This window comes from Budorcas taxicolor, chromosome 25 (assembly GCF_023091745.1).
Source record: "Budorcas taxicolor isolate Tak-1 chromosome 25, Takin1.1, whole genome shotgun sequence".
Classification (NCBI taxonomy): domain Eukaryota; kingdom Metazoa; phylum Chordata; class Mammalia; order Artiodactyla; family Bovidae; genus Budorcas; species Budorcas taxicolor.
The window spans coordinates 49,191,115-49,403,417 of record NC_068934.1 but is presented as its reverse complement, the minus strand read 5'-3'; the positions used below and the strand labels follow the sequence as shown (position 1 = coordinate 49,403,417).

Below are 212,303 nucleotides of genomic sequence, written 5' to 3'. Positions count from 1 at the left end.
TCCAGCCACAAAGGCGATGTGAAGGTGCCCTAGCCAGGCCAGGATCAGTGTCCCATCTTGCTCTCCCATCCTTGGCTTCTTCATCACCAACAGAACTTCTAGGTGGAAGGACACATCTCCCTTCCCCGTCCCAAGGCTTGTGGGGCAACCCTGGACACCCCACTTCCAGAGTTGGAAGGGCAGAAGCTGCCCACTGGTCAGAAATCTCAGGCCTCCCTCCTGATGACACATCCCGGGCCCCTCGGAGGCCTCAGCCTCCTGCCCAGGGCGCAGACTGCTCTCCCGTTTGCCCAGAAGCACTGGCTGCCTCGCTGGCCCAACGCGTCAGGTACGGGCCAGCAGGGCCTGACAGCTGGTCCAGCCCCGGGTGGGGTTAAGAGGAGAGCAGCAGGTGGGCAGTCAGAGGCCTGAGGTCTTCTTTTTGGGGATGGGCAGGTGAGCAAGAGGGGGCGGGAGGGGGCAGCTGAGGTCAGGCACGCAAGAACCGCTTGGATGGGGAGGTACGTGGGCCACACAGGGCCAGCAAGCAGGGTCCCAGCTTTCCCATTCACACCCGGAGTGAGCCAGGGCCCCCCGGGGAGCGCCCCCCCCCACCTTAGGAGAGGGTGACCCGGGTCTGGGAGATGACCGTGAGCACTCAAAGCGTGTTTCCTTGCCCTTCCGACACCTGAGGTGGCCGCTCCCTCCAACAACACCCACTGAAGGGACCACCGACTCCCCTCCCACATAAAGCTCACTGCACCACACACTTGCTGATAGAAAAGAGAATGAACCAAGTGATTTATTGGAATGGTGGTGGAATACAAACATTAAGACAGATGGTTTGGATACAGGTACCATCGAAATAAATACACAGTGAGTGAAGTCGCTCAGTCGTGTCCGACTCTTTGCGACCCCGTGGACTGTAGCCCACCAGGCTTCTCCATCCATGGGATTCTCCAGGCAAGAATACTGGAGTGGGCTGCCATGTGGATAGCTAACTATGTAGCTTCCCCACTCAGCGGACTCTGTGAGGCTCAGTGAATCAGCACGGAAAGGTCGTTGTGTGTGAAGTAGAGTAGCACCGGGCTATATCCTTTGCCCTGGTCAGCAGTTAGGTGCTGTCGCGGCTCCTGTCTCCCCGGGCATCTTCTGGGCTCGCGATGGTGCGGCCCGCATGGTCCTGTGGAGAGAGAAGGATTCAGGGAGCTGTGCCGGAGCCCGGGGGCTGAGCCAGCCAGGGTCCAGCCTGTTGGCATCCCGAGGCCCCTACAAGGAAGGGGAAAGCGCTATCTCCCCGCGCGCCCCAGGCGCGCCGCGATGGCGCGGCACCCGGTCCCCTCTTGACACCTAGACGGGGCAGGACCTCCACCCGACGTCCGAGACCGAAATCGTCCTCCCCCACCACCGCGCGCCGCGGGCGAGCGGGCGGCCGGCACTCACCGCGGCGGGACTTAGGACTGGCCGCCCGCCCCGGCCTCCTCGGGCTCCTGCTCCGCGGCGGCCGCGGCGGCCGCGGCGCGCTCGCGGAGGCTGCGGAAGTCTTGCAGGGCGCGGCGGTTCTGGAAGTCGATGAGCGCCAGCGTGATGGACGCGTTCCAGTAGCTCTCGCCCGCGCAGCGGAAGTCGATCTCCTTGTGGTCGGTGGTGACGATGGTGAAGTACACGTACTTGCCGGTGCGCTCCACGCAGTCCACCTTGAGGATGGAGTGGAAACGCAGCTCCTTGGGGCGCGCGCCGAGGCCGGTGGGGAACAGCCTCAGGCGGTCGGTGGTGAGCACGCCGCGCTTCTTCTTCCACACCTGGAACAGGCTGTCGCTTCGCTTTTCCAGCTCGCCCTCTCTCAGCACCTCTCCGGGGCTCCTCATGTTCGCCAGCTTGACAGTTGGAGGGAGACGACGCTCGAGCGATGGATGGCAGAGTGAGCGATGCACTCCGGCGGCGTGGGAGCCGCCTTTATAGTGGCCGCGCTGGCGCGCTCCGCCCCCCCCCGCCCCGGGCACGCCCCCGGCCCCGCCCCCCTCCGGCCTCCCCCTCCCCGCCCGCCGCGGTCGCCCCGGGGCTGCACGCAGCATCCTCGCCCCGGGCCACCCAGTCCACGTGTCTGCAGCCTGCGCCCCGCTCCCTCGATTCCCCGGCGCTCCAACCCCCACCCCCAGCCCGGTGGGGCGACTCACGGTAGTCACCCCTCCCCGGACGCCGGCCCCACGGAGGAATGCGCGGTGGCCGGCCCTGCCCGCTGTGACTCACTGCCCGGGAGACCCGGGCAAGCACCCGCGGCCCGGACCGGCCCCGGGAGGGTGATGGCGGAGCCCAGACCCCCACCTTCCAGGCGCCCTGACATCCAGCGCAGGGCTTGTGGGGCAGAGGCAGCGGTTGCCCCGTTCCTCCACATCCGGGGGTCCCTCCTGGGGAGACCCTCTAGGGGCTCTGCCCCAGCCGACCTGATCTCCCACCTTGCCGCCCGCCGGCCCTCTCCTCCTTGGTTCGGGCCGGCCGGAGAGCAGGTGTCGGGAGCTTCACTTTTCACTCCGTTAAGAGACAACAGCCACTTGTTAGATTTGGCAACCCACAGAAAGTGCTAGAACAGCTCCCCGTAGTGTCCAGCAAGCGTGAGGGCAGGTGAGGCTGCTCCAGCTCCCTTCCTGGGTCAGCCCTCCTCCCAGGCCCTCCAGGCCTCTCCACTGTGGGGGTGTAGGGAGGACACACGGGGACCTGCCGGGGGGTCCTGGGAGCCTAGGGGGTGGGAAAGGGGTTGGTGCCTGCCCGGGGAGGGGGTCTGCTTGGGCTGGGTTGGGGGCCACCGAGTCACGGCCTGCCAGCCAGACTAGTCTTCTTATTCATCATCGTCTTTCAAAGGGTTAAACAGGAGCAGGAAGTGATTACTAGCTCCTGCCGGGTTCCCAGGTGTGGGGGTCCAGCCGACAGAGGGGATCTGATCTGTGGGGCCCCACCTGCTCCAGGGCCCCCACTTTCAAAACAGCCTACCTGGCTATGACCTGGGCAGGTACTGCAAAGCGAAGGGAGCAAGGTGAGCTGAGTCCTGTTGGGTGTGACAGCCACCCCACCTCCTGGTGCAAAGTGGAAACGCAGGTACTCTGGTTCAAAAAGGATTAATAACCAAGGCAGCGAAGGCGGAGCATGAAGCCACAGGTGGGACCTCCTGGGTGCAGGCCCACCCTGCGCCAGCCGGCCCTCCGCCACCTGCCCTGGCCCTGCCTCCTCCCAGCCCGGGCCCTGCAGGGTCACCATGAGGGCGCCGCTGGCTGGCTCAGGTGGGCGGCTCGGGCCAGGCCTGAGTGGATGGACAGGGGTGTGGAATGGGGGCAGCTGAGAGGTGGAGTCGGGCCCAGGACTCCGGCCTGTGGAAGGGAGCAGAGATCAAGCACAGGGCCCGCTGGTCAGGTTGCGGGCAGCGCGCGGGAGCAGGAATCGGCAGGCGCGCGGGAGCAGGAATCGGCAGGCGCGCGGAGCAGGGGAGAAGGCTGAGGACGACGCAAGCACGGGGTGGGTGGGGGGGCGGGGAGACACAGCTCCCCTCAAGGCAGCAAGGGCAGAGATGTAAGGGCTGACTTCCCCATCGCTGAAAGCATCGCAGCAGAGCTGATAATGGTGAGCCTGCTGACCCTCCTTCCCAAGGTTCTGTGTCCTGGGCTTTTGGGGGACGCAGGGAGGCAGACCGGGGCCGAGCTCTCCACCACTGCCTCTAGGGAGCCACTGTGAGCTGGCTGGGTGCCTGGCACCCTGCCTGGACCCCTCTGAGGCCCTCTGGCCATTACTCTGACCCAGGCGCCAGGCAGTGGAAGCTCAGTTAGGATGAGGCACACCACAGACACTCAGCGTCGCTTGAGCATCTTCTGGGTACCTGCAGGCCTGGCTGGTGCTGGGGCCTGGAGGAGAAGGAAGGAATCCTGCCTGCCTGAGGAGCACTCGGTGTGGAGAGGGCGCTGGGGGTCGTGGGGCCGAGAGGACGGCTTGGCAGTCTCCCTGGGGGGGGCCAGGGTGCCAGAGAGGGCTTCCTGAGGAGCCAGCTGAGCCAGGTCCCGGGGGGCATTCTTCATGCCCCTTTTCTCAGATGTGGAGTGGAAGCCCCGGGGAGGACGAGGTGAGGCCAGGCGGGCGGTGATCAGCAGGCCCACCTGGCGCTCTTCCCTGTCCCCACTGGCCAGGTACCCCCAGGGCCAGCCAGTGACCAGCGGCCTGGGGGCGGTGTCCTGAAGGAGGGTCCGTGGGAGCTGGGAGGGCAGGTCATCGGGTGGGAGTCCACCGGCACCCTCCCCACCCCCACCAGGCAGCTGCACCCACACCAGCCGGAGGTCTGCCTGCCTGACTCAGCCAGGCCAGCGTGGGTCTGGAGCAAGGAGGGGACCCTGCTCCCGCCTCCCACGCAGGCCGGTTGGAGGGTCCTTGGAATGTGAGGACAAAGCGAAGGGCTCACCTTGCGACCCCCCGAGCTGTTTGATAGCAGGGAGGGCCCGCCAGGCTGGCTTCCTGGCCGAGATGGAGGCTTGCAGTGTGGACCCGGGCTTCACCCACAAGGAGCTCCGGCCCCAGCGGGTTCTGGGCTGAGTTGGTGCTGGGGGCAGGGGGGGCCCTGGCCTGAGAGATGGGGCCTGGCACTTTGGGGAGGCCAGTGTCGCTCTGCTTTCTTCCTCCGGGTCACCCCGTGAGCTGGGGGCCACTGGGGAGGCTTTCTTTGTTCTGCAAGGAATGGAGAAGGGGTCTCAGAGGAGTTGAGTGACTCAGCGGAGGTCACACAGCCAGCCAGTGGGCCTCAAACGCATCCGACCGCGCCCCGAGCCTGGGGGCAGGAACTGGCTCTGCTCAGGGGCTGAGCGGGTGCTGGCTGGGGGGTGTTTGCGGGGCCCTGCCTCACAACACTGGCGTCAGGCAGCACTGGTCTGAGCCAAGTTTACTAATATTTATCCAAGGGCCGCTTCCGGGATTCACAGGGAGCCGAGGGGACCCCCTTCCAGCAGGCAGACAGAGACTGGTCCCCAAACATCCGGCTGGGGACTCCTGCCTTCCTTCCTAGCTGGGTGAGGGTGTCAGGCAGGCCGGGGTGGAGCAAGGGCGCCTCTTCAAAACTCCCCATGAGGTCATTTCCCTGCGGTGACGAGGCCAGGCCTCTAGGCTCCAGCACAACCAGCCTGGCAAAGGGCAGCCTGTGAGGAAGCTGTGCGTCATGGCAGCCCCGAGCCTGGGGCTCCCTGCCATGTTCTTCCTGCGGGTGGCAGTGCTCAGGAACGGCCCCGAGGAACGGCCCTGCTCCCCTGCCTGGAAGTCTCCCTCCTCCAGGAAGCCCTCTGGGATTGCTGGGCATGACCTCAAGCTGGCTTTCACCAAGCACACAACTTGGGGTGTCATTGACTGCTCCAGTGCAGGCCTGGGGAGGATGGGGGAGGCCCAAGCTGCCTGGAGTTGCAGCATCTGAGAGATGGCCTGACACCACGTGACCTGAGCCTGACACAGTCCATTGGCCTGTGACTCAGGCCTGTCCTCAATTCCTCTCCTCAAAGTTGTGGCCTGGGAAAAGCGAGAGCTCCAAGGGCAGGAGGCAGGAGGCCTGTCCCCACCTGGTTCCAGGCTCTCACCATCAGCCCGGCCTTGGTCCCTCAGGGCCGTGTCCCTGACCCCCTCAGCTGGAGTCCAACGGGCACGCCCCACCTCACAAGGCACTGGAGATCGAATGAGAAACAGTCACACTACCCAGAGCATTGTCCCCCTCCTCGGGCCCTGGCGAACTCCTGTTCATCCATCAGTACCCTGCTCAGAAGTCACTACCAGTCCTGGAAAGGCAGAGACAAGTGTCTTAGTCTCCGGGACCCTCGGGGTCCAGCCCAGGTGCTTAGGAAATGTTTCTGGACATGAGTGGACCACCTTACTGCCCAAGAAACCCAGCTCTCTGGAGTCAGAGTGACTGATGCTGGTGGAGGCTGTTTCCTTGACTGGTCAGCTAGGACATCCCACAGTGGGGACAGGGCCGGGCAGGTCCAGGCCTGCGGGAGCTGAGAGGAGGGTCCTCTCCCATCGTCATGGAGTGGGGAGAGAGGGGAGCCAGCTGGGAGACAAGGGACCCTTCTGGACGCTCAGACGAACATACGAGCCGAATACGGGAAAGGAGAAAGGGCGAGTGGGCAGGCACGGCCACCACCTCCTGGACGGTGCTCAGCCGCCTGGGCAGTGCCATCCCAGGACAGGCGGGGCATCCTGCTCCCAGCCACCCGACCCCAGAGTCTCGGGCAGCACCTGGGGTGGGGCTGTGTCATCTGGGCTTTGCTTTTGGTGTACATGTCTATGCATATGTACACACACACACGTAAATTCCAGAGGCTGTGCTGGGCCTGCACTGCAGCGCAGGGCTTTCTCCAGCTGCGGAGAATGGGGGCTCCTCTCGCGTTGCGGGGCGTGGGCTTCTCACTGTGGTGGTTTCTCTCGTTGTGCCCGGGCTCCAGGGCGCGTGGGCGCAGTAGCTGTGGCCCCCGGGCTCCAGGGCACAGGCTAGGTAGCTGCGGTGCCCTGGCTTAGCTGCTCCGCGGCATGTGGGATCTTCCTGGGATCGATCTCTTGTCTCCTGCACGGACAGCAGGATTCTTTACCACTGAGCCATCCAGGGAAGAAGCCCTGTCATGTATATTTTAATCAAATTCTTTACTACTTAAAACAATTACCAAAACAAATGACCGATTGTTCATATAATAAGTTAAGAAACTGATGAAATGATTTCAAAGTTCTGAGCACTGCTCTCTCACGACCCCACCCCAGGCCCACTCTCGATGTGGCGACTGACCTTTGATTCTTTTTAAAAAATGTATTGGTGTTTCATCAAAAAATTAAGAATAGCATTATCATGTCATCCAACAGTCCCCCTTCTGGGTCTGTTCCCAAAAGAAGTGAAAGCAGAGAACTGAATTCATGGTCACACACCTGTGTTCCCAGCAGTGTTCCAACAGCCAGACGTGCAAGCAGCTGCCCATCCACGGATGCTGTTGTTCCATCGCTCAGTCGTGTCCAGCTCCTTGCGACCCCATGGACTCAAGCACCCCAGGCCTCCCTGTCCTTCACCATCTGCTGGAGTTTGCTCAAATTCATGTCCACTGACTTGATGCCATCCAACCATCTCGTCCTCTGTTGCCCACTTCTCCTCCTGCCTTCAATCTTTCCCAGCATCAGGGTCTTTACCAACGGGTAGGCTCTTTGCGTCAGGTGGCCAAAGTATTGGAGCTTCAGCTTCATATCAGTCCTTCCAATGAATATTGAGGGTTGATTTCCTTTAAGATGGACTGGTTGGATCTCCCTGCAGTCCAAGGGACTCTAAAGAGTCTTCTCCGACACCATAACTCGAAAACATCAGTTCTTTGGCGCTCAGCCTTCATTATGGTTCAACTATCACCGATTTTGGAGCCCAATAAAATAAGATCTGTCACTGCTTCCACTTTCTCCCCTTCTATTTGCCATGAACTGATGGGACCAGGTTCCAGCCTGTGCTTCATCCAGCCCAGCATTTAACATGATGTACTCTGTAGCTGGAATCAAGACTGCCGGGACAACTATCAATAATCTCAGATATGCAGATGACACCACCCGTGTGGCAGAAAGCGAAGAGAAACTAAAGAGCTCTTGATGAAGGTGAAAGAGGAGAGTGAAGTAGCTGGCTTAAACCTCAACATTCAAAAAATGAAGATCATGACATCCAGTCCCATCACTTCATGTTAAATAGATGGAGAAACAGCGGAAACAGAGATTTTATTTTCTTGGGCTCCAAAATCACTGCAGATGGTGACTGCAGCCGTGAAATTAAAACATGATTGCTCCTTAGAAGAAAACCTATGACCAACCTAGACAGCATATTAAAAAGCAGAGATATTACTTTGCCGACAAAGATCCAGTTAGTCACACTTATGGATTTTCTAATAGTCATGTATGGATATGAGAGTTGGACCATAAAAGAAAAGCTGAGCTGCTCTTGAACTGTGGTGTTGGAGAAAACTCTTCAGAGTTCCTTGGACTGCAAGGAGATCAAACCAGTCACTCTTAAAGGAAATCAGTCCTGAATATATATTGGAAGGACTGATGCTGAAGCTCAGTCCAATCCTTTGACTGAAGCTCCAATCCTTTGACCACCTGCTGTGAAGAACTGACTTATTGGAAAAGACCCTGAAAAGTGCTAAAAAAGATTGAAGGCGGGAGGAGAAGGGGACGACAGAGGATAAGATGGTTGGATGGCATCACCAACTCAAAGGACATGAGCTTGAATAAACTCCAGAAGTTGGTGATGGGCAGGGAAGCCTGGTGTGCTGTAGTTCATGGGGTTGCAAATAGTTGGACACAACTGAGCAACTGAAGTGAACTGATAGAACCAGATGCCATGATCTCAGTTTTTTGAATGTTGAGTTTCAAGCCAGCTTTGTGGAAAAAAAGCTTTTCGCCTTCATCAAGGGGTTTTTAGTTCCCCCTCACGTTCTGCCATTAGAGGGGTATCACCTGCATATCTGAGGCTTTTGATATTTCTCCAGACAACCTTGATTCCAGCTTGTAACTCATCCAGCCTGGCATTTTGCTTGATGCGCCATGCGTATAAGCCGGTCCCTGGGGGCTCAGATGGTAAGGAACCTGCCTGCAACGCAGGAGACCTGGGTTCGGTCCCTGGGTTGGGAAGATCCCCTAGAGAAGGGAACGGCTACCCACTCGGCTATTCTTGCCTGGAGAATTCCACCGACAGAGGAGCCAGACGGGCTACAGTCCATGGGGTTGCAAAGAGTTGGACGTGAGTAAGCAACTAACACTTTACTCTGCATATAAGTTAAATAAGCAGCGTGACAACACACAGCCTTGTCACACTCCTTTCCCAAGTTTGGACCAGTCCGTTGTACCATGTCCAGTTCTAAGTGTTGCTTCTTGACCCACATACAGATTTCTCAGGAGACAGATACAGTGGTCTATATTCCCATCTTGCTAAGAATTTTCCAGTTTGTTTTGACCCACACAGTCAAAGGCTTTGGCGTAGTCAATAAAACAGTAAATGTTTTCCCGGAACTCTCTTGCTTTTCCAATGATCCAGTGGATGTTGGCAATTTGACGTCTGGTTCCTCTCCCTCTTCGAAACCCAACTTGTACATCTGGAAGTTCTCAGTTCAAGTACTGAGGAGGCGGGAGGACCCTCCTGTAGCGTCTTGGCAGGGGACGTGGTCCCACCAACACCTTGATCCGGGACTTCTGGCCTCCACACTTCGTGGTCATTTGTGACAGCCGCCCCAGGACACTGACACAGCCCCCAGGGGCTCTGATAGTGAGCCTGCCCCCAACCCTGCCCACCCACTCTCACCCTCCCCCGGGCCTGCAGCCAGGTGGCTGGCAGATGAGAGCCCGTGTGAGACAGAGTGATGGGGTCGTCAGCTGACCACAGGTGGAGACCACCGGTGACTCTGAGCTGGGTCCTCAAGGTGAGCAGGGGTTCTCCACATCACCTGGCTCTCCCCAGGTGTGAACAAGGAGACGGAGCCCCTCATGGTCTGGCAGTAAACACTTCCTGGCCAGGAGGGAAGCCAGAGGAGAGGAGGGCAGGCTCGGGACGTTCCGAGGGGCCTGGGCTGCCCCAGGAGGTGGCTGATAGGGGACCAGCAGTGGGGAGGGACCTGGCCAGGGGGTCCCCTCAGCCCCTCCTCTGGGTGGAGGCTCTGCTTTCTTTGGGGCATCGGCCTCTCGCTGGGCACTGCAGTCTCGGGCAGGTCTCTACATGAGACCCCTGCCAGCCGCCAGCCCCATCTCGGCCCCCACCCATGAGCTGCTAAGGGGCCGGGCACCCTGGCTCTGGGTCCCCGGGCCCCCTCAGACCAGCCCAGGCACCTCATGCTCTCAGGTGTCCCCTTGTGCCTCCCACTTTGAGGACCAGGGTCCTGGCACCCACTCCCCTGCCTCCTGCCCACCCTACCCTGTTCTGTAGCCATCTGCCCTGCCCCACCCTGGAACCTCCTGAGGCGGGAGGACGCCCGTCTTGCGGGGGCCCAGCGCCACCCCCAGGAGCCTCTGTCCCCAGGAGGATGACCGAGCCCCACGGAGGCCCTGGGCTCTGAGCCTGCAGGCTCTGGGGAGGTGGTGTGGGCAGCCAGCCCTGTACTCAGGGTCTGGGAAGGAGGCAGTTCTGGCCTCGCACCCCAGCTTCCCCTCCCTGAATCCCCAGGGCAGGAAATGATGGGTCCACTCAGACCCCAGATGCAGAACCAAGACCTGGGCAGGCCGCAGCCAGGTAGGCATGCTCGACTGCAAGAAGGGCCCTGGGGAGCCCCCGGGGAAGACCACAGAGGCCGTTTGTGGCCTGTGCGAGGGCCACAGGCCCCACGAGCTAGGCCGGGGTTGTCGGCTTGTCACGGAAAGCCACGTCTGGCCGCCTCTCCGAGCTGTTGGCGTGGCCAGATGGGCTGGTGACTGGGCCAGCAGTGACACCTGGGAGAGGGCGGAGGCTGCACCCAGGCACACCATGGTGCCTTGGCCTTGGAGTGTAGCTGGGCTGTACCTTTCCAGTGGCCTGAGGAGGCGGGACTCATGGGGGTCTCCAGGGCCAGCGCCTGGTGGGAATCCACAGACAGGCTCCAGGGCTGTGAGGAGGAGGCTGAGGTGTCCAGAGCATCAGGGCGAGTTCAGAGGCCTGCCCAGGCCAGGAGGGTCCTAGAACTCCTGCTGTCGGGGACTGCTTGCCAGCGACTCTGGGGGGAGTGGGGGGATGGCTGGGTCTGGGGTCATGGGCTCCTGCTGCCCACATGGCCCTGCCCTGAGCCTGGGGCCAGGGGAAACATCTGCCCCCACAGGAAGGAACCGGCTCACAAGGGCTTGGAGGCAGGGGCCTGAGTCCGGCACGGTGGCTATTAGCCAAGGGTCACCCGTGCTCGGGACCGTGCCCTCCTGCAGGGCCCAGCCCCTGGCACAGCGCCTGCATCCACCAGGGGCCTGGCTGACGGCGCAGCTGGAGGTGGTCCCTGTCCCACCAGGCCTCTGTAGCCCAGCCAGCATTGCCCGGCCCATTGGACTCTTGGAGGCAGTAAAGGGGAGTAGGGAGGAGAGACTGAGTGGACGTTAGGCCAGAGATCCTACCCTAGGCTCCACCCCCGCTCTGTCCAGCCTAGTCGCCCACCTCCAGGGCGAGCCCACCCAACCCCGGCCCCCTGGTTGGGAAGAGTTCAGGGGGCAGGAACCACTGGGTTGAGTCAGCTTGGCCCTGTCACGGCCTGGACTGAAGGGGGAATCCGTGGGCCTGGGGGGACAGCTGGGCCCTGGAAGAAGTGAACTCTGTGGGGCCCCTGCCCCAGAGTGGAGGCCGTGAACCGACACGGCAGGCCGGCCACCAGGGTGAGCCAGGGGCCAGGAGGGCTGGTGCCCATGCCAGGCCCTGGGGCCAAAACCCCTAACCCATAAGAGCAAAACCAGAGTTTTAAGTGGAACCACCCCCATCTGTGGGGCTTGTGAAAACTCAGATACAGTGACGCGTACACCTCCCCACGCAACAAGTGTGCACACATGTCCCAGGCCCCACCCACTCAGGTGACACTTCTGAGACCCCCGTGTCGTTGGGCTCCTGCTGTCAAGTGTTGCCCCATGTGGGGTGCATGGCCACTGCGGCCACCTTCAGCCGGGGGCTCCTACCCCGAGGCCTGTGTGCTGGGCCGTGTGTCTCCCAGAAGCTGGGGTGCCGAGGCTGGCGGAGGAGGGGGTCAGAGTGGCCCCTGGACCTGGAGTCCACCCCTCGGTTTTGAGGACGCAGTGACAGACGAGGCGCAGCCCTGGGAGAGGCAGGGAACCAGGCCCTGGGGCCTGCAACAGAGCAAGGAGGGCAAGGGGAGCCTCACGGCAGAGACCCCAGGAGGGGACCCCTGAGGAGCGTTGTGAAGGCCGGGCGGGCGCCCAGGCCATCCAAGCTCTACCCGGCCCGCGGCAGTGGGCAGAGGTGGAGGCCTGTCCACACAGGCAGCGCTGGGCCAAGGCAGCTGCAGCTCCAGGCAGAGCTGAGTGCCACGAGTGCCACCGCCCTGCTGCCTCCAGGCTGATGGCTCTGGGCAATGCTCCTGGACGCTCTGTGACCTTCCAGCTGCAATGGCAAGGCCTGACCGAACCCGGGGGCCCGTGAGGGGCCGTGGCTGTGGAGTCAGAGCCCTAGTGCTTGGTGGAGAGGGCACATTTGCAGGGCTCCGCGCGGCAGTCTTGCCAAGTGTACCCAGAACAGCCAAGTGGCAGCCTGAGGCCCCAGCGCCGAGCACCCTCGCCCACCCTTCCTACCCCACAGGGGAAACAAAACCCAGTGCCGCATTGAGTAACCACAACATGCCGCCCTCCACCCCGACTGTCCGGAGGTGAACCCACTTCGTCTGCCACACGGTTCCCCAGAGGGGACGCGGAAAGGGGCCATCCCAGTGGTTCTCTCATCTGCAGCGCCTCCGTCCAGCCTCCTGGTGAGCTGGGAGCCTCCACATGGGATGACTGGACACCCGCACATAGGTGCTCCCACACACTGGTGTGCACTCACACAGGGGCGCTCCCACGCTCCGGTGTGCACTCACACAGGTGCTCCCATACACTGTTGTGCACACACAGTTGTTCCCACGTACCAGCGTGCACTCCCGCAGGTATTCTCACGCACTGGTGTGCACTCCTGCACAGGCACTTCCATGCCCTGGTGTGCATTCACACAAATGTTCCCGTGCACCGGTGTGCACTCACACAGGTGCTCCCATACACTGTTGTGCACACAGTTGTTCCCACGTACCAGCGTGCACTCCCGCAGGTATTCTCACGCACTGGTGTGCACTCCTGCACAGGCACTTCCATGCCCTGGTGTGCATTCACACAAATGTTCCCGTGCACTGGTGTGCACTCACACACAGGTGTTCCCATGTACCAGTTGCATTCACACCCGTGTTTCCACGCTCCGGTGTGCACTCACACATAAGTGTGTTCACCACATAGGTTCTGTTCCTCCCAACACACCCTAGATGTTCCCCACGGGCAGGGCGGTGCCTCCGTCCTGGGTGTTCCAGGAGTTCGTCAGGGGAGGGGACTCGACCCCTCCTGTCTCCTGGGGGTGAGTGAGGGGCCGCCCCACCCTGTGGCCATCTCAAACCAAGAACCATGTCCACAGACTCGCACCCAGGTGACACGCACCTCCTCTCCTGAAGCCTACAAGGTGCTGGGCAGAGAACCTAACCGTCTCCTCTGGCTCTCGTCACACCAACCTGCCACACGCTCACCACCGTCCACCAACATACTGAAGAGCCGCTGCTCGCCTGACTCGCCCAGCGTCCTTCTGCGCTCAGGGTGGAGCCGCTGCTTCGGGCATGAACTCGGGTCCATCGCCCGCTGGTGAGGACAGCGGGAGAGGGACCACCGGCAGCGAGATAAGGTGCCCCCAGCGCCATGGCATCTGCTCGCCTCCTGCAGGCCCCCCGGGCACAGTGCCCTGCGCCACCGCCCTGTCCGCTCTTGTCATCAGCGCGGTCATGGAGAGCCCCGGGTCGGCGGTGACAGCAGCCAGCCTGGAGTGGGGGCTCCTGGGGGGACAGGGCGGGGATGTGGGGGCCTCGCACTCTCCAAGGATGGGCTACTGGCTGCATGTGGGTGGGAACAGGGCAGCCTCTCCTTGATGGCCTCTGGGGCGGGCGCGGGAAGGGTCCCCACCGCCCACTGCTGGGGTCTGAGGCTCGGCCGCGCAGACACTTCAGTCAGGACCTTCCAGCTCTACAGTCGTCCCTGAACGCATGTTCAGCCATGCTCCGCGCTTCCCGCCCTCCCCTTTCTGGCCCCGGAGGCAGGCGGGCGTCGTGTGAGCTGGACCCCTGTGAGGACGGGGGGCGGCCAGCCCCCTGCCTGCCCGCCCTGGCGCCCCCTGCCTGCCCGCCCTGGCGCCCCCTGCCTCTCTGGGCGCCGCGGCCTCGCCACCCGCAGCATCCCAGCTGCGGAGCTGCAGCAAGGGGCCCGGGGATCGGGGGCTTCTGGGAAGGGGGCGGCGCAAACCCCGGAAACCGGAGAGGCCTGCGGAGACGCGGCCCCCACGCCGGAAGCGTGTGTTCTGGGAAGAGCTCCTGTCCTGAGAAGGGGGGGCAGGAGGAAACCCCGGAAAAGCAGCGGCCAGAAGCCAACGGCACACGGCTCTCAGGAAGCGTCCCTTCTGGAACCTTCCAACCTAGAGGGTGCAAACCTGCAAATGCTGAGAAATGACTCTGCTGGGTTCAGGGACGGGGACCCCAACCCATCGACAGGGAAGCGCGCCGCAGGAACAAAGACAAACCAGGAGTCCCGAAGTCCTGGATCCGCCCACACCCCGCGCCCAGAGAGTGGCGTCCCGCAGCCCCACCCGCCGCGGCCCCCCAAGGAAGACACACACGCTGGGTCCATGGTTCACAACTTTAATAGAATATTCTAACTATTCTGTACAAATTGAAAACACTGTATTCAGTTACAAATGTATCGTTAAGTAAGGCTGAGCACTCTACAGCCTGGCCACAGCCTGAACTCCCCGGGCCAGAGGTCACACACTCAAAACCCACACGCCACCAAGGACAGCTCGCTCGGAACCCAAGGCTTTTAAGACAAAATGAGTGTGGGGCCAAGAAATGGGAGCAGAAGCAAGCAAGACGTGTTGCACTAGGGAGGAAAGCCGTGCTTGCCAGCCGGAGCCCCTCCCCGCGAGCCTGGCAAACCCTGGTTCTGCCCCCAGCCCCACCCCGTCCCCAAGGCCAAGCATGGCCCGCGTGTCCTGAGGGAGCAGCTTCTTCCGCAGGGTCTGCAGCCTGACCGGCTCCTCCGGCTCAGGGCACCGGGTGTCTGGTCCCCACAGGGTCTCAGAAACTTGAACACCACCCCCAAGCCGTCACCAGCGTGAAAGATAAAATAAATACGAGATGAACCACAAAAGCTGGAGCCTCAGGGTCAGTCCTGAGGAAAATAAAACTAAAGACAGAGCAGTGTGAGAAGGGCGGCTACCCGCGCTGGCGCTGCCAGGACTGGAGACGGCGCGTGGGCGTCCTCATGGCGGAGGCTGAGCCAGTTGGAGATGCCCTGGAACCACACCCCTGGACACGTGCCCTTGGCGCCCAGTGATCCCCCAACGCGATCTGCAGGGCCCTCCCCAAGGCAGGGCTAGGTGAGTCCACTGAGCTGTGCCCGAGGCCGTAGAGGGTGCTGGGATTAAACCTCCTATCTCTGAAACGCATCTGAGCTGCCGCTGTACAGGTTAAGCAAAATAATAAAGTAAAAGGACAAGTTAAAGTGAGAATCATGCACTTGAAAACGAGTTAGGTGTGAGCACTGTCCACGCGGGCGCCTCACTGCTGCTTGCACTCCGAGGGCTGGCTGGGCTCCTTCTGTCAACGAGAGAAAACGAGACTGTAGAGAACCAGGCAACCCGTCAGCTCGCATCTCCATCCAACAACGAAAACAAAGACTCAATACTTCACTTGTTCTGACTAAAGAACTGGTTGCTAACATACACTTTGAAAATAGTAACAAAAAAAATAAGCTGACTTCCCAGAAACAAGGGCACAGTGGGGCTGCCTTTTCTTGTTTAAAGACACTCTACCTGTCACAGGAGGGTCTCAGGGTGAGGGGAGGTCCTTCAGTGGCACAGAGTGATTAACCAGAGCAGGGCCCAGCCCAGCGAGAAGGCCCGGCTCTGGGGTGGCATGGATGGACCGGGCTTCAGGGCCCTGCCTGGGGCACACTGCCCCCGAGCCCAGGCCTCAGAGCTCCACTTACTGACGGGGACAGGCCATGACAGTGGATGAGGGACCACCAAGCGCTCCACAGACAAAGCCCAACCCTCCCAGGAGCCCCACAGCGGGCACGCTAGCCTTCCAGAAGAGGGAGCGGGAGACCACTCCCCAGAGCAGTCTCACTTGACTACAGGCTAACGGAGAACAGCTCACAGCGTTTCAACCTGTTTAGCAACCCCATGAATTTTGTGTGGAGACCACAAGAGCCTCAGAGACAGACAACGATTTTACCAATACTTCTGAGCCAATGATTTACTCAACAGGAACCCATGATTTCTGGCTGGGAAGATGACAAATTACTCTGACTATAATCTGGCATGTCCAAGAGTCTACGAAAAACTGGCATCACACAGTTTAAAAGAAACATCTGGGATAACACAACTAATGCTGAGGATTAACAAGCCATCCTGTGGGAACCCACACTTGCGGGACGAAAAGCCCACATGTGAAGGATGCACAGAGGCAAGACAGTGAGCGCAGGCCCCGGGCTGAGCCCCTCTCGCCAAGTGCATGAGCACAGGGCCAAGCGGGATGCTTGCTCCAGGCCTGGCTCTGGGCCCGCCCAGCACTGGGCTAACAGCGCCTCATCACACGCTCCCCAGGAATACCACCCAGAGCCTGGGCCCAGAGCGAGCACCCTGACGAGAAGTTCTACTTGGAAGAGACCTAACTCAAACGGTCATCTCAAAGGGGGCCTGGAGACAGCCCGGACACGTGGCCACGGGGCTCAGAGGCTGCTTCCAGACTCACTGGGTGTGCAGAGGTGCTCCGGGCTGGGGCAGTGGCGTGCAGCTGTCTGGGGACAAGGGGAGGTGTGTGTCTCCAGTCTGGAGAGCTGAGGCCGAGGGGGTGGGCCCGGGCAGGAGGCTTGGGCCCGGGATGCGGCACCACCTCCCTCTAGGGAAATGCACACAGTGGGCAGACGGGGTGCCATGTCACATGGAGCAGCACGCAACTCAGCGCGCCGTCTCCAGGGCCACAGCTTCTCTGCCACGAGCGTGCATCACCAACTGTTCACCTCGGAGGCTGCAGATGCTGGCGGGAACTGGCTGTCCCAAGGCTAGGACGGGCGGTGGGGGTGGGCGTGGCGGTGGGGAAGGCGGAGGGGAGCTCACCAGGCGGGCGAGCGGGGCCGCCTGTGGCATGCTGCCTCCCAAACACCAAGCACAGCCCCACCCCAGGCCAGCGTCCACAGGGACGCAACTTCCAGGCTGGAGCACTGACACAGCCCTGTAGTCCCGAGAGTGAACTCTCAACAAGACACCGGGTTCTAGCCTGTGAGGCCAAAACAACCTGCAGGAACTCCCGCCCTCACGTCACGGGCTGTCAAAAGCCTGGTCATCAAGGGACGAGAGAGCCAACCCCCTGCCCACTGGGGGCGTTTAGAGAAAGCCCTTCACAGATAGCAACTGCCTGAGAGGGTAGGCCCCCACCGACCCACCCAGCCTCAGCGCTGGTGGCCCAGTCCTGGGAGCAGCCTCCCCCACAGGGGCTCTGGACCTGGAGACAGACGCTCAACGGTGTGAGCGTCTGGTTCTGCCAGAGGACACGCTGGGCTGCTCAAAGACGGCCCACTTCACTGGCTGGGCGCGGGGAGCAGAGGGGCTTCGGGCCCAACGGGCTTGGTGACCTCCCTCGGACAACACGGGCAGTGGGGGCCAAGAGCAAGGAGACACGACCGCTCTAACTCCTCAGACGGCACCCAGGGTGGGTGTGCACGTCACCCACCAAAGACTTCTGTAGCTGCGTCCGCCTGCCTGCCTCGGCTTCCTAAGAAAGCCAGCCCGCCTGAGTGAAGGGAGGTGCCGCAGACAGACGCCCTCTCCAGCTCCGAGGCGCAGTCACAGCTCCGCTCTTCCGGGAGCCCCCACACCAGCGCAGTCTGGGAGCCCTGCTCCCGCCTAGATGCCAACACTGCCACCCCGGCTTCGCACGCGCCTCCTGTGTGCAACTCCCTCCCTTTCCCACAGGAGCCAACAGCAGAGTCTGTGAGGGGGACTTGTGACACGGGCAGAGCCGCGAGGAGGGGGCCCCGCAGGGGCCAGGGCGGACCGCCTCGGTCTGGAGCCGGTTTTCTTACTTGAGCCACACACGCCTCGGCAACCTCCACAGCACTCACCAATGCCAACGAGATGCTGGCGCCAGTAGCTCCCAAGGCAGAACATCCTGGCACATTCATGTCCACCCTTTACTCCCTGCCGGACTGCACGACACCTGAACTTAAGAAGCATGAACGAGCAACAGACACATGTGGGGGGGAGAAAATCACAGTGGGCAGCAGGCTGGTCCTGCTGGGGGCCCGGGCATTCTGGTTCCAGCCCCTTATTCTGTCCTCTTACTGGGGGTGGGGGGGAGCGGGCGTAGGAGGGATGGGAAGGGGGGGCAGCCCCACTGTCAAGAGAGACCACACCAGCGACACCGCCACTACCTGGCTGGCAACAAATTCTGGGCTCGGCCAGCAGGAGCCCGATGTGGTTTCTGTCGGCTGGTTTTCAAAGTGCACACCCGCTCTCAGAAAGCCCCGTGCAATCCCGCACGTGCCGAGCGTCCCGGACACACTACCAGTCACAGCGTGGCATTGTAACACAACACAGACCACACGTTTGGAAGATATGAATGAATGGAATTCCACCTTACCTAGAAACGTATGAATGATTAACAGACAAAAATTACACCTAAATGGGGAAAAAAATTGAAAGGAACCATCAGCATGAGAGAAAATGAAATGCACAAAGTTAAACAGGAGGAAAGAGCCACAGTTTCTCACGGTGCACAGGGCTGCGAAACACCAATCCTGAGATGGGGAATCTCACACCCAGACCTGCTCCTCTAATGCCCGAGCAGCCCCTCTTGCGTGGCCCCCTGCCCGTGGCAGACTGACTTGAGAGCCCTCTGAAGAGGGGCACCGAGAGACAGCAGTGTCCCGTCACGGCCCCAGAGGACCAGACCGGACCCCGCGGCGCGGCTGACAAGGGGCCCGCACACCACGAGCCCCAGTCCCTCTAGCCCGCTCCCAACCGGCGAAACACACGGAGGCCCTCATGAAGGGTTAGCGCTGGCCGTCCCCTCCTCCTGTGGTCAGCAGGTGAGGCTGCTCTTCTACAAGGACCAGACATGAGAGAGGACAGGAGGCCTGGCCGTGGAGAGAAGAGGCGGACGACGACGGGAGAGACGACAGGACAGGACGAGTGAGCAGCCTCGGCGCCGCGGGGCACGGGCGGCAGGCGGGCCCTGGAGTTGGGGGCGGACACCGGAGCCATCTGCCTCTGGCCTGGAATCCCACTGTGAACGTGGGCCTCAGGCCCCCGAGGGCTGCAGAACAGCCAGGCACATACACCTGGGCGCAGGCAGGGCACGGCTCCTCACCTGAGGGCGAAGGGCAAGGCACTCGGGGCCCTGGCGTGCTCGGTTCCACCGTAAAAGGGACAGGCTGGCTTAGAAGAGACGAACGTGTCCGAGCCCACGCCCAGAGCAGTACCTACACGGTACGGTGAGGTGGTAAACGCACTCACACCCTTCCCCAGAAGGAAGCGCCACTGTGAGCATGCACTCAGACACAGCTGGTGCCACGGAGCGCTCAGGCCCGGTTCCACAGGGCCAGCCTCGGGCCCGAGGGGAAGACAGCCAACCACGTCTACGTAAGAGCCCACAGCGCTGAGCACAGCTAGTCTTCTGACGGCTGTGATACGCTTAGTCCTAAGAGGCGGGTGAGCCATAAATTTCATGTGAGCACATGAAAAGTGGCTCTCAATACAGCTTTAGAACAGCATTAAAGCAGCTCTGTATGTAAAATACGTGTGAAGTGGCAAGCTCCTTGATGTCAGCTCACCTGAGGCGGCAGGTTAAATCTCACTTATGTGTAACATCACTGGGGCTGCCACTCATCCTCATCAGCTGTTTCTTTGTTGGTTTCTGCAAAGCTTCCTGGTATATTTCAAGTTATCTAAGCTACTGGGACGTACCTCCTCACTAGTCTGAGCCCAGTTACAACTCTAAAATTATGCCTACTGCTCCTTTATTCTAGTCATCAAGACAAACCAAACCCTATCTCTGTACTTTTTCCAAAAACAAACACGAAACAAAAAGGTTCATTCATGCTGCCGACTACAGCACAAAGCTTAGGGCGTAAAGCTGCTCTCCAGAGCCAGTTTACACAAATAAGGCACAGACCTGAGAAAGAGCTGGAAAGCCCTTCAACACTCAAGTTGTTTTCAGGTTATCTAAGCGGCTCGTCATCCGAGTGTATTTCTGGTACCGTTTTCACTCTTCTAATTAGAGCGCGACAGGCGCGTGTTCACAACAGCCTGGCTCAGAGCTGGGAACGCGCTTTAAAAGCTCAGCAGTGGAGCAGACACAGGTGCGGAAATTCCAGACAACTCACCTTGGGGTTAATCTCGGCATCGTCATCATCTTCTGCTTCCTCGTCTCCTTCTAACTCCTGCATCAGAAGGAGGGACAACGAGCTGAACAGACAGGACTCCTCTGATTCACAAGGAAATCGGCTACAATCATTATCACCCACACTCAACCAAATCCCTCCTTTGGACACTTTTCTCACAGATGACCCTGAAATAAACATGCTGCGGAGCAAGTGGATTTTGTTTGCTAAATGGTTACTTTGTAAGATGCACTTTCATAAGCCAACTGCAGGGTCCAACTCGACACTGCCACCCATCTGCCGCGTCTTAGCAAGTGTCCGCCAGGGCCAAGGACCTCCGGGGCAGGTCCCCACGAGACAAGTGTATCGTGGCCAGTTAGACCCCACAGCCTCCGTCCACTCGGGAGAGAGGGCCGAGGACCACCTTGGGGAACGGCGTCTCACGTGAGCCAACTCTTACCTCCTCTTCTCCTTCCTCGCCTTCTTCAAACTGCAAGGGAAGGAAAGAGATTTTTACAGAGCGCAGTGGCAACCTGACCCAGACCCAGCCCCTGCCCCATGTCCACAGTGGCCCGGCCTCCGAGCAGAAGCCAGCTTCCTGCCGTGTCCTGCCATGTTCGTGGGATGCCAAGTCTCTGAAAACCGCCCCAAAGACTACGGGTGGGGGTGGGGCACAGGAGCCGGTCAGCTTGGGGGCGCGCCGTGTCCGACCGGGCAACAGCCCGATCTAAGCAGACCAGCCGCGCGGTTTCATCACACACAGGACTCTCCGTGTCATTCTGCATCTCAGACAAGGGGAGCCCGTTCACCTGTATCTGGCAATGTAATAGAACCTTGGCGTTTAAACTAGGCCAGGAGACACTCCCAACACTGTGGCTGAATGAACGTCTCGATCCAACCTCTCGTGTGTCCGAAGACACTGCTGGTCAGGCTCCCAGCCGAGGCTCAGATACGAGGCTGCTCCCAGAAGCAAACAAAACTACATGCACCTCATTCCTGTGGGCTGCATCAACAAGGCACCTGCAGAAGGAGCAGGCTTTCTCCCACCATCTTTCTTCCTGGAGCCCCCCTCCCACAGTCCTCAGCAGCAGCTCAAAGGCACTCAGCAGAGCACAGTGTCGGGCCTGGTCTGCAAGCCCCCTCGGCCTGAGCAGCAGCAGGGTGGGGATGTCGCAGGCTCCTTCCTAACCTGTGTCCTGAGCAGCCTCTGACAGTGCTGGGTGGCCCGTCTCACAGGAACCAGCCTTGCACAGGCTCACGTGCTGGTTTCCTGAGGCTCCACGGGCACTGTTTCACCCTGGACCATTCTCTGAGAGCTCTGTGCAGCCACCTCAAATTCTGGCAGAGCCAAGGCTCCGAGCAAGGTGACCCACGCGAGTGTGGAAGCCCAAGTCCAAATGCCTGCATGCACGCCACCCTGATATGATGCCCAGCCCCTGCGTTGCTCCGAGCAGGTCTGACACCGGGGCTCTCATGCCTGTCCCCACACCACTGTGCTTCCTGGGTCAGGAGCCTGAAGAGTAGCTGGAGTGTTACGTCAGCTCCAGCGCACATGCAGGAACCTGCAGAACTGGGGCTCCAGGCCTGTAGGCTGAGTGAGCCCCTGGACCACACCGTGAACCTGTGGTGTGTGGCCAGTGGCATCAGTAATAAAAACAGACACAGATATCACCAGGAGTAGCTGCCCTGCGTGTACTGTGAGTAAATAAATACACACACTGCATGATCAGGTGTTTACAATGGTGGGTATATGATCACCAGAAGGCCTGCGGACCCTCGTCTGGAGGGGGTTTCCAGTGTGCAGCCACGAGATCGTTCTTGGCCAGATTAGGTAAATCCAATCCTCTGGCTCCTCAGCTGCCAACGGCCGTATCTCACATCGTCCAGCGTCATGCAGTGCCAGCTCTGCCGCAGTGGACAGAGGGCAGGACGCTGCTCTCGATGGAGAAGGTGCTACTGGACGGCACTGGATCACAATCTGTACATCCAGCGTTTCCTAAACTGAACTCTGAGCAACAAGCCGGGTGCTTTCATGACCCCCGGATCCACCGTGCGTGTGTGTCCGTGTTCTTGGATTCCTGGGGCTGGGCAGACTGCACCTAAGAAGTCCACTGGTCTCAGGCGATGCAGCCGCATGCCCGGGCTGGCCCACGCTCGCTGCCTCGGGGCCTGCAGCACACAGGAGGGTGCTGAGCAGTGCAGACCCACCCGGCTTCTGCTGCTCGGCCGGGAGCCCCCCAGACCTCACCAGAAAGGTCACCCCAGGGTGCTCAACACAAGTGAGTAAACGTCAACCAAGCCGCTTCCGGTAACACTACAGGACGGAAACCTCTCCACACAGCAAGAAGGCTGGCGGCGCCCCAGGCCGTGGCCACAAGGGAGAGTGGTCTCGGGCGATGGCTCAGGGGCCCCGCTCCCAAGCTCTGCCTGCGAGAGGCCAGCTCCTCCAGACCAACAGGAAAGGGCTGGCCCAGGGAGCCGTCTTCCTGTGGAGTGTGAGGTTCTCTCTCTGTAGTCAACACGCGACATGCCAGCTTGACTCGGCTCTGAGAGTCCCCACGTGGTGCTGAGTGACAGTCCCCATGTCTGGGGGTCACCCCAGCCACACACCTTGCACGCAGCAGTGAGCCTGTGGGTCTTGAGAGGAAACCCTGAACGGCGTCACTGCACAGGCTGACTCAGGCACTGGGTGCTCTGCGCCAAGACGCCTCGGCCATGCCTTCTGCCCCGGGCTCCAGAGAGCGCCGCCCCACCGCCTGGGCCCCCCGGGCCACCTACGTTGTCGTCGTCCTCGATGGCCTCCCCCGTGAAGTAGAGCACGGCACGTGGCACGATCCGCTCACGGAAGAAGTGTCCGATCTCAAAGTCGGAGGCTAGTGTGAACTCGGAGTCTTCATCCTGGAGGGGAAGCTCGGTGCTTACCTGTTTCCATGGGGAAAATGTCACATCCTCTCACCAGACCCCACCCCACTGCCTGGGACCTGGTTTAAAGGCGCCCGGCGCTGGCGCTGCCATATTACAGGAGAGGCAGGTAGGTGCTGGGCGCAGGCTGAAGGACACGGCTGCCCCTGCCGCAGAGCACGCCTCTGTCCCACACCACGGTGCAATGGACACAGGTTCACCCCTGGTTTTTAGGGGAGCAGGAACGGGTTAAAAAGGAAGCAGCGAACTAGTTGGGAAATAGGCCTTAACAGCAGAATAGACTCTTCATAACGATGTAAATCTTACCAGTGATTCTCCATCCCCTGATGCTAGAAAAAAAGAAGACATCCGATTACACAGATAACCAAACCTTTCTAAAGCCCACACGGGACACTCAGCTGACATATAAGCAGCATGGTATACCAGAAATTGCCAAAGCGGGATGCCCCCCACCTGCTCCTCCCACCGCAGACTGAAGCTGCCCAGGGTCTCCCAGCCCCCAGGCCCAGCTGGAGAAGGCCACTTTCAGAAGACAACGCGCAGAGGGTTAAAGTATCAACAGCGGAACGGCACACCGGAGGCCAGACTGCAGGGTCCAAGTGTATCTGTGCTTCGGGCGGTGTTTCACCTCGTGTAACTCCGTGTAGTGAGTCAACAGAAAACAGGAGACTCTAAGTCCCTCCTCATGGCACTGAGGCGCTGCACCTCAGCGAGGCTGGGGCTCGACTTCTGTTTGCTTGCAAAGGAGCAGGGAGGGGACGGCTCCTGGTGGGCGGGGTGCCAGCACTGATGCCGCCGGTGGCAGCACCCCACGCCCCGCACTGAAGCTGAGCCACAGAGCCTCCAGTGCCAAACGCCAGGACAGCCCAGCACAGAGCCGAGCGCGACAGAGGAGCAGGCCTGACCCGTGCTCAGCAGGGCCTGGTGACGTTCACGCGGTGCGTGAGGCTCCTGCTGGGCACGCACTGTCCCCCACTCCCTGGCGCCCCACCGCTGTGAGGCCCGTCCCTGGGGAGCAGGCCCAGCGAGGGGCACTTGCCGTCTGGGCCCCAGTGGAGTATAAGCCCCACCCCCAGGGTGGCCCCCCAGCCTCACGTGCAAGCAAGATGCAGGTTCTGGTACTCTGGCCTTGGGGCAGCAATCACAGGGGCTTGCTCACCGACTGCTGGGCCAGTTTAGTGGGACTAACACTGAAAGGGGCGTGGACTAGCAGTGTTCGTTTCCCACATCTGAAAAGTCGTTTTAATTTTTTCCTTGGCCGCTCCATCATCCTTCCCCACTGTCTTCCTCTGTTCATTTTCATAGAGCGTGTCCCTTGCTTGACTGTTCCACAGTGACACACCCTAAAACTCACCCACTTCAGTTATACAACTTAGCGACTCCTGATACATTTCACAGCTGTCCAACCACAACACAGGGCAAGAGGGGAAGGGACGACAGAGGGTGAGATGGCTGGAGGCCATCACCGACTCGATGGACATGAGTCTGAGCGAGCTCCAGGAGATGGTGAAGGACAGGGAAGCCTGGCGTGCTGCGGTCCGTGGCGTTGAAAAGAGTTGGACACGACTGAGCAACTGAACTAACCAACACAACAGAGTTTCTGAGCCCTGCTAAACTCCCCCCAAATCCTCAAGTCCACTTAATTCCATCTTGCCGCTGCTGCTGCTAAGTCGCTTCAGTCGTGTCCGACTCTGTGCGACCCCATAGACGGCAGCCCACTAGGCTCCTCTGTCCCTGGGATTCTCCAGGCAAGAATATTGGAGTGGGTTACCATTTCCTTCTCCAATTCCATCTTAATTGCTATTAATTATCTGAAAGTCCAACAACCTCAGTGAATTTAGGATTCAAACCCCTTCTTCTTCACGGTGAGTTCACACAGGAAACCTCCAACATTCCCAAGCGAGGCTCTGAAAGGGATCTTTCCAAACAAGGAAATTTGAGAAACATGTTTACAGCTGATCTTATCCCCTAAACTGACACACCCTGGGACCTTTCAGCTCAAGAACAAACCGAGACAACAGCCACAACAGTGAAAAACAAGGGACTGAATGGGGATGGGCAGCCTGAGACACAGCTCGGGGTCAGAGCCCAGTGACGCCACCGGGCGGCCTCCACAAACAGCCCAAAGGGCCACCATCCCCTGGAGCAGGGCTGCTGTTTCCTCACTGGCTTCTGTTCACGGAACAGTGTCCTCCCCTCATGTCCATACTGCAGCACAGCCAGCAGGTCTGGCTATCGAATTCTCGGGAGCAGGACGTCACATGAAGACGGCCGTGCAACTGTGCTCTCAGCCCTCCGAGCCCCGTTTCGGGTCTGGAGTTGGGGGAGGGGAGGACGGGCGCTGCTGCCCAGCCCCGACTCTGCCCAAAGCCCACATCTGTCACAATACCTAACGCCCAACCGCCTCGCGCTCCACACCGAGGTGCACAGAGAAAACCACAGCCCAGTCTGAGGGGTGGGGGGATGACTTGTAAGCTGTGTGCGTGTGAGAGCACCTGCGGGCCCCTCCCCGGAGCTGAGGGCTGCCTGGGGGCTTCCTGCTAGGACAGGCACCCATGGGCCCACCAGGAAAGCCGCAGCTGGCAGGGCAGCCGACAGCACCGTGCCCACCAGAGGGCCAGGGGACACCCTGACGGTCGCCGGCATTCCGTTTGAGTCCGTACGGGAGCCACAACCCAGCCCACTCACCTCTCAGCGGGCTGAAGAAGTTGAAAAAGGAATCATTGGGGACTTGCTTGGTGATTGTTCTGACGGTGCCTCGGCCCTTATGTTTCTGCTTTTTCTTGATGGTTTTGACGGTTACGTTCTTTCCTTTCTTCCAGTCAATGGTACACCTACAGGGATAAGACTGTGGTCACCGTGTGCCCAGCAAGCAGGTCACAGCTCGGTGCTTCACCAGAAACTTGACCCAAGCACCTGCAAGCGGTCACTGGGCGCTCCTCGAGGAGGCGGAGGCCCCGGGCGCACGAGGGCCGCACAGCGGCCCCGCAGACGCTCCGCAGGGTCCCGCCAGGTCCTTCCCATGACTATGCCCGGTCAGCAGCTTGTCACTGCTGCCCCTTTACAGACCCCACAGCGCACAGGACGCCACCACTCAGGCACAAGGTCTCAAGACAACTCAGTGAGCGGGACTAGATGGGGAAAGCACGCCGGCCATTGCCAAGACTGACGGCCAGTGAAGGACATTTGGCTTCCGGGTGCTGGTGGGCCTCGGTGGGGCTGAGATGGCCAGTGAAGGACATTCGGCTTCAGGGGTGCTGGCGGGCCTCGGGGGGCTGACCTGAGTCACCCTGGCCGACAGAGAGTGTGCGGAGAGGAAGGCTCACTCGGTGGCCTGGGCCTGGGCCACAATCTTTCTAAAGCATTCTGGCCATCCGAGTCCAGCAGAATTTTAATCAAGCTCTGTATACTCACTCACACAGAGAAATTCATCAGGGTAAGTCCTTGGTTCAGTTACTGCTTCAATCAAGAATAAAATGATTTCCCAAAGTGTCTCAAACCAACCAAGAGGACGTGTTCTAAGCTGTTCTCCCTGGTGGTCCAAAGACTACGGCACCAAGGCGCTGGGTCCCGAGACCACGCGTGCTCACGCAGCCCTGCACTGACCCAGCCTGCTCACTCACCAGGGCCCTGTCAAGAGGAGCTGACTAGTTCCATGGTCTCTGCGTCACTCTGGGAGACTGAGTATCCCAACGACCGCATTAAATTGGGGAAACTGGGCTACCACCCTACATGCTGGCCCAGGGAACCACAGGACACACTTCCCAGCACCAGCCGTCACATCCCCAAATGGAGAGATTCTTTCACTGATTTCCATCTCTGCTGGGCTTTTAAACAGATAAAAGGCTTCTTTATTCTTAACTTCTACCTTACTTGTGACGTTTTAAAACCATCTCCTGTGTTTCAGAAAAAGAAGCTCAATGGCATCTTCTTACCCGTCACAGTCAACAATTTCAGGGCCTTCAAAGGAAAATGGATCAGCCTTGTCTGGCTCTGACTTCATCTTGTACGTTTTTGTCAGGACTGAATTGGTAAAGTAGTCGTTGGGTTCAAAGTGGAACTCTAATACAAAAGACTGGAAAAAAAAAACAAAAAACCTCAGATTTAAAATCTACAGATAACTGGGGACAGATTTTACAAACCACACGGTACCTGCTGGAACCCAGCTCCCCAAGGCAGAATACTGAAGAGCTCAGATGGTGTGGCCACGTAACGAGAACGTCTTTACTGTAAAACCACCAGCCCAAAGTTAGAGCCCAGGCCAGGCTGGGGAGACCCCCGCCACCCTGAGTGCACACGTGGGCACGCTGCCCGGGACCCTGCCCCTGCGGTCACAGCAGGAGGGGGTCTGGAGGGGGAGGCCAGCTGCAGCCCAGCCCCCGCTCCGCCACTCTCAGGCAGAGCAGTTCCTGCCCGGCCCCACAGTGAAAGCGCAAGACTCCATATGGGCAGAGGAGCCTTCTGGGACCCACCATGGACGCACTCACCCTTCACTCACAAAGCGCTCAACAGACAAGAGGGGGTACAAAGCAGTGGGAACAAACCAAATGGCAGCACAGGAGACACGCGCACCCGCAGAGCAGACAGACAGACAATGAGATCCCCTCCCTGGGTAAAAAGCCCCAGGAACGCAGCACTGGCCAGCACACTGGGAAACAAGGGCACTCGTGTGCTGCAAAGGGCAATTCTGCAACATCAAAAGTTAACAGAATGAAACACTCTGGGACTCCATAATCCGGTTCTGAGGAACATGTTTTATTTCAGAAGGACCCCTGGCCGGGAGCAGCAGCGTGTGCAGAGCTTCCCCTCAGCCCGGCTTTCCCAGGGCTCAGTGAGCCACCGACGGCCCAAAGGACCCACTCTGGGCCTGGACGGCCGCTGTCCGTCAGCACGTCAGATTCTGGGAAGTCACTCGACTTCCCTGTGCTTTTGCTTCCTCGCCTGTGACGTGGCATCACAAGCCCCTCTCTCCATGAGGTCACCCGAGGATTACTCTGCGGGAGCAGTCGGAAGGCAGCCAGGGTCACAGGCATTACCAGTTAAATGTTAGCTCTCCCCATTTTTATTCCAAGGGTACAACAATCAGCTGGGAAAGTAATTTAGGCAAACTAAGGGGAGGAGGAAGAGAAGGGCCACGAAGGCCTGGGAGGCAGACACAGGCGGGCAGAGACCAGGCGGCAGGGAAGGGAGGCTGACAAGCATAAGTCGCGGCTCTGGGAGACCAAACCGCAGTCAGGACAGTATCAGGGAAACAAACGGAGAACCGTCCTCTTCAGGCTTCAGAAGCGGGGAGCAGGGCTCTGACCTGCTCTTGACCTGCCCGGATTCCAGGCCTGCCTGCGAGCAGTGAGTCAGGTGGCACTCTAGATAAGAAAAGGAGTGGGTCCTGGAATCTCTTGAGCTCCAGGTGGCCTGGCCAGCCCCTCGGGGTCTAAGAAGTCTTATGACGCACAAGGTGAAACAAACAGATGGTAACAACCACGCGCGCTCAGGCATGTCTGACTCTCTGTGACCCCATGGACTGGAGCCCGCCAGGCTCCTCTTGGCCATGAGACTCTCCAGGCAAGAATACCGGAGTGGGTTGCAATGCCCTCCTCCAGGGGATCTTCCTGACCCAGGGATCAAACCTGCATCTCCTGCGAGCACAAGCAAGTCAGGTGGCACTCTAGATAAGGAAGGGAATGGGTCCTGGAATCTCTTAAGCCCCTGGAGGCCTGGCAAGCCCCTCGGGGTCTAATAGATCTTAGAGACGAAACAAACAGCATTTTGAAAGGTAAAGTGAAACCAGAGCTACATTTCTGAGCACAAACTGATCACGGTATCGGTTCGTGGCCTGAGATTGTAAACAGGAAACCCCAAAACTTCAATTTGAAGGATCGCCCATGGGGCAGACGCACCGCCCGGGACCCTTTCCAAATCGGGACCCTTTCCCAATCGGGACCCCAGCCTGCTGGAGTCTGGGTGTAGGCTGCCGGCCCAATCTGGTAATACACGCACGGTTACTTCTGTCATTTCTATTCTTTTCTTTTAATGACTGTTTATTAAATTAAGTCAAAGAACCTTCTATAAAATATTGAAATTGTGTGTAACAAGAGGTTTGTTTTGTTGTTGAATCCTTTGCATCTAAAACTAAAGTCAAACTTTTGGTACAAGACAGGAAGGCAGCTATGGGCAGTGAGATCCCTCCCCAGGCCTCTCCTGACCTGTCCCCTGGAAACCCATCTCCACGCTGGGCTCCGGCAGCATACACTCTTCCTTCAGAACTGCTGAGGGTCGTGACCACAGGCGTGGACAGGCCACCCTGGGGACTGGGCTGGACTAACCAACAGCTCCGTCCCACTGTCCTCCATCAGCCCCACTGCTGAACGGACACAGTCACTCACTCCCCTCTTTCCCTCATCTCTTTCCCCTGTCATCTCGCCAAGCCAAGGGTGTGACTTCCTTTCTTTACATTCTCCTCCTTTTCCTTCTTTCCTGGGCCTCTGTCTGGTTGAGAACACGGTGAGGGTGTGGGTGGGAGGGAGACTCACAAGGGAGGGTATGTGTGTAATTACGAGCTTCCCAGGCGGCACGGCGGTAGACAGTCCACCTGCCAGCGCAGGAGCGCGAGAGGCCCAAGTTTGATCCCTGAAGTCAGGAAGGTCCCCTGAAGAAGCACACGGCAATCCACGCCAGTGTCCACTGGGAAGCTAAGACAGATGGGCTGAGGAAGGCAGGAACCACCAAATCACATATATACGCACGTACACCCCAGGGGACAAGGACGCACACCCATCGCAGTGCACTACAGCTGACTGCCACAGGACGCCTCTAGGGGTGCGGGGCCGAGCCTCACCTGGGTGAAGAGTGCCACCTGGGAAGAGAGCCACAGGGGAAGGCCCTGCAATGAGTGGGGTGTGGCAGGAAAGAGGGGATTCCCTCGCTACCAGAAGGGCCCCCAAACCGTGTGCAGGCATCACTCCAGCTGACACCCCCACCCCACCTGCAGAGGGGTGTCTGAACATCCTTCCAGGGTGCACCCGGCAGGGAAGGGACAGACACACGTGTGCGGCCCCAGGCCACCTACTGGACAGGAAAGGGGACAAGCCCTGCGGTCCACAGGTGCCATGTCTCCAAGACCTGAAACGCAGAGCCGCGGGCAGGCGGGCAGCAGGTGGCGCTGCAGCTGCTGTGGCGCTGGCATGGGCCCCGCCGGGCACAGAGGGACCGCAGGTTGGAGCAGCGCTCTCAGAGGACCCAGCGCAGGCAGCCTCGTGCTGAGACTGCTGCAGAGAGTGGGGCCGGCAGGCTTACTCGCTGGCGCGCAGCCCACAGAAACAAGTATTCTGGGAAGCACAGCTCAAGGAGCAGAAGAACGCCTCTCCATCGTACCCACCTGAGTCACTCTCAAAACCGAGGGCGCCGGCCTCCCCCAGCCCTGAGCATCTCTGCTGAAGTGCTGCCTGTACTTGAGGACATACCCGCCCCTCTGTAACCGGCTCCATATACATCCCATCCTCAAAACCCTGGGGAGCACCAGAGAGAAGGGTGACCCCAGCCCACAGGACGGAGGAGATGAGCCGGCTCAGGAAGCAGAGTACGGCCCAGTGAGCACCCTGGCCGGGAGGCCCCCCCTGGCTCTGAGTGCCGCACCCGCCACCGAGCAGCGGGAGGCCTGAGTCGCCTCTGGGCGAGTCACCAGTCGGCCCGCACGCTGCTGAGCGACGCGGGAGACTGGGAGTGGGGCGTGTCACTCGAGGCACCCAGCAGGCAGGCGCGTTTCTCGATGGCTCCTAGCTCATCCCCCTTGGGACCCTGACCCTCTGACACCAAGCAGTACTCACCATAGGCTGTCCAGGGTCGGAAAATTTCACTTTTATATCCTGCAGGTGTTTCAAGATTGGCTCATCGTACTCCTAATCACAAAGAGAAAAAAGAAGGTCCTGGTGAGTGGCAGAAGACAACACACCTGTCCCACTGAGCCACTGCTTCACCTCCCTCTCAACTCTGGATCATCAGCCCTGCCCTGTCCCTCCCAGGAAGCCACCAAACGTCCACTCACCACCAGCCTCACGGTGGCCGCAGGGCGGGGCCGTGGGAGCCCACCATGGGGCGGGAGCCCCGCCGGCTCGCACACCACCCCCAGCTGTCAGTGCAGACGGAATCAGAAACGCCATCAGTGCAGACTGATGGTCCTCACAGCCCCAGAGAGACAGGATCAGAAGAAACGCCTGGACAAGCTACTGACCTGGGTAGCCATTCCCCCTCGGTGCACAAGGCAGTAAGGATCCAGTCACTCACAGTCAAGACCACTTATGAAACGCATCCGAGACCCTACTGACAGGCACTACAGAAGCGCGTCTGACGACGGCTCTAGACTTCACAAGTCATCATTACGCAAACGCACAAATCCACCACGCCGGTTATTTGAGGAAAACTCAGGGGGGAGAAAAAATCACAAGACCTGAGACCCAGAGACCACATACTAAGGAAAGGTGCTTTAGCTGTAAATCAGTCACTTCTTCACCCCAGAAGTCTAAAGGATTTCCTGAGGCTCATTAAGCCTGAAAACTACCAGCTTCCCAATTTTAAGTTCTTTCTACACCACAGGCAGACCTTGTTTAACACACTTCACAGATATATAGGGTTTTGTTTTGCAAATTGAAGGCTTCTGTTAACCCTGGGTTCTCAGATAATGGTTAGCATTTTTTAGCAATAAAGTATTTTTAAATTAACATATGTACATTTTTGTCAGTGGACATGATTTTGAGCAAGTTCCAGGACATGGTGATGGACAGGGAAGCCTGGTGTGCTGCAGTCCACGGGGTCACAAAGAGTCAGACACAACTGAGTGACTGAACAACAAAAATGTACATTTTTTAGACATAACGCTATTGCACACTTAACAGATTATAATATAGTGTAAACCTAATTTTCATTACTCACTGGGAAACCAAAAAATTCACATGACTCACTTTAATGCTACGTTCACGTTACTGCAGGGTGCTGGAACCAAATGCACAATGTCTCCGAGGCCTGCCTGTATAGAACAACAAAACCAGCAATAACAAAGGCACCTTGCAAGTCTCTGGACAAAAGGTAAGCTCAAAACAGTTCTTAAAGGCCACATCCATATGAGATGTCAACTCCAAATTCCAGAAGCAGAAAGCAAGGCTCCACAGTGATGCATGGGGATCCCCCTCCTCCTCAGTCAGACCAGCAGCGCCCACGGGACTGCCCCTCATGGTGAAACCACCAGGATGGTCTCCACTTCCTCAACCAGCCATGCATCAACACTGGAGAGTGAGGACGTTCGATGGCCTAAATGAGCAGTTCCAAAACTAAGGGCCAGCAGTGGAAGCTACTCGAGGGCTGATTTAAAGCTGCTCCCCAAAAGTTTCAAAGTCATGAAGACACATCAGAATCTCCTAAGCCTCTACAAGCACCTCAGACCCTCACTGACTGGGGGTGGGAGGCACTGATGCCGCTGCTTCGCTTTACAAGTTGCCCGGGAGACTCTAACATACAGTCAGTGAGAATCTGCTTCTAGCAGGTACTACTCAAGTTTCTCAATAAATTTCTGGCTCACGGCACTCTTTTAAAAGCATGATCCAGTATTCTTTCTTCCTTTTCTCTTTTTGGACCACACCACTCAGATTACAGGATCTCCGTTACCAACCAGGGATCAAACCTGGGCCCAGCAGTGAAAGCACAAAGTCCTAACCACTGGGCGGCCAGGAATCCCCAGTGGTCGACTATTCTTAAACCACATCTTTCCCTATGGAAGCAAAGCTCGGACGGGAACACATAGGCTTGTGCTTCCTGCCTGGAGACGTCCTTTCAGCACCTGCTTCAGAGCTGGTTTGGTGCTGGTGAGGTTTCTTAACTTCCGCTTGTCTGCACAGCTTTTCATATGTGCACCTCCACTGACCGTATCACTCTGCTTGACCCTCAAATTGTAAGTAATTATTTTTTACTGTTAGGTTAACCATGTTCCCATTATGGCAACTGTAATTAGTTTTAATTTTTTGTCTGGCTATTGATTGTGAAAACTGATAAACATCTTTCGCTATTGTGATTTTGTAACTATTACTCATTTAATATCATTGTATCATGATTGGTCAACAAAAAAACAATAGAATCCTGTATCACCAAGACTACCATTTAAGAGAAAAGCCTGAAATCACCTGTAAAAACCTGTAAACCAGATGTGTATCAGAATAACCTTGGAATTTTTGAAAAATACAAATGCCCAGGTATTGCTTTTATCCTCCAAAGCCGCAGCTGCGCTTCTGCTGAGCAGCCAGGCTCAGAGACAACCGGCCTGTCTGGCCCTTTATCGCATCTGCCTCACTTTTTCTCTTTCGTGTTCAGTGCTTGCATTTCATTTCGTTTGTTTTCTCCATCTTTTTGTTTTTGATGTTCTTAAGTCTTTATCAAGCATAGGAGAAAAGCTTTTGTATACATATATAATAGCATGTATAATATATATATTTTAGAAAACTTACAAATTTTTGCCTGTCAGAATTTATGACATTTTGCTTCCACTTGTTTGACTTAGTCGGAACAGGATGCTAGATTTCTAATTAAAAAAAGAGATATGCAACAAGCAACAAAGGGTTACTGTATACCACAGGGAACTGCAGTCATTACGCATAATAATCTGTAACGGAAGCTATGTGTACGTGTCACTGAACCACCAGGCTATCCACCTGCAACGCTGTAGGCCAACTGTACTTCTACACACACACATATTAAGGAAAAAAAAGGAACATAAGGGCTACTCTAATACACATATCTGAAACATCCCCCAGCCTGGACGGAGAGCAGGAGCACATTCCTGCCCCGCCTTCTCAGGACCCGGCACGCAGACACACGTCAGACGAGGCAGGCGGAGGCAGCGACGCCGCGCGTTTCTGAACCGCAACGACCGCCGCCCTGGAACCGCAGCAGGGAGAGCCGTCTGCACGCCCGCCACGGCCACGCTCTCCGATATGAAAGCACTGTGCCGACCCACCCGAACCAAAAGCAGAGCCCAACCTCTCTGTGGACTTCTGAGCAGTACTGATTTCTGAATTCCAGAAACTCACCCCAGGGAACGTCACGTTTGTTACCTTTTAAGTGGTTCACCATTTCACTACAGAAAGCTCCATAAAGCAAGACAAAGACAGCTGGGCCATTGCCATTGAGGGAAAAAAAAAGACTTTTTCAAGGAAAATTATTAGAAGAATAATAGCAACTTGTTAAACATTTGTACAATCAGCAAGACTGCATGACAGGCCATTTCAAATTTCAAAAATCAATCAAAAGACAAGACTAAGTCAGCGTGCGCCTGTGTGTCCCTGTGCACAGACATGGGTGTGTACACGTGTGCACACACTGGAGCCCTCAGTACCAGCGCTTCCACCCGGGCCCTCGTCCCCACGCTTCTCTCGTGTCCACATCATGTGAGTGAAGCGAGGAAGGCTCGGGAATCTGTTCACTCTCCTCCTGGGGCGAGGCTGCAACCAACAGCAAAGCCACCTCGGGCTCGGCAGAGGTTCCGTGAGGCAGGCCCTCCCAGGGTACGAGAGCGCGAGGGCGCCGGGGCCCTGGCTGATTCCTCCGCCAAAAGCTACGGCCACACAAGAGGCCTTGCCACCGCCGTCAACACCTGCTGCGAGCTCACAAACAGCTCGCCTGCCTAAGTGGGAGCGTGCCGTGAGCCTACCTGCACCAGCTCGCTCAGCATGTCCACGTTTCTGAAGATGGTGAACCAGAACTCCGGAATGCCTTTCGGGCTTGGCTCCTCTGCTGCCGCTGCCTCTTTTTCTGCTATGACTGCTTTAGTTTTCATATCTCCCTACAAATGCGAAGATGCCAAACAGAATACTTATGATGAAGCAACAAGTTTACAGACTTTGCAGTGGCTTATTTAACACAGAACATAGTTTCAGAATCCCATTAAAACCTCTATCAAACTCCTTGTCTTTGAATCTGCATCTCCAGGACCACTGCGCCATCACAGTCTCAAATGTCTCGGAGGAACAGAGCCTTTCAGGCATACATATCTGGATGTAATTCCTCAGTATAATTTTAGACCACGGGGAGCAGAGCTGAGGACTGGTTTAGGGCCCCGACAGGGAGAGGCTGCCCAGCGCTGGCTTGCCCCCTACCCGGAACAATCACCAGCAGAGGACAGTCCAGGACCTCTGCAACAGAAATGCCGCCACGCTGCACACCCAAGGCTGCAGGGGTGTTGGGACAGAGGCAGCGTGCAAACAGCAGGGTGGTGAGAGGAAGGTGACGTGCCCGGCAGGAAGGGAGTCTTTGCTACGTTACAGCCCCTACGCGTGATTCTCAGGGGAAATGATGACAGGGCTCTTCAAGCTGACAGAGGCAGAGTCTCCTCCCATAGGGAAGGCCTGACGCACAACTACCCACAGGCACAGCTTCAGCCTCACCAGATGTGACGGGTTTGTAAGCGATCAAAAAGACACATGGCGACCAAAAATAGCATATACTTCAAAAAACCCTCTCTGAACGTTTACACTATGGGATAGAAGGACGACTTCCAATGTGCTATCAGGCGACAGAGCTCACCGGGCCGCGCTGGGGCGCCCACAGCACCAGACTGGTGCCCGTCACCAGCCCCAGGAGAAGGCTGCCAGCAGGGGGCAGTCAGAGCACATGGCCTGAGGAGCATCTTCCAGCGTCCAGTGGTGAGAGGCACCAGGGCCGCTTCGCCAGCTCCGAGTTCCTGTGTGCTCTGCCCACCGCAGCCCTGCTTCCAGGACCTGCCCTCCTGGGCACAGATGTGCTCTCCCCTTGGGGGTCTCTGCCTCCTTCGCCTCCCCAGACGGTCCACACTACATGCAGCCTGCCCCAGACGGCCGAGAAGGGGGACTGTGTCTGGTAACTGACAGAGCCAGTCAGACGCCAGACTTGCAAGCCACCCGTTTCATCGTCCTGAAGAAATCTAAACTCCAGTACTTTGGCCACCTGATGCGAAGAGTTGACTCACTGGAAAAGACTTTGATGCTGGGAGGGATTGGGGGCAGGAGGAGAAGGGGACGACCGAGGATGAGATGGCTGGATGGCATCACTCACTCAATGGACGCAAGTCTGAGTGAACTCCGGGAGTTGGTGATGGACAGGGAGGGCCTGGCGTGCTGCGTTTCATGGGGTCGCAAAGAGTCGGACACGACTGAGCGACTGCACTGAACTAAACTGAACTGAAGGGTGAAGCCACGCCTACTGTTAGGAGCTCTCCTCTGCGTAGAAGAAAACCATCTTATTTCTTTTTTTACCCATCCCCCACTGCACTGCACAGCTTAGGATCTCAGTTCCCCAGACCAGGACTAGAACTGGGCCGTGGAGGAGAAAGCACCAAGTCCTAACTGCTACATCACCACCGAAGGCCGTCTCACTTGCAGCAGCAGTGAAACAGACCACTAGTGTGCTCATGAAGAAACTTACGGCCAATTTGTCCTCCTCTTCATTTTCACTGTGCCATTCAGATTCTGCGTCTGTTGGCTCAACATCACCAGTGATGAATTCCCTTCTCTAAGAGTAAAAAACAAGATCTTACAGTTATTCAGGAAGTCGAGAGTCAAGACAATGCACCTGTAAATACTGTGAATGAAAAGACTGGAAACTGGATGCTTTCACAGCTTGTTTTAAGATGCTGAGTTGTGAGGCTTCAGGAGAGACATTCAGTGATCCCCGGGTATTTCTGGATGTCTTTCCTGGAGAAAGGTCTGAAACTCACTAACGGCACCTGACCTTGTCGAAGAGAGGCTGGTATAAGGCCGCATACTTCCTCTCCAGGCCATGCACTTCTTCATAGAACTTGGCTTCTACATGCGCACATTTCACCTGCAGCTGCTTCAATGCGTTGATTCTTCTTTTTACTGCTTTAGGTAAGCTAGAGAGGGGAAAGAAACCTGAATGACTGCGAAGTGAGTGCTTTTTTTTATTTTTTACTAAAACAATACTAACATAGAATTAACATCCCCATCATGAAACAGAGCTTCTAAAAATCATTAAGAACAAACCAAATACCCCCCTCCACCAAGAGCAAGGTGGTGGGGGAGGAGGAAGCTGAAAAGATAATTCACAAAACACACTGGACTGACCAAAAAGTTTCATTGCTTTTTCAGTTCAGTTCAGTTCAGTGGCTCAGTCATGTCCGACTCTGCGACCCCGTGAATCACAGCACGCCAGGCCTCCCTGTTCATCACCAACTCCAGGAGTTCACCCAAACTCATGTCCATCGAGTCGGTGATGCCATCCAGCCATCTCATCCTCTGTCACCCCCTTCTCCTCCTGCCCCCAATATCTCCCAGCATCAGAGTCTTTCCCAATGAGTCAACTCTTCGCATCAGGTGGCCAAAGTACTGGAGCTTCAGCTTTAGCATCATTCCTTCCAATGAACACCCAGGACTGATCTCCTTTAGAATGGACTGGTTGGCTCTCCTTGCAGTCCAAGGGACTCTCAAGAGTCTTCTCCAACACCACAGTTCAAAAGCATCAATTCTTCGGCGCTCAGCTTTCTTCACAGTCCAACTCTCACATCCATACATGACCACAGGAAAAATCATAGCCTTGACTAGACGGACCTTAGTCGGCAAAGTAATGTCTCTGCTTTTGAATATGCTATCTAGGTTGGTCATAACTTGTCTTCCAAGGAGCGTCTTTTAATTTCATGGCTGCAATCACCATCTGCAGTGATTTTGGAGCCCCCCAAAATTAAGTCTGTCACTGTTTCCACTGTTTCTCCATCTATTTCCCATGAAGTGATGGGACCAGATGCCATGATCTTCGTTTTCTGAATGTTGAGTTTAAGCCAACTTTTCCACTCTCCTCTTTCACTTTCATCAGGCTCTGTAGTTCTTCACTTTCTGCCATAAGGGTGGTGTCATCTGCATATCTGAGGTTACTGATATTTCTCCTGGCAATCTTGATTCCAGCTTGTGCTTTTTCCAGCCCAGCGTTTCTCATGATGTACTCTGCATATAAATTAAATAAGCAGGGTGAGAATATACAGCCTTGACGTACTCCTTTTCCTATTTGGAACCAGTCTGTTGTTCCATGTCCAGTTCTAACTGTTGCTTTTTAAGTAAATGTAAAAGCCATTTTCCATTTTCATCAAAAATTTTATTCAACAACGCATTCAGTGTTTTGTCCTGCTGCCTCCCGCCATCTTTCAGGCAACCTGTAATCCCGCTCACTTGGTCACTGGCTCTGCTGCCCTCTGCTGCCCTCTGCTGCTGCGCTGACTCTCCTCTGGCTGGCGAGCAGGTGCTGCTCTCCAGCTGGCCGCTCAGGCCGGGGGCGTCTCCTGTTGCTGAGCACAGGCTTCAGCAGCTGCAGCGTCAGGACTCAGTAGTCGAGGCTCCTGGGCTCTGGAGCACAGGCTCGAGAGTTGGGTCGTGTGGGCTTGGCTGCTCTGAGGCGTGTGGGATCTTCCCGGATCAGGGATCAAACCCGTATCTCCTGCTTTGGCAGGCAGATTCTTTATGACTGTGCCACCAGGGAAGCTGCTTTTTATCTTTTTGAGCCAAAAGAACTGTTCCAAGTGCCTTTTACAGTCTTCCAGGGAAGTGAAATCTTTTTCCATTAAAAGAATTTTGTAAAGACCAAGATATGTAGAAATAAGAAGGTGCAAGGTCTCATGAATATGGCGGATGAACCAGAACTTCCCAGCTGAGCCTTTGCCTGGTCATCGAATAAACATATGGTCTTGCATTATCCTGATGACGGAGGGCATGCTTGCTGCTGCCTAATCCCAGATGCAGTCGGCGGAGTGCTGCTCTCAGTTGGTCTCACCGGGAGCAGTACTTGGTGGAATTAATTGCTTGGCTTTGCAGAAGGAGCTCATAACACAGGATTCCTTTCCAATCCCCCATATATACTCTATCACCTTCTCTGGGTGAAGAATGGTCTGTGGTGTGGCTGGTGAAGGTTCATTTCACTTGCCCCATGATCTCTTCCATTCCACATTCTTGTACAGTATCCACTTTTCATCAGCCGTCACAATTTATTTTAAAAACAAAACGTTCTCATCACATTTAAGTAGAGTAAGGTAAGGAAGTGTCACTCAGCCGTGTCCGACTCTTCATGACCCCATGGATTGCAGCCCACCAGGCTCCAATGTCCATGAGATTTTCCAGGCAAGGATACTGAAGTGGGTTGCCATTTCCTTCTCCAGGGGATCTTCCCAACCTAGGGATCGAACCCAGGTCTGCTGTACTGCAGGCAGATTCTTTACTGACTGAGCTACAAGGGAAGCCCATTTAGTGAGAATCACATGAAAATACATGGTCGAGGTTTTTTTCACTTAACTTACGTGGAACCTAAATATCAAAGTGATTAACATAACCAAACGTGTGCAAATGACTGTCAGTGCTTGATCGGGATACTCTGATACAGGCTGTCTCCTATAGAGTGCAACACTGGCTGCTATCAGTTAACGTCTCAATTTGATCACCATCGATTTCAACTGGTCTACCCGACCTCGGAGCATCATCCAGCAAGAAACCTCAGCATGAAATCACTTTTGATACTTGGATCAGTCACAGCATCCTCTCCATATACTGCACACATCTTTTTTTGTTTCTGACAATGAACGTTCAAACTACCGCACAAATGCACTCATCTCACATGCTAGCAAAGTAATGCTCAAAGTTCTCTAAGCCAGGCTTCAACAGTACATGAACCAAGAACTTCCAGGTGTTCAAGCTGGATTTAGAAAAGGCAGAAGAACCAGAGATCAAACTACCAATATCTGCTAGATCAGTGAAAAACCAAGAGAGTTCCAGAAAAACATTCTGCTTTATTGACTACGCCAGAGCGTTTGACTGTGTGGATCACAACAAACTGGAAAATTGTTGAAGAGATGGGAATACCAGTCCACTTGACCTGCCTCCTGAGAAATCTGTGTGCGGGTCAAGAAGCAACAGTTAGAACCAGACATGGAACAATGGACTGGTTCCAAACTGGGAAGGAGCACATCAAGACCATGTACGTCGCCTGCTTAGTCACCTTCTGTGCAGAGTGCTAGTTCCGGCTCAGGCGTGTCCGACTCTTTGCGAGCCCATGAATCGCAGCACACCAGGCCTCCCTGTCCATCACCATCTCCCAGAGTTCATTCAGACTCACGCCCATCGAGTCCGTGATGCCATCCAGCCATCTCATTCCCGGTCGTCCCCTTCTCCTCCTGCCCTCAATCCCTCCCAGCATCAGGGTCTTTCCCAATGAGTCAACTCTTCGCATCAGGTGGCCAAAGTACTGGAGCTTCAGCTTTAGCATCATTCCTTCCAATGAACACCCAGGACTGATCTCCTTTAGAATGGACTGGTTGGATCTCCTTGCAGTCCAAGGGACTCTCAAGAGTCTTCTCCAACACCACAGTTCAAAAGCATCAATTCTTTGGCGCTCAGCTTTCTTCACAGTCCAACTCTCACATCCATACATGACCACAGGAAAAACCATAGCCTTGACTAGACGGACCTTAGTCAGCAAAGTAATGTCTCTGCTTTTGAATATGCTATCTAGGTTGGTCATAACTTTTCTTCCAAGGAGCAAGCGTCTTTTAATTTCATGGCTGCAGTCACCATCTGCAGTGATTCTGGAGGCCCAAAAAATAAAGTCTGACACTGTTTCTACTGTTTCCCCATCTATTTCCCATGAAGTGATGGGACCAGATGCCATGATCTTCGTTTTCTGAATGTTGAGCTTTAGGCCAACTTTTTCACTCTCCTCTTTCACTTTCATCAAAAGGCTTTTTAACTCCTCTTCACTTTCTGCCATAAGGGTGGTGTCATCTGCATATCTGAGGTTACTGATATTTCTCCTGGCAATCTTGATTCCAGCTTGTGCTTCCTCCAGCCCAGCATTTCTCATGATGTACTCTGCACAGAAGTTAAATAAGCAGGGTGACAATATACAGCCTTGACGTACTCCTTTTCCTATTTGGAACCAGTCTGTTGTTCCACGTCCAGTTCTAACTGTTGCTTGCTGACCTGCATACAGATTTCTCAAGAGGCAGGAGCCAGCTCACTAAGCGCGGCCGAGAGGAGCTACCCACGTCCGAGGTCAGGGGCAGCGGCCTAGAGTGACAGGCTGCGACGGTGCAGGAACGGCCGAGAGGAGCTACCCTGTCTCCGAGGTCAGGGGCAGCGACCGAGAGGAGCTACCCTGCGTCCGAGGTCAGCAGCGGCTGGGAAGAGCTACCCCACGTCTGAGGTCAGCGGTGGCAGCCGAGAGGAGCTATCCTGCGTCCGAGGCCAGTGGCGGCCGGGAGGAGACACCCCGTGTCCAAGGTCAGGGGCGGCCAGGAGAAGTCACCTTGTGCCCGAGGCCAGGGGCGGTATTTGCAGAGTACATCATGTGAAATTCCGGGCTGGATGAATCTCAAGCTGGAATCAAGATTGCCAGGAGAAATATCAATAACCTCAGATATGCAGATGATACCACCCTTATGGCAGAAATCAAAGAGGAACTAAAGAGCCTCTTGATGAAGGTGAAAGAGAAGAATGAAAAAGCTGCCTTAAAACTCAATATTCAAAAACTAAGATCATGGCAACTGGTCCCATCACTTCATAGCAAACAGATGGGGAAACAAGGCAAACAGTGACAGACTTTTTTCCTTGGGCTCCAAAATCACTGTGGATGGTGATGCAGCCATGAAATTAAGAGACACTCGCTCTTTGGAAGGAAACCTGACAAGCCCAGAAAGAATATTAAAGAGCAGAGACATGACTTTGCCCACAAAGGTCCATCTAGGCAAAGCTATGGTTTCTCCAGCAGTCAGGTATGGGTGTGAGAGCTGGACCATAAAGAAGGCTGAGCACCAAAGAATTGATGCTTTGGAACTGTGGTGCTGGAGAAGACTCTTGCGAGTCCCTTGGACTGCAAGGAGATCAAACTAGTCAATCCTAAAGGAAATCAACCCTGAATATTCATTGAAAAGGACAGATGCTGAAGCTCCAATACTTAGGTGACCTGATGTAAGAACCAACTCACTAGAAAAGACTTTGATGCTGGAAAAGACTGAAGGCAGGAAGAGAAGAGGGTGACAGAGGATGAGAGGGCTGGATGGCATCACCGCCTCGATGGACATGAGTCTGAGCAAGCTCTGGGAGATGGTGAAGGACACAGAAACCTGGAGTGCTGCAGCCCATGGGGTTGAAAAGAGACACAGCGGAGCGACTGCAGAACCATCTTACAGGAAGGAATCAGACTTTCTTTTGCCAACCTAACACAGATAATCAAACACGGAAGAAAGGTCCAATCTCACAAAATAGCCAAAAGAATTTAAATTTAAAAGAATCGCTATCTTGGACTCCCCTGATGGTCCAGTGGTTAAGACCCTGCCTCTCAATACTGGGGACACAGGTTCGATCCCTGGTCTGGGAAGATCCCACATGCCACTGGCAACCTAGCCCACGTGCCACAGCTACTGAGCCTGCGCTCCTGAGCAAGAGAAGCCCCGCTCCCCGTAACTCGAGAAAGCTTGCACACGGCTGAAGACAAACTAACAACAAAATGGAAAGTAAAGCAAAACAAAACTGCTATCTTTTATCAAATTGGTAATTAAAAAAAAATATTCCCAGGTTTGATGAAGCTGAGGGCAGACGCCCTCTTACTGACCCACCTTTCTTAAAGGCAAATGAGAACCTTGAAAATATCCTTTGCCCCAACTTCTCAGAATTTAGTCTAAGAAAACAACCAAATATTTATGGACTGGACAACCGCGGATATAAAAGGTAAAGACTGGGGACAGGGCCAAGATGAACAGGATTAAAACAGGGCCGGTGGACAACGTGTCCCGAAGAGTCAGTGCTCCCGCCAGCACAGCAAAGGAGAAACCAGAGGCAACAGGCATGCGTGCCGCCCCAGAGCCAGAGAACGGTGGGCCCCTCAGCCCTTTGGCACTCTTTACCTTCTAAGACGTATTTTCATTTGGATGCCTTCCTTTTATAAATCATAAGAGGGGAAAAAAAATTTTTAATCCATCAAAATTATGTATTTAACCCAAAGCCCTTAGTCACAACCTGGAAAAAACCAGCAGATTCCTGGGCCCTTCAAAGATGCACACAGCCCCCTGCATGGACCAGGGTCCCACACGTCCTCCTCCGGGGGCAGCACCGGCAGCTCTCAACAGAGCACTGTTCAGAAAGTGCGGCCGCCCAGGCCTGGGACAGTGGGCGCCAAAATCCACGCAAGTGCCTTGTGCATGGAAGGGCAGTGCGCACAAGTGGCCTAAGCGCATCCTTCCACATCCTGTCAATACAGTGTGAATGCTTGTAAACGGTTCTGCTTCCTGCAACTTCCTGTCCCTCTATGCGTTTGATCCGCCGTTGGCTGAATCTGCAGATACGGACGGCTGAGCGTCCTGGGACAGCCTCGACCACAGAGGGCCCTGTCTTGGGACAACCATACCCACACCAAGGGCAATGTGGACAGAGGTGCCACCCCCCAGGTTCCCACAGAAACTGAGCAAGACGACTGGAGAAGGCAGGGCAGGGATTTATCACACTAAACGCATCAACACCTGCACTTCTCTTCTACGTTAATTATACAACCTAGAAGTTAACCTCGTACCTTTCAAATCTACTTAATGGAGTAAAAACAACAGGGGACTCTAAGCCAACTGGACTCGACACCCTTCCCAGCTCGCCTCCACACAGTGGCAGCAACTGCGCAGCCGTCTCCCCACGACAGGCACGCCACACACAGCACGCAACACGGGGCTAGCTCTACCCCACGCTCCCACCTCCTCCCAGCCAGTACCCTCTACGCGCGCAGTGTCTGCAGCGGGAAAGGGGAAACCAACGTTCTCGCTTGCTTCCCCAGCTCACCCCAGGTCACCCCCTACCACCACACACACACCGATCCAGTCTGCAGCCCATCACAGAGCCCCTCCCTCAAGCTCATCTCCTGGAACACTCTCTCTCTGGGCAGAGGAGACCCCCAGCCAGACCTCCCTGTGACATCACCCCGTTCTGCGCAGGGGCGCCCGTGGAGAGGGTGGACACACTGAGGCCCAGCCCTGCCCTGCCCTGCCCTGCCCTGCGAAGGGCATCCAAAGGCCCCAAGAGTGGGTGTCTTCACATGCCCGGGACAGGGCTTGCCCAAGTGAGCAGGCCTGGTGCCATAGGCTGGCGGGGCCGAGCAGGAGGATGGGCTCCCGGGGCCCCTCTCCGGCCCTTCCTGCACAAGTGAAGTCCTCTCAAGGCCTCAGGATGGCTCAGGGAGCCCGACCTGCCACACCACCCTCACCACAGGCCTGTGCCTCTGCCAGGCTCCAACCCGCGCTCATCTCTGGAGCCTCAGGGCCTGCTCTCACAGCAGGCAAGGTCTGCTGAATGAAATGCTTATCGCTAATCTAAAGAACCCAAAGAGTTTTCTTTCTTTGTTTCTTAAAGTTGCACCAAGTCTCGTTCAGGGCATACTTACGTCTCGATGTAGCTTGAAGGAGTGTGGGAGACATTGTCGAGTCGTTCCTGCAAAGCTGCCAAAACTTGAGGATTCTGCATCACCTGATCTGTGAGCTTTTCTGTTAAGAGTTAAAGAAAAAAAGACAAAGCCAAAAAAACATAACATACACCCACCACACAACAGCCAACGTAAAAACACTTTTTCCAAAAATACTTCTATTTTGGAGAAGGAAATGGCTACCCACTCCAGTATTCCTGCCTGGGAAATCCCGTGGACGGAGCAGCCTGGCAGGTTACAGTCGGGGCTACAAAAGTCAGACACAACGGAGCAACCAGGCAGCAACATACTACGGTGCACAGAGCCGTGGAAAAGTGAGCAGCACCAAAGACGCCTATTTTCAAAGGCATAATCTACGTCAGTCACCCAAGTGGACGGTTAAGAATCTACACAGGGCGCCTGAGGGTCCTGCTCCTCACCTGAGCGGTGGAAGCCCCCACCTCCCAGCCAGGACACGGTCACCAGTCACACATGTGCTGTGCTGACCCCCGATGAACAGAGGACCCTGAGGGCCATCAGCCCTCCCGCAAACCGGCACACCCCTGGCTCACGACCCATGCTCTGCACTGAGCCGACCAGCCCTCAGCGACACTGTACAGAAACCCAAAGTCCGCGTCCTCACCTGACTCCAAAGGAAGCCCAGACCTAGAGCACTGCCCACCCTTTTGTAAGACGGGGACGAGAGCAAGCTGAATATGACAGCAGGCACTCTCTTTTAGCAGGCAACTACAAGTTCAGTGGCTCACAAGAAGCACTGTGCACGCATGTAGAATGCATGTAACTGCGTATCTGTAGCGCTGCATACGTGCGCAGCATGTAAGCACTGAGCACAGACTCACAGCTCTGGCTCCAGCCACCGGAAGGCCTACAAACAACGACAGCACATATATTCTGGTTTCTAAATCTCTCTCCCCACTAAAAGACATAGGGCTCCTTGCATAAATGTAAACTTCAGGTCTGGGGCAAGGAAAGCTCGAGAGACAATGGAACATCCCCTGTGCCACAAAGGTAGAGAGAACCCCAAACAGAAGGAGACAAAGCAAAGGGGACACAGAAGCCAGCTTTAAGGGACCTCCAAGGCCACACGGGACAATTTGCACACCAAAAAGAACAATGATGGCAAATGATAAAACACCGAACAAAAAGCAAACCTGTGAGTCTATAGTAATGTTAGAAAGGGACAGAGGGACGTGCTTCTTTAACGGATGTTATCTGTCAGTGAGATTGACAGAAACAGGAAAGCACCCTCTACTGACCACCAAGGTCATCCCCGACCCAGCTAGGACCGTCAGTGGCGTCTGAATCCCCACGCAAGCGTCTCAGGGAACACACGAGGCCCACAGAATGAGATGTCTGACACCCTGCTGACTACAAGGTCCCTGTCAGTGGAGAGACTGGCGGACACTGACTTCCCCTCTCAGCCTGAGGTGCCTGCTGGTCACCTGACTTCTGCCGGGTCTGAATGAAGCGCTGGCCTTCATTTTAATCATTCTAACTCTGCTAAAGCCTCTGAAGTACAGTAACCTGGAACTTGAATTCCTTGTTCTATTTTACTAAAAGGCTCAAGAGGAGCCTCTACTCTGCATGCAAGTTCCCCAGAGGCTCACCCTCCCACACGCAGTACTAACCTGTGTTACTCGCATTTTTAGCAGCTTCCAAGGAATCTGAAGGAACCCCATCTGAAAAACTAAGATCACAGATTTAAAAGTATTAGTCTCCACAAAGTTTCAAGACAGACAACACGGGCCATTTTTCTTATCTGACAAGAGCCGTCAGCTGGAGCACCAAATGACACTTGGCCCCAGCTCACCAACCAAAACGTACACTCCCACAAGCAGAGTCCGCGCTGCCTTACCTGTTATCTGCCATCTGAATGTCTTTATCTCCTACAAATTAAAAAAGAACGAACATTACTAAATATTCACAAACAAAAACATTTCAAATGCGTTCTTCTAATGCTGATTTTCTGAGATGAGGACGAGGACCTCCTAAGGAGGGGCAGGAGGGAATGCTCTGGGGCGCTGGGAATGTTCCAGACCTTGAATGGGGCACTGGTTACCTGGATACATACACTTGTCAGACTCATCAAATTACACAAACTACGTGCATTTCAGTGCAAGCACATTTCGCTCATAAAACAGTTCTCTTGTTGGCACTAAAATGACCAGATTTCGGAATGATGACAATTAAACAATTTTAACTTGTGTTTATAGCAAGTTTTAGAAACAGGAACACTTATTTATGGTTAGGCTAATTATTTAAGAGCAATTCAAAACATTTACTGGTGTTCATATTGTTTTTAAAACCGTAACTCACATGATGAGTTTAAATTTTATTCTGTATGGCCTTTTTTTTTTCTGGCAAGGCACTCGGATGGTCCTTTAATACTCAGAACCATTCTGTAAAACAGGTTATTACCGCTATAGGCATAAAAAGGCTGAGGAACTTCCTCAGAGTCACAAAACGGAAGCATCTGGGACTGAACCTATGGCCCCTACGCTGAAGATGAAGTGCTTGCGTGAAAACACCGCGCAACACACTCAGCACGACCCTACTCTTACAAGAGACAAGAAAAAAAGACCACCTCCAGATCAGGGGACTCTCTACCCATAAAAGGCAGGTCCTAAGACACTCACTCCTTAGAGACCTTGATATTAACCCTATCCAAATGCACAGGTAAAAAGAGTCAGGCTTGGTGATCAACCTTTCTCAATCCTACATTTAGCGACCCCCCCACCCACCCCAGGGCTCCGAGGGGCATTTTCAGGCTGACAACTGGTGGATGTCTCCTTCCTGGGCATCTGAACAAAGCAGAAACCCCTTAATCAGTGCCCTGGGGTCAAAGAGAACAATAACCCTTCCTAGTTCGGAAAAATAGCTCCAACTGGAATTTATGAGCTACAACTAATTTAGCTCATAACTAATTTAACTAACAAGACATGCTAACTATTGTTTCAAAATAAAATAAATAAAACATGTTAACTATTGGTAGTTCAGGTGGTAAAGAATCTGCCTGCAACTCAGGACCCAATCCCTGGGTCGGGAATATCACCTGGAAAAAGAAATGGCAACCCACTCCAGTATTCTTGCCTGGAAAGTCCTTAGGGAGAGATGAGCCTGGTGGGCCCACGGGGTCGCAAGAGTCAGACACGACTGAGCAACTACACTGCTACCAACTATTCTAAGAATTGAAAACAGCACATACGTGTTACATTATCGTTTTCAAAAAGCTAAATGACTTAAGCAAATGAAAACCAGCAGTGGAAAAACACTCTCCAAGGGTCCCCATCACCTCCTGCTGAGTCCACAGTCACCCACACAGAAACCCGAATCCCCGTGCTCCCCAGCTGAGCTCCCCTGCAGTCGGCCGCATGCATACAACGGCACCCGGGCTATTCCCAGGTTTCTGTTCTGCCGTTTCACACTATAAACGCAGAACACGAGACAGGCAGGCCTTTAAAACGACATCTGATGCCAACATGTTAAAGGCTAACGCACTTAGCTTTTACCAGTTGTTAAATACCAAAGCCTTTTCCCCCAGGATGTACCTCTGAAAGTGTCTACGTGAAGACATCTCAACTCCCCCATCCCAGGTTACTCCTCACACAGCGATAGATTGTGACTGCAGGATTCCTAGGCCAAAGACTAGGAAAGGATTCTGGAGCCTACTGCCAAGGTGGTTAATCACTGAAACCAACGATCACTCGGCTTCGTACGTAAACCCCACACCGCCTGAGAAATACACACACCAACACTTGTGCAGACCACACGCAGCACCTGCTCCCAGCTGCAGCAGCCTCACCGCCGGCTTAACAGCCACAGCCCCACTTTCACCACCCCATCAGGCCACACCCCTGATGCCAACTCCTTTGTGCTGGCAAGTGATGTGCGTAAAGGCGCCTCCCCACAAGGACTCTAGTAAGGAGGCGCACCTGGGGCACAGAGGAGGGCGCTGAGGAAGGGAAAGGTGAGGTGCCTGGCCCGAGGTCACATGGCTAGCATGGTGTGTTTCCGTCAATCTAGAAGTGTTAGGGGAAGCATACTGATTCAAACTGCCCACCTGGCCAGCACCATAGTAACTATTTGCGTGAGCTATTTTACAACAAGAGGTCCTGCTAAGGAACATAGAACTAATAAGCCACCACCAACCGAAAGAATTCGCGAAAGGTCAAAAGGAGACACATGTCCGACCACCTCCCAGAATCCTTCTCTCTGACATCCATCTTGGCTGAACAAGGCGTGCACCACCAGGAAGGACTCTGAGTCAGAATGATTGGCTAAGGACAACCTGGACACTGATCCGGACTCTTCTTCGCTGAGACTGACATCCTGACCACTCGGGGCACTCAGGGGCCAGCTTGCCTGCCGATGGACCAGGCCCAGCGGCCGCGACTAGGACCCTTTTGTCCCTGGTCTCCTCCTGATGCAGACAACTGGCCAGAATGCCCGAACTGGGTAAGGAACAAGAGACTTTACTGACCTCTCTCCCCTTCCCTCTCTCTTTCCTCTCCTTAACCCTTCCTATCCTTTCCTGTTTTTCTAGTCCCCGGTCCTGAAAGCAGGAATCTGGTTAGAGGGCCTCAGCCTGAGCTGAGGATTAGAGACTCATCACCTCTTCTTGGCAGAGAACTCGAACTCTGGTTCTGGTCTGGTCTGATTTCTGGTAGGGCTGAGTTCCAGTCCTCCCTTCTCTGGAGGCCCAGGGAAAAGTCCCATAAGGCCTGGGCATCTGCAGGGGGCAGGAGACGTCTGTAAGGCCACCCCTTTCGACCCCCTCTCCCGCCTTCTCCCCCTTTTTCTTTCAACCTGGCTTCCTTTCCTCCCTTGAAGTCTCTGAAGACCTGAGATATTTTCCTTTACTCTGTTAGTACTTGGATCTGCAGTTCCGTGTCTCTAGAGACCAAGGGAAAATGGGGAAAAGCCTTTAAAATTTTTATTTCAACTTTTTTTAATAAACTAGTAAATTTTATATTGTAATACCTAATTCATGACTAAACTTAGAAAATGAACCTAGATCTTGTGTCTGTCTAAATTATGCCTTGGTATGTCTTTGTCTCCGGATAATATTTTTGAGGTTAATTTGTAAATGAGCTCTATTTAATTGGCTTAAAGAAAAGTAAGTGCTTACAAATCAAATAACTCTTAATTAAACAATAAATTCTAGGTTCATGTGAACTGGGAAGTATTCAGTATTAAAAACCTAATATTAATGTTTGTTTGTTGACCTATCTAATATAAACATGTCTTAGAGTAATTAACATTAAGTAAAATATTTTCATTGTACCTAAGTTTAATATAAGTTAAATATTACCATATCTATTACAAGTTTATTAATAAGGAAATTACCTCGAGTGAAGAAACTTCTAAAAAACAAATGCCCCATGCTATGCAGTGTGGAGGTTTGGGGCTCGGTAGTTTTGAAAGACAACTTCTGCTAGGCTGTCTACATGGGTCTGTTGATACTGGAACGCTCTGACACAAGCATTAAAAGTTAAAGCTGTGAATCAGAAGATTTCTAATTCCCTTTCCAAGTTCAGCTACTCCGCCCCACAGGTACAAGCCCTCGGTAGATCCCATCCTCTTTGTCGTCCCATCTCATCCTCTGTCGCCCCCTTTTCCTCTTGCCTTCAATCTTCCCAGCATCAGGGTCTTTTCCCATGAGTCAGCTCCTTGCATCAGGTGGCCAAAGGACTGGAGCTTCAGCTTCAGTCCTTCCAACGAATATTCAGGGTTGATTTCCTTTAGGATTGGCTGGTTGGATCTCCTTGCTGTCCAAGGGACTCTCAAGTCTTCTCCAGCACCACAGTTCAAAAGCATCAATTCTTCGGCGCTCAGCCTTCTTTATGGTCCAACTCTCACACCTATACATGACTGCAGACATACATGAACACAGACCTTTGTCAGCGAAGTGATCTCTGCTTTTTAATACACTGTCTAGGTTTGTCAAGCTACTCTTCTACGGGGCAAGCGTCTTTTACTTTTGTGGCTGCAGTCACTGTCCGCATTAATTTTGGAGCTCAAGAAAATGAAATCTGACGCATCTGTCTGCCATGAAGTGCTGGGACTGCGTGCCACAATCTTAGGTTTTTGAATGTTGAGTTTTAAGCCAGCCTTTTCACGCTCCCCTGTCACCTTCATCAAGAGGCTCTTTAGTTCCTCTTCAATTTCTGCCGTAAGAGCTGCGTCATCTGCATATATAAGGCTGTTGATATTTCTCCTGGCAATCGACTCCAGCTTGTGCTTCATCCAGCCTGGCATTTCGCATGGTGTACTCTGCATCTAAGTTAAACAAGCAAGGTGACAGGATACAGCCTTGGCACACTCCTTACCCAGTCTGTGGTTCTTTGTCTGGTTCTAACCACTGCTTCTTGACCTGCACACAGATTTCTCAGGAGGCAGGTAATGAAGTCTGGTATTCCCATCTCATTAAGAATATCCCACAGTTTGCTGTGATCCACACAAAGGCTTCAGCATAGCCAACGAAGCAGAGGTAGATTCTTTTGGAATCCCCTTGCTTTTTCTATGATCCAGCATATGTTGCCAACTTGATCTCGGGTTCCTCTGCCTTTCCAGCTTGTACACCTGGAAGTTCTCAGTTATGTACTGCTGAAGCCTAGCTAGAAGGATTTTGAGCATAATCTTGCTGGCACGTGAAACGAGTGCAAGTGAACAGTAATTTGAACATGCTTTTCAATTTATGTATTTTTATTGGAGGCTACTTACAATATTGTGGTGGTCTTTGCCAATTTTGAACATTCTTTGGCGTAACACATACCTTAATTTAAAAATACTTAATTGCTAAAAATATGGTAAGCATCACCTGAGTCTTCAGCAAGTTGTAACATCAAAGGTCTCTGATCACAGATCACCATAAGGGAATTACAAAATGTCACAGACACATAAGTGAGCAAATGCTGTTAGGAAAATGGCATCAGTTGTCTTGCAGACATGGGGTTGTCACAAATCTTCAATTGAACGACACAGTACCTGAGAAGCACAACCCAACGGGCACACCGGTGTGACTCAGCTGGTTGGGCGTAAGCAGCCGAAGGGAAGGCTGCAGTCTCACCACCTCACACCCAGCACGGGATGTGCCCCGTGCATGCTTCAGTTAAGAACCACTAGTTAGTTAGCGAACAACGCAAGATCAAGACTCACTTAGGAGGTTTCTTGTAAGTAGTTATGAGGTGTCACTATGACACCGCCCAAGTCAAGTCACAGGAACTTCACCAGAGGAGGGAAGATGGGGAGCAGGCTGGGACCGTCACAGTGAGCGAGAGTGATGTACACAGAAGCTGAGAAGACTCCGGCGGGTGCCATGGCCTGCTGAAAGGTGTGGCACGGAGGGCAGCTCCACACAGCCTCAGCAGTGTCGGGTGCAGAGACGGCAGCCTCTGCTAAGAGGGCAGCAACAGGCACCGCTCTGAGACATGCGCTATCCTCAGGCCAGGGATCTAACTGTGGGAGGCAGTAACCCAGGGGTCAGTTTTGGATAAATATCCCGAGGGCATTCCCTTCCTTCTCACCCACAATAAGGAAAAGGGGTAGCTGATAATCTGGGTATCAAGGGTCAGTGGATTTATTAAACTTTTCTTCAAAGGCTAACTGTGGTGTTGGAGAAGACTCTTGAGAGTCCCTTGAACTGCAAGGAGATCCAACCAGCTAATCCTAAAGGACATCAACCCGGAATATTCATTGGAAGGTCTGATGCTGAAGCTCCAATACTTTGGCCACATGATGCAAAGAGCCAACAGAAAAGACCCTGACGCTGGGGAAGAGTGAAGGCAGGAGAAGGGGAGGACAGAGGATGAGATGGCTGGATGGCATCACCGACTCGACGGACACGAGTTTGAGCAAGCTCCGGGAGATGATGAAGGACGGAAGTGTGGAGCGCTGCAGCCCATGGGGTTGCAGAGAGTCAGACGTGAGCAACTGAACAACGACAGCACGACTATCCAGGTCGTCCCAGACAAGGCCAGGTCTGCTGCTCTCCAGAAAGGCACACAGGCCTACCCTGGCGGTCCAGCGGGCGAGACCCCGCACTTCCACTGCAGGGGGTGTGGGTTTGACCCCTGGTCAGAGGACTAAGATCCTGCAAACTGCATGGCGAAGCCCCCTTGCCGCCCCCCGCCCAAAAAGGCATACAGGGGCACAGTCATCAAAGAGAAGTTTGGAATCCAACGGCAACAATAACCCGCCAGCCAAAGGAAACCCCGTAACTGACAATGCCTTTTTGTGGAACTTTTGGGGAGGCGAGAGAAGCAGCAAACCATCTATACACTGCAGTAAGGCGGCGCCTCCAGAGCACTCTACGTCATTTAAGCGGCCTTCAGCCTGTGAGAAGGGCAGCCCTGGTGGTCCCGAGGCTAAGAATCTGCCCGCCAACGCAGGAGACACGAGTTCCAGCCTTGGACTGGGAAGACGCCACAGGGCAGCTAAGCCTGTGCGCCACGGCTACTGAACCCACACTCCGGTGCCCTCGAGCTGCAACCACTGAGCGTGCACCCCTCGAGTCCCTGAGCCTGGAGCCCGAGCTCCACAAGAGACGCCGCCGTTAACGATGCCCACGCACCACCACGAGAGGGGAGCCCCCAGCCACTGGCACCAGAGGAAGCCTCTGAGCAGCAATGAAGACCCAGCACCGCCAAAAACCAATTTTTAAAAAACACCTTCAAAAAAATCTGTGAAAGAGGGAACCTCAGTAAAGCCCCCAATGCATGACTGTCCAGGTATACTGTCCTTCCCAAGTAAAGGCAGGAAGTTAGATTGATCAACAGGAATAAAAATAAAAGCTACGTAAGTCGCCCACAGTGGAAAAGTTGCTTCCAGTAGAGATGAACACCAACAGCACGCGGGGGTCAGGGGCGGCGGGGCAGCAAGGGGTCACAATGCTGCTCGCTGCCCAAGGCTCTGGACACACCCCCGCCCGGGCCGTCGGCTTTCTGGCAGTTCAACGGGCATGACAAGACGAGTGCGCGGCCCAGTCTGGGACAGAAGCGGGTCCTGCTGAAACACTCACACCTCTGCGAGCAGGAGCTGCTGAGCCCTGACAGAGCCGCCCTGGGCCCACCAACACGGGAAGGCCCTGTCTCCCCCACCTCCTCACCGGCAGGATGGAGCAGCCCAGGTGTCCTCGGAGGCGCTGCACGGGCGGGTTTGGCTGTGGGCTCTCTGAGGCCAGACCCACCCTGGGTCTCCACCTGCTGGAGCTGCCCTTCTCTCAGGGTCATCTTCAGGGGTCCAGGCCAACTGACTGGCCAGACTGACAAGACCAAGGCAGACACTGTCTCCAACTCCATACAGGTTGTTCCAACAGGGTGAGGCTCTGGTTAGGTCACTTACAAACATGAATTAGAAGCCACCTCTGTGGGCTCAGCATCGGTACAGAGAAGCCTGACTTGCCCCCAAGAACAATCTGGAGCCTGCCGTAATAGCTACGGACAGACACGGCAGGCCTCTGGGTCCACGCCTGCCTTGCACTCCAGCCCAAGGACTGGGGGCCGGCTCCAGGCTCCGTGCACATTTTCAGCCGTTACCTCAGCTTGGTCACATCAAAGGCCCGGTAGCTGGTTTCATTTAAGCTTCAGGGATCGTTCAGGGTTTTCTCAGCTGGTTGCCTTAGTCCAGCGTTAGGCCTGACTTATCTGAGACAAGCACATGGACTGACTGACAGGCCGGAAGGGCCAAGCTGGCGAATCGGGGATACAGTACTGAACTCCTCCCCAGGTCTATGAGAATGCTGTTACCTTGGGAAAGCCCATGCAGCCCTAAGCTTGACATTTGCCCATGGGGTATAGGAAACTTGCCAAGATTTAGTAGGATCCTCAGGTCTAATTTTGAAAGGGAAAGTTTTAATGGGCTTGTCTGGTGGTTTCAGTGACAGGAAAGAAAGGAAGTTTGGGTAAGCGGGGTGGGGGCGGGGGGTGGGGGGGATAAGGAGGCAGCAAAGAGAGATACTGGAGAAGGAAATGGCAACCCACTCCAGTATTCTTGTCTGGAAAATCCCACAGAGAGGAGCCTGGAGGGCTACAGTCCACGGGGTCGCAGGGCCAGGAGCGACTGAGCAGAGAGATACAGAGGAGATGAAGCAGCAAGGGTAGGAAGGGCCTCAGCTCACGCCTAGGAAGAGGCCTCCGACGTTTTACAGCCCCCCCTCTTGTTGTTTACTAGGTTCCATTTGGAAACAGTATCTGCTAAGGAGGCAATTTTACGATCCTGAACACATTTAGAAGGCTCCAGAGAACAATTACAGTAACTACTCCATGTGGCCGGCTTCATCTGGTAGCTGCGGTTTTCTAACTTGGTTTGGAGAAAAGTTTGGGGAGATCAAAGGTTCCTTGGAATTCAGTTATCCTTAGTAAGACTGATCCATTTAGTTAAAAATCTGCACATTTGTAAGTGAAAAGACCCTTAAACACATCAGAGTTCCTGAAGGGGCCACCTTTAGAACCTTCAGATGACTGGGATCCCACTGTTGGATTCAGAATGAAACAGCGCTCACCAGAAAACCTGTCCCTACCCAGACCCCAAATACAGTCAGAGAGCTCATCCAAAAGGAGGGGCTTGGGATCCGAGAGGAGACCTCCCAGACGAAGTCATGGCGGCCTGCGGAAGGAAGGGCACCAAGGGCTCGCTGGGGTCCCCTGCTCACTGGAAGGGGTCGTTCCTTGGTGGGTGTCTCCTCTGGAGCCCACACCAGGTAATGGCAACCTACAAGAAATGAGGCAGATCGAGGCCAGCTCAGGTTACCAGAAGTCGAGTTTATTTGGGCAAGCAGAGGAGCTGCATGTGGAACACGCAAGCGGAAGTGAGTGACAGCGAATCCGAAGGCCGAGGGCAGGCCGCTTCTGTGGGCACAGGGTGCAAAAGGGAAAATCCAGTGAGAAGCCGTGCAGCCAGTTCACTGACTTGAAGATGGACAGAGAGTGGTGGCAGACGCCAGCTGGTTAGAGCATAATGCTCAATCTTCTGTGAATCCGGCAATTTCGGGAAATCAGCCTCACAGTCTTTAACGTTCACCTTCCTGAGCGCGCAGGCATGGGTTTCCCACTCGTATCCTTTGATTCCATTTTAGATGAAAACCCTTGCAGATTCCAAATTCAGACCGTGGTGACCTTTCCCTACCACCCCACCGCCGACTTCACTTCCTGCTGCCACTCCCACTGCTCAATTCAACACGGCTGCTGCTACTGTTGGAACAGGTGACAACCCACCACTCAGTCACGGTCGGGGCCAGCAGTGCAGCCGCAACCCAAGACACCTCCCCCAACAAACGGAGTGTGAAACACTCCCCGCGTCCTGCAGGGCACGCCCCCTCCTGCTGGCCAGGCGGTGGTCTCAAGGCCACCATTCCAACGCGACACCACACTGATACAGAGACCCTATTCTGGGTGACGTGACGGCCAAGCAGTTAGAATTACACACAACAGAACATTCCCCATGCCTCCAGAAGGCGCTGGATCAAGGGAAGAAGAACAAACAAGATAATGAGTTAAAAAAATGGAAAATACTTCGAGGTCAAAACACCACAAACCCAGAACTCAACAGTGAATACAAAGCACACACACAGTAATCTGGTTTTGATCTGGGTTTGAAAACCGTTCCTATCATTTCCTACTGTGTAAAGCTCAACATTCAGAAAATGAAGATCATGGCATCCAGTCCCATCACTTCATGGGAAATAGATGGGGAAACAGTGGACACAGTGTCAGACTTTATTTTGTTGGGCTCCAAAATCACTGCAGATGGTGACTGCAGCCATGAAATTAAAAGACGCTTACTCCTTGGAAGAAAAGTTAGGACCAACCTAGATACCATATTCAAAAACAGAGACATTACTTTGCCAACAAAGGTCCGTCTAGTCAAGGCTATGGTTTTTCCCGTGGTCATGTATGGATGTGAGAGTTGGACTGTGAAGAAGGTTGAGTGCCGAAGAATTGATGCTTTTGAACTGTGGTGTTGGAGAAGATTCTTGAGAGTCCCTTGGACTGCGAGGAGATCCAACTAGTCCATTCTGGAAGAGATCACTGGGATTTCTTTGGAAGGAATGATGCTAAAGCTGAAGCTCCAGTACTTCGGACACCTCATGTGAAGAGCTGACTCATTGGAAAAGACTTTGATGCTGGGAGGGATTCGGGGGCAGGAGGAGAAGGGGACGACCGAGGATGAGATGGCTGGATGGCATCACTGACTTGATGGATGTGAGTCTGAGTGAACTCCGGGAGATGGTGATGGACAGGGAGGCCTGGCGTGCTGTGATTCATGGGGTCGCAAAGAGTTGGACACGACTGAGTGACTGAACTGAACTGAACCTCGGTTTCAACATCCACAATCAGGGCCTACCTGAGAGGCGGCCTTGAGGATGGGATGAAACGCAGACGGGCCGGGACCTGACCTACTCCAGGCCTCCCTCTACTGTTAAAATATGCTGTCAGACCCTATTGAGCGCTTTGCCAGGAAACCTACAAACCGGGTCACTGTAAACATGACTACCCCTATCTAGGAAACACTCACCTAGCGTGGTGACATGTTACAAACAAGCGGGAGTTCAGTTAGTCAAGCTTCATCACCACTATTTTAACAAAACTTTCTTAAAATAGAAAGTTATAAGGAATGATCAAATTTGCAGATTTAAGAAATATAACCATCCATTTGTTTTAAATGTTAGCATACTGAGTTTAATATTAATTTTATGAAAACACAGCTCCAAACCTCATCAAAAGGATCTCTTACTTTTAAAAGGCAATTAAGTTGAAAGATGAAAAGGAATACCAGGCAATAGCATATTCTAAAATTTCAAAAGAACACAGCAGTTCAGTTTCCCTTCCAGGGTCAAACAAAAACCCTGAGCCTCTAACTCTAAATCTGGACTGGCATGCAAATTTCCATGATTACACAAATGAATGTTTTGCTATTTATATAAGACACCTCACAATTCTATTTATGGATTTAACTTATTTTTTTACCCCAAACTTTTCACAGGGGAAAATATTTTGGTTGTAAATTATCCAATATAACTTTATATCCTTAATTTTTAACTGAAAACATTTAGCCCATAGTTAGAGAGTAATTCCGTTATTTCAAACTGGGCCACTCTCAAGAGGTAAGGTGTGAACCGGGGAATGTGGTCGGCCCTCATATAACCAAACCCATTTATACATGTATTACCTATCTTAACTCAAAGGTCCTCAATATCTTCCCATAACTGAATGATTAAACTGAACTTAAATGTAATCAATATACTTCTGTAAGACTTTAGAATTTCAACAGAGTCTATAATTCTTATTAAACTAGGGTGGCCGTCAAATGAACCCCACAGCACAAGCACTTGGTTCCCATAAAAGTCTGAGGGCTGGTGACCCCGCTCTACCCCCGAGGTGGAGCCCGATCAGTCCTCCAGGCTTACCAGGCCACATTCTGGCCCAGGGCAGAGAAGCCACTCTATTCCCAGAAGGCATCAGGATGCTGCCCCCAGACATCCCACGCCTCCACCCGCACACCCTGGCCCCTGCACAGAGCCTGATCAGGAGTCTCCGTCGGTGCCCTCCTTAGTGCAGGGAGGTAACTGTGCTGGATTCACTATGCCAAGTGAAAACACATCTAGAGTCGAGTCAGATCACTAATGTAAACAGGTGAATAATAGTGTAAATGAGACAATAGAAAATGTCTTTGTAAATCAACATACTCTTCAATATACTTGTAATCTCTTAGCAGTTAAAACAACAAGTTGTCCATGTCCGAAACTCATACAAGCAGCTTTAAAATTATGTTCAAACTGATTTCAAACATGTGTAATGACTGACAATCTTACAGGCACTTTTTCTTTTGTCATGATCAAAAAATTATTTAAAAAATCATATGTATTACATGTTTACAGATGAACTAAAACTGGCAAGTAGTTAATTTATGTCTAATTTATGTCACCAAGTGTTAGTTATGTATGTGGGAACCACAACTTCTGTATATGTTTGGAGCTTTTTATTTGCATGTTTTTTAGAAAAAGAACGGATAAATGATTCAGTGTAGCTGAAGCTCCAGTACTCTGGTCACCTGATGCAAAGAGCCAACTCACTGGAAAAGACCCTGATGCTGGGAAAGACTGAGGGCAGGAGAAGAGGGTGTCAGAGGATGAGACGGCTGGATGGCACTGCCGACTCAAAGAACATGAACTTGAGCAAGCTCCAGGAGACAGTGAAGGACAGGGCGGCCTGGCGAGCTGCAGTCTATGGGGTTGCAAAGAGCCGGACACGACTCAGCGACCGACAGATGACCCATGTCTGCCTTCCCACTGAAGCCTAAGTTCCACGAAGGCTGAGGTCTATCTACCTGCTCAACGCAGCCATCCGTGGGTCCAGCACAGAACTAGGCAGAAGCCAAGGACCAGGCAACCCACTGCACTCAACCACTCCCCGCTGCCGAGGGACAGGCTACCACGAGCTTCCTGCGCACAGCACGACAGCAGCAACCCTTCACTCGAAGCCTCTCCTAGGCAGGTTCTGAAGACACACAGGAAGTTAGCTCTGTCCACGAGACAAGGGCAGACTGTCTCTTCAGAAGCTTGCTCCAGACCAAGCCCTCAGTTTTCACAAAGAAAGTAAAAAAGTTTCCTTTCCTTAACCAAAACAGTCTATTTTTACTGGAGGCACAGTGGTTCTTCATTGCTGTAGCTCCAATTTCCTCCTCCACTCTCTCCTCTCTCCAATTCTTTGTGTATGACTGAATGAGTCAAACTCTTCAAAGTTCTCTTAATCCAAGGTCTTGTCAGCTTGTCAGTATCACTGTCTCCTCTATTTCAAACTGCAAACACCCAAGTCCCTATTTCTCTTCTACTCCTGTTTTCAAACGCACCGACCCCTATCTAACTGTCTCCCACTGTGGAAATACATGAGGGCAAGGTCTTTCATCTGTTTTGTTCAGTGCAATAAAATACCCCAGGATCTAGAACCCTAAAAACACCTGGCAGAGAGATGGCGTTCATGGACGAACAGACAGATGAGAATCATGGAAAGCTACTTGGCGGTCACTGGGTGAACAGTGCTCGCTGTCGTTGCTGTTTGCTGCCTAAGTCGGGGTCCAACTCTCCTGCGACGCCATGGACTGTGGCCTGCCAGGCTCCTCTGTCCATGAGACTTCCCAAGCAAAACACTGGAGTGGGTTGTGCTGCCATTTCCTTCCCCAGGGCATCTTCCTGACCCAGGGATCAAACCCGCATCTCTTGCATTGGCACGCAGATTCTTTACCACTGAGCCACCTGGGAAGCTGGATAAACAAGCACTAATGTTTTAAATTAGAACACCCCCAGCTTCATTCTTAAAACCTGCGTACATATTTAGATTGTACACTTGCTCTTTCTACCACTCCACACAACTATTACACAGAAATCATCTTAGCTTGTTTTTGAACAGGGTTTTGGGGATAAGAATAAAATGCAGTGTGTGTGTGTCTGTTAGTCGCTCCGTTGTGTCCGACTCTTTGTGACCCCACGGACTGTAGCCCACCAGAATTCTCTGCCCGTGCAAAGAATACTGGCGTGGATTGCCATTCCCTTCTCCAGAGGAACTTCCCAATCCCGGGATCAAACCCTGGTCTCCTGCATCGCAGGCAGATTCTTTACTGTTCATTTAAAAAAAAAAAAAAAAAAAGGCCCCACAGATCCAGAAGGGAAGCACCTTTCGTAACAGCTGACAAAATATGTTTTTAAGAGGAAAATTAAGGCTACACAGTGAATCGCCAAGATCAAAAGGTAGAGTTCATGAAGCGATCTTTGGTAGTTTTGTCCCTATAGAAATATACTGCGTCTCCTATTACTAGATACTCATGAAATTCAAAATTCAATGGCAAACAACGTAAAGCAGCCCTGCTTTCTCTGAAGAGCACAGGGAAGAAAACCCAAGGCTGTCAAACAAAAACAAATACATGGCATCATAAACTACCTTTTGAAAAATCCCACTAACAGTCCAACACAAAACGCGTCACTGCCCGTTAGTAAGCACAGTGCTAAAGAAAAAAAATCTCACAAGTGCAGTTTAGGAAGGCAAGTGTTCACTGAACCAGGAGACGGTGTGCAAATCAAGCAACGCTGAAGGAGAGTGATTCCCTGCAGTAACCCTGCACCAGCTGCTTTCTACTTCTGAAATCACTCCACTGGTAGAGCAGGCTAAGTAAGTAATATCAGCCTTTTATTAGGTTGGTACAGAAGTAACTGATGTTTGGGATCCTGAATTTTAAATCATTATAACTCAAACACATCTTTATTAATCAAAACAGTAACTATTACAACCAATTCATTTTTGCCAATGAGAAATAAGTTGGTTTATTTCTCCAGAGTGAAAAAATCTGTGTTCAGGATCTAATCAACTCTTGGAAAGCACTTTATGCCTCCTGCTGGTTGTGGAAGCGCTTTCCCTGCAAAAGGTTGTCCAGATGTTTGAAGAAGTGGTAGTCAGCTGGTGAGAGGTCAGGTGGATCTGGCAGATGAGGGAAAACTTCGTACCCAATTCCCTCAGCTTCTGAAGTGTCGGCTGACGTGAAGGCAGAATTCATCGGGGAAAAGAACTGGGCTCATTCTGTTGACCAGTGTCGTCTGTAGGCATTGCAGTTTTTGGTGCATCTCATCAGTTTGCTGAGCGTACTTCTCAGATGTAACGGTTTCGTCAGGATTCAGAAAGCTGTCGTGGATTAGCGGGCTGCCAGTGACCATGACCTTCTTTTGGTACAAGTTTGGCTTTGGCAAGTGCTTTGGAGCTTCCTCTCAGTTCACCAACTGAGCTGGTCATCGCCAGTAGTTGGATAAAATCCACTTTTCATCTCACATCACAATCTGATCAAGAAACGTTTGTTGTTGTTACATTCTAAGAGAAGACAACACATCAAAATTGCGATTTTTCTGATTTGCAAGCAGCTCATGAGGCACCCACTTAACGAGCTCTTTCACCTTCCCAGCTTGCTTCAAACGCCGAAAGACTGCGGTATGCTCAACACTGGGTTCTTCAGCGACTTCCCGTGTAGTTGCAAGAGGAACAGCTTCGATGATGCTCAACTGCGGTCGTCACCTTTCACGGGCCGGCCACTAGGCTCCTCATCTTCAAGGCTCCGGTGTCCTCTGCAAAGCCTCCTGAGCCGCCAGTGCACTGCGCTCGCCAGCGCTTCTGCTGCCGATGCGTTGCGGATGTTGCAAGTTCTCTCTGCTGCTTTACAGCCCATTTGAAGTCGAATTTTAAGAAAACTCTCAAATTTGCTTTTTATCTAATATTTCTACAGTCTAAATATAAAATAAACTGGAAGTAATAAGTCAGTAGCAAAGAACATAAAGCAAGAAATGCACGTTAAAATGATGTATAACATTACCACATTAATTTTAGAACATAAAAACCAGTATCAAACGGCAACATTAACAATGAAAACCATAATTACTTTTGCACCAACCTAATATTAAACCGTAATGACTTTTGCACCAACCTAATACTTCGTCCGCCTAAATACCTCTTCCTTTAACAAAAACAAAAAAGTAAGCACTCCCCAAACAGCAGTCCCAGACAAATCTCCCAACAAGCTCCTCAACACCGCCTTATTATTCAAACACGCCATCACTCAGAGCACCAGTTCTTCCGTTTCGCATAGCTGATGACTCTTTAGGGCTTTGGGAATTTAAACCACCCACTGGCCACAGACACTATCCATTAAAAAAAAAAAAAAAAAACCCACCCTTGGTTCTCTGGCAAAACTTTCAAAAAGTACAACACAATCAAAACAATCTTAAACCATTTTAAAACTGTGGACAATGAACAAAAAGGAAGAAAAGTAACTGAATGTGAGGAATTGTGAACTCTATCAGCCCATGTATGGATTTACACTTGAGGTCACACCTCCTGACGCTAGAAGACTATCTACTTGCTCAAAAAAAGAGCAAGGATTTCAATTGCAACCCTAGTTGGCCAGAAGCTGCAGACACGGAATTAATAACACTTTCAATATTAAGAAGCTGGTAAAAATCCTGACAGGTTAATGGAAATAGTTTAACTAAGGATTCAAGCAAGAATTCACAGGCTGTAATGCACTGATGAACACATACCATCTCTAAGCCCTCAATTTCTATAAAATCATGATCTCAGATTAAAATTTCTCAACAGAAAATATCACAGAAGGGTCTGATAATCTTAATGGTCAATTCACAAAACTACAGTATCTGTACACTTTCAGAGGGCAACAATCCTAAAACATAAGTATCCTTTCCAGAATTCAGCTTACTAAAGCTATCAAACCAAAAGTGATAAAATCAACTATTGTGAAGAATTCAATTTCTCCAATCACCATTCTATACAGTATTTTCAAAAATAATGCAAAGGTCACAAAAGTATTTAGATGTTAATTTGAAATACAGAGGCACAAATAACAGTGGACATTCTGAATTAGTAACATGGGTCAAAAAAAAGACTACAAAGTAGTAACTGGTGTTTAAGACAGCACTATAGTGTTGAAATTATTTTATATAATTATAAATAACTATTTTGAGAATTACTCCTCTCTCATCATTCCACAAGACCGCAAACTTCCAGTGAAAGCTTTCCTAAATAACCTCAAAGCAGTCACAATTTATTTCATCTATAAAACGATCTCCCTTTGTCACTTAATTCTATAGGAAATTTAAGTCTTGCAATGGTATTTTTATTGACCAAGTCTTCAATCAATCCTTCCAAATCTCAGAACAAATAGGATACTTTACCTTCGAAAGATGAAAGAAAAAAATTTCCCTGTCACGAAACAAGTTTAAAAAAAAACCAGCTAACAAATTGAGAAAATTCATTTTCTAGCATTTCCTTCTCCTGTCAACTCTATCTTAACAAGTTAACCACTAATAGATAACGCTAATGTTTAAGCCACCTTCCTCCACTTTAGCACTCAATCTTTTAAATATATTCCCACTCGTAACACCACCTTTCTTTCTTGGAAAGTCTTTTTTATGTTAGCATATTATTTATCCCACTAGCTATCATTAATCGCTGTCTGCAATCATTTCCAGATTCTACTATGGAGAGCACTTAGCATTCTGTGGAATCACAGAATCTGGAGCTAGAAATAATCAACCAGCTCAAATCCTCAAAACCTAGACTTCAGTTAGGCTCTGCTGCTGCTAAGTCACTTCAGTCGTGTCGGACTCTGTGTGACCCCACAGACAGCAGCCCACCAGGCTCCCCCATCCATGGGATTTTCCAGGCAAGAGTACTGGAGTGGGTTGCCATTGCCTTCTCCGCAGTTAGGCTCACTGCAATAACAAAAACAGCTTCTTATTAAAACGTTTCATCCTCTCTACAGAGAAGCTGTAAAGTTAGGCAAAGTTCCCAGGTGGCTCACTGGTAAAGAATTCACCTGCCAATGCAGGAAATACGGGGTTCAATCCCTGGTCTGGGAAGATCCCCCGAGTCGTGAAGCAACTAAGTCCGTTGGCCACAGCTACTGAGCACAGGCTGGGAAGCGCAACTACCAAAGCCCGCGTGCCCTAGAGCCCCAGCTCCACACCAAAAGCAGCCACTGCAGTGAGAAGCCCGCGCACAGCGAGAGAGTACCCCGCCCCCGACCTAGAGAAAGCCCTCCTGCAGCAATGAAGACTCCATAGGCCTAAATAAATGTTTTAAAAATTTAAAAACAAAACTGCTTGCATTTTAACCCAAGTTCTGTCACCCTGCAAACACCACTTTACTTAACCCTCTCAGGGCCTCAAGCTTCCTGAGGTTACAGGGGAAAGCAACAGTGCTTATCTCAAAAGTCATTAGACTCCTGAAATGAGTCAACGCAAGCCAAGAGACTATCAGAGGTCCTGGTGTGTAGGACAACTATTAATCACTTAAGAGGAACAGTTATTTAAAAAAAAAAAAAAAGAGTAATTTTAAAGAAGACAACTTTTAAGTTCAACGACTCATTCTGAGAACTTTCGGGTGCCTATTCTTATACCTCACAACGTTGCTGTTGTTCAGTGGCTCAGTCGTGCCCGACTCTTTTGAGGTCGCGTGGACTCTGGCCCACCAGGCCCCCCTGACCGTGGGACTTCCCAGATGAGAATACTGGAGGGAGGTTTCCGTTTCCTTCTCCAGGGGATCTTCCAGACCAGGGATCGAACCGGGGCCTGCTGCACGGACAGGTGGGTTCTTCACCACTGAACCACCAGGACAGGTCGGTGGGGGGAGGGGACACGTGAACCACAGGCCCGCAGACAAGGGAGGGTATGGGCACGCCTGGCCAGGAACCCGACCCCCGCCTTCCTCGGGGCCCAAAAGGCTTCATGCTGAACCCAGACCCGGAGTCACTGCGGACGACGGGAAGTCTGATCGCGACCGGGCGACCCTCTGCTGGGACGCACAGAAGCATTCGGCAAACAGAGGGCTGGGGAGGGAGGGGAACGCGGCCAGGCAGTCAGGTACCAACAGGCACACCGCTGTGACTGCCGTCACCGTCTCCGGCAGCGCTGGGTTCGTCGGCCGGCCGCGCTTCCCCGCCTGCAGAATGACGCGGCCGCGCCGGCCCGTCCGGCTCGCTGCGCCGCCCGGCCCCGACGACGGCAAGGGCCGCTCAAAGTGCCGCCGCGCCAGCAAACCCGGGCCCGGAGCCCGCGGTGGCGGCGAATCGCGGTCACTCCGCCCCGGGGAAGGGCTCCGGGGCCGAAAACAGAGGCCCCGGGAGGCTCCGCGCTGCCCCGGGCGCTCGCGGCCCGGCCCGCGGCCTCAACCTGCTCCGGGACGTCGCAGGGCCGGCGGGAGGGCCGGCGGGGGCCGCGCGGGAACAAAGCGCTCCTGACCCTCCGGCCGCGCGGACACCTGCCGCCGCCTCCCGGCCGCCCGCCGGGCCCCGCCCGCCTCGCCCCGGGCTCCTCTCCCGCCCGCCCGCTGCCCACTCCGGGTCCGGCCCCGCCCCTGGCGCCGCGGCGCCCCGAGACGGCCCCCGGCGCGGCCCCCGCCAGCCCGGCCCCGGCCCCGCCGGCCCCCACAAAAGCGTTACCCAGCCGAGCCCTCACCGCCGCACCTCACGCCTCCTGCGGCAGTAGCGGCGGCCGTCTGGGCTTCGCTCACTCCGGGACTGCGCCGCCGTGGCCGCCAACAACACCACCGCCCATTGGCCGAGTCCGCTGTCACCGCCCTCCTCGAGCAAAGCGGGCTGCTATTGGACCAGCGCGGCGCAAGTCCGCTACGCTTCGGCGCCGCCGGCGCCGGCCAATCAGAGGCCGTCCCGGGCACGCGGCGCCGAGACCCTCGCGCTCATGCAAATAAGGGCATGTGACGTCACCAGGGCGCGCGCCCGCGCTCGTTTCGCCTCTTTAAGAGGCGGGGGCGCGTGGGGCCCACGTGGAGGATGCTTGCTGCTGCGTACCCGTCTGTGCAACCGGGGCGCCACCCCTTTCGCCCCCTCACCCACCCACCCCTGCCTGCGCAGTCCTTTCCCCACCTCAATCGCCCCACCCCTGGCCTGTGCAGCCCCCTACCCCCGATTCGGGCGCACCCCTCTCCCCTCCCCAGTCCCCCGGGGGCCTGGGCAATGTCTCGGATTCCTCCCGTGTCCCGTGGTACCCCGGATTGAGCTCCACTCCCAGGAACGCGCGCTGACCCCGCCCTGACCCCGCCGACCTCCGCGATCCCCTGGCCCAGGTCTACCCTCTCAGGTCCCCAGGCTCGTTCTGCCTGCAGGGCTTGGCTCGTGGACTCCCCTCTTCCTTCCCGACCCTACCCCGCACACTCCAGGTGGCAGGGAGCTGGTGGAGCACCCCTCCCACCACACCAGCACTAGTTGGGCAGGCTGTGGGCTGACCACTGGACCTGGTCCTTGCTCCACTGGTTGCAGTGAGGCAGCCTGTCATTCTCCAGGTCACCTAAGTGAATTGGTGGCAAGGTGGACGACCTTATCCAAAGCCTTTGTGTCGGTAGCAGGACTGAGAATGCTGTCCCAACTTCCTTTGGCACAACAAAGGGACACAAACTGTGGGGCTTAGAAAACACAACAGCCTTGTGTTCTCTCACGGCTCTGGAGGCTGGAAGGCAGAAATCAAGGTGTCACAGGGCTCAGTTACCTCCAGGGGACTCACGGGGAGGATCCTTCCTGCCTCTTTCAGCTTCTGGGGGCTCTGGGCTGTGGCTGCATCTCGTGGCCTTCTCTGTCTCCATAGATCCTCTTTAAAAAATAAAATCAAGCCAAAGCAGGAGTTTAATTGCTAACGGGTTGATGAAGTGACATTTTCCGCTAAAAGATGATGAAGATCGTTTTGAGAAATAAAGTCAGAATTATATTTACGGCTCATGAGAAAGAATCGAGTAATATCAGGAATCTTTTTAAAAACAAAAAATACTTTATTTAACATATGACCAAACAGTTCAAAGTATCCCTACTCAGGTTCAGAAATACAGTTCGTGCACGCGTGCTCAGTCGCGTCCGACTCTTTCTGACCCCGAGGATTGTGGCCCACCAGGCTCCTCTGTCCATGAAATTCCTCAGGCAAGAATACTGGAGCAGGTTGCCATTCCCTCCTCCAGGGGATCTTCCCGACCCAGGGATGGAAACTCTGTCTCTTGTCTCGTGCATTGACAGGTGGATTCTTTACCACTGAGCCACCTGGGAAGCCATGTATTAAGAGAACATTCCCCTCATATTAGTCCTTTATAATAGTTGTTATTTAGTCCTGTGCTCCTAAAATGATATCTGAAACATTATCTAATTACTATGCTCACAAGCTACACAAAGGACTTTGTTGTGAAATATAAAAACAAAAAATTGAAAGAATTACAAAGGCTGCAACTTAGTTACTGACACCTTTTGCTGCATTTGTGTCTAAAGAATTCAAATACTACTTCTGCATTAGGGTCCCTGGGTAACTTTACATGAAACTTCTTTTTACTTAGGACTCTTTAGTCCAAAGTTTTAGGTGCTAGGATGGACACCTAACTAACTTGCTGTTGTCACTGCTGAAGTAAAGAGATGTATTAATATGGCATAGCATCTGTAGGAGGTAACAGATAAATCCATAGAAGGGGGTGAAGTGGCTTTCTCGAGGCCACGTTACTTAAGCAAAACTGCTAGGAGTTGTCTATTCCATTTTGGAAAGTAAATCATGGCTGAATTTACAGGGTTCTCCGTGCTGACTTTTCTTGCCCTTATTCTTGCAGATAGTGTCTGTATTTTCAGCTACCAGAGGTGAGGACCATCACAGTTTCCCAGATCCCCCATCTCCCTGTTTCACATCTGTATATATATTCTTGTTTTAACGTAATTTTTAAAATGTTACTTATTTTTGGTAGTGCCGAGGTTCTGTTGCTGTGTGCAGGCTTGCTCTAGCTGCAGTGAGCAGCGGCTACTCGTCATTGCAGGGTGAAGCTTTCTCATTGCGATGGCTCCTCTCCTGGAGCGCAGGCTCTACGGCAGGCTCAGCAGCTGCAGCTCGTGGGCCCTAGGGCTCCGGCTCAGCAGTTGTGACACACTCCCTCAGTGGCTCGAACCGTGTCCCCTGCACTGGCCGGCGGACTCATCCATTGCACCACCAGAGAAGTCCCTGTGTATATTCTTGTTACAATGAGATTGTTTTCCCCACTTCCTCAAGGGCACTTTTAAAGCTTTTTGAGCTACCTTGGAACAAACACAATACTCTCAGAATACAGTTAAGTGTGAATGACTGTCCACATTTAGGTCTGATGAGTGGTTCCTTTGTAATTCCTGTTGCACAGCCCCGAGACACACAGCCTAGGCTGTGGCGTTTCTGTTGATCCTGGTTTTGCTGTGGCTGCTTTTTGGTTAAGGTGAAGACTTACTGATAACATGATCAGCAGAATCAGCTACAGCAGGGACGGTAAGAGAAATCATTGGAGAAGGAAATAGCAATCCACTCGAGGACTATTGCCTGGAAAATCCCGTGGACAGAGGAGCCTGGTAGGCTACAGTCCATGGGGTTGCAAAGAGTCAGACACAACTGAGCGACGTCACTTCAATAAGGACTGTGCAACTTGTATGTGATATTAATACATTAAAGTGGAAATCACAGACCTCTGCAGTGGTCCAGTGGTTACAATTCTGTCTTCCACCACAGAGGGGGCAGGTTCAGTCCCTGGTCAGGGAGCTGAGCTCCCACCTGCCTCACAGCCAAAAAGCCCAAACATGAAACAGAAGCAGTGTTATAAAAACTCAGTATTTTTTTAAAAATGGCCACATTTAAAAAATCTTTAAAAAAGCACACAACTAGGAGACAAGTGTAAAAGAAAGGCGGGCTATCCAAATCCCTTTTTATATCCAAAGATCGTAACATGCTACTTCCCCACAACCCAGGGGTGTGTGTGTGTGTTTAAGTCCCTTCAGTCAAAGGTATTTCTTATTCTTTCTCCCCATTCCCCCATGCAACTTAGCCCCTTAACAACAAGCCAACAGCTTTATCTGGGATTCAATGGAAGAAAAAGCAGCGTTTCCTTATTAGATGAAAATGCTGTTGGACTCACGCGGGGATGCTGTGTGTCTATATTGCATGTTAGGAGTGATTTAAAGTCTTGCCCAGCGTAACTTTCATCCTGGAAGGGTTAAGTCGCTCAGTTTTGTCTGACTCTGTGCAACCCTATGGACTGTAGCCCACGAGGCTCCTCTGTCCATAGAATTCTCCAGGCAAGAATACTAGAGTGGGTAGCCATTCCCTTCTCCAGGGGATCTTCCCGACCCAGGGATGAATCTGCATTACAGGCAGATTCTTCACCTTCTGAGCCACCAGGGGGCCCCAAACTCTCGCCCTACCTGCTCACATTGGGACCACTGTTCCTTGTAAATCATGAACCATCCAGAGAGACCCTGTCCTGGATTTATGATCTTGAGAAAGACTTTCACCTTCTTGGACAGTAGTTTCCTCAACTACTAAAGGAGGTGAGTGATCTTTCAGATAACCTTTAGTGCTAACATTCTGTGATGCTAGGGAGTACAGTTCAATGCAGGCAATGTATTAACATAAAAACCATTTTGCTCAAGTGTCTGTTCTGATGATCCCAGCCGCATTCCAGGGCCTGCAAATAGCTCAGGGTGGCTCATGGCCCCAAAGGTAGTGCCTGGGAGTCCCACTGGGAGGTGAGCCCGGGCCGGTGCCCCAAGGTGCTCGCCCAGCCAGGCGGCACGCCATGTCCCCGCCTGCCCGTGGGCGTGACGGGCAGATGTCAGGCTCTGAGTGATGCCAGCCTTGCCATCCCAAGCTCCCTGCCTGGGTCTGACATCTCAGATCTCAGGCACTGGGTCTTGGACTCCCCAGCGGAAGCGGGAACTGGAACCCCCTGCAGCTGACCTCGCCGCAGCGGCTCTTTGGAAACTGCACCCGGTCTCTTCACGTCTCTCATGAGATCAGGCAGCCATCCTCACCTGCCTGCACTCTGACTGTATTTTCTGCCCCGCTCCCCACATTACAGCCACAGATGGATTTAAATTAAGCAAACTGGCCCTGGAGGGGACCCTGGCCCTCACCTCTAGGGGGGCCGCTGCTCAGTAAACAGCCCCCAGGGCTGGTAGAAGCTGGGGAGCCTGAGTCCCAGAAGCACCCACGTGCTTCCCCAGGGTGGTGGCACCCAGGTCACGATGCTCTCGTGACACACACACGTGGACACACAGAGGAAGCAGAAAATCGCAGTATACTGACCTCAGAAAACATCCTGTTTATTCCGTGCAGAGAGAGGGGTGCCCGACATGGGGTGTGTCTGTAAACGCACACCCTTAGAGGGAAGGATCCAGGAGCTCAGAGACGGCCTCAAGGAGACACTCGGTCGCGAGTTTATTCTGGTAGTTTGCTGCACGACTTGATTTTTTAAAAAACGTATCTGGCCGTGTTGGGTCTCAGTCGCGGCGCGCGCACTCTGCGGTCGCGGGGCGCGGACTCTGCGGTCGCCGCGCGTAGCCTCAGTTTTGTCCTGGTCTTAACCTCCTTGTAGCACATGGGCTCTTGGTTCCCCGACCAGGGATCGAACCCACATCCCCGGCATTAAGGCAGATTCTTAACCATTGAACCACCAGGGAAGTCCCGTGATTTGATTTTTTTAATTGTGAATCTGTAATATTTTTTTTAAATAATGAAAACGTGAAAGATTTCTTTAGAGAGAAGCAGGAAGACTTTGGGTTTCCCAGGTGGTGCCAGTGGTAAGTACTCTTGCCTAGAAAATCCCATGGGTAGAGGAACCTGGTGGGCTGCAGTCCATGGGGTCGCTGAGGGTCGGACACGACTGAGCGACTTCACTTTCACTTTTCACTTTCACGCATTGGAGAAGGAAATGGCAACCCACTCCAATGTTCTTGCCTGGAGAATCCCAGGGGCAGCAGAGCCTGGTGGGCTGCCATCTATGGGGTCGCACAGAGTCGGACACAACTGAAGTGACTTAGCAGCCATAGCAGCCAGCGGTAAAGAACCCAGCTGCCAGTGCAAGAGATGTAAGACACGTGGGTTCAATCCCTAGGTTGGGAAGATCCCCTGGAGGAGAGCATGGCAACCCACTCCAGTGTTCTTGCCTGGAGAATCCGAGGGACAGAGGCGCCTGCAGGTTGTGGTCCACAGGGTCGCAGAGTCGGACGTGACCGAAGCAGATGAGCACAGGAAGACATGCAGGAAGACAATTCTGGGTCTTAAAGCTGGAAAGAGGTTTCATACACACACACGAAAGAAACAGAATTTTACTAGTGAATTGATATTTTCCAAGTTAAAATAAAGTTTTTCACCCCATCTTGTTCCAGAAGGTTCTGCTGTGGCTTGTGAGGGTACAAAGGCCAAGTGCAAAGGGGACAGCAAGGACTCTGCTGACAAGGCTGCGGTGGGGTGGGGAACCTCCTGGGACCCCCACACCCCCTGCAGGCACCCTGGCCGGGGCCAGTCCCCACTCCCCACCCCGCCCTTTTCAGCTGCAGGGCAGGGCTCATGTTCTCCACTAAAGACAAGAGGGTGAAGGACCTCCCTGGCGGTCCAGTGGTGAAGACTCCATGCTTCCAATGCAGGGGGGGTGGGTTCAGCCCCTGGTCAGGGAACTAAGACTCTGCATGCTGTGCAGCCATAGCCAAAAAAATAAGCAAATAAATAAATAAAGATGAGAGGGTTCCCTGGCGGCATGTTACAAAGAATACCAGATCGTGAAGAGTCTCGAACACGGGACAGACGCCGGTGCTCTGATGTGACCACAAGTGTGTGCTTGATTGCTTCATCCGCCGTTTCGGCTGAAGACTCCGTGACGGACCTCACACTGCGCTGTCCTAAACTAAGACACGGGGACACAGCCCGCACGATCGCGCGAACAGAACCGAGAGCCCCTTAGTCACACCACGCCCGGTCCACACGTGAATGTCCCTGGACGTCTCTGCGGCAGGTTTGTGCATCAAGGCCCACACGCTGGGGGTGGTGCTGGTGCTTCTCGGGCCCCACCTCCTGGAGGAGCCCGTCCGCCTCCGTGGGCACCGCCTGCCTGTGCCTGGCTCCCCAGTGCAGCCTGTGAGCAGTTCGTGAGGCGGATGGCCTCCTCCACGAGGGGCCTCCGACCAGGGGCAGGGGCCTCACCCCGAGCACTGGAGGCGGCCGCTCTCCAGCCTCAGCTACGTCGGAGCCAGGGTCTGCCTGGGCGGCACGGGTCTGGAAGCTTACCTCAGTGCTGACTCTGTGTTCCTGGTGGAAAGACCTCTCTGTGCAGGTTAGCCCGGCTCTCCCCCGCAGCGGACCCCAGGCCCATGTGTCCCTCTCGGGGGATGTGGGGACTGAAAGATGCAGGGAGGGGTGATGGGCAGAGCACACCTTTCCTGGTCCCCGTCACCTCCAAGCCACCCGCAGGATGACGCTCCACCATCGTGAGAACCGTCAGCTCCCAACTTTCAGCTCAGAGCCCACCGATGGCCCCGGCCCGAGTCAGGGCCGCACTCAGGGCCTGGGAACAGAGGCTGTCCAACCGCCCTGTTCCGTCCGCTGGCCCGCTGCCCCTTTCAGTGGGGCCACTGGGGGCCCTGAAGCGCAGTGTCCATGGGGGTGGAGATGCTTAATCTTGCCACTTAGGAAAAGCAAGTTTGTGGGCCACATGTCCCCTCCCATGGTGACAGGTATGACATCTTGGTCTTCTTTGCCCTCGAGGGCAAGTGTGGACGCCGGATTTCAACGGCTCCTTCTTTTCAGTGCCTGGGTCTTCCCAGACTGGGCCAGGGGAGGCTGCTGAGGCTTTGACTTTGAAATAGTAAGAGGTTCCAGGAAGCTGCAGCAGAAGGCTCCCTGTGCCCTCCTCGTGATTTCCTGGCACTTACGTCTCACCCAAGATCTGTGCCTGGAGAGCAGTCCTGGGGGCACGTGGCCTCCGGCGTGGATTCCTGCAGCCACCACCGTGGCCGAGGGGTGAGGGATCCAGACCCCTTGCCACTGCGAAGGCCCCTCTTGCTGCCCTTTCTAGTCAGCCCCCACTCTGCACCTCCAGGCTCTTGAGGTCATCTCACGGGATCTTACCCCGTTGGACCCTCTGCCTGATGTCCCGGAGACCCCTGATCACTGTGCGGTTCCTGGTCTGCCCCACGTCTTCCTTCCTTTCGGGCTGTTTCCGCCCAGGAGGGGGCTGCCGCTCAGAGCCGGAACTGGCCTGGGTGCTCACATCCACCAGGGCAGCCCCTCCACCTGCAGGGCCAGGAAACGCCCAGTGTCGACAAGCCGAGGGTGAGTGCCCGCTGTTTCCTCCCTCCGGGACCCCTCCTCTCACGCAGAGCTCTGTCCCCGCACCCCGCAGGGGTGACAGCCATGTGGCGCTCTGCGCAGCAACACAGTGTCAGGGTCCCACGTGACTCCTCTGCTCTGGCCTCGGAACATCCCCCAGTGATGTGCAGCAGAGGGGCGCGTTCTCACTCCAACCCACGGAGCCACTGTGACCGGGTGAAGGGGCGCTTTCCTAAACGGCTGCTGCCCTCTTCCCCACCCTCGCCATGCCCCCCACCTCGGGGGGTGATGGGGGGGCCCCTGAGACCTCTGAAATTAAGACACCCAAGGGCACGTGGTGCCTGTCTCTCTGGGGAGCACCGAGGCCGTGGACCTGGGGGCCCCCACCCAGCACCCCGGCTCCAGAGCGCAGACCCTGCCCTGAGCGCACCCAGTGAGGGCCCTGACCGAGACCCGCCAGGCGGGGCCAGACTCAACGATAAGGTCATTGTCACGTCAGCACTGAGAGCTGGGGTGGCTTGCAGGGCAGCACTGGGTAACTGGCCTGGGCTTGTCTCACTGTTTTGCGGCTTTTTTTCCCTTACTGGTGTCTGTTTTTTGTTGTTGAACATATCAATCCCTGGGTCGGCAAGGTCCCCTGCAGAAAGTGGTGTGTGGGCAACCTACCCCAGTATTCTAGCCTGGAGAATCCCACAGACAGAGGAGCCGGGGGCCGCAGCCTGGGGGTCGCTGTCGGACACAAGTGAAGCGCCCCAGCATGCCAACACTGATGCCCAGAGCCCGTCCTTGCGGGGCCCACTCTCGTGCCCCCGCGGGGCTGGGCCCCCCAGTGCAGCCAGCGTGGGTGGGCACGTGCTCCCACCTGCTCTGCCAGCAGAGCTCCTGTGGGCAGGGTGCAGGGTAAGCAGGCCCAGCCCTGGGCATGGCCAACACCCCCCTAACCACGGGCCGGGTCACTGCACCGACTGCCACATGAGAACGGGACGATGACCCGCAGCCCGTCGGCCCGGCCCCGAGGACCCCATCGTGGTCCTTGCGGAGCCCACCTGGCTCCCTCAGTGCCCCCGCCTGGACCAAGGCTGGAGACACGCCTTGGAGCTCAGTGGGAATTCTCCTCCTCCTCCGAGAGTGAAAACGTGTGAATGGGGGTGGGGAGGACATGCTCCTGGGCAGAGACCCGAAAACAAGCGGCCCCCATCTCACCCTGGGGGTGCTGAGCCAGCCCTGCTGCCTGCCCACCCGCCTGCAGGATTGCCGTAGAGACAGGGCGGCAAGCTGAGCTAGCAGGATTTGAGTGCGCGGCCGGGCAGGCTTTGTGTGAGGCGCCGCAGGCTCTGCCAGTTTGAGCCCGTCTTTTTCCTGCTCAAATGCCTCCCAATGCGCCCACACAGCAGAGATTAGCTGATAGCCATCAGTACTGGGGGGGTGGGGGTGCTGGGGGACGGTCCTCGGTTGAAGCCACTCAGCGGTCTGAGCCCCCGAGTTGTGACCTCCTGACCCAGCAGCCCGGCCAGCCCGGCGTGCGCTGATTGTGCAGGCTGACGGCAGACAGAGCCCAGCCCCCGATTGGGAAGACTTTATTACTGACGACTCAGAGCAGGAGGCGGCCCGGCCCTCTGTGGACAGAGCGCTTCACTCGGGCCGAGGGCCCCTGTGCACAGGCGGGAGCGTGGGCGGGGCCCGGGGGTCACGGGGGGCCCCCGTTCTGAGCCAGCTGCAGGTACTCCAAGTGCAGCCTCTCCTGAGCCTCGAACAGCTTCCGCAGCTTCTTGGCCTGCCCTTTGCTCAGCTCTTTGCCTTCGGAGTCATGCGTGGGCAGACCCTGGGGGGCGAGAGCGCGGCGGTCACTCTGGGCACCCCTGCCCCCACACCACACTCTGCACCCAGCACCCCGATCCGTGGCGTCGGGGCCTCTGGGGACCAACCTCCTGCCCAAGGCTGAGCGGCATGGTGCCCAGCTGGGTCGGCGGCCTCCTTGCTAGTGTGAGCTGAAAAGCACACAGTGAACACACACAAGAGCACAAGGGGCCCGAGGGTCTCGGGAGGGTCCCGCTGTGGAACCCCTGGCCAGGGGCATGGCTGTGCCATGTCCTCCGGACCGTCTGCGGGGACAGGCTCTGCAAACTCCTAACCAGCCCCGTGCTGACGGAGGGCAGTCCCGCACACAGGCTGGACCTACACAGCCCACACGAGCCCGTCTTCCTGGGCAGAGACACTCTTCAACCAAGTTAAAACCACTGCCGTCCCCGGTTCATGATCTAACAACACCCTGAAGAGGAAAAAAGAGGTGCCTCTTACGTTTTCATCAAACTTGGAGTATTTGTCACTTTCCGATAAGAACATCTCACTGGGTGGGATCTTCATCTTGGCCAGCTTTGCTGCCTGGAATACACACGTGGGGTCACTGCTCCGAGCCCACAGGGGGGCCCCCACGCCAGCCCCCAAGTTCAGGGAGCAACAGAAAGCCCAAAGCGACACCCAGGCAGGGGGAGGTAAAGGCAGCAAGTGGAGGTTTTCTGCAGGACAGAGGGGTGCGGGGTGCACGGCAGGGTCAGGGCAGCAGGCGCCAGCCTGCAGCCGCCGCCTCCCTGGGGCACCACGTGGACGCGTGGGACGGAGGTGGGGGGCAGCTGGGCCGTGAGAGACACGGACGGCAGAGCGGGGGTCAACGTGCCTTCCTTCTGGGAGCCCCCACCACAGGCAGACGCTACCTCTCGCTCCTGTCTCTTCCTGGCGGCCTCCTCTTTCTTCCTCCTCTTCTCCTCTTCCACCTGTGGGACAGCAGACCCCGTGACCTTAGCTGCCCCGGCCCCGCTTGAGGGGGAGGGCAACGGGACAAGCCCCCTGCTGCCCCCTGCCACTCCCCACAAGCTGCCCCCTGCCCAGCCCTGCTCAAGGGGGAGAGCAATGGGACAAGCCCCCTGCTGCCCCCTGCCCAGCCTCACTCAAGGGGGAGACCGACAGGACAAGCCCCTTGCTGCCCCCTGCCACTCCCCACAAGCTGCCCCCTGCCCGGCCCCGCTCTGGACACAGGGCAGGGAGTGGGCGCCACACGCGAGGTCACCCTCAGCATGGCCACCATGAAGGAGGGAGCAGAAGCCCACCCAGCCATGCGGTGGGACCAGGGACGGCATGGTGAGCCCTAGCAGGCAGCGCCACCCAGGGAACAGGCGGCCCGGGTGCCGGGCTGCGTGACCGCGAGGAGCGGCCTGGAGCCCACCGTGGGTGTGCTGAGTCACTCGCCGCGTACACCCTTCCTGGAGTCCACAACGGCGCCCCAGGGCACGGGCAACCCCGCCACCTCACCACTCCTCCTGGACATCTGCGGAGGCCCCTCCCGGCCCCCAAACGCAGCTCGACAGCGGCCTCCTCCTACGGCCTCGTGGGCCCAGCCCATGAGCTGTGCCCAGCGCTGCTGAAGGGCAACTGCCGTCCCGTTTCTCTGCAGGACACCGAGTCCTCGAGAGCGGGGTTGGTCCTGATTCACGGAGCAATCCTGCTCCCAGCACTCTAGGGGGTCCGACGTGTGAGAAGGACGCGGGCTGGGGCAGAGGGAGGTGTGACAACACGCTCACCCCCGGGGACGGGGAGGGGGGAGAGTGAGACGCTCACCCCCGGGGACGGGGAGGACGGGGAGTGAGACACGCTCACCCCCGGGGACGGGGAGGACGGAGAGTGAGACACGCTCACCCCCGGGGACGGGGAGGACGGGGAGTGAGACACGCTCACCCCCGGGGACGGGGAGGACGGGGAGTGAGACACGCTCACCCCCGGGGACGGGGAGGACGGGGAGTGAGACACGCTCACCCCCGGGGACGGGGAGGATGGAGGGGGTCACGCTCACCCCCGGGGACGGGGAGGACGGAGGGTGAGACACGCTCACCCCCGGGGACGGGGAGGATGGAGGGCGTCACGCTCACCCCCGGGGACGGGGAGGACGGAGAGTGAGACACGCTCACCCCCGGGGACGGGGAGGATGGAGGGGGTCACGCTCACCCCCGGGGACGGGGAGGACGGAGAGTGAGACACGCTCACCCCCGGGGACAGGGAGGACGGGGAGTGAGACACGCTCACCCCCGGGGACGGGGAGGACGGGGAGTGAGACACGCTCACCCCCGGGGACGGGGAGGAGGGACAGTGAGACACGCTCACCCCCGGGGACGGGGAGGATGGAGGGGGACACGCTCACCCCCGGGGACGGGGAGGACGGGGAGTGAGACACGCTCACCCCCGGGGACGGGGAGGAAGGATGGGGACACGCTCACCCCCGGGGACGGGGAGGACGGGGAGTGAGACACGCTCACCCCCGGGGACGGGGAGGACGGGGAGTGAGACACGCTCACCCCCGGGGACGGGGAGGACGGGGAGTGAGACACGCTCACCCCCGGGGACGGGGAGGACGGGGAGTGAGACACGCTCACCCCCGGGGACGGGGAGGACGGGGAGTGAGACACGCTCACCCCCGGGGACGGGGAGGACGGGGAGTGAGACACGCTCACCCCCGGGGACGGGGAGGACGGGGAGTGAGACACGCTCACCCCCGGGGACGGGGAGGACGGGGAGTGAGACACGCTCACCCCCGGGGACGGGGAGGACGGGGAGTGAGACACGCTCACCCCCGGGGACGGGGAGGACGGGGAGTGAGACACGCTCACCCCCGGGGACGGGGAGGACGGGGAGTGAGACACGCTCACCCCCGGGGACGGGGAGGACGGGGAGTGAGACACGCTCACCCCCGGGGACGGGGAGGACGGGGAGTGAGACACGCTCACCCCCGGGGACGGGGAGGATGGAGGGGGTCACGCTCACCCCCGGGGACGGGGAGGACGGAGAGTGAGACACGCTCACCCCCGGGGACGGGGAGGATGGAGGGCATCACGCTCACCCCCGGGGAAGGGGAGGACGGAGAGTGAGACACGCTCACCCCCGGGGACGGGGAGGATGGAGGGGGTCACGCTCACCCCCGGGGACGGGGAGGACGGAGAGTGAGACACGCTCACCCCCGGGGACGGGGAGGACGGGGAGTGAGACACGCTCACCCCCGGGGACGGGGAGGACGGGGAGTGAGACACGCTCACCCCCGGGGACGGGGAGGAGGGACAGTGAGACACGCTCACCCCCGGGGACGGGGAGGATGGAGGGGGACACGCTCACCCCCGGGGACGGGGAGGACGGGGAGTGAGACACGCTCACTCCCGGGGACGGGGAGGACGGGGAGTGAGACGTGCTCATCCTGGGAACGGGGAAGAGGGAGGTGGATACACACTCACCCCTGGGCTGAGGTGACACTTCGGGTGACAGGCAGGTGGGATCACCCGTCTCCAGGTCACCCGAAGCAACAGACCTCCCCTCACGCTCTGCTCTTCATTAGGAGCTGACACTGTTGCTGTTTAACTGCCAAGTATTTGCCTAGCTGGTTTGTCCTCCCGTTCGACCTTTACAAACACTGGAGCTTAATAAGACTGTAAACACTGATCCTCCGTGTGCAGCGCACATGCGCCCGAGGTCATCACGCCCAGCAGGCGGCCAGCACCGGCTCCTGTGGCTTCACCCACCCGTTGCTTTTCTTCTCTCTCTCTCAGTAAGGCGTCTCTGTCCACCAGCTTGACCACGGTGGGCAGTCCTGAAAGGCAAACGGCCGTGAGACTCCTGAGCCCATCCCTGTGCCCACCACTCCCGCCCTCGGGGCCCCCAGAGGGCAGCAGGGAAGCCCTCCCTTACTGCTCCCACAGACCAAACGTTAACTGTGCTGTGGGGGGGCCCGAACAGCCAGGCGTCACAAAGTGAGACTTTCTCCTGAGTGTTTAAAACCCGATCATTTTCTGTGCAGCCCAAACCCCAGCCAAGACAAGCTGTCAAACTCGCTGACGATCCACACGACACAGGCTGCCTCCCGAGGGACAGGTCCCTGCAGAATCGGGGTGCCGGGCAGTCAGGCCGCAGGAGCAGAGCCCCAGATGTCACCTTTCAGACAGAGGAGGGGCTGGCGTGACACCCAAGAGGCACGATCCAGCCCTGTGGATCCTGTAAAAGGCGCAGTGCCCTCGGACCCGTCCCAGCAGCTCTCCTCTCGAGAGCCAGCCACACCTGGCAGCCCCCCCCGCCCCCGGTGTCCGCCCATCACAGCCAGAGGACCCACCTTCGTGGTCTTCCAGCCGCACCCCCAGCTCGGGCAGAATGTCGTCCCGCAGGGCGTCGCTCAGTTGGAGGACCTCGGGCACTGTGGGCAGAGGACACAGCTCAGCCCTTGGGCGCGGGAATGCCTGGGCACTCTCCGCTGGTGGCGGAGGCAGGAGAAGCCGACACGGGCACTACGGGCACCACGGAGTGCAGAGCAGACCCCCGGGACCCCACAGCCTGGGCCCAGCGCGGGGCCCTGCTGAGCTGCGGGCACACAGCCTGGCCCCGAGGACCCTGCGTGGGGACAGCCCAGCGTGACGGCAGGCCTGGGGAGACCAGGGCTCCGCCGCACAGAGGGGGCCCCCGGGCACCTGGGAACATTGAGCCCCGTGGCCAGGGCGCCGCGATCCTGGGAGAGGCAGCCGCGTCCCTCCACCCGAGGCCAGGGGCTTGTTCTGAGCCCCGAGGCCACGACCAGCCCCGGACAGGCTCCCTGCTGTCGGCTCAGAGCAGCCACAGCCACGCGCGCAAGCAGCAGGCAGCCTCCCGCTTCTCGACACCCGTTCCGGCCCCCAGACAGGACTTGGGGGATGGTGGTCTTTATGTCTGGTTCCTCCTCTCATTCTGCCCCAGGGGGCCTTCACTCAATGGCCCGCCCCCCGAGGAGGCCCCAGGGCACTGGCTGAAGCAAGTGCCCAGTGGCCACTCGCGCCGTAAGAGGAAGTGGGCCAGCTTCACCGTCACCGCCGCGGCCTGGGGGTGGGCCATGCCTGCCTGGGACCCCTCAGGGGCTGTCCTCTAGGTGGGCTCCTCACGTCCACAGAGACCTGCTCCGGTCCACGGAGCACAAATCTCCCTCCAGGCTTTCTTTCCAAACCTGTTGGTTACTGTACAGCCGCTTTCTCCCCAGCCTCCTCAGAGTCATGGATCTGAAGAGGCTCTAGTGTCCAGAACAAATACAGAGCTCCGACAACTAAACAGCAAGACAAAGGGCCCAACTGAAAACGAGCCAAGGGCCTGGACAGACACCTCTCCAGAGGAGACGTGCAGACGGCCAAGCCGCTCGTTGCTCATCATCACGTCATGCAGATCACAGCCGTGGCGAGACACCATCACACCCACCAGGATGGCTGTGACGACGATGGACAGAAAGCGACCGGTGTGCTGATAACGGCCCGGACAAACGGGAACCCTTGTGCACCGTTGGTGGGGATGTATAACGGTGCAGGCACTACGGAAAGTGCTCGGGCAGGCCCTCAGGAAGTTAAGGGGCTTCCCTGGTGGCTCAGAGGGTAAAGCATCTGCCTGCAACGCAGGAGACCTGGGTTCGATCCCTGCATTGGGAAGATCCCCTGGAGAAGGGAATGGTAACCCACTCCAGTACTGTTGCCCAGAGAATCCCATGCACAGAGGAGCCTGGCGGGCCACAGTCTGTGGGGTCGCAGGGTCAGACACAACTGAGCACTTTTCAGCACACTCACTACACAGTCGTTAAACGCGGAACTACCGCAAGGCCCCTCAGCTCCTCTCCTAGGTGTGCGCCCAAAACACGTGAGCACAGGGGCCACGCTGACGCTTACAGACACGTGTTCACAGCAGCGCTGTGCACCAAAGGTGCAAACAGCCCAAACATCCACCCAGGGCTAACAGATGAACAGAACGCAGCACGCACGCACAGTGGACAATCACGGACATAAACAGGAAGGAGGCACGGCCACGTGCCACAGCGTGGGTGACGTTGAAAACATCCTCCTGAGAAGCAGACACAAGCAGCCAAAGAACAGGCTGGAAGGGGTCTGCTCCCTGCCCCTGTGGCAGAAAGTCCCATCTTTATCCCTGCACGAGGCCTCATGCGGAGAGCTGACTCACTGGAAAAGACCTTGATGCTGGGAGGGATTGGGGGCAGGAGGAGAAGGGGACGACCGAGGATGAGATGGCTGGATGGCATCATGACTCGATGGACGTGAGTCTGAGTGAACCCCGGGAGTGGGTGATGGACAGGGAGGCCTGGCATGCTGCGATTCATGGGGCTGCAAAGAGTCGGACACAACTGAGCAACTGAATTGAACTGAGATGCAAAAGAAACCTGGGAGAATAGAGTGAACTTAAGAGACGGGAAAGCCGGGTAGCATCCCAGGGATTCTACTGACCCTGGATCTCTCTGAACTTCTCAGGGAACAATGGGTAAGACAGACAGACAAGGTCACGTGCTGGTTTCTGCTGTTCAGTCGCCAAGACACGTTCCACTCTGCGACCCCGTGGACTGCAGCACGTCAGGCGTCCCTCTCTGTCCCTCACCATCTCCCAGGGTTCGCTCAAACTCACGTTCACTGGGTCAGTGATGCCATCCGACCATCTCATCCTCTGCCATATGATCCATTTACGTAAAACGCCCACAACGGGACAACCCCAAGACACAAGGCAGGCTGGCGGCGGCCAGAGGCTGGGGGAGGGGAGTGCCTCTGGAGGGTGGGGACTTTGGGGGCCGGAAGGGGACGGCACTGCGCAGGACAGGAAGGCACTGGGAGCCTGAATGGGCACCTCAACGTGGCCTGTTTTATGGCATGTGAGTTTCACCTCAATTAACTATTCTTTTTTAAGGGAAAACCCCAGTTGGGTATTTTCGAGGAATTCAATAAACCGACTCTTAAACGTCTGGAACAAACGTGTGAGAGCAACTCACATGACCCTAAGAGAGGGTCACGGGGGGAGCCGGCCTCCGGGGAGGGGAGACGCGCGTGGGTGGAGACGGAAGGTTCCGGCCCCGCCACCGCCATGCCGGCAGGAGTAAAGCCAAGGCTTCCGCCCGCAGAGTCCAGGCTGGAGGAGCAGGCCCCGAGTCTGGGGCAGAACCTCACGCGAGGCCTGGACAGGAGTGGAGGCGGCCCCGTGGGGGAGGTGCTGGGCAGCAGTGGGCTGGGTGCGGGACAGCGGGGAGACCTGCCCGAGGTGGGGTCGGGGAGCCTGTGCACAGAGCTAGGCCAGCCAGGGGCCAGCGGGGCTCCTGGAAGGACACAGCTATGCAGCCGCCAGGGAGGCCAGCAAGGAGAACGGGCGCCTGGACGCAGGCCCGCGGGCGACGTCCCTGGGGCACCTCTCGGCCCTGCAGGTGCCAAGCTCTGAGCCCAGCTCCAGGCGGGAAGGAGCACGCCCCGCAGTGGCCACCTGCAGGATCCCCTCGCTGCACCCGCAGCTGCAGCCTCACCCCTCGCCGCCTGCACGGTCTGGGCTTCGCTGCCTACCGCAGGCTCAGGTCAGCCCCGCTGGCTGCCATGAGTCCAGACCAGCGGAGCGAGAAGCAGACCGCCTTTCTGACGCGGTCAGCTGCCCATCTGGCAGCCGCTCAGCGCCACCCGAGAGGACACGCTTGCACCCCTTCGTCCTCAGGCTCTCAGGCGAGCACAGGGGGCAGGCAGGGTGCAGACGGCGAAGCCGGAGCAGACCCCAGAGCCGCCCCAACGCTGTGCAGCCACCACGGGCCACTGCGGGCAAGGACAGGACCCCTCCAGTCCTCGGCCTGCAGATGCCCCAGGCCATGGAGCCCCACCAGGCACACCTCACCTCTGTGCTCGCGGGCGATCCGGCGCACTCCTTCCCGGAACTCCGACAGCACCTGCAGGTACGGCATGACCGTGGACTCCAGCTGCAGAGAGAACGTTGGGGTTGCTGTGACTGGTGCCCCATTTGTGAAGGTCAGAGCCTGGCACATGCGCCTCAGGGCGGGGCTGCCAATGGACATGCGAGCCCGTCCAACACGGGGCCCACAGGCGTGGGGGCACCCGCATGGCAGCACGGGCAGGACAGTAAGAGGGTCCCCCCGCAGTGGCCTGGGCCTGGGGCTCCCAGGAGCCTGGTCTCAGACACCCAGGAGGGAGCGTGGTCCTGGGGGCGGGGCAGCAGGGAGTCCTGGCCCGGGAGGGCTTCACTCACACTGAGGCTGGTCCCAGCTCCTCCGACGGGGAAACCCAGGGGGCTCTCCTCTTCTATGGCCCCGAAGATCTAGGGAAAGAAGCAAGTGTGCGGGACGCGCGGCTGAGACGCAGACAGGGACCGCGTCTGCGAGGGGTGGGCGGCGGTGCCTGAGGCGGTGCCCTTGGTGGGGGGGCAGTTAGAGACGCAGACCCAGGCTGAGGTGCCCGCGCACCGCGGCAGGACGGGTCCAGTTCCCACGACCCCTCTGGCCCCCAGCCAAGGCCACTGGACCACAGAGCCCCGTGCAGGGACCCCCAGGACTCGTCAGCAGGAGGAGGGCATGCTGAACAAGGCCTCGGGGCCGCTGGCAGGGAAGCACTTCTGCTCGTCAAACCCCAGACAAGAGGGACGAAAGCCGAGGCGGAGAGGCTGGGGGCGCAGCTCCTAGGACCCACGGGCCCGGTGGGCCCGGCGCACCCGGCGTGGGCGGGCTCACCTTCAGCATGTGAGTAAGGTAGCGGGCGATGCTCTCCAGCAGAACGCGGTGGGGCCTCCTCCGGGCGGCCTTGCAGGCTGCCATGTAGAGGTTGCACTGGCCCACCAGCGCCCGCATCTCCTCCAGGACCGTGCGCGTGTCGATGTTGTCACAGAGCGCCTGGTGAACCGCGGCCTTCCTCTTGTAAAAGCTGGGCAGGGAGAGGAAGGTGGGGCGCCGTCAGACGGACAGGGACGGGGTCATCGGCTGTCCCCCAACCCCCCGTCAGCGGGCACGATGGGACCGCACGGGCCCGGGGAAAAGGTGCCACCTCACCTCTTGTTCAGCTCCGTTTCCTCGTCCTCCCACTTCTCAAACTGAGCTGCTACCTCCACGGGGCTTCGGAGGAGGTCTTTCACATTTAAGAAAAACTCCTGAAGTTAGAAAACCCCATTCAGGAGAATTTCCGAAAAGAGCTGCTCTGGGCACCACCACCCCCACACACAGCAGGAGGCAGGAAGAGGACCGAAAGGTTTCTCTGCGGGACCAGAGTCCCATCTCAGTTTTGGGGCCCCTTGGGGTGGCCGGCGGGCAGGCCTGGATGGGAGGTGCCCACACGGATGAGACGGGGAACATCGGCAAAGCGGCTGAGCCGCCCCCCAGCTCAGCACCCGCGTCCCCTTCTGTCTGGGAGGAACGAGGCCCTTTTGGGGCCAGGGGGCCTGGGGCAGGACCTACGTTGAGGAGCCGCTCGTACTGCAGCGCCGACTCCATGGTGTTGGCCGAGTAGTCCAGCGTGTCCTTCCACGAGTGCATGAGGAAGGCCAGGCGCAGCTGGCGGGCTGCGGGCAGAAAGGAAAGCCTGAGGCTGCACCCCGGCTGGCTGCGCCCGCCCAGACAGGGACGCCAGGGTCTCCTTACCTGAGTGCTTCTTCAGGGCGTCTTTAATGGTGATGAAGTTCTTGAGCGACTTGGACATCTTACAGCCCGCGATGGTCAGGTGGCCCGTGTGCAGGAAGTACCTGACCCAGCAGTCGTTCTCAAAGTAGGCCTGCGCACACGGGGCAGGAACAGGGGTCAGGGGTGCCTCCACAGGCCCAAGGGGGCACAGAAGAGGGGGACCCCCGTGCTGGGCAGGGCCCTGGCAGGAAGTGAAGACGGGTGGGTCCAGGCCTGTGCTGCGAAGGCCAGGCTGCTCATGTGGGAATCAGACCAAACAATCCAATTCACACGCCCCTGACTCGGAGGCCAGGCTCTGCTGGAGGGCACTCGCCGCCCACCCCCGTGCCTGCCCACCCGCCCAGACGGCGGCTGCGGCCCCTACCTCTGACTGCGCCAGCTCGTTGTCGTGGTGGGGGAAGCGGAGGTCGAAGCCCCCTCCGTGGATGTCCATCGAGGCTCCCAGGAGCGTGCCCGCCATGGCTGAGCACTCGATGTGCCATCCGGGGCGCCCCTGGGAACCCACACTCGGTGAGCGAGCGCCCCGCCTGGCCTCCATGGCCGCGGCCCCCAGAAGCCGAGCTCCGCGGGAGCAGGGGCTCAAGTCCCACACGTGGAAAGACCACAGGGGATGGCGAGCTCCGTGAAGGCCGAGGCCGTGTCACTGCCGGACCGCTGCTCCGACACCCCTGCCCTGGGGCTCTGGGCCACCACGACTGTCGTCACGGGCGACGTCAGAGGGCGGACCCGCCCCAACAGCTCAGGTCAGAGACGGTCGGGATGCAGGGTTCCGAAGTGCTCCAGTCCCATCCCACCAGCCACAGAGAGGAAGACACGGTCCCAGGAAGGGAGGTGATGACCCCACGGCGGGTGGGCCTTGCGGGGACACGTCCCCACCCCCACCCAGCCACACTCACCTTGCCCCAGGGGCAGGGCCAGGACGGCTCCCCGGGCTTGGAGGCCTTCCAGAGCGCGAAGTCACTGGGGGACCACTTCTCACTCAGGCGCTCTGCAGAGATGCTCAGGTCGCCTGCGGACGTGGGGAGCGTGGGATCGTCTCAGCCCAGGGACGCGTGAGTTATGCGTTTACTGGACCCCACCCCTGCCCCCCGCTGCCCCCCACCCCCGCAGCCCCCATGTCAGGATGATGATGGAGTGGAGTGCAGGTGTGAGGGGCTGTTCTCACGGGCCTGCCCCAGGGACGCCAGCTCGAGTGGGCAGGGTCCTGTACTAACATGCGGTGGCCTCTGGGCCGGATTCTGGGAGGTGTGAGCCAGGCCACTCTGCACAGTGCGCTGGGCCTGGAGGCCGCAAGTCGGGACCCCCGCTGGTCCCCTCAAAAGGGAACCCACCCACAGGAGAGCCCCCAGACCACGTGGACACAGCAACTGCTGTGAACGTAACACCCGCCCTCAGCCCAGCCTGCACGCAGAGTGTGCCCCTGGGGGTCAGGGCTGTGCTGGCTGAGGCACTCAGGCCCGAGAGGGTCTTGCCAGGTCCCTGGAGGAAAACTCCAGAACAGGAGCGACGTGGACTCTCACGTCCAGGCTGCAAACGCGGCCACGGCAGGACGAGCCCAGGAGGCAGCGCATCAGTGGCTGAGAGAAGAGCTGGAGGGGGGCCCTGCTGGAGCAAGGGGCGGCGCCCACGCACCAGGCTCTAAACACAGCCCCTGGGAGACCCGACAGAGCCAGGAAAACACTCCACAGGCGGAGGGGCCGGGACGGAAACGGGACAGGAAACCACTGCGAGGCGGAGGGGCCGGGACGCGAACGGGACAGGAAACCACTGCGAGGCGGAGGGGCCGGGACGCGAACGACGCGACTGCTGCGGACGTCCTGCCATGCTGACGAGCGGGTCTGTGGGGTTTCATCCGTGGAAGGGGAGCCCAGGCGCCCACCGAGCGGGACGCGTGTCCCTCTGGGCCGCACCCCTGTTCTCACCGTGGTCACGTCACCCGGCGTCGGCAGCTTCTCAGATGCGTGACCTGACCTGGAGCGCCGACCCTCTCCTGCCCACCCTTCCCAGGACAGATAACGCACCCTGGGGCTTTACGTTCTTCGTTATCACACACGTAGCCCTGAGTGTTTCCAACTTTATAAACCTAACTTTGAAGGCTTCTAACAGACTCTTCTGTCCCACACGCTCCTGTCCCCGTCTTCACGTGTCCCCAGTGTCCTGGCCTCGTGACACCTGCTCTATGCTCCAGACTCCCTCTGCCCCACTCCAGGGTCACTTCTGGTCCCACATGTGCCCTGTGGTCTGACTGGTCTGCCCGACGACCCCAGCCCACCCAGCGGCTGAGCCTGACACACCGTTGGATCTTTTCTCCACGTTTCTGCGTCAGCTGCTATGTCTTTAAAACACGTGGTCCACTGGAGAAGGGAATGGCAAGCCACTTCAGTATTCCTGCCTTGAGATCCCCATGAACAGTATGAAAAGGCAAAATGATAGGACACTGAAAGAGGAACTCCCCAGGGCGGTAGGTGCCCCATATGCTGCTGGAGGTCAGTGGAGAAATAACTCCAGAAAGAATGAACGGATGGAGCCACAGCAAAAACAACACCCAGTTTTTTATGTGACTGGTGACGGAAGCAAGGTCTGATGCTGTAAAGAGCGATACTGCATAGGAACCTGGAATGTCAGGTCCATGAATCAGGGCAAATTGGAGGTGGTCAAACAGGAGATGGTAAGAGTGAACGTCGACATTCTAGGAATCAGTGAACTAAAATGGACTAGAGTGGGTGAATTAACTCAGATGACCATTATATCTACTACTGTGGGCAAGAATCCCTTACAAGAAATGGAATAGCCATCATAGTCAACAAAAGAGTCCAAAATGCAGTACTTTTGTAATCTCAAAAATGACAGAATGATCTCTGTTCGTTTCCAAGGCAAACCATTCAATATCACGGTAATCCAAGTCTATGCTCCAATCAGTAACGCTGAAGAAGCTGAACTTGAATGGTTCTATGAAGACCTACAAGACCTTTTAGAACTAACACCCCAAAAACATGTCCTGTTCATTATAGGGGACTGGAATACAAAAGTAGGAAGTCAAGAAACACCTGGAGTAACAGGCAAATTTGGCCTTGGAATACAGAATGAAGCAGGGCAAAGGCTAATAGAGTTCTGCCAAGAGAACGCATAGCAAACACCCTCTTCCAACAACGTAAGAGAAGACTCTATACATGGACATCACCAGATGGACAACACCGAAATCAGATTGATTATATTATTTGCAGCCAAAGATGGAAAAGCTCTATATAGTCAGCAAAAACAAAACCGGGAACTGACTGTGGCTTAGATCATGAACTCTTTATTGCCAAATTCAGACTTAAATTGAAGAAAGTAGGGAATCCCACTAGACCATTCAAGTATGACCTAAATCAAATCCCTTATGATTATACAGTGTAAGAGACATACAGATTTAAGGGACTAGATCTGATACACAGAGTGCCTGATGAACTATGGACGGAGGTGTGTGACATTGTACAGGAGACAGGGATCAAGACCATACCCAAGAAAAAGAAGTGAAAAAAAGCAAAATGGCTGTCTGAAGAGGCCTTACAAATAGCTGAGAAAAGAAGAGAAGCGAAAAGCAAAGGAGAAAAGGAAAGATATACCCATTTGAATGCAGAGTTCCAAAGAATAGCAAGGAAAGCTTCCTCAGTGATCAGTGCAAAGAAATCGAGGAAAACAATAGAATGGGAAAGACTAGAGATCTCAAGAAAATTAGAGATACCAAGGGAACATTTCATGCAAAGATGGGCACAATAAAGGACAGAAATGGTATGGACCTAACAGAAGCAGAAGATATTAAGAAGAGGTGGCAAGAATACACAGAAGAACTATACAAAAAGATCTTCAAGACCCAGATAATCATGATGGTGTGCTCACTCACCTAGAGCCAGACATCCTGGAATGTGAAGTCAAGTGGGCCTTAGGAAGCATCACTACAAACAAAGCTAGTGGAGCTGATGGAATTCCAGTGGAGCTATTTTAAATCCTAAAAGACGATGCTATGAAAGTGCTGCACTCAATACGCCAACAAATTTGGAAAATGCAGCAGTGGCCACAGGACTGGAAAAAGTCAGTTTTTCATTCCAATCCCAAAGAAAGGCAATGCCAAAGAGTGCTTGAACTACCGCACAATTGCACTCATCTCACATGCTAGCAAAGTAATGCTCAAAATTCTCCAAGCCAGGCTTCAGCAATCCACGAACCGTGAACTTCCAGATGTTCAAGCTGGTTTTAGCAAAGGCAGAGGAACCAGAGATAAAATTGCCAACATCCACTGGATCATGGAAAAAGCAAGAGAGTTCCAGAAAAACATCTATTTCTGCTTTATTGTCTATGCCAAAGCCTTTGACTGTGTGGATTACAATAAACTGTGGAAAATTCTGAAAGAGATGGGAATATCAGACCACCTGACCTGCCTCTTGAGAAACCTGTATGCAGGCCAGGAAGCAACAGTTAGAACTGGACATGGAACAACAGACTGGTTCCAAATAGGAAAAGGAGTACGTCAAGGCTGTATATTGTCACCCTACTTAATTAACTTATATGCAGAGTACATCATGAGAAACGCTGAGCTGGATGAAGCAGAAGCTGGAATCAAGACTGCCGGGAAAAAAAACCTCAGATATGCAGATGACACCACCCTTACGGCAGAAAGTGAAGAACTACAGAGCCTCTTGATGAAAGTGAAAGAGGAGAGTGGAAAAGTTGGCTTAAAACTCAACATTCAGAAAACGAAGATCATGGCATCTGGTCCCATCACTTCATGGTAAATTGATGGGGAAACAGTGTCAGACTTCATTTTTTGGGTCTCCAAAATCACTGCAAATGGTGACTGCAGCCATGAAATTAAAAGACACTCACTCCTTGGAAGGAAAGTTATGACCAACCTAGATAACATATTAAAAAGCGGAGACATTACTTTATCAACAAAGGTCCCTCTAGACAAGGCTATGGTTTTTCCAGTAGTCATGTATGGATGTGAGAGTTGGACTATGGAGAAAGCTGAGGGCCAAAGAATTGATGCTTTTGAACTGTGGTGTTGGAGAAGACTCTTGAGAGTCCCTTGGACTGCAAGGAGATCCAACCAGTCCATTCTAAAGGAGATCGGTCCTGAGTGTTCATTGGAAGGACTGATGTTGAAGCTGAAACTCCAATCCTTTGGCCACCTGATGCAAAGAGCTGACTCACTGGAAAAGACGCTGATGCTGGGGAAGATTGAAGACGGGAGGAGAAGGCGATGACAAAGGATGAGATGGTTGAATGGCATCACCGACTCAATGGACATGAGTTTGAGTAAACTCTGGGAGTTGGTGATGGACAGGGAAGTCTGGTGTGCTACGGTCCATGGAGACGCAAAGAGTCAGACATGACTGAGTGACTGAACGGAACTGAATCTCTTTACAACAGAGCCCTTAAGGAGAAGTCACTGGACCCAACGTATGCCATTGTACAGTCGTACGTTGACGAAGCTGTAACCTGTACAACGAAGCCGCCCTTGTATCGAGACAAAGACTCCTGAGTCTGTGCAGACTCAGTCCAGCAAGCAGGGACCCCCGTTCAGTCCTGGATGGTGCTTCCTCCAACTACAAGCCAGAGACTCATACGTCTGCCTGGCTGCAAGTGCAGACAGACAGAAGCAGACACCCGCCAACAACCTTCCAACTGTTCAGCATCATCTACGATACGTCATACATCCTTACAGCCACACATCCATCAGCATCATGTTTCAAAAGCCTGGACTAGGGTCCAGTCGGAGAAGGTGATGGCACCCCACTCCAGTACTCTTGCCTGGAAAATCCCATGGACGGAGGAGCCTGGTAGGCTGCAGTCCTTGGGGTCGCTAAGAGTTGGACACGACTGAGCGACTTCGCTTTCACTTTTCACTTTCATGCACTGGAGAAGGAAATGGCAACCCACTCCAGTGTTCTTGCCTGGAGAATCCCAGGGATGGGGGAGCCTGGTGGGCTGCCGTCTATGGGGTCGCACGGAGTCGGACATGACTGAAGCGACTTAGCAGCAGCAGCAGCAGTAGCAGCAGGGTCCAGTACGTACTTAGGCTCCATGTAGCTAATGGTGAAATTTAAATGTAAGGACAATAAAATGTGAAAACTGTATCCATGGTTAAAAAAAAAAAAAGGCAAGATAAACATTTTCATGGCCCCAGTGCCTTCCAGAAACAGTGGTGCCAACAAGTGCGTCTGGTGGTGTGAGAGGGTGAGAGTGGAGAAAACACTTACGAATTAAAGACAAACAGAACCAGCCTGGTCCAGGAAAGGCCTCGTGTCTCTGTCTAACACGTCTGGGTCAAGGTGGGCGGGGGGGCTGTCTTTACACGTGGGTTACTGTCGCGATGGCAATGACAAGGCCGTTCCCAGCGGCTGCCCGGCGTCCTCAAGTGTGTCGTCCTGTTGCCAAGCTCTGCCCAAGGGCTCTCATGCAGTCAGTGTGAGTGACCACGGTGGACGACGGGCTATGGTCTAGTACTAAACGCATTCCCTGGTCTAAACGACAGTCTCACACACGCTGCAACTAAGCTATCCTTGAAGCATACTGTGACACAGGACACAACCAACCTCTACACACAGTAACCACAGGCGCTCAGAAGTCACTCTTGCTTTTGTCCACTCCCAGAGCCGAGCCTTCAAGATCAGAACGGGCTCTGGCTGTGGCCCAAGCCCCCACCTTGGTTTCCCTGCAGCGACCGTGCAGATAATGACTGGTCGCTCCTGCCCCGGGACAGGGGCTGCCCTGCCCCATCCGGCGTCCGCCCCCGGCCTCTTCTGGGGTCCCTAAGTGAACAGCCTGTGTCTCCTGCCTCTCTGGGTGCCCTGCCTGCCTTCTATCAAAGTGCCCTGGGGCTTTCCCTCCCCAGGCTCCCTGCTGCCCCGTGAGGGTGCCGGGCGCTCACTCAGTGGGTCGCCTCTGTGTCCTCTCCACACCCCCGGGCAGGAGTCCAGCCCGGCCCAGCCTGACCCTTGGGGACTCTGGGCACTGAGAAAGCAGGCAGCCCCACCCGGGCGCCGAGGCCTGTCTGCTCTGCGGGGCCGCACGGCGGCTGCTCACTGCTCTGTCCCCTAGGCAACAATGCAGGTCAGGGGTTCCGTATAGAGAGCTCCCAAAGCCCCTCAAGTTGCTAAGCCAGGGTCCCCGTGAGCCTAAGCCCCCACGGCCGTGCAGGGTGAGGCCGCGGCTCCCCGGGCTCTGAGCCCAGCCGGCCCACTTACCTTCCCCCTCGTGCAGGGCTTTCTGATCCCCGACGGCCTCGGGCACCAGCTTTCCATAGCTGTGCCCCTCACTGTTGGCAAACTTGACTGTGTCGAAATACACGGACCCGTTTGAAGCGTAGCTGGAACACAAAGCCAGCGGGGAAGGCGTGATGCGCTGCCCGGCCGGCCAGCCTGGGGACGCAGAAGGCATCGGGGTCTGCTCCACGCCCTGTGCAGTGGGCCGGCCAGCAGGCTGTTCCACCACGGCCACCGAGTGGGCCAAACGGGGCTGCGACGAGCGTGGCTGGGCCAGGGGCCGGGACAGGGCTCCCTCACTCCCCAACAGCCCAGCCCGTGCCCTGCCCCCTGCCCGGGTGACTGCCCTGCATGGCTCCCTCGCCTCTGCCTGCCGGCCCTGACCCCCAGCACCTCGCTGTCTGACTGCATCTGGAAAAGGGCCTTTACAGAGGAGCTCCAGTGAAAACGAGGCCTCCAGGGTGGGCCCTGACCAGCACAACCGGTGTCCTCATAAGAAGAGGAGCTGGGGGCCCAGGGAGAGACGAGGGGCGCGGGCCCTCACAGGGCCGCTGCGGCTGCGTGGTGGCCCGCCCATCGCTCATGTGCCATGCGGCTCTGAGACGGAAGCATGGGCCACCACCACCCCTGGCGGCCCCCCGTGCCTCCCTGCTCCTCTCCGAGCTGGCGGAGGGCCGTGCCCCTGGGCACACCTTCCCGGAGCCTCGAGCTCACCCGTAACCGTTGTCCACGATCTTCTGGACAAAGTCCACGATCTCGGGCACGTACTCACTGACCCGGGTCAGGACATCTGGTGGGAGGACCTGGGGACGAGGCGAGGCCGGCTCCAGAAGCCCCAGCACCGCTGGGCCCCGGTGCCCCGGCCCTCCCCCATGCACCACCCCCACCCCCGCTGTCTTTTCAAACTGAATTTGCACACGCAGTGAAGAGGGTCTGGATCCCGGGAGGACTTTGGTCACGGGGCCCTCGGCCCCAGAGACCGAGGTCACGACCGTCCGCGACACTTACGTTCAGGGCTTCCATGTCTTTGTGGAACTCCGCCTCCCAGAATTTGGGCAGTTCGGAGAAAATAGAATTGTCCGTCACCTCACTGCCGTGCATGGAATCCAGCCAGTCAGAAAGCACATCCTTTGCTTCTTCCAGCAACACCTGAGGGAAAGGAAGCAGGATGTGCACCCGCGTCCAAGCTCCAGGGCCCACGGCGGGTGCAGTCTACGCGCGTCCGTCTCCGCCTCGCGTGCACAGACTCGCCGTGCACGGCCAGCACCCGACCCGGGAGGAGACCCCAGAGCTCCCACGGATGGCCTGGCCGTCCAGAGGCTGGAGCTCTGACCGCGTGCCCAGAGGGTCAGGGTGGGCCTGGGGAGGCCCAGCGGTGCGGGAGGGCGCGTGGTGTGGTCACTGACGGCCTGGACGCCTGCTCGAGGGGAGGTTCAGAGCAGCGGATGGAGCTGCGGTCCAGAGGCAGGTCTCCATGCCCAGGCCGCCCCGCCGGGCACGTGCCATCAGCTGAAGGCCCCACGTCACGACCACAATGGCACAGCGTCAGAGCAAGTCACGTCCTGTCACTGCGGTCCTCATGTCACACCCAGAAACAGCCATCTGAGACGCGATGAGACAGCATCAGGGCTGCACCCGAGCCCCAGAGGCCCAGCGGACCCGGCGCTCTGCCCTGGAGGATCCAGGGCTTCGGCTCCTTAGCTGGAGCAGCGACGGGTGTGCAGACGGGCAGGCGGTCTGTGCTTCGCTGTTGGGGGCGCAGGCACAGAACAAGGCGGGAGGGAGGGCGCAGGGAGCCTGGAGGGCAGAGGTGGGCGGGAGCCTGGAGGGCAGAGGTGGGCGGGGCGGCCCTGGAGCAGCCCCCAGACAGGACAGAGCTACTGGGAAACCTCCCAGGACCCAGCTGGTGCCCACGGCAGGCGGGCAGAGGCGGCAGGGCTCCAGGGAGGCAGGCGCTGTCAGGCTGCGGCTGGAAGTGAGCTCTGGGCCTGCGCCATGTGCAGGGGCAGAAAGCCCACTGTTGCCGGCAGGATCAACACAGAACAAGACACAGCAGAGGAAGGAGGTCCCAATCAAACGAATGCCTAGATAATTCATGTGTTTCAAAACACAAAATCAAAGGGGAAATAAAACCCTATTGAGCAGTAAAAGAATGTCAACATAGGTAGAAGCAGAAAAACTCCACTCAGAGAAAACCTCGTGGCCTTAAGTGCTTAAACCAAAAACTGAGCTAACCTCCTAAGTGGTGAGACAAAAAGGAACAGAATAAACCCAAAGAGAAATGAGCGAAACGGGTGACAGAGACGGGGCAGCGGCTGACGAAACAGGGACTCGGGCTCCCGCTCCGCCTCCCAGTGAAAGCCGCAACCCTGTCCCCACAACAAGTGAAAGGGTGTCACAAAACGGAGAGTCAACCACTCCTGGTGGACCCGTAAGGGAGGATAAAGAAGAGTGTAGCATGATGATAAAGGGGGCGATTCTACACGGAGACACAGTGACCCTCGATACATAGGCACCTCACATCAGAGCATCAAACCCGGTGGGGCAAACGCCGAGGGAACATCAAGAGAGACAGACGGATCCCGTGTCCCAGCTGCAGACTTCAGTGGGCAGATCCAGAGAATCAGAAGGAATGGCCGAACTCAACACCACCATCGATCAACTGGACGTAACTGACACCTATGAAGAGATTGCTTCATCCTCCAACAGGGGGAAGACACATTCCCCTCCAGTCACGTGGAGCAGTTTCCAAGACAAAGCAGACGCTGGGCCACGAAATACACCCAGAGACACTTAGAGCATCTACCAGGACAGACTGCCCTCGGGCCACGCAACACACCCAGAGACACTTAAGAGGAACAGCAATCATGCAGTGCGTGCTATCAGACCGCAGTGAGAGTGACCTGGGAGCCTGCAACAGAAAGATGGCTGCACTAACCCCAGACACACGGAGGTTAAACAGCACCTTTCTAAATAAGACACTGCCCAAAGGAGATATCTCAAGAAAAAATTTTAAATACTTAGAATGAGATGAGAATGAAAACACAACTTGTCAACATTTATAGGACGCAGCAAAAGCAGTGCTCAGAAGAAATTTGTGACGCAGAATGCACTTCTCAGAAGAGAAAAAATTATCTGGAATCAGATGTTACCTTAAGCAGCTAGAAGAGGACATCATCCCTAATATGGGAACCGAAGACACTACGAGAAAACAGTATCTCTCATGAACACAGATTAAAAACAGATAACAAAATATGAGCAAACTGAATCTACAGAAGCATCAAGAGAATCATATACCATAACCAAGTTCATCACACGTATGCAAGGCTGGTCCTACTTCATAAAATCAAATACTGAAAATTATCACACCAACAGACTAAAAGAGAAAAATCACATGATCCTATCAGTATCAGCATCGTTATCGTATCAATGCAGAAACAGCACTGGACAAAATCCAACATGCATTCATGACAAGAACTCTCAGCCAACTAGGAAGAGAGGGGCACTTCCTCAACGTGACAGAAAACAGCTACAGCAAGCCCGCAATTTGTATCAGACGTAAGGGTGAGAAACACGAAGCCTTCCCATTAAGACGAGGTGTAATGCAAGCACGTCCCCTCTCATCACTCTTCCAACAGCGAACTGGAAGTCCCCGCCGATGCAATCAGACAGTGAAAGTGAAAGTGAAGTCGCTCAGTCGTGTCTGACTCTTCGCGACCCCATGGACTGTAGCCTACCAGGCTCCTCCACACATGGGATTCTCCAGGCAAGAATACTGGAGTGGGCTGCCATTTCCTTCTCCAGAGGATCTTCCCGACCCAGGGATCGAACCCGGGTCTCCCACATTGCAGGCAGACGCTTTAACCTCTGAGCCACCAGGCCTGAAAAGGGAAAAAAGACTCAGATGTCTTCAACTTATGACAAGATTATAGATCCTTCCTAAGTTGGAAATATCATTAAGCTGAAAAATGTATTTAACACAGCTCACCTACCAAACATCCTAGCTTAGCCTGGTGTACCTCAAACAAGCTCAGAATATGTTAGCATACAGCTGGAAAAACCATTTAACAGCAATCCAACTTTATAGTTAAGTGCTGAATGCCTCATGTCATGTACTAAATACTGTACTGAAAGTGAAAATCAAAATGCTTGTGTGGGCGCAGTCGTTGTAGGCGTATCAGGCTTCTGTTTCTTTAATGCACCACTGTTCTTTTTATTTACTTGTTTATTTAAGGCTGTGCCGGTTTCTGAATTTGGCAATAAGGAGTTCATGATCTGAGCCACAGTCAGCTTCCAGTCTTGTTTTTGCTGCCTGTATAGAGCTTCTCCATCTTTGGCTGCAAAGAATATAATCAATCTGATTTCGGTGTTGACCATCTGGTGATGTCCATGTGTAGAGTCTTCTCTTGTGTTGTTGGAAGGGGGTGTTTGCTGTGACCAGTGCGTCCTCTTGGCAAAACTCTGTTAGCCTTTGCCCTGCTTCATTCCGTATTCCAAGGCTAAATTTCCCTGTTACTCCAGGTATTTCTTGACTGCCTACTTTTGCATTCCAGTCCCCTATAATGAAAAGGACAGCTTTTTGGGGGTGTTAATTCTAGGTCTTGTAGGTTTTCAAAGAACCATTCAACTTCAGCTTCTTCAGCATTACTGGCTGGGGCATAGACTTGGATTACCAGGATAGTGAATGGTTTGCCTTGGAGACAAACAGAGATCATTCTGTCGTTTTTGAGTTTGCATCCAAGTACTGCATTTCGGACTCTTTTGTTGACCATGATGGCTACTCCATTTCTTCTAAGGGTTTCTGGACCACAGTAGTAGATATAATGGTCATCTGAGTTAAATTCACCCATTCCAGTCCATTTAGTTAGCTGATGCCTAGAATGTCAACATTCACTCTTGCCATCTCCTGTTTGACCACTTCCAATTTGCCTTGATTCACAGACCTAACATTCCAGGTTCCTATGCAATATTGCTCTTTGCAGAATTGGAACTTGCTTCCATCAACAGTCACATCCACAACTGGGGTGTTATTTCTGCTTTGGCTCCATCTCTTCACTCTTTCTGGAGTTATTTCTCCACTGATCTGCAGTAGCATACTGGGCACCTACCGAGCTGGGGAGCTCATCTTTCAGTGTCCTATCTTTTTGCCTTTTCATAGTGTTCAAGGGATTCTTAAGGCAAGAGTGCTGAAGTGGTTTGCCATTCCCTTCTCCAGTGGACCACGTTTTGTCAGGGTCTCCACCATGACACAGCATGCCTCATAGTTTCACTGAGTCAGACAAGGCTGTGGTCCATGTGATCAGATTGCTTAGTTTTCTGTGACTGTGGTTTTCAGTCCTTCTGCCCTCTGATGGAGAAGGGTAAGAGGCTTATGGATGGGAGAGACTGACTGATGGGAAACTGGGTCCTGTTCCGATGGGCGGGGCCGAGCTCAGTAAGTCTTTGATCTTTTAAAGATTTTCTGTTGATGGGTGGAGATGTGTTCCCTCCCTGCTGTTTCAGTTCAGTTCAGTTCAGTCACTCAGTCATGTCTGACTCTTTGCGACCCCATGAATCGCAGCACACCAGGCCTCCCTGTCCATCACCACCTCCCGGAGTTCACTCAGACTCACGTCTATCGAGTCAGTGATGCCATCCAGCCATCTCATCCTCTGTCGTCCCTTTTTCCTCCTGCCCTGAATCCCTCCCAGCATCAGGGTCTTTTCCAATGAGTCAGTTCTTCACGTGAGGTAGCCAAAGTACTAGAGTTTCAGCTTCAGCATCAGTCCCTCCAATGAATACCCAGGACTGGTCTCCTTTAGAATGGACTGGTTGGATCTCCTTGCAGTCCAAGGGACTCTCAAGAGTCTTCTCCAACACCACAGTTCAAACACATCAATTCTTCGGCGCTCAGCCTTCTTCACAGTCCAACTCTCACATCCATACATGACCACTGGAAAAAGCATAGCCTTGACTAGACGGACCTTTGTTGGCAAAGCAATATCTCTGCTTTTCAATATGCTGTCCAGGTTGGTCATAACTTTCCTTCCAAGGAGTAAATGTCTTTTAATTTCATAGCTGCAATCACCATCTGCTGTGATTTTGTAGCCGCCAAAAAATAAAGTCTGACACTGTTTCCACTGTTTCCCCATCTATCTGTCATGAAGTGATGGGACCGGATGCCATGATCTTCATTTTTTGAATGCTGAGCTTTAAGCCAACTTTTTCGCTCTCCTCTTTCACTTTCATCAAGAGGCTCTTTAGTTCCTCTTCACTTTCTGCCATAAGGGTGGTGTCATCTGCATATCTGAGGTTATTGATATTTCTCCTTGCAGTCTTGATTCCAGCTTGTACTTCTTCCAGCCCAGCGTTTCTCATGATGTACTCTGGATAGAAGTTAAATAAGAAGGGTGACAATATACAGCCTTGATGTATACTCCTTTTCCTATTTGGAACCAGTCTGTTGTTCCATGTCCAGTTCTAACTGTTGCTTCCTGACCTGCATATAGGTTTCTCAAGAGGCAGGTCAGGTGGTCTGGTATTCCCATCTCTTTCAGAATTTTCCACAGAAGTGCACTGGCTGAGACGGACCACGCAGAAGCGTGGCCGAGAGGAGCTACCCCTTGCCCAAGGTCAGGGGCGGTGACCAAGAGTGCCAGGCTGCGTCAGCACAGGAGCAGTCAAGAGGGGCTACCCCACGTCCGAGGGCAGGGGCGGCGGCCGAGACAAGCTACTGCACGCCCGAGGTCAGGGGCGGCAGCCGAGAGGAGCAACCCCACGTCCAAGAAGTGGTAGCTGCGCAGGCACAGGAGGGCCGACAGGAGCTACTCCACGTTCAAGGTCAGCAGGGGTGGCCGTGAGGAGATACCCCTCATCCAAGGTAAGGAGCAGTGGCTGCCCTTTGCTGGAGCAGCCATGAGGAGATACCCCTCGTCCAAGGTAAGAGAAACCCAAGTAAGACGGTAGGTGTTGCGAGAGGGCATCAGAGGGCAGACACACTGAAACCACAATCACAGAAAACTAGTCAATCTAATCACACAGACCACAGCCTTGTCTAACTCAATAAAACCAAGCCATGCCCTGCTATTTACCTGGGGCAAAACTATGGTGGAGGTAAGGAAGATGAGGGTGACCTCCTTATTGCCAAATTCAGGCTTAAATTGAAGAAAGTAGTGAAAACCACTAGACCATTCAGGTATGACCTAAATCAAATCCCTTACGATTATACAATAGAAGTGACAAATAGATTTAAGGGACTAGATATGATAGAGTGCCTGATGAACTATGGATGGAGGTTCATGACACTGTACAGCAAACAGGGATCAAGACCATCCCCAAGAAAAAGAAATGAAAAAAAGCAAAATGGCTGTCTGAGGAGCCCTTACAAATAGCTGTGAAAGGAGGAGATGTGTAAAGCAAAGGAGAAAAGGAAAGATATACCCATTTGAATGCAGAGCTCCGAAGAATAGCAAGGAGAGATAAGAAAGCCTTCCTCAGTGATCAGTGCAAAGAAATCAAGGAAAACAATAGAATGGGAAAGTCTAGAGATCTCTTCAAGAAAATTAGAGATACCAAGGGAACATTTCATGCAAAGATGGGCTCAATAAAGGACAGAAGTGGTATGGACCTAACAGAAGCAGAAGATTTTAAGAAGAGGTGGCAAGAATACACAGAATTGTACAAAAAGATCTTCAGAATGGCTGCGATCCAAAAATCTGCAAGCAATAAATGCTGGAGAGGGTGTGGAGAAAAGGGAACCCTCCTACACTGTTGGTGGGAATGCAAACTAGTACAGCCACTATGGAGAACAGTGTGGAGATTCCTTAAAAAATTGCAAATAGAACTACCTTATGACCCAGCAATCCCACTGCTGGGCATACACACCGAGGAAACCAGAATTGAAAGAGACACATGTACCCCAATGTTCATCGCAGCACTGTTTATAATAGCCAGGACATGGAAACAACCTAGATGTCCATCAGCAGATGAATGGATAAGAAAGCTGTGGTACATATACACAATGGAGTATTACTCAGCCGTTAAAAAGAATTCATTTGATTCAGTTCTGATGAGATGGATGAAACTGGAGCCGATTATACAGAGTGAAGTAAGCCAGAAAGAAAAACACCAATACAGTATACTAACACATATATATGGAATTTAGAAAGATGGCAATGACGACCCTGTATGCAAGACAGGAAAAAAGACACAGCTGCGTATAACGGACTTTTGGACTCAGAGGGAGAGGGAGAGGGTGGGATGATTTGGGAGAATGGCATTCTATCATGTATACTATCATGTAAGAATTGAATCGCCAGTCTATGTCTGACGCAGGATACAGCATGCTTGGGGCTGGTGCATGGGGATGACCCAGAGAGATGTTATGGGGAGGGAGGTGGGAGGGGGGTTCATGTTTGGGAACACATGTAAGAATTAAAGATTTTAAAATTAAAAATATATATATAAATAAATAAATTAAAAAAAAAAAAAAAAAAGATCTTCAAGACCCAGATAATCACGATGGAGTGATCACCCACCTAGAGCCAGAGATCCTGGAATGTGAAGTCAAGTGGGCCTTAGGAAGCATCACTATAAACAAAACTAGCAGAGGTGATAGAATTCCAGTTGAGCTATTTCACATCCTAAAAGATGATGCTGTGAAAGTGCTTCACTCAATATGTCAGCAAATTTGGAAAACTCGGCAGTGGCCACAAGATTGGAAAAGGTCAGTTTTCATTCCAATCCCAAAGAAAGGCAACGCCAAAGAATGCTCAAACTACTGCACAATTGCACTCACCTCACACGCTAGTAAAGTAATGCTCAAAATTCTTCAAGCCAGGCTTTAACAATATGTGGAGTGTGAACTTTCAGATGTTTAAGCTGGTTTTAGAAAAGGCAGAGCAGCAGAGATCAAATTGCCAATATCCATTGGATCAGTGAAAAAGCAAGAGACTTCCAGAAAAACATCTATTTCTGCTTTACTGACTACACCAAAGCCTTTGACTGTGTGGAAAGAAAGAAAAGAAAGTGAAGTTGCTCAGGCATGTTTGACTCTGCGACCCCATGGACTGGAGCCCACCAGGCTCCTCCCTCCATGGGATCGTCCGGGCAAGAACACTGGTGTGGGTTGCCATTTCCCTCTCCAGGAGATCCTCCTGACCCAGGGATTGAACCCGGGTCTCCCGCATTGCAGGCAGACGCTTTCCCACCTGAGACACCAGGGAACTCCTGAAAGTGAATGTCGCTCAGTCGTGTCTGACTCTTTGCGACCCTGGACTGTAGAGTCTGTGGAATTCTCCAGGCCAGAATACTGGAGTGGGTATTGTTTCCCGTCTCCAGGGGACCTTTCAGACCCAGGGATTGAACCCAGGTCTCCCACACTGCAGGCGGATTCTTTACCAGCTGAGCCATGACTGTGTGGATCACCACAAATTGTGGAAAATTCTGAGAGAGATGGGAATACCAGACCACCCGACCTGCCTCTTGAGAAATCTGTATGCAGGTCAGGAAGCAACAGTTAGAACTGGTTCCAAATAGGAAAAGGAGTATGCTAAGGCTGTATACTGTCACCCTGCTTATTTAACTTATACGCAGAGTACATCATGAGAAATGCTGGGCTGGAGGAAGCACAAGCTGGAATCAAGATTGCTGGGAGAAATATCAATGACCTCAGATATGCAGATGACACCACCCTTATGGCAGAAAGTGAAGAACTACAGAGCCTCCTGATGAAAGTGAAAGAGGAGAGTGGAAAAGTTGGCTTAAACTCAACATTCAGAAAACAAAGATCATGGCATCTGGTCCCATCACTTCATGCCAAATAGATGGGGAAACAGTGTCAGACTTTATTTTCTGGGCTCCAAAATCACTGCAGATGGTGAATGCGGACATGAAATTAAAAGACACTCCTTGGAAGGAAAGTTATGACCAACCTAGATAGCATATTAAAAAGCAGAAATTACTTTGACAACAAAGGTCCATCTAGTCAAAGCTATGGTTTTTCCAGTGGTCATGTATGGATGTGAGAGTTGGACTATAAAGAAAGCTGAGTACCGAGGAATTGATGCTTATGAACTGTGGTGCTGGAGAAGACTCTTGAGAGTCCCTTGGACTGCAAGGAGGTCCAACGAGTCCATCCTAAAGGAGATCAGTCCTGAATATTCATTGGAAGGACTGATGCTGAAGCTGAAACTCCAACACTTCGGCCACCTGATGCGAAAAACTGACTCACTTGAAAAGACCCCAATGCTGGGAAAGATTGAAGGCAGGAGGAGAAGGGAACGACAGAGGATGAGATGGTTGGATGGCATCACCGACTCAATGGACATGAGTTTGAGTGAGCTCCAGGAATTGGCAATGGACAGGGAGGCCTGGCGCGCTGCAGGGCATGGGGTTGCAGAGAGTCGGACACGACTGAGCGGCTGAGCTGAGCTGAGCGGTGCTGGGTCTCCCCTGCTGCGGGCGTTTTCTCTGGTTGCAGCACGCGGGCTGTGCATTTCGGCGGCTTCTCTTATCCTGCTCCCAGGCTCTGGAGCACAGGCTCAGCAGTTGTGATTCCGGGGCTTCGCTGCCCCTCAGCATGTGGTATCTTCCCAGGTCCGGGATTCAACCCACGTCCCCGGCACTGGCAGGCAGATCCCGTACTGAGCCACCAGGGAAATCTGGTCCAGCAGTTGTTTACCCTGGTGATGGAGCAGCTGGCTGGGAGCTAAGCCTCACTGCTGACGCCCAGCAACCCGGGACAGCAGCAGACTGCCCATCGCTAGTCGAGAGAAAGATGAAAATTCAAAGCTCGGTTTCTACCAGATATTTACCACTTTGGCACCATTTTAAAACCAAAAAACCTGGAAAGTCGTATTGTCCAGCATTGGGGACCATCTGCACACTGACTGGGGAAAAGGACAAAACTATATGCGAAGACACACATTTGGGATTGGAAATTAAAATCCCAGTAGCATTTACATTAGCTCCTGTAAAATGGAATACCTGCATATGAGTTTTACAAAGTACGTATAAGATCTACACGAGGAAAACTACAAACCTCTGAAGAGAGAAATGGAGAGAGAGTTCACGTCTGGGGGTACAAAGATTCAACACCGATGTCAAGGTATCAGATCTTCCCAACTTGATTTGTAGATTCAGGTCAATCCTCATCAAATTCCTATCAAGTCGTTTCACAAGTATTGACAAAACGAATCTAAAGTTTACAAGGACAGGAGGCGAAGGACCCAGGACAGCCAGCACAACGCTGAAGCAGAAGAACAAGGCCGGAGGACTGACCGTCCCCACCCCAAGACTCGCCGTCACTCAAGACAGGCGGCACTGGGACCGCCCTGACGGTCCAGTGGGTAAGAATTCGCCTGCCATTCAGGGCACTCAGGTTGGATCCCTGGTCGGGGAACTTCGATCCCACATGCTGCAGAGCAAGTAAGCCGTGTGCCACAACTGCAGAGTCCACGTACCACAGTCAATGACCCTGCAGCCTGACGCAGCAAAAACACAACAGATGGTGTGGGGCTAACAAGTGAAGTGATGGAAGAGAACAGTCCAGAAACAGACTACTAAACACCGTCACCTGCTCTCCGACAAAGGAGCAAAAGCAATAAAAAGGAGCAGAAACAGTCCCTGAGGAATTATGCTCGACCGCTGGTCATCACGTCCAGAAGCCACGAGTCCAGAGCCAGCCGTCACACACTTGGGAAGAGCTGACTCAAACTGGAACCCAGGCCTCAGTGGAAAGCGGGAAACTAAGATACTTCTAGAAGATAACACAGGAAGGAACCTAGACGACCTTGGGTTCGGCAATGACTTCTTCCCAACACCACCAAAGCACGATTCTTGAAAAGCAAGAGTTGATAGGCTGGATTCCTTTACAATTAAAATTTTCTGCTCCGGGGAAGACACTGTCAGGACAACGAAAAGACAAGCCATGAAGAAACTATTTGCAAAAGGTACGTCTGATAAAGGACTCTTATCCAAAACAAAGCACTCTCAAACTCAATACCGAGAAAACTGCCTGATTGCAGAATGGCTCAAAGACGCTAAGAGACACTCCGCCAAACATGATACAAGATGGCAAATATACCTACAGGTGTCCCACCTCGTGTGTCGTCAGGTAAACGGAAATGCAAACAAGAGCACACTGCACAGCTACTGCTGCTGGTGCTAAGTTACTTCAGTCGTGTCCAACTCTGTGCGACCCCATAGATGGCAGCCCATGAGGCTCCCCTGTCCCTGGGATTCTCCAGGCAAGAATACTGGAGTGGGTTGCCATTTCCTTCTCCAATGCATGAAAGTGAAGTCACTCAGTCACGACCGACTCTTAGCGACCCTATGGACTGCGGCCCACCAGCCTCCTCCGTCCATGGGATCCTCCAGGCAAGAGTGCTAGAACAGCCAAATGCTGACCACCAATGACACCAGCGCCAGTGAGGAGCCGGAGCAGCCGCAACTCGCACCATCCCTGCTGGGGGTGCGAGGGTGCAGCCGCTTCGGAAGCTTGCGGGCTTCTGAACACACTGCACACGCTCTCACCACGTGGTCCAGCAATTAAGCGCCTCGGTGTTCACCCAAAGGAGCTGAAAATTTACGTCCACACATAACACGGGTATTCGGAGTCAGTGCCAAAATGTGGAAGCAAGCAAGGGGCACTTCAGTAGGTGGATGGATAGGTCCACTGTGGTCCATCCAGACGTGGACTGACCTTGAGTGCTAAAGAGAAACTAGCCCTCAAGCCCTGGTGAGACCTGGAGGAACCTTCAGTTCACATCAGTAAGTGAAAGCAGCCGATCTCGGCAGGGCACACACTGCAATATTCCGAGTCTGTGATGTTCAGAAAAGGCCACACTCAAGCCAGTACAAGGCTCAGTGGCCACCAGGGTTTGCGGGTGAGCAGGGAACAGGAGGAGCAAAGAGGACTTTCAGGGCAGGGAGCCTACCCTGCGTGAGGACACGAGGGCAGAGGCGCATCATCACACACGTGTCCAGACCTGCACGAGGCACACCACCAAGAGAGAACCCAGGGTAAACGGAGACCATGGGATTCTCCAGGCCAGAATACTGGAGTGGGGAGCCTTTCCCTTCTCCAGGGGATCTTCCCAACCCAGGGATCGAACCCAGGTCTCCCGCATTGCAGGCGGATTCTTTACCAAGTGAGCTATCAGGGAACCAAACTTCCAGGACCTCTTGGCGTGGACCAAATGTCCTGCAAAGTCAGGAAGGAACACTTACTACCGCGAACTAACACAGCGGTTCCTCAGAATACTGGGTTGAGTCTCCGTACGAGCCGCCTCTGGGGAAACACACAAAAGAACAAGGAGCCGGGATCTTCACACCGTGTTTGCAGTAGCAAAGGTCACAACAAAGGCGAAAACAATGTTCATCAAAGAAGAAGGGATACACAAAACATGGTCCAGCCCACAGGATGGAATATCACTCAGTCCCAAGAAGAAAAGGACCCTCTGACATGGGCTACGACCTGGATGGACCTTGAGCACAGTTTGCTACGTGAAATAATCCAGCCACTAGAGGAGGAATCCCGAATGATCCCATGTCTGTGAGGTCCCAAGAGCAGCCGGATCCACGAGGGTGGAAAGCAGCACGGTGGGGCCAGGGGCTGGGGGTGGGTGACCGTTTCCCGGAGACAGCGTGTCAGTTCAGGAAAATGAAAACCATTTCTGGAGATGAGCAGTGGTGGCGTTCCCACGACATAAATGGGCTTAAAAACGGTTAAGCTGGGAAACCGCATGTTATACGTACTGTAGAATTTTAATAACAAGGACGTTACTGGAATCGCCCAAGAAAATTCCCAGCATTGCTGTTGGAAAGAGAAATGTAACCGGCTTCTGGCCGGCCTGAGGCATCCCTGATTCTGTGTGTGGTCTCAGATGCAGGCGCGGGAAAGCCTCGTCCCCACGACTCAGTGCCCCCGACCCCTCACCAAGCTCAGGACGCGTCACACCCAGGAGGGGAGGCCTTGCAGGCCTGCCCCCCGACACCACTGCACCTTCCCCGACCTGGTCCTCTGCACCTTCCGTGAGCGGCCAGCAGGGGGCGCCGGTGTCGAGGAGAAGAGCCAGGGGGACCCGGGGGCGCTCAGGCCGGAGAGGGCGGGGACTGCGGAGGAAGGGATGCGAGAGGGGGACGGGGCGCGCGGCGGGGCACGGGGTGCGCCGCTCAGGACGGGGTGCGCAGAGGGGGACGGGGTGCGCGGCGCAGGGGGGACCGGGTGCGCGGCGCAGGGGGGACGGGGCGCGCGGCGGCGGGGGGGACGGGGCGCGCGGCGGGGCACGGGGTGCGCTGCTCAGGACGGGGTGCGCGGCGCAGGGGGGACGGGGCGCGCGGCGGCGGGGGGGACGGGGCGCGCGGCGGGGCACGGGGTGCGCTGCTCAGGACGGGGTGCGCGGCGCAGGGGGGACGGGGCGCGCGGCGGCGGGGGGGACGGGGCGCGCGGCGGCGGGGGGGACGGGGCGCGCGGCGGCGGGGGCACCGGGTGCGCTGCTCAGGACGGGGTGCGCGGCGCAGGGGGGACGGGGCGCGCGGCGCAGGGGGGACGGGGCGCGCGGCGGCGGGGGCACCGGGTGCGCGGCGCGGGACGGGGCAGCTGACCACGCTCACGCCCAAGGGGGACCCGCGGGGTCTCCGCTCGGCTTCCCCAGGCGGCGCTGCTACAAGCAGTGGAATAACCCTGGGAAGCCGGGCCCCCGCGCCTGCCGAGGGCGCCGCCTTGACGGGACGCACCTCAGCCTCACCTGCACGGGGCCGTCCAGCTCCTGCCCGGCCTGCCCGGCCCGCAGCGCGCCCTCCAGCGGCTCCGCGGCCTGCGCCACCGCGCGCTGCAGGCGTTCCAGCATCTGTCTCTTGTCTGGGTCCGCAGTCTCCTGCAGCTTCGCGGAGAACGGCTGTGCGTATGAGGAGAGGCCACGCCGTTAGCCCCGCTCAGCAGAGCCCCGCTCTCGCTGCGGGCTCCACGCGGAAGAGGCCAGGCCTGCCCCCCGCCCAGGGCCTCCGGCGGTCTGTGTCCCCAGGGCGTCATCCCGCATGTCCCCAAGAGGCAGGTGGTGCTAAGGTCGCGGGGCCCGTCCCTCTGACGTGACCCTGGACTGAGGCAGCTGCCCTAAGGCCCCGCCCGGGACACAGAGGTCTCCCCCACGACGCCTCCATCACAGAAGCCTCACCGCTCAGCCTAAAGGATGACTGCTAAGCTCTAATTTTATTTCTATTTTTTCTGACGGAGAGAATACATCATAAGCATAATTACTCTAATTACTAAAGATGGTGATTAAGAAAAAGAACTTGTCTTATCTGACCTCAAAATAACCACCATCTGTAATACTGTTTTTTTCAAAACAAAATGTTAGACTGGAGAGAACTAATTGACGCAGATAACTCTGAAAACCTCCAGGACCACCCACTTAAGAAGCCTGGCAGCTTCGCCTCTTGGTCACAAGCCTTTGATTCGGTTGTGACTCCATGGGGAAGGTTCCCAGGTCAGCGCTGACCACGGTGACCGGCGCTGGGCGTCTCCCGTAAGTGGCAGGAGTGGTCACGCTCCCCGCCCCCCGGCCCTGCCCACCCTCGGGTGTCTCTGCTGGTGGTTTTCCCCACGGCCCGGAGGAGCTCCATGACGGAGACCTCGTCACCCTGAGTGTCATGGAGCCTGCTGACGACGGCCCCTGTGCTGGGGATGGGGTGGACCGGGGGACATGGGGACCCGGAGCAGCAGTGACCCACCTGCAGGGCGGCTCGCACGTCCTCCAGCAGCTGCCCTGCCGGGGGCTGCGTCTCCCGGTACCGCTCGAACAGGTAGTTCTGCCGGGCTCTCTTGATGATCTGGGCGCAGAGGAGGGAAGCGGGGTCAGCCGGGCAGTGCCCAGTGCCCGCGCAGAGGGCGACCCTGAGCCAGGGGCGGTAGGCGTCCTGGCTGCTACAGACGCCATCCGAGAACGCGGCTCCCCCTCGCCCTTCTGAGCGGGGTCAGCCGGAGCCCACCCTTCCGCACCCCCGCCCCGGGGGTTGCTCACATGTACCCGGGTTTTCAACAGCATCAAAGCAGGTGAACACAAAGCGTCATCCACATACACCACAAGTCCCACGGGGGGCAGGGTGGGGTTCAAACAGCGTGCACGGAGCTGAGCTGGCTGAGCCAACGTGGGCTTACTAACTTACCGTTTCTTCCCCTGTGCCATCCTCTGTATTTAAAATTTAATCCTAAGAACTCCCTTCACCTTATCGTCAATGTCCGTGATGTTCATGCAGTAGAAGACGTCGAATTTGAAGTAATCCCTCAGCACTCTTCTCAGGATATCGAAGGAGATGTAGGACCTGCAGCGACGGGAGACAGGCCTTTCCACCCGCACAGCACGCGCGGGAGAGGGGCCCGCCTTTCCACCCGCGCAGCACGCGCCGTGCGGGAGAGGGGCCCGCCTTTCCACCTGCAGCACCGCACACACAGCCCTGGAGAGGGGCCCGCCTCGCCTCACGGCCCCAGCCTGGGCCGGCCCCAGGGCAGCGGGTGGGGAGGGCTCTCAGGCGCAGGAAGGAGAGCGTCTGGCCAGAGTCCAGAGGGCCGCGTCGGGGCTGCGGGGACTACTTCTGCTTGGCTGCCTGGACGCTAGCTTTTCCCCGTAGAGCATTAGCGGAATGAGGAGCTGCCACCTGCAGACTGGGCGCCGCGCCTCCGCTCCTACCTGGCGTGCCCCATGTGCGAGGCGTCGTAGACGGTGGGCCCGCAGCAGTACCAAGTCACCCTCCTTCCGTCTTGCGGCACAAACACGTCCTTGGGTGGAAAGGAGGGAATGACCGTCACGAGGGGCGCAGGACCACTGCCGGCCACGCGCGGCTCGCGCACGTTCACAGGACCGCGTAGCCTGAAGCAAGCCACGGTCCGGGCTGGGGCTGGGGCGCCGCACTGGACCCGCGACCGTGAGCTCCACCACCCAGGGGCCCAGGGAGCAGGCCCCCTCCTCCCTGGGCCTCCACTCACGGACACAGGCCGGGGGTCAAGGAGACGGGCGCCCCCATTCTGCTGCTTTAACGAGAGCAGCCTCCGTTCCTCAGGGACCTGCTGTGAGCCGGGCCAGAGCCGAGCGCGCTGACTGTCCAGCACTCGCTCCCAGAGCAACGTGAGCTTTCCTCACCCAGCTGCCGGGGGCCCACACTCCTGGAGGATCCGGCCTCGGGCGTGAGGCCTCCAGCCGGCTGCCCAAGGTCTCAGGTCAGTTCAGGGCCCGCTGTTCCCAACCAGGAGGACACACAGCCCTGGAGAGGGGCCCGCCTCGCCCCACAGCCCCAGCCTGGGCCAGCCCCAGGGCAGCGGGTGGGGAGGGCTCTCAGGCGCAGGAAGGAGAGCGTCTGGCCAGAGTCCAGAGGGCCGCGTCGGGGCTGCGGGGACTACTTCTGCTTGGCTGAGGGGGACCCTGCTGCCCGTCTGCTCAGGGTGCTGGCCCACAGAAATGCGTCAGCCCTGGGCAAAACCCCTGGAGCCTCTGATCCCGCTGAGCGAGCCCTGACCAGTCCAGGGCCAACCTGCCTTCGCCCTCATGCCTGCCGGGCTGCCGACAGCCACGGGCCCCACTCGGCTGGCACTGTGACCGCAGGTGCCACCACGTGTCCCCCGAGGGCATGCAGACTCCTGGCCCTGGGCACACCTAGAGCCAGGAAGCTGAGGGCAGCCCCACGAGGTGTGCCACACCGGTGTGCACGCGCGGTCCCGAACACAGCCCTGCGGAGGACGCTCCCCCACCAGCCAAGGGGTCCTCCAGAGCCACCCCCACCACCCGCAGCCCCCTACCTTCCTCCGGGTCAGGCTGTTGTACAGGCGGAGCTGGCACGGCTCGGACCTGGCTGGAGGAGACCACGCAGGCTGTGCCCGCCGCCCTCTACCTGCTGGAGGGAAAGCACAGCTGGGTCAGTGCGGGATGAAGTAATACCATGGGGCTCTGACGGTGTGGCCTGATCCAGTGCCACCGCCCCCAACCCCCGCTCTGCTTGCTCACATCTGAGCAGCAGCGCATCCCACAACCCCTTCCTGTTGGGCCAGAGACGGCTCGCCACACCCGCCTCCCGCCGCTGGCTCCAAGCACGGTGCACCCGCACGGCCGGAGACGCACAGGCAGGCCACGGGGCTGGACCGATGCCCGGCCATTCCCGTGAGGACACCTCTCTGGAGGCTTTGGGGGATGGGGACCACCTCCAGGCCCAGGAACCGGGTCAGACTAGAAACAGCCGCTGGCCCATGGCCGCAGATGGTCAGTAGCATGGCCTGCGGCCCAGGCTCATCTCCACCAGTGGGCGGCCGGCTCCCCACCCCCGGAACATGCGGGCTCCCGAGCTCGGCTCTGATGCAGAGCCCAGGGCTCCACCCTGGTCCCAGAGCCTTTGGGAACAGCCTGCGGGCACATCACGGGGGTGGGGAGGGGGCTCACGGAGCCCAGCCTCCTCTGGTTACAGTCACCAGGGACGCCCCGCCCTCCTCCCTGACCCCCATCATCTCCTCCTGGCCATTTCCCTGCCCTGTGGCTGTGAGCCCGAGCGTCCCACTGCACGAAGGGCCGGCCTGTTGGACTGCAACGAGGGCCTGGGAGGTGGGTGGGATTGGGGGTAGCTGTGTCCCGAGGCTCCAGGAGAGACACCAAGTCTTTACACCCTCCACCCCCACTCGGGGCACCGGTGACCCTCCCGACACCCCGGGGAACTGCTGCACGCCTAACCTGGCCGAGCTCGGCTGCCTGCGTGCCCCCTGCACCCCTTCGGGCACAGGCTCCTGGTCTCAGTGCCGCCCACACACCGCTGCTGTGTCTGCGAGGCGACTGTCCTGCCACCAGAGGACTGCCCGCTGGTCCCCGAGGGTCACGGTAAACGCAGCCCTGGGCCTGGCTTCGGGCCACCCAGAGGATACACTGACCGGTGAAAGTGGGAGACGGCAGTGTGTGTATGTGCGACCATGCGTGTGTGCGTGCACACCAGCGGGTGCGGAGGGGACAGACAGAGCCACCCAGCAGCCCCCAACTCCAGGCCCAAGTCGCGGACACACGGAAGGGCTCCTGTGGTCAGCGGCCGGCCAGGCCTCACCGGAAACACAGCCGGCGACTCTCGACGTTCCTCGGGGCCCTCTGGGACGCCGCCTGCCGCTCCCCCGACCGAGATGCTGCAGGTCCCTGCACAAGAGACGCTGCTGCCACGGGGGGTGACGGGGAGCTGGCCGGAGGCGCCCACACGCGCGCCCAGAGCCGGGGTGAAGGCGGGGCTCGCAGGACTGAAGGCTCATGCAAGGGGGCGGCAGCGACAGGACCCAGCAGCGGGCACAGACAGGGGCCTGGCCAGAGGGACGCCCTTCAGGACATGGGGTCACACTCGGACCTCCACGACCCCGGAGCAGCTACTGCCCAAGAGCTGGTAAGCAGTCACAGAGATTGGCACTCAAAATCCCCTGGCCAAAGGGAGAGTCGGGAGGTGTCCTTGGGGTCCCGGCTTAATGAAAAGGGAGGGTCGCCAGAGGCTTTGGGGACCCACTGCCCCATGCCCGGGACCGATGGTCTCTGCCGGGCGCAGCCCCTCAGCTGTGCCCAGCCTTCCTCCGGCTGGTTGGGAACAGCACCCCCGCCAAGGCACATGCAGAAACGCAGCCCTGACCCACGAGCACACCACCAGCACAGCACACCCGGCTCACCAAGGCCTGGAGAATGAGGCTCCGGGCAGAGAGGGGGTCAGGGGTGCGGGGACAAAGGGGACGTGCCAGCCCGCATCTGCGTGCCCCGGGCGCCACACACACCGCAGCCTTGCAAGAGGGGCGGCTCGGAGGGTCACATCCTGGGGACCCGTGGGGCTGTGAGCCGCCCTCTGTGGGGAAGAGCAGGCCCTGAAGCTCCTCTTGGGAGGGGGATGGGGCAGTGGGGGGCAGCAGAGCACGCCCCAGGGCAGGGGTCGCCCAGGACAGGCTGGGGGACATCAGACGCACCAGCGAGGCAGACGCTCGGCCACTGACAGCCAAGGACTCAGCAGAGGACACCGACCCTGAGGGTTCTCAGCCCCAGTCCACCAGGCATCCTGCCACTCGGGGTCCCCGCGGGCTCCCTGGAGGCATCCGTGTCGGGGCACCAGGAAGGCCTCCCTGCCCTGGGGAACCCACACACGCCCTTCCCAGTGGGCGCCTGTGTCACTCTCCCCTCAAGCTCCAGGCTGGAGGTTGCAGCTCCAGACAGATGGCCACGCCAAGGCTGCGCCCTGCCCACCCTGACCCAACCCCGGAGCCCATGCCCTGGGGAGAAGCACCGCCTCCACTGGGGAAGGGGCGTCTGCGGCAGGATCCCCCCAGAAACCAAAGCCCACCCCGCCTCCACCCCTAAAGAGGGGACCAGCAGAGGGCAGGTCCCCAGCGTCCCACGTGAAAGTGAAAGTCGCTCACTCGACTCTGCGACCCCACGGACCATACAGTCCACGGGATTCTCCAGGCCAGAGTACTGGAGTGGGTAGCCGTTTCCTTCTCCAGGGGATCATCCTAGCTGAAGGATCTAGAAAAGACCCCGCAGTTGCCCAGCCCAGCAGGGACCACCGAGACCACAGGTGGACCCCCCGGCCTCCCGCTCTAGGGGGTGCACACCCCAAGCCAGGCTGGGGGGACAGCTGCTTGAGGGCACCAGCCACTACGGATTTATCTACAGATTCATGGGAGGGGAGACCACCCAGAAGCCAGATGCCCCCTGCACACCACAACCAGGGCCGGCGGGGGAGCAAGAGCTCTGAGCCCCCCTCCTCTCAAAGCCCAGAAATGCCTTCGCTCTGGGTGCCCAGGGTTCACACCACTAACGCCGCTTCAGGACCCGATGGTGGATGCGTACACCTGTGACCTCGGGGAAAACTTAAGGAGAAGCAAGTCAAGTCCAAGCGGGGTCAGGGAGCTGATGGCCAAGGCGGGCCCCCACCCGGCCAGTGGGTCCACCACAGCAGTGCGGGGTCATGATATTCGGGGGCTGACACCTCCGGTTTCATCCTAACCTCCCCTTGGGGCGCTCCAGCTGCTCCCCCACGGCCAGCTGCTCCCCCACGGCCAGCTGCTCCCCCAGGCCAGCTGCTCCCCCAGGCCAGCTGCTCCCCCACGGCCAGCAAGGAGGGTCTCACGGCCAGAAGCTGCTCTGCTACTCACTTGCTTGGAGCCCGCAGGGCGGGCCTGCGGTGCGGGGGCCACCCAGGATCGCGGCCACGTGCCGGAACCAGCGGGCCACGTGGAAGAGCTGAGGGTCGGCCGGAGGGCCCGAGAGCTGCCTGAAGGCGTCCACGTCCGCCTGGGACAGGGCAAAGCCCTGCACGTAGCTACGCGTGCTGAGATGAGCATCCAGCGCCCGCACCCGGACCGCCTCGTCACTAATGCCCAGGATGGCCCTGTAGTCGGGAGCTGCAAAGACAGAGGACGCGTGTCAGTGGGCCCGGGGGCCTGGGCGAGCCCAGGATCGGGGCCAGGGCTCCCCCTTCCGGGCAGGAGACGCCGAGGACGGGCGGGGGGACGGGTGTGGAGCGACTGCCTGTGGGCTCCAGGCAGGACAATGATGTTTCAGAACCAAACGTGGCTGCGGCAGGCTGTGAGAGTTACAGACGCATGAGCTGCACACTGAGCTGGCTGACCGCACAGCTGGTGATGTTCACCTCAATTACACAAGTGCGCACGCACGCACGCACGCACACGCACACACCCTGCTAGGCACTGGGTGCCGGAGGGCCAGTGCTGACCGTTACACACACACACACAGGCTGCTAATTTTCACCTCAATTACACACACACACACACACACACACACACACACACATCCCTGCTAGGCACTGGGTGCCGGAGGGCCAGTGCTGACTGTTACACACACGCAGGCTGCTAATTTTCACCTCAATTACACACACACACAGAGTTTCTCAATTACACACACACACACACACATCCCTGCTAGGCACTGGGTGCCAGACGGCCGGTGCTGACCGGTCCCCTCACCCCGGGTGGGCTATGGGCAGCGGTGAGAACCACAGAGCTCTCCAAACCCGCACTGGCCAGGCTTCCAGCGGCCAAGGCCCAGCACCGAGGAGGCCTGCAGCCCGTCCCAAAACGCATGCTCGAGGCAGCTCCACCTGCCCGGAGAGGAGCCCACTGGCCAGCGCCTGGCACAGGCCTGCCCCTGGCAGGGGCCCGAGGCCGCTGCTCTGCCTTGGAGCCACGAGGACTGGTGTGGGAAGACAGAACCCCAGCCTGAGCGAGGACCAGCCGGCAGCCTCTGCCAGCAGAAGGCCCTGGATCCTGACCACCCTGAGATCTCGCCCCGGCCCCACCAAGCCGCTCGCCGCCCCCTCCTGCCCCCCGGTCACTGCGTGACCCCGTGTCACGGCTCCAGCCACTGGCCGGTGCCCTTGCCTCCTGCGGGGGGCGGGGCAGGCGGAGGCACCAGGCCCCGTGGCCGTGGGGAGGGGGCTGGTCTCGCTTCCTTCCACAGACGCGCCAAGCTGGGAGGCGGTGCTGACTGCGCCAGCAGGAGCCGGCCCTCACCGGCCCTCACCTCGGGGCCTGGCCCCTCCCGCTGCTGTCTCATCCCCCCCAAGCGGTAGTTCATGACACACGGACACCCCGCCCGCTTCCCAACACTGACTGCGTGCTCCTCTCTCGCGCTGGGTGAGACTGACTCAGTTCAGGAAGCTACCTTGAGGGCCTGCCGGAGGGTGGACAGAGCTGAGGGGAAGGCCAGTGAGTGTCCCGGAGGGGCTACATCGCCCTTGAGCACCTGGCTGCCCTGCATCGCCCCCCAAGCCCACCCTCCCCGTCTCTGCTGCAGTGGCCTGGGCCGGAGCACAGAGAAGCCTTGCCCCCCGCGCCCCCGCACCCCCCACCTCGTGCCCCCGGAACTGCACTGGACAGACAGACTGCCCTCACTCTGGGTGAACGCCAGGGAAGAGGCACCCCCTAGGACCCGCCGACCTGGACAGTGGCTGCCCTGTGCTGAGGTGCTCCCGGGGCGTTTAGGCTCCCTCTTTTCTCTCACTGCCCGCGTTTTCTGCATAAGCACAGGTCCTTTTCACAATAAGAAAAACACGTCAAACGTTTCACCAACCGGATGGCTTTAAAGCGCTAACAAAGCAGGTCAGGGGACAAGGGCTCGGCGGGTTTGCACCCCTCCCCGGCTGGGCGGACCCCCTCCCAGGTAAACAGGTGTACACGCACCCACGCACACGCATGCACGCACGCTCGTAAAGCTGCGGTGTTGGCGAGATTACACTTGTAACTGTTTGAAATACTGCCGGGCGCACAGCCAGCGCCCACCAGCTACTGTTATTATCATCATTATTATTTTACTCGCTCCTGTGTTATTACTGCTGAAATGGCCCTGGAGGAGTTTACCCAGGGATCACACACGCATTTATCACTAAGAGTCCCGTCTGGAGCAGGGAGCCCGCGGGGCAGAGGGCCAGTCATCGGGTCGGTGTGGTAGCTGCGTTCCAGCCTAACTTGAGGAAACAAATTTAAAAATAGGTCAGCTTTCAAGTGGCTGTGGGTTTGGGCCAGACTGCAGTCTGGCGGTGGGCCCATGATGCCAAAGGCAATGAGTGTACTCAGAAGCGGGGCGCCCATCGCTTCCCCGAACCCCTCCCCCAGAAGCCCTGCGCACACACAGCGACTCCCAGAATCGCGTCCGCCTGTCCACTGCGGGGCCATCCAGACACACAGCTTCTTACTGTGGGAAGGCCCTGAACGTGCACCGTGGTCATCACGGTTTAGAAAATGCTTAACTGAACTTACACAAATCCGAGAGCCAGGTGAGGAACCCAAGTCACACCGGCCGTGGCCTCCCAGCTCCTTCCCTCCCTGCAGCGGGTACAGCCGCCTGTGCCTGCCAACGCCCATCCCCCCGCCCACCTCCTGCTCCTTTCCAGCCAGGCTCTCGCTCGCTCGGGGAAGCCCCCGGGACAAGGAAGCACTGCCAGCTAAGAGAAGCACCCGATCCATGCCTCCGGAGACCTTCAGAATCAGAGCCTGGGGGTAAGGCGGCTCCCCTGGGCCCTGCCCTGCCAACCTCAGTGGCTAAGATCCCGCAGGCAGCTTGCTGATGCTCAGACCCCTCCCCAGCAGGCATGCCTTCCTCCTAAGCACCCAGGCCAGGTCTGTTTCTGTTCCAAGACCAGCTTGGGTGCAGTGGGGGTCTGCACCCATCCCTCGCTGGCTGCAAGGCCCCAGGAGCACGCGGCCCTGAGGGTCAGGCCCTTCCTGCAAAGGCCCTTTCAGCTCCCAAACCCGCTTCTGCCACCACCTGTCACGGGGGACCCCTTCAGGCCCATTTCTCTTTCCTGGGGTGTTCCCAATCTGAGAAGCCTTCTGGAACAAAAGCATCCCCCCCATAGGGCTCTGGGGGACCAGAGAGACACATGCACCCCTGCTCTCCCGCATAGCGGCAATGCCACTCTCTCCTGAGAGTGAGGGCCCCCACCTCCCTGAGCACAGCCCCGGACGTCCAGGTGTCACTTGCCCGCATGGTGGCCCCAGGCATCATGTCTTGCCTCCAACCTGGGTTTCAGGGAACGGCATGGCCACCTTCCCCCCAGCAAACCCGGCACCCGACCCGGTCCGCCCCAACCCATCCACTTCTCATGGCCACTGCTGCCACTGCCCAGGCCACGGGTCACCAGCGTCTCGGGGACTTCCTGGTCTCCCTGCTTCAGTCCACACGGGGGAGGGGGCAGACGCCTTGCCAGGGCTCAAAGGCAAGACCCACAATCTGCAAATGGCTCCAGGCCCTTGCAGACCATGGCCTGTAGCCATCTCCAGCCCTCCCCCACCCTCTGGCCTCAGGAACTTGCTCGAAAGCAACGCAGCAGTCCTCAGGTCTCATTGCCAGGGGAGAGTGCTCTCTGTAGTGCCCTCTGCCAGGCCCCTTGGCCCCTTTCTCCCGGAGGCTCAGCTCCCAAACCCGGCTCTGCTGCCACCTGTCTTCCCTGCAGCCAGGCCCTCCCCCAGACCCAGGCACTCCGTCTCTGGGCTGCAGGGCTGGGCTTGGCCAGAAGATGGATGGATGCCCACCGCCGCGTCTAGACCTGGACCAGCAGCGTCTCCACAGTGATCTACCATGCTCCACCCTGCTGTGGGCGGCCGGAAGGGGAGGACTCGCCGAGGTTCTGCCAGATTCTGCAGCCTCAGAGGAAGGGGCCCGGGCCCTGAACCACCTCCGCAGACTCGGGCCAGCCAGCAGCACGCACACGGGGAAGTGACCAAGAAAGGAATGGTCCATGCCGGGGCAGCGCTGGGCTTCTGAGCTCCGGCCACCCCTTCCCGCTGGACGTTAAGCCGAGGAAGGCCCGATGCCCGACCTTGCCCCCGGCCGCACCCCCATGCCCAGCAGCGTCCAGCAGAGCCGGTGCCCAAAGCACACCCCCGAATGAACCAAGCGGCAGGCCTACGGAAGTGCCCTGCTGTGAGGCGCATCTCCTGCACGGATGGAGCAGCACATCCGTGTCAGCACGCTGTTGTGAACTCCTGGACATGCTCCCCCCGAAACAGCAGGTGTGAGCCCTCACGGGGCACTCGTTAGTCCTGGGGCACATCACCAGCTGATGCCCGGACACACGTGTCTGCATGGCACCACTGCCCGGGGAGGGGTGGGGCGGGGTGGGAGTGTGGACACTGGGCGCTTTCATCGCCACCCAAGGACACTATCTCCCCCGACTCTTAGACTGGGAATACCAGGAGACACGAGTGCATGGATGAGCAAATATCTGTAGTCTACACACACGTGCATTTCAGTTTTCTCTGAGAAACATAGAAAATATAGCCTGCTCCCCTTGTCTGCCCTGACCCACTCTGAAACTGGGGCATTTGGTGCTGATCTGAACAGACTCCCCAAGACAGAGTAGTCAGGGTCGCTGCTACTGTCATACAGGCCCTGGCAAGCTGTGTGACCTCAGACAAACCACTCACCTGCTCTGAAACCCAGGACTCCTGTCTGCACGGCAAGGGTAGTATTAACCACAAAGGCGTGCTCTGAGGATGACAGGCCCCCACAGATGTGTTCAGCACAGACTCATGCTGAGAAGAATGCTAAGTGCTCCTGTATTGTAATGGGATGGTTAGAGAGCATCACTGACTCAATGGACATGAATCTGAGCAGACTCCAAGAGATCACGGAGGAGAGTGAGGCCTGGTGCGCTGCAGTCCATGGGGGTGGCAAAGAGTTGGACACGACTGAGTGACTGAACAACTTTGAATTCTACAGTATAAAAAATTAAACTGCAAGTCTGACCCAACTCACCGCCACCGAAGAGGCCTGACCTGCAGGGCAAGGCCTCTGAGATGCGCTCAGTCCACCCTGGGGGTCACGAGGGATGAGACTCAACTTTCTAAAACACCCAGGAACGGGCCTGGTGTTCAAGCTACAAAGGAGAAACTTTAACCCCAGTGGCATCGCAGGGGACCACCAACTTAAGAAAGACGATACAAAATGGGAAGATTATTCTAAATGAGGGACTCCTTAACAATTCTGGGAAGATGGTCACTATCGATGATTCTAACCTTGAGGGGGAAAAAAGCATTCGGAACCCGGAAACCAGGAGCATCTAGAACTCTGGCAGCTGTATGAAGCCCTTACCATTTCATTTCCTGTTTCCTCAGGGGATGGTCCGAGGTTCTTGTCTTTGAGAAAAGCCTAGACAAGGGGTGTATGTGGGGAGGTGGGGGTGGGGGGCGGGCGTCACCTCTAAAACAAGAGAGGGCAGAGTGTGGGCTAGGAGCTGTGGCCCTTAATTTTAGGATGAGGACAACCTGTCAGCCACCCAGACAGCTTAATCTTTACACAGCAATCTTCCAAAAACAGGGCAATTCTTACTAAGGCTCTGAAAATCCCCAGTTCTGAAGCAGTTCAAAAGAACTAAAAAACTGAATTTGTCATTTCTGATCTCAAATGAAAAAGGAAGAGAGAGACCGAGGAAGGAAGAAAAGAAACAATCTTGGGCTTTCAACCCGGACAGCACCCATTTCAGCCAAGTGTTCTTAACCTCTACCAACCACTATAAGGCTCACTGCATCTTTTTAAACCTGCCCCACGTGAGGAAGGGGCAGAGGTGGAACCCCAGCCCTGCCGGCCCCAGAGACTGGGCTATCAACCAAGCTGCTATTTTTCAGGAGTCCGGGTGGACTTCCGAGGGCCGAGGATCTGGGTGGGTGGAGCCAGTGCTGGAATGCAGGCACACCTGTCCGGTGGAATGTGGGGTGCCTGGATGGTGGGTACCCCAGCAACCCTGTCAGGGGCCTCCCACGTCACCGGGTCCAGCTGCTTAGAGCTCCCTGCCAGGAATCCCAGGAGCAAGGGGGGACTCCAGAGGCCAGCGAAGTGTGTACAGTCTAAGCAGGGCAGCCAGAGAGTAAAAACGACACCTGAGAGTGCTTCCCAAGGAAAGCTTGCCCCGGACTCCGGAATCCGCCGACTATCTCCGCTCTATCTGGCACCCCGCGATCTTGCAGGAGGGAGGGCGAGCAGGGAATCAGCATGCCCCGGAGGCTGCCTGGGGGCGGCTTGTCTCCCGCCTGGTGACACGAGTGATCCGTGGGGACAGAGCCTGAGACGCTCACGGAACCCCGGGGGCGGCGATTAAGGGGGAGCAGCAACGCCGCGACCGGGCAGGTCCCCGTGGCCACTGCTTGCAGCCGCAGATGACAGCCTTCGTGAAGCCCCATCCCCTTCCCGTGGGTCCGCGTCCGGCTCCCTCGGCCCCACGTTCCTAAGTGTCAACGGGGGTCGGGCGGCCCCAAACGACCCTGGGGCTGGGCCTGTCCCCCCAAATCCCAGGGGGCAGGAGGCGGTGCGGTCCGGCCCAGGGGCCGGCAGGGGAACGCAGAACCAGCCCCCGGGGTCGGGGCGCAGGGGGACCCGGCGGCCTCGAGCTCTGCGAGGGCCTGGGGAGGGGCGGCCCCGGCAGGGCCCGGGACGGGGTTGGAGGAGCGCGCCCGCCGGGGAAAACCCGGGGGTCCGGGCCCGCCCCCTGCGCGCCCCGGGGCCCGCCCCTCTGCGCCCCGGCGCCCCCGGCTCCCGCGCGGCCCGCGGCTGCCCCGCCCGCCCCTCGCGCGCGCTCACCGTGCTCCGCGGAGGACCCTGCCATCACCCGAAGCCCGCACTCGCGGAGACCGCGGCTTCCCAGAATCTGATGCAACCGCCGCCCCGGAAATCCCGCCCCCAAGCCGGCGGCCTTCCGGGACCCGCCCGGTCGCTAGGCAACCGCGCGCGCGCCGACGCCGCTGGCCCCGAGCATGCTGGGAATCTTTTTCTTTTACTCAATGTTTATTCGCGTTAAGGAAATCAGTCCTGAATGTTCACTGGAAGCACTGATGTTGAAACTGAAACGCCAGTACTTCGGCCACCTGAGGCGAAGAACTGACTCACTGGAAAAGACCCAGATGCTGGGAAAGATTGAAGGCGGGAGAAGGGGACGACCGAGGATGAGATGGCTGGATGGCGTCACTAAATCAATGGACGTGAGTCTGAGTGAACTCCGGGAGCTGGTGATGGGCAGGGAAGCCTGGCGTGCTGCAGTCCATGGGGTCGCAGAGTCGGACACAACTGAGCGACTGAACTGAACGGATAGTTGATTAACAATGTTGTCCAACAGAGTGACAGTTAGACATATATACATTCTTAATATTCTTTTCCCTCATGACTTGTCACATTAAATATAGTGTGATAGGAAATAAAGTTCTCTGTTCTATACAGTAGGACACTGTGGATCTCTATATTAAAAAGCTTCCATCTGCTAACACCAACCTCCCACTTCATCCCTCCCCATTCCCCCTACCCCTTGACAACTCAATCTGGTCTCTATTGGACGTCATTCTTTAAAAAAAACAACCAAGTGTATAATTACGTTCCAATGTTCTTAGTTTCTCTTGTACAAGAAACAAACAGCCATAGGTACACATACCTCCCCTCCCTTTTGACCCTCCCTCCCACACACCCTATCTTCCCCCTCTAAGTAGTCCCAGAGCACAAACGGAGCTCCTTGTGCCACAGGAAACCCTTTTTTTTCTTAAACATACAGTACAGTCAGCCGCCCCCTGGGATCCGGCTCTGCCACACCACAGGCAGTGCCCCGACCCACCCTGCCCTGGCAGAGCAGCACTTCTGCTGACATGCAGCGCGGACCTCTCCACCGGAAGGTTATAGAGAATCTCTGTGGAGAAGGGCCACAGCTGCGTCTGGGATTCATGAAGTTTCCAATGGGATCAGAACTGGGAAAAAAACTCAGCTCCCATCCATCCAGGATACTGGCTATAGTCACAACGTTGGGCCAAAAAAGAGTTTGCTGGGCCATCTCTGCAGGCCTACCTAAGGTGTTACCAGCAACCGATTTGTTTCTAATATTCTGCAACCATCTCTGCAGCTGCATTTCACGGAAGGCAGCCACAAGATTGGGGACATCTCTCCACGGGGATTTTCTTGTGGTCCAGTGGCTAAGACTCCACGCCTCCACTGCAGGGTGGAGTTCCAATTCCTGCAGGGGGAACTAAGGTCCCATATGCTCTGCCACGTATCAAAAAAAAAAAAAAGAAAAAACCCACAAAATATAGAAATGTCGCTCCTTGCAGTTCATGGGGTTGCTGAGAGTCGGACACGACTGAGCAACTTCACTTTCACTTTTCACTGACATGCACTGGAGAAGGAAACGGCAACCCACTCCAGCCTTCCTGCCGGGAGAATCCCAGGGACGGGGGAGCCTGGTGGGAGACTGTCTATGGGGTCGATCAGAGTCGGACACGACTGCAGGGACTCAGCAGCAGCAGCAGACGCCCTCCCTCCTCCTGAGGAGTCTTTCCAGATTTGCGAGATGTTTGTGCTTCCACATCTTGTCATTTCCTTCAAATCCAGTAAATTCCATAAATATCTTCCAGTTAATTTCTGGAAACTAATGTCAGATTGCACAAGATCTTATTGGTGGCTGTTAAAAAAAGAAAAAGGAAGAGTTTGTTTATATTCTTGAAAGACAAGAGTATCCAGTGACTCTGCCCTGGGAGAGTACTCCCAGAGGCGTTTCCACCTGCCCCAAGGGCTCGGCGCTGGCTGCACACCATAGCCCATGACCTGGGAGGCCTTGTGCCAGCTCAGATGATCCTGAAGGAGGGACCAAGCCCAGAGGCCAGGAGGACGTCTGGCTACAACCTGCTGCGTCTCCTTACACGTCCAGTGCTCACTCGTTACTGCGGCCAGTGAGCTTAGGAGAAGGAGCCAAGGAAACTCAGGCAAGTCAGAAGCCCTGCGGGTGCAGCATACGTGGGCATCCGCCCTGCCCTGCCACCCAGAGACGTGCTATGAGGGGCTTGGGACGGGCAGGCCTCCTGGTGAGAGTGCTGGACCAGGTTGGGGCGTGAGATCCTGGGCAAGGTTTGTAGCTTCTCTGAGCTTTGGGTGGTCATGTTTTAAATCTGTGTGATGGCATAGTCTCCCAGGGCTGTTAGAGTAAGATTATAGAAAGCACCCGGCAGGAAGCATGTGCTCGATAAATCTTGACTCTTGTGGACTCCTGTGCCAGTGAACACACAGCAACCCAGCCAACGGGGACCCGCTAATCTACGGTTAGATAAGAATTCCCATCATGACTTGTGTTTTTTCTTAAAAGCAAGAATGTAGGGACTTCCCAGGTGGTCCAATAGTTGGGACTTCTTAACGCAGGGGGTGCAGGTTCGACATCTGATCGGGAACTAAGATCCCACATACCTTGTGGCCAAAAAGTCAAAAACATAAAACAGAAGTAATATTGTAAGAAATTCAAAAAACTTTAGAAACGGTCCACATTAAAAAAAAAAAACTTAAAATATCCCCCACAAATGTATAATAAAATTAAACCAACATTCTATCTTTTCCTGATGAACCCCACAAAATTTCTATTTGACAAATAAGTGTTGCTCTAATGTCACTGGTGAATGTGAAAAGGTGGATCTTCAGACCACAAGAAAGCTCTCTAAGCTTCTCCTTTCTCAAAGACAAAGACATTAGGCCCTGGCATTCTGCCCACCTTGACCCTCCCAGTGTCCCCCACGGACACCAGCCGGGGATCCCAACTTCTGCATTTTACTTGTCTCAGGTCCCTTGGAGAATCGGAGAAGCCCTCAAGCCGGCTTCTTGAGACGATGCGGAAGGGTGCCCGACTCACGGACTCCACAGTGTCAGGAGTCCTCAAGCCACAGGCTTGTGCCACGACCGAGCCGCAGGGGCCCAGCATCTCCTCTCAGGTGCCCCTTCCCTCAATGCCTGCCCTCGCCCAGCCTTTGGGCTCCTCATCACACCCTCAAGCTCCGCCCCAGGGCCACGGGGCAGGTGTCTGCTCAGCTGGCAAACCTTCTTCAGGTCATCCAGCTGGGACACCGTGCAGGATGGGAATGCTCCCTTCCCGCTGAACATGGCTGACACGGCCAAGCCGGGACAATTCACCTCCTTCATGGGATCGAGCCCCCGCCCCCGCAGCACCTTCTCCAGATGCCACGTGCCACTCTGCTGACCCCTCAGGAGGCTGCAGGGTCCAGCACCAGGGGGGTGAGCATCCTCAGTCCTGCTCTTTCCCAGCCATGGGGCCTAGGATACACCCTGAGCCTTGGCCCTGCCTCGGTCCACGTCCCCTCAGACAGCAGGTTGTGCTGGGGACCATAGAGGGTTGAATGTGTCCTCTGCCCAGAGATGCTGAAGTCGTCCCAGGACCCGGACCATCACCGCATTTGGAAACTGCGTCCTCCTCCATGACAGTCAAGCTGGGATCACTAGGGTGGGCCCTCACCCCACAGGACTGGACTCCCCATAAAGAGGGGAAACCAGACAGGGCCTGGCACAGGGAGAAGGTCTCCAAGGATGAAGGTGGAGACAGGGTGCTTCTCCAGCCAAGGCACCTCGCGGACTCCAGAGACCACCAGGAGCGGGGAGAGGCCGCCCCAGATTCTGCCTGGAGCCCTCGGCAGGACCGGACCCCGCCCACAACTTGATCTGAGACTTCCAGCCTCCAGGAAGGACCATGTGGTTCTTGCTGTTTAGTCGCTAAGTCGTCTCTGACTCTCTGAGACCCCATGGACTGCAGCACGCCAGGCCTCCCTGTCCATCACCAACTCCCGGAGTTCACTCCAACTCATGTCCATTGAGTCAGTGATACCATCCAGCCATCTCATCCTCTGTTGTCCCCTTGTCCTCCTGCCTTCAATCTTTCCCAGTATCAGGGTCTTTTCCAATAAGTCAGTTCTTCGCATCAGGTGCACAAAGTATTGGAGTTTCAGCTTCAGCATCAGTGCTTCCAATGAACACCCAGGACTGATCTTTAGAATGGACTGGTTGGATCTCCTTGCAATCCAAGGGACTCTCAAGAGTCTTCTCCAACACCACAATCAAAAGCATGAATTCTTCAGTGCTCAGCTTTCTTTGGACTTCCCTGGTGGCTCAGACGGTAAAGCGTCTGTCTATGATATGGGAGACCCAGGTTCAATTCCTGGGTTGGGAAGATCCCTTGGAGAAGGAAATGGCAATCCACTCCAGTACTCTTGCCTGGAAAATCCCATGGACAGAGGAGCCTGATAGGCTACAGTCCATGGTGTCGCGAAGAGTCAGACACAACTGAGTGACTTCACGTTCATGTTCAGCTTTCCTTATAGTCCAACTCTCATATCCACACATGACCACTGGAAAAACCATAGCTTTGACTGGACGGACTTTTGCTGGCAAAGTCTCTGCTTTTTAATACACTGTCTAGGTTGGTCATAACTTTTCTTCCAAGGAGCAATGTCCTTTAATTTCATGGCTGCAGTCACCATCTGCAGTGATTTTGGAGCACCCCAAAATAAAAGTCTGTTACTGTTTCCATTGTTTCCCCATCTATTTGCCAGGAAGTGATGGGACCAGATGCCATGATCTTTGTTTTCTGAATGTTGAGTTTTAAGCCAACTATTTCACTCTCCTCTTTCACTTTCATCAAGAGGCTCTGTAGTTCTTTGCTTTCTGCTCTAAGGGTGGTGTCATCTGCATATCTGAGGTTATTGATATTTCTCCTGGCAATCTTGATTCCAGCTTGTGCTTCTTCCAGCCCAGCGTTTCTCATGATGTACTCTGCATATACATTAAATAAGCAGGGTGACAATATACAGCCTTAACATATTCCTTTTCCTATTTGGAACCAGTCTGTTGTTCCATGTCCAGTTCTAACTGTTGCTTCCACACCTGCATACAGGTTTCTCAGGAGGCAGGTCAGGTGGCCTGGTATTCCTATCTCTTTCAGAATTTTCCACAGTTTGTTGTGATCCACACAGTCAAAGGCTTTGGCATAGTCAATAATGAGAAGTGGTTGTTTTTCTGATATTCTCTTGCTTTTTCAATGATCCAACAGATGTTGGCAATTTGCCCTCTGGTTCCTCTGCCTTTCCTAAATCCAGCTTGAACATCTGGAAGTTCACGGTTCATGCACTGTTGAAGCCTGGCTTAGACCATTTTGAACATTACTTTGCTAGTATGTGAAATGAGTGCAATTGTGTGGTAGTTTGAGCATTCTTTGGCATTGCCTTTCTTTGGGACTGGAATGAAAACGGACCTTTTCCAGTCCTGTGCCATTCCCATGCAGGACCACGAGACACTTCAATCTGTGTTTGAACACACACTCCCTGCCCGGGTGTGGGGTGGTTACAGCAGCCCAGAGACTGAGGCGGGAACTCGGCAGGAGCCCCGCACACAGGCCTGCCTCAGCGAGTGCTCCGCTGCATGGCCGGGCCCTGGTTCACACTCACCAGACAGTCTGCACACCTGCTTCTAGCCATCAACTGAGGTGGATGACTCCGCCTGGCCCGGTGGTGCTGGGGGCCTCAAGTATTCGGGTCTGGTCTCCTGGCTCCCCTGGCGCTGCTAGACTTCCGTTGGCCACCTGCAGCGGCTCAGCACCTCCAGGGACTGCGGAGGTCGGCCGGGCTGAGTTCCCCACCAACTCTTGGCTGGTGTTCTCACCCGGGGCTAGTGGGTCCATCTCGAGGTCACTGGACTGACTGGCTCCTGGGGACTAAAGGATAAAGACATTCCTTCTGTTGACAGGAGCCTGCAGGCCAAGCCCTTCTCAAGCCATTTTAGGGAATAAATGTACTGTCTGACAGGTAAGCGAGCGTGTGCAGTTTTAGAAAAGAACACTGCTGGGGGTCAGGTTCCTCTCTGCCACCAGCTTCTGGGGGGTCCCAGGTCAACCTATAGGGGAGCTGGATGGTGATCCCCAAAGATACATTCACATCCTCACCCCTAGAACTTGGGAGAGGGCCTATGTAGAAATAGTGTCTGTGCAGCCAAGGTTCCACTGCATAAGACTGGTACCTGTATTCCGAGACCAGCGTCCTTACAAGGAGAGACTCAGAGACACAGGCTCACAGCGGGAGAGGCCGAGGGAAGATGGCCGGAAGTAGAGCAATCACCCACCAACCAAGGAGCGACAGGCATGTTCAGCCCCGACTAGGAGCAGCAAGGGAGGACCCTCCCCCAGAGCACCAGGGGACCACCCCAGCAACCGTGATTTCAGATTTCTGGCTTCCAGAACTGTGGGAACAGTAAGGGCTGCATGTTTTAAGTCCCCCTCTATCGGGATCTGTCTGCAGCCCCAGGCACCCACATGACGCTCCCCGTCCCCTTTGCTTCAGCAGAATTCAAGTCATCCGGAACAGATGTTCCAGGGCCCAGACTCCACCACACAGGCCACGTGTGGACGCAGGTGGGACGGACTGGGGCTGCCCCACCCACCCTGGGATGTCTCCTGGGGCTCCCCTGGACAAATTCCCGGGCAATACTTACAGAGCCACTTAGCTTATTCCGACTTCCTGCAGATCAAAAAGGAGAGAGAAATGAACACAAATCATATTAACTATTGTAGTGACATCTGTGAGCGAGAGGAAGTACTTTAAATTTACAAAAAAGAAAGTGGATTTACGGTTACAGCAAAAAAACAAATGACCGGAACATCTGTGCAGCTGGGAAAACAGGAGGGGAAGACACTCACTCATAAGCCCCCCCCAGCAGGCAGGGCTGCCTTCCCCAGGACCCCCTTGGCTGGAGCAGCACCAGTTTCTCCCTGCTTTCAGGCCCAGGGCGCCCGGGACACCCTGTGTCCAGCAGCTGACCTGGGATCCTGGCCTCAAGCCCTGTGTGTCGGGATGCACACAGCAGGTGGCTCTGAGCTCACACACATGAGGCCCCAAGTTAGAATGTGAACTGATCTGTATTTTATACCAGGGGCTCCTGCTCAGTAACACCGACCCCACACCCCTTCTCTGAGCTCCTGATGCTCTTGTTGACCTAGCTTCCTCCAGGTCAGCACGACTCGGACCAACCTGTTCTTCTGTAGACAACAAAAGCAGCAATGACGATGACGACGACGATGATGGGAATGTAAACCTCCGCACTCACACCCAGGCAGGCCCATGACGATCCCGGGTGTCCTGGAAGGAGGCAACACAGAGGATGCGGTCACAGGGTCAGGCACCCTTTCCTCACCCGAGTGACCTGCTATCTCAGGAGTGGGGGCAGCACCGATGGGCTCCAAACCCCCACGGGCTCCTTCTGTCACTGACGGTCGCCACAACCTCCCCAGCGGGAGGCAGCCAGGCTCATCCTTCCTGCTCACACGGAACCCTGGGCTCAGAGGCCGTGGGGTTTCTCACTCTGGTCCCTCGAAGCAGCAGCAGGGCTGACCTGCCAGCAGGGCAGCAACAGGCCCTGCGTCCCGGGATGCGGCTCAGGGGAGAGTTGGGGCAGCTGCAGATACACCCCTGGGCCAGCAGGCGGCAGAGCCTGGAGGAGACTGGGAGGGGCGGATGGCTCATCTTCCCAGCACCCAGTCTGGGCCGCGCTGGCCCAAGGGGCAGCATAGGGCCCGCCCTGGGGAGACGTGTGGCAGGAGCACCGGGGTGTCTCCTCACTCTGCTGAGCTTCCAGCACCCACAGGAATTATGGCCACACAGACACTGGGCCCAGCACAGGCCCCTCAGAGCTGGGGACGCTCGGCCGCCCTGATGTGATGTGTCACCAAGGACTGAGCAGGAAGGAGGACGTCGTCCACGCAGCCCCCTCACTCTGCTTAAAGGCTTTCCTTTATTCTCAGAGCAGCCCTTCCTCATTCTGCCTTAGTTCTGGTGTTAAGACAGCCTTTAAAAGCGTTTGCAGGTTATAGAGGGAACGTACCTCAAGACAATAATGGCCACTGCAAAAACTCACAGCAAACATCACACTCACTGTGAAAAGATGAATGAGTTTCCTCTAAGATCAGGAACACACAAGGATACCCACTCTCACCGCTAGTAGTCAACATGGTCTTAGAAGTCCTCACCACAGCAAACAGAGAAGAAAAAGAAATAATGGAATCCAAATTGGAGAAGAGGTGAAACTGTCCTTGTTTGCAGAGGACATGGCACTAAACACAGAAAACCCTAAAGATGCTGCAGAAAACTGCTAGAGCTCATCAAGGAATCTGGTAACGTTGCAGGAGACAAAATCAATACACTGAAATCTCTTGCATCCCAACACACCCACAATGAAAGAGTAGGAAAAGAAGTCAAGGAAACAATCCCATTAACCACCACATTAAAAAGAATACAATACCGAGGAATAAACCTACCTAAGGAGGCAAAAGATCTATCCTCTGGAAACTACAATATCCTGAGGAAAGAAATAGAAGATGACAAAACCAGATGGAGAGATATCCCATGTTCTTGGATCAGAAGATGGAACATTGTGAACACGACTGTCTTACTCAAAGCCATCTACAAACTCAATGCAAGCCCTATCAAATTATCAATGGCAGTTTTCACAGAATCAGGACAAAAAAAAAAATCTACCATTTGTATGGAAACACAGAAGACCCCAAATTGCCAAAGCAATCGTGAGAAAGAAAAATGGAGCTGGAGGAATCAGGCTCCCTAAGTTAGACTATACTAAAAAGCTACAGTCATCAAAACAGTATGGCACTCACACAAAAACGGAAACAAAGCCCAATGGAGCAGCACAGAAAGTCCAGAGAAAAACCCAGGCACCTATGGTCACCTAGCCTCGGACCAAAAGGGCAAAAATACACAGTGGAGAAAAGACAATCTCTCTAAAAAGTGGTGAAGGGAAAACTGGACAGTTGAACATAAAAGAATGAAAACAGAACACTCTGTAACACTGAACATAACAATAAACTCAAAATGGACTAAAGACCTAAATGTGAGGCTGAGTGCTATGAAATTCTTATGGGAAAACATAGGCAGAAGAGGCGTTGATAAACATCCCAGAAAGATCTTTTCTGATCCACCTCCTAGGATAATAAAAACAACAACAAACAAAAGGGACCTAGTTAAACTTAAAAGCTTTTCACAGCAAAGGAAACTATAGGCAAAATGAAAAAGCAGCCTTCAGAACCAAAGACAATATTTGCAAAGGAAGTAACAGACGAGGGATTACTCTCCAAAATATACAAACAGCTTACGCAGTCTGCACCAAAAAAAACAAACAAACCAATCAAAAAATGGCTGGAAGATCTAAGCAGACATTTCTCTGTGGAAGACATACAGATGGCTAAAAGGAGAAAAGGTAAGATATAAGCATCTGAATGCAGAATTCCAAAGAATAGCAAGAAGAGATAAGAAAGCCTTCTTCAGTGATCAATGCAAAGAAATAGAGGAAAAGAACAGAACTGGAAGGACTAGAGATCTCTTCAAGGAAATTAGAGATACCAACGGACCATTTCATGCAAAGATGGGCTCGATAAAGGACAGAAATGGTAGGGACCTAACAGAAGCAGAAGATATTAAGAAGAGGTGGCAAGAATACACAGAAGAACTGTACAAAAAGATCTTCACGACCCATATAATCATGATGGTGTGATAACTCATCTAGAACCAGACATCTTGGAATGTGAAGTCAAGTGGGCCTTAGAAAGCATCACTACGAACAAAGCTAGTGGAGGTGATGGAATTCCAGTTGAGCTATTTCAAATCCTGAAAGATGATGCTGAGAAAGTGCTGCATTCAATATGCCAGCAAATTTGGAAAACTCAGCAGTGGCCACAGGCCTGGAAAAGGTCAGTTTTCATTCCAATCCCAAAGAAAGGCAACGCCAAAGAATGGTCAAACTACTGCACAGTTGCACTCATCTCACATGCTAGTAAAGTAATGTTCAAAATTCTCCAAGCCAGGCTTCAGCAATATGTGAACCGTGAACTCCCTGATGTTCAAGCTGGTTTTAGAAAAGGCAGAGGAAACAGAGATCAAATTGCCATCATCCGCTGGAACATGGAAAAAGCAAGAGACTTCCAGAAAAACATCTATTTCTGCTTTATTGACTATGGCAAAGTCTTTGACGGTGTGGATTACAATAAACTGTGGAAAATTCTGAAAGAGATGGGAATACCAGACCACCTAACCTGCCTCTTGAGAAATCTGTATGCAGGTCAGGAAGCAACAGTTAGAACTGGACATGGAACAACAGATTGGTTCCAAATAGGAAAAGGTGTACGTCAAGACTGTATATTATCACCCTTCTTATTTAACTTCTATGCAGAGTACATCATGAGAAACGCTGGGCTGGAAGAAACACAAGCTGGAATCAAGACTGCCGGGAGAAATATCAATGACCTCAGATATACAGATGACACCACCCTTATGCCAGAAAGTGAAGAGGAGCTAAAAAGCCTCTTGATGAAAGTGAAAGAGGAGAGTGAAAACGTTGGCTTAAAGCTCAACATTCAGAAAACGAAGATCATGGCATCTGGTCCCATCACTTCATGGGAAATAGATGGGGAAACAGTGGAAACAGTGTCAGACTTTATTTTTTGGGGGCTCCAAAATCACTGCAGATGGTGACTGCAGCCATGAAATTAAAAGACGCTTGCTCCTTGGAAGAAAAGTTATGACCAACCTAGAGAGCATATTCAAAAGCAGAGACATTACTTTGCTGACTAAGGTCCGTCTAGTCAACGCTATGGTTTTTCCTGTGGTCACGTATGGATGTGAGAGTTGGACTGTGAAGAAGGCTGAGCACCGAAGAATTGATGCATTTGAACTGTGGTGTTGGAGAAGACTCTTGAGAGTCCCTTGGACTGCAAGGAGAGCCAACCAGTCCATGCTGAAGGAGATCAGCCCTGGGATTTCTTTGGAAGGAATGATGCTAAAGCTGAAACTCCAGTACTTTGGCCACCTCATGAGAAGAGTTGACTCATTGGAAAAGACTCTGATGCTGGGAGGGATTGGGGGCAGGAGGAGAAGGATGAGATGGCTGGATGGCATCACAGACTCGATGGACGTGAGTCTGAGTGAACTCCGGGAGATGGTGATGGACAGGGAGGCCTGGCGTGCTGCGGTTCCTGGGGTCGCAAAGGGTCGGACGCGCCTGAGCGACTGGACTGAACGGAGCTGAAAAGGTGCACGAAAAGATGCTCGACATCACTAATTAGCAGAGAAACACAAACCAAAATATGGACACAGCCACTGTGGAGAACAGTGTAGAGGTTCCTTCAGAGAACTCTCATACGGTCCAGTAATCCCATTTCTGGGCACATATCCAGAGAAAACTCTTACTTTGGAAAGATACATACACCCCAATGCTCATAGCATGACTATTCACAATAGCCGAGTCATGAAGGCAACATAAATGTTCATCAGCAGGCGCCTGGATAAAGGACATGGGGCACATACTTAAAATGGACTATTACTCAGCCACTAAAAAGAACAAAATAATGCTAGTTACAGCAACATAGATGGACCGAGACTGTCATACTGCGTGAAGTGAGTCAGACGGAGAAGGAGGAGTATTGTATGACATCCCTTATTTATGGAATCTAAAAAGAAATGATACAAACAAACTTATTTACAACAGAGAAACAGATTCACAGAATGAATTTATGGTTGCTGGGGGGTGGGGGGTAAGACAGAAGAGAAGGGATAGTTAGGGAGTCTGGGAGCAACATGTATACACTGCTAAAATTTAAAATGGAACCAACAGGTCCTACTGAACAGCACAGAGAAATGTGGTCAGTATTACACAGCAGCCTGGATGGGAGGGGACTTTGGGAGAGAATCTGTTAGTCGCTAAGTCGTGTCCAACTTTTTGTGACCCCATGGACTGCAGCCCATCAGGCTCCTCTGTCCACAGGATTCTCCAGGCAAGGATACTGGAGTGGGATGCCATTTCCTTCTCCATTGGGAGAGAATGGATACATGTATATGTATAGCTGAGTCCCTTTGCGGTCCACCTGAACCTGTAATGCCAAAAAAGGTCCGTCTAGTCAGAGCTGTGGCTTTTCCAGTGGTCATGTATAGATGTGAGAGTTGGACCATAAATAAAACTGTGCACTGTAGAATTGATGCTTCTGAACTGTGCTGTTGGAGAACTCTTGAGAGTCCCCTGGTCTGAAAGGAGAGCCAACCAGTCCATCCTAAAGGAAATCAGTCCTGAATAGTCACTGGAAGGACTGATGCTGACACTGAAGCTCCCAAAACTTTAGCCACCTGATGCGAAGAACTGACTCCGTAGAAAAGACCCTGATGCTGGGAAAGATTGAAGGCGGGAGGAGAAGGGGACAACAGAGGATGAGATGGTTGGATGGCATCACCGACTCAATGGACATGAGTTTGAGCAAGCTCTGGGAGATGGTGATGGACAGGGAAGCCTGGCGTGATGCAGTCCATGGGGTTGCAAAGAGTCAGTCAGTCCAATAAAAAGTAACGCACTTTTCTGTTGTTCAAATCAGAGGGAAATTAAGGAGCTTATTTTAAAATGTAAACGTATATGCTGAATCCAAGGATGGTCTGATGACCTTGGGGAAGGAGACAAGGGGGACTCCGGCTCCAAGGAGAAGGGCAGCGGGAAGGCGGCACGGACCCTGGAACAGAGACGCCCGGTGGCCACGGTGCTCACTACGACCCGGTAACACTCAGGGCAGGGAAGAGACTGGATTCAAAGCACGATGCGGTGTCGTCCATGTGTGCAGTGGGGAAAACCCCTCACACCACACAGACACCAGTGCGGTCCTGCACAGTGATAAAGAGAAGCTTCTGGCAGGCCATGAGACAGAACACCTTCTCCAGCTGAGCAAAGGTTTCTCCCTCAGGACAGGAAGAGCACCAACGCTGGCAGAAAACAGCCACAAACCTGACCTTGTTAGAAGGAAGGACCTTTGTCCACAAGAGGCCCAGACACCCGACACAAAGAGCTTGTGTCCCACATTTAGAAATAATTATCAGTGTTTCCAGATAAGCATCAAAAATGAGAAAATGAAAACCCAGACAGCCAACATAAAAATGGGCAAGACTTCAGCAGAGACCTGGATGAACCCAGAGATGATCACACAAAGTGATGTCAGCGAGACAAATACCCCGTGAGATCACGTATCCAAGGAATCCAAAATACGATACAAGTGAACTCACTTTGGAAACAAAGGCAGACCCACAGATTCAAACACAAACTGATGGTCACCAAAGAAGTAGTGGTGGGAGAAGCATAAACTAGGAGTTAGAGGTGAACAGACACACATCACCGTGTACAAAGGAGAAGAGCAACACGGTCCCACTGTGCAGCATAAGGAACTGTATTTAGGGTCCTGCGATAATAACCATAGTGGAAAGGGATATGAAACAGGATATGTATGTGTATATTTGTTGCTGTTGTTCAGTCGCTCAGTCGTGTCCAGCTCTTCGGACCTGTGGACTGCAGCGCGCCAGGCTTCCCTGTCCTTCACCATCTCCTGGAGCTTGCTCAAACTCGTGTCCATCGAGTCGGTGATGCCATCCAGCCATCTTATCCTCTGTCGACCCCTTGTTCTCCTGCCCTCAATCTTTCCCTGCATCAGGGTCTTTTCCAAGGAGTCAGGTCTTCTCATCAGGTGGCCAAAGTATGGGGCTTCACCTTCAGCATCAGTCCTTCCAATGAATATTCAGGACTGATTTCCTTTAGGATTGACTGGTTGGATCTCCTTGCAGACCAGGGGACTCTCAAGAGTCTTCTCCAACACCACTGTTCAAAAGCATCAATTCTTCGGCTCAGCCTTCTTTACAGTCTAACTTTCACATCCATATCTGACTATTAGAAAAACCACAGCTTTGACTATATATGTGTAGCTTCCCAGGTGGTCCTGAATGAGTGGAAGTCGCTCGGTTGTGTCCAACTATACACTATAAACTCCATGGCATTCTCTAGGCCAGGATACTGGAGTCGGTAGCCTTTCCCTTCTCCAGCGGATCTTCCTGACCCAGGAACGGAACCGAGGTCCCCTGCATTGCAGGCGGATTCTTTACCAGCTGAGCCGTGAGGAAGCAGGTGGCACTAGGGGTGAAGAACCCGCCTGCCAGTGCAGGGGGTGGAAGAGACGCGGGTTCCGTCCCTCGGTTGGGAAGATCCCCTGGAGGAGGGCATGGCAACCCACTGCAATATTCCTTCCTGGGAGAATCCCATGGACACAGTCGCCTGACAAGCCACAGTCCATGGGGTCGCAGAGCCGGACACGACTGAAGCGACTTAGCACACACACACGTACATGTCTCTATGTGTGTGTGTGTATACCTGAACCACTTTACACCAATGTAAATCACCAAGACTTCAATTTAAAAAAGAAAAGGAAAACAGTCTTGCACAGATTTGCACAGATACTCAGTAGTCGAGCATCAACTCTGCTGGGGGCGTGCACCCAGCTCACATTCCTAAGTCCCATCTGAGGCCGCACCAAGCAGGGAAGCAGCCGGGTGTTGGGATGTCAGGAAGGACAGGTCTCACAGAGCGGTCAGTCCCTTCCACCTGCTACCTGGTCAGCCTGGTGGGCCCAGACTGAGCCCACACGCCCAGAACTCAAGGGACAAGGACAGGGAAGCCATAACTGGTCCACAAGGATCCTGTTCACTCAAGACAGGAGTCTACGAACAATGACCCATGGCCCACAGCCCACTTTTATGAATAAAGTTTCCTGACACACAGCCAGCACCTCTGACCACAGCCTCTGGCTTCTTTCATTACAGCAGCAGAGATGAATTCCGACAACAGGGACTTTGGGACCCTCAGAGCCTCAACCTTTCGCCTTTACAGATTTAAGGGATGGAATCGGGCCCTTACCTGACTGTGGATTTAAGGCACAAATTGTATTGCTTGTGGCATTGCAGGGTTGAAGGATGGCACCATTTTCACACCTGAGAGAATAAAGAAACTGTGAGCATCATTTCCCCTCGCTCGGGCCGGCCCAGAGAATCTTACTCACCACCCACCAGTCAGGGGTTAGAGGGACCAACCCAACCTCCTCGGCAGGCCCATGAGAAGTCTGGCATGTGCCGGGATGTCTGGGCCACACTGGATCAATGAGAATAAAACTTAGGAATCTCTGATAGATGGGGGAAGTGCCCCCGTCTCTGTCCCCGGATAGAGCTCTGTGTGTGGCCACGAGGACTGGACCTGACCTGGCCGTACCTCTACCGGGAGGGAAAGCGGCCTGAGATGAAGCTCGTGGAGAAGGGGACAAGCCAGAGCTGATCAACCCAGACCTGGAGGGTGTCCTTGCTTTGGACCTGGCAGGTTCCTGAGCCAACAGTGCAAGCTGGTCTGAGTTGTATTTAAGAATCTACAAATGCAGGTGATTTTGCAAGTGGCTTTACCACTGTGTCTTCCTCAAAGTCTGCTCCAAATCTAAGCCCACTGGGAACCACAGAATGCAACCGGATGTGGAAACAGGGTCTCTGCAGATGTAATCCTTTAGGAGGAGGTCACACCGGATCAGGGTGGGCCTGTCAGTGAGCAGCATCGTCACAAGAGGGGAGATGTGTGCAGAGAGAGAGAAGCCACGTGAAGACGCTGAGAGCGCACGGGAGACCATCCCTGGAAGGCGGAAGCAGAGACTGAAGCGAAGCGTCCACAAGCCGAGGAGCCAAGGAGTGCCGGCAAAGCTGCGGAAGCGTGAGATTCCTCCCGAGAGCCCACGGAGGGAGCCTGGCCCGGCGGCAACCTTGATTCCGACTTCCGGTCTCCAGAACTGTGAAGGGATACATTTTTCTTGTTTTTCAAAAGCCTCCGGTCGCGGTGCTTTGTAACATCAGGGGCAGAAAACACTCACGGGCCATCCCCCCTGGGCCGGGCCAGGGGGCGCCCCCCTGCCTACAGCTGTCCTCCCCATGACGTCCCGCGGCTCCACCCTCTGTCCCGCCCTCCCTGCCTCCGCTCTAGGGTCCTGTCTCCTGCTGCCTCTCTGTCCCTCGTGCGCCCATCACTGCACACGTGTTGGGGTGCTCTCCACCACTGCTGGGGCCCAGGCCTGCAATACGACCCCGCAGGCCACAGCGGGGCTCACAGTCACACAGGAATGAGGGAATGAAAGGAGGGAGAAATGGGTGAGCAATGACTCCAGTCACCCCCACATGGAAACTTGCAGGTGACTCATCTGCCTTAATCCTCAGGGCTCCTCAGTGGGGCTGGTGTTACCATTAGCCCCATTACACAGATGGAAAAACAGAGGCTCCAGCCAGGGGGTGGCTGAGTAAGTGACCCACAACCAAACAGGTGAGGGGAGAAGAGAACGCCCGCCCAGGCCTGCTGGCCGGCTCCCACCGCTGGGTGGCACCTTGTACACCGCAAGCACTTCTTTATGCAGTCCACGGAGTCACAGTAGAATTTGCCCGGCTGGCACTGGCACTCCTGGTTGCTGGTCGTGGAGCAGTGCTTCACCACTTCCTGATCTGCTGGAGGCAGGCCGAGGGTCAGTCACCAGGGCCTGGACTCTGTCCTGCCCCCCGGCCACGTCCAGGTCCAGTCACAGGCTCAGCACGTGCACCCACCTCCAGACCTCCCCCCTGCCGTCTGGGTGTCTGAGGAGGAGCTGCGGGTGCCCCGGCAATCTGGGCTGGGGGCAGAGGGCCATCTGCTCAGATACACTCCAAATCAACCTGTCTGCTCGTTTCCCCAGGGAGATCACAACAGGCCTACTCGGTGTGGACCGAGAACAGTCTCTCCCAGCATCGCTGGGGGGTTCCGCCCTTCCAGCTGCGAAGGGCTGGGTCCTGGGGCCGCACCCACATCTCACGTCTATGCGGCTGTTTCCACAGGGCCAACTCTCTGCCCCCACGTGGATGTCACTCCGCCTCACTGTCTCTGCTCAGAGCCGAATACGAGGGGCAGCTAGGGTGCTATCTTGCTTTTCATCTTCCAAGAAAGAAGGAAGCTGTTCCAGCAGGTGTGAGCACAGCAAGGTCATGACAACTCCTGCTGCGGTGCTTTACCTTTTTAAAAAAATTTTATTTATGCGTTTGTTTCCGGCCGTGCGGCTCTTGCCCGCCGTGTGCCCACTCTCTCTAGTTGTGGCGAGCGGGCGCTACTCTGTGTTGTGGCTTCTCATTGTGGTGATTTCTCTTCCTGCAGGGCATGGGCCTAGGGGCTGTGGGCACAGTGGCTGTGGCCCACGGGTGCAGCTGCTCTGTGGCACGCGTGATCTTGGAAAAGCTGGGGATGAACCTGTGTGCCCTGCATCGGCAGGTGATTCTTAACCGCTGGACCGCCAGGGGAGTCTCATATCTTTACCTCTTAAAAGTAAAAACCATATCAGCTTAAAGTCTATGGCAAGATGAACTGATTTACACACTGATACACTGAAATTTTCATTGGGAATGCATAAAATCTAAGCACCATTCCAGGAAAACCTGATCCTTATACAACACCAAATGAGTTCCCTGGTGGTCCAGTGGTTAGGACTGGAAGCTTTCACTTCCAGGGCCCAAGTTCAACTCCTGGTCGGGAACTAAGATGTTGCAAGCCACACAGCATGGCCCCAACGAAAGAAAAACAAAACCCTGAGCCTTCTGGTTTACTACATTGTAGTATTTCATTAAAGGTGGTTTTTTCACATATATATTTATACATGTTTTGCTAGATTTATTCCAATTTTTTTTTTTTTTTTTTTTTTTTGCCAATGCAAGTGGTATTTTTAAATCACACTTCAAGGGTGGTGGAGTGGAGGCGGAAGAGGAAGGGGACATGAACATACCCTTAGCTGATTCACATTTTTGTGTGGCAGAATCTAACTCAACATTGCAAAGCAATTACACTCCAATTAAAGATAAATAAAATGGAAAATTACCTATTTAAACAATGTCATCGATACACAGAGATAGAAGAACTTCTGTGTACCGTGCTGATGCTCAGCAAGTCTGAAAGCCTAATGACTTGCGGCTGCTTCTTCAGGCACCACACACGCTCCCTGATGACGGCTCCCCCCGCACTCCTCTGGGACCTCTCATTGCCCCTGGGGAGGTTCCCATGAGCTGGGTCAACGGCGCACGTGAGCCGGACTGCCACCCCTTACCCTCTCGGCACTGGGCACATGGCACGCATCGAGGCTCTTCGCTGAGATGAGGTCTGAAAGTTATAGACCCGCACTGTGAGCAGGCTCCGATGTGGTGGTCCTGGTCTATGCGTGTGCTTATGTAGTAGCCTGCATGAGATGGGACACAGAGGGGTGGTGGGGACCCCACCCAGTCTCTGAGGCCTCAGCTGGAGGAGGTCTTGAGTCACCTGGAGACCAGACCCCCCGCACAGTACCCCCAACCCACCCCGGCCTCCTGGGAACACCTGGTCTGATCCCAGGCCACAGGTGTCCGTCCCAGAGACCAGGGGCCCAAATCACCCCCCAGCTTTTACCGATGCCCTGCAGCGCCTGGGCGCTGGAGCAAGGTCGCAAGACTTCAAGTCAGACCAACGGCGTCCCTTTGTTCCCTACACGTGGTTCCTGCAGGTGTGCGTGTGAATGCAGAGATCTGTGTGTATGAACGTCTGTAGTGTGTGTACAGGTGGGTGGGCTAGGGAGTGTGGGGAGGGTACGGGGCTATGGGTCCAGGTACCAGGTGCTTGGGCTCTGTGCCACAGGCCCCTGGAAGGCACAGGTTCCTGGACGAGATACATGGTGTGTGCAGGTGTGTGTGGGGAGGGGGGATGCCCGTGGTGAGGGGACAGCTGCCCCTCACAGAGGGGGCTGGGAAGGGACTTCGCTGATCACATGGGCGTGTGTCTGTGTGTCTGGACGGGGTTCAGGGTGCTGGTGGCTGCCAAGGACAGACTCTCCCCCGCCCCAGACAGCCAGGTTCTCCCCGCAGGCTGCCCCCAGCTCTGCTCAAAGGGTCTCCGACCTCCCCTCTCCCAAGCAGGAAGTCTTCCCTGCAAAGCTCTGGAAATCGCCCGACTCACCAGCCGGGCAGACTCTGCTGCAGGAAAGGTTGCCTAGGACCTCATATTCGCCTGGGTTACAAAAGGTCTTCCCCGTCGCCATCATCACCTTCAATGAGAGGGGACACGGGCATTTTCAGAAGATTTTTTCCCACCTGATGGGAGCAGACACTGACACCCCCGGGTGCAGCCTCCCTTGGGAGAGGACGTCGGCGGGCAGGCTCAGGCCAGGGACTTTCCTCGGGCTCCCTGCTGCTCCACTCGCAGTACAGAGCAGGGCTGTGTGGGGAACACGCTCTTTCACCCCAAATGTGTGTGGATCTGCTGACACCTCCGTGACTGACGTCTGTTCCCTATGCCTGGTCAGAAGTAGACCCTTTGTGGTCGTGATCCTTTGGAGTTTCGTGAGTCTTTGATTTTCTTCTAGCATACAGTTCCTATTCTCAGCTGCTGCACATAGACTTTGTCAAGAGAGGCCACTGTCCGTGTGTTGGGAACAGGGATCTGAGCGTCTGTGTCTGAATGTGCACACAGGAGCCCGTCAATCACAAGCTCCCAGGAACTGCACATCCGTACCATTTTCTATCCTGCTCGACTTCTTGGCTTTGAGGTGTATTGAGCTCTCATACCACGTCTATGGACTCCAGATTCCGTCGTGTGATCACATCATTCTCCGCTTTTTGTATTCTGAGGAGCTCCTGTTCATATACAGTTTCATGTTTGTTTCTGAAGGACAGTTGAGCCTCAATTGTTCGCTGAATTCTGTGTTTTGGAACTTGCCTGCATGTTGAAATGTGTTCGTTACCACAACGTCGAGACCCCTGATGCCTTCCTGGACGTACACAGGGGGGCAAGAGTCCCTCCTCAACACATCCTGGAAACACAGGTCCAATTGGGTCCACCCAGGTGCTGCTGCCTTCCTCTGCCAGCTCTCAGCGTAAAGTATGGCCTTTCGGCACCTGGTTTTCATGTCTTTGGTTGGTGATCTTGACATTTAAAATGGTCCCCTCGGGTCCAAAGGCTAAGACTTTGCGTTTCCACTACATGGGGGGGCACATGTACTATCCCTGGCCGAGGAACTAAGATCAAGCACGCCGTGTGCCTCGGCAAAAAGAAAGAAAAGCAAGGTCTCCTAGCCAGTCTCACCCGGTGTTCTGAAGGACAGAAGGCTGAGATGTGTCTACATGTGTAGAAAAAAGGCATCTTAAAGAAACGTCATACAGGCAGGCCATACAGTGCCACTGGCCGTGAGTTCCCAGTTAGTGAATTAAGTATATATTAAGTCAGGTGTCTTTAAACAGAAACACATGGAAAGCGAGATTATATATTGACAGGTCGGTGGAGGACAAACAGATGGATGTGAGACTTGGACCATAAAGAAGAATTGATGCTGTCACACTGCGGGGCTAGAGAAGACTCTTGAGAAGCCCTTGGACAGGAAAGAGATAAACCAGTCCATCCTACTGAAAATCAACCCTGACTACCCTTTGGAAGGACTGTTGTTGAAGCTGAAGCTCCAATACTTTGGCCCCCTGACGGGAAGGGCTGATTCACTGGAAAAGACCCTGATGTTGGAAAAGATGGAGGGCAGGAGGAGAAGGGGACGACAGAGGATGAGATGGTTGGATGGCATCACCGACTCAACGGACAGGAGTTTGAGCAAGCTCAGGGAGATAGTGAAGGACAGGGAGGCCTGGTGTGCTGCAGTCCATGGGGTTGCAAAGACTTGGACATGACTTAGCGCCTGAACAACAATGAATGAAAATACTGAAACTACAAGCAAGGGTGAGCGGATCAGTGGGTACAGGGGGAAGAAATGAATACAGGTGTTTCTTTTCATCTACAGTTTTACCTATAGATTTGTGTTTACAAGTTAAACAAAATGGGATAAATCCCTACAATGGACTATTATGGATGAGCCTTGAAAAACATGAATGGCTCTTGAAATCCTTATGCTAAGTACAAGAAGTCAGTCATAAAGCTCGCACATTATATGACTGCATTCGCATGAGACATTTAGAATCGGGAAACTAGGAACCAGAGACGGAGTAGACTGGCGGCTGCTCAGGGCGAGGGGAGAAGGGGAGGTGTGCTAGGTCGCTCAGTCGCGTGGGGCTCTCTGCGACCCCGAGGACTGGAGCCCGCCAGGCTCCTCCGTCCATGGGACTCTCCAGGCAAGAATGCTGGAGAGGGTTGCCATGGCCTTCTCCAGAGATCTTCCCAACCCAGGGATCGAACTGAGGTTTCCCTCATTGCAGGCAGATTCTTTACCTTCTGAGCCACCAGGGAAACAAAATGGGGAGACAGAGGTTGATTTAAAAAAAGGGATTTCTTTTTGAGGGGAAAAATGTTCTAAAATAGACTGTGGTGATGGTTACACAGACCATGAAAATACTACAAAAAAAGACCTATTTAAAGGGGTGAAATCGTATGACGTGTGCATTACTTTTCACATACTTTCATCTCGATAGTTACTTGGGGCCGCCTTGGGGCCTCCCTGCAGCGCGCGGGCTTTCTCCGGCCACTGCCCGTGGCGGCTGCTCTCTGGCTGCAGTGCATGCTCGTCCCGCTGCAGCAGCGTCTCTCCTTGCAGAGCACAGGCTCTGGAGCTCGGGCTCAGTAACGTGGCGCTCAGGCTGAGCTTCCCTGTGGCACGTGGAGCTTCCCGAGCTCAGGGATCGAACAGGCGTCCCCTGCATTGCAAGGTGGACCCTTAACCACTGCACCGCCAGGGAAGCCCTGATACGTGAATTATTTCTCAAGAAAGCTGCTTTTTAAAAGTTAAATAGAAAAGGATAAAGAGAGGCTTAGGCAAGACTCCAACTCTACTCAAGGTCTTCATTGGGACACTGGGAAAAATCTGAAGGTGGTCTGCAGACCCACCAACACCAGTTCCCCGCCCCCTCCCATTTTCAGCAAAAGTATCACAAGGCGCTCAAAGAAACAGGAGAGCATGGGCTACTCAGAGGAAAAAACAAACCTGATAGAAACCATTCCTGAGCAAGACCAGACGGCAGAGTTACTAAGCAGAACTCTGAAGCGACTGTCTTAAAGATGTTCAAGAGCTAAAGGAACAGGGACAAAGTCAGCAGAGTAATACAGGAACAAGACAAGGAGATCAGTAAAGACAGAGGAAACTGGGAAGGAAGCTAACAAGAAAACCTGGAGTGAGACAGCGCAGCAGCTGAGACGGACAGTTCACTCCAAAGGATATGTGAGCAGGCAAAAGACAGGGTCAGAGAACATGAAGGCAAGACATTTGATAACCGAAAGAAATAAAGACTTAAGAACTAAACATCACTTAGAGTACTTACAGCACCCTGTCGGGGGAGCCCACACATGAGCCGTGAGGCCCCAGGAGGAGGAGGGAGGGAGAAAAAGGGGGCAGGGAGATTATTACAAGAAATAATGGCCTGCTGCTGCTGCTAAGTCACTTCTGTCGTGTTCGACTCTGTGCGACCCCATAGACGGCAGCCCACCAGGCTCCCCCGTCCCTGGGATTCTCCAAGCAAGAACACTGGAGTGGGTTGCCATTTCCTTCTCCAATGCAGGAAAGTGAAAAGTGAAAGTGAAGTCGCTCAGTTGTGTCTGACTCTTAGCGACCCCATGGACTGCAGCCTACCAGGCTCCTCCGTCCATAGCATTTTCCAGGCAAGAGTACTGGAGTGGGGTGCCATCGCCTTCTCCGAAATAAGGGCCTAAAACATCCTAAATTTGATATAGGATATAAATCTAAGAGGCTAATCAAACTCTCAGTAGGATGCATCCAAAGAGAGTCACATTGAAACATATAATCAAACTGTCCAAAGACAAAGAAAATTTTGAAATCAGCAAGACAGAAATGATAGGAATCCTCAATCAGATTACTAGATGTCCCACCAGACACCACGGATTCAAGGTGGCAGTATGCTTGATACATTCAAGATGCTAAAAAAATGAAACAAAAACACTGTTCCCTGGAATTCCATGTCCAGCAATACTGGGAGTTTGCTGATATGCAGCCTGCCCTGGAAGAAATGTTAAAGTGAGTCTGGCTGAAACAAAAGGACACCACACAGTAAGTCAAGGCCACACGAAAAGAAAAAGGGTAAACACCGAGATATTATGAAAGGCAGTGTTATAATATTGGTGTGTTCGACATTTATTTCCCACACAATTTTTTTTTTTTGGTGACCCTCATCGTTCCTTGGTGTACGTTCATGCCCAGCTCTCTGCAACCCTATGGACTGCAGCCCACCAGGCTCCTCTGTCCTTGGGATTTCCAGGCAAGAATACTGGAGCGGGTTGCTGTTTCCTCCTCCAAGGGTTCTTCCTGACCCAGAGATCGAACCCAAGTCATCTCCGGCACTGGCAGGCAGATTCTTTACCACTGAAACACCTGGGAAGCCCCACTTTCCAACACATTTTAAAAGCAAATGCATAAAACAATTATTCGTCTGTTTTATGCACAGAACATAAATATGTCATTTTGTGACATCAAAAAATTGTTAGCAATCAAAAATAAATTTAGCAAAATTACAGGGTACAAAACCAACACAAGAAATTAAGTGCATTTCAACACACTGACAGGGAACAATTAAGAGAAATGAAGAAACTTAATCCATTTCCTATAGCATGAAAATAAATAAAACAGTGAAAAGTGAACAGAAGCAAGGTGAGAGATGGAAACAGAGAAGGATAGACAGTCCTTAAAGAAACCGTGAATAAGTGTAAGGACGCCCTGCGCTCAGTGGCTGGAAGACTTCACATTGTGTAGATGTCAGCACCATGCCACCTGATTGACAGATTCAACAGAATCCCTTTCAAAATCCCAATGAATGTTTTTTGCACAAAGGAAAATCCACACAGAAATTCATATGGAGTCTCAAGGGACCCACAGTAGCCAAAAGGGTCTTGAAAAAAAAGAACAAAGTTAGAGAACTTACACTTCTTGATTTGGAAACTTACTGCAAAGATACAATAATCAAAACAGTTGGCTAGTTGCTAAGTCATGTCCGACTCCGTGACCCCATGGACTGTAGCCCACCAGGCTCCTCTGTCCATGGGATTTACCAGGCAAGGATACTGGAGTGGGTTTCCATTTAGATACTTGCATAAGACAAATATCTGGAATAGAACAGAGTCCGAAACAAGCCCTCACATATGTGGTCAAGTGATTTTTGACAAGAGTGCCAAGAACATTTCATGGGGAAAGAACAGTCTTTAGAGGAAATGGTATTGAGAAAACCAAACACCTGTGTGCAAACAAATGGAGTTAGACCCTTGTTATTGTTCAGTTGCTCAGTCAGGTCCGACTCTCTGTGACCCCATGGACTGCAGCACGCCAGGCTTCCCTGTCCTTCACCATCTTCTGGAGCTTGCTCAAATTCATGTCCATTGAGTCAGTGATGCGACCCCATGGACTATACATCCCATGGAATTCTCCAACCCAGAATACTGGAGTGGGTAGTCTTTCCCTTCTCCAGGGGATCCTCCCAACTCAAGAATCAAACCCAGGTCTCCCACACGGCAGGCAGATTCTTTACCAGCTGAGCCACAAGCGGAGCACAATCAAACATAAAAATTTTAAATAAAAGATCTCACTATAAAAACTGCTGGAAGAAAACCTAGGAGAAAACAGGAAGCTAAAAGCACAGTCATAGAGGACAAACTGATCCACTGGGTTTCATCAAAATAGAAAATTTCTACAGAAGATACGGTTAGGAGAATGACGAGACCAGCCACAAATTCGGACAAAACCTTCAAAAAAGGGCCTATCTGATCAAAGCTTTATATCCAAAGCACATGAAGAATACTTAAAACTGAACAATCAGAAAAAAAAATAAAAAACTTAAGAAAATGAGCAAAAGATTAAAACAGATACTTCACCAAGAAAGATTTATGACTGGCCAAGAGGCTGAAGAAAAGGCACCAAAGCATCTTCCCTGGGGCCAAAGCAGAATGGAGTCAGCGGGAGTCACACACTAGAGCTTTAAACTTAAGAGGACTTTGATCGCGCCGAGTGTTGAGGCCGTGGCTGGCACCGTGCGGTTAGATTTCCGCTGCCTCACCGCCCCCCCACCGCACCCCGCACGCTCATCTCCGCCGGGCTCCCCCGCACCAGCGCCCCCTTCTCCAGCGCCCCCGTTCCCCTCTCCGCCAGGCTCCCCCGCAGCGCCCCCTTCTCCTCCAGCGCCCCCGGTCCCCTCTCCGCCGCGTTCACCAAACCCCGCACCAGCGCCCCCTTCTCCTCCAGCGCCCCCGGTCCCCTCTCCGCCGGGCTCCCCCGCAGCGCCCCCTTCTCCAGCGCCCCCGGTCCCATCTCCGCCGCGTTCACCAAACCCCCACCAGCGCCCCCTTCTCCAGCGCCCCCGGTCCCCTCTCCGCCGGGCTCCTCCCCGACCAGCGCCCCCTTCTCCTCCAGCGCCCCCGGTCCCCTCTCCGCCGGGCTCCTCCCCGACCAGCGCCCCCTTCTCCTCCAGCGCCCCCGGTCCCCTCTCCGCCGGGCTCCTCGGCGCCCGTTCGTCGCCCCACCGCCCCGCCGTTTCTCCGCCAGCCCCCTCAGCGCTCCCCGGCAGGCAGAGCGGGTACAGCAGGCTGCACCCGGCATGGGGCTCAGGATGGGGAGGATTCCCCGCTGGGCATCTGGGTGCGGGGTGCTACCGGTTTCCTTTCTGGTGAAACTCACGCTTCATCCAAGTTTTGCCTCTAGGGTCCCCCTGCCCGCGCCAGCCTCCCTGGGGCGCGCGCCCCGGCACAGCGTCCCCCCGGAGCCCCGGGTCCTCCCACCCCGAGCCCCGCCGCCCAGGCCCCGGCCCGGCCCTTGCCGTCCCACCTGATTCGGGAGCACGAGCCAGGACACACCGCGCATCCCGGCCACGGCGACCCGTTTAAGGCAGACCTGGGCACCGCCCCCTCCGGAGCGTGACGCCGCCGCCGCCCAATCGCGAGCGGGCTTCCGGTTCGCGGAGCCCTGGAGAACCGCCCCTTCGGCTTCTCGCGAAGCCCAGCGAAAGCGACGCGGGGGTGGGGCGAGGGGCGCGGGGGTGGGGCGAGGGGCGCCGGGGGTGGGGCGAGGGGCGCGGGGGTGGGGCGAGGGGCGCCGGGGGTGGGGCGAGGGGCGCGGGGGTGGGGCGAGGGGCGCCGGGGGTGGGGCGAGGGGCGCGGGGGTGGGGCGAGGGGCGCCGGGGGTGGGGCGAGGGGCGCCGGGGTGGGGCGAGGGGCGCCGGGGTGGGGCGAGGGACTGTCAAGTATATCGGCCCTGCGCTTCCCTGACCGCGCCGCCAACCCCCTCTTGCACGCCCCGGGGGCCCAGGCCCCAGCCCTAAGCCCAGCCCAGGAGGTCCCCGCGGCGCGCGCGCCCTCGGGCCCAGACGCCCCAGCGGCTCTGGCGAGGGATCGGAAGCTGCTGCAAACGTCGCTTCTGTCTCCCCTCCCCCCTCGACCCCGGATCCTCTGAGCTGCTGGTTAGAGCCACGTGGGTGGGATGTACTGCAATGGATGAGAGGATTCAAGGGGGTGAGACCCTTCCTTCCTGCGGAGAGCAGGATAGAGCCCAGCACATCAACAGGGGGCGTCAGGCCCCTTCACTCCTGCACCTCCTCCAGAGCCCCATGCCCCACCACCGCCTAGAATCCCGTGCTCCAGGAGGGGCCCGCCAGCTCTTGAGTCCTGAGCCCTGAACAGACCAGGATCGCGTCTGCTAGAAAGTCTTTCTACTAGAAGTTGCTGTCACTCCCCCCAAGCGGTGACAAGGTGAGGGGACAGGCACCGTGTAAGTTCCTCCTGTGGCTCTGGGGAACCTAGAGGGCAGGGTGCGGCCCTGAGTCCGGGCCCTCCTGAGTTTCCACCCTCCCTGACCGCCATTCCATCCTCTTCCTGCCCAGCTGCCCTGGGAGGCAGGCCAGCCACTGTCGATGGGCCAGGAAGGGGGTGCTGAGTGGGCTGTGGGGTGCAAAGCACAGCTCTGAACCCCACATCATTCTAGACTTTTCACCACCAGCATCTAGATGCCCAAGAGCTGACCGGATGGACCCAGAGGCCAAGGCCAGGTCCTCACGGCTCGGAGGAGCTGCCTGACGCCGGAGCGCGTCGTGACCATCTGTCTGGGCACTGGCCACCTGGTCCCCTGGGACTATGCCCACCCAGCTTTCTTGTTATTTTTCATTATTGATTTAGACGAGTTCTCGGCCTACCAAGGACAGGAAGAGAATTCTGGAGGAGACTTCAAGGGTGCACGGGCCGGGGGGTGGAGGGGCTGGTGGGTCAGGCTGCACCCGGCTGGCCCAGTCTGCCCTGAAAGGTCCAGGATGCAAGACAGGTGGCCCAGGGCGCCGTGTAGAGAACAGGTACAGGACATGGTGCCTGGGGGAGGGTATGTTCTAGGAAGGCCTTAGGGTCCTGCTTAGTTATAGTTCCAACTCCGTGACGTTCTGAGAAAAAGCAAAATAATGGAGCCTGTAAAAGGATCAGTGGTTACTAGGGGTTGGGGGGAGGGGGAGGGATGGATAAGTGAATTAATCTATTTACATATAACCATAAGAGACCTTTGGATGGTGAATTATTCTGTGACCCTGTAAATGTGGATATGTGGCCTAAGCATCTGTCTAAACCTGTGGAATGCACAGCACAGTGGGTGTGCCCTAATGTACACTAAGGACCTGGTGTGCACGTGCGCCCTGGCTGTGTCCCCACGGAGGCCAGGCATCAAGTGTACATGTGGATTCCTACATCACATCCTTTTGAACTGTGGTGTTGGAGAAGACTCTTGAGAGTCCCTTGGACTGCAAGGAGATCCAACCAGTCCATTCTGAAGGAGATCAGCCCTGGGATTTGTTTGGAAGGAATGATGCTAAAGCTGAAGCTCCAGTACTTTGGCCACCTCATGGGAAGAGTTGACTCATTGGAAAAGACTCTGATGCTGGGAGGGATTGGGGGCAGGAGGAGAAGGGGACGACCGAGGATGAGATGGCTGGATGGCATCATGGACTCGATGGATGTGAGTCTGAGTGAGCTTCGGGAGTTGATGATGGACAGGGAGGCCTGGCGTGGTGCGATTCATGGGGTCACAAAGAGTTGGACACAACTGAGCGACTGAACTGAACTGAACCTCACATCCTAGGGGCTTCCCTTGTGGCTCAGCTGGTATAGAATCTGCCTGCAATGCGGGAGACCTGGGTTTGATCCCTGGGTTGGGGAGATCCCCTGGAGAATGGAAAGGCTACCCACTCCAGCATTCTGGCCTGGAGCATTCCATGGACTCTTGAGTCCATGGGGTCGCAAAGAGCCGGACACGACTGGGCAACTTTCACACTCACCTCATACAGTACACAGAAGGGAAGTCCATGTGCATCGAACACGCAAATGTAAACCAGAAAGCTGTAGAGCTGAGTAGGAAGACGCAGCTCAGCGCTGCGGACCCGCGGCTGGGGTGTGTGAAGCGCTTCTCAGACAAGACTTAAAACCTACAGCTGGTGAGGCTCAAAACTGATGCACCCGCTTCCACTGATACCAAGATTTCTGTTGACAAAAGGACACCACAGACAAAGTCACAGGGGCCAGCAGATGGAGGGGAGCCTGCACAGAGTCACAGTGAGTGGTTCTAGAACATGTCACCCTTGTCTGAGTGGCTTCAAACCGCAGCAACTTATTCCCAAGAGAGCAGAGACGGGCACAGATACGCAGAGGAGGAGGACACGGGGCGACCAGGGCAGAGACGGGCACAGATACGCAGAGGAGGAGGACACGGGGCGACCAGGGCAGAGACGGGCACAGATACACTGAGGAGGAGGACACGGGGCGACCGCGGCAGAGACTGGACAGATACACAGAGGAGGAGGACACGGGGTGAACGCGGCAGAGACTGGAGGGAGAGGTTTACCAGCCAAGGGCCGCCAGCGACCACTGGAAGCTGGTAGAGGGCAGGAAGGACCCTCCGGGAGCCTCGGAGGGACCAGGCCTGACGTCCAGGAAACATAAGGATGCTTACAAACCAGAAAGAAGACAAACCACCCAGAGGAAAATGGCGTGGAAGATGCCTGTGCAGAATGACGACCAGGAAGTGAACACACGGAAGGGCACTCAGTCCCACGAGAGGCCAGAGAAACGCAGTTTCACCCGCGGGAGCCACCACCCGACAGTCTACATCTGCCACGCAGGGACGAGCCTGGCCGCACCACGTGCTGCTGTACAGGCACACCAACGGGACACCGGGAACACGCGAGGAGGAGGGCGCAGTCACAGGTAAGGCATCCGGTCCACACCAAAAGGCTCCGAAGGGCGGCTGTACCTAGAACCATTTGGCACAGACCAAGTATGACCATGGGCGTGTGAAAGTGAAAGGGTAAGTCGCTTTGTCCAACTCTTTGCGACCCCGTGCACTATACAGTCCATGGGATTCTCCAGGCCAGAGTACTGGAGTGGGGAGCCTTTCCCTTCTCCAGGGGATCTCCCCAACCCAGGGATGGAACCCAGGTCTCCCGCATTGCAGGCGGATTCTTTACCAAGTGAGCTATCAGGGAACCAAACTTCCAGGACCTCTTGGCACAGACTAAATGTCCTGCAAAGTCAGGAAGGAACACTTACTACCGCAAACTAACACAGCGGTTCCTCAGAATACTGGGTTGAGTCTCCGTACGAGCCGCCTCTGGGGAAACACACAAAAGAACAAGGAGCCGGGATCTTCACACCGTGTTTGCAGCAGCAAAGGTCACAACAAAGGTGAAAACAATGTTCATCAAAGTTGAAGGGATACACAAAACATGGTCCAGCCCACAGGATGGAATATCACTCAGTCCCAAGAAGAAAGGACCCTCTGACATGGGCTACGACCTGGATGGACCTTGAGCACAGTTTGCTACGTGAAATAATCCAGCCACTAGAGGAGGAATCCCGAATGATCCCACGTCTGTGAGGTCCCAAGAGCAGCCGGATCCACGAGGGTGGAAAGCAGCACGGTGGGGCCAGGGGCTGGGGGTGGGTGAGCCTTTCGCGGAGACAGCGTGTCAGTTCAGGAAAATGAAAACCACTTCTGGAGATGAGCAGTGGTGGTGTTCCCACGACATGAATGTGCTTAAAAATGGTTAAGCTGGGAAACCGCATGTTATGCCTACTGTACAATTTTAATAAGAAGGACGTTACTGGAATCGCCGATGAAAACTCCCAGCATCGCTGTTGGAAACAGAAATGTAACCAGCTTCTGGCCGGCCTGAGGCATCCCTGATCCTGTGCGTGGTCTCAGATGCAGGCGCGGGAAAGCCTCGTCCCCACGACCCTGTGCCCCCGACCCCTCACCAAGCTCGGGACACGCACACCCAGGAGTGGGGGCCTTGCAGGCCTGCCCCCCGACACGACTGCACCTTCCCCGACCTGGTCCTCTGCACCTTCCGTGAGCGGCCAGCAGGGGGCGCCGGTGTCGAGCAGAAGAGCCAGGGGGACCCGGGGGCGCTCAGGCCGGAGAGGGCGGGGACTGCGGAGGAAGGGATGCGAGAGGGGGACGGGGCGCGCGGCGGGGCACGGGGTGCGCCGCTCAGGACGGGGTGCGCAGAGGGGACGGGGTGCGTGGATCAGGCGCGAAGACATGGGGACCGCGAAGGGGGACGGGGCAGCTGACCACGCTCACGCCCAAGGGGGACCCGCGGGGTCTCCGCTCGGCTTCCCCAGGCGGCGCTGCTACAAGCAGTGGAATAACCCTGGGAAGCCGGGCCCCCGCGCCTGCCGAGGGCGCCGCCTTGACGGGACGCACCTCAGCCTCACCTGCACGGGGCCGTCCAGCTCCTGCCCGGCCTGCCCGGCCCGCAGCGCGCCCTCCAGCGGCTCCGCGGCCTGCGCCACCGCGCGCTGCAGGCGTTCCAGCATCTGTCTCTTGTCTGGGTCCGCAGTCTCCTGCAGCTTCGCGGAGAACGGCTGTGCGCCTTTAGCCCCGCTCAGCAGAGCCCCGCTCTCGCTGCGGGCTCCACGCGGAAGAGGCCAGGCCTGCCCTCCGCCCGCGGCCTCCCGCGGTCTGTGTCCCCAGGGCGTCATCCCGCATGTCCCCAAGAGGCAGGTGGTGCTAAGGTCGCCGGGCCCGTCCCTCTGACGTGACCCTGGACTGAGGCACCTGCCCTAAGGCCGTACCCGGGACAGAAGTGTCCCCCACGAAGCCTCCATCACAGAGGCCCCACCGCTCAGCCTAGAGGATGACTGCTAAGCTCTAATTTTATTTCTATTTTTTCTGGCGGAGATAATACATCATAAGCACAATGACAGTCGTTACTGTAATTACTAAAGATGGTGATTAAGGAAAAGAACTTGCCTTATCTGACCTCAAAATAACCACAATCTGTAATACTGTTTTTTCAAAACAAAATGTTAGACTGGAGAGAACTAATTTATGATAACCTCCAGGACCACCCACTTAAGAAGCCTGGCAGCTTCGCCTCTTGGTCACAGGCCTTTGATTCGGTTGTGACTCCATGGGGAAGGTTCCCAGGTCAGCGCTGACCACGGTGAACGGCGCTGGGTGTCTCCCTTAACTGGCGGGAGTGGTCACCCTCCCCCCCCCACCTCCCCCCCCCACCTCCCCCCCTCGGGTGTCTCTGCTGGTGGTTTTCCCCACGGCCCGGAGGAGCTCCATGACGGAGACCTCGTCACCCTGCGTGTCACGGAGCCCGGTGACGACGGCCCCTGTGCTGGGGACGGGGTGGACCGGGGGACATGGGGACCCGGAGCAGCAGTGACCCACCTGCAGGGCGGCTCGCACGTCCTCCAGCAGCTGCGCTGCCTGGGGCTGCGTCTCCCAGTACCGCTCGAACAGGTAGTTCTGCCGGGCCCTCTTGATGATCTGGGTGCAGAGGAGGGAAGCGGGGTCAGCTGGGCAGTGCCCAGTGCCCGCGCAGAGGGCGACCCTGAGCCAGGGGCGGTAGGCGTCCTGGCTGCTACAGGCGGCATCCAAGAACGCGGCTCCCCCTCGCCCTTCTGAGCGGGGTCAGCACGAGCCCACCCTCCCGCACCCCCCGCCCCGGGGGCCACCCTCCCCCACCCCCGCCCCAGGGGTTGCTCACATGTACCCGGGTTTTCAACAGCATCAAAGCAGGTGAACACAAAGCGTCATCTGCATACACCGCAATACAAGTCCGGGGTGGGGGGGCGGCGGGGGTTCAAACAGCGTGCACCGAGCTGAGCTAGCTGAGCCAACGTGGGCTTACTAACTCACCCGAGGTCGTTTCTTCCCCCGTGCCATCCACTGCGTTTAAAATTTAATCCTAAGAACTCCCTTCACCTTATCGTCAATGTCCGTGATGTTCATGCAGTAGAAGACGTCGAATTTGAAGTAATCCCTCAGCACTCTTCTCAGGATATCGAAGGAGATGTAGGACCTGCAGCGACGGGAGACAGGCCTTTCCACCCGCACAGCACGCGCGGGAGAGGGGCCCGCCTTTCCACCCGCACAGCACGCGTGGCGCGAGAGAGGGGCCCGCCTTTCCATGGGCACAGCTCGCGCAGTGCGGGAGAGGGGCCCGCCTTTCCATGGGCACAGCACGCGCCGTGCGGGAGAGGGGCCCGCCTTTCCATGGGCACAGCACGCGCAGTGCGGGAGAGGGGCCCGCCTTTCCATGGGCACAGCACGCACGGCGGGAGAGGGGCCCGCCTTTCCATGGGCACAGCACGCGCCGTGCGGGGAGAGGGGCCCGCCTTTCCACCCGCACAGCAGAACGGCGGGAGAGGGGCCCGCCTTTCCATGGGCACAGCACGCGCGTGCGGGAGAGGGGCCCGCCTTTCCACCTGCAGCACCGCACACACAGCCCTGGAGAGGGGCCCGCCTCGCCCCACGGCCCCAGCCTGGGCCGGCCCCAGGGCAGCGGGTGGGAAGGGCTCTCAGGCGCAGGAAGGAGAGCGTCTGGCCAGAGTCCAGAGGGCCGCATCGGGGCTGCGGGGACTACTTCTGCTTGGCTGCCTGGACGCTAGCTTTTCCCCGTAGAGCATTAGCGGAATGAGGAGCTGCCACCTGCAGACTGGGCGCCGCGCCTCCGCTCCTACCTGGCGTGCCCCATGTGCGAGGCGTCGTAGACGGTGGGCCCCGCAGCAGTACCAAGTCACCCTCCTTCCGTCTTGCGGCACAAACACGTCCTTGGGTGGAAAGGAGGGAATGACCGTCACGAGGGGGCGCAGGACCACTGCCGGCCACGCGCGGCTCGCGCACGTTCACAGGACCGCGTAGCCTGAAGCAAGCCGCGGTCCGGGCTGGGGCTGGGGGCGCCGCACTGGACCCGCGACCGTGAGCTCCACCACCCAGGGGCCCGGGGAGCAGGCCCCCTCCTCCCTGGGCCTCCACTCACGGACACAGGCCGGGGGTCAAGGAGACGGGCGCCCCCATTCTGCTGCTTTAACGAGAGCAGCCTCCGTTCCTCAGGGACCTGCTGTGAGCCGGGCCAGAGCCGAGCGCGCTGACTGTCCAGCACTCGCTCCCAGAGCAACGTGAGCTTTCCTCACCCAGCTGCCGGGGGCCCACACTCCTGGAGGATCCGGCCTCGGGCGTGAGGCCTCCAGCCGGCTGCCCAAGGTCTCAGGTCAGTTCAGGGCCCGCTGTTCCAACCAGTCCACGAGGGGGACCAGGCTGCCCGTCTGCTCAGGGTGCTGGCCAGGGAAATCCGTCAGCCCTGGGCAAAACCTCTGGAGCCTCTGATCCCGCTGAGCGAGCCCTGACCAGTCCAGGGCCAACCTGCCTTCGCCCTCACGCCTGCCGGGCTGCCGACAGCCACGGGCCCCACTCGGCTGGCACTGTGACCGCAGGTGCCACCACGTGTCCCCCGAAGGCAGGCAGACTCCTGGCCCTGCGCACACCCAGAGCCAGGAAGCTGAGGGCAGCCCCCGGAGGTGTGCCACACGGGTGTGCACGCGCGGGTCCCGAACACAGCCCTGCGGAGGACGTTCCCCCGCCAGTTGAGGGGTCCTCCAGAGCCACCCCACCCCCCGCGGCCCCCTACCTTCCTCCGGGCCAGGCTGTTGTACAGGCGGAGCTGGCAGGGCTCGGGACCCCGCTGGAGGAGACCACATGGGCTGTGCTCACCGCCCTCTGCCTGCTGGGGGGAGAGCACAGCTGGGTCAGTGCGGGATGAAGTAATACCATGGGGCTCTGACGGTGTGGCCTGATCCAGCGCCTCTGCCCCCCAACTCCCGCTCTGCTTGCTCACATCTGAGCAGCAGCGCATCCCACAACCCCTTCCTGTTGGGCCAGAGACGGCTCGCCACATCCGCCTCCCCCCGCGGGCTCCAAGCACGGGGAACCCGCACGGCCGAAGATGCACAGGCAGGCCACTTGGCTGGACTGATGCCCGGCCATTCCCGTGAGGACGCCTCTCTGGAGGCTTTGGGGGATGGGGACCACCTCCAGGCCCAGGAAGAGTCTAGAAACAGCCGCTGGCCCGTGGCCGCGGATGGTCAGTAGCATGGCCTGCAGCCCAGGCTCATCTCCACCAGCAGGCAGCCAGCTCCCCATGCCCAGAACATGGGGGCTCCTGGGCACGGCCCTGATACAGAGCCCAGGGCTCCACCCTGGTCCCAGAGCCTTTGGGAACAGCCTGCAGGCACATCACGGGGGTGGGAAGGGGGCTCCCGGAGCCCAGCCTCCTCTGGTTACAGTCACCAGGGAAGCCCCGCCCTCCTCCCTGACCCCCATCATCTCCTCCTGGCCATTCCCCTGCCCTGTGGCTGTGAGCCCGAGCGTCCCACTGCACGAAGGGCCGGCCTGATGGACTGCAACGAGGGCCTGGGAGGTGGGTGGGGTTGGGGGTAGCTGTGTCCCGAGGCTCCAGGAGAGACACCAAGTCTTTACACCCTCCACCCCAACTCGGGGCACCGGTGACCCTCCCGACACCCCGGGGAACTGCTGCACGCCTAACCTGGCTGAGCTCGGCTGCCTGCGTGCCCCCTGCACCCCTGCAGGCGCAGGCTCCTGGTCTCAATGCCGTCCCCACCCCGCTGCTGCGTCTGCGAGGCGACCGTCCTGCCACCAGAGGACCGCCCGCTGCTCCCCGAGGGTCACGGTAAACGCAGCCCTGGGCCAGGCTTTGGGCCACCCAGAGGATGCACTGACCGGTGAAGGTGGCAGACAACTATGTGTGTGTGTGCGTGCATGCGTGTGTGCGTGCACACCAGCGGGTGCAGGGGGGACAGACAGAGCCACCCAGCAGCCCCCGACTCCGGGCCCAAGTCGCGGACACATGGAAGGGCTCCTGTGTTCCGCGGCCGGCCAGGCCTCACCGGAAACACAGCTGGCGACTCAGCGATGCTCCTCAGGGCCTGCTGGGACGCCGCCTGCCGCTCCCCCAACCGAGACACTGCAGGTCCCTGCACAAGAGACGCCGCTGCCACGGGGGGTGACGGGGAGCTGGCCGGAGGTGCCCACACACGCGCCCTGAGCCTGGGTGAAGGCCGGGCTCGCAGGACTGAAGGCTCATGCGAGGGGGCAGCAGCGACAGGACCCAGCAGCGGGTACAGACAGGGGCCTGGCCAGAGGGACGCCCTTCAGCACACAGGGTCACACTCGGACTTCTGCGACCGCCGGAGAGCAGCTACTGCCCAAGTGCTGGTAAGCAGTCACAGAGATGGGCACTCAGAATCCCCTGGCCAAAGGGAGAGTCGGGAGGTGTCCTCGGGGTCCCGGCTTAATGAAAAGGGAGGGTCGCCAGAGGCTTTGGGGACCCACTGCCCCGCGCCTGGCACTGATGGTCTCCGCCAGGCACAGCCCCCCAGCCGTGCCCAGTCTTCCTCCGGCTCGTTGAGAACAGCACCCCCGCCCAGGCACATGCAGAAGCGCAGCCCTGACCCACAAGCACACCACCAGCACAGCATGCCCGGCTCACCGAGGCCCGGAGAGTGAGGCTCCGGGCAGGGAGGGGGTCTGGGGTGGGGGGACAAAGGGGACGTGCCAGCCCGCATGCCCGGCTCACCGAGGCCCAGAGAGTGAGGCTCCGGGCAGGGAGGGGGTCGGGGGTGAGGGGACAAAGGGGACGTGCCAGCCCGCATGCCCAGCTCACTGAGGCCCAGAGAGTGAGGCTCCGGGCAGGGAGGGGGTTGGGGGTGGGGGGACAAAGGGGTCGTGCCAGCCCACATCTGCGTGCCCCGGGCGCCACACACACCGCAGCCTTGCAAGAGGGGCGGCTCAGAGGGTCACACCCTGGGGACCTGTGGGGCTGTGAGCCGCCCTCTGCGGGGAAAAGCAGGCCCTGAAGCTCCTCTTGGGAGGGGGATGGGGCAGTGGGGAGCAGCAGAGAGCGCCCCGGGGCAGGGTCACCCAGGACAGGCTGGGGGACGTCAGACGCACCAGCGAGGCAGACGCTCGGCCACTGGCACCCAGGGACTCAGCAGAGGACACCGACCCTGAGGGTTCTGAGCCGCAGTCCACCAGGCATCCTGCCGCTCGGGGCTCCCGCGGGCACCCTGGAGGCATCCGTGTCGGGGCACCAGGAAGACCTCCCTGCCCTGGGGAACCCACACACGCCCTTCCCAGTGGGTGCCTGTGTCACTCTCCCCACAAGCTCTAGGCTGGAGGTTGCAGCTCCAGACAGATGGCCAAGCCAAGGCTGCGCCCTGCCCACCCTGACCCCACCCCGGAGCCCACGCCCTGGGGAGAAGCACCGCCTCCACTGGGGAAGGGGCATCTGCGGCAGGATCCCCCCAGAAACCAAAGCCCACCCCGCCTCCACCCCTAAAGAGGGGACCAGCAGAGGGCAGGTCCCCAGCATCCCACGTGAAACTGAAAGTCGCTCACTCGACTCTGCGACCCCACGGACCATACAGTCCATGGGATTCTCCAGGCCAGAGTACTGGAGTGGGTGGCCGTTTCCTTCTCCAGGGGATCGTCCTAGCTGAAGGATCTAGAAAAGACCCCGCAGTCTGCCCGGCCCAGCAGGGACCACCGAGACCACAGGTGGACCCCCCGGCCCCCCGCTCTAGGGGATGCACACCCCAAGCCAGGCTGGGGGGACAGCTGCTCAAGGGCACCAGCCACTACGGATTTATCTACAGATTCATGGGAGGGGAGACCACCCAGAAGCCAGATGCCCCCTGCACACCACAACCAGGGCCGGGGGGGGAGCAAGAGCTCTGAGCCCCCCTCCTCTCAAAGCCCAGAAATGCCTTTGCTCTGGGTGCCCAGGGTTCACACCACTAACGCTGCTTCAGGATCCGATGCTGGATACGTACACCTGTGACCTTGGGGAAAACTTAAGGAGAAGCAAGTCAAGTCCAAGCGGGGTCAGGGAGCTGATGGCCAAGGCGGGCCCCCACCCGGCCAGCGGGTCCACCACAGCAGTGCGGGGTCATGATATTCGGGGGTTGACACCTCCGGTTTCATCCTAACCTCCCCTTGGGGCGCTCCAGCTGCTCCCCCACGGCCAGCTGCTCCCCCACGGCCAGCAAGGAGGGTCTCACGGCCAGCTGCTCCCCCACGGCCAGCTGCTCCCCCACGGCCAGCTGCTCCCCCACGGCCAGCAAGGAGGGTCTCACGGCCAGCTGCTCCCCCACGGCCAGCTGCTCCCCCACGGCCAGCTGCTCCCCCACGGCCAGCAAGGAGGGTCTCACGGCCAGAAGCTGCTCTACTACTCACTTGCTTGGAGCCCGCAGGGCGGGCCTGCGGTGGGGGGGCCGCCCAGGATGGCGGCCACGTGCCGGAACCAGCTGGCCACGTGGGAGAGCTGCCTGAAGGCGTCCACGTCCGCCTGGGACATGGCAAAGCCCTGCACGTAGCTACACGTGCTGAGATGAGCATCCAGCGCCCGCACCCGGGCCGCCTCGTCTCTAATGTCCAGGATGGCCCTGTAGTCTGGAGCTGCAAAGACAGAGGACGCGCGTCAGTGGGCCCGGGGGCCTGGGCGAGCCCAGGATTGGGGCCGGGGCTCCGCCTCCCGGGCAGGAGATGCCCAGGACGGGCGGGAGCCCGGTGCGGGTGCCTGTGGGCTCCAGGCAGGATGAGGACGTTTCAGAACCAAACGCGGCTGCGGCAGGCTGTGAGAGTTACAGACGCATGAGCTGCACACTGAGCTGGCTGACCGCACAGCTGGTGATGTTCACCTCAATTACACACGCGGAACACACACACACACACCTTGCTAGGCACTGGGTGATGATTTTCACCTAAATTACACAGACACACACTTTCACCTCAGTTACACACTCGTGCACACACACACTCAATTATACACACACATTCAATTACACACACACACATACCTTGGTAGGCACTAGGTGCCAGAGGCCAGTGCTGACCGGTACACACACACACACACACACACACACACACACACTTTCACCTCAATTATACACACACGCGCATGCACACTCAATTACACACACACACATACCCTGCTAGGCACTGGGTGCCAGAGGGCCAGTGCTGACCGATACACACACACACAAACACACACTTTCACCTCAATTACACACACACAAAGAGTTTCACCTCAATTACACACACACACACACACCCCCTGCTAGGCACTGGGTGATGATTTTCACCTCAATTACACACCCACGCACAGAGCTTCACTTCAATTACACACACACACACATCCCTGCTAGGCACTGGGTGCCAGACGGCCGGTGCTGACCGGTCCCCTCACCCCGGGTGGGCTATGGGCAGTGGTGAGAACCACAGAGCTCTCCAAACCCGCACTGGCCAGGCTTCCAGTGGCCAAGGCCCAGCTCTGAGGCCTGCAGCCCATCCCGAAACGCCTGCTCGAGGCGGCTCCACGTGCCCAGAGAGGAGCCTACTGGCCAGCGCCTGGCACAGGCCTGCCCCTGGCAGGGGCCCGAGGCCGCTGCTCTGCCTTGGAGCCATGAGGACCGGTGTGGGAGGACAGAACCCCAGCCTGAGCGAGGACCAGCCGGCAGCCTCTGCCAGCAGAAGGCCCTGGATCCTGACCACCCTGAGATCTCGCCCCGGCCCCACCAAGCCGCTCGCCACCCCCTCCTGCCCCCCGGTCACTGCGTGACCCCGTGTCATGGCTCCAGCCACTGGCCGGTGCCCTTGCCTCCTGCGGGGGGCGGGGCAGGCGGAGGCACCAGGCCCCGTGGCCGTGGGGAGGGGGCTGGTCTCGCTTCCTTCCACAGACGCGCCAAGCTGGGAGGCGCTGCTGACTGCGCCAGCAGGAGCCGGCCCTCACCTCGGGGCCTGGCCCCTCCCGCTGTCTCATCCCCCCAAGCACTAGTTCATGACACACGGACACCCCGCCCGCTTCCCAACACTGACTGCGTGCTCCTCTCTCGCGCTGGGTGAGACTGACTCAGTTCAGGAAGCCACCTCGAGGGCCTGCTGGAGGGTGGACGGAGCTGGGGAGAGGGCCAGTGAGTGTCCCGGAGGGGCTACATCGCCCTTGAGCACCTGGCTGCCCTGCATCGCCCCCCAAGCCCACCCTCCCCGTCTCTGCTGCAGCCGCCTGGGCCGGAGCACAGGGAAGCCTTGCCCCCAGCGCCCCCCGCACCCCCCACCTCGTGCCCCCGGAACTGCACTGGACAGACAGACTGCCCTCACTCCGGGTGAACGCCAGGGAAGAGGCACCCCCTAGGACCCGCCGACCTGGACAGTGGCTGCCCTGTGCTGGGGTGCTCCCGGGGCGTTTAGGCTCCCTCTTTTCTCTCACTGCCCACGTTTTCTGCATAAGCACAGGTCCTTTTCACAATAAGAAAAACACGTCGAACATTTCACCAACCAGATGGCTTTAAAGCGCTAACAAAGCAGGTCAGGGGACAAGGGCTCGGTGGGTTTGCACCCCTCCCCGGCTGGGCGGACCCCCTCCCAGGTAAACAGGTGCACACGCATGCACGCACACACACACACACACACACGCACGCCTCGTAAAGCTGCGGTGTTGGCGAGATTACACTTGTAACTGTTTGAAATACTGCCGGGCGCACAGCCAGCGCCCACCAGCTACTGTTATTATCATCATTATTATTTTACTCGCTCCTGTGTTATCACTGCTGAAATGGCCCTGGAGGAGTTTACCCAGGGATCACACACGCATTTATCACTAAGAGTCCCGTCTGGAGCAGGGAGCCCGCGGGGCAGAGGGCCAGTCATCGGGTCGGTGTGGTAGCTGCGTTCCAGCCTAACTTGAGGAAACAAATTTAAAAATAGGTCGGCTTTCAAGTGGTTGTGGGTTTGGGTCAGACTGCAGTCTGGCAGTGGGCCCGTGATGCCAAAGGCAATGAGTGTACTCAGAAGCGGGGCGCCCCTCGCTTCCCCGAACTCCTCCCCCGGGAGCCCCGCACACACACAGCGACTCTCAGCACCGCGTCCGCCTGTCCACTGGGGGGCCATTCAGACACACAGCAGTGACAGACATATATACACTCTTAACATTCTTCTCCCTCATGACTTGTCATATTAAATATCGTGTGATAGGAAATAAAGTTCTCTGTTCTATACAGTAGGACACTGTGGATCTCTACATTAAAAAGCTTCCGTCTGCTAACGCCAGCCTCCCACTTCATCTCTCCCCATTCCCTCTACCCCTTGACAACTCAATCTGGTCTCTATTGGACGTCATTCTTTAAAAAAAACAACCAAGTGTATAATTACTTTTCAATGTTCTTAGTTTCTCTTGTTCAAGAAACTGAAACAGCCATAGGTACACATACCTCCCCTCCCTTTTAACCCTCCCTCCCACACACCCTGTCTTGCCCCTCTAAGCAGTCACAGAGCAAAAACGGAGCTCCTTGTGCCACAGGCTCTGTTTTTGTTTTTTTTTTTAAACATATTTATATTTTTTTGGCTGTGCTGGGCCTTAATTGTAGTGATCTTTGATCTTCCTTCTGGTGTGCAGGATCTTTTAGTTGTGGCGTGAGAAATCGTCAGTTGCAGCATGTGGGATCTAGTTTCCTGACCAGGAATCAAACCCCAGGCCCCGACATCGGGAGCACACAGTGTTAGCCAGTGGACCACTAGGGAAGCCCCTTCCTGTGCTGTACAGCAGTTTACCACAGCTAGCTATCTGCCACGTGGCAGCATGCCAACCCCAGTCCCGCAGTGCGTCCCACCTTGCCCCTTCCCATGTGTCCACGTCAGCTCTTTGCGTCTGCATCGCTGTTCCTGCCTTGCAAATAGGTTCATCTGCACTGTGTCTTTCTAGATTCCACATATGTGTGTTCATATACAATGTTTGTTTTTCTCTTACTTCACTCTGTATGAGATTGCAGGTCCATACGCATCACTCGTGCATCACTAAGGGACCTGACTTCATCCTGTTTTATGGCTGAGTATACACCGCACACACACGCGCCCTGCTGCTCGGCAGCCTGTGGCCTCGGGCACCCTGCTGAGTGATGCACTCACACAGACGTGCACCCATTACTGTCCAAACTCTTTTCCCATAGAGGTTATCACAGAGTATTAAGGAGAGCCTTCTGTCCATCTTTGACTGGGATAGCCTGCCTGCAGTGCCAGGTCTGGCCCAGTATCTGTGAGTGCGCAGAGTGGCTGCCAGGCCGCCTGCCATCAACTGCTCCTACTATCTATGGACACCTCCTCAATGCCAGGCCCTGTCCTAGGTCATGGAGACATCACCGTGACTCTGAGACCAAGGAGTTGCTGGGGACAGAGCAACAATCACCAAGGTCTCCTGGCCTCAGCCAACGGGAGCTCACCCAGTACAGTCAGCCGACCCCTGGGATCCAGCTCTGCCACACCACAGGCAGTGCCCCGACCCACCCTGCCCTGGCAGAGCAGCACTTCTGCTGACATGCAGAGCCGACCTCGCCACCGGAAGGTTACAGAGAAATCTATGTGGAGAAGGGCCACAGCTCCGTCTGGGATTCATGAAGTTTCCAATGGGATCAGAACTGGGAAAGAAACTCAGATCCCATCCATCCAGGATACTGGCTGTAGTCACAACGTTGGGCCAAAAAAGTGTTTGCTGGGCCATCTCTGCAGGTCTACCTAAGGTGTTACCAGCAACCAATTTGTTTCTAATATTCTGCAACCATCTCTGCAGCTGCATTTCACGGAAGGCAGCCATGAGTTTAGAGACATCTCTCTGTTACCCGAGTGTATCTTCCTCGGCTCTTTGTCTCGGCACAACAAAGATGTGGAGGGACGGACATTAAAGCCCTCGGCGCGTCACAGCTCTCGGGTCTTGGACAAACCGTGTTGTAGCTCTCAGGCAAATCAGTGTTACAGCTCTATTTTATTTAGAAGATAGCAGGAGAATCCATCCTTGAAGCGTGAGGGCATGCCAACCCAAAGATTAAAAGGAAGAGAGTGGAGGAGCACGTGGGGGAGGGGGAGAGAGACAGGGAGAGAGAGAAAGATCGCACGCATGTGGGGGAGAGAGAAAGCGTGTTGGCTCCTCCTTTTATATGTTTTTTCCTCCACCTGGGCCTGCCCTATGCAAATTGGGCTTAGCCAGGAGCGCTGTTTGTTCTACCTGAAGTCTTCACTCTGGTCCTCGGACTTTCCTTTGACCTTCCTTGTTTTTTAGCCACCACCATTTTGGACTCCTTTTCCCTGTCTGGGGAGGCCTTACAAATAGCTGAGAAAAGAAGAGAGGTGAAAAGCAAAGGAGAAAAGGAAAGATATAAGCATCTGAATGCAGAGTTCCAAAAAATAGCAAGAAGAGAAAAGAAAGCCTTCTTCAGTGATCAATGCAAAGAAATAGAGGAAAAGAACAGAATGGGAAATACTAGAGATGTCTTCAAGAAAATTGGAGATACCAAGGGAATATTTCATGCAAAGATGGGCTCGATAAAGGACAGAAATGGTATGGACCTAACGGAAGCAGAAGATATAAAGAAGAGGTGGCAAGAAAACACAGAAAAACTGTACAAAAAAGATCTTCACGATCCAGATAATCATGATGGTGTGATTATTAATCTAGAGCCAGACATCCTGGACTGTGAAGTCAAGTGGGCCTTAGAAAGCATCACTACGAACAAAGCTAGTGGAGGTGATGGAATTCCAGTTGAGCTATTTCACATCCTGAAAGATGATGCTGTGAAAGTGCTGCACTCAATATGCCAGCAAATTTGGAAAACTCAGCAGTGGCCACAGGCCTGGAAAAGGTCAGTTTTCATTCCAATTCCAAAGAAAGGCAATGCCAAAGAATGCTCAAACTACTGCACAATTGCACGCATCTCACATGCTAGTAAAGTAATGCTCAAAATTCTCCAACCAGGCTTCAGCAATATGTGAACCATGAACTTCCTGATGTTCAAGCTGGTTTTAGAAAAGGCAGAGGAAAGAGAGATCAAATTGCCAACATCCGCTGGATCATGGAAAAAGCAAGAGACTTCCAGAAAAACATCTATTTCAGCTTTATTGACTATGCCAAAGTCTTTGACTGTGTGGATCACAATAAACTGTGGAAAATTCTGAAAGAGATGGGAATACCAGACCACCTGACCTGCCTCCTGAGAAATCTGTATGCAGGTCAGGAAGCAACAGTTAGAACTGGACATGGAACAACAGACTGGTTCCAAATAGGAAAAGAAGTATGTCAAGGCTGTATATTATCTCCCTGCTTATTTAACTTATATGCAGAGTACATCATGAGAAATGCTGGACTGGAAGAAGCACAAGCTGGAATCAAGATTGCCGGGAGAAATATCAATAACCTCAGATATGCAGATGACACCAACCTTATGGCAGAAAGTGAAGAGGAGCTAAAAAGCCTCTTGATGAAAGTGAAAGGGGAGAGTGAAAAAGTTGGCTTAAAGCTCAACATTCAGAAAACGAAGATCATGGCATCTGGTCCCATCACTTCATGGGAAATAGATGGGGAAACAGTGGAAACAGTGTCAGACTTTATTTTTGGGGGCTCCAAAATCACTGCAGATGGTGACTGCAGCCATGAAATTAAAAGACGCTTGCTCCTTGAAAGAAAAGTTATGACCAACCTAGACAGCATATTCAAAAGCAGAGACATTACTTTGTCGACTAAGGTCCGTCTCATCAAGGCTATGGCTTTTCCAGTGGTCATCTATGGATGTGAGAGTTGGACTGCGAAGAAGGCTGAGCACCAAAGAATTGATGCTTTTGAACTGTGGTGTTGGAGAAGACTCTTGAGAGTCCCTTGGACTGCCAGGAGATCCAACTAGTCCATGCTGAAGGAGATCCACCCTGGGATTTCTTTGGAAGGAATGATGCTAAAGCTGAAGCTCCAGTACTTTGGCCACCTCATGTGAAGAGCTGACTCATTGGAAAAGAGTCTGATGCTGGGAGGGATTGGGGCAGGAGGAGAAGGGGACGACTGAGGATGAGATGGCTAGATGGCATCATGGACTAGATGGACGTGAATCTGAGTGTACTCTGGGAGTTGGTGATGGACAGGGAGGCCTGGTGTGGTGCAATTCATGGGGTCGCAAAGAGTCGGACACCACTGAGCGACTGAACTGAACTGAACATCTCCACAGGGGTTTCCTTCGTGGTCCAGTTGTTAAGACTCCATGCTTCCACTGCAGGGTGTAGTTTCAACCCATGCAGGAGGAACTAAGGTCCCATAGACCTTGCCATGTAGCAAAGAGAAAAAAAAAACCCCCACAAAATATAGAATGTCCCTCCATAGCCCCTCCCTCCTCCTGAGGAGTCTTTCCAGATTTGGGAGATCTTTGTGTCTCCACGTCTTGTCATTTCCTTCAAATCCAGTAAATTCCATAAATATCTTCCAGTTAATTTCTAGAAACTAGTGTCAGATTGCACAAGTTCTTATTGATGGCTCTAAGAAGAAAAAAAGGAAGAGTTTGTTTATATTCTTGGAAGACAAGAGTATCCAGTGACTCCGCCCTGGGAGAGTACTCCTAGAGGTGTCGCCACCTGCCCCCAGGGCTCGGCGCTGGCTGCACACCACAGCCCATGACCTGGGAGGCCTTGTGCCAGCTCAGACGGTCCTGAAGGAGGGACCAAGCCCAGAGGCCAGGAGGACGTCTGGCTACAACCTGCTGCGTCTCCTTACACGTCCGGAGCTCACTCCTTACTGGGGCCAGTGAGCTTAGGAGAAGGAGCCAAGGAAACTCAGGCAAGTCAGAAGCCCTGCGGGTGCAGCATACGTGGGCATCCGCCCTGCCCTGCCACCCAGAGACGTGCTATGAGGGGCTTGGGAAGGGTAGGCCTCCTGGTGAGAGTGCTGGACCAGGTTGGGGCGTGAGATCCTGGGCAAGGTTTGTAGCTTCTCTGAGCTTTGGGTGGTCATGTTTTAAATCTGTGTGATGGCATAGTCTCCCAGGGCTGTTAGAGTAAGATTGTAAAAAGCACCCGGCAGGAAGCATGTGCTCGATAAATCTTGACTCTTGTGGACTCCTGTGCCAGTGAACACACAGCAACCCAGCCAAAGGGGACCCGCTAATCTACGGTCAGATAAGAATTCCCATAATGACTCGTGTTGCCGGGGTCCAGCCCCGGTGGATCCAGGGAATTCGAATCAGGGACAGAGTCGGCGAGGAGAGACTTATTTATTTAGAAATATAAAGAGAGATTAGGAAAGAATAGTGTAGTAGAAATTTAGTGGCGAAAAGAGGCTGATATGCCTTGGTTTACACGGAAATCTAATCAAGTTTCAAGACAAGAAACTTGCACCATCTACGTTAGGCCACAGGCGCCCGCTTGAATAGCTGAGGGTGCCCTGCCTTGGGCTCCCTCTTGCGTGGGTCTTAGAAGCCCAGGCAAATAAGTAGACACAGAGAGCCTCTGCGTTCCAAGGAATCAGCCTGAAAAAGAGAGGGAGGGAGAGAGAGAAAGAGAGAGAGAGTTGACACGGGGGAGCCAGATTTCCAAGAAACTAGTTCAAGAAACTGGTCTGAGAAAATGGTCTGTCCTTATTTTCCCGGAAAGCTTTTTATACATTTGGTTGTACATAGAGATCAATGGATAATACAAAGTTATGCAGGGTCAGCAGCCCTGACCCATATCAAGACCAGGCTTTCTTTCTGCAAATCTTTCTGTATACAAAGGGTCTCAGGTGATTTATATTATCTTCTGGCCAAAAGGCCTGTTAACATTTTATGGCTCTCTTCCTTCATGAATGTTAATCTCACTTTCCCTGTGGTGTTTTTCTTTAATCTGCATCACCCTCAAAGTACTAAATAAAGTTACATTAAAAGATATGAAAACTTGGCAGCAAGTATTGGCTCAACAATAAAACCCTTAATCAGTTTTATTCAAATGATTTTTCTTAGAATTTCTTAAGCTTTCAGTGCCTCTCGCGGTTGAGGGGCTGAAAACAATTCACATGTGCAGTTGTAAAAATCTGGACAGACTGGTCAGGTAAGTTAGAAAGCTATCAGAGGGGTTTAAGCCGAGACATTCTTTTTACGCCCAGGAGACTTATTAACTGGAGCGCTAAGTTAATGCCTTTTAGAGGAAGGTGGTGGGGGACAGCCCCTGTTAATGTCAGAAGCGTAAGCGAAAAGCATAACGCAGTATGGCAGGCAGACTCTGGTTTTGGGGGTAGATGCTCGAGAAAATCCAGCGAGGCTCCCTTAAGGCCCGACTCGCCTTTGCCTGTCGGACCCCTTAACCTCATGACCTTTGCCACGGGTGGGCCTCCTCGTGCTGGCTCCCGGCATCTCCCCCTCTTTTATTTCTTAAAACAGCCAGATGCAGTTCAGTCGCGAGCCTCTGAACGCTCTGCCGAAGAATCCTGACAATACAAGGAAGAATGATTATGAGGAGCAAGATTAGAGCACCCACAGCAACATAGCTGAAAACAGTAGACAGAATATTCTTTCCAGAAATGAAGTTAGAGAAGGTGTGGAAAAGGTCATTAGCTGCTCCTGCGTCAGTAAAATCTAATCGGGAGTGCTCCATGGTCTGTATCTGATTATGAAGTTTCCCTAAACTAATATCTGAGCTGTTCCAAACACCTAAGATATGATTTTTAATTTTCTCCCAGTCATAATCTGTCTCGTTTACTTTCAAGGGTGTAACGCATATCCACCGGTAGTCGGCATGGCAGGACAGAGCCATTTTCACTTTTAGGCTCTGTAATTCAGTCCCAATATGCATTATTGCTTCTTCTAAAGCATCTACCCTCATCTCTAACTTCCTGTGTTGCCAGCATTAAAGAAACATTTTCAGACATCGTATCAACATATTGAGCAGTACGTACTTGTTGAGTCCATGATATTGCTGCCACAGTAACAGAAGCAATAGCGGTTATTAAAGCTTGATATTCCCAAAAGAAGTAAGCCCACAAACCGTCGTGACCGCATTAAATCTTATAGTTGTTGCAGCACAGCAAGGCCATGGTTGTACCTGTTAGGTAAAAGACCAGGACACCAAAAGTGTCTAACAGGCTTTAATGGGGAAGCGCTCCTAGGCGGGGTTCCCGGACCCGAACGAGGCAGGTGGAGGAAGTCTGCGCCCGGACCGTGTTGGAGGTGGCTTATATGTGTTCGTTGCAAGGGATGGTCAGGCTAGATGGACGGGGGTTTGGACAGGTCGTCAGGCCGAGGCGTCGCGGGCCGACAGGTCCTTCTGCGTGGCTGGGGTGGGGCAGCTTTAGCTGGCGAAGTGTGCTGTCGTTGGTCCCCGGGATCTGGGAGGCGCCTTCCATTAGGGACTTCCCCCGCCGGTGGGGGAGAGAAGGGGCGGCCCATCATGGCCCCGGAGTCCGGCCTTACAATACCAATAAGTGGTTACAGTTACAGGCACCATAAGATAGGGTGGACATTTGAATACCACAAGAGAACAAACATCATAGTGAGGAGTTAAGCAAGATGGAAGCATACGTTGTTCACAGGACACTACATTGGGTCCACCTGACTAATTCAGTCACATATTAAGTCTTCCAGAGTCCTTAGTGAAAAGGAAACATAAGGAGAGGGTAGACAAGCGAAAACAGAATAAGTAGAATCATTTTCTGGTCGGAGTTCACGCTGCAGCAGCTGTCAGTCCCGCCGGGGTCTCGATGTTTACCTTGCCTCTCCTGCTGGCGGGCGCCCAGGCGTGGCCCTTCCTTCCCCGCCCTCCACTGAACCGTCCCTGGGCTCAGCGGCGGCCAAGCGAGGGCGGACGGCCGCTGGCAGCGCTACTGGCCGCCAGCGTGGTGCACTGGGCCCCAGCAGCCAGGCTGGCCCCACCCACATCTCCCAGCGCACGGCGGCCGCAGAGGAGGGCCCTTTCTCTTTTCTGTGGTCGCGGCAGTGGAGGAACCAGGTGCCTGGGGGACTGCGACACGACGAATCAGCCTACCCAGGATCCAAACTGGCGAATCTGCGTCCTGTGGAAAAACACAAGCACATCCTCGACCGCTAGTTAATAATGGGTCAGGACCCCTCCATTGTCCGGAGAGGAGGTCCTGCCATTTCACCAACGGCTTTGCGTTTTGTTGTTCCAGACGAATCCGCATTTAGGTTATTTATTACAAAGAGAGCATGTTGTAAAATCGGATGGGGGAAAACTATACTTAAATTCCGCTTCCTTAATTTTTGAATTAACAAAGCATGTGAGGGTAAATGATGCAAAATTTGACCACAATAGTGTCCTATAGCAATCTGCCAATTTTCAGCAAGTATTAAAAGAGCATCAAGCTGTTCCTTATTGTAGGGAATTACAATATCTGATGGTTCTTTGCCAAACAGTTCAATGCTCCGCTTTTTCCTTTTAATATCAACGTTGGTATTAAGCCTGGATAAGAAGCCACTACCTTTTTAGCTTGGGCGGGAAGATGAACCCACTCTAGAGGGCCGTTTTGCCATAAAACTCCCGTAGGTGCAATTGGGGTTGCCAGGCAAAGGAATTGCCAGTTTACTGTTAAGTCAATTGTTTCTACATAGCTATCAGATAAAGCTGCTTCTACTTTGCCTAGGGCCTCCCGAGCCTCAGGAGTAATTGTCTTTTAGAAGTTGGATTGGGATCCCCACGTAAAATGTTAAAAAGAGGCTTTAATTTGGCAGTGGTTAATTTTAAATAGGGTCTGATCCAGTTAATATCACCTAAGAGTTTTTGATAATCATTTAAAGTAACAAGACGGTCTTTTCTCAATTGCAGCAGGGCATGAGTCAGTTTCTGAATTTATGACTCTTCCTAAGTAGGTTATGGGCGGACTGATTTGAATTTTTTCTGGGGCAGTTTTTAAGCCTCTAGCTGACAATGCCTGAGTTAAATCTTGGAGTACAGTTTGCAAATGAGCTCTGTCAGGGTGACCTATTAAAATCTCATCCATATAGTGAGTCATATACTTGCTCATATTTGGCTCCAATATTTTCTAGAGCGGCACTGACAAACTTTGGACACAAGGTGGGGCCATTTTTTTCATTCCCTGGGGTAACACTTTCCACTGAAACCTTAAATAAGGCTGTTTAAGATTTTCTGATGGCAGACTAAAAGCGAATCGCCTTTTATTCTCGGCATTTAAGGGAATGGTGAGAAAACAGTCTTGTAACGGCCACTGGGGAGGGGAAGCCCTCGGCATTTAAGGGAATGGTGAAAAGATAATCTTGTAACGGCTACTGGGGAAGGGAACCCAGGCTATGAGGCTCCCATGTCCTCCATGGTGGCATTAATTGCTCTCAGACCCTGTAAAAGACGCCATTTACCAGATTTTTTCTTAGTAACAAAGATAGGACTGTTCCAGGCCTATTGGAGGGTTCAATATGTCCTAATTCTGGTTGTTCAGAAGTTAACGTTTTAGCTGCCTGTAATTTTTCTTTAGGCAGAGGTCATTGTTTCACCCATACTGGGTCTTGAGATTTCCATGTAATGGGGTCGGCAGCAAAAACAATGGCCTCCATTAAAAATTTGGATACCCCAATCCAGAACGTAGCTGTCGAGGAGTTGGGCAAATTGACTCAATTATTCCTGTCTGTTGTTTACCTAATCCTTTTGATGGATCATAGCCGATCTGCAGCATTTGAGAGGTCACTTTATCATCGGGGCTAAAAAGTAACACTCCCATCTGAGACAGCACGTCCCTCCCCCACAGGGTAAAGGGGAGCAAAGGGACTACTTATGGTTGAAAAGTTCCACGGGCATCCTCAAACCACCAGTCTAATATTTATGCACTCTAGCTACTGCGGGGGCTTGAGGGCAAATCAAACAAAATTTGACCTCTGACATCTATCAGGGCAACTTGCCAATCATCACTGTTTTGTAAACGACGTGCAGTTGATCCTTATTGAAGGGAATTACTATATTTGCTACTTCTTTTCCAAAAAGTTCCACACTTCTTTTTCTTCCTTTTATAATTAATTGTGCCACCAAGTTGGGATAAGATAAAACTATTTTTCTTGGGGTCACTGGTAGATGGAACCAATGGGCCTTCTTGTCACAAGCATCCTGTAGGTGTATGTTTTGTGGCAAGAATAATTTAATCACATTTTTGGTAATATTAACCCTAATTAACTGATCATTTAAAGCCTCATCCACTTTAACAAGAGCTGACTCTGTCTCACTAGTCAACTTTCCCTTAGAACTGGGATCAGGATCGCTTTTTAAGCAATCAAACAAAAGGCTTTAAATCTGCAGTAGTTTTAAATGTGGGTGTATCCAATTAATATCCCCTAATAATTTCTGGAAATCATTTAAAGTTAGTAAACAATCTCTCCACAGCTTCAAAGGGGCATTATCGGTTTTCAAAACTTTTGGCAGACCTAAATATAAGCAGCAAATAAAGAGGTGTCGCACACCATCTTTATAAGCTTTCCCAGTTATCCTTTTGTATCCTTTTGTAAATATGGCCTATAGCTTTTCAGGTGACAAGTAACCATCTAATCTTTGCTTGAATACCTCCAGCAATGGGGAACTCACTACTCGCCAAGGTTTTAAACACTCCCTCACCTTTTCCTCTGAAGAACCCTCACTCCGCATACAACTTTCTCTAATCCCACCAACTCATTTTCAGTAGTATGTGTTGGCCAGGAGCTGGGCCAGTAAAGATCTGTTAAAGGCCTAGAAGCGGTACTTTCCTGCACCCAAAAAGCTAGATCACTAGATCTAAACCCTCTGGGGCCCCTAGCTTGAGAAGTCAAGGTTTTTCCTATCTGATAACAAGGTAAAAGCAAAAGCTGTGCTATTCTTTGACCTTTATCAATTTGCACAGTTTTAGTAGGTGGTGAGATCAACACTTTAATTTCCTCAGTATAATCAGAATCTACTACACCAGACACCATCAACATTCTTTGGAAAGAAAGCGAGCTACGCCCTAGCACAAGTCTTACAATGTCATCAGGCAGGGGGCCAGCCACTCCTGTACGAATCGGAGTAACCGGCACGTCAAGGGTTAATATTGTTGAGGTGGTGGAACTGAAGTCTAGTCCCGAGCTACCTGGGGTTAATTGGCATGGCTTGTTGTCTCTGTTTAGCAGGACACTGCTGGCAAAAATGCCCCATTTGGCCATAAGAGAAACATTTCTTATTTGTAGAATCATTTTTATTACGATTGTTTTTTTTTTTTCTTTTTCTCTTTTTTGGTTTTCTTTGTCTCTTTTTGCTCGGGAGAGGCCCCCCCCGAGGGGGTTTTCTGCAAGGAGCAGGCTCTGCTTTAAACGCTCATTTGTTTTTTAAAAAAATTGTCCCTATCTTTTTCAACATTAGGCAATGTTCTGGGAGGCGCAAGCGGAGGTGGCGGTGGTCGCCTTAAATCAGAAAGTGCTGGATAAATTTTTTAAAGGTTTGTGTAGAAGGGGAGGGGGCTCGCCAGGGAGCCCGACCACAGCATCCTGTAAGCCCTGTCCTTCCTCGGGAGGTAGAGCATAGTCTCTCTCCTTTTGTTCATCAATGGCAGAAAATATGATCTGCGTAGAAGGTGGAGACCCACCACCATCCACCGCTACAGCCTCTTCCATAGGCTATCTGACAGCCTCATGATGGGGGTCCAGAACATTTTTAATCATATTCCACAGGGCAAAAGCATTTACAGGCCCATGCAAAGTATGGTAAGTTTTTAGCTGTTTTCCTAACTTCACACAAATATCTAAATTAACAGTGCCCTTTTCTGGAATTCGAGGACATTGCTCTTGTACAAATTTTAAAAAGGAATTGAACACTAGCCTTTTTAACTTTAATTTCTCTTTTAACACTTGCAAAATTAGTTCTATAAAGAGTTGTCATTCTTTTGACTCATTGTTACCTGTGTCAGAAAATTAAGATTTAGGAAAGAAGGTTTAGTTTCTTCCTTGTCAAAGTTTTTATCTTTGTCAAGGGGGGTTTCTTTTCAACCTGTAAAAGTCAGCCTTGTCAAGGTTTCTACCCTTCTCTAACGGGGGGTTTCTTTCAACCCGTCTGTTTCCTTCAACCCTTAAAACACTTCCCACTCGTCATCCTACCTATCTTATACAGGGGGGTCCACGACACCCTGAGTGGGGTCCTATCCATCCCGAGTTTCTGAGCACTTCTGAGACCTACCTTCCAACAGCCTGTTCCGGGCACCAGTTGCTGAGGTCCAGCCCCGGTGGATCCAGGGAATTCGGAGAGGGGATGGAGTCGGCGAGGAGAGACTATTTATTTAGAAATATAAAGAGAGATTAGGAAAGAATAGTGTAGTAGGAAAATTAGTGGAGAAAGAGGCTGATATGCCTTGGTTTACACGGAAAGCTAATCAAGTTTCAAGACAAGAAACTTGCACCGTCTATGTTAGGCCACAGGCGCCCGCTTGAATAGTGGAGGGTGCCCCACCTTGGGCTCCCTCTCGCGTGGGTCTTAGAAGCCCAGGCAAATAAGTAGACACGGAGAGCCTCCACGTTCCAAGGGATCAGCCTGAAAAAGATAGGGAGGGAGAGAGAAAGAGAGAGAGAGTCAACACGGGGGGAGCCAGATTTCCAAGAAACCAGTTCGAGAAATTGGTCCATCCTTTATTGTCCAGGAAAGCTTTTTATACTTTTGGTTGTACATAGAGATCAATGGATAATACAAAGCTATGCAGGGTCAGCAGCCCTAACCCTTATCAAGACTGAGCTTTCTTTCTGCAAATTTTTCCGTATACAAAGAGTCTCAGGTGATTTACATTATCTTCTGGCCAAAAGGCCTGTTAACATTTTATGGCTCTCTTCCTTCATGAATGTTAATCTCATTTTCCCTGTGGTGTTTTTCTTTAATCTGCATCACCTTCAAAGTACTAAATAAAGTTACATTAAAAGATATGAAAACTTGGCAGCAAGTATTGGCTCAACAATGAAACCCTTAATCAGTTTTATTCAAATGATTTTTCCTAGAATTTCTTAAGCTTTCAGTGCCTCTCACGGTTGGGGGGCTGTAAACAATTTACATGTGCAGTTGTAAACACCCGGACAGACCGGTCAGGTAAGTTAGAAAGCTATCAGAGGGGTTTAAGCCGAGACATTCTTTTTATGCCCAGGAGACTTATTAACTGGAGCTCTAAGTTAATTCTTTTTAGAGGAAGGTGGTACGGGACAGCCCCTGTTAATGTCAGAAGCATAAGTGAAAAGCTTAACACAGTACGGCAGGCGTAGATACTCGAGAAAATCCAGCGAGGCTCCCTTAAGGCCCGAACGCCTTTGCCATGGGCAGGACTCCTCCTGCTGGCTCTTGGCATCGTGTGTTTTCTTAAAAGCAAGAATGTAGGGACTTCTCACAGAGAAGGCAATGGCAACCCACTCCAGTGTTCTTGCCTAGAGAATCCCAGGGACGGGCAAGCCTGATGGGCTGTCATCTATGGGATTGCACAGAGTCGGACACGACTGAAGTGACTTAGCAGTAGCAGTAGGGACTTCTCAGGTGGTCCAATAGTTGGGACTTCTTAATGCAGGGCGTGCAGGTTCGACATCTGATTGGGAACTAAGATCCCACATACCTTGTGGCCAAAAAATCAAAAAACATAAAACAGAAGTAATATGTAAGAAATTCAAAAATCACCTTAGAAATGGTCCACATTAAAAAAAAAACCAAACAAACAAACTTAAAAAGCCCTAGCAAATGTATAATAAAATAAAACCAACATTCTACCTTTTCCTGATGAAACCCACAAAATTTCTATTTGACAAATAAGTGTGGCTCTAATGTCACTGGTGAATGTGAAAAGGTGGATCTTCAGACCACAAGAAAGCTCCCTTAGCTTCTCCTTTCTCAAAGAGAAAGACATTAGGCCCTGGCATTCTGCCCACCTTGACCCTCCCAGTGTCCTCCACGGACACCAGCCGGGGGTCCCAACTTCTGCATTTTACTTGTCTCAGGCCCCTTGGAGAATCGGAGAAGGCTTCAGGCCGGCTCCCTGAGACGATGCGGAAGGGTGCCCGACTCACGGACCCCACAGTGTCAGGAGTCCGGAAGCCGCAGGCTTGTGCCATGACCGAGCTGCAGGGGCCCAGCAGCTCCTCTCAGGTGCCCCTTCCCTCAATGCCCGCCCTCGCCCAGCCTTTGGGCTCCTCATCACACCCTTGAGCTCCGCCCTGGGGCCACGGGGCGGGTGTCTGCTCAGCTGGCAAACCCTCTTCAAGTCATCCAGCTGGGACACCACGGAGGATGGGAATGCTCCATTCCCGCTGAACATGGCTGACACGGCCACACTGGGACAATTCACCCCCTTCACGGGATCGAGCCCCCGCCCCCGCCCCAGTCCCTGCAGCCCCTTCCCTACATGCCACATGCCGCTCTGCTGACCCCTCAGGAGGCTGCAGGGTCCAGCACCAGGGGGGTGAGCATCCTCAGTCCTGCTCTTTCCCAGCCATGGGGCCCAGGATACACCCTGAGCCTTGGCCCCGCCTCGGTCCACGTCCCCTCAGACAGCAGGTTGTGCTGGGGACCATAGACGGTTGAATGTGTCCCCTGCCCAGAGATGCTGAAGTCATCCCAGGACCCAGGACCATGACTGTATTTGGAAACTGTCCTCCTCCATGACAGTCAAGCTGGGATCACTAGGGTGGGCCCTCACCCCACAGGACTGGACTCCCCATAAAGAGGGGAAACCAGACAGGGCCTGACACAGGGAGAAGGTCTCCAAGGATGAAGGTGGAGACGGGGTGCTTCTCCAGCCAAGGCACCTCGCGGACTCCAGAGACCACCAGGAGTGGGGAGAGGCTGCCCCAGATTCTGCCTGGAGCCCTCGGCAGGACCGGACCCCGCCCACAACGTGATCTGAGACTTCCAGCCTCCGGGACCATGTGGTTCTTGCTGTTTAGTCGCTAAGTCGTCTCTGACTCTCTGAGACCCCATCAGTTCAGTTCAGGTCAGTCACTCAGTCGTGTCCAACCCTTTGCAACCCCATGGACTGCAGCATGCCAGGCCTCCCTGTCCATCACCAACTCCCGGAGTTCACTCAAACTCATGTCCATTGAGTCAGTGATGCCATCCAACCATCTCATCCTCTGTCGTCCCCTTCTCCTCCTGCCTTCAATCTTTCCCAGCATCAGCGTCTTTTCAAATGAGTCAGTTCTTCACATCAGGTGCACAAAGTATTGGAGTTTCACTTCAGCATCAGTGCTTCCAATGAACACCCAGGACTGGTCTCCTTTAGGATGGACTGGTTGGATCTCCTTGCTGTCCAAGGGACTCGCAAGAGTCTTCTCCAACACCACATTCAAAAGCAGCAATTCTTCGGTGCTCAGCTTTCCTTATAGTCCAACTCTCACATCCATACGTGACCACTGGAAAAATCATAGCTTTGACTGGACGGACTTTTGCTGGCAAAGTAACATCTCTGCTTTTTAATACACTGTCTAGGTTGGTCATAACTTTTCTTCCAAGGAGCAATGTCCTTTAATTTCATGGCCGCAATCACCATCTGCAGTGATTCTGGAGCACCCCAAAATAAAAGTCTGTCACTGTTTCCATTGTTTTCCCATCTATTTCCCGTGAAGTGATGGGACCAGATGCCATGATCTTAGTTTTCTGAATGTTGAGTTTTAAGCCAACTTTTTCACTCTCCTCTTTCACTTTCATCAGGAGGCTCTGTAGTTCTTCGCTTTCTTCCATAAGGGTGGTATCATCTGCATATCTGAGGTTATTGATATTTCTCCTGGTAATCTTGATTCCAGCTTGTGCTTCATCCAGCTCAGCATTTCTCATGATGTACTCTGCATAGAAGTTAAATAAGCAGGGTGACAATATACAGCCTTGACGTACTCCTTTTCCTATTTGGAACCAGTCTGTTGTTCCATGTCCAGTTCTAACTGTTGCTTCCACACCTGCATACAGGTTTCTCAGGAGGCAGGTCAGGTGGTCTGGTATTCTCATCTCTTTCAGAATTTTCCAGTTCGTTGTGATCCACACAGTCAAAGGCTTTGGCATAGTCAGTAAGTAGAAGTGGTTGTTTTTCTGATATTCTCTTGCTTTTTCAGTGATCCAACAGATGTTGGCAATTTGCCCTCTGGTTCCTCTGCCTTTCCTGAATCCATCTTGAACATCTGGAAGTTCATGGTTCATGCACTGTTGAAGCCTGGCTTAGACAATTTTGAACATTACTTTGCTAATATGTGAGATGAGTGCAATTGTGTGGTAGTTTGAGCATTCTTTGGCATTGCCTTTCTTTGGGATTGGAATGAAAACGGACCTTTTCCAGTCCTGTGCCACTGCTGAGTTTTCCAAATTTGCTGGCATATTGAGGGCAGCACTTTCACAGCATCATCTTTCAGGATGTGAAATAGCTCAACTGGAATACCATTACCTCCACTAGCTTTGTTCATAGTGATGCTTCCTAAGGCCCACTTGACTTCACATTCCAGGATCTCTGGCTGTAGGTGAGTGATCACACCATCGTGATTATCTGGGTGGTGAAGATCTTTTTTGTATAGTTCTTCTGTGTATTCTTGCCACTTCTTCTTAATATCTTCTGCTTCTGTTAGGTCCACACCATTTCTGTCCTTTACTGTGCCCATCTTTATATCAAAATTTCCCTTGGTATCTCTAATTTTCTTGAAGATATCTCTAGTCTTTCAAATGTTCTCCTCTATTTCTTTGCATTGACCACTGAGGAAGGCTTTCTTATCTCTCCTTGCTATTCTTTGGAACTTAGCATTCAAATGGGTATATCTTTCCTTTTCTCCTTTGTCTTTCACTTCTTTCCACAGCTATTTGTAGGCCTCCTCAGACAACCATTTTGCCTTTCTGCATTTCTTTTCCTTGGGATGGTCTTGATCACTGCCTCTTATACAATGTCACCAACCTCCGTCCAAAGTTCTTTAGGCACTCTGTCTATCAGATCTAATCCCTTGAATCTATTTGTCATTTCCACTGTATACTCATAAGGGATTTGATTTAGGTCATACCTGAATGGTCTAGTGGTTTTCCCTACTTTCTTCAGTTTCAGTCTGAATTTGGCCATAAGGAGCTCATGATCTGAGCCACAGTCAGCTCCCGGTCTTGTTTTTGTTGACTCTATAGAGCTTCTCCATCTTTGGCTGCAAAGAACATAAACAATCTGATTTCGGTGTTGACCATCTGGTGATCTCCATGTGTAGAGCCCTCTCCTGTGTTGTTGGAAAAGGGTGTTTGGTACGACCAGTGCGCTCTCTTGGCATAACTCTATTAGCCTTTACCCTGCTTCATTCTGTACTCCAAGGCCAAATTTGCCTGTTACTCCAGGTGTTTCTTGACTTCCTACTCTTGCATTCCAGTCCCTTAAATGAGAAGGACAGTTTTTTGGGTGTTAGTTCTAGAAGGTCTTGTTGGTCTTCATACAACCGTTCAACTTCAGCTTCTTCAGCCTTACTGGTCGGGGCACAGACTTGGATTACTGTGATACTGAATGTTTGCCTTGGAAACGAACAGAGATCATTCTGTCATTTTTGAGATTGTACCCAAGTACTGCATTTCAGACTCTTTTGTTGACTATGATGGCTACTTCCATTTCTTCTAAGGGACTCTTGCCCACAGTAGTAGATATAATGGTCATCTGAGTTAAATTCACCCATTCCAGTCCATTTTAGTTCACTGATACCTAAAATGTCGACGTTCACTCTTGCCATCTCCTGTTTGACCACTTCCAATTTGCCTTGATTCATGGACCTAACATCCCAGGTTCCTGAGCGAAAGGGCTCTTTACAGCATCGGACTTTCCTTCCATCACCAGGCACATCCACAACTGGGTGTTGTTTTCGCTTTGGCTCCTTCTCTTCACTCTTGCTGGAGTTATTTCTCCCGCTGATCTCCAGTAGCACATTGGGCACCTACTGACGTGGGGAGTTCATCTTTCAGTGTCCCATCTTTTTGCCTTCTCATACTATTCATGGGGTTCTCAAGGCAAGAATACTGAAGTGGTTTCCGTTCACTTCTCCAGTGGACCATGTTTTGTCAGAACTCTCCACCGTGACCCGTCCGTCTTGGGTGGACGTACACGGCATGGCTCATAGTTTCATTGAGTTAGACAAGGCTGTGGTCCATGTGACCAGATTGGTTAGTTTTCTGTGCTTGTGGTTTTCAGTCTGTCTGCCCTCTGATGGAGAAGGACAAGAGGCTTATGGAAGCTTCCTGATGGGAGAGACTGAATGAGGGGGGACCTGGGTCTTGTTCTGATGGGGAGGCTATGCTCAGTAAACCTTTAATCCAATTTTCTGTTGATGGGCAGGGCTGTGTTCCCTCCCTGTTATCTGACCTGAGGCCATGGACTGCAGCATGCCAGGCTTCCCTGTCCCTTACCGACTCCCAGAGCTTGCTCAAACTCATGTCCATCACATCGGTGATCCCATCCAACCATCTCTTCCTCTGTCGTCCCCTTCTCCTCCTGCCTTCAATCTTTCCGAGCATCAGGGTCTTTTCCAGTGAGCCAGTTCTTCATATCAGGTGGCCAAAGTATTACAGTTTCAGCCTCAGCATCAGTCCTTGCAATGAATATTCAAGGCTGACTTCCTTTAGGATGGACCGATTGGATCTCCTTGCTGTTCAAGGGACACTAAAGAGTCTTCTCCAGCACCACAGTTTGAAAGCATCAGTTCTCCCAAACTCTCTTCTTTTTATGGTCCAACACTCACATCTGTACATAACTACTGGAAACATCAGAGCTTTTACTACACTGACCTTTGTTGCCAAAGTGACGTGTCTGCTTTTTAGTATGCTGTCTAGGTCAGCTTTTCCTCCAAGCAGCAAGCGTCTTTTCATTTCAGGCTGCTGCCACTGTCCACAGTGATACTGGAGCCCAGGAAAACAAAGTCTGTCCCTGTTTCCACTGTTTCCCCATCGATTTGCCATGAAATGATGGGACCAGATGCCATGATCTTAGTTTTCTGAATGTCGAGTTTTAAGCCAACTTTTTCACTCTCCTCCATCACCCTCATCCAGAGGCTTTTTAGTTCCTCTTCACTTTCTGCCATTAGAGTGGTGTCGTCTGTATGTCTAAGGTTGTTCATATTTGTCCCTGAACTCTTGATTTCAGCTTGTGATTCTTCCGGTCCAGCATTTCACATGATGTTAAACTCTGTACAGAAGTTAAATAGGCAGGGTGACACTATAGAGCCTTCACATACCTCTTTCCCAATTTTCAAACCATCTGTTGTTCCATGTCCAGTTCTAACTGTACCTTCTTGCCCTGCATACAGGTTTGTCAGGAGGCAGCTCAGGCGGTCTGATATTCCCATGCAGGACCACGAGACACTTCAATCTGTGTTTGAACACACACTCCCTGCCCGGGTGTGGGGTGGTTACAGCAGCCCAGGAGACTGAGGCGGGAACTCGGCAGGAGCCCCGCACACAGGCCTGCCTCAGCGAGTGCTCCGCTGCATGGCGGGGCCCTGGTTCACACTCACCAGACGGTCTGCACACCTGCTTCTAGCCATCAACTGAGGTGGATGGCTCCGCCTGGCCCGGTGGTGCTGGGGGCCTCAAGTATTCGGGTCTGGTCTCCTGGCTCCCCTGGCGCTGCTAGACTTCCGTTGGCCACCTGCAGCGGCTCAGAACCTCCAGGGACTGTGGAGGTCGGCCGGGCTGAGTTCCCCACCAACTCTTGGCTGGTGTTCTCACCCGGGGCTAGTGGGCCCATCTCGAGGTCGTTGGACTGACTGGCTCCTGGGGACTAAAGGATAAAGACATTCCTTCTGTTGACAGGAGCCTGCAGGCCAAGCCCTTCTCAAGCCATTTTAGGGAATAAATGTACTGTCTGACAGGTAAGCGAGCGTGTGCAGTTTTAGAAAAGAACACTGCTGGGGGTCAGGTTCCTCTCTGCCACCAGCTTCTGGGGGGTCCCAGGTCAACCTATAGGGGAGCTGGATGGTGATCCCCAAAGATACATTCACATCCTCACCCCTAGAACTTGGGAGAGGGCCTATGTAGAAATAGTGTCTGTGCAGCCGAGGTTCCACTGCATAAGACTGGTACCTGTATTCCGAGACCAGCGTCCTTACAAGGAGAGACTCAGAGACACAGGCTCACAGCGGGAGAGGCCGAGGGAAGATGGCCGGAAGTAGAGCAATCACCCACCAACCAAGGAGCGACAGGCATGTTCAGCCCCGACTAGGAGCAGCAAGGGAGGACCCTCCCCCAGAGCACCAGGGGACCACCCCAGCAACCCGTGATTTCAGATTTCTGGCTTCCAGAACTGTGGGAACAGTAAGGGCTGCATGTTTTAAGTCCCCCTCTATCAGGATCTGTCTGCAGCCCCAGGCACCCACACGACGCTCCCGTCCCCTTTGCTTCAGCAGAATTCAAGTCATCCGGAACAGATGTTCCAGGGCCCAGACTCCACCACACAGGCCACGTGTGGATGCAGGTGGGAAGGCCTGGGGCTGCCCCGCCCACCCTGGGATGTCTCCTGGGGCTCCCCTGGACAAATCCCCAGGCAATACTTACAGATCCACTTAGCTTATTCTGACTTCCTGCAGATCAAGAAGGAGAGAGAAATGAACACAAATCATATTAACTATTGTAGTGACATCTGTGAGCGAGAGGAAGTACTTTAAATTTACAAAAAAGAAAGTGTATTTACAGTTACAGCAAAAAAAAAAAAAAAAAAAAAAAATGACCGGAACATCTGTGCAGCTGGGAAAACAGGAGGGGAAGACACTCACTCATAAGCCCCCCCAGCAGGCAGGGCTGCCTCCCCTAGGACTCCCTTGGCTGGAGCAGCACCAGTTTCTCCCTGCTTCCAGGCCCAGGGCGCTGGGGACACCCTGTGTCCAGCAGCTGACCTGGGATTCTGGCCTCAAGCCCGGCGTGTCAGGAGGCACACAGCAGGTGGCTCTGAGCTCACACACACGTGAGGCCCCAAGTTAGAATGTGAACTGATCTGTATTTTATACCAGAGGCTCTTGCTGGGTAACACCAACCCCAGACCCCTTCTCTGAGCTCCTGATGGTCTTGCTGACCTAGCTTCCTCCAGGTCAACACGACTCGGACCAACCTGTTCTTCTTCTGTAGACAACAAAAGCAGCGATGATGATGACGACGACGATGAGGACGACGACGATGAGGACGACGACGATGGGAATGCAAACCTCCGCACTCACACCCAGGCAGGCGTGTGACGACCCTGCGTTTCCTGGAAGGAGGCAACACAGAGGATGCAGTCACAGGGTCAGGCACCCTTTCCTCACCCAAGTGACCTGCTATCTCAGGAGTAAGGGCTGCACCAATGTGCTCCAAACCACCACATGCTCCTTCTCTGTTGCTGACAGTCACCACGACCTCCCCAGCGGGAGGCAGCCAGGCTCATCCTTCCTGCTCACACGGAACCCTGGGCTCAGAGGCCGTGGGGTTTCTCGCTCTGGTCGCTCGAAGCAGCAGCAGGGCTGACCTGCCAGCAGGGCAGCAAGAGGCTTTGTGTCCTGGGATGCGGCTCAGGGGAGAGTTGGGGCAGCTGCAGATACACCCCTGGGCCAGCAGGCGGCAGAGCCTGGAGGAGACTGGGAGGGGCGTATGGCCCGTGTCTTCCCAGTACCCGGGCTGGGACGCGCTGGCCCAAGGGGCAGGGCAGGGCCCGCCCTCGGGAGACGTGTGGCAGGAGCACCGGGGTGTCTCCTCACTCTGCTGAGCTTCCAGCACCCACAGGAATTGCGGGCACACAGACACTGGGCCCAGCACAGGCTCCTCAGAGCTGGGGACGCTCGGCTGCCCTGATGTGATGTGTCACCAAGGACTGAGCAGGAAGGAGGACGTCGTCCACGCAGCCCCCTCACTCTGCTTAAAGGCTTTCCTTTATTCTCAGAGCAGCCCTTCCTCATTCTGCCTTAGTTCTGGTGTTAAGACAGCCTTTAAAAGCGTTTGCAGGTTATAGAGGAACCTACCTCAAGACAATAATGGCCACTGCAAAAACTCACAGCAAACATCACACTCACTGTGAAAAGATGAACGCGTTTCCTCTAAGATCAGGAACACACAAGGATACCCACTCTCACCACTAGTAGTCAACATCGTCTTAGAAGTCCTCACCACAGCAAACAGAGAAGAAAAAGAAATAAATGGAATCCAAATTGGAGAAGAGGTGAAACTGTCCTTGTTTGCAGAGGACATGACACTATACACAGAAAACCCTAAAGATGCTGCAGAAAACTGCTAGAGCTCATCAACGAATCTGGTAACGTTGCAGGAGACAAAATCAATACACTGAAATCTCTTGCATCCCAACACACCCACAATGAAAGAGTAGGAAAAGAAATCAAGGAAACAATCCCATTAACCACCACATTAAAAAGAATACAATACCGAGGAATAAACCTACCTAAGGAGGCAAAAGATCTATCCTCTGGAAAGTACAATATCCTGAGGAAAGAAATAGAAGATGACAAAACCAGATGGAGAGATATCCCATGTTCTTGGATCAGAAGATGGAACATTGTGAACACGACTGTCTTACTCAAAGCAGTCTATAAACTCAATGCAAGCCCTATCAAATTATCAATGGCAGTTTTCACAGAATCAGGACAAAAAAAGTCTACAGTTTGTATGGAAACACAGAAGACCCCAAATTGCCAAAGCAATCGTGAGAAAGAAAAATGGAGCTGGAGGAATCAGGCTCCCTAAGTTAGACTATACTAAAAAGCTACAGTCATCAAAACAGTATGGCACTCACACAAAAACGGAAACAAAGACCAATGGAGCAGCACAGAAAGTCCAGAGAAAAACCCAGGCACCTATGGTCACCTAGTTCAGTTCAGTTCAGTCGCTCAGTCGTATCCGACTCTTTGCAACCCCATAAATCATGCCAGGCCTCCCTGTCCATCACCAGCTCCCTGAGTTCACTCAGATTCACGTCCATCCCTCTGACCAAAAGGGCAAAAATACACAGTGCAGAAAAGACAATCTCTAAAGAGTGGTGAAAGGAAAACTGGACAGTTAGACATGAAAGAACGAAGGTAGAACACTCTGTAACACTGTTCATAACAATAAACCCAAAATGGACTAAAGACCTAAATGTGAGGCTGAGTGCTATGAAATTCTTATGGGAAAACATAGGCAGAAGAGGCGTTGAGAAACATCTCAGAAAGATCTTTTCTGATGCACCTCCTAGATATAAAATAATAAAAACAAAAACAAACAAATGGGACCTAGTTAAACTTAAAAGCTTTTCACAGCAAAGGAAACTATAGACAAAATGAAAAGACAGCCTTCAGAACCAAAGACAATATTTGCAAAGAAAGTAACAGACGAGGGATTACTCTCCAAAATATACTAACAGCTAAGGCAGTCTGCACCAAAAAAAACAACCAAACCAATCTAAAAATGGGTGGAAGATCTAAATAGACATTTCTCCGTGGAAGACATACAGATGCTAACAGGTACACAAAAAGACGCTTGACATCAGTAATTACTAGAGAAACACAAATCAAAACTACGGTCAAGTATCATTCCTTATCATTCAGAATGGTCATCACCAAAAACTCTACCAAGAATGAATGCAGCAGAGGGCATTGACAAACGGGAATCTGCCTCCACTCGTCCTGGGGATGTATATCTGCAGACACAGCCACTGTGGACAATAGTGTAGAGGTTCCTTAAAAAGCTATGAAGAGAACTCTCATACGATCCAGTAATCCCATTTCTGGGCACATATCCAGAGAAAACTCCTAATTTGAAAAGATACATGTACCCCAATGCTCGTAGCATGAGTATCCACAATAGCCCACACATGAAGGCAACATAAATGTCCATCAACAGGCGCCTGGATAAAGAACCTGGGGCACATACTTAAAATGGAATATTACTCAGCCACTAAAAAGAACAAAATAATGCTATTTACAGGAATATAGATGGACCGAGACTGTTATACTGCGTGAAGTAAATCAGACAGAGAAGAAGAAATATTGTATGACATCCCTTATTTATGGAATCTAAAAAATGATACAAACGAACTTATTTACAACACAGAAACAGACTCACAGAATGAATTTATGGTTGCTGGGGAGGGGAAAACAGAAGAGAAGGGATAGTTAGGGAGTTTGGGATCAACGTGTATACGCTGCTATAATTTAAAATGGAACCAACCGGTCCTACTGAACAGCACAGAGAAATGTGGTCAGTATTACACAGCAGCCTGGATGGGAGGGGACTTTGGGAGAGAATCTGTTAGTCGCTGAGTCATGTCCAGCTTTTTGTGACCCCATGGACTGTAGCCCATCAGGCTCCTCTGTCCACAGAATTCTCCAGGCAAGGATTCTGGAGTGGGATGCCATTTCCTTCTCCATTGGGAGAGAATGGATACATGTATATGTATAGCTGAGTCCATTTGCTGTCCACCTGAAACTGTAATGCCAAAAAAGGTCCGTCTAGTCAGAGCTGTGGCTTTTCCAGTGGTCATGTACAGATGTGAGAGTTGGACCATAAAGAAAGCTGTGCACTGAAGAATTGATGCTTCTGAAGTGTGCTGTTGGAGAAGACTCTTGAGAGTCCCCTGGTCTGAAAGGAGAGCCAACCAGTCCATCCTAAAGGAAATCAGTCCTGAATAGTCACTGGAAGGACTGATGCTGATGCTGAAGCTCCCAAAACTTTAGCCACCTGATGCAAAGAACTGACTCCGTAGAAAAGACCCTGATGCTAGGAAAGATTGAAGGTGGGAGGAGAAGGGGACAACAAAGAATGAGATGGTTGGATGGCATCACCGACTCAATGGACATGAGTTTGAGCAAGCTCTGGGAGACGGTGATGGACAAGGAAGCCTGGCATGATGCAGTCCGTGGGGTTGCAAAGAGTTGGACACAACTGAGCAACTGAACCGACCTGAACATGATAATCGGCTATGCTCCAACACGGGTTCCCAGGTGACACAGAGGTAAGGAATCCACCTGCCAAAATAAGAGATCTGGGTTCGATCCCTTGGTCGGGAAGATCCCAGAAAGAAGGAAATGGCAACCCACTCCAGTATTCTTGCCTGGGGAATCCCATGGACAGAGGAGCTTGGTGGACTGCAGTCCACGGGGTCGCAAAGCACTGGACATGAACTTAGTAACTGAGCACGCACACGTGCATACGCCAACATAAAATGAAAAGTTATAGAAACAAACAAACGAGGAAGGATGACGAGGATGAGCACACATACACTATGGAATGTTACTCAGCCACAGAAGGAACAAAGCAATGCCGTCTGCAGCAACACGGACGGATAGAGACACTGTCTTACTGAGTGACGTCAGTAAGAAAGAGAAAGACAGTGATATGCTATCACCTGAATGTGAAATCTAAACGATGGTTACAAATGAACTTATCTACAAACCAGAAGTAAAGTTACAAATGCAAAATCCAGCTGCTAGTTACCAGTATCTGTTTGTGTGGGCGTCGGGGGGGGGCAGGGATGAACTGGGGGATTGTGAATGACACACACACACTGCTATATGTAAAACAGATAACTAGGAAGGATCTGCTGTGTAACACAGGGAACCCCACTCAGTACTCTGTAATGATCTATATGGGAAAATAAGCTAAAAAAGAGGGGATATAGGGTTTCGCTGGCAGTACACTGGGTAAGAATCAAGTCTGCTGACGAATGGGACGCAGGTTCCATCCCTGGTCCGGGAAGATTCCACATGCCATAGGCTAACTAAGCCCGTGTATCACAACTTCTGAAGCCCAAGTGCCCTAGAGCCTGCGCTCGGCAAGAAGAGACACTACTGCGAGGAAGCCCGCACACCACCTCTAGAGAGTAGCCCCACTCTTTGCAACTAGAGAAAGTCCGCATGCAGCAAAGAAGACGCAGCACAGCCAAAAAAGTAAATAAATGATCTTTTTAAAAAAAGAGTCGATAGATGTGTAACCGATTCACTTCGCTGTACGCCTGAAACTAACACAACACTCTAATTCAACTGTACTCCAATAAAAAGCAAAGCACTTTTCTGTTGTTCAAATCAGAGGGAAATTAAGGAGCTTATTTTAAAATGTAAACGTATATGCTGAGTACAAGGACGGTCTGATGACCTTGGGGAAGGAGACAAGGGGGACTCCGGCTCCAAGGAGAAGGCCAGCGGGAAGGCGGCACAGACCCTGGAACAGAGACGCCCGGTGGCCACGGTGCTCACTACGACCCGGTAACACTCAGGGCGGGGAAGAGACTGGATTCAAAGCACGATGCGGTGTCGTCCGTGTATGCAGTGGGGAAAAACCCCTCACACCACACAGACACCAGTGCGGTCCTGCACAGTGATAAAGAGAAGCTTCTGGCAGGCCATGAGACAGAACACCTTCTCCAGCTGAGCAAAGGTTTCTCCCTCAGGACAGGAAGAGCACCAATGCTGGCAGAAAACAGCCACAAACCTGACCTTGTTAAAAGGAAGGACCTTTGTCCACAAGAGGCCCAGACACCTGACACAAAGAGCTTGTGTCCCACGTTTACAAATAATTATCAGTGTTTCCAGATAAGCATCAAAAATGAGAAAATGAAAACCCAGACAGCCAACATAAAAATGGGCAAGACTTCAGCAGAGACCTGGATGAACCCAGAGATGATCACACAAAGTGATGTCAGCGAGACAAATACCCCGTGAGATCACGTATCCAAGGAATCCAAAATATGATACAAGTGAACTCACTGTGGAAACAAAAGCAGACCCACAGATTCAAACACAAACTTACGGTCACCAAAGAGTAGTGGTGGGAGAAGCATAAACTAGGAGTTAGAGGTGAACAGACACACATCACCGTGTACAAAGCAGAACAGCAACACGGTCCCACTGTGCAGCATAAGGAACTGTATTTAGGGTCCTGCGATAATAACCATAGTGGAAAGGGATATGAAACTGGATATGTATGTGTATATTTGTTGCTGTTGTTCAGTCGCTCAGTCGTGTCCAAATCTTCGGACCTGTGGACTGCAGCGCACCAGGCTTCCCTGTCCTTCACCATCTCCTGGAGCTTGCTCAAACTCGTGTCCATCGAGTCAGTGATGCCATCCAGCCATCTTGTCCTCTGTCGACCCCTTGTTCTCCTGCCCTCAATCCTTCCCAGCATCAGGGTCTTTTCCAAGGGGTCAGGTCTTCTCAAAAGGTGGCCGAAGTATTGGGGCTTCACCTTCAGCATCAGTCCTTCCAATGAATATTCAGGACTGATTTCCTTTAGGATTGACTGGTTGGATCTCCTTGCAGACCAGGGGACTCTCAAGAGTCTTCTCCAACACCACAGTTCAAAAGCATCAATTCTTCGGCTCAGCCTTCTTTTCGGTCTAACTTTCACATCTATAAATGACTATTAGAAGAACCACAGCTTTGACTATATTTGTGTATACATATATTTATGGAGCTTCCCAGGTGGTGCTGAGTGAGTGGAAGTCGCTTGGTTGTGTCCAACTATGGACTGTAAACTCCATGGCATTCTCTAGGCCAGGATACTGGAGTCGGTAGCCGTTCCCTTCTCCAGCGGATCTTCCTGACCCAGGAACGGAACCGAGGTCCCCTGCATTGCAGGCGGATTCTTTACCAGCTGAGCCGCGAGGAAGCAGGTGGCACTAGGGGTGAAGAACCCGCCTGCCAATGCAGGGGATGGAAGAGACGCGGGTTCCGTCCCTCGGTTGGGAAGATCCCCTGGAGGAGGGCACGGCAACCCACTGCAATATTCCTCCCTGGGAGAATCCCATGGACAGAGTAGCCTGAAAAGTCACAGTCCATGGGGGTCGCAAAGAGTCGGACACAACTGAAGCATCTTAGCACACACATATATGTCTGTGTATGTGTATACCTGAACCACTTTACACCAATGTAAATCACCAAGACTTCAATTTAAAAAAAGAAAAGGAAAACAGTCTTGCACAGATTTGCACAAATACTCAGTAGTCGAGCATCAACCCAGCTCACATTCCGAAGTCCCATCTGAGGCCGCACCAAGCAGGGAAGTGGCCAGGTGTTGGGATGTCAGGAAGGACAGGTCTCAGAGCGGTCAGTCCCTTCCACCTGCTACCTGGTCAGCCTGGTGGGCCCAGACTGAGCCCACACGCCCAGAACTCAAGGGACAAGGACAGGGAATCCATAACTGGTCCACAAAGATCCTGTTCACTCAAGACAGGAGTCTACGAACGATGACCCATGGCCCACAGCCCACTTTTATGAATAAAGTTTCCTGACACACAGCCAGCACCTCTGATCACAGCCTCTGGCTTCTTTCATTACAGCAGCAGAGATGAGTTCCAACAACAGGGACTTTGGGACCCTCACAGCCTCAACCTTTGGCCTTTATGGAGTTAAGAGATGGAATCAGGCCCTTACCTGACTGTGGATTTAAGGCACAAATTGTATTGCTTGTGGCATTGCAGGGTTGAAGGATGGCACCGTTTTCACACCTGAGAGAATAAAGAAATTGTGAGCATCATTTCCCCTCGCTTGGGCCGGCCCAGAGAATCTTACTCACCACCCACCAGTCAAGGGTTAGAGGGACCAACCCAACCTCCTCGGCAGGCCCATGAGAAGTCTGGCATGTGCCGCGATGTCTGGGCCACACTGGATCAATGAGAATAAAACTTAGGAATCTCTGATAGATGGGGGAAGTGCCCCCGTCTCTGTCCCCGGATAGAGCTGTGTGTGTGGCCACGAGGACTGGACCTGACCTGGCCGTACCTCTACCGGGAGGGAAAGTGGCCTGAGATGAAGCTCGTGGAGAAGGGGACAAGCCAGAGCTGATCAACCCAGACCTGGAGGGTGTCCTTGCTTTGGACCTGGCAGGTTCCTGAGCCAACAGTGCAAGCTGGTCTGAGTTGTATTTAAGAATCTACAAATGCAGGTGATTTTGCAAGTGGCTTTACCACTGTGTCTTCCTCAAAGTCTGCTCCAAATCTAAGCCCACTGGGAACCACAGAATGCAACCGGATGTGGAAACAGGGTCTCTGCAGATGTAATCCTTTAGGAGGAGGTCACACCGGATCAGGGTGGGCCTGTCAGTGAGCAGCATCGTCACAAGAGGGGAGATGTGTGCAGAGAGAGAGAAGCCACGTGAAGACGCTGAGAGAGCGCACGGGAGACCATCCCTGGAAGGCGGAAGCAGAGACTGAAGCGAAGCGTCCACAAGCCGAGGAGCCAAGGAGTGCCGGCAAAGCTGCGGAAGCGTGAGATTCCTCCCGAGAGCCCACGGAGGGAGCCTGGCCCGGCGGCAACCTTGATTCCGACTTCCGGTCTCCAGAACTGTGAAGGGATACATTTTTCTTGTTTTTCAAAAGCCTCCGGTCGCGGTGCTTTGTAACATCAGGGGCAGAAAACACTCACGGGCCATCCCCCCTGGGCCGGGCCAGGGGGCGCCCCCCTGCCTACAGCTGTCCTCCCCATGACGTCCCGCGGCTCCACCCTCTGTCCCGCCCTCCCTGCCTCCGCTCTAGGGTCCTGTCTCCTGCTGCCTCTCTGTCCCTCGTGCGCCCATCACTGCAACGTGTTGGGGTGCTCTCCACCACTGCTGGGGCCCAGGCCTGCAATACGACCCCGCAGGCCACAGCGGGGCTCACAGTCACACAGGAATGAGAGAATGAAAGGAGGGAGAAATGGGTGAGCCATGACTCCAGTTCACCCCCACATGGAAACTTGCAGGTGACTCGTCTGCCTTAATCCTCAGGGCTCCTCAGTGGGGCTGGTGGTACCATTAGCCCCATTACACAGATGGGAAAACAGAGGCTCCAGCCAGGGGGTGGCTGAGTAAGTGACCCACAACCAAACAGGTGAGGGGAGAAGAGAACGCCCGCCCAGGCCTGCTGGCCGGCTCCCACCGCTGGGTGGCACCTTGTACACCGGAAGCAGCTCTCTGTGCAGTCCTCAGAGTCACAGTAGAACTTGCCCGGCTGGCACTGGCACTCCTGGTCGCTGGTCGTGGAGCAGTGCTTCACCACTTCCTGATCTGCTGGAGGCGGGCCGAGGGTCAGTCACCGGGGCCTGGACTCTGTCCTGCCCCCCGGCCACGTCCAGGTCCAGTCACAGGCTCAGCACGTGCACCCACCTCCAGACCTCCCCCCTGCCGTCTGGGTGTCTGAGGAGGAGCTGCGGGTGCCCCGGCAATCTGGGCTGGGGGCAGAGGGCCATCTGCTCAGATACACTCCAAATCAACCTGTCTGCTCGTTTCCCCAGGAAGATCACAACAGCCCTACTCGGTGTGGACCGAGAACAGTCTCTCCCAGCATCGCTGGGGGGTTCCGCCCTTCCAGCTGCGAAGGGCTGGGTCCTGGGGCCGCACCCACATCTCACGTCTATGCGGCTGTTTCCACAGGGCCAACTCTCTGCCCCCACGTGGATGTCACTCCGCCTCACTGTCTCTGCTCAGAGCCGAATACGAGGGGCAGCTAGGGTGCTATCATCTTGCTTTTCATCTTCCAAGAAAGAAGGAAGCTGTTCCAGCAGGTGTGAGCACAGCAAGGTCATGACAACTCCTGCTGCGGTGCTTTACCTTTTGTAAAAAATTTTATTTATGCGTTTATTTCCGGCCGTGCGGCTCTTGCCCGCCGTGTGCCCACTCTCTCTAGTTGTGGCGAGCGGGCGCTACTCTGTGTTGTGGCTTCTCATTGTGGTGACTTCTCTTCCTGCAGGGCATGGGCCTAGGGGCTGTGGGCACAGTGGCTGTGGTCCACGGGTGCAGCTGCTCTGTGGCACACGTGATCTTCGAAAAACAGGGGATGAACCTGTGTGCCCTGCATCGGCAGGTGATTCTTAACCGCTGGACCGCCAGGGGAGTCTCATATCTTTACCTCTTAAAAATAAAAACTGTATCAGTTTAAAGTCTATGGCAGAGAAGGCAATGGCACCCCACTCCAGTAATCTTGCCAGGAAAATCCCATGGACGGAGGAGCCTGGTAGGCTGCAGTCCATGGGGTCGCCAAGAGTCGGACAGGACTGAGCGACTTCACTTTCACTTTTCACTTTCATACATTGGAGAAGGAAATGGTAGCCCACGCCAGTGTTCTTGCTTGGAGAATCCCAGGGACGGGGGAGCCTGGTGGGCTGCCGTCTATGGGGTCGCACAGAGTCGGACATGACTGAAGTGACTTAACAGTAACAAAGTCTATGGCAAGATGAATTGATTTACACATTGATACACTGAAATTTTCATTGGGAATGCACAAAATCTAAGCACCATTCCAGGAAACACTGACCCTTATACAACACCAAATGAGTTCCCTGGTGGTCCAGTGGTTAGGACTTGAAGCTTTCACTTCCAGGGCCCAAGTTCAACTCCTGGTCAGGAACTAAGATGTTGCAAGCCACACAGCATGGCCCCAACGAAAGAAAAACAAAACCCTGAGCCTTCTGGTTTACTACATTGTGGTATTTCTCTCTGTATTTATATTTCACTAAAGGTTGTTTTTCACATATACATTTATACATGTTTCGCTAGATTTATTCCAATTTTTTTTTTTTGCCAATGCAAGCGGTATTTTTAAATTACACTTCAAGGGTGGTGGAGGGGAGGCGGAAGAGGAAGGGGACATGAACATACCCTTAGCTGATTCACATTTTTGTGCAGCAGAAACTAACGCAACATTGCAAAGCAATTACACTCCAATTAAAGATAAATAAAATGGAAAATTACCTATTTAGACACTGTCATCGATACACAGAGATGGAAGAACTTCTGTGTACCGTGCTGATGCTCAGCAAGTCTGAAAGCCTAATGACTTGCGGCTGCTTCTTCAGGCACCACACACGCTCCCTGATGATGGCTCCCCCCGCACTCCTCTGGGACCTCTCATCGCCCCTGGGGAGGTTCCCATGGGCCGGGTCAACGGGGCATGTGAGCCGGACTGCCGCCACTTACCCTCTCGGCACTGGGCACACGGCACGCATCGAGGCTCTTCACTGGGATGAGTTCTGAAAGTTCCAGACGGGCAAGGCGAGCAGGCTCCAATGTGATGGTCCTGGTCTATGCGTGTGCTTACGTAGTAGCCTGCGTGAGACGGGACACGGAGGGGAGGTGGGCACCCCGCCCAGCCTCTGAGGCGTTAGCTTGAAGAGGTCCCAAGGCACCTGGAGACCAGACCCCCTGCACAGTACCCCGAACCCACCCCGGCCTCCTGGGAACACCTGGTCTGATCCCAGGCCACAGGTGTCCGTCCCAGAGACCAGGGACCTGAATCACCCCCCAGCTTTTACCGATGCCCTGCAGCGCCTGGGCGCTGGAGCAAGGTCACAAGACTTCAAGTCAGACCAACGGCGTCCGTTTGTTCCCTACACGTGGTTCCTACAGGTATGCGTGCAAATGCAGAGATGTCTGTGTATGAATGTCTGTAGTGTGTGTACAGGTGGGTGGGCTGGGGAGTGTGGGGAGGGTATGGGGCTATAGGTCCAGGTACCAGGTGCTTGGGCTCTGAGCCATGCGCCCCTGGAAGGCACAGGTTCCTGGACGAGATGCGTTGTGTGTGCAAGTGTATGCGGGGAAGGGGGATGCCCATGGTGAGGGGACAGCTGCCCCTCACAGAGGGGGCTGGGAAGGGACTTTGCTGATCACATGGGAGTGTGTCTGTGTGTCTGGACGGGTTAAGGGAGCTGGTGGCTGCCACGGACAGACTCTACCCTGCCCCAGACAGCCAGGTTCTCCCCGCAGGCTGCCCTGCTCTGCTCAAAGTGCCCCTGACCTCCCATCTCGCAAGCAGGAAGTCTTCCCTGCAAAGCTCTAAATCACCCCAGACTCACCAGCTGGGCAGACTCTGCTACAGGAAAGATTTCCTCCAACCTCATATTCGCCTGGGTTACACGAGGTCTTCCCCGTCGCCATGGTGACCTTCAATGAGAGAGGGGACATGGGCATTTTCAGAAGATTTTCTCCCTCCTGATGGGAGCAGACACTGACACCCCCGGGTGCGGCTTCCCTCGGGAGGGGGTGTCGGCGGGCAGGCTCAGGCCGGGGACTTTCCTCGGGCTCCCTGCCGCTCCACTTGCAGTACGGAGCAGGGCTGTGTGGGGAACACGCTCTTTCACCCCAAATGCGTGTGGATCTGTTGACACCTCCGTGGCTGACGTCTGTTCCCTGTGCCTAGTCAGAAGTAGACCCTTCGTGGCCGTGATCCTTTGGAGTTTCGTGAGTCTTTGATTTTCTTCTAGCATACAGTTCCTGTTCTCAGCAGCTGCACATAGACTTTGTCAAGAGAGGCCACTGTCCGTGTGTTGGGAACAGGGATCTGAGCGTCTGTGTCTGAATGTGCACACATTGTGCCCGTGAATGTGCACACACACTGCCAGGCAGGAGCCCGTCAATTACAAGGTTCCAGGAACTGCACATCCGTACCGATTTCCTATCCTGCTCGACTTCTTGGCTTTGAGGTGTATTGAGCTCTCATACCACGTCTATGGACTCCAGATTCCGTCGTGTGATCACATCATTCTCCGCTTGCTGTATTCTGAGGAGCTCCTGTTCATATACGGTTTCATGTTTGTTTCTTAAGGACAGTTCAGCCTCAATTGTTCACTGAATTCCGTGTTTTTGAACTTGCCTACATGCTGAAATGTGTTCGTTACCACAACGTCGAGACCCCTGATGCCTTCCTGGACGTACACAGGGGGGCAAGAGTCCCTCCTCAACACATCCTGGAAACACAGGTCCAGTTGGGTCCACCCAGGTGCTGCTGCCTTCCTCTGCCAAGCTCACAGCGTAAAGTATGGCCTTTCTGCACCTGGTTTTCATGTCTTTGGTTGGTGATCTTGACGTTTAAAATGGTTCCCTAGGGTCCAAAGGCTAAGACTTTGCGTTTCCACTACATGGGGGGGCACATGTACTATCCCTGGCCGAGGAACTAAGATCAAGCACGCCGTGTGCCTCGGCAAAAAGAAAGAAAAGCAAGGTCTCCTAGCCAGTCTCACCCGGTGTTCTGAAGGACAGAAGGCTGAGATGTGTCCAGGCAGGCCATACAGTGCCACTGGCCGTGAGTTCCCAGTTAGTGAATTAAGTATATATTAAGTCAGGTGTCTTTAAACAGAAACACATGGAAAGCGAGATTATATATTGACAGGTCGGTGGAGGACAAACAGATGGATGTGAGACTTGGACCATAAAGAATTGACGCTGGCACACTGTGGGGCTGGAGAAGACTCTTGAGAAGCCCTTGGACAGGAAAGAGATAAACCAGTCCATCCTACTGAAAATCAACCCTGACTACCCTTTGGAAGGACTGTTGTTGAAGCTGAAGCTCCAATACTTTGGCCCCCTGACGGGAAGGGCTGATTCACTGGAAAAGACCCTGATGTTGGAAAAGATGGAGGGCAGGAGGAGAAGGGGACGACAGAGGATGAGATGGTTGGATGGCATCACCGACTCAACGGACATGAGTTTGAGCAAGCTCAGGGAGATAGTGAAGGACAGGGAGGCCTGGTGCGCTGCAGTCCATGGGGTTGCAAAGACTTGGACACGACTTAGCGCCTGAACAACAACAATGAATGAAAATACTGAAACCACAAGCAAGGGTAGCGGATCAGTGGGTACAGGGGGAAGAAATGAATACAGGTGTTTCTTTTTACCTACAGTTTTACCTATAGATTTGTGTTTACAAGTTAAACAAAATGGGATAAATCCCTACAATGGACTATTATGGATGAGCCTTGAAAAACATGAATGGCTCTTGAAATCCTTATGCTAAGTAAAAGAAGTCAGTCATAAAGCTCGCACATTATATGACTGCATTCGCATGAGACATTTAGAATCGGGAAACTAGGAACCAGAGACGGAGTAGACTGGCGGCTGCTCAGGGCGAGGGGAGAAGGGGAGGTGTGCTAGGTCGCTCAGTCGCGTGGGGCTCTCTGCGACCCCGAGGACTGGAGCCCGCCAGGCTCCTCTGTCCATGGGACTCTCCAGGCAAGAATGCTGGAGAGGGTTGCCTGCCCTTCTCCAGGGGATCTTCCCAACTCAAGGATCAAACCCAGGTCTCCCACACTGCAGGCAGATTCTTTACTAGCTGAGCCACAAGGGGAGCACAACCAAACATAAAATTTTTAAACAAAAGATATCACTATAAACACTGCTGGAAGAAAACCTGGGAGAAAACAGGAAGCTAAAAACCACAGTCATAGAGGACAAACTGATCCACTGGGTTTCATCAAAATAGAAAATTTCTACAGAAGATACGGTTAGGAGAATGACGAGACCAGCCACAAATTCGGACAAAACCTTCAAAAAAGGGCCTATCTGATCAAAGCTTTATATCCAAAGCACATGAAGAATACTTAAAACTGAACAATCAGAAAAAAAAATAAAAAACTTAAGAAAATGAGCAAAAGATTAAAACAGATACTTCACCAAGAAAGATTTATGACTGGCCAAGAGGCTGAAGAAAAGGCACCAAAGCATCTTCCCTGGGGCCAAAGCAGAATGGAGTCAGCGGGAGTCACACACTAGAGCTTTAAACTTAAGAGGACTTTGATCGCGCCGAGTGTTGAGGCCGTGGCTGGCACCGTGCGGTTAGATTTCCGCTGCCTCACCGCCCCCCCACCGCACCCCGCACGCTCATCTCCGCCGGGCTCCCCCGCACCAGCGCCCCCTTCTCCTCCAGCTCCCCGTTCCCATCTCCGCCGCGTTCACCAAACCCCCACCAGCGCCCCCTTCTCCAGCGCCCCCGGTCCCCTCTCCGCCGGGCTCCCCCCACCAGCGCCCCCTTCTCCTCCAGCGCCCCCGGTCCCCTCTCCGCCGGGCTCCCCCCACCAGCGCCCCCTCCTCCAGCGCCCCCGGTCCCCTCTCCGCCGGGCTCCCCCCACCAGCGCCCCCTCCTCCAGCGCCCCCGGTCCCCTCTCCGCCGGGCTCCCCCGCAGCGCCCCCTTCTCCTCCAGCGCCCCCGGTCCCCTCTCCGCCGCGTTCACCAAACCCCCACCAGCGCCCCCTTCTCCAGCGCCCCCGGTCCCCTCTCCGCCGGGCTCCCCCCACCAGCGCCCCCTTCTCCTCCAGCGCCCCCGGTCCCCTCTCCGCCAGGCTCCCCCGCAGCGCCCCCTTCTCCAGCGCCCCCCCGTTCCCATCTCCGCCGGGCTCCCCCGCACCAGCGCCCCCTTCTCCAGCGCCCCCGGTCCCCTCTCCGCCAGGCTGCTCCCCGACCAGCGCCCCCTTCTCCTCCAGCGCCCCCGGTCCCCTCTCCGCCGGGCTCCTCGGCGCCCGTTCGCCGGCCCCCACCCCGCCCCGCCGTTTCTCCGCCAGCCCCCTCAGCGCTCCCCGGCAGGCAGAGCGGGTACAGCAGGCTGCACCCGGCATGGGGCTCAGGATGGGGAGGATTCCCCGCTGGGCATCTGGGTGCGGGGTGCTACCGGTTTCCTTTCTGGTGAAACTCACGCTTCATCCAAGTTTTGCCTCTAGGGTCCCCCTGCCCGCGCCAGCCTCCCCGGGGCGCGCGCCCCGGCACAGCGTCCCCCCGGAGCCCCGGGTCCTCCCACCCCGAGCCCCGCCGCCCAGGCCCCGGCCCGGCCCTTGCCGTCCCACCTGATTCGGGAGCACGAGCCAGGACACACCGCGCATCCCGGCCACGGCGACGCTGCGGGGGACGGCGGGGGGCGACCCGTTTAAGGCAGACCTGGGCACCGCCCCCTCCGGGGCGTGACGCCGCCGCCGCCCAATCGCGAGCGGGCTTCCGGTTCGCGGAGCCCTGGAGAACCGCCCCTTCGGCTTCTCGCGAAGCCCAGCGAAAGCGACGCGGGGGTGGGGCGAGGGGCGCCGGGGGTGGGGCGAGGGGCGCGGGGGTGGGGCGAGGGGCGCCGGGGGTGGGGCGAGGGGCGCGGGGGTGGGGCGAGGGGCGCCGGGGGTGGGGCGAGGGGCGCGGGGGTGGGGCGAGGGGCGCCGGGGGTGGGGCGAGGGGCGCGGGGGTGGGGCGAGGGGCGCCGGGGGTGGGGCGAGGGGCGCGGGGGTGGGGCGAGGGGCGCCGGGGGTGGGGCGAGGGGCGCGGGGGTGGGGCGAGGGGCGCCGGGGGTGGGGCGAGGGGCGCGGGGGTGGGGCGAGGGGCGCCGGGGGTGGGGCGAGGGGCGCCGGGGTGGGGCGAGGGGCGCCGGGGTGGGGCGAGGGACTGTCAAGTATATCGGCCCTGCGCTTCCCTGACCGCGCCGCCAACCCCCTCTTGCACGCCCCGGGGGCCCAGGCCCCAGCCCTAAGCCCAGCCCAGGAGGTCCCCGCGGCGCGCGCGCCCTCGGGCCCAGACGCCCCAGCGGCTCTGGCGAGGGATCGGAAGCTGCTGCAAACGTCGCTTCTGTCTCCCCTCCCTCCTCGACCCCCCGATCCTCTGAGCTGCTGGTTAGAGCCACGTGGGTGGGATGTCCTGCAGTGGATGAGAGGATTCAAGGGGGTGAGAGAGACCCTTCCTTCCTGCGGAGAGCAGAATAGAGCCCACCACATCAACAGGGGGCGTCAGGCCCCTTCACTCCTGCACCTCCTCCAGAGTCCCCCACCCCCGCCTAGAATCCCATGCTCCAGGAGGGGCCGGCCAGCTCTTGAGTCTCTGAGCCCTGAACAGACCTGGATCGCGTCTGCTAGAAAGTCTTTCTACTAGAAGTTGATGTCACTTCCCCCAAGCGGGGGAAGGGTGAGGAGGGTGTAAGTTCCTTCTGCTGCTCTGGGTGTGGCCCTGGGCCTGGGCCCTCCTGAGTTTCCACCCTCCCTGACCGCCATTCCATCCTCTTCCTGCCCAGCTGCCCTGGAAGGCAGGCCAGCCACTGTCGATGGGCCAGGAAGGGGGTGCTGAGTGGGCTGTGGGGTGCAAAGCACAGCTCTGAACCCCACATCATTCTAGACTTTTCACCACCAGCATCTAGATGCCCAAGAGCTGACCGGATGGACCCAGAGGCCAAGGCCAGGTCCTCACGGCTCGGAGGAGCTGCCTGACACAGGAACGCGTCGTGACCGTCTGTCTGGGCACTGGTCCCCTGGGACTATGCCCACCCAGCTTTCTTGTCATTTTTCATTGTTGATTTAGATGAGTCCTCGGCCTACCAAGGACAGGAAGAGAATTCTGGAGGAGACTCCGAGGGTGCACGGGCCGGGGGGTGGAGGGGCTGGTGGGTCAGGCTGCACCCGGCTGGCCCAGTCTGCCCTGAAAGGTCCAGGATGCAAGACAGGTGGCCCAGGGTGCCACGGAGAGAACAGGTACAGGACATGGTGCCTGGGGGAGGGTATGTTCTAGGAAGGCCTTAGGGTCCTGCTTGGTTATAGTTCCAACTCCGTGACCTTCTGAGAAAAAGCAAAATGATGGAGCCCGTAAAAGGATCAGTGGTTACTAGGGGTTGGGGGGAGGGGGAGGGATGGATAAGTGAATTAATCTATTTACATATAACCTTAAGAGACCTTTGGATGGTGAATTATTCTGTGACCCTGTAAATGTGGAAACATGGCCTAAGCATCTGTCTAAACCTGTGGAATGCACAGCACAGTGGGTGTGCCCTAATGTACACTAAGGACCTGGTGTGCACGTGCGCTCTGGCTGTGTCCCTGCCGGGAGCCAGCATGGGGAATCCCGCCCGTGGCAAAGGTCATGAGGAAAGGGGCCTGACATACGCAAAGGTGGAATCAGGCCTCAGGGACCACCCCCCCAGACTTTCTCGAGCATCTACCCCCAAAACAGAGTCTGCCTGCTTTACTGTGTTATGCTTTCCACTTAACTCTTCTAACATTACAGGGGGGCTGTCCCCCACCACCTTCCTCTAAAAGAAAATTAACTTAGAGCTCCAGTTAATAGTCTCCTGGACGTAACAAGAGTGTTTCAATCCAAAAACCCCTCTGATGGCTTTCTAGCCTGCCTGACAGATCTATTCGGACTCTTACAGCTATGCATGTGATTGTTTAGAGCCTCCCGACCGCCAGAGGCACAGGAGGCTTAAAACATCCCAGGAGCGTAGGGGCTTCCGAAGAGTCAGAATCACTAGAATAGAACTGATTAACAGTTTCATTGTTGAGCCAATATGCTGCCAAGTTTTCATACTTTTTATTTGTTGATATAGTTGGTATGCAGGAAAACAGGCAGTAGCCCTGGCATTAGCAACGTTAGCTCTTTGAGTTCAGTACTTTCTTTGTTATCACCCACTGCACCTTTGTTCTACAGGAATGTAACTTTATTTAGCACTTTGAGGGTAATGCAGATTAAAGAAAAAACACTTCAAGGGAAAATGAGTTTTCTGGTTGATAGACATTTATCTAGGAAAAGAGCCATAAAATATTAACAGGCCTCTTGGCCAGAAGATAATGTAAATCACCTGAGAACTTATGTATACGGGAAAGTATGCAAAAAAAGCCTGGCCTCAATAAGGGTCAGGACTGTTACCCCTGCATAACTCTGCATATTCCATTATATCTTTATGTACAACTTGCGGTATATAAGCTGATTTTGAAAATAAAGTTGTGAGTCTTGCACCAATGCTGGGCTCCCCCATGTCATTCTTTTCTTATTCTCCTTCTCAGGCTAAATTCCCATCTGGAGCATAGAGGCTCACCATGTCTACGTATTTGCCTGGGCTTCTAAGACCAACGTGAGAGGGAGCCCAAGGTCAGGTATCCTCCGGCATTCAAGCAGGCGCCTTTGGCCTACGTAGACGGTGCAAGCCCCTTGTCTCGGGGCTTTATTGGCTTTCTATGTAAACCAAGGAATACAGCCTCTTTTCTCCTCTATTTTTTCCTCTATACTATTCTTTCCTACTCTCTCTATATTTCTAAATAAATAAGTCTCTCCTCACCGATGCTGTCTCCCCTTCGAATTCCCTGGATCCACCGGGGCTGGACCCCGGCATGTCCCCATGGAGGCCAGGCATCCAGTGTATATGTGGATTCCTACCTCACATCCTAGGGGCTTCCCTTGTGGCTCAGCTGGTAAAGAATCTGCCTGCAATGCGGGAGACCTGGGTTTGATCCCTGGGTTGGGGAGATCCCCTGGAGAACAGAAAGGCTACCCACTCCAGCATTCTGGCCTGGAGCATTCCATGGACTCTTCAGTCCATGGGGTCGCAAAGAGCCAGACACGACTGGGCAACTTTCACACTCACCTCATACAGTACACAGAAGAGAAGTCCATGTGCATCGAACACGCGAATGAAAACCAGGAAGCTGTAGAGCTGAGTAGGAAGACGCAGCTCAGCGCTGCGGACCTGTGGCTGGGGCGTGTGAAGCGCTTTTCAAACAAGACTTAAAACCTACAGATGGTGAGGCTAAAACCTGATGCACCCGATTCCACTGATACCAAGATTTCTGTTGACAAAAGGACACCGCAGACAAAGTCACAGGGGCCAGCAGATTGGGGGGGGCCTGCACAGAGTCACAGTGAGTGGCTCTAGAACACGTCACCCTTGTCTGGCTTCAAACCACAGCAACTTATTCCCAAGAGAGCAGAGACGGGTACAGATACACAGAGGGGGAGGACACGGGCAACCGAGTGTTTGGGTGCCTTCACCAGAACACAAAGCCTTTGGGCGACTCGGCCAGCTCAGGGCCCTTGGCTCCCGCTGAATCAAGAGCAGGGAAAGCACAGGCATTGGAAGGCTCTGTGGTGGGCATGGGAGGGGAGCCAGGGCTATCTGCATGGAGCTTAGAGCTCGGGCTGCGGGAGGACACATGCCCAGTCTGGGACCACGCTCACCTGCTCCACGAATTCAGCATCTCCTGTGAAGACAGACAGCGGATGTGGGATGTGCGGTTAGCTGGGGGCAGGAGGTTCTACTCTAGGCCCTAGGGCTCTTGCATCGCCAGCGTGCTCTGCATCCCTCCCCCAGCCCAGGGACCCTGTCAGGGATGCCCAGGAGTGAGCCTGGCACGCCTCCCCACAGCTGTCTGGCCCCGCTATTTCTAGAACCTTCCAAGAGGCCTGGGCTCCACTACAGGGTTCCTGCAGTGTGTGCGTCCCCTTGGAGCCTGCCCCGCACACGGCCTGGCCCCAAGGTTGGCCTGGGCCTCCGACACCCACTGCCTCAGTGGCTGGTCCTCCATCTTGGAGCCCTGGCCTAGCTGCTGACAGCTCTGTGCCAGGTTCCTGGGAGGGGCTCATTCAGGGTGCAAGGACCCGCCCCCAGTTCGTGGAGACCAGGTGGCCCTGACGATGGGCCTGGTCCTGGGAACTCAGCCTCCCCCACCTGCTTTCTGGCCCCTGCCATAGGTCAGGCATGGGTGCTCTTATACCGTTAGGGAGTCCAGAAATACAGGCTCGTCACGACTAAGACAACAGCCAAGTTTCCAAGCAGAGAGTACCGGTGTCTCCTCTCTGAAGGTGAAAGAGAGAAGACCCCTATGAGGTCAGCAGCCACAGGATGAAACAGAAAGAAACTCGGCAATTCCACCCCCAGCGTGTAACCAAAGGAAGAGAGGCAGGCCACGGAGAGACTCCTGCGCCAGTGCGCTGCAGCCTTCCGACCCACCCAGGACACGGACGCGACCGAAGGGCTTATTGAAAGAACAGCCCTGGATGGGGGACTCTGCGTCTATTTTAAATGTCGCTGGAGCAGCGGCCGCATGGCAAAGGTCAGTTTTCATTCCAATCCCAAAGAAACGCAATGCCAGAGAAGGCTCAAACTACCGCACAAATGCACTCATCTCACACTCTAGCAAAGTAATGCTCAAAATTCTCCAAGCCAGGCTTCAGCAGTATATGAACCGTGAACTCCAGATGTTCAAGCTGGATTTAGACAAGGCAGAGGAGCCAGAGATCAAATTGCCAACATTCGCTGGATCATGGAAAAAGCAAGAGAGTTCCAGAAAAACATCTCCTTCTGCTTTATTGACTATGCCGAAGCCTTTGACTGTGTGGATCATAAGAAACTGTGGAAAATTCTTAAAGAGATAGGAATACCAGACCACCTGACTTGCCTCCTGAGAAATGTGTATGCAGGTCAAGAAGCAACAGTTAGAACTGGACATGGAACAACAGATTGGTTCCAAATTGGGAAAGGAGTACGTCAAGGCTACGTATTGTCAGCCTGCTTATTTAACTTATATGCCGTGTACATTATGAGAAATGCCGGACTGGAGGAAGCACAAGCTGGAATCAAGATTGCCGGGAGAAATATCAATAACCTCAGATATGCAGATGACACCACCCTCATGGCAGAAAGTGAAGAGGAGCTAAAGAGCCTATTGATGAAAGTGAAAGAGGAGAGTGAAAAAGTTCACTTTTCAGATACAGAAATCGAAGTTCATGGCATCTGGTCCCATCACTTCAGGGCACATAGATGGGAAAACAATGGAAACAGTGAGAGACTGTATTTTCTTGGGCTCCAAAATCACTGCAGATGGTGACTGCAGCCATGAAATTAAAAGACGCTTGCTCCTTGGAAGAAAAGTTATGACCAACCTAGACAGCATATTAAAAACAGCGACATTACTTTGCCAACGAAGCTTCGTCTAGTCAAAGCTATGGTTTTTCCAGTGGTCATGTATGGATACGAGAGTTGGACTACAAAGAAAGCTCAGCACTGAAGAATTGATGCTTTTGAACAGTGGTGTTGGAGAAGACGCTTGAGAGTCTCTTGGAAAGCAAGGAGATCCAACCAGTCCATCTTAAAGAAATTCAGTACTGAATATTCACTGGGAGGACTGATGCGGAAGCTGAAACTCCAATACTTTGGCCACCTGATCCGAAGAACTGACTCATTGGAAAAGACCCTGATGCTGGGAAAGACTGAAGGCAGGAGGAGAAAGGGACGATAGTGGATGAGATGATTTGATGGCATCACTGACTCAATGGACAAGAGTTTGAGTAAACTCCAGAGTTGGTGATGGACGGGGAGGCCTGACGTGCTTGCAGTCCATGGGGTTGCAGACACGACTGTGTGACTGAACTGAACTGACTGAGTCTAAATATAACAGTGCAAACAGATGAATGGCTAATAAAATCGGTACATTTATATTATCATGTACATTTACATTATATATTATCATGGACATTTATATTATCCTGTACATTTATATCATATATTACTCATGTACATCCTTACTATCACCTGAATCTCACAGAGCCTCAAAAACCACTGGAGCCCCAACCAGGTGACAGTAAGGGTGGAGCTTGAAAATGCCGTGCTGCAGCCAGGAATCCGGAGACGAAAGTAATTCACGTGTAATACATGTGCTTTTGTAGCAAATGCCCGCAATAGGCTGGTCTGGAGACGGAAGGCAGGTCTGTCTTGGCCAGGGCTGAGGGGTGGAGGGAGTCCTTGGGGGCCTCGTGGATGCCGGGTGTAGACAGAGGCGGCACTGAATGCCACTAAGTTGTTTACTTAAAAGTGGTTAATTTCACGTTATGTGAACTCCATCTCTTTAAAAAAGATACAGGGTTTAAAAAGAAAAAAAAGGATGACTCTTACCTGGGGCTGGCAGACGGCACACGATATCCACGGTAGCGTTGCAGATTTGGACGACTACGTGCCTGCGGGACACCTGGGTGGAGAGGGGCGCCCGCAGGGTTCCTCCCTCCTGCCTCGTCTGCGCAGCCCACCCCTGGGTCAAGGTTGTCACCAACAGGAGGGAGGATCTCCCTGCGCCCAGCAGGGCCCTGGCAGGCAGCACCCACACGGGGGGACCTCGGGGCGGGGGGGATGGGGAGGGCAGCGTAGCCTCACCCCAGGGGACCAGCATCACACACGGCACGCCCTCCGTCTCACTGGCAGGAAGGTTTACGCATTTTCCTCTTCTGTGAATATTTGTTGCCTTGCTGGTCGGCATGTGGACCGAGGAAAAAGGAATCGACCCTGCTTTTAACACAGGGTCAGGAACCCAAAGTTCCACACCAGTGGCTGCAAATTACAGGCTTATCATCCCCCACTGTAGCCGCGTTCATCCCCAGGTGGGTTTGTCAAGACGGAGGATGACTTGTTCACTTGCCCTCCAGCCTCCCTGCTCTGGGCGCTGCACTGAGTCGTGATGACTGTGGTTTTCTCCAGAGGTCATGTCCTGGGCCCTGCTTGAACCATCGCCCATGTCCCCACCCTATTCTGGGAACAATCACATTTATTCTTCAACCCCAAAGTCCGGATCACAGAGTGGAAAATGCTGAGGAACCTGCAGGCCAGCTGAATCCCCTCCAGCCTGCCCTTCCCCCTCCTGGTGACTGAGCCAGCCCCACCCACAGCTGGCACAGGAGTCCTGACTCCTGCTTACACCAAAGCGCCAGACACTAGGGGTTCCCCAGGAAGCAGGTGCCAGAGCACCCCGGAGCAGCGCCCAGGAAGCAGAGGGGAGATGCCCGCAGAACCTGAGGGCGGAGCACGGCCTTCCCCACAGGCAGCCTTCCCGCCTGGCCCGGCATCTTCTCCTCGGCTATGATGGGAAGGGTGATGCCCTTAGACACATCTGGGGAGCAGAGCAGGGCGGAGGCAGGCGGGAGCAGAACCCAGGAGGGTGGAGGCAGCTTGCTGAATCTAGCTGATGACCACGGGCCTTGTGCTCATGGCAGGTTATGACAGGGCGCGGTCGAGAGGGTCTGGAGCAAGGGTGGTGCCAAGAGGCAGGCGGGTCATGAATCAGGGAAAGGCAGGCAGAGAAATCTGCAAAGACAGAAAGAAGCAGAGAAAATACAGTTTCCACAACAGGCAGTATCCCGGAGGGGGCTCTCACCAGGGGGAGGTGAGCAGAGAGGAGGGAAAACTTGGCTCGAGTGGGCGGGGTGCAGAGCCGGGGCTGGGCTGTGCACACAGGGTGGGAAGGACCACGGCCCGATCCCCCGCGAGGGCCTCCCCCGAGCAGGGTCACCCACGTGCTACAAGGGCTGCAGCTTTCAGAGCATCCCACGTGGTCATAGAAATAGCCCGATCGGCACTGGCTCACTTGGTCGTGTGCCCTCCTCCAACACTTCCTCATCTGCAGGACCGGAAAGACAGCTGTTGGTCAGGGGGCGGGTGGGGGGGTCGGTGGAGGTGACAGGTCTGGGGCGGGGGGGGAGGGGGTCTGTGGGGGTTGTTGGGTGAGGGGATGGGGGGTCTGTCGAGCGGGGGTCCGGGGGCAGAGGGAGGTCTGTTGGGGGGGCGGGGGCGGAGGGGGCCCCCAGGGAACAGGGGGTTCCCTCCGGGATGGTTCATGGGACTCCATGCTGTGCTTTGAAGGGAAACCCCCAGGGAGGCCCCTCGTGAGCTGAGCACTGAACCTGCCAGCCTGGGGTTTACTTTCCCACATGCACCCAGCCTCTCAGTGAGGTGAGCACTGAACCAGCTGGGGGTTTCCTTCCCCATGTGCACCCACCACCCCAGGCCGAAGCCTAGGACTTGGGTGCTGCTGAGAACGGTCCCAGACAGATCCAGCCCCCCACAGCCCTCCACCCAAGGTGGTCCTGACATGCAGGCCCACCACCAGGGTGAGGCCCACCACCAGGGTGAGGCCCACCACCAGGGTGAGGCCCATCTCCAGGGTGAGGCACACCACCAGGGTGAGGCCCACCACCGTCCACTCCAGTGGTCCCGGAATACTCATTCCTGTTGCCGTGAGCTCCCTTCGGCTCCTGGGACCCTGAGCCCCTCCTTACGCACTAGAGAGGCCCCTGGGAAGGGTCCCTGGCTGAAGCCCTCTGCTATGGCTGATCCCTGTTTAATCTGACCCACTGGCTTCTCCACACTATCAGGATTGCAGCCCTCTGTGGCAGACGAAAAATCGGAACGCTTTTCCCAGCAGCTTGTTCCCATGTCAGCCTCACGGAATCCAGGCCAGCAGGCTCACTGAAGTCCTAACGCAGCCCCGAGCTCACGGGACTCTCATTTCGGTCACAGGAAGTCCAGCTTCAGCTAAACCCCTGGGAGGCAGTCCCCGGGGCCTGTGGGGACAGAGTTTCCACCTCGTTCTCCAAAGATGAACAGGCGAAAAGTTTCAAGAAACATCAGTCTCAGGAATTTTGTCTCCTACGTTGGCAGGCAAGTTCCTCACCGCTAGCACCCCCTGGGAAGCCCTGGATCCCAGGAACTTTGAACGTGGACAGAAGGTTAGAGAATTACTGTTCCTTTTACTGAAGGGAGCGCACCTTCCCTCTCAGGAAACACCTTCTGCGGGATGTGGGAGAAATCGGTGACATCTGCAGCTCCCTTGGGAACGGTGGAGACACACCTGCCCTCTGCCCCAGCCCTCCCACTTCTGTACCCATTTGACATTTTTCATCATGAAAACCTGTTTCTTCCCAGAGAGCTGATTTTGTTTCTTATCACTTTGTGTGTATTTTCAAACTTCTCTAATTGAATAGTAACCTGAAAACTGGGGGGAAAAAAGATTTAAAATGAAAAAGAATTGTTTAGAATTTCAGATCTACGTGTAACTATGGTTTTTTCTACATTTTCCCACTCATTTTCACACTTTGGAAATAGTGTTTTACATCAATAAAAGTTCCTCCGGCCAAATCCTTCTGGTAGCCACTGAGTGCTGGATTCTGTGATACATCACCCTTCCTCTTTCAGATGCCGGGGGAAGAGGTACCAGCATTTCCCCACATGGTCCTGGGTGAACAGCAGTCGTGGCTGCATGTGTAGGCTCAACTGTAATGACTTCTCAGGGCACATTCCTGGCCTGACTGCAGCTGGGTCAAAGGGCGGCAGACTTCAAGGGCAAGGACACTGAAGGGCACTGAAGGGCAAGGAAGGGGCTCTGGCTGCAGACTCACTCTTGAAGCAGGCAGAGCACTTGAAGCAGGCTTCCATCCCGTTGAGGCAGTTCATAAAGGTCGCGGGCGGACACGGCACACACTGTCCCCAGGAGTGGGACCTCCTGCAGGGCTCACGGACATGCTGGCCTCGGCAGGAGACAGGGGCGGAGTCGGAGCCTGCATCCGGGCCACTCACCTGCCAGGCAGGCCCTGGGACTTGCCGCTCCAAAGAGGACATGGGAAAAAGTCGGTTTTGGTGTTTCTGATGAAAATAATCTCTCAATTGTATCACATTCTTGGAAAAAATGACACAACGCACCAGGCTGCCTTGCAAGGACCCGAGGGCTGACAGACACCATGGCACACAGGTCGGGCTGACACATGGTTTATTGTGAAGGCTCAGAGCCCAGGTCGACACTGTGCCACCTTGACCTCCAGAGGCTTCAAGGTGAGCGGCATGGGCTGTTGGCATGCTGGTGGGCAGCCATGCCTGGGTGACTGGCTCCCAGGGGAAACCCTGCTCACCTGGCTCAGGTGAGCAAAGTCCATGCAAGGCCACCCAAGGGGAGTGGGGGAAATAAGGCCTGACTGTCTACCGGGGAGAGCATGGCTGGAAGATGGTGCCGCACCCTGGACCCCTCCCCACCCACCTCTTCACTGACTCGCCTTCTTTTTCAAAAGCAACCGTAACTGTGAATATAACAGCTTTTCAGGATCCTCTGAATTCTAAACAGTCACGAGGCTTCTGGACACTTGACGTGCAGCCCCTGCTGGCAGAGAGGGCCAGGAAGAGGACAGTAGCTGGACCCTCACAGGTGGGCTCACCTCTTGCAGAGCACGTGGAGATGGGGAAGACCCCAGTCCAGGATGGGCTGCAGGATGTGCTGGCTATCAGTGCAAAGAGACACACCGCCCCCCATTGAAGGCCTGGGTAGGGCCTGGGAACGTGGGCTGGAAGAACCCTGCCCGGGACTGGACGGGACCCAGGACTTACCGGCTGGGCAGGCCTTGCAGCAGCGGCCCGCTATCCAGTATTCCCCGGGGCTGCAGGACTGTGAGCCCGGAGGCCCCTGGCCCTCCCTGGAAACCACACTGGTATCGGTAGTTGCCTGCAGGTGGAGGAAAACCACAAGTTTTTACTGGAAGTCCAGGTTTCTCATCTGTGCTGATGTAGTGGGGGTCTTCTCAGCTACATAATCATAACTCAGTTCATCTTGGCAGTCAAGCCGGAACAGGCAGGTGCTATTAAAAGCCCAATTTTATGAGAGGTCAGTACACTGCCTGAGGCTCCAGCTGGGCCAGGACACCAGGCCAGACTCCCAAGGGAGAGCTGGGGTTCCTCACCACAGATTCCTTTGCTTCCTCCAGAAGCAAAGACAGTCTCCATGAGCCGCCCCCTCCCCAGTCGGTCTGTTCTCTCTTCCATCCCCCCACATTTCTCTCTTCTGTGCGACCCCCCACCCTCCCCTGTCGGGCTCCCTTCCCCGCCAGCCCCACGCCCTCCCCGCACTGCCTGGGGTTTAGGGTGGGAAAGATTCCCCGCTGCGACCTCCTCCAGCTGGGGAACTGACTCAAAACTCACGCTTCACCGGGTTTTCCTCTAGGGTCCCCCTGCCAGTGCCAGCCTCACTGGGGCGTGCGCCCCTGCCCTGATCTCAGGATCCTCCCACCCCGAGCCCCTCAGCCCAGGCCGGCCGGCAGCACGGTCCCATCTGAATCAGGAGCAGGAGACAGGGCATCACCGCCTGCAGTGGCTCCTGACAGCTCCCGCGGCCCGGGCCTCGGCGAACCCCGCCCCAGGAGTACAGAGAGGTCGGTACCAAGCTCCTCGCTCCCTCGCCGGCCGCCCACCTGGGTGCCCAGGTGCCTGCGGCCAGCGTGAGGAACTCCGCCCATGGCAAAGGTCATGAGGAAGGAGGCTTGGCATTCGCAAAGGCGTGATCAAGCCTCAGGAAACCCCCTGTTCCTGAGCATCTAACCCCCAAACCAGAGTCTGTTTTATGCTCTCACCTACACCTCTGACTTTACGGGGGGCTCTTCCCCATAACCGTTTCTCTCGGAGAAGGAGTAAACGTGCAGCTCCAAGGCAATAAAAATTCCTGGGCGTGACAAAAGTGTTTCAGCTTACAGACTCCTCTGAAGGTTATCTAGCCCGCCTGTATAGGTTCGTCTGGCCACATATGATTTTTTACAGCCTCCCAATCTGAGAGGCACGAGATGTTTTAGACTTACTAAAGGCAAATTCTCTTGGGGAGTTGGAAATTATTAGTATAGTGGGTTGACTGGGAATTATATTGGTGAAGGGTTTTTTCATTTGTTGTGTCAATAATTGCTGCTAATTCCCTCCCCTGGGTGGCACAAGGATGTCTCAGGTCAAACCTCTCTGCTGACAGACTAGCTTGTGTGACAGGATTATCCATACTCCTGCCGCTACTCACGTGATTGTTTACTACCTCTCAACCATAAGCAGCACAGAGAGTTTTGGAGTATTTTGAGAGTCTTAATTAGCATAGGGCTTTTCTCATTGTTGAGTCAATGATTGCCGCCAGGCCTCCATATCTTTAGGCACCTGGGAATATATTAATCAATGTATTTGGAATATAGAAAAGGAAATATAGTAGTTTTTAAGGTTAGCAATACTAGACTTTTTGAGTTAATGAATTTTCTCTTTTGTAATAGATCACTGTACTTTGTCATAAATCACTGTGTCCTTGCTATGTAAAAATGTAACTTTATCACTACCTTAAGACTAAATAGATCTTAAGGGGAACATTGGTGAAAGGATTTTCATTTGTTGGGCTGATGTTTGCTGCTAAATCTCCATGTTCCCTGCCCTTATAATGAATATAACTAGCATAGAGGAGAAATAAGTATTAACCTTTAAGCATATAGGAGAAATAAGTATTAACCTTTAAGATTCATCATGTTAACCTTGCGTTAAATAAATTCCTTTCTTGATTGTAACTCACTACATCCTCATCCTATAGGAATGTAACTTTATTTGGAGGGTGGTGCCTGGTTTAAGAAAAATCACCCTTGGAAGAAATAAGGTTTTTGGTTATCAGAAAGAAAGGATCATAAAATGTCAGCAGGTCTCATAGCCAGAAGATGATGTAAAATCCCTAAGACCTTTTTATGTGAAGCACCTGATTTTGATAAAGGTCAGCACTGCTGACGCCCGCGTGACTCTGTATTCATCCCTATATGTAACAAAAAGTATATAAGCAAACCCCAAAATAAAGAAATTGGATCAGTTTCTGGAAAGACTGATTCCCTCATGTCATTCTTTTCTGCTCCCCGTTTTTCTGGCTGAATACCCATCTGGAGCGTGGGTGCCCTCCAAGTCTACTTATTTGCCCCAGTTTTCAAGCCCACGCGAGAAGGAGCCCAAGGAGGGGCACCTTCCAATATTCAAGTGGCACCGGTGGCCCAACGTAGATGGTGCAAATTCCTTGCCTTGGAATTTTATTGGTATCCCACGTAAACCAAGTTATTCAGCCCCTTTTTCTCTCCTACTATTTTCTGGCCTAATTCCCATCTGGTGCATGGGTACCCACCAAGCCTATTAATTTTGCCTGGGCTTCTAAGATCGGACGGGGGCGGGGGGGCCCTCAGTGCCTCCTCTCCTTCGGGAGAACGGGAAGACGCCTGCGGCTTAAGTAGGTGGTGATTGGTATTCCATGTGAACCAAGTTATTCAGCCTCTTTTTCTCCGCTAATCTTCTAATCCCTCTTATCTATAATTAAATAAGTTATTTCCAAGGATGCTGACGCTGTCCCCACCTTCGAATTCCCTGGATCCACCAGGGCTGGACCCCGGCACCCAGGCCTTGAGGCGTCGCCCTGGCCGTCCCCGCGGCGGGGCCACGGGCTGGGCTTCGGGGTCTCCGAGCCCGCCCTTCCCGGCCGCGAGGTTTCGGTGTCTCTTCTGAGGGGGCAGGGCGGGGAGGGCGTCGGCACTGCCCCTCGCGGGGGCCCGGAAGCAGCGCCTCCCTGGCGAGCATGCCGCCAGCTTGGCTTCCTGCCCTCCCGCGCGCTCCCGCGCCCTCCCCCTGGATGCTCTGGGGGCCACCTGGGCTCAAGTAGCAGCCGCGAGCTGTGCCAGCTGGACCATAAAGAAAGCTGAGCGCCGAAGAATTGATGCTTTCCGACTGTGGTATTGGAGAACTTTTGAGAGTCCCTTGGACAGCCGAGATCCAACCAATCAAAACTAAAGGAAATCAGTCCTGAATATTCACTGGAAGGACTGATGCAGAAGCTGAAACTCCAATACTTTGGCCACCTGATACGAAGAGCTGACTCATTGGAAAAGACCCTGATGCTGGGAAAGATTGAAGGCAGGAGAAGACGGGGACGACAGAGGATGAGATGGTTGGATGGCATCAGTGACTCAATGGACATGAGTTTGAGGAAACTCCAGGAGTTGCTGATGGAAGGGGAGGGCTGGCGTGCTGCATTCCATGGGGTGGCAAAGAGTCGGACACGAATGAGCGACTGAACTGAATTGAGCAGCCGCGAAACGTGAGTCTGTCTCCACTCCCTGCTCAACCAGTGGCATCTTCTTGCAGCCTGTGGGAGCCACATGAGTGGGGGAGGGGTGAGATGGATGGGGTGGGGGGTGTTTCAAGGGGAGGAGACCATTCCTTCCTGAAGAGAGCAGGATACAAGCCAGGCACATCAACAGAGGGCGTCAGGCCCCTTCAGTCCCGCACCTCGTCCAGCGCCCCGCGCCCCCCCACCACCTAGAATCCCGTGCTCCAGGAGGGGCCCGCCAGCTCTTGAGTCTCTGAGTGCTGAACAGACCAGGATCGCGTCTGCTAGAAAGTCTTTCTACTAGAAGTTGCTGTCACTCCCCCCAAGCGGTGACAAGGTGAGGGGACAGGCCCGTGTAAGTTCCTCCTGCGGCTCTGGGGAACCTAGAAGGCAGGGTGTGGCCCTGGGCCCGGGCCCTCCTGAGTTTCCACCCTCCCTGACCGCCATTCCATCCTCTTCCTGCTCAGCTGCCCTGGGAGGCAGGCCAGCCACTGTCGATGGGCCAGGAAGGGGGTGCTGAGTGGGGTGGGGGGTGCAAAGCACAGCTCTAACCCCACATCATTCTAGATTTTTCACCACCAGCATCCAGATGCCCAAGAGTTGACCTGATGACCCAGAGGCCAAGGCCAGGTCCTCACGGCTCGGAGGAGCTGCCTGACACCAGAGCGCGTCGTGACCATCTGTCTGGGCACTGGCCACCTGGTCCCCTGGGACTATGCCCACCCAGCTTTCTTGTCATTTTTCATTGTTGATTTAGACGAGTTCTCGGCCTACCAAGGACAGGAAGAGAATTCTGGAGGAGACTCTGAGGGAGCAGGGGGCGGGGGCTGGAGGGCCTGGTGGCCCAGTCTGCCCTGAAAGGTCCAGGGTGCAAGACAGATGGCCCAGGGCATCGGGTCCAGAGTAGCCTGCCTTAGTGGCAAGGTGCAGACCACTTCAACCTGGAGAGCACCGCACCCCCCGCCCCCCGCCTCCCGCAGGGAGTGGAGCCACGTAGGGATCAGTGCCAGTGGGGACACTGCTCTCAGAGGGAGTACTGGGAGTCCCGAGTGCCTGGTGCAGGCAGGAGGGTGGGGACGGTGGGGAGGGTGGGGACGGTGGGGAG

The 212,303-nt window shown here is 54.7% G+C and overlaps 5 protein-coding genes and 1 pseudogene across 10 annotated transcripts; all 6 read right to left on the bottom strand.

Annotated features, from left to right (window-relative positions):
* Window positions 1–1,433: 1,433 nt before the first annotated feature.
* On the bottom strand, window positions 1,434–1,856 carry PHLDA2 (pleckstrin homology like domain family A member 2). Its single transcript, XM_052662171.1, has one exon. The coding sequence runs from the start codon at window positions 1,845–1,847 to the stop codon at window positions 1,434–1,436; it is 414 nt and encodes a 137-aa protein (XP_052518131.1). The 5' UTR covers window positions 1,848–1,856.
* Window positions 1,857–14,353: 12,497 nt separating this feature from the next.
* NAP1L4 (nucleosome assembly protein 1 like 4) lies at window positions 14,354–65,585 on the bottom strand. Of its 4 annotated transcripts, XM_052662168.1 has the most exons (16): window positions 65,509–65,585; window positions 46,352–46,382; window positions 46,125–46,183; window positions 44,458–44,557; window positions 36,778–36,919; window positions 36,472–36,558; window positions 34,724–34,855; window positions 30,858–30,929; window positions 26,970–27,109; window positions 25,723–25,868; window positions 23,341–23,363; window positions 22,891–23,010; window positions 20,573–20,602; window positions 20,116–20,172; window positions 18,372–18,409; window positions 14,354–15,326 (listed from the first exon to the last, which is right to left on the bottom strand). In XM_052662168.1, exons 2-15 carry the CDS (start codon window positions 46,363–46,365, stop codon window positions 18,404–18,406), a joined length of 1,128 nt encoding a protein of 375 aa, XP_052518128.1. In that variant the 5' UTR covers window positions 46,366–46,382; window positions 65,509–65,585; the 3' UTR covers window positions 14,354–15,326; window positions 18,372–18,403. The 4 variants fall into 4 exon arrangements, with proteins under 4 accessions (XP_052518128.1, XP_052518124.1, XP_052518125.1 ...); XM_052662164.1 differs by lacking the exon at window positions 18,372–18,409; XM_052662165.1 differs by lacking the exons at window positions 18,372–18,409; window positions 65,509–65,585 and adding an exon at window positions 65,485–65,502.
* A 9,131-nt stretch (window positions 65,586–74,716) lies between these two features.
* Window positions 74,717–119,995, bottom strand: CARS1 (cysteinyl-tRNA synthetase 1). 3 transcript variants are annotated; one of them, XM_052662542.1, is made up of 23 exons: window positions 119,914–119,995; window positions 112,974–113,222; window positions 109,623–109,717; window positions 108,520–108,608; window positions 108,058–108,154; window positions 107,564–107,662; window positions 106,582–106,731; window positions 92,861–93,001; window positions 92,567–92,655; window positions 91,835–91,956; window positions 85,505–85,617; window positions 84,973–85,101; window positions 84,570–84,699; window positions 84,387–84,490; window positions 83,985–84,082; window positions 83,670–83,859; window positions 83,192–83,260; window positions 82,823–82,904; window positions 79,281–79,361; window positions 78,697–78,764; window positions 75,853–75,912; window positions 75,440–75,523; window positions 74,717–74,963 (listed from the first exon to the last, which is right to left on the bottom strand). In XM_052662542.1, exons 1-23 carry the CDS (start codon window positions 119,936–119,938, stop codon window positions 74,829–74,831), a joined length of 2,499 nt encoding a protein of 832 aa, XP_052518502.1. In that variant the 5' UTR covers window positions 119,939–119,995; the 3' UTR covers window positions 74,717–74,828. The 3 variants fall into 3 exon arrangements, with proteins under 3 accessions (XP_052518502.1, XP_052518503.1, XP_052518504.1); XM_052662543.1 differs by having other exon boundaries at window positions 109,623–109,714; XM_052662544.1 differs by lacking the exon at window positions 112,974–113,222 and having other exon boundaries at window positions 109,623–109,714; window positions 119,914–119,941.
* Window positions 119,996–125,601: 5,606 nt separating this feature from the next.
* Window positions 125,602–141,540, bottom strand: LOC128068597 (tumor necrosis factor receptor superfamily member 26-like; annotated as a pseudogene).
* Window positions 141,541–173,431: 31,891 nt separating this feature from the next.
* On the bottom strand, window positions 173,432–196,611 carry LOC128069246 (tumor necrosis factor receptor superfamily member 26-like). Its single transcript, XM_052662545.1, has 9 exons — window positions 196,577–196,611; window positions 192,820–192,907; window positions 191,945–192,073; window positions 189,922–190,036; window positions 188,428–188,501; window positions 181,149–181,286; window positions 180,599–180,624; window positions 179,560–179,825; window positions 173,432–173,678 (listed from the first exon to the last, which is right to left on the bottom strand). The coding sequence occupies exons 2-8, from the start codon at window positions 192,899–192,901 to the stop codon at window positions 179,589–179,591; spliced, it is 801 nt and encodes a 266-aa protein (XP_052518505.1). The 5' UTR covers window positions 192,902–192,907; window positions 196,577–196,611; the 3' UTR covers window positions 173,432–173,678; window positions 179,560–179,588.
* LOC128068596 (uncharacterized) lies at window positions 195,620–196,351 on the bottom strand. The gene has a single exon (XM_052661706.1). The coding sequence runs from the start codon at window positions 196,349–196,351 to the stop codon at window positions 195,620–195,622; it is 732 nt and encodes a 243-aa protein (XP_052517666.1).
* Window positions 196,612–212,303: the final 15,692 nt, after the last annotated feature.

Bases quoted from the DNA above. Each gene is read 5' to 3' on its own strand.
- LOC128068596 (XM_052661706.1), bottom strand. From the start codon at position 196,351: ATGCCGGGTGCAGCCTGCTGTACCCGCTCTGCCTGCCGGGGAGCGCTG.
- LOC128069246 (XM_052662545.1), bottom strand. From the start codon at position 192,901: ATGGCGACGGGGAAGACCTCGTGTAACCCAGGCGAATATGAGGTTGGA. The intron at 188,502-189,921 runs GTGCCACCCAGC...TTATTCTCTCAG, and splicing joins AGCTGCTTCCGGTGTACAAG to GTGTGAAAACGGTGCCATCC. The intron at 180,625-181,148 runs GTTGGTCCGAGT...CTTGATCTGCAG, and splicing joins TGTCTACAGAAGAAGAACAG to GAAGTCAGAATAAGCTAAGT.
- CARS1 (XM_052662542.1), bottom strand. From the start codon at position 119,938: ATGGCAGGGTCCTCCGCGGAGCACG. The intron at 92,656-92,860 runs GTAAGTGTCGCG...CCTCGTCCCCAG, and splicing joins AAGACATGGAAGCCCTGAAC to GTCCTCCCACCAGATGTCCT. The intron at 85,102-85,504 runs GTGAGTGTGGCT...GTGGGTTCCCAG, and splicing joins GGCCCTGCCCCTGGGGCAAG to GGGCGCCCCGGATGGCACAT.
- PHLDA2 (XM_052662171.1), bottom strand. From the start codon at position 1,847: ATGAGGAGCCCCGGAGAGGTGCTGAGAGAGGGCGAGCTGGAAAAGCGA.
- NAP1L4 (XM_052662164.1), bottom strand. The intron at 44,558-46,124 runs GTTAGTACTGCG...AACTCTTAACAG, and splicing joins TAAAAATGCGAGTAACACAG to AAAAGCTCACAGATCAGGTG. The intron at 20,603-22,890 runs GTAGGTGGCCCG...CTTCCCTTGCAG, and splicing joins CCATCGAGGACGACGACAAC to TTTGAAGAAGGCGAGGAAGG.